The sequence below is a fragment of the Panthera pardus genome, unplaced genomic scaffold (genome assembly GCF_024362965.1).
Source record: "Panthera pardus isolate Hobbes unplaced genomic scaffold, ASM2436296v1 HiC_scaffold_6, whole genome shotgun sequence".
NCBI lineage: Eukaryota > Metazoa > Chordata > Mammalia > Carnivora > Felidae > Panthera > Panthera pardus.
In genome coordinates, this window is record NW_026526991.1 from 45760059 (window position 1) to 46048416 (window position 288358).

At 38.9% G+C, this 288358-nt stretch overlaps 1 protein-coding gene and 1 long non-coding RNA gene across 4 annotated transcripts; one reads left to right on the plus strand and one right to left on the minus strand.

Annotated features, from left to right (window-relative positions):
* Window positions 1-6427: 6427 nt before the first annotated feature.
* On the minus strand, window positions 6428-135349 carry LGR5 (leucine rich repeat containing G protein-coupled receptor 5). 3 transcript variants are annotated; one of them, XM_019455103.2, is made up of 18 exons: window positions 134899-135347; window positions 78809-78880; window positions 62033-62104; window positions 51509-51580; window positions 33958-34173; window positions 31979-32050; window positions 29062-29130; window positions 27374-27445; window positions 23924-23995; window positions 23706-23774; window positions 23493-23564; window positions 20095-20160; window positions 18635-18706; window positions 14168-14239; window positions 13244-13369; window positions 12040-12185; window positions 10196-10279; window positions 6428-9106 (listed from the first exon to the last, which is right to left on the minus strand). In XM_019455103.2, the coding sequence occupies exons 1-18, from the start codon at window positions 135330-135332 to the stop codon at window positions 8019-8021; spliced, it is 2946 nt and encodes a 981-aa protein (XP_019310648.2). In that variant the 5' UTR covers window positions 135333-135347; the 3' UTR covers window positions 6428-8018. The 3 variants fall into 3 exon arrangements, with proteins under 3 accessions (XP_019310648.2, XP_019310651.2, XP_019310649.2); XM_019455106.2 differs by lacking the exon at window positions 27374-27445 and having other exon boundaries at window positions 134899-135349; XM_019455104.2 differs by lacking the exon at window positions 62033-62104 and having other exon boundaries at window positions 134899-135348.
* A 114554-nt stretch (window positions 135350-249903) lies between these two features.
* Window positions 249904-257627, plus strand: LOC109270603 (uncharacterized). Its single transcript, XR_002081601.2, has 3 exons — window positions 249904-250242; window positions 255514-255561; window positions 257338-257627. It is a non-coding gene; the product is annotated as an uncharacterized LOC109270603 (long non-coding RNA).
* The last annotated feature ends 30731 nt before the right edge of the window (window positions 257628-288358 follow it).

Consider the following 288358-nt stretch of genomic DNA (forward strand, 5'->3'; position numbering starts at 1 on the left):
GAAGATCTTACCTAGGAACTTAGGAAAGATAATACAACTTATTAAAAAAGATTTAAAAACTTTGGACAGTGAAGCTAGGCATGTTAGTTGAGGAAGGATTGTGAAGGTCAGTATCAATAAAAAGCCCTTCAGAGTAACTCAAGTAAAAAAGAAGGTTAATTGAGAGGATACAACAACTTCATAGACATCTAAGAATAGGACAGAAAGCATGACCAGGCCACCCAGGGAATGGAACTTTCTAGAAACTCAGTCTTTCATGGGGCTACTGGCCACTTCTATTCCTTTCTGCTTGCTACACCAGTCCTTTGTTTTTCTCTTCAGAGTGCCTTTTTCTGCTTTCCAAAACTTAAATTTACACATAGTTTTGGCTTCTCAGGGTGTCAATGCTAGCCAAAATTTCATTTGATCTTTCTGTTCAAGCACCCATCCCATCATCATCTGACTTAGTTAGATTGTCTTAATGTCCTAATTCCAAATTCTTTGGAAAGAGTATCTGATTGATCTGGCTTGAGTCAAGGAGAATTTGATAGGGGTTGTGGCTGGGAAGCAATTGCAAACATTGTGCATGCGTGGGCTGGACAAGTACCTCCAATCTGTCTCCCCTAGTGAGGAAAATCAAAATTAGTCACATCTGCAGAACAGGCCGATCAAGAGCCCCAAACTCTTCTAAAAGATCCTTGCCCAGAGGGAGGGAACTCTGGCTGGTTCCTTAAGCACTGATGGTCAACACTTAAAGGTTTTGACCATGTGACCCTGACTTCTCCTTATCACTACCAAATGATTAATTGGATCAGAAAGGGCAACCTATCCATCATCTGGACATTGACCTCTCTGATTGCTTAGCCCCCAAAGCTCTGTTCCATAGGGACAACAGTGATCAATCAACTTCTTTCCCTTCTAGAGTAGGAGTGGAAGATACAGAACGAGCCAAGTCAGTGATAGCAAGTGAGAGTCCTAAAGTGAAACCTGGGGGGTGGTGGGGTCCCCTTGGGAAGCACTAGGCTGAAGTCATGAATAATCCCAAGTTATAAATAAACGAAACCATGAATTAAAGAGAAGTTACAGAATAGAGATGATCAATGGGTGGCAACAGTAGTAGTTGAAGCACAAAGACTGGGTCACTTTAACAGTGAGAGATCCATACATTTAAGGAGTAACAAGAATATTCCATTCCTAGACCTGAGGTGAAGGCTTCTGGTTCTCCAACACCATGCTAAAGTTCTGAGGCCCTGTGTTCCCATGAGATTCCTTCTTTTCTTATTGCCACAGGTGTCCTCCCAACCAGTCTCTACTCTCCCTCATTACTTATAATCCAAAGAGCCTAATTAACCGCCACTACTGATTACCTCACTTCAGTATTTTGATATGGATAGCCTAGGGTGGAAAATAAAGGGAAGGAAGAAAAAAGGTAAAAAGGGGAGTATAAGGATTTGAAACAGCTAAAGAGAGATTTGATATGTGATGTATCAACTTGACTACCCATGCTTTTGGGACTGGTATGTTCTGTGACTTTGTGCTGTGATTCTCTAACTTACTTGGCCTTTACCTGCTTCTCTCACTTCCTGGGGAGAGACAGAAGCAGAAAGAACAGCCTTCAAACTTACTGTAATCTTAGAGATTGATATTGATATATCAATTGATATAATTGATATTAGTTCATCAGTAGTTTGAGGAAGAATGAGAGACAGTGAAGAGCTGGAGAAGTTAAGAGACTTGCTCAGGATTCCACAGCAGGTCTCTAAGAAGGGGGTTTAAGTCCCAAGTCTTTATTCTTCATCATCACTAAATGAACAGACTGAATGTCCATCACTCATTACACACAACTATGTGCTCTAGCTTTCAGGATGTTGATTTAAGGTCTCACTGCCTTCACCAGCAAATTCCTAAATCTCTAAAATTTCCTCTACAATTCTGACATCAAGTCCCATGTGTGGGTTTCCTTCCTGCAACCACAATTGAACCCTCCCTGCCCCACTACCCTCTTAGTTCAGATGCCAGTTGCAAGTCCTAGATTATTACCCGTGCTTCTGACAAACCAGCTAGAGATGGGATGTTCCAAAGTCATCCTTGAATTCAATCAATTTGCTAGAGGGGCTCACACAATATAGAGCAACATTTTACCTACCAGATTACCAGTTTATGATGGAAGGATATACCTCAGAAACAGCCAGGTGGAAGAGATGCATGCAGCAAAGGATGGGGAAAGGTGCTTCTTCCATGCCTTCTACACAGGAGCCACTATCTCCAAATCTGTGTGTGTTCACCAACCCAGAAACTCTCTGAACCCCATCCTTTCAGATTTTCATGGAGGCTTCATTACAGAAGCATGATTGATTAAATCATTGGCCGTTGGTGATTCAACTTAATCTCTAGTCCCTTCCACTCCCAAGAGGTCAAGGGCAGGGTGGGGACTTGTGGGGGTGGGGACAGAAAGTTCCAACCCTCCAATCACAGGGTTGGCTCCCCTCACAACCAGTCTCCATCCTTAGGTGATTTAGGGATCTCCCAAAGCCCCTCATTAACATAACAAAACACACCTTCCTGGTTCTCATAATTTAAGAAATTCCAAGGGTTTTAGGAGCTCTGGCCAGGAATGGGGAATAAGACCAAATTCGTATTTCTTATTATAAATCACAATACTACACTTTCCAAGAAGACTAACACAAGAATTCATCTAAAACATTGAGAATTGGGAAGTTAACCATTATTTGATCTAGCTTTTCACTCAATATAATAGACTTTCTTTGGTATCCAAGACATCTGATGAAGTGAGTCTTGCTTAGATTGATTAAGCCCAGCTCTGTCTCCCTGAATTATCCACCGATTGGTTTTTGTTCTCTGAAAAAGTAATTTGGCTCATTCTGTGACTGCCTTTTAAGTGCTATTAAATAAAATCCAACTTTTATTCATGACTCCTCACTTTTGACCTTAGAGAGTCACTTCTCATTCTGACTCTCAGTTTCTTTATTTGCAAAATGGCAAGTCCTGCTTTGCTTATGTCATAGGACTTTTGGGAAAGGAGAAAAAGACAGCAATCACTTATTAAACATCTACTCTGTTCCAGGTGCTTTGATAAGAACTTTATGCACACTGAACTATTAATACTCCCAGGCCTATGAGGCTGTTGTTATTTGCCCATTTGAGTGAGGACAAAGTTGAGGCTAAGAAAAATTAAATATTTTGCCCTACTACTACACAGGTAGTAATAGAACTAGGATTTGAATGGAGGTTTGTCCGATGGCAAATCCCTGGGCTTAACCATTTTATTATTTTGCCTGCTATGAGCGGGTACTTAAGAAAGCACTTAGTGAATTTCAATTATTCAAATATTTCAAGTGTCTTTTTTTAACTTTCTTTTCTCCAGGGGCAATATTCTCAATTTTCTCTCTCTCTCTCTTTTTTTTTCTTTTTAAAGATTTTATTTTTAAGTAATTGCTACACACAATGTGGGGCTTGAACTCACAGCCCTGAGATCAAGAGTTGCATGCTCTACCGACTGAGCCAGCCAGGTGTCCCTCAGTTTCTTCTTTGATGAGCTATCATTTCCCTATCTCATATCATTAAATTCACTGTCCTTATGGACTAGCATGTTTTAAACATTCCATTTAAAAATGTAGTAATCAGAATGGGAAGTCACGTCTTAATGTGGCTAGAGTTGGAAAACCCATGTTGCACAATGCTTCTCCAGCCTATCATTCATTTTCTTCTAGTTTCTTCATCCAGACAAACTAAAGCTTTGTTATCATCCTATCCAATAGGCTTCAAGGGTCAGACATGCTGGAATTTGGGTTTGAGATGAATGAGTAGAATCTGAGTCCAACATCTTTAGAAATGTTTATAAGGAGGTCATTGAAATGATTACTGACTCCGTGACCACTTCATTTGCAAGGAAAAGCCACCATACCCTAACTGTATTTTAGGGCCTCTGTGGCCTAACAAAGAAGATTGTCAGTGTTTAGTGGCTTGGAGGGGGATTGTCTCTTTTATCTACATAGTTGAACTGTAAAATGAAATTTCCAAATGCTGAAGAGCATGAATGGAGCTAGTGTGATCACAGTGAGCCCGTCTATTTATCTAAAACTTATTCTAGTGTTGGCTAATGGGCTCCTGAGCTAAAGGTAGTGATAAGATTAAGAAAAAAAGCAAAACATTGTTATCTTTTCAGATGTTGAAGCTTTTCTGGTTCTAAATGAACATGATGTTGCTAATTTTATTACTTTTTTTTAATTAAAAAATTTTTTAATGTTTATTTATTTTTGAAAGACAGACATGGCACGAGTGGGGGAGGGGCAGAGAGAGAGGGAGACAGAGAATCTGAAGCAGGCTCCAGGCGGGAAGCGGGGCTTGAACTCACGAGCTGTGAAATAATGATCTGAGCTGAAGTCGGACACTCAGCCGACTGAGCCACCCAGGCACCCCATCTAATTTTATTACTTTTTACTACCTTGTTTTTCCACTTTTGGCCACAAAGAAATGAAAAGGTGTTTTCTATTTTGTACAAGAATGATTTTGCCTACTAACAGTTGTGAGAAAAAATTATGTGCAATATCAGCTATCTGATATATATTTATATTAAAATGGCATTTAAAATGATTTGTTGTGGGTGACATATGAATAGAGAGACTAAAAATGATGAGTTTTACTGATGTAAGTGGTTGAATGCTAAAGAAAAAGGTAGCTCCTTTTTGAATAATATCTTAGTTTAAAAGGTGCCTTTCCAGAGAGCCCTTTCTTAAGCTCTGCATCTAAAGTAACATGCCATTCACTCCTGCCATGCTATTCAGCTTAATTTCCTTCATTCATGTTTCTATCACATATTTCCTTGTTTATATTTGCTTATTGTCTATCTCCCCTCTACCGGAGTACAAATTCTAGACCTTGTTTTGCATAGAAATCCTCATGTATAGAACACTGCGTGTAGTAGGCACACAGTATTTGTTGAATGAATGAATCCATTTTGAAAACATAAAGTTTTACTCTAGGCTCACCTACCACTTTATGTTCTTTTGGCTTTTGTTTTTGTTGTTGTTCCATCTGTCAACAGTTTATTGTATCTTTTCCCCTCCTCACTGTAGGTTTATTTACTTGTGGATATCATTCCAGCCATTCTGATTTACTGTATTATAGTGGAAAGCAGTGTTTGGTGTGAAGTGCATTAGAACTAGGTTTTGCTAATAAATAATAAAATTTGTGGATTAAAAAAATTTTTTTTAATGTTTATTTTTGAGAGACAGAGACAGAGACAGAGACAATGTGCGAGTAGGGGAGGGGCAAAGAGAGAGGGAGAGACAGAATCTGAAGCAGGCTCCAGGCTCTGAGCTGTCAGCACAGAGCTCCACGGGGGGCTGATCTCACGAACCTTGGGATCATGACCTGAGCTAAAGACAGACATTCAACTGACTGAGCCACCCAGGCGCCCCACAGAATTTGTGGATTTTTAAAGAAATACGTTAGAGTGGATTTTTTTTTTTCCCTTAAAAAAAATTACATCACTGACTTGCGTTTTCTTGAGTGGGACAGAAAGAGGTGGGCTGCCAAGGACTTGTTCTTAACTTTAGGTGCCCAAAGCAAGTATGTTAAGAAGGACTGAGATCCATTGCTTTAGAAGCAACTTTTGTATCCGCCATCAAGGCTCAGAGGAGTGAAATGGTGTTAGAGCCCTTGTTTCAGCTGAAGACAACTCAAGTGTGGGCTGCACAGTTGGTGCCATGGGATGCCTGTTAACTAAATTAGGTTGAAGCATATGGTTATATCTGATGGGTAGGTAGCAAACTCGGTGCCAGGTACCCTGAGGGCACTCAGTAAATATGGGTTCATTTTAGCAATAATGCTGGACCTCCACCCAGGCCTGACAGTTTTGTCTTGCAACCTGTATGGGGACACCAGGAATTGCTGAGGGAGCTGGGAGGGTCTGGCACAAGAGGTTAGAAAATCATTTTCATTTCTTATGTTTTGAGGGATGGGAACTGAAGGAGAACAGTGCATTTCTTTGTGCCTTGAGAAACACGTGTTCTTAGAAAACGTTTTGGCCTTGATATGGTTTTGAAATATGTTTTTTTTTTAAAGGAAGAATTCATAGAAAATTCATGTTCGTGTTGAGTAATTGTAAGATCGATTTGTTACTTATATATTTCTCTCTAGTTGTGGATTTGGCTATGAAATCCAAACTCTCATTAGAGACAATAAACTTTACCAAGTCATTTACCATGACAAGATGGCTTATTAGTCCTACTTAACACAATCCAGGAGCTGGTAAAGATATTTTGATTTGTGCTCGCGAAGAATTTACTTCTTGAGATAAGTCCAAAATATGTAAAATATTAAGGTGCACATACTTAGATAGCAAATGTATTTATACATCAAAAATAAAAAAAACATTTAGGAGAACATATATTTGCCTGTGGGCTCAGTAAAAGGCCTGAAGATATTTTGTTTTATAGTCACACATTTTATTACAAATTTCTTTTATATTGTACCCAACAGAAAAGCAGGTTTGGAATCTATTTACAAGTACTATACATTTACACATATTATATACAGTTAATGAATTTAAAGAAAATGGGCAGAGAAACACAATATATATGAATAATATGCCACTGTACATGGTTTCTTATCATGGTCCTTAGAGTTACCGAATCTTTATTGTAGTAATAAATACAGTGCTATATTTACACATCTTATAAAACATCTCATAAATGTATTTTTTTTCAATTCCAAGTTAAAACATCTGATCAAAATAAACATGCTTATATAAAAATAAATCTACCTAACAGTCTTTTGGTTTGGATGTATTGAAGCTAATGTAGTATAATGGAAGTTACAAATTAGTCCTTTGACCTTTAGTATTTAATAATTTTGCTTCTTAAAATACTTAACACATCGTATTGTATTACATATGGAATAAGCAGAGAAGTCATGTTCCTGACATCAAGTGGGTTGGTCCAAAGACAACACAGCTAAAACCAAGCTAAAGAAAGAGGATATGTTACCAAGTCCCTGTTAAGTCCAAAGTGGTTTCAGACATCATTGCTAGGGCTACTAGAGATACACGTGTGAGAAGTTATGTTGGTGGATTTCATTCATGTTGGTCTGCATTTGATCATTATGTTAAGATGCACCTCAGTCTGAATCAACTCACAAAGCCCCCTGCAAAAAGTGTGCACCTGAAGAAAAAACAATCCCCAACCTCCCCGAGTTGCACACCATCTTTTCTAGGTGTATCCATTGCCAGCAATGGACTTTTATTTGGAGTTCTGGACAGCAGAGAGTTAAAAATTAATTAGACACGGCAAACCTCACTTCTACATGATTGCCTTCATGGCAATTTAAGAATTTATTTTCCTTTCAAAATATTTGTAGGCAGTTTTACTTCACTGAGGTGGAACCATCTAGTGCCGATACATACAATTTGGCATCTCTAAAAACGATGTGAATATGAGTAAACTAACAATGTCCTACATTATCCATTCATGGGGGATTGGTGCTGTGGAAGGATCCTTTCTGAGGAAAGGGAAAGGAGGATTAACACATCCACATGGTCATTAAAATGAAATTGTACTGGTCACAACTTTTACTTAGTAATGTAGGCCATTTAAAACCCTATTTTCTGAACTCCTCTAACCATCTTTTAAGGAGTTTTCAGGTTTGAAAACCTGAAACTAACCTTTGTAAGCAAGTGGTTCTGCCCCTCGCCCCAAATAATTAGATTGGTGAGTTTAAAAAGGAATCGGTGGAAATCATGGAGAATGTTTTTTGAACATTTCAGTCTGCTTTTTAGAATCTGGGCTTACCTAAATAATGTGATTGATGTATCTCTTATATCTGAAGGAATTATACAAGCAGCATTTAGACTTGTTTTTCACTCTCCAGTATCAACAAGGTCTTCAGCTTTTTCCACACTGAGAGATATTAAAAACAAACAAGTTTCCGCTCAGCTATTTTTTAGTTACTGCTCTGATGTACTCAATCTCATATTTTTTGGTTTTCAGTGTTTGAAAACTTTTCCTCTCACATGTTAATTAGACACATGGAACAAATGCCACCGATGAAAGATGACAGCTTTCGGTCACTGGGTAAGCTGGCGGCGACACAGAATTGGAAGGTAGGTCGTAGGCTATGCTGGCACTGGTGAAGGTTACCAAGGCTTGGGTTGAGTCACAGGACTGCTTCTCGACATCGTCAGAGTTAATAGACATCAGGCTTGGGTTTCTCGATCTTGTCCAGAAGTGGGTTTGCTTTCCCAGGCTCCCCAGATCTTCCTTAAAATGGGGATTGAAGAGGATGTAGAGAAGGGGATTGAGACATGCAGGAAGCGGGACAATCACCAGAAGGATAAACTTAATGACTTCAGGACTGATAAATGTGAGGTTTAGTAAAGAGGAGAAGGACAAGAAAGCCACAGGGCAGTAAAGGATACAGTTGGTGAAGAGCAATAGAGCGATGTGTTTCACCATAGAACAGTCCCAAATATTTTCCAGGTCTCCCTTTTCCAAATTGCAGTAGAGCTTGGTGTAGGCAATGGTCATCACCAGGAAGCAGAGGGAGTTGAGCAAGACGAGAGCGACCATGTAGCCTGTGGTGCTGGGCTCGCCAAAGGGCAGGGGTAGGCAGAGTGGGGAGGCACTGAACTCACTGCCACCCAGCAGTGGAACCGTGGCGATGGTCAGGGCCAGCACCGCACAGAGCAGAATGATCACTTTCAGACTGGAGAAGGGGGTTTTCCTTTCAAATTTTGCAGAGCATTTCACAGAGAACCCGCGCTCCAGGGCTGCCAGAGTAAGCAGGAAAACAGATGATTCCGAAGCAAAAATGGACAAAAAGCCAACGACCTGACAACCGACCCCCTGCTCCCACCACGCACCATGCTGTGCAAAGCTGCCAAAAGTGAACGCGTCCACGCCAGCCAGCACAGCACTGGAGACCCCCATGAGCATGTTCACTGCTGCTATTAACCCAATTAACAGTTTTATGGAGGAAATGTACAGAGAGGCTCTGAACACTGTGGAAGTCACCAAGGCATTGCAAGTAAGCGCCAAAACTGCTATGGTCCATACTCCAATTCTGATTAGCCAGCTGCCAAACAGGTATTCGCAGAGTTTGAAGGGGCCTAGAATCCAAGCAAGAAAAAGACTGGGTATCAAACTAGGGTTTACAACTTCTGCCAATTTACCTTTTTGTTTCTCTTATTAGGACACCAAGAGAGAGGCCAGTAACAGCTAGAGGTAACACACAGTTCCCTTGTGGCATGCTCTACTTTCTTTAACTCCCGTGAAAACATGAACACCAGGTGCTCATATTTTCAAGCTTGACACAGAGAAATGGAGATGGGGAATTTAAATCACTTGATTAAGATCCCTCAAAGAATGCAGAGTTGGGGCCAGGTAAAAAGCCAGATCTCCTGGGCTTTTCATTATATTTTTCTCAGAATGCTTCAAAAAGGTTCTGGAAGTAGAGAAAGAGGATCCCAGGGAAATACTCTATAATATTAGAACAGGAAGCAATGATAGTATGAAAATGCATTTCATGAACATTTCATCTTAGGTTTGGCTTGATGTTTGATGACATTTGATGTTTGAGAGCCAGAGACAATCTAGTTGTTGAAAATAAAATATCAACCCTTCCCAGCTGTCTTTTTTTTTTTTTTTTTTTTTTCAACTGGTCCATTCTGTTCCTGGGAATGGGACAAACAGTTATGTGAAGTCAATATTTACAGAGCTCTTTTTTTTTTTTTTTTTTTTTTTACTTATCTGTACTTATCTATTATTTGCTTTAATCAAATAGCTATTTAGGGAAGACAAAAGAAATCGCTTTCAAAAATGATTACATGAAGCAAGATTCCTGCATACTAGTTCAGGCTAAATTGCCAGTATCTCTTAAAAAATTGCATACACTTCTAACTATATGATTGATTCTTTAGTTTTCATTAATCTGAATCAAAAGTGTTTCACAAAAACCCTCTTTATGAATGGAGACCAACTCCAGGGAATGAACATTTTTATTTTAAAGGTCCCCATGGGGAGGGATATTTAAGAGCCACAAAGGTGGCACAGATTTTGCTTGGAAGTGTAGCCTGTATGTCATTGATGGCCTCGGAGTCAGTGGTGGGTACTGCGCTGAGGCAGTGCCGATGCCCTTCTTCTTCTTCTTTTTTTTTTTTTAATATGAAATTTGTTGTCAAATTGGATTCCCTTCTCACCTGGGGAAGGCGAGCACTGCGCCGAATGAAGGGCTTTCAGGTCTTCCTCAAAGTCCAGCAGGAAATCTTCAAGATCACGCTCATCTGCAGGAATGAGAAGCCCTGGAATGGTGAGTTCTGGCTCTTGTTTTGGGGTCTACCTTCCAGGGAAGAAAGTCTTGGATTGTCCTTGAGGGACTGAAGGGAACTGAAGGCCAGACATCCCACTTTTCCCTGGGCTCTGGCTTTCTTGCAAGTCTATTATAAAGTTGCAAGTCTATTATAAAGTTCTAATCAAGCTACTCTATGACATAGTATTCCAGACGAACTGAGGGTAAGGAAGGGGTAACCCCAGGCTCCCGGTGATAACATTTTAGCTCTACCATTCTGTTCTTAGCTCATGACAGCACAAAATTGCACTGACTTAAATTAGAGAGAGGCTGTGGGCCTCTCTTTATCCAATTACCAAACAGTTAGATAGCTATAGTGCAAATGTCCTGGGCTGTGTTCTCTGAGCACAAGAGGGAGAATCAGGTATAGTAAGTTTCAATCTTTCCTGGGGAATTCTGCTTAACAAAGGGCAAATCAAGTTACTGCGTGGTGCTTAGTTTAGCTACTCATAAAATAGGAGTTTTGTGATCTAACATACAGAATTGCTGCCCTTGAAAATAAACTCCTTTGAAGTACTTTGTTTTTCTTGTTCATTGTGTACCTTCTGGCACATAATAGGCACTCTTAATTTTTTTTAATTAAGTTAATAAATATAGTAGAGTTAATAAATATAGTAGAAATTAGCATGGATGAAGCAGGGAGAGCAAAAACTAAGGAAAAAACAAGAGCAAAAGACACATGCTGTGGCCTAAAACAAAAAAGCCAAGGGCCAAAATATCTGCTCCTTAAACTGGTATGTTTACAGGAAGAAACGTTAAGGTAACGTGCAGACAGACAGAATCAGACAGACACACTTGCTTGGGAATCAACAAATCATTAGGGTCCAAAGGAAGAAAAGCCAGTCTGTTTGGACTGTGTGCAAACTTGCAAGGTTGGCAGGCAAAGGAAAGTGGGGGCTGCCATGGTGCCTCCTCATTATCACAGGTGTGGTTTGAGGTGCATTGCTGTCTGTTTAAGTAAGGTCTTACTTCAAGGAAAGCCAAGCGCTTTACAGACATTATCTCATTTCACCTCCCTGACAGATACCCCTATGGGGGGTGGGAGGGGAGAAGGTTTTAGAATTAGTTGGATAATAAGTTGGATTCTTAGGCCTTTCTACTGACATATGGAGGCATCTAAATGCTTATGTTGTCCATTCCTCCCAGGCCATAAGAATAAAAATGGATTTTTATCTTCTGGAGAAAAGTACTCAGAAACATGTACAAAAAATATATCCATAAGGATGAGGCCCTTTTAAAATCTTACGGAAATACTGACATCAATATTAAGAATTACCCCTGAGGACAGTATATGCCAAGGGAGATCTAATTATAAATACAAGTACTGTATTAAGAAATCACTTCCAGAAAAAAATGAACCTTTAGAATGATCCTAAGGGATATTTCTCTTTCTCTGGGAGTCTTTAAGTAGTGGGATTGAGGGGCACCTGGGTGGCTCAGTCAGTTAAGCGTCTGACTCTTGGTTTTGGCTCAGGTCATGATCTCACAGTTCATGAGTTTGCCCCGTGTCCAGCTCTGCTCCTTCTCTCTCTCAAAATAAATAAATAAACTTAAAAAAAAAAAAAATAGTAGGATTGATTTCCAACTTGCTGGGCTGGTTACATAAGGACTTGTCTGGAGTTCAGATGACCTGTTTGATGACTTTTCAAGACCATTGTAGATAAAATTTCATCACTGTGACATAATAGGACTTACCTTGAATTTGAAACATTCCAGCATCTTTCTTATGAAGGTCATCTGTACTGCTGTTGTCATCTTTATTCCATTGATTAGAAATTTTATAGACATTCTCACATGCTCCAAATGCACAACACTGGTAAGCATAAGGCATTTCTATAACCCTTTAAATGAACAAAACCAAACAAAAAACACACACTTAAAGAAATGGATTATTAAATATAGCGTTCATCTTCTTTCACTCAATAATTCTGTCTTTGGATTTTAGCCTTAATAATCTAAAATATTAATTATGTGTATAAAGATGTTCATTACAGAACTATTTATAATAACAACGGAGTTGTTAAAAATTATTGCCATGAAATGTTGACAATTGCTAAGGTTGAGTGATGCATATATTATATTATTTTCTCTACTTTGGTGCTTGAAAATTTCCATAATAAAAAGGTTAAAAAAACGACGGCTAGGAAAATTGTAGCACCATTAAAAAGTGCTTATAGTATGACATAATGGAAAGTAAGGAAAACATGATGTAAGCGGTATATGTACTGTGATTCTAACAATTAAAAATACATTGGAAACAAAGTCTGGAAGGAAATAAAAAAAAGTTGTTTAGGGGATATTTTTAGATTTTTACTCTCTTCTACTTTACAAACTCTCTTTTGGGGTTATAGTTTTAAAAGTATGTAAAATGTACCGTGGTTTAAAAATATATCTATAAACACACACACACACACACACACACACACACAATATATATGTGTATATACATATATAGTCTTTCAAGGGATTTTTTTTAACAATAATAAGCATAGCAAGTTTTAAAGAGCATTACTTCTTCAAAGAAATATAAATTTAGTACATTTTATTAGAACATATAACAAGCTAGATAAATTTAGAAATGTAAGCAGTACGACAATAATATTATAATGTTATTTAATTATGTGTCCTAGTTTATACCCCATGGATCAATGGTTTTCAAACTCTTTCCATGAACGCTAAGATTCTGGGAGGCATCTTTGAGAAAGAAAGGAAATGTGGTCAGGAAGACGTTCTTCCCCTCAGGGCTTATCCTAACAATGCCCCAGGGGTGGGGGACTTGAGGGCATGAAATGCAATTCAAAAGAGTCCCTTGACCTCATAAATTTCGAAAACTACTATAACACGTCTATTATTTCGCATGGCCACAAATGTATCTTATTAGTTTTAATGACAAACTCACTTGAGTTCTGGAAAGTTTTCAGATGATATCAAGCTCTGTAAGGCATGATTTCCTGTTAATTTTAAGTGAGTTAAACCATGTAACCCAGTTACAGGAAAAGACGACAGGAGGTTGGACGATAGGTCCCTGCAAAACATCAAACAACAATTGGCTTTTAATCTGTGTTAGCAGAAAGCGTCCATGTTGAAAAAAAGCAACTTAAAGATTATTAAACTCCTCCATAAAAACTTCTTAGCAGGGTCTGTACCCTCCATGGTAAAAATAACCATTGTGGGTTTAGCTACTGATAACATGTCTATTTACAATCAGAATTGCAGGGGGAAAATGTCCTAATTGCATCCAAATTGTAATTTCTATAATAAGCTGTATTTTACCAGGTGGGGACATCAAAAATCCATAGAAGGCGCTACACTTAATTTGAAAAGAGATGTTGACTGGAATAAGTTAGGGATGAGGGGGAAGATGCTGTCAGGTTTATTCCCTATCCTCCCCTTAACTTCTGTCTGACTAGCTCCTTCTTTCTCTGCTAGCCACTGGAGAGGGGTGAGGAAAGGGTTCAGAGGCCCAGAGGGGAGGAAACGCGGGACAGGAAAGTTTTCTCTTGGGATGGCAAATATAAAATGAAAGCCCTTTGGGACTGAAATGACATCTTATTCCACCCCACCTGACTGCTCGGCGAAAGTGGAAAATTTCACTTCAATAAGCAGAACAGCTGTCACCCAGCTCTTCAAATACGCAGTCAGGGCCCACATGGCCTTGGAGGGGCAGGGTTCCTCCCTGGTCTGACTTCACTCGAGTGTGGAGAGAACTGAGGGCTGGGCAATCTGTGTGTGGCGGTTTCTTCAGCAACACCGACATTTGTGAGGAAGTTAAGTGGCCCCCAATTTCTTAAAATATGCCATAAACAAGTCATGAGATACTCACAGCTTTCTCAGAGATGGCAAAGTGGAAAAGGCATTGGGATGAATAACGGCAATTTTGTTCCAAGCCAAATTCCTATTTAAAAAAAGAATACATATACAAGGCAAGTGAGAGGATGATATTTTAAAAAGATGGTGTGAAGTTTTACCATATATATTCATTCTCTTACCAAAATTTAGCTTCCATTCAGGGCAAAACAATTAGTTGATCACATCAGATAAAGATATCAGTAGTAAAAATGACTAAAGAACGGACTTGAAATCAATCTTGTTTTAAATCAATCAAGGAGAAATCATTCAGGTGGATATTTTAGATTTTATTCTCTGTGAAAAAGGTGACTTGAACATGCTTGTAAAATTTTATTAGGGTGTCTCTGAGGTGAGTAGGGATAGAGGAGCAGTAAGACAGGAACTTCTGAGGCTCTTCCACTGACAAGCAAGTAAATGTGAAGTAGATAAAATGTCCCTGGAAATGTAATGAAATGCAGCAACACTTTGTGTACATTGTCAGATATGTCAGGCTTTAAGAGAAACACAGAAGTTTTTTTTTTTTTTTAATGTTTATTTATTCTGAGAAACAGAGAGAGAGCGAGCAGGGGAGGGGCAGAGAGAGAGGGAGAGAGAGAATCCCAAGCAGGCTCTGTGCTGTTAGTGCAGAGCCCAACATGGGGCTTGAACTCAAGAACCATGAGATCATGACTTGAGCCATAGGTCATGACCTGAGCTGTAGTAAGATGCTTACCCAACTGAGCCACACAGGCCCCACACAGAGAAGGTTTTTTTTTTTTTTTTTTTTTTTTTTTATAAGGGGCACCTGGGTGGCTCAGTTGGTTAAGCATCCGACTTTGGCTCAGGTCACGATCTCTTGGTTCATGAGTTTGAGCCCTGTGTTGGGCTCCAGGCTGACAGCTCAGAGCCTGGAGCTTGCTTTGGATTCGGTGTGTCCCTCTCTCTATGCCCCTCCCCTTTTCACGCTCTGTCTCTCTCTCTCTCTCTTTCTCAAAAATAAATAAACATTAAAAAATAAATAAATTCCCAGTAAAGGAGATGTACATTTAAATTCTTAGCTGCAAAATAAATATAAAAGGGTGCTAATATGTTGGAAATAAAATCCTTTGATAAAAGAAAACCTACAATTTATGGAGAAATAAAATTCACTAAACAGATACACACATGCACACGCATACACACTGAAATGTAGGTGATTCAGCAGGAATAAGAACTTCCACATTTCAAAAAAGAAACAATGAACTTAAAACTTGTATTTTTAAAATGCCTAACTAATAAGTATAACTAAGGTATAGACATTTGAGGAAACTGAAAGTGATCACTGTCAACTTCTCTAGCACAAATGAGTGATTTATTTATGGTACTGAGCCTCTTGAATTATCTTGGATAAATGGTATTCGAAGAACATTTATATTCCTTTGAAAGTCTCCCTAAACTGGGTGAAACTGGAAGGCTTTTTATTTTGATCCATTCCTGCTGCCAGAACAGAAAAAAATTTTGGCTAACAAGGGGAGGATATGGTAGGGAAGCAGTGGGGGAGCCACATTTGGGGGTTGGGTAATTGAGTGAGGACACAGTCTTCTCCTGAGCTGCTCATAAAACTTATGTCCAGTGAAGGAAGCAAGTCATGCCATCTGTCAAAGTCTCTGGTGGCTGTGAGTAGAACATGGGTGCCCAGGGAGCTTCACAGAGAGGAATTATCAGGAGTATAGGCCAAGTCCTGCCATGGGGCTTTATAGCAATTTGACTGGATTTAAAACAAATATGGGAGAATTTGTATGTTCAAAGGACTGTAATTCCACTTGTGTTGGTATGTCTGTGTGCTGGAATGTTCGCAGCAGCCCCGGGAGGAGCCACTTCCACTCTCCTACCCTGTTCTGTGCCTGGGGCTGACCCTGCAGGCCACGTGCCCAGGGGCTCCCTACTGTCTGCAGTCAGAAGCCCAGGAGAGACAACTTGGGCACCTGTGCTCCTTCTCTGTTTTGGAATCTTGTCTGGTGGCAGCTGCATGTTTCTCAACCACAGCATCCCTTCTCTGTGCCTGTGTTCCGTTAGCCTCAGTCTTGGCCATGTTGTTGGTTCCCGAGAGCCCATCCCTTGCTTACTCCCCACCACCACCTATGCAAATGTCTCTTCATTTGCACCATTTCCTGCCAAGACCCTTACTGATACATCTTAAGAGGATATATACTTGTTGTAATAATGATAACAACAAACACCATCATGATACTATTGCATATTTACCATGTGCCAGGTTGGGTTATGAGTTGTTTTTTCACACGTATTGTCTCATAACCCTTAACACAACTCTAAGAGGTAGGTATTGTCATTAGCCCCATTTTACTGGTGTGAAGAGAGGCACAGAGTATTAAGTGACTTGCTCAAAGTCACAGAATAATCTCAGGAGCTGGGATTCAAACTCAAGCTAACTGACATCAGAGAACCTGATGATGTTTCGCTTGGAATATGTTTGGAATTCTTAAGTAAATAATGAGAGCCACTGCACCTGACCCTGGGGATAAGAAGATAAAAGAGTTCTTGTCATTTGGGGGCCAGGGCATAGTCTACCCGTGGCAGAGCTGAGTGTTGAGTCCCGTAGCAGAGAACGTGCAAAGTGCATCAGAGTGGAGTGGGCTCGCAGATCTTGTTCTTGTGGCATGGGCAGGGGACGAGTCAAGGGTGGAGAGGAATCCGATGGGCAACAGGAATAGGGGAAATGGCCACCATGTGTCAGGGGACTGGAATACCTGGGTAAGAGTCAGGAGGTTGGAGTCAGATTTTGAAGGTGGTGCTGGGAAGTCTGGTGTGGATTTGAAGACAATAGGGGACTAAAAAGATTCTTGAAGCAGGGAAAGTACCATGATTAGACTTCTGTTTGAGAAAGATTCTCTTTAGAGAATGGGATGGATGAGTGGAGACCCATGATGGGCCAGTGGCAGAAGAGCAGCTGAACTGGAGTTGGCAGAGTTGGGTGAGTGATGGATGTGAGGTCTAAGGGGCTGGAAGAATTCAGCGACACTCATACATGTAGCCTTCAGGATCCCATTCTTTTGCTATCGTTAGAGATCAGTCTTCTATTTCATGTGCATATGAAAAAAATTTTTTTTTTTTGATGAGAACATTTAAGTTCTACTCTATTAGCAAATTCAATGACATAATAGAGTGTTACCAACTGTTTCAGCCTTTTAAAATGGAACTGACCTTTGGAAACAGCCAGAACTCCAACTGGATGAAAAAGGCAGGTAATGAAAGGAGGTAATGTATTTTTTGTTTTACATTTATTTAAAAAAAAGTAGAAGAACTTCACAAGCTGATATAAAACAAATGGGAAGGGCAACATACTTAAATTCAGAACGAGATAGTTTTCAAGGTAAATTTTTAGAAGATGATTCTTAAAGGTAAATTTAAAATGTTTTGAGGAATAGTATTATTTTACAAGGATATAGTCTCTTAAGTATTCAGAAAAACTTTAGGGGGCGCCTGGGTGGCTCAGTCGGTTAAGCCTCCGACTTTGGCTCAGGTCATGATCTCATGGCTCCTGAGTTCGAGCCCCACGTCTGTGCTGACAGCTCGGAGACTGGAGCCTGCTTTAGATTCTGTCTCCCAATCTTTCTGCCCCTCCCCCACTCATGCTCTGACTCTCTCTCTCTCTCTCTCTCTCTCAAAAATAAACATTAAAAAAAAAAGAAGAAAGAAAAACCTTAGGGAAAAAGGGGGTTTTATCAAAATATACCGAGTTTAAACATTCTATATTGTCATTATTCATCAAAACTACATTGAAACTCAGTTTGGAGGTGAAAAAGACTTAACTGACACAGAAAACAATCTGTTACCAAGGTTTTCTTTTTTAAGTTTATGGTTAATACATGGTGTTTTCATTCATAAAATGGAATTAGATACTGTATTTACAATTCTTACTCATCTGATCAACAGAAGCCTTTCCAGGGCAGTTGTGCTCAAACCTTAGGGTACTTGTTAAAAAGCAGATCGTCGGGACCCACCTGAACCACCTCAGAGATTCTAACTCATGAGGCAGGTAAGGACCTGGAACCTGCATTCTTGACGGTGGCCCCATGACGGCTCTTAAGCACTTTGAGACACATCTTGAAAACTGTTTCCCCAGGAAAAACGAATGGGCAGGAAGTATTGTGTGGTCATCCCATTTCCGTGTGGAAATCCCTACCAATTCCAGGCTGCTGACAGAAACGCATTTCGTAGGTGATTCAACAGCTTGGCCTCCTTCCTCTTCATTCAAGTTTCATATCAGAGAGCAGACTGCAAATTTACTACTTTTGAATATACTCCTGGAAATTATCACGAGCAGGATACTTGCCCTTTGATGGCAAATACAGGCACGAAAGCCCAACAATTCCAGTGTCCAGTGGAAAGAAAACATTGGGGAAGACCCGAAAGAGAAAGAAAGCGCTCTGTGTTGGGAAAGGCGCTGGCAGGCAGTACTCACAGAGCTCGGAGGCTGAGCAACTGCTGGAAAGTGTCAACTTTAATTTCAAAGATTTCATTATGTCGCAGGTCTCTGAAACGACAGAGTTCCAAAGATTGATTTCAAAGTCACTGGTTTCAAAGATTAGTTTTCGGAGTACTTCTACAGAAAGATTACCTGCCCTCAATCAAAGGAACACATGAAATATGAGTGTCAAGTGACTGATTAAAAATTTTTTGTTTTGTTTAAAGAAGAACATTCCAATTTATACACTTAAGCGTTGCCGCTCTTTCAGAGCAACGAGTTCTTTCGGGTGGATGTAAAACTATATTCCAAATGCCATCATCATTCAATCACTTGGCGCCTGCTGGCTCTGCCTTGTGAGTCATTCTAGTATTCTTTGGGGGTCTTCAAGAGAGTCAAATCCTTACCTTTTAAAGACGGATTTGTCTTTCTTTTTCCCTCTTAATCACCCAAAGGCATTCAGGGAAAAATTAAGTGGGAAAAGACCGATGGTTAATATTGTTTTTTTTTTTTTAAGTTTATTTACTTATTTTGAGGAAGACTGAGAGGGTGGGGGAGGGGCAGAGAGAGAGGGAAAGAAAGAAGAGAGAGAGAATCCCAAGCAGGGCTGTCACTGTCAGCACAGAGCCCGACGGGGGCTCCGTCACGCAAAAACCATGAGATCATGACCTGAGTGGAAACCATGAGCACCCAGGCACCCCAGATGGTTAATATTGTTTTGATCAAAACCGAAGTATGTCTATAAAGCAATAATGCTGGGGCGCCCGGGTGGCTCAGTTGGTTAAGCATCCAACTCTTGGTTTGGACTCAGGTCATGATCTCCCGGTCCTGAGAACAAGCTCCTCATCGGGCTCTGGCTGACAGAGCAGAGCCTGCTCGAGATTTTCTCTCTCCCTCTCTCTGCCCCTCTCTGACTCTGCGTGCACTTTCTCCCTCTCTCGAAAAAATAAATAAATAAACATGAAAAAAAGCAATAAGGCTGATCCTTTGTAGAGGAGGCAAGAAGGTTAGCATGTTTCATGTGTAAGTAGCATCCATGGCACCTCAAATATGACAGACAAATAGGGCACCTCCTCTAAGGATGACTATGTGGAACCAACACCCCAACAAACCCAAGTCCTTCCTGTATTTAAAAGTAACGTCACTCACTGGATATATAAGTTTAGAAAAATTCCAAAGCTCAAATAAACTCAGTTCTTATATCACCAAGTTTGGGGGAAGAAAGAAAAAAAGCATAATAAATGCTTTACTTACAGTACAATGCATAGAAAAATAATATTATCTGTGTTTCCCAACTTAATAGGCATCCTACACAGTCACTCCTTGTGTGTATAAGAAGGGAAAAGCACCAAATGCCTCCCCAGCGACCTGCAGGGCAAGCAAACCAATGACCCCTGGAAAAGTGAGTTTTGGCTCTTGTTCTTTGCTAAGTGGCTTAGAAACTATTATAGACGTACATTTTCTGAAGCTTTTGGCAGACTGAAAAACTGGGTAAATCTTCCAGCAGGTTGTAAGATAGATCTCTGAAAAACAGAAGGTACAAAAGGGAAAATCTGTTATATATTAATCTTAAGGAAACATGCTTTGCTCTCCTTTCCTCTCCAAGATGATATATCTCCCAAAGGCAGACTCTGAACGTTTCCCCAGCCCTGACATGGAGCAGGTAGTCAGAGGCATTATTGGATTAAGCATAGATCCAAACGTTTACTGAAATGTGGCTGTTGTACTTCTTTAATTGATTTAAATAATTTACTTAACAAATTTATTTATATTTTGTTAGTGATGATCTACAATGTTCTAGCTATTATCTTGCTGAAATGAGTCCAAATTAAATTAAATAATTGTGTCTCTCTTTCTAGGAGCTGCTATATCTCTACAGCTAAGAGAATCATTGTTGGTTCTTTTCTAATCAGCTAAAAAAAAATCCAACAACAAGTCAAAACATAGCACTAACTTTGAAATCAATCACTACAAGGGGGAAAAAAATCTAAGAAAGTCTTCAGCCAAAACTCAACAAATTACAGAATAACAAAAACATCTGGACATATTTATAGTATAATATAACTAATCTAAAACAAGCCATGGTAATTTGCAGAAAGCTTAAAAAAAGAAAGCTGGTAGATAAAGTAACATAGATATTTAAAAAAAATCTTGTCTCATGTTTTAAAAGTTATCGGCTAATCAACTAACACACTTTCATGCCTGATTCTAATTCTTAAAACCAGATCGCCACCATGGAACTGAAAAATCCATACTGTTTTCTAAGAGGCTTTTAAATTATCTTGTTCTTGTAATTGATCACTTTTTTCTACATTTAGTGAATAAATGGAATTCATATAGAAATACAGTTCAGTTACCACACACAAATAATGCAAATGAAGCTGTTTGCAAACACAAGTTTGTAGTTTATACTAGAGGCTTGAAAGACCAAACTAAACCAAACAAAATATGAAAAAACCCAAAACCATACCCCACACCTACGCACAAATACACCTGGTTAAAAATTCGGTGTATATTTTTAAAAAGTAGTAAATGTGATAAAATGGACATACATATCATCAAAGCTGATAATAATTTGGTTCACTCATCTCCACACACTGCAAGGAGACAAATCCTTCCTGTGCACCTCTTAGTAGAGGATACATAAAACCTTCTTCCATGTAAAGACCCAGTGTCACCTTCTACCTACCTTCTACCTAATGATTTTCATGGCTAACATTGATGAAGCACTTCTTAAATATAGACACCATGTTTACAGCTTTACCTAAATTATTTCATTTGACCTGTGGTCACCTTATGAGGGAGACACTGATTATCACCATACAATGTGAAATAATTTGCTTAAGATCACCAGCTACTTAGTGGGGAAAGCCACACACAGCCAGGGAATTCCCATGGAGGTGAGGCAACTTGGGGGCAGTTTCTTCATGTATAGGTACTCAGTGGATGATTCAGCCAAAGGGTGGAAGCTCGCAGACCTATGTTTCCAGAACATAAAGTAGACTGTAGTAGAGGTAGGGACCCTGAGTCCTATTCTCAGCCTCAACTTGGATTCTTCAACTTCGTCAATATGTTGGTCAAAGCATTATACCTTTTTTAGTTCTCTCCTTAAATGAGAAGATACCTGCTGATCTTGCAGTGTTGTGAAGAACAAATCAAAATTACAGGTTGAAGTGCTTTGAAAATGACAAGCTTCTGTGGTTAATGGATTTGTATTCTTTCAGACCTTTCAAGTTTCAGCTTGAGGAAAGAATAGCTTGAAGAAAGAATAATGGTTTAAGGGAAATGAGAAAGAAGTTGATAAGAGCTAACACTGCCTGAGAGTTTACGATGTTCCAGTGCTGGTATAAGTGTCTGACATGTAGTAATTCATTTAATCCTCATGATGATCCTCTGAAGGAAATGGCTATGTCTCTATTTTATAGACTGGGAAATGGAACCCCAGAAGGGATAAATAACTTGCTCAAGATCTCTTGCTGGTGTATAGAGAGACGGGATTTGAACCAGAAAAACAGACCAGGGACTTTGCTCTTAGCCAATTTATGCAATTCTAGACCTGGGTGGTTTACCATTTGCTATGTGACATAGTGGAGACAGATGCAGTTTAAATGCTGGCTCCTTAAGTATTAGCTATAGCCTGTGAAATCTTAGTCATGTTATTAAGCCAGTTTCCTTGAGAAATGAGGGTAATTATGCCATTTTGGGTGGGTAGGCAGAATTCTAAAATGGCCCCTAAGATTTCCACTACCTGGTGTTCATGCACTCTCTCCTGGTATTCAATCAAACTGCCTGTATTTGAATTTGGACTCTGCTACTTTCTTGCTGTGTGACTTTGACAAATGTGCTTAACTGTCCTAATTCTCAGCTTCCTCATCTGTATCTACACCTCAGAGGGCGATGTGGGAGAAGAGGAGGAGACTTACTCTATGTTCCCTCCCTTTACACACAAATGACTGACTCCAAGGCTGTCACGTGGTGTTATTACAATCTCCTATCACTGAACAACTGAAGTCTGAAGTGGCTAGGGGGCTGGGGAGAGGGGAAGGCAGAATCATTATGGCAGACATTCCCATTCTTCCCCTTACACTTGTAGTGCTGCTTGTACCTCTGCTACTGGGTGAAGCCTGTGGTGGAATTAGAGGCATTCAACTGACACAGATGTCTCCTCTGTGAGAACACAGCCAGGACTGGAGACTAAGGGTCCATTCATTAAGTTCCCACAATGCATGAGAGGATGGTAATAGGGTTGGGAGTTGAGGGGAAGGGCTGAAAATGGAAGGTCAAAACAAAGCTCTTCAAATTCCTATAAACTACTTTTCAGAAAGGGAAAGGCAGAGGAAAAAAAACCAACAACCCAAGTCAACAGAAATAATAAATGCAAGCTGTTTAACCATTAGAGGAAACACTAGAACATGGCACCCACAACTATACCGGAAGAATGTTTGGTCACCTTTATCAAGGTTTGTATGGGTCTGATAACTTAATTTTTTATTTTGGCATCCATATTGGGTTTTTAATCCATTAGGTAATTTTTTTCTGCTCTGCAAAGAAGGGGAAATTAAGTTATCTAGGCTTGTTCATATCCATTTTCTGACAGGAAACGTGTGCCAGTTGAAACTCTAATGGGAGACTGGATGGAACTTGGGAACAAAGGGTGTGCCGCCACCATTACCGGGGTCACATGAGAGAGTCAATTCCCTAACCCCCCACGGGGGTGAGGGAGGACCGACCTGCTGGAGCCCTGCAAGGAAAGAACTTTCTCCCCTTTTAAAGCATTATTGAAATAACGCCTGCCATTTTGCTCCTAGATGGAAGTTGCCTGTTTACACAATGTTACTGCCTTCCTGATACGCACAGCACTTGCAGATTAGGTAACTGATCGCAGGCGGTTTGAGGAAGAGATGAGATCTGTGCTCCAGTTAAAGTCCTGTTGAAACACAAACCAGACATAATTCTTTTATTCAGGCATTGCACAGTGACATATTTTTATTCACTGACTTTAAGACTGGTCAGGCTTCAAGGGCAGTGTGTGTGCTGGGCCAAGTCAAGAGCCTATTCGAGTACTTACAAACTCTCCAGGCTCGCAGTTCCAGTTAAATCAGGAAATTCAGTTATTTGTGAGGCACCATTCAAAGTCCTAGAAGGAGGGGTACATGAGTACTATCAAAAGAAGTTTCCAGAAAGGGGTAATTTTAGTGCCATTTTCAAAGCACTTTAACTTAAAATATGCATGTGGTTTTTACAACAACCCTACAAGGGAAAGCGATCTGCAAGAGAAAAACTTACAGTGTTCTTAGTTCAGGTAAATGTTGAAAAGCGGATCTTCCAACAAGCTGAATGGGGTTGTCATAGAAATGTCTGAAAAAAATCCAAACACCAATGTCTTAGTATAAAAGTTGAATGACAAATGAATACCTGTTCAAAATTTCAGGGACTATATTAAGTGTGTGTAACCGTGATTATACTATATTGTATAACATCCCAATTACTTGGTATCAGGCAAACCTCAAAAATGTTTTAACTCACATGAGGAGGCTTTGGGTAAGAAATCCATACTATATAAAAATGAAAATTTCTGATAACAAGGTAGGCATGAGTGATAGTTACTAAGGAGAAAAGCAAGTGAGCAGACTATAGGTATACTTAAAAATCTTCCTCTTCCTCCAACATCCGTGGACCATTCATCAAGTGGCAAGAAGGTAATTCAAGGGGTTGCCAGTCATATCATTAAATAAACAAAGATGAGTACATATATTTATATGAAAGTTAGTCAAGTCTTACAACATACAAGAAGGACTCCTCAAATTATTTGAGAGAAAATTTGCTACTCTGCTTTTTTTTGGTGACATTTAGTTTTTTAAAAAAATTCATGACTGCTTTTAAAGGTAAGACATTATTAGAACTTAAATGATATTTTGTTTTACAGATTTAAAAAAAATGTTTACTTATTTATTCTGGGAGAGAGAAAAGAGCATGAGTGGGGAAGGGGCAGAGAGAGAGGGAGAGAGAAAACCCCAAGCAAGCTCCGCGCTGTCAGCACAGAGCCTGACGTGGGGCTTGATCCCATGAACTGTGAGATCATGACCTGAGCCAAAATCAAGAGTCAGACACTGAACCAACCGAGCCACCCAGGCTGTCCTACAGATGTTTTCAATGTAATGGTATTTGAATTGTCTGGTCAATGGAGCCCTACAAAAAGTTCTCAGTTGACACATCCTAGTTCAATGAAATTCAACTAATATTTATTGGTGTCTACTGTGCTCAAAGTATGAGGGTCGGTACTGTAGGAATTTAGAGACTGATTCACTAGGGAAGCCGTAATTAAGTATCTACTATGTGCTTGACATTACGCTAGATTCTGGGAGTTTGCAGATGGGTAAAATGTCCCTGCCCTAAAGAAGCTTGGCATCAGTTGGGACAGAACAAATAAATAGCAGCACCCCACGTCCTGGTTGATAAAGTACTTTCACATGTATAGCTCAGTTGGTCTACTCAACAGCTTTATGAGATCCATAGCACAGATACTTAGATATTATTTATCTAATTTTTGGAGGAGGAAACTAAAGCTCAGATACTTTGGCAAGTACATTACTTCCCAGAGCTTTACTTTCCTAATTTGTTAAGCTGGAATAATAAATCTTAGTTGTAGGGTTTGTGTAAAAATTGAAAGAGCTAATGCTTGTGTGACATCTGGTATAGTACCTGGGATAGAATTGTCACCCAACCAACCTAAGTCCCCTTCTGTCCTCTTACCCTCCAACCTCTTCTCTTGGGTTAGACAATTGGTAAGAGAAAGAGCTAGAGCTAGAAGGTCTTATGATTAAAAATGGAGTTTTCATCATAATATGACACTGTCCCTTATCTAGACAATATGCTTGTATGTATATAATTGTGTTCATACGTGTGTATGTATGTATCCTGGGCAGATATGAATACACATGCTTGTGTACCTAAGTATCACAAATACAAATAAGGAGTTAAAGGGTTCTTAGGAGGGAGTTTTCTTGTGAGATCAGGAAAACCTTAATGGAATATCATTGGAAATGGGCCCAGGAAGACAGAATTTCAATAAGCATTGTGAGGGGATGGAATCATAGGAGCAAAGGAAATAAAAGAGTTTTGTTCTATGAGGATAGCTTAGTCCATCTGGGTTATGGCATATGGTAATTGAGGAGAGCTTTGGGGAGCTGGTCAGGAGACTCACTATAGACAATCCTGAATCTCTGTATGTTTCACAGCAAGAGAGTGACAGATGCTGTGCTTCAGGGTGACAGGTCTGTTAGCGGTAGAGGCAGGGAGGGTGGCAAAAATGTCGAGGTGGTGGCTGGCAGAGGCTGGGGGCAGTGGGCATGAAAAGAAGTCACACGGAGGACGGGGACCATAGAGGTAGACATGGGGACTGGGTAGCCAACAGGACAAGGGAAGCGTTCACACAGAGTGGGAGCTGGGGATCCTTGATGGGGTGGCAGTGGCAAGAGATAGAGGCAGAAGCAAGGAGAGGAGAGTTTCAGGGAGAAAACAGTGAATACCATAAAATACTGGATAGAAGCACTAATAAATTTTGGGGGCTTCAAGTCCTTTCTCAAGTGGTATTAGCATATCAAAAGAGCGATTAAAAAAACAAACCCAGGCTTGTGGCTGCAAGGAAAAAGAAGCAAAGGCAATGCAATTTGCCAACTCTTAATATGTAAATACTCTCTAATGAGGCCTAATGTTTATTGGCAATAGACTTTAAAACCCTTAGTTTGCCAACATACTGTCAACATATTTCAGAAACGATGAATGGTATTTTTTTTTTTTTTTTCAGTTGTCAGGGCTAATTGGGATTCCAGCTCATTGGTGACAGATGCTACCCGGTTCCAAAAAGCCTCTTAAGTTGGCACAGGATGAATATCTACCAAGAAATGCCCCTAGAGTCAGGTTCAACAGTTGTCCTTACTCTCCTCCTGCATATCCAAGACCCCTCCTGCAGACCTCAGGCCAGTACTACGCCCCAAATCTGCCAGGGGTCTTTAACAAAGAACAATCCTAATGCCTATTTTCATCTTCCTGTATGTCTACAGATGATCAGTCTTCTGTCTCTGCTAAAATGTGAACATATAACCAATTAATTATACGCTGTAGTTGTAACTCTATTTTATGCTTTGATGGCATATAAATCCCCAATACACCTTTTAAGAATATACACATCTTTCTAGGATTACAACCTAGCTTGTAATTCTATAAATGTGACTCAATGCTTGGGCTTGGTAACAAATCGATATAGAAACCTAGCATAAGCCAGTATGCCCCAAACCCCCACCATCAATGGAGTCTATTGCTGTAAAGGACTCCCATTTGTACGTAATAATTTATATTTCGAGTATACTTGGATTTAAGTTCTGAATGATTAGGTGACCTTGACATTGATACTCTGAAAATGAGTTTTATTCCTTAGAAAATAGAGATAAGCAAAACTATTTCACAAGATTTTTGTGAAGTGAGACAAGGCATCTGAAGATACGAAGCATAATGCAATGCACACTTGTAGGGTATAAAAAAAAAGAATCTTTGATGTTATTTTAGCATTCAGCTAAAACCTGACAAAACATCTCTCCATACACTTCTCTGTATAGATTCTTACACTGACAAAGACCAAACTTGGAAAAATATAGGACACTCATTGTATTATATTTAAAAGTGCATTATGTGTTATATTTCAGGATGGAAAAATCAAAAAGAACTATGGCCACTTACATTGTAATAAGAGAAGGATTGCCTACAAATGCTTTCTCAGGTATTGACTTGATATTGTTGCTGTGAAATCCTCTAGAAAGAGAGGGAAAATTTTTTTTTAGAAAATAACGTGTAGGGTAAAATTATGTAATGGTACCTCCCCCCCCGCTTCCTGTGGCAATAATCAACATCTTTGGTAACTAGAGGATACAGTTAAATTCCTCTATGCATTTTGAAGCTTATGTGCTCACTAGGAGAAAAAGAAATCACGAGCTCTTATCTTGAAAGAGGAATAAAGAATCTGAAAATAATAGTTGTGCTTTATGGAAACTTACAATCTAATGTTATAAAAAGAAATTCCATCTGTTAATATCCAATAGAGCACCATTGTATAACAACTTGAGAGAGAGGAAACCATCTTTGGAGAGGGGATTATGATCACTCCTTCTGACCCCATTTGAAGCTAGGAGAAGAGAAAATTGACTTAAGCTGCTGTGAAGCAGAGATTTAAGTAATCTCCTTATGAGGGCAAAATTTCCTGAGCTGAGGGAAGGTGCTCAGTGAGTGTGTAATAACAAATTGACTCTCCTCTGTCGGTGCTAATGTTGTCTGAATGGCAGAGGGGCAGAGTCAATGATCTCTGGGTCCCATGTGGGCCGGTGGCTGGATAAGGTGAGTGACAGTCTTTGGGTTGCCTAAGCAGAGACCACGATGACTTCCCGGTTCAGCCACACGTGGGGTTCCTGAGGGAGAACCCCCTCCTAAAGGCTTTTTCTTACAAACAAGCCCTGTTGTCTGCCTCCTTTAGCTGTGTGTCTTATTTCTCTCAGCCAAGAGGATAGGCTCTATGTTTATTTTTCTTTCCAAATATTGGAACATTCCTTTCATACATTATTCATATTTTTAGGTACAAAGAAAAGGCAATTAAATTTTAGTACATAAAAGACAATATATGCAACCTAGGAGCTGAAAGTTAGCTTTACCTTAGTAAAATTGTAAGTTTTTAAAAATTAAATATGACTCACAGAGTATTTAAAGAATATGAAATAATGTATGTGAAAGCATCTAGCATAGTACTAGGCACATGCATTTGATTTCTCTAGTCCTAGACTTATGCAGCCTAGAGAAGTTTGTTTTTCAAAATGCTTGGCAAATAACTGAATTCCATAGCAATTTTCTATAAATCTATGAAGTATATAAATGTTGGGGAAATATAGCTTAGGAAAAGAGTATGATTTAGAGAACTATGTATATTTTTTTTAATATACACATATTAGAGAAATCCATTATAAATTTAAAAAAGACTATCTGATGGTAGAGTAAATTAAAATATATTACAGGTTTACTTAACCATTATTTATACAAACTTATTTATTTGTTTAAATGTTTATTTATTTATTTTGAGAGAGAGAGAGAGAGAGAGAGAGAGAGAGTGGGGGAGGGGCAGAAAGAGAGTGGGAGAGAGAAAATCCCAAGCAGGCTCCACACTCAGCATGGAGCCCAACTTGGGGCTTGATCTCAAGACTGCAAGATCACTACCTGAGCTGATATCAAGAGTCAGATGCTTAACCGACTGAGCCACCTAGGTGCCCCTATACAAGCTTTTAAAAATCTTCTAGTCAGTCACACTATGTACAATAATGAAACATATTTTAAAGTGAATTCACAAAGAATAGAATTCTCCCATTAAATCTGTCCTAAATACTTACAGTTCTTTAAGGTTGGAGAGTGTCCTGATGGCAGTGGGAAATTCATCAAGATTATTATAATTTAAATCTCTGAAAATAAGTAAATAGTATTTTCAGTTTCTCATTTAAAAATTCGAATATACTACTTATACAGAGAAAGTTAACATGCCGTCCAATGGGGCAGGATCACTGATAAAAGTTCTCATTCCTTCTCTTTATGGAAAGAGATTTTCTTGGCTTGCTGACCAGTATGTGCATTAAAATTGGTCATCACACTGATCATGAGACATTTCAGAGTCAAGTCTCAGTGGCACAGAGGCATTTAAAAAAAGGGAGGGACAGATGACAGTGTTAACGTTCAAGTAAAAGGGACGTTTGGCCAGGTGTTGGCTGCTTGCTGATGTAGCCGTTCACCTGAACCCGGCTCACTAAGCTGCCCGCTTGTGTGTGCTCTCGTCCTGGCTCCTGAATCACATCTCCTTTCTTGTTCCCACCTACACCCTCTGACCTACCCCCTGCGTTTCAGAGTCTCGCCTGAGAGGGCATTTTGGAGAGCTGCTTTGTCCCTGACTCCTGATGAGTCCATGTGTCTCTCCCAGGCTGAGGTCCAGGATGATAGCCTGCTTCTGGAGAGGTTTATGTGGTACTGGGTACTCTCAGGAAGGGCATCGGGTCTAGAGTTTCTTCAGGGTCACAAATAATGATTCAGATCAGAAGTATGTTTTCCTTGGTCTGTGAGGCAGAGCTCTATGTTATCCTTCAGGCACAGAGATGGAATGGCCAAACAATTTTGAAACATTAATTTCTCGATCTGTTATGACACAAATGGCTTTTCAATTCCATTACTCACAAGCGCTTTATAGACTTACTCCACCTTATGCCTACAGCTTCGTATGAAAAAGTAATTGCCTCCTAGTCTCTGGGAATGTCAGATTTCCCAGATGACGCAGAAAAACCTTTTGGTCAGGCAATCAGATGTGGTTAGATCTTCCTCTATGGAGAAGAATTGCTTTTTAATTTTAAGAGAGATAATTTGACCGAGTTAAACATGAATCAGGATTCCTACTTGTCTGGCACAAACCATCCTTAAGCTATACTGCAGGCAGGAAACTCGTGTCTTTTGTGGACATAAATTTTCTTCCTGTTTGTAAATCTCTCCAGATGCTCTGTTTTGATTAAACGAGGACTGGGTCCTTATAAATTACTTGGGTTTCTAGTGAGGGAAAGGAAGAGGTTGGGAGTAACCAATTTACTGATCCTCTGTAGCCCTGGGCAAGGGGAGGGGAGGGGAGGGGGAGAATGAGACTCATATGAATTTGCCCAGAAATGCTTTACTCTTTACATGAAATCCAAGGTCTTCATCTCAAATGTGGGCGGGGGGAATAAAGGAGACACTATTTATGGAAACACCCTTCAAAGCCAATACTGTTTTTTGTTCCTCCTCTGTTGGAAAGGACTGGAAGGTGCTTTGCATTGCTAAGATATCATGCCCAGCCCTGTGTGGATAAGGGAGAAATTCTAATTTTACCAAGCAGCTCATGGGAATGGCTTGCTTATGCCATAAAATTGACTTCAAAGTCCTGGGTAAGTTCATCTTTGGCATCTCCTTATGAGGATGGTTCCTCTCTTCTAAGAGGAGGCACAGGGTGATTTAAGTAACCCTGGAAAGAGAGCGTGAGCACTCATTGACCTGGAGAAGACCACTAACAACAGATGGTCCCTCAGGAAATCACCAGACCCAGACCTGGTTCGAAGCTAAACCGACCATGTACGAATGCTAAGCTCTGTATTCAAATAAATAATGGGCTCCAAGGCCACAGAAGAGATGGTCTTTGGTATCTCTTGGGTCAGAGCCAACATTGTAGATTCAGGCCCTGTGTGACTTACTGTATTTGAATATTAAAAATATGGGAGTGAGAGGGGGCACAAATGGAAGCATGCCCTTTCTTCCAGAACACTCAGGACCCTCACTGCCTGTCACCTTACCCTCATTATACCTCTCTCAGCTAGGGCAATGAGTAGCAGCTCTTCCCCTGGGAAACGGCTGGAGCCTGGTGAGGTCAATGAGAATTCTTCTCACCGTGCCTCTGGGAAAGGCTCTTGGCGGTCAGCTGGCTGGACTCTATTTTTATTATAGGTACCAATTCAGAACTGAACTTTTGACCTATTCTTTGGAAGCAGTGTATACTGGTAAGCATGGACTTCAGACTCAAACTAGGGAAGAAGCAAATCCCAGCTATGCTACTGACTAGATATGTCATGTTCGTAAAATAACTTAACCTGACTAGAGCAGAAAGTGGGACAGTGATGGCTGCTCTCCTCAGATGGCTGTTAAATGAAACAATGTGTGCCAACATGCAGTGCAATATTTGGTTATAGATATGCCCAAGAAATGGTAGCTGTTATTATTTTTTAGTTTTTTGAATTGCTTTAGTGTGAACCTTTGTGGTTTGTTAATGAGACACCTGTTCATCTCAGATTAGAGAGTCCTGGCATTTGCCTGGTCGGTGTCCTCTCATTGGGGGCAGTGGTGGCGGGGGCGCGGAGCAGGGAGTGCAGGCTAGACTCATGAATAGTGAGCCTGAGTGACAGTATAGAATTGATCCTTGACACAGAGTACACATTCCTAAGCAAACAGTCACTGCTCAGTAGAGAACATCTCATTTAGTTTATAATGATTCTAACTCATTTACCACTCTTGTTAGATTAAAATAAAATATCAGTTTTATTGCTTAGCTCTGTGTGTGTGTGTGTGTGTGTGAGTGTGTGTGTGTGTGTGTGTGTGTGTGTGTGTAAGATAAAGCTGCCGTAAATATCTGTTTAAAGCTCAGGCAATTAACCAAACCAAACAGCAAGTTTGACTTTAAGGCTATTTTGATTCCTTCAGAATACTCATGAAAACACTGAAAAAAGGGAAACAAATAAAAGGTCAACTCACAAAGTCTCTAGGCTGTGGAGCCCATCAAAGCATTTCTTTCCCAGGGAGTGAATTCTATTATTATGGAGATGCCTGCAGAAGAACATTACAGACACAGTCAGGAAGGCATGCTGCACAGGGAAACTTAGGCACAGCATTCAGATTGATTAAATCCAAAGAAACTTAGAGTAAAGAACGCACTAATTATATATAAGAAATGCTTTGTTTAACTTTGTTGTTTTTTTTAAAAGGTCTATATGACCCATCCGCTCTTACCATAGATGATTATATACCCGAGAATTTAATAGGCAATGACAGTTTTATCTTTTGGGTTTGAGATATCAGGGAGTGTATAATACTATGGGCAACATGCTGATAAAAGGAAGTTCAGGTTGTTAACACGGCTTTGGGATGTAGGATGTTAAGCAGAGATTCTGACCATCTTTGGCAAATGAAGGATGGAAGGAAGCATTTGAAGCATATTTTCTAGCAAAGCTCCTGGCTTATAATGTCTACATTCCCAGGGTGGGGCCACAGGTTAACAGGCAACAACAATTTTAGCCACAGAGAATGGTGATCAGATTTTTTTTGGCTGCCCAGGGAGATTAGTTATCTCGACGCAGTATTAGTGTGTACAATTATCATCTTTGGCTCAATGGTAAGTCAGTTAAGTCAGGGCCAGTGAGAGCAGCTGTGTACATAACTGAAAACTGGACCAAGTCCCAAAGGGATTTTTGGAAAATGGGCTTAAGGAGAACGGGGTGAAAAAGAATGGGTGGATCTCTTGTAAACCCATTCCCTCAGGGGGAGGAAAAAATTAAAGCACATACCCAGCCTCTGGTGGGTCGGTAGCATCATCTTTATATGTGAGAGTCCGTATAGAAATTTGTGAATATCACCCCAAACTTGTTATCCTCTTAGACTAAGATTTTTATTCTAATAAGTACATGTTGGTTTCATGTGACATTTACTGACAATCTTCCACATACAACACATGCGGAAAGGAGTAAGAAGCTGGCCAGCCCTCAAAGGAAGATGTACTACAATACAAGGGAGACGGGTAATCAAGAAAACTGGAATAATGGAAGGCAGTGGCAGGCCGGGGGCGGGTGTGGAGCAAAGGGAAGAAACAGGGCAGAAGAAGCCCTCTTCAGTTCCTACGCACACTGATCTTACAGCCTTTTGAGCAGCTGCTGTCTTCCTCTATCAGCCTTGAGGGACCATTATATTACCGGGGACATATCGCTACACTCTTAAAAAAAATTTTTTTTTAATGGTTTTATTTATTTTTGAGACAGAGAGAGACAGAGCATGAGCAGGGGAGGGGCAGAGAGAGAGGGGGACACAAAATCTGAACCAGGCTCCAGGCTCTGAGGTGTCAGCACAGACACCGAACTCACAGACTGTGAGATCATGCCCTGAGCTGAAGTTGGTTTTTTAAAAAAAAATTTTTTTTAATGATTTTATATATCACTACACTCTTAAAGAAGACTGATTATTTTTCAAATGTACTCGAGAATCATTTTGGTTTACTTAGGGAAATCTAGACTCATCAGGAAGAAAGCCCCACAAACGCACAGCTCTCTGTCAGTGGTTTGTTGTTACTTCTCTCCCCCCTGGTAGGGGTTCAAAAAATATTAAGTAATAAAGGTATATTTCAGTTTGACCTGAATAATAAACTATTACCAGAAATAAGGAGTTTTTATTAACTTCAGTCACTGGACTAACTGTACAGCGTGAGGATTGCCTGAACAATATTCATCGGCTTCCCGAAGACACAGGTCATAGTTTACCTTTGCCTTGCAGTGCTTGGCACTTAGCAGGTGCTTGCTAAAAGCTGTTGAATTCTTTTATACAATTAGAACATTTGTGAGTCATTTTGGGGAGGGGTTCAGGGGGTTTTCCTCCCTGAAAATGTCCCTATTCAAGGTTTGAAAGACTGGCACTTGAAGGCCAAAGTTAAAAAGTATAAAAGGGGGGCGGGGAATCAATAAACTTACAGAACTACCAAGCTGGAGAGGTTTCCAAAGGCATAGTCTGGTATGTGGTGTATTTTGTTCAGGGCCAAAGTCATGGCCTGCAGTGCTGATAAACTTCTGAAAGCCTGGACAGGGATTTCTGTCAGGGCGTTGTCATCCAGCCACAAGTGCCTCAAGGAATGCAGGCCACTGAAACAGCTCGGGGGGACGTAGCTGATGTGGTTAGCATCCAGACGCCTGGGGAAGAAAGCAAGCAAGAAGGTAAAGAGGGCAAAACCGGGCCAGAAGATCTGCCTTGCAGGAAAACTCTCAATATGCTGTTGAACCTGAGTGAAGCAGGGCTCGGGCCCCCAGGATGCCCTGACATCTGGAACGTCTTGCTCTCCTGGTAGGCTGTCCTCACTCATGAGTACAACCATGCCTTCTTAGGTCTGCTGGGCCATAAAATTCCACGGAGCTATGATTCCCTTCCAGGCTTGTGGGTAACATGCCTTCAGGCATGAAAGTGGCCTCCCCTGAGGTATAGACTTTCAGTGTGATGATCTTTTAGTTTTCCTTTCTGACACCAGGAGAAAGACACCCTTTCTCTTCCCCCTCACCCGGAGCCAAATCCGTGCCTTTGCTTTCTCTGGAGTGTTTCAAACATATGAAACATACTATTCTATTAATTTGCTCATTGAGCTCTGGGAAAAGATCATTTCAGTATTGGAAAAGAACGGAGTAATTTTTAATGGCTGTTGGAGATACGCCTTGGGGAGGGAAGAGGCAGCCTTTATTTTTTTCCTAGTACAATGCCGAAAAGCCTAAAAACTGCTGGCTTTCTTGCTCATTTAACCATTTGCATTGGGCAGATATTTGTTTTTCCTGACATTTTAAATGAATAGTAAAATTAGCAGCTGTCCCAGGTTTTGCTTCTTTCTTCTACACAGCATTTTTTTTTTTTTTTTAATGGGGAACTACATCTAAATATAGATCTGGTTAATGAGCTATTGCAGCTTCTGAGCCAGCAGAGGGAGTGCAATGCATTTGTTTCGCCCCTGCCCAACAGAAACAGAGGCCGTGATGACAATGCCTGAGCTTTTCTTATTGGAAATTGAAATTTCCTGTAAGGTGCACGAACAAGAGAACCACCATCACCCAGCAATGCTTCCGATGGCTCTCTCTCATTTTTCTCATCCGTTCTTAAGGCTCACACATTTGTTTCCAAAGCTAGGATTAAAAAAAAGAATAAGAGGAGTTGCATTTTAAGTAGTCCATGTATTAGGGAGGATTAGAAAATCACGCATGGATTTTGAAAAATGTTTTAGGAAGCATTTAAGACTAAACAGATGCAGGAAGCGCACCAGGATCATGAAATAATCCCTTGCAAACCAAATTTAAACAATTTAGAAACAGAATTCTCTGTGGTAGGGAGCTAATCTCTTTGGAAAGCGGCTTCCTCACTTTTGGTCACATAAGTCACTTCACTTGTCCTCTAGCTCCTACCTCTACTGACCGAATGGGAACAAGTGATGGACCAAGAAGGCCCTGGACCAAGTTTTGAGAATAACTGAGATCAGGTCACATGGAATGAATTTGAAGAGTTCGGTGTCACGGCCCACTCATAATTACATTTCCAGGAGGGCAACAATTACTGCAGGCAGCAGAAACACAGGTTCCAAATAAATATCTCCAGGTTCTATCAATGGGGAACCAGAAATGTTTAGGAAAACTCAACACTGCCTCTTCCCCCTTTCTCCGGTGATGACATGTCTGGCCCAGGTTCAAATAAGGTATACTTTTCGTCGGGGGTAAGGAAGTGATTGTTTTTATTTAACCAGAAGCAAAGCACATATGTAAACTCTTTGTAACGATTAAAGAAAGAAGACTTTATTGAAATAACATGAGCTTCCGCGTTTCAGGTGACATATTGTCTGATAATTGCCAGTGGCTTATGCATTAGATATCAACAAGTGGCTTCCAAGAGTCTTGAAGATGAGTCATCTTAAGGTTCAGTGCAAACGTCCACATACCTTTACGGAAAAGGCTCTCTCAGCATTGAGTCACAGGCTTGTCTTCGATATTTAAATTACTGTTAATGCTCCTGCTAGAACTTGAAGTGACCTTGGTCTCAGTTTTCAATGTCAATAAGCCCATTTCTCTGGATAAATGCCTTTAATGAATCACCCCCCACCCCGCCCCCGAAAAAGGAATGTAATCTGCCTCCATGCTGTAATCTTAGAGCAATTTACTATCCGTAATGAACTGAGTAAGGCAGGGGCAATTCTGCCCAGTCCTAACACTTCACATACTAATACTCCCAGACCCCACACTCGGATATCCTGAGCGTAGCACTAAAACGTTTCTCTGCCTCAATAGTCTCTTCATGTAAGAAGCTCCCAATAAACCACACTCCCTCTGAACGCAGTGTTTTGAAGTCCATGTCCACCTGGCCTCAGTGGTCCAAACCTAATCCAGAGAGTGGTATATTGTTCACAGTCAGAGGCCTTATCTGATTTAATCTTAACAGAAGATCCTAAGGCTGGAGTATGGAATTAATTATCCAGCCACTCATACAGGTGTTTCTCACAGAACAAGGTTAAGACTGTGGGCCAAGCAGCTGGCAGGGCACAAGTTGTGCCTATTCACTGAGTAAACAAAGAGCTCATATTATGTCAGTCTGGTCTTTTGGGGCAGCTGGCATGGTCTATGCATAGGCTTGGAAAATGTCATATTTAAGTAGTGCTGTATAAGAAAAACATCACTACAGAGAACACAAAAACACACATAAAAATGTGGTTTTATGATATTGTCAGGAGCAACAAAAACAACTGCATTATATAGCTCCACTTTTTAAGTGTTTCTCTTTTTGAATGTGTATTTGAGAGACAGAGAGAGAGAGAGAGAGAGAGAGAGAGAGAATGTGAGTGGGGGAGGGGCAGAGAGAGACGGGGTCAGAGGATCGGAAGTGGGCTCTGCCCAGACAGCAGCGAGCCCGATGTCGGGCTCAAACTCAAGAACTGTGAGATCATCGCCTGACCTGAGCTGAAGTCGGGCATTCAACTGACTGAGCCACCCAGGCACCCTTTAAATGTTTCTTTTTTTTTTTTTTTAATGTTTATTTATTTTTGAGAAGGGGGGAAGGGCAGAGAGAGAGAGAGAGAGAGAGAGTCTGAAGCGGGCTCTGTGCTGAGAGCAGAGAGCACAATGTGGGGCTCGAACTCACAAACCATGAGATCATGACATGAGCTGAAGTCGGATGCTCAACCAACTGAGCCACCCAGGGGCCCTACCCCTTTAGTGTTTCTTTATTATCATTTCCATTTCATGCAAATCATAAAGGGTGTGTGTGTGTGTGTGTGCGCGTGTAGGCAGCTTAGAATCTGAATTTGGGATGAGAAATCTTAGATCTAAGCCAGTATATACATAGTAGCTGTGTGATCATGGCCAAGTCAACAGATCTCAGCCTTCACACCCATAAAATGGGGGTAACACCCCTCTCTTTTATAAGATTGCTTTATGATGAAGGAAGGGGTATGACACAGCTTTGTAAATTGTAATTCTCCTTAAGGATTTTAAATTATTATTACTTGAGCCTGGTTAACAGTTTGTGTTTTTGTTTTATGACCATGGAAACCATTCAGAGTAAAAGAGGTGAACTCAAATTTTGCCTTAGTCAAAAGTTGGTTAAAAGGAGTACTGCACTGTCAGTGAATTTTGATCCTGAAAAATGCTACTTTTTTTATCTTCCATAACAAATAATTAAGAGGTATCTGCAATTAGACTTAATAGAAGTTATCCTCATTTTTTGGTCTTCAGTATTACAATTACATGCGTGTGCATGCACATGTGTATGTGCGCACGTGTAATCACAAAGGGCCAATCGTTTTGTTCCTGATACATTACTGACTAGAACATCTTCACTCCAAAGGCAAAGGAGAAGTGGTGACATGTGATAGCACATTCTCAGAGACAATTCCTAGCAATGATCTTGACACTTAAGTATCTATCAGCAATGTGACACAGGTAGCACAGAACCTGGATGCAGACAGCTGTAGCCAAACAAACACTTTAACAATGGGAATGGCCTGACTATCTTTCAGACAAGTAAAACTTCTTAATTATGATCTTGAAATGCATTCAGAAAAGTAATCACTATAAGGGAAACGGCACCCATTTTATGCTCCTTATGTTACGTATAACTTACAGCAATCTGATAGATAAAATTTTACACTACTTTCTTTTTTTTTTTAAAGTTTTATTTATTTATTTTTGAGAGATAGCATGAGCAGGGGAGGGGCAGAGAGAGAGGAGGAGAGAGAATACCAAGCAGGCTCTACACTGTCAGCGCAGAGCCTGATGTGGAGCTTGAACTCACAAACTGCAAGATCATGACCTGAGCCAACATCAACAGTCTGAAGCTTAACCAACTGAGCCATCCAGGTGCCCCTACGCTACTTTTTATGTCAAACAACTAGTTACTTAATAGACATATGGTAAACTGGAAAGGGCACTGAATTAGAAAAATTAAGACAAATTGAATCAAGACTCTGTCAGTTATTAATTTTGATATTTGGGGGCACACTGATTAATTTCTCTGAGGGTCAACTTTCATATCTGTAAAGCAGAATCATAACAGGTCACAGAATTGCCATGGGAATTAGAGAAAACATATGTGGAAGTGTTTTGTAAACAGTGAAGCACTCTACAAATGTTAGGTGTTATTATTTGAGAAAAATTTTCACATTTAGGAAGTGCTTCCCCTTCCTCTAAAAGTTTCTTTAACTTATCCTTTGTAATTTCAAATCTCTCTAAAGGAGACTGACATTTTGGGGGGTCATATGGGCTGGCGGGACTGCTGATTTTCCACTCACCATAATCCTTCACATGTAAATTCAGTAGCTACACTGCATGTTTGGATTAAAGTTGTAGGTAGCCTCCCAACACAGAGAAAAGAAGATGCACGCATCTTCTGTGTTAGGCCAGCAAACGTCCAAAAAGGCTCACAAGGCTAACATGGCTGAGGAAAACGAGGACATCATCTGGTGCATGAACATAATTTTCATCAAGTATGAGTCTTGGCAGTGTTACTTAGAGAACTACAACCGATGAGAAATGGTTCTGTCATGACTTTGGGGCATATGTTGCAATAACTCCCTCTCTGGAGGGAGGGCTTGAGGTTGGAGGACTCCATAACTACCAAATGGATTCTGCTGTGCAAACTGCTTGGCCAAGGGGACTGTCCCTCGTGGATCTGGATTTGTCTCTCCTCACCACTGGGACCTTGTCAGGATCATCCAGATCCTGACTGGCTTCAATACTCTTGAGTGTCCAAGGTAAGCACTTAGAGTCTGGATAACTACTTTCAGAAGATTTCTGGGTTATCTACCTATGAGCAATGTCCCATTGTCTTCCAAATAATCTGCAGAATCTACATCAAAATGTTTCTCTGGGGTGGGCAGCTATACTGTCTCCTGACTGGCTACCTCATGTGCTGTGGAAAGATCGTTCTGATAGCACTGTGCAGATGGACTGGTGGGAAAGTAAGTGACCAAGGCAGTTGTAGTCATGAGGGTGAGAAAAGACGAGGGCCTGAAAGAAGTATGGAGATGGACAGGAAGGCCTGGTGGGAGGATTGCTAAATAAGTGGGCTCAACAGAATGTGGTGACTTGTCAGCTGTGGCCACAGGGGGAGGCAAGAAAGCTACTGTGACTCCATGTTCCATTCTGGGCAACTGAGCGGATGGAGACCATGCAAGAGCGGGGATGAATGTCATCCAGTATTATGTAAACTAAAAATAAAACAAAACTGCATGTTACCTGTGAATGCAGTTCTATAATATCAGTGTATCCTATGTGATGAAGACTTAGAAGGTAACAAGCAAAAAAATCACTTATGTCAGGCACTGGCCAAAAAACCCCCAACTCACTTTATTGTCTTCTGTCTAAAGTTTTTTTCCATAATATTTTCATGTATAAAACCTTAGTTTTATAAGTTTTCTCTTTCAAAAGAAACATTTGGCCAATCTGTTCCATACTCCTGGAAAGAATTTTTGATTTATAAATGGCATTATTGTACGGATTATAGAAGCTATGAGATCATTCTTGCTATTGTTTTTCCAGAAAAAGGACCTTTACATAGATCTCAAATATGGTACCTTGCCAGTGTATCACACAGGCTTATATCTCTGTTTGAGAATGTCTTTGATAAGACATTAACTACAAGGAAGAAAGCGTTAGTCAAAAGATAAGCCATAGATCTTGGCTAATTCCATATCTGACATGACTGTAATGATGTCAATTATTAACATAGATGACTTGAGAAAAAAGAAGTCAAAGGTGTGAAGAATATTGCAGCTGCAGGTAGAGTATAGTTCCTGGGGATTCTTCCAGTGAACAGAATTACGAAGCATAGCATTTTCTGGCACAAGAACAGACACTCAGATCAATGGAACAGAATAGAGAACCCAAAAATGGACCCACAAAAGTATGGCCAACTAATCTTTGACAAAGCAGGAAAGAATATTCAATGGAATGAAAACCGTCTCTTCAGCAAGTGGTGCTGGGAAAACTGGGCAGCGACATGCAGAAAAATGAACCTGGACCACATTCTGACACCGTATGCAAAAATAAACTCAAAATAGATGAAAGACCTAAATGTAAGACAGGAAGCCATCAAAATCCTCGAAGAGAAGGCAGGGAAAACCCTCTTTGACCTTGGCCGCAGCAACTTCCTACTCAACACATCTCCGGAGGCAAGGAAAACAAAAGCAAAAATGAACTATTGGGACCTCATCAAAATAAAAAGCTTCTGCACAGTGAAGGAAACAATCAGCAAAACTAAAAGGCAACCGACGGAATGGGAGAAGATATTTGCAAACGACGTATGAGATAAAGGGTTAGTTAGTATCCAAAATCTATAAAGAACTTATCAAACTCAACACCCAAAAAACCAATAATCCAGTGAAGAAATGGGCAAAAGACATGAATAGACACATCTCCAAAGAAGACATCCAGATGGCCAACCGACACATGAAAAAATGCGCAATATCACTCATCATCAGGGAAATACAAATCAAAGCCCCAATGAGATACCACCTCACCAGTCAGAATGGCTAACATTAACAACTCAGGCAACAACAGATGTTGACGAGGATATGGAGAAAGAGGATCTCTTTGGCACTGCTGGTGGGAATGCAAACTGGTGCAGCCACTCTGGAAAACAGTATGGAGGTTCCTCAAGAAACTAAAAATAGAACTAGCCTATGACCCAGCAATTGCACTACTAGGTATTTATCTACAGGATACAGGTGTGCTGTTTCGAACGGGCACATGCACCCCAATATTTATAGCAGCACTATCAACAATAGCCAAAGTATGGAAAGAGCCCAAATGTCCACTGACAGATGAATGGATAAAGAAGATGTGGTATATATATATATAATGGAGTATTACTCGGCAATCAAAAAGAATGAAATCTTGCCATTTGCAACAACATGGATGGAACTAGAGGGTATTGTGCTAAGTGAAATTAGTCAGTCAGAGAAAGACAAATATATGACTTCACTCATATGAGGACTTTAAGAGACAAAACAGATGAACATAAAGGAAGGGAAGCAAAAATAATATAAAAACAGGGAGGGGACAACTTAAGGAGGGGGACAACTTAAGAGACTCTTAAATATGGAGAACAAACAGGGTTACTGGAGGAGGTGTGGGAGAGGGGATGGGCTAAATGGGTAAAGGGCATTAAGGAATCTACTCCTGAAATCATTGCTGCACTATATGCTAACTTGGGTGTAAATTAAAAAAAATAGATTAAATAAAAATTGAAAAATATAAAAATAAATAAAAAATTTAAAAAATATATTAAAAAGAAGCCGAAGCATAGCATTTTCATCACTGACATTTCTATTTTATATTTGGATGAGCATTTTTTTCTTTGTAAGTTAAAAAAAATGACAAACTCACTTATACATACATTTGTACATTTTGTGAGGCCATTTTGAATAATTCATGAATAGTCAAAAGAGCATAATCATTTAGTTCATTTATAACATTTTAAGAAATGAAAGCATTTCCCATTATTATCTTACTTTGCTATGAAATGAGAGTTATAGATTTCCAAGCTTGTATAGAATACAATTTGACAAGGTCTCTAAAATATTTATTACAGTGAAATTTACTGCCTGGAAATTTTATTGCACCAAAACCAGTGGATCACTGGAATTGAATTTGTCAGATCATTATAATAATACTATTGGGATACAATTTTATCTATATGAACTCTTACGGACTGAAGTAATGCTGATTTATATGAATTCTTCATAATAATGAGTCATTTTTATTGTTATTTATTGTTATTTAATATTGACGGAGTAACCACAATGTGGGATTCTACCTTTTAATGAAATTTCCCATTTATATCCTAGGAAGACATTGAGCGTATGAATTTATATAATGGGAATTTCTGCTTCTACCTTTCTGTTCTCCATCTTATTCATTGGTAAACTTAATGCAAACCAGGAAGAAAAATGATCTCTTTAAACTTACTTCTGAAAAGGTAAAAAAGTTTTTTCATCTCTGCAGCTTGGGGAGAGATAAAACCGACAGGCTCACTGAAGAGCAATAATTTAGAGACTAGTCGGTTGGCTTGACTAACAGCTAGATGAAGTGCCTAACAGAACCAAACCTGTCTTTCTGGCATTATTGGAGAGTGCATGACTCCAGTGAGAAATATCTTAGAGTCAATTTACAGTATGTTGCTCCCTTTCTCAGAGGTCATTGCTGCTGTGAATTTTGTAACGAGGAGACGAGTAACACAAGCATTGACTTCTCCAGTTTCATTTTTCTCCATAGAAAACAAAGACTTTTTTGGGGGTGGGGGGATCAAGGGCCCCATTAGTCTCTCGGGTACCATCATGGTTTGAAATCTGGGGGTCCTTTTTGAATCTTCCATTGCCTTCCAGCCAATCATTCACCAAGTCCTCTCCATTTATCTTTATCTCCAAAACTCTCCACTTCCACTGTCTAGTTAAGTCTCTTATCTCTTAACACCTGCATTACTGCAACAGTCTCTGAGCTGGGCCTTTTGCCTTTGATCTCTTATCTCTTCAATTAATCCTGTAGGCTGCTGCCAGATTAATCTCCCTCAAACCATGCTCTATGTCATTCCCCTGTTAGGAATCCATGGTTCTGCCACATTACCGTCCCTTCAAACCCAAACTTCCCATCTGATATTCAAAGTTCACCATCCGCCTTCACTGGCCACGCTATTCTCCTATTTCTCTGTCCTAGTCAACTTGTCCCTATTTAGCTCCCTCCCACAGTACTTCTGAGCCTTGTATTCATAAGCATCCCCTACTTCCTGCCTATTCGAACCTCATCAACCCTCCAAGACTTAGCATTATGGTTCTTCCCCAAACCCTACACTTTAAAAAAAAAATTATTAAAAAAAATTTTTTAACGTTAATTTTTGAGACAGAGAGAGACAGAGCATGAACAGGAGAGAGTCAGAGAGAGGGAGACACAGAATCTGAAATAGGCTCTGGGCTCTGAGCTGTCAGCACAGAGCCCGAAGCGGGGCTCAAACTCCCAGACTGTGAGATCATGACCCGAGGAAGTTGGCTGCCTAACCGACTGAGCCACCCAGGGGCCCTTAAAAAAGACATTATTAAAGTATAGTTGACAGACAGTGTTATTAGGTGTCGCTCAGTGCTCACCACGGTAAGGGTAGTCACCAACTGTCACCATACTAGTGTCATTATGACATTACTGATTGCATTCCCTATACTGTACTTTTCATCTCTGTGACTTATTTATTTTATAACTGCAAGTTTGCCCCTCTTCATCTCCTTCACCTACTTTGCTTATCCCCTCCCACCCCACTCCCACCTGCCCTCTGGCAACCACTGGTTTGCCTTGAGGCCTGGAATTCTTTAAGTGGAGAGTCCTCAGCTAAGACAATAGAAAGCTAAATCTTGTAGACAGATCAACTCCAAAATCCCTGAAGGAACCACTGGGGTCCAACTCTCAGTTTAGGAAGGGCAGATAGAAAAAACCAGGCACAGAGATAAGAGTTTGGAGCCAGAGATATCAGGGAATGTGGGCTACAGTCAAACTGGGAGAGATGAGCTGATCCCAAGCAGATGTTTAGGACATCACTTAGGGTTTGAGGCTTTAGTTCAGTTCAATAAATATTTCTGGAGTGTGCGTTTTTGCAGGTACTGTTCCTGGTGCTTGAGATCTAACAGTAAGTAAACCAGGCAGACATGAGCCTGTTTTCTAAGCGTGTTGATCCAACCTTTATGCAGCATGTTTCCTAAAGTGTAGTCAGACAACCAAATCGTTACAAGGAGGTGTTAGGTGAAGGCAAATGCATGGTAGGAGGGTCTAACCTAAATTTCACTCTTTTTTGAGATCCAGATCTGGATTTTGGGCTGTCTTTGTGACATTTCTACTCTGTTGTTCCTCCACAAACACACACGTTCAAGACCAAACTCATTATCGTTCGCCTCCATTGTCCCCAAACATAGCTTTTTGCCGGTGTTTCCTGTTCTCAGTGATGGGCTTCCTTAAGCACATGGTTATAAACCAGAAATTTAGGAATCATCCTGACATCTCTTACTCCATCGTTCTTCATCGCCGGTTCCTTACCAAACACCGGTAATTTCATCTAAATAGTTCTCAAATCCATTTCCCCTTCACCATCTCCACTGCCCCCATCCTGACAAAGTTCTCCTTTCTCTCCTAGACTATTTCAGTAACACAGATCAAATCATGCCCTTCCCTGCCTTTTATCCGCCAGTGGATTCCCATTGACTTCACAATAAAGGCTAAAATCCTTGGCATGTCCCAAATGGCTTTCAAGGTGTCTGACCCCACCTGTCTCACTAAGCTCTTCTTGCACAAGAAGAGCTTAGTGACACAGGACTCTTCCTGCTTCAGCCACGAGGAGCTTGTTTCTGCTTCTTCATGTACTAGCTTCGCCTCCAGCCACCTCCACTACAAGGCAGTGCACAAGTAGTTCCCTCTGTCTGGAATGTTCTTCCCTCCTGTCATTGTCTGATCAACTTTCACCTTTGCAATAGGGACAAGATACTCTTTTCTCACCTATAGTTTCCTTATCAGGAAAGTGGAGGCAAATTCTACCTCACAGGTACTGAGGGAACAGACAACCAAAAGCATAGGGAAACACTAAAAAAAGCAGACTGGCCCACACATTAATAATATTGTTCTCTTCTCTTCTTCAACTTATTTATTTCTGTCCTGCAGAAATTTCTTCTTTTTGTAAATTTCTTTCTTTTTGTAAACCTTCACAACATAGGTCTAGAAGTAAGATGTGATTCTGTCAAGCTCCTTTCCCTCACATTAGTGCATCCTGCTGTGTGCCCATTCTCTGAAGTAGATTTTGGAGGGAGGGGAGAGAGCGTGGTGGTAAAATGGGCAGATTTTGGTGCTAGGAAGACCAGAGTTCGTATCCCAGACTCACTTCTAGACTGACTCCATTTCAAGCCATATGACTTTGAGAAGGTCATTTAACATCTTTGAGCTTTCTGCTTCATCATCACTAAGAAAGGGGTAATCTCAGCTCCTACCTCATGTGACTCCTCCTTGTCTGAGGATGAGTGGAATGAAGAAGGTGCTTCATAAACAGCTGCTGCTGCTTTGATAACCATGTGGGTTTAAACACCCTGGGTGTTTCTGATTTTGTCCTGGCAGTGTTCCCATGCTTTATTGCTTCTTTCTTTTTTTTTTTTTTAAAGTTTATTTATTTATTTTGAGAGGGAGAAGGGCAAAGAGAGAGGATGAGAGAGAGAATCCCAAGCAGGCTCCACACTGTCAGCACAGAGTCTGACTCAGGCCTCGAACTCACGAACCGTGAGATTATGACCTGAGCCGAAATTAAGAGTCAGATGCTTAACCGACTGAGCCACCCAGGCACCCCTCTTTATGTGCCTTTTTACAAACAGTATACCTTCCATTGGTGCCATCCCTTTAGCTTCTCCGAAGAGTTTAACCCACTTCCAAAGGTAACCTTCATTTCACATCACAAGACTGAGAAAAGTGGTATTCTACTTCTCATTTATAACATCTATGTTCTCTTTTAGTTATTTACCTATCTGATGTGACTGTCACATGTACGATTTTAATCAGAGCACTGGCAGATAGACTGATGTACGAATGGTTTGTACATGGGGTCTTGCATTACGTATTCACATTTTTTTCCCATACATGATTCTGAGGACTGCGCTCCAATTTGAGTTCTCTCTTGCTATAGACACTGTGTAGAAAGGGCTTTACCTTGAAAATAGTTTTCTCCTGCTGTTTAATCGGGGAGGGAGACAAGGAAAACTTCTCATAACAATGCATTGGGTGCTGGTTTGCACGTGGTTCTATGAAATGACCTCCTAATGGTGCACTAGACAAAACCCTTGGCCTCTGGAACACCAAAGTCCACCTCCATCCCAAGACGTACTTGCTATGCTGGCACTTTGGTGAAAAAAACCAAACTAAACCAAAATTTTATTTATTGAACATGCATTTTTATTGTGTAAGCTTGTAATTTCTCTTTGTGGAGACTATTTTAGTGGGAAGAATAATGTCACTAATACTAAAACCATTGTGTGTGTGTGTGTGTGTGTGTGTGTGTGTGTGTGTTTAAACTCTTTGATCTTTTAATCTTATTCTCTTGGTTAGCTCACTCTACTTTTTTTTGTCTGCTTACACCTCCTTGTCTTTTGTTACTTCCTTCCCATTCTTTATCCAAGGTCTGAAACTGAATAGGCTCCTGGATGTTCATGGGAGAAAACTGGGGCTGGTTCTAGGCTTGCCTTATTTTCTGCCCAGCACTATGAACCCTGCCTCTCCTCCTCATCTCTTTCTCTTACTCTCTTTGAGGACTATTATCAGCAAAACCTTACCACGAAGAGTCTGGGTGACATTATTAACATTTCACAGGGCTCAGGGGCAGAGGAGTCGGTAGCCCTGAAGCTGCTATCACAAGATGCACAGGCTGATCACGTTCCAGGCAAGAATTACATGTTCTTTTTAGGTTTTAAAACAATGTCTTACACCCTGAAGATGAACACCAATTGGTGTTCTAATTGGAGACTAGAGACAATACCAAAGATATGTCTGATTCTTTTATTTTCTATGTACCAACCCAATTTGTTTCTCTAGTGGGAACTTGAAATGAAAACCAACATGTATGAAATAATACTCTGGTTAACTTGGCAAAGATGAATATGTCATTCTCTTTGATCACCTTGAACTTCACTAATGACAGTGAGATGACTGAACGTCATTGATGACTATCAACAAATGAAGTAACGATTTTTTTCCCCATAGATCGATTTTTTAGCTACAGATACAAAGGTATGAGGTCAGGGGAGGGTTAAGTTTTGAGTTTCCATCAAATCGTTGTAATCTGAACCTAGTCCTCAAATGTCTATAATGCCAAAAGTTTCTTGGTGAAATACAACTCATTGTGAGTTCTGATTACATTTCCTATTCCCTTCCAAAAAAACAGAAAGGAAATTAAGTTATATTTGATTACATTACAAAAAATCCAACTGGTGTCTGGGCAGTCATTACCATGTCAGAAGCAAACATACATATTGTACAGGGGCAGGCTCTGGGCTATTGGGCTCTGGCACATGGGCTTGACCTCTTATTCTTTAGACAAGCAATTTGTAAACATCAGGAGAGAGTTAAAAGAACACAAACGTACCTATGTGTTTTCATTATGAACAAGGCCAAATATCTTTTGTTTATGTAAAATAAATGGAAATTACATCTCTTGAAACGTGAGTACAATTTGTTGCTTCCTCACAGCAATGTGACCAATTTTAATGTATCAAGTTTCTCAAGCTATATTCAATGAAGCCAAGTCTATATGGTGGGGCAAAGTATACTGGATCTATTTCAGTACTTATCAGCCACTTGGTTGGTAGACCACTTGTCTGTGTCATAGCACAATAAAACACTTAATTTCTCAAATGTGTTGGCCATACAAATCCCCGGAGGATTTTGTTGAAATGAAGTTTTTGATTAAGTAAGTCAGAGATGAGGCCCAACATCCTGTCCTGTATATCTGGGAGGTGTTGGTGCCGTGACAAACACATTCCGATAGGAGGGTGTGCTATCCACACAGCATGTGGCCTCCTGTCTTTATCTGCCCCAGATCGTCAGTAGACTTAATAGGCAGGTATGTATGAGCTGTTTCAATTAAACACAAACAATGCAATCCCAGACTTTTATTTCATATTCCGAGTACCTTTTTAGTTCACACTGGAATGCAAAGTATGGATTATGTGATTATTTCAGGTTTGAAAATAGCTCAGGGGAATATTTGCAGAACATCTGAAGAAGTGCTGCCTGACACGAGTTTTCCCAACGTTCGGTTAAGAAGCACTTAACGGTATAATGGAACCAGTTAGAAAACACTCAGAGAGTGCAGCCTTGGGCTTTGGGCCTGTCCAGATGATTCTTCTTTGCAGCCAGGGTTGAGAAATCCCCTTTGGAGATTACAAGGCCAGGCATGTAGGGGGGTGATGCACTCACAGCTCCTGTGGAGGTTGGAGTGCAGCTTAAAGAGCGAATGTGTAAGACAAGGAAAATAACAAAGTGAAGAGAAACAGTGAATTCCAGGGACAGAAAAAAAGAGGAAACATTAGAAAAAGGGCCGAGTGATAGTCTAAAAGTTGACTATAGTTCAAGAAAAGCCGAGTGACAGAGTGGAGGCCTCCCAGGTGTGGGCAGCATGGACGATGAGGCAGGTCTCATCCTCTTTGTTACTTGTACTGATACAGAAGTGGCCTGAAAGCATGCACAATGAATGGAGACCGGAAGAGGAATGCATGTTTGCATTCATGTAATGCATTCATGTAATGCAATCATGTAATGATCACTAGTCTCAAAACTGATGCTTTCGGGGCGCCTGGGTGGCTCAGTTAAACTTCTGACTTTGGCTCAGGTCATGATCTCAGAGTTTGTGGGTTTGAGCCCCGTGTCAGGCTTTCTGCTGCGAGCACAGAGCCTGCTTCGGATCCTCTGTCCCCCTTTCTTTCTGCCCCTCCCCCACTTGCGTGCACGCACTCTCTCAAAAATGAATAAACATTTAAAAAACAAAACAAAACCTGACGGTTTCATTTTTGGAACCGCATGAAGGAAGCGGGAGAAGTACCATTAAACATCTCCAGTCTGGGACGACGGCAAAACTTTACAAGGGTTCACTGTGGCCCAAACCCACACACCCCATAGGGGCTCCTTCAGCTGGTACAATACAGTGTCTGTGCGGTTGGTGGTTAGAGTCTATGTTTATAACACTTTTTGTCCAATCTTAACTCTTGTATCAAAGCAGCACAAAAAACCATGAGAAAATGTGGCGCGGTAGCACACAGTGCCAACATTCAGCGCCTCACATGGGCTTGTCTGCGCTCCGGGCAAAGGGACCGCTGGACAAACATTACACAGTCAGCCGATAAAATTCAGCATGCACCGGGGGCCGAGTATCTATCTGGATGCGATAAACATCATACTAGAAAGTTAACCCTTGGCTTTTTCACAGGGAACACATACTTATAAGGTTTCAAACACAATTGTGTTTGTGAATCAGAAACCATAAGGCAAGAGACACCTGGTGAACAGTGAATCTCCAGACGGTAAGAAACCAAATCTGAACACCTTTATCAGGGAGGCACCGCCCAGTTCAAGTGAACAAAAGATTCATGGTTTTCTCTTTCTCAAAGAGTTCACTTTGCTGGGTGTTCTGTTTGTGATCTTCTTTCAGCTGATAGGGGCTTTTGGTTACCGACTCTTATCCTTCTATCTTCTGCCTGCCTCACAGCTGTTTAAAGTTCCTATTGGCTACTGCTATTATCTCGTTTTTCAATGCGGCCACTAGACCCCGTGCCCTGATGCAGACAACCCAACTTGAGAGTGTTTTGCCTTCTGACTGCTTCTTTCCTTCAGGAAAATGCTTGTGCAACAAAGGAGGAGTGATACTGTGATGTCATTAAGGAGCCCCTGAAAATGCAACAGACCTATCGCCATGCCACAAAGGGGCCCTTGTGGGCTTGTTTATCTATAGGCTCGTGAAAACCTAGGAAGTCACTTTGTTTGACTGGACTACAAAGCTTAAAATGGTCTCAAGCACAGATTTGCTTTCATTAAAAGAACAACCACAACAAAAAAGATCAAAGGAGGAAAGTATCATCTTCAATCTCATGTTTCTCCTCCTCTTGTATCACCTCAGTAAAAGGCATTAAACAAATGCTATGTAACTATTAACCGATGGCTTCTTTAAGATACTTTTCAACTAGAGTCTGCAATATTTACGTGCTTTTTAAATGCATCTCCCTCATCATTCCAGACCAGAAACCAGTATTTTGTTTGACAGATGAGGACTTTCAGTGTAAGTAAGATAAAAGCACATATTACACATGCATATATTGGAAATCATGCGATATATTGCGAGCACTTACACATTCTCAGGAGATGAAGATTTACTGACCACCTACTCACGGCACAGTCTTGCCAAACAGTCACTGTAAACACTTGCTTACAACCCAAGCTCTAAAACGTCCAGGTGGTATGAAAGTTCTTTTTGTGGGAAATAACTAATTTTTACTTATTCAGAGATTCTAAGTCAATGAAGAGTGGAAACTCCTGATAGAAAACTTGTATACTCAGAATAAGGAAAAATAACCCCAGTGCTGTGTATGTTCATGTGTCTGTATGTGTCTGTGTGTCAGTGGGATTGTTTGTGAGTATGTTTGTATGTTTGGGTGTGGTGATGGGGAAGCTGTGCAGTGAGACTTTAAGATATACCATTAGATCTTAGCTCACTGATTTGAGGACCCCTGATGTATATACAGAACCTTAAAGATTAAGTCATTTTAAAAATTCATTTAAATTCAAGTTAGTTAACATACGGTGTAGTCTTGGTTTCAGGAGTAGAACCCAGTGATTCATTGCTTACATATAACACCCAGTGCTCATCCTGACAACTGCCTTCCTTAATGCTCATCACCCATTTAGCCCCTCCTCCCTTCCAGCAACCCTCAGTTTGTTTTCTGTATTTAAGAGTCTCGTATGGCTTGCTTCTCTCTGTTTTCATCTTATTTTTCCTTCCCTTGACTCAGCAAAAGTTTCATTACAAGTCAGCTCAGATCATCTAGAAATGGAATAAATTGAAGATTCCAATCTTATCTAGATTTTTCTAGACAAGAGGAGAAAGCATTATTTCTGATTTGAACTCAGGAACAAAATACTACAGGAGAATGCAGGACAAGATCTTGGATCCGCAAGATTCTGTCCTGTGATACCAGCATATATAAGAGGCTTTTCACTGCAGGTGCTATGATTGAGTGTCTGACCTGAAAATCCGAACTCCAACACTGGTCCCCCCCACCCCGTATTGTTTAATGAAGATTCAAAGGGTTGTTGCCATAATGAAAAGTCTCATTCACTCACAACTTATTTAGCTAGGGTCCCCAACCAAGGAGTTGATGAAAATGGTCATTTGGACATTTCATTGCTCCTTCCCATATTGGTCCTGAGAACATTTTTCAATTTTAACTGTACTTACAGGGACTGAAGGCTTCGCAAATTCTGCAGTGCTCCCGCCGGTACCTGTCTTAGGTGATTATTCTGCAGCATACTGCACGTGAAAACAAATGAAGAAAAATGTTAAAGAAAGTTAACAGTAATCAATAACTGGCCACAGCACTGCCAGGCTCTGTTGTAAGTGTCAGGGAAACAGCAGAGCATCAGACAAAGCCTTGGCCCTTGAGGAGCTTGAATTCCTATGTGGAATGAAAGATAATTAAAAATTAATGGGTGAGTATATACCATCAGGCAAATGGTAGGTACTATGAATGAAAAACAAAATATGGATTTGGGATAGATGGATACAAGGGTTGAGATTTTTATTTTAAAGGTGGTCAGGGAAGATCTTTCTTAGGAGTTGATACTTGAGCGGAGACCAGAATGGAGTCATGGAGCAAATCCTGTGAACATCTGGGAAGAGTTTCTGAGAAGAGGGAGGAGTAAGTGCAAAGGCCCCGAGGCCAGAGCTCGCTTGATTTGTTCAAGGAGCAGCAAAGGATCACTTGCGAGGAGGAGCGAGTGAGAGCAAGAGGTTGGGAGAGACTGAAGCTGTCTCATGGAGGACTTGCAGGCCACAATGAGGCTTTATTTTAAGTGTGACAAGAAACTCTTGTTGAACGGTTTATAGGGAAATGACATGATCTTATTTATGTTTTTCTTTTTTTAAAAATTTGAGTACAGTTGATGTCCAATGTAACATTAGTTTCAACTGTACAACTTACAGATTTGACAGGTTTATACATTATGCTATGTTTGCCATAAGTGTAGCAACCGTCTATCCCCATACATTGCTATCACAAGATCACTGAATGTATTGTGCCTTATATTCCTGTGACTTATTCATCCCATAACTGGAAGACCTTATCTCCCACTTCCCTTCATTGATTTGGCTCACACCCCCATCCTTCTCCCCTCTGGCAACCATCAGTTTGTCTTCTGTATTTATAGGTCTGAATCTGTATTTTTTTTTGTTTTTTGTTTTGTTGTTTATTCACTTTTTTGAGATTCCACTTATGAGTAGAATCATGGTATTTGTCTTTCCGAGTCTTATTTATTTCACTTAGATAATACTCTCTCAGTCTATCCATATGGTCTCAAATGGCAGATCTCATCCTTTTCATGGCTGCATAATATTCACACACACACACACACACACACACACACACACACACACACACGCGCACCCTTTATCCACTTCTCTATTGATGAATACTTAGGTTGCTCCCATAATTTGGCTATTGTATCTAATGCTGCAATAAACACAGGGGTGCGTGTATCTTTTTGCATTAGTGTTTTTGTTATCTTTGGGTAAATACCCGTAATGAAATTATTGGATCACATGGTAGTTCTATTTTCAATTTTCTGAGGAACCTCCATACTGTTTTCCATGGTGGCTATACTGTTGACATTCCCACCAACAGTGCAAGAGGGTTCCTTTTTCTCCATATCCTCACCAACACTTGTTTTATTTATGTTTTTAAAGGACCACTCCGAGGACTGTATAAATTAGACAAAATGGAAATATGGATACAGCAGGAAGCTATTCAAGATCTTCTTTCTTGTGTAGCCATATTTTAATGTAAATTAAATTCTTTTTGTGAAGTATTGAGCTTTTGCTTGCCTGGGTTCAACTGTTCTTTTCAGAACATGACTACAGAACAGAAGCAGCTGGCAACAAAGAAATAAATATCTACCATTGTTAGTAGGGAAATAGCATGGAAAAAAATTCCCATTAGATTCCTCATATTTTGCTATTTTATTCATAAATGTTTAGGGGTGCCTGGGTGGCTCAGTCGGTTAAGCGGCCGACTTCGGCTCAGGTCACCATCTCGTGGTCCGTGAGTTTGAGCCCCGCGTCGGGCTCTGTGCTGACAGCTCAGAGCCTGGAGCCTGTTTCAGATTCTGTGTCTCCCTCTCTCTCTGCCCCTCCCCTGTTCATGGTCTGTCTCTCTCTGTCTCAAAAATAAATAAACGTTAAAAAAAAAAAATAAAAAAAAAATATTTATAAGGCAATAATTTTGCATCCGTTCTCCCAGTATTTCGTGGTCTACGTAAGCCAAAGGCAGAAGACCATTTTAAGAAAGCAGCCATTTTACAGAAAAGCCTCTACTTATTAGGTCACAAACCTATATCTGGATCTCTGAAACAGTTTGTCTGGTTCCTTCACCTCCGCAATGGAAGTTTCTTTCCATTAGATGACTGGCTGGGGACCCAACCCCAGGTGTGTCTAACTCCAGACTCGATGCACTTTCTACGACACCTTGCAGCATTACCTTGAGGTGTATTTGGTGAATGTGCAAATTCTCAGGTTGTACGGTATATGGCATGATTAAGGTATGGGTAAGAGTATGGGTTCTCCAATCTGTCTACCCCGTCCCTGCCCCTAGCAGTGTGGCCTCAGGGAAATCGTCCAAGTTCTCAACTTCTCGGTGACCAGTGATAATGCCCACCCCCAGGGCTTACTGTTATGATCCGATGGGTGAAGGTACACAGAACAATACCTGCTGTGTGGTAAGCATTCAATGAAGGCTGACCCTTTTTGTATGAATTGATAGACTCCCTTCTCAAAACTAACAATATAATGGGATTGTACTGGATGTGACGTTTTAATTAACCAGAAAGTAAAATGGGGAAAAAAAATCCGTGCCAGTGGTTCTCAGACTTCTGGGTTCATCAGTATCCATTGGAAGGCTTGTTAAAGCACAGCCTGCTGGGCCCCACCCTCAAAGTTTCTGGTTCCGTAGGTCTGGGTAGGAGCCAGAGAACCTGTGTTTCTAGCAAACTTCCAGGTGATACTGGTGCTGCACAGTAAGGCAGCACACACTCACTCACACGCCTGTGCTATCTTAAATTGCTTCCACTGGAGTATTTTCACAACTTGAGGCTGCAATGAGCTTGGAGAGAAGTCTTAAGTTAAAAAAATTTTTTTTTAATGTTTACTTATTTCTGAAAGAGAGACACAGACAGAGTGCTAGCAGGAAAGGGGCAGAGAGAGACGGAGACACAGAATCTGAAGCAGGCTCCAGGCTCTGAGCTGTCAGCACAGAGCCCGACACGAGGCTCGAACCCACCAGCTGTGAGATCATGACCTGAGCTGAAGTCAGACACCCACTGACTGAGCCACCCAGGCACCCTTGATAAGGCCTATGTTTTAAGTCTCTGAGAGCAAACCATTTACTCTCCCTGACCATTTGTCATTTACATGTATAATGAGAATAGAGTAATATCATCTGGTAGATAAGGTGTTTGAGGATTAAAAATATGAAAGTATTTGTAATACTTTCATATATACAAATATGAGTGTGTATACAAATAAGACACGAAAATACTTTAGAGGTCATAAAACTTACACTTTTCTTATCATGGCTGAGATTCTGTTTACTAAGGAATATAATTATGTCACTTGTATCCTAATAGTTTTACTGAAGTAATTTCATTATTAAACTTGAACTCAACTAACATTTCATAAATCAAGAGTGTCAAATGTATTGGTTCCTTTTTTTTTAAGTTTATTTATTTATTTTGAGAGAGAGAGAGAGAGAGAGCGAGAGAGAGGGCTCAACCAGGGAAGGGGCAGAGAGAGAGAGAGAAGGAGAGAATTAATTCCAAGCAGGCTGACAGTGCAGAGAGAGCCCAAAGTGGTGCTTGATCTCATGGTTCATCAGATCATGACCGGAGCGGAAATCAAGAGTCAGACTGAACTCAACGAACTGAGCCACCCAGATGCCCCATTGTTCCTTATGAGAAAAGTCAAGTTTTAGGAAGATCTCACATTTCACTTATCTGTTAAGGAATTGGTAAAATTATAGCTTGAATTCCATATTTTACATAATTTACTTGAGTATTAAAATTTTACATTTCTATATTATTTTATACTTTTCCAAGTAGTTTTAATATATTATAGAATTTTACCTTCACAGAAATGTTTTCTAAGTCACTCACTAATTGAGTGATAAATGTGAATGTTGGTAAGATTCAGATAATAGACTTCATTGGTGTCTAAACTTTGTAGGTGATATATTACTCTATAAAGTATTGAATAGTCCTTCTATGCTTTCTAACCAAAGAGTGAAACTATTAAAATGGGGTCTTCCTAAAACAACTGGAAAATTGGAGTAGAGGATAAGAGATACTCAGATGGTTTTCCTCCATTAAACAGTGGCAAACTTTCTCCAAAGTTTTATATATCTGGTTTCAGAAAACAGAACTTATATGAACTTTGCTAATGATAATTTTTAAAGCTACTCCTGAACTACCTCCCAGCAATTTAATTTTTGAACTACTTCTACAAGTAAAATACCAAAAATATAATTTAGAAATCACTTAAGTCCTGATCTCTCCCTAAACTAAAGAACTTCTGTTTAATTACTTTTTTTTTTTTTAACATTTTTATTTATTTTTGAGACAGAGAGAGACAGAGCATGAACGGGGGGAGGGCCGAAGAGAGAGGGAGACACAGAATCTGAAACAGGCTCCAGGCTCTGAGCTGTCAGCACAGAGCCTGACGCGGGGCTCGAACTCACGGACCGTGAGATCGTGACCCGAGCGAAGTCGGACGCTCAACCGACTGAGCCACCCAGGCGCCCCTGTTTAACTACTTTTAAATGACAAAACAAGCACAAGTTATCTCCACAAGTCTCCAGTAAGTTAATTAGAAAATTCTGTTTTTGTTTAAGATATCCTAGTGGGAGACAAAACAATGAAAGGGTTTACAGCACTTTGGAGTGCAATTAAAACAGAAAGCATTCACAACATAGCTGCTGGTTTCTTTTGCAAATACTCCTTTATTCTGTGCATCCAATAGAAGCAGAAAGCACCATGAACTGAATATGGGTTTAGGCACTTTTGGCTTCATTTTTATCATTCACATATGGGTGAGAAAAGAAAATTTTCCACTTTCTCTAGAGACAAAGAATGGCTGCATATTTCTTTTAATTAATTTTTTTAATGTTTATTTATTCTTGAGAGAGATCGAGAGAGAGAGAGAGAGAGAGCACGCGCGAGCACAAGTGAGGGAGGGGCAAAGAGAAGGAGATGCAGAATCAGGCTCCAGGCTCTGAGCTGTCGGGACAGAACCCTAGGCGGGGCTTGAACTCACCAGCCACGGGATAAAGACCTGAGCTGAAGTCTGACGCTTAACTGAGCCACCCAGGTGCCCCAGTATTTTCTTAATTTCTTTCCCTGATTTTAAAATATTACAAGTTTGAAAATGTGGGGCTCGAACTCATAAACTGTGAGATCATGACCTGAGCCCAAGTCGGAGGCTTTACCAACTGAGCCACCCAGGCGCACCACTATCTTCATTTTCTTAATGGATTGGCTTACTATTATCTTTCTCTTTTTTTTAATCAAATGCCCTCCTTACCCTCTCTATGCTGATCAGGGACCCAGATGAACATAACTTTTACACTACCTTTCTTACCATGCTATACAATAATCAGTTATCTCTTTCTTTCAGTGACTTTTGGGTTTTATAAAACATTTGGAAGAGTTGCCATGAAGAAAGAAGCAGGCTTATTCAGCATTTTACCCCTAGCACTGTGGTCTCAACACGACCAGACTCAATTCTCCCTTTAATACTAAATATTTATAATGCCCCATCTATTATATTTAGATAAAATTCATAAAAATATAGCCTATTTACACACATCACTTCATAGAAAAAAACCAATAGAATGTACTGCCCTAACTATATTATAAAGGAGAAATTAAAAAAATTTATAATAAAGTGATACATGTATCATTATATAAATGATACTCAGATAGCAGACATCTTTATGAACGAGTCAGATGTTAGGCTCTTTTTTTTTAAATACAAACTTAAAAAAATTTTTTTTAAAACTTACATCCAAGTTAGCTAGCATATAGTGCAATAATGATTTCAGTAGAATCCGGTGGTTCACGCCCTACATATAACACCCAGTGCTCATCTCAAGTGTCTTTCTTAGTGTCCCTTGCCCATTTAGCCCATCCCCCTGCCACCTACAACCCCTCCAGTAACCTTCAGTTTGTTCTCTATATTTAAGAGTCTCTTATGTTTTGTCCCCCTCCCTGTTTTTATATTATTTTTGCTTCCCTTCCCTTATGTTCATCTGTTTTGTATCTTAAATTCCACATATGAGTGAAGCCATATGATATTTGTCTTTCTCTGACTAATTTCGCTTAGCACAATACTCTCCAGTTCTATCCATGTTGTTGCAAATGGCAAGATTTCATTCTTTTTGATTGTCGAGTAATACTCCATTGTATATACATACCACATTTTTTTTTATCCATTCATCCATCAATGGACATTTGGGCTCTTTCCATACTTTGGCTATTGTCGATAGCGCTGCTATAAACATTGGGGTGTATGTGCCCCTTCGAAACAGCACACCTGTATCCTGTGGATAAATATCTAGTAGTGCAATTGCTGGGTCGTAGGCTAGTTCTATTTTTAATTTTTTGAGGAATCTCCATACTGTTTTCCAGAGTGGCTGCACCAGTTTGCATTCCCACCAGCAGTGCAAGAGGGTTCTCCGCATTCTTGCCAACATCTGTTGTTGCCTCAGTTGTTAATTTTAGCCATTCTGACTAGTATGAGGTGGTATCTCATTGTGGTTTTGATTTGTATTTCCCTGATGATGACTGATGTTGAGCATTTTTTCATGTGTCAGTTGGCCATCTGGATGTCTTCTTTGGAGACGTGTCTATTCATGTCTTTTGCCCATTTCTTCACTGGATTATTATTATTATTATTATTATTATTATTTTGGGTATTGAGTTTGGTAAGTTCTTTATAGATTTTGGATACTAACCCTTTATCTGCTATGTCAGTTGCAAATATCTTCTCCCATTCTGTTGGTTGCCTTTTAGTTTTACTGATTTTTTCCTTCATGTTTGCTCTACTTTTAATGAATAAGGTTGGGTGTGAGAGAAACAACATGACCAGAAGCTGTTTTGTACAAGAACCATGAAGTGAGATTAGAGTTCTACATGGATACTAGAATAAGAACTAGAATTCTTAAGATACATAACAGACTATGCTTATATGGGAAAGAAGGAAACAACCTTTATTAAAATAAGGATAACATGCTAAGATAAATGATAGATGTTGTAGGGGAGAAAATTAGGAAGTGTTACACTCTCACAAATGAGCATGACATTTTCAGAAATGCCTGTTCCTTGTAGAGGAGAATAGTGTAAAAATAATTCTCTTTTAGGACAAGATAAGGTTGAAATAGCACAAAGCACATTTACCCTATCTCAAAGCTCCATCACATGCTGAGGCAAGCCTTCATTCTCCAGTACTGGAGAGCCTAATGGCAACAGAGAATTGAGGCCAAATTGGAAAAAAAAAAAAAATCACAGTATTGCCTTCATAGAAGTCGGGTACCAGACCCTGCTGGATAATGGAAGAGCAAGATTAGAAAAGCAACAGGCCACCCAAATAAATATATATATTACACAATTGTCATAACAGATTTTTATGACTGTTCTCCAAAAAATTTTAAGGCTATAATACAAAATCTTTACAAAGCAAACTTTGTTAATGAAATTCAACGGAACCTTATGTTTCATATTTCTCTGCTAATTTAATGGCAATTATTATTAAAAAAATTTTTTTATGTTTTTTATTCTATTTTTGAGAGAGAGAGACAGAGAGAGAGAGAGAGAGAGAGCGAGCAAGCAGGGGAGGGGCAGAGAGAGAGGGAGACACAGAATCCGAAGCAGGCTCCAAGCTCTGAGCTGTCGGCACAGAGCCTGACGTGGGGCCCAAACCCATGGACTGTGAGATCATGATCTGAGCCGAAGTCGGACACTTAACCGACTGAGCCACCCAGGCGCCTCAAATGGCAATTATTTTTAAGAAGAAGTTTTATACCTCCACGGTTATATATTTTTAATTTATTTTGTGGCTGTTGAGGTAATTCTTCTACTGCACTAATACTGTTTTCAACTAAATCATACAATACCTGGAATAGACAGGATGCATACACTGAATTATTCAGTGATTTTACGAGAATACATTTATTCCATTTAATTTTTCCTGTACAAATTATTAGGCCTATGCAGAACTTCTTATAAAACCTTTTAGTGTTATTATGCATGAATATATTATTGACTCAAATTTGGTCAATATGCACTGGGCTGAGTAGCACATCACAGGACAGTTTGCTACATGCCAATCATCCAGAAAACCAAAGATGTTGGTTTTCCAACACTCTGGGGCAAGCAGAGTGGCCACAGTTGAGAACCATTGTTCTACTACTGAATGAAATACTTTCAAAACATTTGATGATTGAATTTGCTCATTGAATATTAGTCTTTAAGTCAGCAAAGCAAAAGGAAGAGCAAATATAATTCTGGGCAGAAGTCTTGCTCCTCTAAATTTCTCTTCACGGGGGCAGTGATCTAGCTACACTGCCAAGTCTGAAAATGCCATTCCCATGCTTATAACTTTTCCTTGGCTTCTCATCATGCCTAGATCATAACAATGCTCATGCATTTTTGACATGACATACAGGATCCCTGGGACCGGGACCCTTTCTATCTCTCCACACTCTTCTGCAGATACTTTTCATCTTTCCCCAAATGCCTGAGTACCAATCTTCTTAGAGATGCCTGTTCATCCCAGGTACTTCCTGCCTCCGTGTCTCTGCATTTATCCCCTCAGTTGATCACGTTATGGTTGTTTCGCAGGTGTGCTAAGATTCAGCTCCTGGATCATCTGTTTGGAAAAACATTTCTTGCAGGAAGCCAAATCTGAACCATCAGACTGGACTAAATGGTTTCCAATTTCTGGATGCAGTGTCCTGCACAGGTCGCTAGACACATTTTTCAGATGAATCAGAGGAGACCTGTTTGTTTGGCTTTGTCCCACTATCTTGATCCCACAACCTATCACTACATTATAAACTCTTCAAAGGCAAGGGCCATACTTATTGATCTTTGTATTTTTAGCAATAATTTGTTCAATGACACACACACACATATACACATGCATACACATGCTCTCTCTCTCTCGCTCAGTACTTCCAAAATACATTTTGTTAAGTGAGTTAAAATAATGGATTCTAGTATAATTTATTTAACATGTATCCAAAATACTTTGTGGTACATAACTCAAAACATCGAAAACACATCATCTAAGTTGTCTTATCTAAACTTGATTTATTTATGATGCATTTTGAATGGTTCCAAATATTCTGATGAGTTCATAGAGACATAGGTACATTAAAGAGTTGGTGCTACAGCTCAGAATTTTAGCACACACAATGAATGAACACATTAGGGTTTGGCTGTATGGCAACTTAAAAATATTTCTGCCTAGGGGCACTTGGGTGGCTCAGTCGGTTAAGCGTCCAACTTTGGGTCAGGTCAGGTTCTCATGGTTCGTGGGTTGAGCCCCGTGTCAGGCTCTGTTCTGACAGCTCGGAGCCTGGAGTCTGCTTCAGATTCTGTCTCCCTCTGTCTCTCTGCCCCTCCCCCACTCAAGCTCTGTCTTTCTCTTTCAAAAAAATAAATAAACATTAAAAAAATTTCTACCTAACAGCAAAAACAAGTTAAGCGTAGGGGGACTGAACTCAACCACCTAAGCAGACCAAACGATGGTTCTGCTGTTACGTTTAATTTTTAACAAAATAGTAAATTTAAATAAAGCTGATTTTCTAAAAGCCTGTGGATCCCTCAGGTCAATGAAATGCAATTTCCATTAAGGAGAAATGTATCAAATGCCTTCTTCGAGTTTAAAACTTTCATCTCAAAGAAAGGAAATAAAATCAGGATAGTCTCTGAGATAAAATTTTCCTGGTATGACTTTCAACTTACATTACCTATTTTCTCTACCTAGGTGACCTTTTTTTTTCCTACACAGAAGAAATGAAAGAAAATTAAGCAATGGGTACTAGAAGAAGGAGGCACTCAATAATAATGAGTTTTCTGATGAACAAACTGGGAAATTGCACATTACATACTAAGAAAACCACTTTTACAAGTCTTAGTGAATTAGCATTTCTCAATTAAATAACTACTCAGTATATCTATTAGGCACTAGGCTTTTCCACGTCTATTCACAAGTGGAACATAAACTTGGTAGTTTTTTAGCTGATCCTTATTCGGTGCATTGTAAGGAGACAAGCTTCACAAATGGTTTGAGGCTGTGATCTCATTATGTAAGCATCGTAAGGGTTTATTCACCTGGTGATCAAGACGATTCAAGAGACTGTCCCCAACTTCATTACACAAAAGGAAAGGGAAATACTCTTTTAAAAGTTTGAGTTGATAAGTTGCTTCCTTAGAGGCAATTTTAGAGTTTAAAGTAGAACAGGAGAGATGAACTTTTTTTTCACACACAAATCCAGCCTGGTATCATACTGTCCTATGGTACCAACGAAGGTAGACTTTAATTGAATTATCCTGTGGTTCTAAACAGCTTGTTAGAGGGATTCAGTCTTTACAAGTTAATTAGCATCCACTTGACACTAAAATCAGAAATATAGCAAATAACAGCCTGTTTACTTACAGAACTTTAAGACTATAAAGGCCAGCGAATGCTCCCTTGGGAATGTGCGTCAAAGCGTTTCCAGAAAGACGTCTGTGGGTTTCAAGGGAGAAGAGAGACAGTAAGCATAGTGCTCTTCATGAATTCATTTAGTTGTTAAGAAATGCAATAGAATTTTGTTCAAACCACAAGTACCGAAAAACAACTGTAAAGAACCTTGGCTTGTTATATTTTGCGAAAAGTTTCTGTAAATTTCTAATCAAAAAAGCTGACAAAAGAAGTGTCTACGAAGAAATATGATAAATTACCTATTTTACAATAAATCATTTAACAGCTTGGACTATATATGTAACTCTCCCCTTTAAAAATTTTTACACAAAAACTAGCACCATATGGTAATCTTCAAAAATTGTACTATCAAAATGTGATTGTCCCATGCTTTTTGTAATTCTTTATAAGCCTAAGTAAATCAGATAATATAACATAACAGTATTTCTGTTGCAATTATCCCACAAAATACCCAATTTTCTTACTACATTTGGCAAATAAGAATGCAGACTATCACGATCAGTTTTTTCCAAACTCTCTAAAAAGGGTAGAGTAGGGGCACTTGGGTCGCTCTGTTGGTTAAGCATCCGACTCTTGACTTCAGCTCAGGTCATGAACTCATGGTTTGGTTTGTGAATGCAAGCCCCACATCGGGCTCTGTGCTGGCAGTATACAGCTTGCTTGGGATTCTTTGTCTCTCCTCCTCACTCTCTGCCCCTCCCCCACTAGCGGTGCACCCACCCCCCACACTCTCTCTCTCAAAATAAGTAAATAAAAACTTAAAAAAAAAGAAAAGGGTAGAGTAGCTTAATTAATGATTTAATTGAGCAATACCTTAAAAATTAAAAACAATAAAGAGTGTTTAGTATGAAAGACATGAATATGGTTTATTTAATGGAAAGTTTTGACATCATTAACTGGTAAAATTTAAAAAGTTTAGCTTATAATATTTTTCTAAGTGGGAAACAGTCAAGGTGAGAGCATATGTAAAAAGATCAACAAGGTATGGTACCGAAAGCATTTGGTTAGTACTTTTTTGGCAGTCACATCAAAGCCATAGCCTCAGGAGTTAGATGGTTCCAGAAAATGGAAAATCCAAGAAGAACACAGTGACTCAGAAGAGCACAGAACCTTTTAAGGAGCTGATCACATTGTTGAATGGTGGGTAAAATTGGGAATCATGACACCCCCATGTTTTCTCGATGGAGATGGAAGTTGGGGGATAAGGGTAGAGCGACCCATTTGATTAGTGCTTATTCCTGAAGGGCTTAACAGCTTCAAATTTATATTTTGGTATTATCTCCACATGAGAGAGGATTCATTTCCACTGAGTTCCACTGACCAGACTGAAATAAGCCAGCACGCAACTTCACATCAGTGTCCCATTGCTGGTCCATATCATCGAGAATAAACTGTGAGTATTGAAATAAATATTAGCTCATAAACAGAACCTCTGAATGGCATTTTTGGTATGTTTATTAAACAGCATCATTTGTGCAATTCAAATTGAATTGGCTTAAAATGAAAATATATCACACTTTTTATAATCTTACTTTTATTTATTAAAAAAAAAATTAGGGGCGCCTGGGTGGCTCAGTTGGTTAAGTGTCTGGCTTCAGCTCAGGTCATGATCTCACGGTCCGTGAGTTCAAGTCCCGCTGTCAGCTGTGCTGACAGCTCAGAGCCTGGAGCCTGCCTTGGATTCTGTGTCTCTCTCTCTCTCTCTCTGTCCCTCCCTTGCTCATGCTCTGTCTCTCTCTGTCTCAAAAATAAATAAAAACATTAAAAAAAATTAAATACATAAGAGAGACTTGGACCTTCCAAGAAGCTCTGCCTGTTTTGGGTCTGCAGCACTAACTTGCTGTGAGCTGTTAAAGAAGGTTTTTAGTTTCATTTTCTCACTAATTACATGAAATATTAAGATAAGGTAGCTACTCAGGTCCCGTCTAGCTCCCACACTCTACGGTTTCTCTGTCTCGTTTTGTGTTTATTTGTATGTGTGTGCCTATTTTCCTTCCTTAAATATAACTTTGTTAAGATTCAGATAGCTCCTCCTGTCTTCCTCATGGTGCCTAAAGAAACTTTCTCAAACTGTAAATAAAATTACTGGTTCGGAATAGAAGTAAGAAAAAAGAGTAGAAAAACAACAGACTGCATTTTCCACTCTAGTAAAAAGGTATCATTTTATGAAAGCTTTGTTTCGAAATATGTTTGTGAAACTGGATTGAGGGGGAAGAAATTGATTGCTTCCTGTATATGGTCAGAAAAGTTTGAAGGCCACTAGTCTAGAGCATAGTAAGGCATTCAATAAATGTATGTCAATAACATGTAATTCAGCTAATATTTAACCAGGGTGGTTTCAGAGGTGTTTTGTTTATTTCCTATGAAGTCTTACTACAAAACCCTCTTCAGACTTTCACACTGGCCTTCTGTCTAGTCTCCCACATTGAATCCCTCCCTACTCTCACTCATTCTGTATCCACTGATGGTCTTTGGAAAGCCAGCTCTGATTATATCCCTGCCCTATTCAAAACCCTTCACCAGTTCCTGTGCCAAATGAAAAGAAATGCAAAGTCCCCAGCTTCCTCTCCATACTTCCTTGATCTGTGCTCTATGCTGTAGCTAAACCAAACTATCAGGCTTGCTTTTCTTAGACATGCCCTCCACTGTCTCCCTCCTGGCCCTTTGCCCTATCTAAAATGTCCTCCCTATTCTCCCTTCCTGTCTCTCAAAGTAATTTTATTTCTGAGCTTTCCAAATTGATGGGAAATCTCTCTATTTTGAACCACTTTGGTAGCACTTTGTGCCTCTCTTATGGGTTTGCTGGTTCTCTTGTGTTACAGTGTGCACCTGTCTTGTCACACACATAATACTGGGAACCCCCTGAAAGTAGGAATTCTCTCTGTATCCACTGTAGTGCCTTGCATAGTGTCTGAAACAGAATAGGATGTCCCAGTAGTGTCCAACTAACCATTCAAGTAGAGACTATTAACTGTCTCCAGTATCCATTGTTCCCTCCATCTAGAATGATTCCCTCTACCCAGAGTTTTAGCAGAGTGTATGGTCACTCAGCGAGAGACTACACTTCCCAACCTTCCTTGCATCTAAACATGGTAATTAATGCAACCAAGTTTGGCTATGATCAAAAGTGTTGTGTGAAAACTACTGTGTCACCTCCTTGAAAGGAGTTTGCTTGTCCCCAATTTTGTTGATTACAGGATATTCCTGCAGAAGTGGTACTGGCGAGACAGCATTAATGATTCTGGTGTGGAAAGCACTCCAAAGAAGGCAAAACAAGAACAGCAAAAGAGACAGAAGGAATCTGAGCCCCTGGATGACTTTACGGAGTGGAGCCGTCCCCTAGCCCTGAAGTCTACTTTGGATGATTAACGGAATCGGTATGGTCCCTTGTTGTCCTCTGCAAACAAGTCCATGACTGAAGGATCATTTAGCTGGCAAGGCTTGTAAACCTCTGCTGTCTAGAGACCTCGTCTAGATGCTGGTCTTGAGGAACCACATTTGCAAAGCTGCTCCAAACTTTAGCATTCACTCTTCTTGCTTCATTTCCCTTTTGTCCTTGTATCATTAGCTTGCAGCTGGCACACCTGAACTATCACAGCCACTGTGTGTTGCAGTGCTTCTAACAGTCGCGCTAAAGTGGGAAGGCATTTACTTTATCATTCCTTCAAGCAATCTTTTCAGATCCAGTAAGTAGAGAGGGCCTGCTCTGTGTTGGCGCTGCTGTAGGCACAGAGATGCAGCACTGACCACTAGATGGGGAAAGCCCCTCACCTCATGCAACTTGCTTTCTTCTTCTTCTTCTTCTTCTTCTTCTTCTTCTTCTTCTTCTTTTAAATTTAAATCCAAGTTAGTTAACATAAAGTGTAATAATAATTTCATGAATAAATTTAGTGATTCATCACTTACATATAACACCCAGGGCTCATCCCAACAAGTGCCCTCCTTAATAACTCTCACCCCTTTAGCCCATTGCCCCACCCAAGACCCCGCCAGCAATGCTCCGTTTGTTCTCTGTATTTAAGAGTCTCTTATGGGGCACCTGGGTGGCTCAGTTGGTTAAGCATCCGACTTTGGCTCAGATCATGATCTCACAGTCCATGGGTTTGAGCCCCAGATCAGGCTCTGTACTGACAGTTCAGAGCCTGGAGCCTGTTTTGGATTCCGTGTCTCCCTCTGTCTCTGCCCCTCCCCCACTAGCACTCTGTCTCTCTCTCTCTCTCTCTCTCTCTCAAAAATAAAGATTAAAAAAATTAAAAGAAAAAAAAGAGTCTTGTATGGTTTGCCTCCCTCTCTGCTTTTATATATGCAGCTTACTTTCTAATGTGGAGAGAGCCATTATTATTATTTTTTTTTAACATTTATTTATTTTTGAGACAGAGAGAGACAGAGCATGAACGGGGGAGGGTCAGAGAGAGGGAGACACAGAATCCAAAACAGGCTCCAGGCTCTGAGCTGTCAGCACAGAGCCCGACGTGGGGCTTGACCTCACGGACTGTGAGATCATGACCTGAGCCGAAGTCGGCGCTCAACCGACTGAGCCACCCAGGCGCCCTGGAGAGAGCCATTATTAACAAAAAGAAAAAGGAATACTACCACACAAAACATACCCTGAGAAGAAAATCAAGGTCAACAGGATAGAGAGCAATGTGGAGGGTGAAGGGCTATTATCTCAGATAAGATGGTCAAGGAAACCTCTCTGCTGAGAGGGCATTTCAGCAGAGGTCTGAGACCTGTAGGTATCTCTGTGAAGGGAGCAGTAGTGCAAAAGCCCTGAGGGGGGAGTGGGCCTGGTGTGGTCCAGAAACTGCAAGGAGGCCAGCATGGCTGGAGAGGAATGAGAGAGGGAGAGAATGGCAGGGATGAGGTTGGAGAGGTGTCTCGGGCCACTTCACACAGGCCTATGGAGGTGAGGTAAGGACTGACCAGGAGAGGGGATATGATTAGATCTATGTTTTAAAATGGTCCTTCCGGTGGGAGTTATTAAAGGGGAGAATGGAGTAGAAGCGCAGGAGGCCACTGGAGCAGGTCAGGTGGGAGGTGCTGGTGCAGTGCTCCAGGGGCAGAGGTGGCCGGACGTGGTGGGATTTGGTGCCAACCTGGTAACTAGTAGGGTCAGGACTAAATGTAGGCAGCGAAAAGGAGCAACATTTTATATTTATGGTTATATTTTACATCTAACTCATGTGCATTTGATTAGTTATCCAAAGTCCTACATGTAATACTGAAGTAAATGAATTGTGTACGACTAAGAGTTGCTTGTTGAATTAAGACAGACTCAGCTCGGTTGATGATCACATTTGACTTAGCTAATCACACTGAGCTGACTAATACCGGTTATTTCAGCCCAAAAGTCCCTAACTATCCCTGCTTACAGTCATAATGTCAACAGTACGTTTCTGAGTTCTAGAGCAGAGCTTTCAAATGAATGCTTAACTCTTACTGCTGCTAATGTGTCCAGTGTCATCGAGTAGCTTTGATGGTTCCTGACACCTTGACTTTGGACATGAAAAGGAGAAAGTAAAAACTTTTTATTCATTTATCTTACTAGTTTAAATTATTATTAGGGTAAATAACTTTGTGTTATGTTTCCTGAAGTTTAGCTTACTTCTCATGAACTGTTTTTCTTTTCTGGGCAAGGACTTTCAGAACTAACCCATGGAACCACGAACCTGTGTTATTAGGGGAGTTGTGTTAAAGCAAAGGAATTTATTTTATTTATTAAGAAATCTTTCTAATGTTTATTTATCTTTGAGAGACAGAGAGACAGAGAGACAGAATGTGAGCAGGGGAGGGGCAGAGAGAGAGGGAGGGAGACAGAATCCGAAGCAGGCTCCAGGCTCTGAGCTGTCAGCACAGAGCCTGACGCAGGGCTTGAACCCACGAACTGTGGGATCATGACCTGAACTGAAGCCAGACACCCAACTGACTGAGCCACGCAGGCGCCCCAAAGCAAAGGAATTTATGATGCGCCATCAACTATTTGCTGGGCTGCTGGAAGATCTATCTCATTGACAAAAACAACAGTTTAAGGAAATCATTGGATCCATCTCTTATTTCTTTACTATGTGGGTTGTTTTTAGTAATTCTAAAATTAAATAAATATTAACTATAGGGGAAAAAAGGCTTTCCAATGAATACTTGAATAACGAGAACTGCACACAAATCTTTCTTGTGACTATTTGAACTAACAAATCTCTGGCAACTATGTTCCAACCCCAGAGACCCACATACCGTTTGTCTGAGAGTTGGATTCTTTTTTCTTGTTTCTAAAATTATTTCATGGGAATATCTCTCCCATCATCTTCATTTCTATAATAAGATACAGCTTAATAAGGAAAACTTCTATATCTTTTTATATGATATAGAGAACATGTTTATTCCTAAAGATACTGCTCCATATATAAGACTCATATTGTCCCATTATCGTTAGTTTCACTGACTCAGTTGCCATAAAAAGAAAAAAATCAAGTTTTTTAATAATAGACGCATTCCTCTTCACGTAAGTCAAATAAGTAGATGTTTTGGTGTTCAAGCACCAATTAAAATATCTCTGAGGGGCACCTGGGTGGCTCAGTCAGTTAAGTGGTCAACTCTTGATTTCGGCTCAGGTCATGATCTAGTGTTTGGTGAGTTTGAGCTCTGCGTAGAGCTCTGTACTGACAAGTGCAGAGCCTGCTTGGAATTCTCTCTCTTCCTCTCTCTCTGTTCTTCCGCTTGTGCTCCCTCTCTCTCTCTCAAAGTAAATAAAAAAAAAAAAACTTAAAAAAAATCTTTGAGAGTGTATGTTTCTTTTAATCTCTATAGTAATTTGAATCCCTAAGTTAAGAAATCTAAAGGATTTTTGTTGTTGTTTTGGGTAGCTTCATTTTGTGAAAAACAGAAGGACGAAAGCAAAGCAATCAGAGGTCACATCTGGTCCTTCTCCTGATTTCTCATCTCTGGATGTTGGCCTGGAGAGGGACAGGCATGTGGATAGAATGGGGTGTGCATGGGGAGTGGGAGGGCTTAACCTTGCTATCTGATTGACAGCCTCAGGGAAATTACCGAGCGAGGAACCATGGTCTAATATGGGCTTCCCGGGCTGAGTTCCAAAGGCAGAGGAGCATTTCCAGAGCTAGTGAGAGGACCTGGCAAGTTCTACCAGGCCTCCTGGGTCAGTTCTTGTGAGAATATTTTGCCTTGTAATTCTTGTGTTGTTTTTTTTTTCTTTCCCTTTTCAGTTTTCTTCCATCTCACCATTAGTGTGCTGTGAGGTTTAAAAAAAGCCTCTTAACCTTCCTAGGCCTCATTTCACTTGTTGTTTTAAAATGATAAAGTTTTTTCACAATGGTTTTTATCTGCCCTCAAATTGTTTTTCTGACACACGTGCGTTTCCTGCTTACCCTCAGTCTTTCCCCCTCATCCTCTCTCTACCTTGCTGTTTTCTTCTTGTTTATTGTAAGCTTCCTTTATGACATGTCACTAACAATTTATTTTATTTTTATGTCACTAACATTTTAGAAGCACTTTTCCATATTTTATATCAGGAGGTAGATCAGAGATTATTATTGTCCACATTTTTGTAGGTAAAAGTACCAAAGCTCAGACAGGTTTCACGTAAAATGAAAAACATCCTTTTCCCCATATCATTTAAATGTGATCCAGTCTTTTCTGAGGGTGCATGGAAGCTCTGTAACAGCAGGGCTACTTAAACAATCAGGGCAGGATGAACTTAAATATGATAACCCTTATGATTTAAAAGAAGATTTTTCTGACTACTTAGCAAATTCGTACTGGCTCTGAGAAATTACTGCTTTATTTTTCAACTTTTTTACAAAGTACATGAGACCTGGATGGTACACATTCTCTACTTGCAAAATTAATTTGTTCTAGAAAATTGGTGAGGGCTAACATCAGGCTTAATGGTAGTAGTTTCCCCTTCTTCCCATGCTGAAGATCTGGATGACACTTGCTGATTTCCAGTTTTCTGGTACTATTTTCTTTCTCTGTGATTTTATGATATTAATTTCCAGGGACTCTGTTACTATTTCTGGATTTCTTTTCACTCTTCTGAGTTGTGATTCACCTGAATAATTGTAGTTACACTATCACTTAAACATAAAATCTCTGAAGTCTCTTATTCCTGTACGATGTATCAAAATATTCTCATATGAAGAAATTCTTCTAAAATAAAGTTAGGAAGAATCATAATAATATTGTAATCAATGACTTTTAAAAGATAAAGTGATGAATACAAACATTATATTCAATTCAGATTGGTTATTCATGATTCAACTGTAGTGAGTAAGTGCTCTTGCTGTTTTGGGAGCCACTCCATTGATAAGTGTCGCTTTGGGTTATTCTTAAAGGAGCCAAGTGTCTCGGTGATATGAAGAGTTTGACAAAAATAGGATGAAACTCATAGTCAGATGTAATCTACTGATCTTCTCTCTGCTGGCAGTAATGCATCATCATTGTAATTGACCAAGCTCACCATGGTGGGTTTTCTTTTATGAGATGCCCACGCCAGTGAAAAGGCCCAGATGCTTAGAGTTTAACCCTCTGGCATTCATCTTTGGTAAGGTTTGCTGAAGCCTATTTGGCAGCCTTGGATGTAAGGAGTATGAAATTCCATCGACTGTTTTTCTTCCCATTGGAGGAAATAAGTGTCTTCCCTAATATGCCTCAAGAAGTTGTGATTTTCAAAAAAATGTGGTCTCCTTCCCACCCCCCAGTAAATTAAGCATATCCAATTGGTCAAATCCAGTAAAAAAACTTTCCTTTTTTAAACTATGTGTTTTTGAGCTGTCCATTTTGCTTTCATTATTAGATAGGGTAAAAATATTCAGATTTCAAGGTTCAAAGGCTAAGACCACTGGAATGAATAAATGAACTCTTCAGGGCAACAGAGAATACTTCAGTGGGCATAAAGCCCTATGGTTTCTTTAACCACAGACTAGTGGAGTACAATACTAACTCCTTTGTGAAACCTCCCTTAATTCCCTCAGTCTACAGTCATCTTTCCTATAGGACATATTCTATACAAGGCTATCTGTAAGGTTCATTTTCTACCTTTTATTTTGTAGTCTACCTGATTTGATTATAGATTCCTAAGACCAATAATCTCATTGCCTGCACACAGCGGGATGCTGAATCAATATTTATTGATTGATCATTTGATCTGATCTCTAAAGACAGTTGGCCATTGTGCTACAGTGGCTTTAGGTCTGGCATAATTATTCCAAGATGGCTGGCCAGTCACACAGCCAGATCGGAAATAGCTGAGGAATATGCCTTCTTCATTACGCATCACATTTAAATTCAGCCATTTCTTTGAGTACTTTCAATATGCCACGTATAGTGCTTTGGGGCATGCTAGCAGTACCTACCTCTTACTAAACAATTTGCAAGTTCCAGGAGCAGTGTTGAAGTACTTTATATACATTGTGCTATTTCATTATTATAAAAACCATATTAAACAACATGATTAGTCACCTTTTACAGAGGGGAAAATGAGTCACAGACAGGTTATTTGCTCATGCTTATATAGAAAAGTTTACAAAAGAGAATTTGGTTCAACATAGCATTTTGGCTTAAAAATTTGAGATTTTAACCATTACTTGGTTTTTAACCATTACTTGATCTGGAGCTTAGGGTGGCCAGGAAAAATCAATCTAAAACAGGAAAAACACAAGGACACAATGGCTGCATCACTGGGGTTAAGGCCATAAGGAAACTGTGCTCACTGCTTCTTATTCAGATTCCTCCATTGCCCTCCAGATCCTGTGCAACCTTATCGTTCCTCACCACTATGACTAGTGGTCTCACTTTCTTATTGTTAGCCCCTCGTTTAATTCTCATCAAGTTTCTGTCCTCACACATTTTCTTTTTTCTCTATCTGGTGGTGCTCAAACTTTGGTATACATTGCCATCTCCAGAGAAGCTACAAAAAATTCAGATCCCCTGGCTCCCACTCAGATTTAGTGAATTAGAATTTCTAAGGGGAAGGATTCAAGAAACTGCATTTTAAAAGAGGCAGCCCAGATGATTTTAATATGGGTAGAGAGCCACACCGGGAAACACAGAGCCTACACATTCTCTCAAGATCCTCGTCTGCTTCAAAAATTACCTTTTTGTAAACAACTCTTTAGTCATTCTTTCTAGAGCAGACTCATCATGCTCCAGACTCATATTCCAACTGTGTTAATGACATTTGGATGTCCCACTGGCACCTAACACCTTGTTTCTCCAGAACTAGGCATCCCCTGCCTCCAAAATATCAGTGGTTCCCCTTGAATTTCCCGTTTCACTGACTGTGTCTCCCCCGTCTTCTGGCACCTAATCTCATAGCCTTACTCAGAGTCATCTCTCACCTTTGGACATTGCTTTAGGTCCCCACAATCAACTGATGAGTCCCTGACTATCTTCCTGCACTGTGATGCTTCATATATCCCAGTGGGTCTCAGCTCACCTCTAGAGCTTTAAAAAATAATGCCTGAGGGGGCACCTGGGTGGCTCAGTCGGTTGAGCGGCTGACTTCGGCTCAGGTCATGATCTCGCGGTCCGTGAGTTCAAGCCCCACGTCGGGCTCTGTGCTGACAGCTCAGAGCCTGGAGCCTATTTCAGATTCTGTGTCTCCCTCTCTCTGATCCAACCCCGTTCATGCTCTGTCTCTCTCTGTCTCAAAAATAAACATTAAAAAAAAATTAAAAAAAAAATAATGCCTGAGTCCCCCCTGAATCCCATTAAGTCAGAATCTCTGGCAATAAGCCCCAGTAATTAATAGTTTTAAAAACATTCCAGGTGAGGGACATTTGGGGGGCTCAGTTGGTTAAGCATCTGACTCTTGATTTTGGCTCAGGTCCGATCTCACTGTTGTGAGATGGAGTCTTATGTCGGGCTCCTCCTCGATGAGCATGGAGCCTGCTTGGGATTCTTTCTCTCTCCCTCTCTCCCTGCCCCTTCCTTGCACACTCTCTCTCAAAATAAATAAATAAACTTAAAAAACTTTCAAAATGCTTCTGGTGATTCTAATGCATATGCAAAGGCGGAAAAGTCTGAAATAATTCTCAGTTTAATATTGATAAGATCAACTAGAGGCCTTTATATCTCCGTCCCCAGAGATGATGATTCATCCATTACTTGTTGGGAGAATTAGGAGAGGTTAGTTAATGGGTTTTAATAATTATCCAGAAGAGACAATAAGAACCTGAACTTTGTGGTGATGAAATAGAGTAAACAAATGGGAAAAGAGTGTGGAATTATAAACTCTGGACAGATATCTAAATGTCTAGCTTATATAGACATATATAAGACATATATAGACATATATAAGAATATATATATAGACGTATATATACGTACATATACATATATACATATATATAGACATATATAGCTACACAACCTCTAGCTATATGCATAGACGTTTGGAACAGAACCAAAATAATTGCCATGAAGTAACATTAGAGAAAGCGAGTTTCAAAGAGGCAGCATTTTTAATCATTTGCCAGATCCATGAAGAGACAGAACACTGTGACAAAGCCAAGGGGCACGAAGATTATTCATGGGCATGAAGGTGTTTTCATTTTACTAACACATCTAATATGTGAATTGGAGTTTACCAAAGTTCTCTCATCATTATTTCATTTGATCTTCAGGAAAAAAATCTCAAAAGACAGGCAGAACAGCTCTCACTATTTTCAGCCCCATGATGAGGAAGTAGAAGTATCAAGCGTAGATTGTGCTTTCAGGAAGTCTGGTGGTATTTCTCATTACAAATTTCATCTACAATAATCGGTATCTACTATTTATATAGAGATTCTTCAAGGCCAACCATAATATGAGCAAGCAGTTCCAGGGAACAATAGTAACTTGAAAACAGACCTCCCTAGAGCTTCTCATGTTTCCTTGACGGCTAAATCGAATATTTGATTCCAATAGCATTAGAATCTGGAAAGATTTTAAAATACTACTCGGAAACAAAGGCGTTCAGCTCACACTGTTTAAAATGGTAACAGTTCATTTTCCCCTCTGGTTTCATCAAACTACTAATCTAAGTTTAATGGGACTTGTGGATGTCAGCATTAGGAACGCTCTGCCATTATCTCCTAACATCTGAACCACACTCTGGGTACCAAATCTTTAATTTGTCCAAATAGCAAACGTTAACATAAGTCCCTAATAGAACTGAATTAACAGAACTGAGAGAGACACTGTTGGAGAGAAGTGCAATTAGCTTTCAGGATGTTCAAATTTGGGAAAGAACTATTCTGCACTGATCGTGTTTGAGAGTTTGAAAGTTTTCTTTTTTTTAATTTTTTTTTTGATGTTTATTCATTTCTGAGACAGAGAGAGAGAGAGAGAGAGAGAGAGAGACAGAGATAGAGCGTGAGCAGGGGAGGGGCAGAGAGAGAGGGAGACACGGAATCCGAAGCAGGCTTCAGGCTCTGAGCTGTCGGTACAGGGCCTGACGTGGGGCTCAAACCCACGAACTGTGAGATCATGACCTGGGCTGAAGTTGGAGGCTTAACCGACAGAGCCACTCAAGCGCCCCTGAAAGAGCTTTTCCTTCCCAAGTCCTGGATCCCTGGGTTACTGCAAAGTCAGGCTTTTGAAAGAGGAAAGAAAGAGGTTGGACTCTTCTTGAAGGTGTTTTCATTTTACTAACACAGCTCAGCAGGTGAATGAGAGCTTACCAAAGTTCTCTCATTATCATTTCATTCAATTCTCAGAAACATCTCAAAGCACAGGAGACCCAGTGAAATCAAGTGGATTATCAGGTAGTGCAGAGACAAGACCTGGGTTTTGCCTCTAAATCCTGCCCTTTTCTCCCTAGCACAGCCTTGCCACACTCAGATACCATGTTTTTGTTTTTTTCCAAAAGAAGAAGGCTCTCCTTCTCTTTGTAACAATAGGACGTTTGGCCTCTGCATGTCCAGTCACTGCGTAGAGTTAAAAAAATAAATAACATTCATAAATAAGACTTGAATATGTGGCACAAGTAGCAAACATTCTAGAACATCAGGAGGGAGAGGAATTCATCAATGGTGAGGACCTTTATTCTTCTTAAATCATTGTCTCAGGTAGTCACTTTTTCTGGGGTTATAATATACATATATTTCTAAACAGTGAGTCAGGGAGTACCGTTAAGGCTTTATTGATTCTTAGAGGGTTTTAAACTGCGACACCTTTGCTAAGCTCCAGATGAGGAATGAATCATGGCTGTCTACATAGTTCACAACATAATTAAATGAATTAAACTAGGGAAATGGTAAGTTGGGTAATTAGTGAACAGGAAGAGTGGTTATTTGCCTTTATCAATAGTGATTTTTAAAAATTGAGTTTTGTGGTGAGAGTTTTATTAAAATCATTAATAGTATCTGTAACACCTTCTTATTTAATAGATAAAGAGAAAAAGCCAGAGATAAGCTGAATAAACTGAATGAAGGAATACTTTTAGAACAGTGCTATACTGTCATAACAAAAGATACACACACACACACACACACACACACACCCCAGATATCTAAATGTCTGTATCCAGCTGCATGGTTGTCATTTGTTGATTCAGGTAGAATACCATATAAACATGCTGTTTAAGCATATGCAGGCACATATAAAAATAGTCACTAAGGTTTTGTACCTATGAAGCAGTGCTAAATTGGTGATACTCTGACAATTCTACATCTGAAAATTCTGATGACATTTCTCCATAGCCAATAATCGGTGATGGTAGTGAATTGATAACATGAATATCCAATCTCTCCCAGCTGGGCAGGCAGATCTCTCTCCTACTCTCTCTATTTCATTCCTCCACATATACACAGACAGACACAGCCATATGACAGACCTATGATTACAAAACTCAATTTAAATAACAGTTTTGTGCAAACCACTGTGCTAGGTACTACTGGGGAAAAGAAATGCACAAATCACGTACAATTCTTACTGCTTCCTCTACCTTCTGAGTGTGGCTTTAAAGGTGGGTTTGAATTTTAGCCCTGACACCACTTCATGATCTTGGACAAGTTTCTTATTTTCTCTGCACTTCATTTTTTCTTTCTTTTTTTTTTAATCTACGAAGTGGGGATAACAATAATATCTACTTTTATGGGGTTGTTAGGAGGATTCAGTGGAAAAATTTTGAACAGAGTAAGCTACTATTGTTGTCATTATAATTACATTATTATTCTGAAGATATTCTACTCTAGAAGAGAATACAGACTTAAACATAGCTAAATCTAATGAAATTATGAGCAACATACCAGAGGCATAATCACAATACTCTGCAAAACGGGTGCTTTTTTTTTGTTTGTTTTTTTGCTATGTTTTGTTTTGTTTTAAACACAACACCCTAAAATAAGCCTTGGGAACAAAAGAATAAACCAAACAGAGCTGATCATTTCTCCAGGTTCTATAAATACTATCCCCTTTTGCCACGAAATGAATAATGATGTCTTCAAAACATCAGTCAGATACAACATAGAATTATATATGAGAAAGTGGTCTAGCTTTTACATTCTGCAAGTTGGCCAACTCAACAGAGGGCATTCCAGGACAGAATGAAAAACTAGAATGAATAGTCCTTTAAGGGTCCCTCTATTTCTGAAATCCCATGATTCCACAGTCAAGACCCTTAATGGAGTTTCCAGATATCAAAATAAGACAATATAGAAAAATATCTTTTTCAAATGGTAGTTCCTTCCCTATTTTTTTCCCCCTGACTTTCCTCAATTACCTTTTGAGAAACCGGCCTTGGAACAGAATTAACATTCACCTCATGAAGAATGAGGAGTTATTTTGAATGAGTTGGTCACTGAGGGAGGAATTCTACTGAACAAAGTCCTTAGGGAAGTGAATTATTTATTGATTCAGTTTGTGGTCTAAAGTTGAGGTGCATGTTGACACAGAATGGAAGCCTTGTGCCATCTCATAGTGTAAGGAAATTAAAGAGAAAAGCATAGGAAATACACACCTTCGAAATACAGGGGAAAATAGGACTAAGCATCGTATGTTAATTATGGTGAGAAAGGGAAGATGAGAAGGATGGAAATGAGGAAAAAACACTAATCAAAATTTGCTAAAGGTTATCTTTAGAAATATTAGCTAATGTCTACCACATCTGTTACCTTTTTCCTAAGGCAGCTAACTTGTATGAGAAGCTCCTTTTACATGTTTTGCTTTCTCATTGTTCATTAATTCATTTACTCATCCATCAAAAATGTATTGATTATTTTTTTAAATATTTATTTTGAGAGAGAGAGAGTGTGTGTGAACATGAGTGGGGGAGGGGCAGAGAGCAAGGGAGAGAGAATCTCAAGCAGGGTCTGAGCTCAGCACAAAGCCCAACTCGGGGCTCAATCCCACTGTGAGATCATAAGCTGAGCCCAAATCAAGAGTCGGACGCTCAACCAACTGAACACCCCAAAAACGTGTTGATTATTTATTACATACAAGCCATGACTAAGCTAGACAAGGTCTCAGCCCTGATCAAGGTTAATTTTTAGCAATGGAAATGGTCAGAGAGAAAAAAGAAGACGGGAAAAGAGGAGCTGGAAAACCCCGATTGAAAACCCATTCTTTGAATGATAAAAACTTGCTGTACAATCCCATCTTCTGAGCTTCCCCACTGTAACTCTGGAAAACAATCTGGACATATATTCAACTTTCGGTAGTAAAACAATAGCATTTGCAAAAATATAAGGCCATCAAAAATAAAGAGAAAAGCCTTAGGGAAGTGTGAGAATATTATCCTCCTGAAAAAGGAAAAAATCGACATAGTGTAATTTGGTTACGATGGAATATTCTTTCCACTTCCTGCGGCGGATCATGCAGTGCATCAACCATTTAAATTACTCTCCAGATTGGACCCTGACTTTAGGATTTATAAAGGAAGTTTTTCAAAAGAGGTCATTGCCTAAACAATTCCTTTAATCAACAGTCAGAGGACTTACTCTAATGATGGTGCCAAACTTTCTTCATGAAGACTGAGATGGCACCTCACTCCCTCAGTCTCCATCACTCAATAGGGTAAGAAGATCAAATGAATTTTTAAATGCAGATTTTTGGATTATATGGTTCTTTTTCGTCTTCTGGAAAATGATTACTAGACCTAATCAAGATTCCTCTGTGTATCATTAGCTAATTTTAGCTTCCTCCTTTTTTATTTTTTATTTTTTTTACAGTGACTTTCGGAGAGCCCAGTTTGATGTCCTCTGTGGATTTCATGTTTTTCTGTTCAAGCCTTGAGGGAAGCTAAATGAAGAAGTAGGAAAATAGTAATTAAAAGTGATTAGGACAAGAAGTTTTGGTGCTATGGAATGTGGACCCAATTCTCCCGGTCACAACCCAAACCAAGCGGCAGTTTTTGGTTTTGATTATAGCTTTACTTGCTATTTTAATAAACATGAACGAGTATTCAAACTTTTAATATCCTGCTGCTTAACTATTTCCAAAGAGACATCCAGCTCTTTTAAACAGCCTTTGTTTTAAAATTTTAATTTGTTTGGCTCAGTCTCACCTTAGAAAGTTGTAGCGTCATGGTAAACTCTTTTATAAGTTGATTTCCAGAATCGCAGGCAATTTTTTTTTCTCCCCTCCCAAGTAAGTGTTTCCTCATGTGCCAAAATTGTTGGTGCTGACAGCTTTTTTGCCTTGTTTTATCTGGTTCCCACAGTAAGTATGAGAGGCAAACACAAGAATGTGCGCAGTGTTGACTGGACGCATCACTACTACGGCGATACTTACAACTCCTCTAGGAAGCGGAGACTGTGCAGGGGACTCGGGGGCAGTTGACTGATGTTGTTCATACTGAGGTCTCTGGAGAGGAAAACAGACAGCATGTGAGGAGCGGTGTCCACACAAGGAATGCCACTACAAGGAAATCTGGCTGCTCAGTTCATACGTTTTCAAGCAATATGGCCAAACTCATTCTTTTGATCAACAAAAAATCGCTATTTTGCATCTGAAATATATTCCTGCCCCACCACCGCCCCCGCCCCAGACCACCTTGGTCTCTCTATCAAATTAGAGATCCTAGGAAGAGCTTATGTGAATTCAAAACCCATTTGTGGGCCTGGTTGTAAAACTTCATGTTTAAAATTATGTGAGTAGGACAGCAAAGGAAACAGACATAACTCAACCCTAGACATAACCCAACCTCATGACTTGCTTTGAATTTGGTGACAAAGAGAAATGTCTTCACCATGCAACTCTGGAAGTCCTGCTTCTGTGGGGCTATAAGCACCTTGTAAAAACAAATGTTTTGATTCAAAGAAACTTAAAAAAACAAAACAAGACAAAAAGCCTATTCCCTCCTTCTAACATGTTCCCTTTGCAGGTTCTCGGATTGCATTAAATAAGTGAAATGAACCATAAAACAAGGGTGTAATGTGATCCTTCTCTGGAGCACACTTCCTGCTGGGCTTGCACGGTAGTTCCTGGCACAGGAAACAACAAGCCACTTTGGGCAGAACTCAATCGATTTTTGTTTTAAGGGAAACTCCGTGTAATTAGATTTCATTCTGTTTTTACGTTTCTATTTCTTTACTGTCTCCCACATAACCCTACAGCACCACTGATATACGCCGTCTGTATCTGAGAGGACAAAAGACCGAGTGCTGGACAGATTGTCATCGAGACCAACTAAGACTTTATATACCAGTCAGCTACAGGTTGACTTTAAAAATGACCCATTGGTCAAACCTGAAGATTCAGATTATATTCAGAATTCATCATAATCTCAGATCAGGTGTATGTACTTAAAATTTACCTCTAGATGAGACAATGAGCTTCTTTTTATTTGTTATTTTAAAAATTGATTTAATTGGCATATGACATTGTATTAATTTTAGGTGTGCAACATAACGATTTGATATACGTATATGTTGCAAAATGAGAACCACAATAAATTTAGTTAACATCCATCACCGCACATAGCGAGAACATTTTTTTTTCTTATGATGAGAACTTTTAAGATTTACTCTCTTAGCAACTTTCAAATAAAAAATATGGTGTTGTTAACTATATTTGCCCTGCTGTACATTATTACATCCCCAGCACTTACTTATTTTAGAATTGGGAGTTTGTATCTTTTCTTTTTTTTACGTTTATTTATTTTTGGGAGAGAGACAGAGCGTGAGCAAGGCAGGGGCAGAGAGAGACACACACACATAGAATAGAAAACAGGCTCCACGCTCTGAGCTGTCAGCACAGAGCCCCACGCGGGGCTCGAACTCACTGACCGTGAGATCCTGACCTGAGCCGAAGTCGGGCGCTTAACCGACTGAGCCACCCAGGCACCCCTGGAATTTGTATCTTTTGACCACCTTTATCCATTTCACCCAGGAGCTTTTAAAAATATCCTTCTTATTTAAGTGGCCGCACCCATAGCGCCTAACCAGTTGATGTCAGTATGGATTGCTTGGTTCCTTTATCAAATATTAACTTTTAATCATTGATGGTAAGAATTGAGGGACTGATCATTTACTCTTTACAAAGTCACTAGTATGTACAGGTAGATAAAATATTCAGTTACATGTTTTAGAGTATGGTAAAAAAACAATGATAACTTTTAGTGTCTGATACTGAACAATTATATAGCTGAGTAAAATGCTATTTTCTCGAGCTAAAAGTAAACAATTCCGGGGCGCCTGAATGGCTCAATTGGTTAAGTGTCCAACTTTGGCTCAGGTCATTATCTCACGGTTCCTGAGTTGGAGCCCCCTGTTGGGCTCTGTGCTGACAGCTCAGAGCCTGGAGCCTGCTTTGGATTCTGTGCTTCCCTCTCTCTGCCCCTCCCCCACTCATGCTCTGTCTCAAAAATAAATAAACATTAAAAAAAATGTAAGGGGTGGCAGGGTGGCTCAGTCTGTTGAGCGTCTGGCTTTGGCACAGGTCACGGTCTCACGGTTTGTGAGTTCGAGCTCTGCTGTGGGTTCTGTGCTGACAGCTCAGAGCCTGGAGACTATTTCGGATTCTGTGTCTCCCTCTCTGCTCCTCCCCTGCTCGTGCTCTGTCTGTCTCTCTCTCAAAAATAAATAAACATTAAAAAAAAAAGTTGTTTAAAAAAAATTTAAAAAACCTAAACAATGCCAAAAATATTCACTAAAAAATTTGTATTTCCATATATTAAGCATCTGGATTTTTTTCTGGCATCATCTAGATAATAGTGCCAAATGATTGATTAGCAGTTTAAATTTGTGGTGCAGATACTTCTCTGAAGCAGCAAAGTTGTTTAGTTCACTGAACAGACATGTGTTAAACTAATCAATGAGGTTTCTGAATTCCTCACAGGGACCATATAATTTCTGCGATGACTTGATATTTCTCAGGTATTCACTCATTTCTAATTGATATCTCACTTATTTCCTAAAAGAATCAAGGTGGTTTGTTTTAGGAGCATGTTTATTAGCAGCCCGGATTAAACCAGTTTCAACATCAAGACAACTGGTATGGGTAACTTCCCTCTGCACTTATGTTTTTCTGTGTGATGAGCAAATCAGTTTGGGATAAACATCTATCATGTCCATATGCAGAAAGCTCTAAATAGAACAAGGAAATTTACATATTTAGGAGATTCAAAAACACTCCACATTATTTTAATATTTATTATCCAATTTCAGGCTCCTGGAAGTGAAGCTTGTATAAGCTTTCACTCTCAGGGTCCCCCACCAGAACTCTTTTTATGGCAGAACAGCAGAAAGAGTGCAAGCACTGTCAGGGTATAGGGTCTTGGGTTTGAATCTGGACCTCCCCATTCACTAGCTGCATGATCTTGGGAGAATTGATCTCCCTGTGGCAGACTTCCTTGTATTTAAACTAGGAAACTAAACTACATTAATAGTGTGAGGCCCTATGCTAGCTGCTTCCAATCAAAAGAGGGTGACTTAATTTACTTCTTAAAAAGAAGAGTATCTCCTTTTGCCAAAAGGAATGAAGAATAACTTCTTGGTGTTACCCAGTGTGGGAGTTCCACTTAGAAAATGAGCAAATACTGCTAAACCAGTCCTTTACCACCTGTTTTCTAATAAGGTTATTTTCTTTTAAAGAGTTTCTAAGCAATGCATATAAGCCTATAGCAGAAAACAGCCTTTAATATCAACAGTCTAAGGTAAAATCAAATAGGCCTTTAAAATATAAATTCAAAGTGAGTAAGGTAAAAAGGAACTTGTCTGCATTTACTTTTTTCATTCTGTAATCATCTTTGCAGTGATGGTCAAATGGAATAGTGGTCCTCTAGCTCAGTGCTTCCCAAACTATCCATGGTGAAAGACCAATTTTTTTTTTTAGATTTAAATTTTAGTTAACATACAGTGCAATATTGGTTTCTGGAGTAGAATTCAGTGATTCATCATGTACATAGAATACCCCAGTGCTCATCACAAGTGCCCTCTTTAATACCCATCACCCATCTAGAAAATTTTGAATTTGCTGTGGGTCTATAATTTTTAAAAAGACATAATAAAATTAATTACTAGAAAGGGGAAACAAAAAAACCCTAAAATGCACAAAATAGGAGCGTCAATATTTTGTTATGGGATTCAACATAGATTATTCAATTACTATAAAAGTTTGTAAACCTTTACTCTCAAATCTGCTGTGGATCACTAAAAAGACAGTCATGTCCTGGGAAGGTTAGGACCACTCTTTAATCAACAATGCCCTTCTTGCCTTCATGTCAATTTTTAGTTAAAAATGACAGAATGAGAACAACATTAAACCTCTGTACAAAAATACTCCCTTTCTTACTTAAATTATTTCTCAACTTTTTTTTTTTTTTCGTATTTGGTCTTTCTGACACCTGGAACACATATAACATTAGCAGCAAATGAGGAGGTCTTAAAACAATTTCTAAACCTGTATGTTATTTACTTTTTAAACGATTATTTTAAAAAGAGGCTGCATTTTGCACCACGTTTTGTCTATGATTCAGTTTCCTAACATTTGTGAAACAATGTAATGGATTTCTTTAATTTTTTCATCTTTTGCCAAGATGTTGGAATTAATTTTGAAAAAGTGGTCACTATGGACAAAGATTTCATAAGACGTGGAGGAGTCATTGTGACAAGATGGTCAAATATGTTCAACCATTTTGCCCTGTCTCTGACCCTGCTCTTGTCGATGCTGTGTTAATGCCCGTGTCTGGAAATCTAGAGCAGGGTTACAGGAAAGAGCCTCTTCTTGGCACTGAAGCAACAGAACAAGGTGAATGGCTTGCAAGCAGAGCTTGGCCTTAAGTTCAGCCCCACGGGAGGAGTCCCTGTGCGGGGCACAACCTGCATAGCTGTGGTCATCGGGGGCTCTTCAATCTGAGAACTTCTGCTGGCTCCAGGTTTCTTAAAGGAATGAATGCCTAAACTATTTTGGCTCTTCACAATCTGGCTTAATGTATGTTTCCATCTTGATTCTATGTCACTTTCCTCTATGCATGTGTGGCCCACCTACACTGAAAGTCTTGCTGTTCCCCTTTGCATCTGTCTTTACACATGTGATTCTCTTTCCCTAGAACACATTAGCCTCTCGATTTCCAAATTCCTGCTCCTGTGCTTCCCCACCCCCCTTGCCCCCATTTAAGATCTAGCTTAACATACTCTTGTGTTTCTGACACAGTGTTTTATCTTTCCAGCTTAGATCACACATTGGTCACACATTGGATCACCACCTCACCAACACCCTCAACTCCCTGGTCGGTTGTCTTTTGTTTCTTTCTCCTGGAAAAATCCCAGCTCAGGGAAAACACCACAATTCATTTTTTTCTGTTACTATCTCAGGGTACTGAGTGCTACTAGAAAAGAGTAACTCACAAATGTGCAGATTAGTGACTATAAATTCATGGTCTTTGTGGGTTCTCAACACTGCTGCACAATCCTGTTATTTGTGATTGCTCAATTTACTCCCACGGGGACTGTGGCCAATCCTTACCACTTGCCTCAAACTTCTTCATCAACAGTGACTCCTATCATGGGGCACCTTTCCTCTTACTTCATGGAAACAACTGCGATTCTTTAGACCACCAAACATGAAATGAACCAAATTCTTGTTCTTTTTTGTCCCCTGCTTACTATGCCCATACTTTTCTCCTCGCTTCGCCTTGCTTATGGGTCTCGTCCCCTCTAGGATGCTATAGCACTTTACTCCATGAATAATTCCTTCTTCTTCCTTTATTTTTCACTGATTCCTCTTACTTTCAATATATAAACATAGTCAAGTCGTTTCCACTACGAAAGCAGATGGGAAACAGGGTCTTTCAATATCATGTCTTCCTTTACCTGCTGCCCAATCTTTCTCATTCCCTTTAGGGTTGTTTACAGCCTAGAATTACAGTCTCCACTCCCCATTCCCTTTCCAACCCACAACACAGAGACTTCCATCCCTACACTCTGATGAAATTGCTCTTGCCAAAGAAATAGTGACCTCCATATTGTCAACTTTAATGAACACAGGACTTACTGGGTCTCTCTCCTGCATTAGATTTGCTCTTTCTGGAAACTCTATACTCCATTGGTTTCCAAGGCATCATTCTCTCAGGATTCTTTCCATACTTTCTACTTTATAAGCTCCTTTGTGGGATTTTATTCTATTTATCCCTTAAATGTCAGTGTTCTCTGGAGTTCTTCCCTGGCCTAGTGCTCTTCAGTCTCTGCCCTTTCTTCTTGGAGACTGTTACTTTCATGGATTTAAGTATCTCTTAGATGCCCATAACTCCCCACATACATATTCCTAGTCTTAATCTCTGTCTCCTAGATTTCCAAATCGTCTATCTAATTTCCTTCTGCATATGTCCATTTAGCCATCTTGCAGGAATGCATCATGTCCCCAATAGAAATAATTATTTTTACTCCAAACTCGTTTCTTTTTCTGTAGTGCCGGTTTCTAGCTAGTGTCATCACCATCTTCCTGTCAAAAGAGCCCAACTCTTAGATACTATTCAAGCCTTCTTCTGTTTTATCATCTTTTCTACCTATCTCTTCTCCTCGGTCTTTACTCTTTCCTGCTGTAGGTGCTCACCATCTCTGGCCCAGTCATCTGAAATCACCTCCGAACTCCGTGGCTGCCTGCTCTCAGTCTTATCCCTTCAGGCCCACCCTCTCATGGTTAGAGAGATCCATCCAAAAATGCAGAACTGGCCAAATCACCACCCTACCTAAAACCTTTCAATTACTATCATTTTCCAAATGAAAACCACATGTGTTAGCATTGCATACAAGCTCCGTTGGGCAGCACACCAACTCTTTACCACTCTGGCATATTGTATTGCATTGTATTGAAGTGATATGTTCACATGTTTTATATGTTTACATGTCTATTTCCCACAGGAGGCTGTGACTTTTCATGGTCAGTAGCTGTTTTCTTTTTTTTTCTTCTTTTCATTATGGTACTTCCAGCGTCTAGCAGAGCCTTGCCATATAGAAGATACACAGTGAATGCTGAATTGAAATCTCTTCTACTGCAGCCTTCCTGTAAGTGAGCAGATGATCTTACCCGATCCGTTTTGTTTTTTTTTTAAATCGTGTTTCTCATCAAATGGCTACGTTGCTTTTAAGTGTGAGGTGCACAACAGTTTGAAACCCTTTCGGGAACAAAACCCACTTTGTGTGTGCCCACCTTCCACAATAAGTTTTGCTCAGAACCTTCCACAATAAGTTTTGCTCAGAACTAGTGTTAGGTTTTCTCTCTTCAGTCAGCCTTACTTGCCTTCTGTCCTAGAGATTCTTCAAAAACTCTCGTCCATTGAAAGTTCCCTTTCTACCACCGCACTCAAGTACCTTTCCACTGCTGCTGTTGCCTCCCCTTCCCCTCCCACTCCTTTTTCTTCCTCCTCTCCTTTCTACTTTTCCTTTCCTTCTCTTTCTCCTGCTAAAATATCTTTCCTGTCATTTCCATGGCTTTGTTATGGGAGGAATGGTTACATTGGGTACTTAGTCCGCCATCTCAAAATCCAGCTATGCTGTTTGTATTTGAGCCTTGGTACATGAATCGGTGAACAAAGAGGCCATTCCTTATAGTGTGACTATTAAACAAATTAAGAAAACAACTCCCCAGAATGGTTCTTTAATCTCTGCCGCTGTTGAAGACAAATATTTTCTTCTTTAGCAGCACAGTGCAATTCCTATTTCTTCTAAGTACAAGCATTTTCAATTTGTCTTGGGAGATCCAGTAGCATTTAGCCCTCTGCCAGATACCTTTGTTAACAATGGATCCAGGCTGGAGCCATTCCAGCACTTTTTAATTGATCACTTTTCAAATATGCTTCTAGAGATAAGACCTCCTGTGAACTTCAAAAGGAAAGGTGCAGGCTTGAGTAGCATTTTATGATAGTATGAATAATGTTATTTCCAGGTACTTTCTCATGTTATTAACTCCAAAACAACATATCTTTGAAAAACATTTTTGATTGAAGTGTAACATATATGGGAGAATGAACAAATCTTAACTGTCCAGCCCAGTGAATTTCCGGTGTGAACATACCTTCACAAATCAGCACTAGTCCCAAAATAGAATGCTGCCATTGCCTCAGAAGCTCCCTCATGTTCCCTTCCCCCCACTTCTCCACAAAGGGAAACAGTCTGCTGATTTCCAACACTTTATATTAGTTTTGCTCGGTTTTGATCTTTCTATAAATGGAATCCTAGAGTGCATAGTTTCTTTTTTTTTTTTAGAGCAATTTTAGGTTCACAGCACAAGTAAAAGGAAGCCGTAGAGATTTCCCATACACCTCTTGCCCCCACACATGCATGTTCTCTCCCATTATCAACGTCCTCCACCAGAGTGGTACGGTTTGGTACAACTGATGAACCTACTGATGCTTCATGATCACCCAAACCCCGCAGTTTACATTAGAGTTTACTCTTGGTGTTGTTCATTCCATGAGTTTGGACTAATGTATAATGACACGCGTCCACTGTTAGTTGTAGCATCATCCAGAGTATTTTGCATCTTCCAGAATGTTATGCAGTTGAAACCATACAGTATGTAACCTTTTCAGACTGGCTTCTTTCACTTAGTAATACAGAGCAGAGTTTTGTGTGTGTGTGTTTTTCTAGCTTCTTTCACTCGTTATGTTTATGAGATTTATTCATGTGTTGCATGTAGCAATAGTTTATTCCCCTCAATCCAATATAGTATCTCGTTTTATTATTACACCACAATGTATTTATCCAGTGACCTGCTGATGGACATTTGGGTCAGTTTGTGTCTATGATGAGTAACGTTGCTATAAACATTCTTAAATATGTCTTTTGTTGAGCATATATATGTGGGCATTTCTGCCGAGTATATGTCTAGGAGTGGAATTGCCGGGTCTTGGTGTATGCATATATTCGTTCAGCTTTAACAGATCCTGCCAAGCAGTTTTCAAAAGTGATTATGTTGAGTCACACTTCCACCAGCAAGGTGTGAGAATTCTAATTGTTTCACACCTGTTTTTCCTCTGTTTGTCTTCACCAAAACTGGTATTATTTCTCTATTAAATTTTAGTTCCACTAAATGTACAATGGTATTTCATTGTGGCCTTAATTTGCATTTCCCTCAAGTCTAGAAGAACTGAATATCTTTTCATGGAATTTTTGCCATCAGGATACACTGTTTTGCAACGTGCTGGAAAAATATTTTATTTTACTTGATGACCTTTGAGTTAAAAGTAAAGCTTACAGGTTGTAAGTGAAGCAATTCATTTATATGTAAAGAAAGAGCTAATAATCTCTTCATTTCTCTTCTAATATTATTATTTTTCCTGAGGTTTCAGAGATATTCTTTGAAATAGTTGGTAATGTAATAATGAGGAGCCTGTATTCTGGAGCTATCGTGCCTTAGTTCAAATCCTGGCTTTGTTATTTCTAAGCTCAATAACCTTGAACAAGTTATTTAACATCTCTGTGTGTCAGTTACCTAATCTGTGAAATGGAGATAATAGTAGTATCTGCTTTATAGAATTGTTGTGAGAAATAACTGAACTAATATATATAAAGTACTTAAGTAGTGGGGCGCCTGGGTGGCTCAGTCGGTTAAGCGGCCGACTTCGGCTCAGGTCATGATCTCGTGGTCCGTGGGTTCCAGCCCCGCGTCGGGCTCTGTGCTGACAGCTCAGAGCCTGGAGCCTGTTTCAGATTCTGTGTCTCCCTATTTCTCTGACCCTCCCCTGTTCATGCTCTCTCTCTGTCTCAAAAATAAATAAATGTTAAAAAAAAATAAAAAAATAAAAAATAAAGTACTTAAGTAGTACCTGGCAAGTACAACTTGCCCTGCAGAGTTTGCTATCATTATTACAACATAGAATCTCTTAGTGTATTTACAAATTAAAACTCTTACCTGTACAGATGTATCAGGAGTAGAGAAATGTTAGCTTGATGATATTTGGTTACCGTGAAAAATCTTTTAAAAATCACAGTATAATTTTAAAAATGTTTAGAGATACCTGGTTTATGTACGATGAGTCCTTTTGCTTTATTAATTTTTTACTGGATGCTTTGAAAAGACAGAGGCTCAAAATAAAGCTCATTTGAAAAATTTTACATTGTCGTCCTAATCTAATAGAAATAGCTAATGTGACTGGGTAGTCAAGCACATTATTTATATTATGTGCATAACAAGAGATCGATGTAGTTATCTGTGGGCGGGTCACTTATCTAAAAACCACATGTACTCTGAACACACACCAAACAGAGAAATAAGCACGCAGACAACAAAACAAAACCAAAACAAATAGACGAAGAAAAAAAAATTATGACAGCAAGCCAAAAACCCTTTTACAACTGTCAGAATTAGAAGCCCACAACATCAGTCATGAATGTTTATGTACTTGTCTCAGAGGCAAAGGTCTCAGTCAGAAGGGAAGTGTTCCTTATTTGGGCACGCTTGGTGGGTTTTGTTTTGTTTTGAAATCTACTGCAGCAAATTACCAGTGGGAAGCAAATGCAACGAGGTGGGCAATGATGTGGGAAACCAGTTTTAAGAAGTCAAATGTCGTCGTCATCATCATCATCATTGTTATCACACAGGTCTTTGATCATTGAATGCAGTAGCTCTAGATACAGCATTTCAAAAGCTTTCAACCAACTTGGAACCAATTTTTTTTCCCTCCAAAATAGTGTAGCGTCTCATATATTCTAAAGGACTGTACAATCACCAAAAATCACCAGAAAAGTTACTTTCACATCTAGGAATACCCTAAGATTCTATCTCTTCTGCTTTTTTCTATTCTCTGGGAACAATTTCTAGCCTTGAGCTTGCAGCTGTATTACAGATCTTTGTTTCTAAAAGCTTTATTTCTGAACTTCTCCATGTGGTTAATCAACCAGTCACCTAAAACGCAACACATTTCAAACTGAATTCATAGTTTTCTCTCTTTTCCCCAAACCAGCTTTCCCTTTTGGGTTTCCTCATATTGAATAGTGCATCGTGGTTCTTTCAAGCAACCATTCTAGAAACCTCAGGTTTGTTTGTTTATTGATTGATTGATTTTACATCACCCTATCTATCATTCATCCCCCACTTTCTAAATGGTCATTAGCCCTATTTGTTATAAAACTTATCTGTGCCAAAAAGTGATAAGTAACATCTCTCTCTCTCTGTCTCTCTCTCTCTGTCTCTCTCTCTCTCTCTCACACATACACACACACACACACACACACACACACACACTTTAGTGAATCTTCAGATAACAACTCATTTTATATATGAAGAAACAGTCACACAGAATAGCTTGTAAGTGGCAGAGCCAGGGTCTGAACCTGGCCCATGTGACTCTAAAGCTTGTGGGATCAGCCTTTTGCTGCTACACTGTATACTGGAATCTGTGATCTAATTCCTGCAATAGCTTAGGTTCAGGTCCTAATACTTGCTTGACCTTTTTGACTCTTCAGAAGTACCGCATATGTAAGAAAGTGCCTCAGGGAAAGTTTCCTCTCCACTGTTCACACCTTTATGTGGCATCTCTGGTTGCTTTTACCTCTTGGCCAGCTCCTTGGAGTGACTATTCAGAACACCTCTCTGGACCATAGACTCTGCTTCAACTTAGCCTTTGGATATCATCTTTCAGGTCCTTCTTGGCTCCATGGTATGCAACCCCTGGTCCATTTCTCTCCCAGCCCCAGATTTCCGAATACCAGTCAAAATCCCAGGCCTTTCACTTATCTGGGAAGAGAGGTCAAGCAATTGCAATGGGGTATTAATGGTCCTCTCTGCCTTCATTCTTTCTCCCTTCCCAGTCCATCAGGAGTTATCTTAATTTTTTTTCCCCTGAAGGATAAAGGAGCTAATATTTTATATTGTGCTTCCTTTTTTCTTATTTAAATGTATTTTTAAAATGTTTATTTATTTTTGAGAGAGAGAAAGAGAGAGAGTTGAGCGGGGCAGGAGCAGAGAGAAAGGGAGACACAGAATCCATGCAGATTCTGTCAGCACAGAGCCCGATGTGGGGTTGGAACTCACAAGCCATGAGACCATGACCTGAGCCGAAGTCGGATGTCTAACCAACTGGGCCACCCAGGTGCCCCTGTGCTTCCTTTTTTTTTCTTTTAACGATGACTCCATTTATTTGTCTAAACAGTTTACAAAGCTTATTCATGCCACAAATTGGTTTCTGTGTAAGATATTTGAACATGGATAAATCCTAGTTAAGATTGTGCTGTAATTCACAATAGTCATGTTCACATGAGTAATATATTCTATTTTTCTTTACACTTAGAAAAAAATCAAACAACTGACTTTGGAACTAGAACAGGGTGTCTCTATCTTGACACTATTGACATTTGGGGCTTGATGATTCTTTTTGCTGTGGGGGGGCTTTCCCATGCATTGTAAGGTGTTGAGCAGCATCTCTGCCGTACCCCCGAGATGCCAGGAACACCTCCACTCCCATCAAACCCGAGTTGTAACAACCAAGAACTTGTATAGACTGTTATGACTTGATTATACTCTGCCCTTCCACATCTCCATTTGTATACTGCTCTAATGTTAGGTAACTCAGAATGTGATTGACTTGAAGATACAGTTAAAAATTTTTTTTAAAATATTTATGAATTTTTGAGAGACAGAGAGAGCTCAAGCAGGGGAGGAGAAGAGAGAGAGGGAGACACAGAATCTGAAGCAGGCTCAGACTCTGAGCTGTCAGCATAGAACCTGATGTGGGACTTGAACCCACAAACCATGAGATCATGACCTGAGCTGAAGTCAGAGGCTTAACCAACTGAGCCACCCAGGTGCCCCAAAGATACAGTCTTTACAGAAGCATTAAAATGAGGTCATTAGGGTGGATCTTATTCTGATATGACTAGTGTCCTTATGAGAAGAGGAAATTTGGACATAGGGACAGAGGGAAGAAGACCATGTGAAGACAGAGGGAGAAGACAGCCAACTACGAGCCCAGGAGAGAGGCCTTAGAAGAAAACAACGCTTCCAACACCCTGATCTTGGATTTCCCAGCCTCCAGAACTGTGAGAAAAATGCATTTCTGTTGTTTAAGCCACCCAGTCAGTGGTACTTTGTTATGGCAGACCTAAAAAACTAATGTACAGCAGACATAGCCAGATAAATGTTTCCTAGGGTCAAATCGCCCATGGTTGAGAATCATTGAACTAGCACACATGAATTACACATAGGAAACTATTATATTTACCTTTTGCGGTGACAGAAAAAGTAAGTTTCTAATGACTTTTTTCTTCAAAAGAGGAAATTTAGAAAAACCTTCCCACCCTACACCTCTTTCACACCATAAATCCCTTTTAGCAGATAATTTCATTACTTAATTATTGGACAACAAAAATATACAAGAAAAAGTAGAGTAAAAGGCTATAATAGATAGATAGATAGATAGTTCCAAGGCAATGTTTCAAAGACAATCTTTCAAAAGCTTTCATTAAAAGCACTAGATCTATTTTATTTCACCCAAGCAGAAAGTCACATCGTTTTTCCTGCCCTGTGCAGTAAGATGCTGAAATATCTTGCAGTCAGCATGGCATGGCTATGGGATCCTTCCATGCCAACAGGATGAAATCTTTCTCTCCTACCCACATTCTGTCTGATATCCTGGGGCACACGCAAAGAATCTGGCTCATTATTTCAAAAGGTGCATCTGATCCATCATCCTCCCCTATCATACGGGTTCAAAAAGCCTTTGTAGATTGTCCATCATCTGCAAAATGGAGCCTAAGTGCTGTTATCTGCCTGTGGTATGTGGAAAGGAAAATGGGCCAGGGTCTGAAATGATGGTTTGGCCACCACCTTGCTGTTAGACCCCGTCCCTTTTTTTTTTTTTTTTTTTTTTTTTGCTTTTGTGGCCTTAACTTCTTAATGTTGTATTGTAACACCTCGGTCGTGCTGCCATGGTGAGGGTTAAATGAGACAATGTAGGTGTGAGCCCTTGGCTCGGTGTCTGGTGCTGAAAGGGCTTTACCGGTTGTGGGTTGAAGTCTCCACCTCTCTAAACCTTTCCAAATACAGACCTTTCTTGAGCTATGATAGAGTTACATCCTGATAAACTCATCATAAGTTGAAAATACTATAAGTCAAAATGCATTTAATACCTCTAACCTACCGAACGTTATCGCTTAGCCTAGCCTGACTTAAATGCGCCAGGACACTTCCATCAGCCTATGGTTGAGTGAAATCATCTCACACAAACCTTGTTTTATAACAAAATGTTGACTGTCTCAGGTAAGTTACTGAATACTGTACTGAAAATGAGAAAAAGAATGGCTGTAAGAGTATGGGGTTGTTGACCCTTGTGATCATGGGGCGGACTGGGTTGCCACCACCGCCCAGCATCACAAAGGAGGATCATAGCGCATATTGCCAGCACAGAAAGGAGCACGATTTAACATTCCAAGTGTGGTTTCTACCAAATGTGTATTGCTTTCCCACCGTAGTAAAGTTGAAAAATCGCTAAGTCCAATCATCGTAAATTGGGGGCCATCTGTCAACTCTATTCCCATCACACCAGACTGCTTCTCATTCTCCCATTGTGTCCTGAGGTTTTGCTTTTTAGATTGACACAGTCTATTTCTTTTTTTTTTTTAATTTTTTTTAATGTTTATTTATTTTTGAGAGACAGAGTGTGAGCAGGGAGGGGCAGAGAGAGAGAGAAAGCCACAGAATCTGAAGAGGCTCCAGGCTCTGAGCTGTCAGCACAGTGCCCAACGCTGGGCTTGAACTCACAAGCTGTGAGATCATGACCCGAGCCAAAGTCAGATGCTTAACCGACTGAGCCACCCAGGCGCCCCAACAAACAGTCTATTTCCAGAAAACTATTCAAGGTACAGGATCTGGAGGAATCTCATCCCATGGTTTCCTGTACCCAGGCTTTGCTGGAGTCGTACAGACTAGAGAGTGTGCATGTCAAGGGCCTGGCACAAAGTTGGTCCAGGGCAAGCAGCCATTAACTCCTAGTCACCTAGTGCCTAGGTCCCACTAAGTCTTCATTACCTTTTTTTTCCTTTAAGTTTATTTATTTATTTTGAGAGAGAGAGCGAGCAAGAGAGCACATGATTGGGGGAGGGGCAGAGAGAGAATCCCAAGCCGATTCCTCACCAACAGCGCTGAGCCCGATGTGGGGTTTGAACCCACAAACTGTGAGATCACGACCTAAGCCAAAACCAAGAGTCGGACGCTCAACGACTGAGCCAGCCAGGCGCCCCTCAGTCCTCATTCCTAAGTGCTCTTCCACTTCCTGCTTCGACTCCTGGCACCCTCCACAGATGCTCCACATGGAGGCCAAACTTAGCTTTTCCAAACAGAACTAGATAATTCCCTGGCACTGCCTGAAATCCTCCAGTGGACTCCTGTTTGCTCTTAGATTAAACCCAAATGCCTCAGCATGGCCGACAGGCCCTGAACGCCTACCCTTCCATGCTCATCCTGCCTCACTGTCCCCTTGCTCACTGCACTTAGGGCACAGCTGCCACTGTGCAGTTCCCTCTACCTCCCAAGAGCTTTCTCCCTCAGGCCTGTCCTGTCCATTCACCTGCACCCACAATGCTCATCTACGCCTCACCCTATCACTATCACTTTTTCAGATGTTCCTCTTGGTCTCTCAATCCGGAATAGGTCTTTTTCCACCTTTCCCTGCTCTTCTTCCTGCTTACCCCTGCCCTCCTCCCCCTGTCCCTACCTCCCACCACTATTCTTTTCATTGAGAAGAGTTTGTGGTCACATCTTTATTTACTTTCCTGTCTTCCTTTCTTGAATGCCATGAAGGCAGGGTGTGTTAAATCACCAGCTTTTAGCACAGCGTCTGGCACATGCTTGACAATCAATAAATACTCTTGTTGAGTGACTGACCAGCTGAATGAATGCTGCATTCTCTGGCATTAGTCCCTTCCTTTCTTATTTCTGGGAGGATTATTTTTACTAAGTATGTTTTGTGGGTCTCCGAGGAGAGTACAGCAAGCAGATTAAAGAATACTGTGTCTACTTTGTGTTTCCTTTAAACAGTTGGCACAATGTTTTAAAAATAACTTTTAAAAATAACAGTACTATAAATGCTAATCTATTTATCAAAAAGATATTAATGAACAATGGATAGGAAACAATAAAAAAGAACTCAATAAATCTCACTAATTTTTGAATCAGTTCCTAGCCAAGTATGGACAATATAGAAACACGAATGCAGTTTAAACAAATACATAGATTGTATTTTCATTTTGCTATTGAATAATTTCTGAACCTGCATAGAAAAATTTGTCCCTAAATTGAATTTTTTTCTCCCACTAAATGGAAGAATCTTTACTATTCTTACCACAGTGATATGGGGAATGTGAATGAAATATTTATAAAGCATATTCTGAGATTCTTTGAAGTGCCTAAGAAATACTTGATGAGCTCTTGTTATTTTTGCAATGCTTTTAAGCATTTTAAACTCAAAACAGAGTAGTAAAAACAGAAATACAATTCTCCAAAAGAACAAATGCTACGATAGACTCTGAATTGAATCCAACTACCCAAGAGTTTGATTTAAGCATTCCTTTTCTTTAAACTAAAACAACTCTACAGACACTGCATTAGACTACTGCTTGCATGAGAGAGATGAAAGACAAAAATTGTCTTCATGTCAAAGTGGCACTTTCCAATTATGCACTGGCGATAAATTTCTAGCTTCATGTTTGTCTTCATTTCTCTCTGGGACTGAGAGACCAACTCTACAGAGACACTATTCCATTTCAGATAAACTGTTTTCCCACTCAGTTTAACCGAGATCCCGGACTGGATGCAGTGTCAATGGTTAGAAGAGAGAGATTTTAAAAACTCAGACACTCAACAGTGCAATGATCAAATGCTAAATCAACTTGAGAAGTAGGGAAGACTTCATTTTTGCTACCAATAACATGGTTTATCTGTCATAAAGTCAATTGCCTACTTTCCCTAAACATTTGCTACGGAACATTCATTTATATGCTTCCAGTGCCTCAAGAGCCAGTAAGTCACCAATGAACTTTTAAAAACAACCAAAGGCATAACCATTTGTTGTTATTGGTGAATGAGTTACAAAGCTTAAGAAAATGTAAAGGTAAGTATAACATTTGCAGTCTTTTAGACCAAGTATGACTACATATATAATTAGAGATTCAAAATGTCCGTATAAGCTACCTCAAAGATATAATTATTAACTGAGAGAAGAAAGAAGAGAAGAAAATGGGGAAACCTCAAAAGGGAAAAGCCATGGTTGTATTTTTACAATAAATCTTGTTAAAGGAACTGAGCCACATGTGGGAATTCAACAAGTGCAATTGATGACTAAGCTAAACAAGCAACAAAGACAAGGGAGATGTACCAACTATATGGAAGGGAGTTTACAAATCTTCCCACAAATTCAACAGTAAGAAAGAGAGCTCTATCATGGAGACTTACCATTAGTTGTCACATTGTCAATTCCAGCTGTCTTGGAGTTGGGGCGTGCACAAGCTGTGTGGCTTTACACGATGGTCTTACATACTATGACCCTGGTAGTTCAGTGTCAAGGAGGGGTCATCATTAAAGAGAAAAATTCCCAGGGCAGCCAGTGGAATAATGTATTGGTGACAAGATAACAATTTTATTCATTGATACAATACTGTGTGGTTTTAATTGTGTTTTACGACTATGAAACTTCTAATTTTCTTATTTTACGTTGAATTAAAATTAAATTTGTTGTAATTTATAATTCAAAAAAAATAAAAAAATTTAAAATTAAATGTAAGTTTCATATTAGGTCAAAGTGATAGTATATTTGCACTATATACATATGCATTATAATATATTATATTATATATGATATATATATATATATATATATATATATATATATATATATAATTTAAGCAACTACAAGCCTTATAATTAAAAAAATACAAAAAAACCCCAAAGTCTCCAGGCCCCTTCCATCCCTGATTCCCACTTTCTAGAGGCAACCATTTGTACCTCTTAGTCCAGAGTCTCTCAGTGCTCACTCTCTTCAGACTGTAACTTTTCAGTCTTCCACCAGAGTCATTGTTTGTACTGGAAGTTTGGGTGGTAAGGAAACAGTTGTCTGACTTTGTGAGCTAAGGGACATGTTTAGCTTATTAAGACTTTCAGTGAATCTCCCTATTTTTAACAATAGTTGGACCTTCAAAAGTGCTCTTTTTTAGGGCTTTATGTAGGAACTGAGTTGCTTCTTGACTAACCCTATGCCATTTCTCTGCTAAGTCATGTCATGAATTTGTTAACGCATCCCATCTATTACCATTTTCTCTTCAGTTCTCTTTGTCTAATTGTAGGTTTATGCTTTTTAAATTACTTTTCTGCCACTTGAGATAAACATATGTTTAATCTAGTATGTGTTTCTGATTTTTTTTCTCAATTATTCAATTATTTCAATTATTCATGACAATTATTCAAGTATCTACCTGTTTTGGGTACAATATTTCATTTTTCCACTGTATGCCAGCCTGATTAAAAATAGCCACAATATATCATTTACAGGGTGTTGCTCCCAGTCACACTTAGGAACTTTAATCTCCAACAGATTTCCTTCCCAAATCATTCTGGAAGTTCCAGCCTGGGATGGAACTCATCCAGTTCCATGGGATGAGTCCTGGGATGACTCATCTCCATTGTAAGAACTAGTGTTTTTGACCACAATATGGCATCTGCTGTTTACCCCTTCTTCTGCCCTGAGTTGCCACAGTGATGTGTCAAGATGCTCCAATGACAATGATCAGTCAGTTGTGCCCTAGACACTAATCCCAGGCATTTTTTACCTGAGACTGAAAAATATCCAGCCCTATTGGTACCACCATCACCAGTGCCACCACCACAGTCAATGTCCTGCTCTTGACCCAAACTTCTCCGGTTAAGCACAATTTCTTTTCTTTCTTTCTTTTTTTTTTAAGTTTATTTATTTATTTTCAGAGAGAAAGGCAGAGAGAGAAAGAGAGAGAGAGAGAATCCCAAGTAGGCTCCATGCTGTCAGCAAGGAACCCAACAAGAGGCTCAGACTCACGACTGTGAGATCATGACCTGAGCTGAAATCGAGAGTTGGATGCTTAACCAAGCGAGCTGCTCAGGGGCCCCTCGGCACAATGTCTTTTACATACTTCCTAGAAGGTTCCCCTATGTAAATAACCTTGAATCCCAAAGTAGAGATAGCTCGGGTGAAAGTTAAGTAATTTACCCAAAGTCTATAGGCCTCCAAGAACATGACTTTAATTACTACAGGTCCAGAAAGCTGTCAGTACATTTTTCATTAGTTAAGGAGGGCTTGAGATTTCAGCAGTGTTCTTAGTGTCAAAAGAAGAAGAGTAAAGTAAAGTGGATGTTCAAAGGGAGTGGTTGGAGTTCCAACTGGTGGGTTTGGGTAACTGCTGTCTACCTACTGATCTGACTGGTGGACAGTATCCTATTCTTCCCTCATTAATATGTGAGTCCTATCTGACCTGCTCAAAGAGAACAACCCCTTTAAACAGAGGAAACCTGTGTTTCAATCATTGACATATTGGTGATTTTTCTATCCTATTAGTATCTCCAAGCTAAGTCTCAAGGTCCCAAGGTGGGAGTAAAATGACCAAAGAGGAAATGAAATGGACAGAATAAACATCTTCTTTTTCTAAGTAAGATTAAAAATGGTAAAAGTTTCTCAGTCTTATGCGATCTAATATAAGACCAATTTCCCCATAGAATCTCTCCCAGATCTTAGCTGGTTAGGAATTAATCTCTTCTGCCACCAAACTCTCAAAGAACTTTCCTTTTACTCATGTCAAACAGTGAATCACAGTGTTTCTAATGTCACAGTTCTTGACATCAACATGTAAACTAAGGCTTTGAGAGACGTCCTGGCTAAGATAGAGGGAGTGGTAAAAGGGGGAAAAGCATTTCTGGAGGAGAAGGGCATGTGTAGAAGCATCAGGGCATAAGAGAGTAGGCTGTTCTCCAGAAGCTACAAATGGGTCGGCACCGTTGAATGGAAGTGCTTATGTTGTAATACGACTGAACACAAGGCTCGAAGAGTGAGGAGCATTAAGGCAAGAACCAAACCCAGCTGGCCTCATATGCCTTGCACAGGAGCTCAGACCATCCTGGGGGCTCTGAGAATCACAGCAGGAGTTTAGGCAGAGAAATCATCTTTGGATTTAGTGAATCTGTTGGGTGGTAGCTTTTTTCCTTTTATTTAAAGACTTAAAAAGGGAGTGATGTTTTGTTTTTGGAGTATATTTTATTTTATGCTCTCTCTTGAGAACAAGCATTGAATTTTTTCTCACTTTTGTGCTTATTACATATTAATTTTAAATTAGACACACTAAGAGGTTTAAATTAGAATAGCTCTTCACATGTTCTTTCTTTTGTGGTCGAGCAATCTTTTCTCAATGCATTTTTAGGAGACTTTACATGTCTGCTAGCCTCAGACTGGCTGTAAGAATATTCCAAACCCCACTTGCAATTCCAATTAGTCATAGATCAAAACATTAATGTGGACAGATTAAATCAGAAGTCCTCATGCTTTATTTCCTAATATCATCTGTCTTTGCTTTGAAAAGCACACCAATGGATTCTTCTGCATCTGTACACCCCAAAGGCAATTTAATCTCCCTTGGCCAACATTAGAGCTTTAAAGTAACTCTATGCTATGATGTATTTTTCCTCCTTTCCCAAGTTTAAGCATTATATAATTCCCTGTTTATCACCCTCATTCTTGTAGATGGTCAGTTGCCACATTGTTTATAGTTTTTAACATCACCTAAAAGAAACCTTGCAAGCTTAAAGCTAAGCAAATCTAATTTTCTACATATTGTCATGTGAAACTGAACATAGGCAAGGACGTGGTCTAGAATTTATTAACACATGTCGCTTTGCAATATTTTTACTAATTCAGTATTTTCAAAGATTTTGGAAGTAAAGAACACTCATTTATAAACCTTAAATGTTTAAGAGGACTTAAATGTTTACTGTATCTATCTATCTTTGAGTAGATATTCCATACATGTGGGTTTCCCACTTAAATTGAACCTTATACATTAAAGTGTCTAATTTTATTCCAGTGTTAAACTTACATATAGAGAACTTTAAAAATTTTGATTCTATATTTTAATGCCATATTAAACAAATTAAAATTTTTCGTGATTATTCATGGTTGCCATTATAAAAGCACCAGTACCTAGGCTGAAACATCTTTTGAAACTATTGAATGAGGGCCATAGGATCTTGTCTGCATGAAATGATGGCAGGTATTGTTTTACTTTGGGTATCTAATTCAAGAATTCCTTCTCCTTTGCTATTGATTGGATTATCAGTCGATAAATCCTGCAGTCATCAATGAAAAGTGAAAGACTTCTTAGTGTTCAGCTTTTATGTAACTGCTATTTATACTCAACATGCACTCAAAAGCTAAATAATCAGCCTTATCAAGCTTATACATAAAAAAAAAAAAAACAAATAGAATGTGAAACAGAGTCAAAGCCTCCTTTTCAAACAGGCTTAAGTGTATGGGATTTGTACAGTAATATTCGATGCTCGGAGTCCTATTACATTTCCTGGCTGTTTTTAGAGATGAAATTTGCTACAAGACTGACCTCTGGGAAAATAAGGTGTTACTCATCTGCTCTGTAGGACGCCAACTCTTTTTTTTTTTTTTTAATGTTTATTTATTTTTGAGATAGAGAAAGAGTGCGAGCAGAGGAGGGGCAGAGAAGAAAGAAACAGAATCCAAAGAGGCTCCAGGCTCTGAGCTGTCAGCACAGAGCCTGACATGGGGCTCGAACTCACGGATGGCAAGATCATGACCAGAGCTGAGGTCGGACACTCAACCGACTGAGCCACCCAGGTGCCCCCATGCCAACTATTTAATGGTTGCTGACAAACACAAAGTGTATCACTTTGGGGTCTGAAGATATATGTAATTGTTTCCTAATTTCACTGAATGTCATACTCTGAAACCGTATTTCAATTTCACTGAATAATAATATTCTGAAAATTAAGGATGACTTAGGTTAACACCCCAAATTTACCCTTCTTTTTTAAATCCAATCTTAAAAAAACATTTTTAAATGAATTGAACAGACAGGACAGTGGAAATTAATGAAAACCTTATTCACCTTTCAGTCTCTCTTTCCAAAAACTCAGCTTTTCATATTAATTAATTTAAAATCCATTCATTCATTATTCAACAAATTAGTTACTTAATTTTTAAATACTGAAGTATAAACATTAAAAAAATTAAAAAAATTTAAAAACTGAAGTATAGTTACATACAATTTATATTAGTTTCAGGTGTAGAACATAGTAAGTCAACATTTATATACATTACAAAATGCATTTAAAGTCCATTCACTCATCATTCAACACATTAATAATGAACATTTAAAAAAGTGCCTAGTAGGTGTTAGTTTATGAATACGCTATGCAGTTTTCCCACAAGTTATAATTCACTCACTCATTCACTCATTTATTGACCCAACCAATATTTATTGAGAAGTTTCTATGTGTCAGACCCTTGGAAAGTGCTGGGAATGCAAAAACCAGTAAGACATGGACACTGTTAGAATCTTTCAGACTAGACTGCAATCTCTTTGACAGCAGAGATTTAGTGAGAATTAAATACTAAAATATGGTTATGCTCATAAATGAATTGTTTATAACTTCGTGTACGTTGGCTAAAGCTTTGACCTATGGATTCATTGAATACTCATGGAAAGAGAGAGAATTTAATCTGAAGCCCCACAAATTTTGTTCCCAGATGTTCCAAGTGAATTCTGCTATCCACTTAGGATTAGTTTTGCATTGTCCTTTTTGATCATAGGATGTGCTTCATGCAATCAGCTTGTGCTGCGGTATGCATATGCCATGTGTAACACATTTTTTGCTACTGACTACAATGATTGAAGTCAGATGTTATAAGCACTATTCCTAATAGTGTCATAATGCTGGTGTTGAGAGAAAAGGCTCACTCATACTCTTCTGGTATAGACCCCCCAGGCCTATCCTTTCTGAGGTTATATTTGTTTAACAGCATTCTCGAGACAAAGCCTCTGCCTACTTTCCATTTCAAAAGAATATTTCTTATTGTAAAATCTCAGACAAGACAGGAGGGGCTGTTGTGGCAGTTTAACTTGGGAGATGTGTTTAAATGAGGAAAGCATTAAAATAAAAAAAAAAATAAATAAATGAGGAAAGCATTGCGGAGCCCATCACATCCTTTGAGACAGTTCTTTCGATGGGCAATTGCCTTATTTGCCGGGTATGTGTATGTGGGTACACTTGCACGTGGGAGGCCCTGTGCACCAGAAAAGGTCAGTGACCTGAGGGGTCGAATGCCCTCCATTCTCCACTTACAAGGCACAGGAAGTTGAGGAAGTTACCCTCTCTGTGTACTCATTCACTTGTATATAAATTGGGGATAGTAATAGTTATCTCATAGGTATCGCAGATTATGTGTGTATATGTATGAATTTTATTATGAGTTGTCCATGGTATATACAGGATGGCTTATTAACCACGAATATTATATGTGCTATGGGCATATCCCATTTCTGAAAGAACAAAAGTCCATATTACAAGTATGTTAAAATATGTCATATTTCCCCTCATGATTCAGAATACACTATATAATCTTTTGGCAATAATGATAGCTAATATTTCTTGAGTGCTGTTATTTCACAGGCACTGTGCTAAGCATATTCAGTGTTCATAATGATCCGTTGTGATGGGTACTGTTATTCTGTTTTATGGAAGAGAAACTGAGTCACAGAAAAGCCAAGTACCTTACCTGTGATCACTACCTAGTAAATTGTGGGGGATCTGACAACCTGACTCTGTTTTTAAAAAACAGCTTTATTGAGCTATAACTCACACACCATATAACTCACCCATTTAAAGTGCAAATATTTATTGAATAGATACTATATTCCAGACAGTTATGTCAGAGATTTAAAGAAAACTCCTGTCCTCATGGGGTTTATTGAAGAGGAGAGATAAACAATGTAAGAGTTACAAAAGTGATAAATGCTCTAACCAAGATGTAAACGTAAATGTAAATATAAATGGAACCAAGATGTGGGACCTCAATGGAGGAGCACCCTAATTTAGCCAAGGGGGGCATGGAAAGGGTACATAAAAGGGCAGAAAGGCTTTCCTGAGGGGTGCCTTAGTGCCAGAACTGGAAGGATGAGCAGAGATTATCTAAGTGAAGAATGAGGAAGACAATCTGGGCACAGGGACAGCGCATGCACCACAAGGGAGCCCAGCACAGACTATGCATGGCTCATGCCTAGTTCCATCATGCGTGATGTGTTATGATGGATGTGAGGTAGTGGAGGCAGGTTAGCCTGCCTGGAGATAGGAGCGAGCGAAAGACTGTAGTGGGATTTCTAGGCCATGTAAGGAGTTTGGACTTTATTTCATAGCTCTGTGTTTCCCAAACTACTCAGTCATTATTTTGCCATATAAAGAGAGTGGCTGAACTGTCTTTTTTTAAGTTTATTTATTTATTTTGAGAGAGAGAAACCACATGTGTGAGCAGGGGAGGGGCAGAGAGGAAGACAGAGAGAATCCCAAGCAGACACTGCACTGTCAGCAGAGAGCCCAATGCAGGGCTCGAACCCATGAACCATGAGATCATGACTTGAGCTGAAGTTGCATAACTGACTGAGCCACCCAGGTGCCCCTGAGCTACTATTTCTATATTGTTTTGTATATCTACGTAAACATATGTGTATGTACATGTATATATATACACAGATGTAGATGTACCTATAGATATATAGATATATTGACTCAAATTGCCTAAGTTTAATAAAAATGGAAAATTTCTATTACCACCTATAAGCAGAAAACCAGTATCACCTGTCATAAATAGAAGGAAACTGTTCCAGTATATACAGTGAGAACCAAATGATGTTATTAAATTCTAGTTGAATTCCTAGTTGTATTTGCAAGTCAAACTCAGCCTGAAACCTGTCTTCCCTTTGATAAGAATAGAGTGAGTGCAGTGGGTTTAAGGGAGATGTTGAAGACAAATTAGCCCTTGATAAGACTTTCTCATTGATAAAGCCAGAAGGTTGAAAGAGATTCAAAAAGGAAGGGAGTGGCAACAACAGATGTTGGTGAGGATGTGGAGAAAGAGGATATCTTTTGCATTGTTGGTGGGAATGCAAGCTGGTGCAGCCACTCTGGAAAACAGTATGGAGGTTCCTAAAAATAGAACTACCCTATGACCCAGCAATTGCACTACTAGGTATTTATCCAAGGGATACAGTTGTGCTTTTTCGAAGGTACACATGCACCCCAATGTTTATAGCAGCACTATCAACAATAGCCAATGTATGGAAAGAGCCCAAATGTCCACTGATGGATGAATGGATAAAGAAGATGTGGTGTATACACACACACACACACACACACACACACACACACACACACAGGAGTATTACTTGGCAATCAAAAAGAATGAAATCTTGCCATTTGCAACTACGTGGATGGAACTGGAGGGTATTATGCTTAGTGAAATTAGAGCAAGACAAAAATCATATGACTTCGCTCACATGAGGACTTTAAGAGACAAAGCAGATGAACATAAGGGAAGGGAAACAAAATAATATAAAAACAGGGAGGGGGAAAAACAGAAGAGACTCATAAATATGGAGAACAAACAGAGGGTTTCTGGAGGGGGTGTGGAAGGGGGGCATGGGCTAAATGGGTAAGGGGCACTAAGGAATCTACTCCTGAAATCATTGTTTCACTATATGCTAACTAATTTGGATGTAAATTAAAAAAAAATAATAAAATTAAAAAAAAAAAAAGGAAGGGAGTAACTTTCCCACTATGTGATGCACTGTTTTAGATTCTGCGACCAAGTACTGATACTCAGATACTGATGGGTATGAGTACCCAAGGAGTCACTAAAGGATTTTTTGCAGAAACACGTATGATATCAGGATGGCACTCCTAGAAAGATCATCCTGGGCTGGCCTCAGCCCAGAGGGGGTCATTCTAATAATCCAGGTGAGAAAAGAGGAACAGAAAGAAGTGGGTTATCTTTACTGTACGTGTGTATGTGATACTACTCTGGTAATGGGTGAGCCTTTACTGGGTGCTAGCTTTTAAAAGAGCAGGAGCTTGGGTGGCTCAGTTGGTTGAGCGTCCGACTTCGGCTCGGGTCATGATCTCACGGCTCGTGAGTTCAAGCCCCACGTCGGGTTCTGTGCTGACAGCTTGCAGCCTGGAGCCTGCTTCAGATTCTGTGTCTCCCTCTCTCTCTGCCCCTCATGGTCTCTCTCTTTCTCTCTCTCTCTCAAAAATAAACATTCAAGAAAAAAAAATTAAAAGAGCAGGAAACTGACTACTAGGCTTTCTAGCTGTTGTGGGGAGGGGTTCGAGGCTCGTGTATACAAATCCTTCCTTCATTGGACTAGGCCTTTAATTGTTACCAAGGCAGTTAAGTGGTAGTATTTCTTCCTTGATTTGGGGGTGGGTGTGGCCAACTGAAGTGAGCCCAGAAACTGGCTCTAAGCCTTCATGTGCTTATCCCTTCTGCTTCACTGGATTTTCTCAGTTTCTCTGCTTTGACCTCACCCTCATCTCCTGCCCTCATCAGCTTCTTTGTGTCAGTGTCGCTTTCTGTCAGATCACTGTCAGCGACCCGGGGAAATGGGCAAACAAGGCCAGGGCATGCTGCTCCTGAACCCGCAGGATCGCCAGGGCAGCTACAGGGTGGCTGGAGTCTAACAGGCCGCACGCAGCACAAAGTGATTCATCCAACTTTCTGGGGATCAGTCAAGAAGATAGGCGGTGTCATCCTGTTTACGAAATCTCTTTGCGATTTCATTGTAGTGAGTAGAAGAAGGTGATGACAAAGTATAAAATGAGGCCAATTCTAGCCCACACTGTGACTGGGTATTTTATAATTGCAAGATATTCAAAAATCGCATTCAGACTTTTATCTTATGAAGAAACATTTTAAATATGATCTCTCTGGAAATGTATTACTCTTCAAGTGGAATAAGTTTTCCCTGTGCCAAAAACCAATGGCAAAATGCACAAAAGACTGACTGGCAAAGAAGACAATGCCAATAGTCATTAAAATCTGATTTATAATGTATGTGTGACTGTGACATTCTGGAAATCTAAAGTAATATACATATTGACAAAATAAAAACTAAAAAAAATTCACCATTAAAAAGCTTTGATTGAATATCTTGAACAATGTGTTCTACACTTTCAAAATTGGGGGGCTATGTACAGCACCTATATTAGTAGAAAGGTAATTGAGAAAGACACTGTATGCACAATTGTCTGGTAAGAGTTTATCTAATTCTCCCTGACAAAAGCATATGGGTCCCTTTTGAACATGGAAAGATATTACAGGAAAGCTCACCATCTTCTTTTTCTGAGCCACATATTTTAGGAATTCAGCAGAGATGTGGGGGGAAAAAAGGCAGGAAAGAGAAAACTCAACCACATATCTACACACCTAAGAACCAGAGGCTACCACAGAGATTCTTCAAAGTCGTCTTCTATAGTGGGAGGATTTCCTTTAAATCCTTTTCAAAAGCATATGGCTGGCTTTGAAAGCTTAAATGGCATTTGTCAACCATCAGTAAATCTTTAAAATTGTTTCTGCAAATAGGCTAACTCGGTTTCGGCTTTTCCCATTAATCTTTAGGTAGGACCACTGAAGACTTTTTCAGAGCCTCCAGAATGCCTTGATTAAAAGGCTCATTCAAGAGGGAAGGCTTTAGCATTCACCTTGGGTACATTGTCATTTCTCTAGGGTATTCATGGGCTGTTATTTCAACTCTGCAATTGTGCCCCAAACAAGACATTTTTTTCTGCAAAGCTTTGAGTAGAGACATTCTTCAGTGAATTACTGAAATCTTGCCCTTTCTATTTGTCACAGCTTGTTATTTTTTTATCAAGTGTAATCAGTTCAAATAAGTGCCTTGGTTTGACAACTTTACAATTGTTATTATCTAAAAGAGACAACACTTTATTTTATTTCTCCAAGGGTACCAGTAGTCCTGCTCAAACTACATATACTTGTCTTGGGAGCTGTCTTGCTTACCAGTTCATTATTTATAGCATAGTTTCTGGTGATCAAACAGAGAAACAAAATAGATGAAGTCTAAAACATGAACAATATTCAGTTATAACCTTTAAGCTCCACAATGCCTAGTGAAAATTAATCTGCTTATCACACATTAATATTATATAATGTTCCTTGCTCTCTATAATATTTTAAAAAGCCTTTATGTCAACTTTATAGAAATATTGTGAGAATTAATAAGAATTCACATAAGACTCTGGGACATTTTTGGATGTAGTGTTGCTATACAAGTTTAAACAATACAATAGTTCTCAGAATTTCCATGACGTTAAAGCATACCTATGTAGGGACTTCAACTGAGGTTTATCTCCAGAATTTAGAGCATTTTCATGGAAATGACATGAACAGAACAAGTAGTTTCTAGGCATGGTATTCAGAATTATGGCAACTAAAATTACTGTCCATGTCATTTTCATGCAATCTGCCAATTGGCCTCAATTATTCTAGTCTTGCATGTCCAATGGAAAATATCAACTTTGATCTCTACCATCATTCCAAGATGTTTTTTGAGGGTACTAATTATCACTGAAGTTACATGCAGATAACACCATCCTTGGGAAAAACACTAAAAACTAGCAAACAAAACCACTTTGATTACCCCAAGAAAGATCAAGATAATTAGAGACTCCCTTGGAATGACAGCCAGCCATCCCTCATGCAGATGTTAAAAACGACAATGGAGAATCTATAGTATCTTTAGTACTAAGACCCCTGGCATTTATTGTGTTCCTATTTCTTCAAGGCCAAATTCACTCCAAAGGTACTTCCACACCAGTGAAATGTTGAACAATTCTCTTACAACTGTACGATTATCTTTATCACCTTTTAAAATAACTTTTTATTAATGAAAACTTATCAACATTCCAAAAGCAAGTAAAAATAGTCATCACAGTTAATGTTAAGGCAAAGGTCATATTTGGAAATTCTTTGTGTAGTCCTGGGGAAGCGTAGGAATCAGACAGACCTCTTTTCAAATCCCCTCTCTCCATTATTTATTAGGTTTGTGACCTTGGAAAATTCTTTGACTACTCTGATTTCTTTATTTATAGAACAGAAATAACAAATCTCACTGGTTTGGTATCAGCAGTAAATAAGATAACATATGGAAAGTCTGGCACATCGTAAACGGTGGCTATTTTTGCCAAAAAAAAAAAAAAAAAAAATCTGGTCTACATTATTTTCTTTATTGCCTTCCTCATTCTCCAAGTATTCAGACCCTGCCTCACATAACTATTTTGGTAACTCTCATTATCACTCAAGATTCACTGCAATGTTAAAATCAGTGGCATTCTCCTCATTTCCAATGAGGACATTTTGCCAATTTCACTTAGGAATAGCTCCCGAAAGAACCATAATATGTTCTCTCTCCTCAGTTTCCTTAAATTTGGAAAATCTGAAAATGACATCCAGCTCTTAGATACCCAAAAAACCCTTTTAATTCCTTATAATTTGCCAGATTTCCTTAGCCACTACTCATAAAAGACCATGGCAGCTAGAGGAAGTCATTAATCACATGTAGATTCTGTTTTGGTTCTTTGGTCAGGTAGCCAAAAGCAAAATAGTGTCATCATTAAGAACTGTAGCTGTAACACATCTTTTTGTATTACTTTCTTTTTATCTCCCAAACAAATGGATGATTTTTATTTAATCAGCTACCTTTACTTTCCATTTCTTCATCATCTTCCCAGTTTAAAGGTATTGATGCAAATGATTTTTCTCTGTATGATACTCTCAATTCCACATTACCTAATATTTTACCAAGCAAGAAGTCCTGAGTACTGCAAGCTTAGTAAGAACACCTCAAATTTTTTGAACTCTATTTAATGAAAGGAAATCCTTGCTAAAATGAAATGAAGGAATGTTAAGCCCTTTCAGGATTGATATTACAGAAGTAACATAATTTCATAATCTTCCTTGCTCCTTTAATTCTCTTCTTCATTCATATAGAAAGATTATACCAGTATATTTTGTCCTCATTAAAAAATACAAACAGAAAACTGTTCTATTCAATAGATAATCCTCATAGCAGTCTGTCTTTAATTCATGACTTTCTACTTCTACATAAAGGCCCAGGAATCACTCAAGTACACCAGCCATCTAGTTGGTGGCAGCCTGCCAGTCTTCCCAGGTGCAGTGTTGGATAAAAAATTATCTCATTCTATTGAGTTCTAACAGTGTGCTAGACATTGTGCAATGGAAAGAAGCACAGAACAGGTGCAACAATTACTGCCTTTCAGGAGTTCATGGTTGAAGACCACAAAACATCTTTGCTGTTGCTGTTTCACTAAATTATTTTTACTTAGATTTTTCTGGGTGGTTAGGAAGTGGCATTTGATAACCTCTGTGCTGCGTGAATTACCAGGGACTGCTTGTTTTCTAATTTCCAGTTAATCAGTTTATGTTACCTAAAAAGGGAGTTTTGAGGTAAGTTTCTACTGGAGGAATTGAGAAACCTACTTTTGCCAGGTGTTAAAAGGCAGGAGGCTTACCCGATGGGCCAGGAGAATATAAATATAGGAAGGGAGGAAGTTTACGCAGCTGTTTGGGAGATGGAGTTGCACTAGTATGGTAGTATTTTGAGGCTCTTCTATAACTCCCTGAGGAATCCTGGGAGACAGAGTTTTGTTTAAAAGACAGGTGGAGGAAAGCCAAAGGGCATAAACATTCTTTGGGACAGTAGAAATACCAAACATATATACATATGATTAAGATGGGACAGAAACTGGCTACAATGTTAAAGGAGCCTATGGAACAGAAAGAGGAAGAAAATGGAGGAGGAGGAGAATTAAAGTCTGAAATAATTTTCAGGATCCCACAGAGGGCTGGCCATTCTCAGAGAGCAGCATGGCCTCAATGTGGTAAGTCTGATTACTCTCCCAAGAAACATGGTATACTGCCTTGTCTATTCCCTCCCTCTTCTAGACTAAATCTTTCTTAACCAGTTGTAGGGAATGCTATGGTATGCTGATCCAGTGACCCCCCTTCAGGACTGAATCACTCATCTCCGCAGCTAGAGCTCCAGCGGAGTCACCCTGCTGAGCAATTAAAGGGAGCCTCCTTGCTCAAGGTCACACTCTGGAAGGGGGTTGGGAGGGGAAGACTTACCTCCAGCAACTGGTCAGTTTGAGGTCTGAAGGGATGCTTCTGGAGAACCACGCCAATGTTAAAGCTCCCATAGGATTGGCTGAAGGCTTTGTTGCGGCCTCATCTAGGTTCCACTTCTGCTGGGCAATCCTGCCTCCTTCACTCCCCTCCCTGGCTACAGGTCTTGAGGGCATGCCCCAGGAAACTTTCTGAACTCAAATCTCCAACTCTGAGCCTGCTTTCCAGGAAAACTTTTCTTTTCTAACCTCCAATCCCGTCTTCTGAACATAGAAATCTCATGCCAATTTTTAATGTTTAAAGAATTTCAAATTAAATATCACTACTAGAATAAATCAAAGCAATGATGATATTGAATGTACCTTATTCAAACAACATACATATCCTCATAGAGTCTAGCTTGTTGGAACTCACTTTAGTATGGAGTTAGCACTATTTCCCTTGTATCTACTTAAGGGCTATCATTGTAGCTTCCATGATATAATTATGATTTTTCTTAACTTGGTTGTTCTTGTTTCTGTCTCTTTCACCCCATCTTCAAGATCCGTCTGGAGCCTTACCTCTCCTCTATTTATGTTAACTCCTCTGGGCCGTCATCATCTTCCTAAAAACATTTAGTAAGTGTACTGGATGGTTTAGATTTCTGAATAGGTCAGATAGTACTAGCTAGATTGGAAATTTTGGTGAGTTGAGGTTGTCATAGTCTTCTTTGTATTTCACATGTAGTTCCATATAGTTTATTCTTTTTTTTTTTTTTTTTCCAACGTTTTTTATTTATTTTTGGGACAGAGAGAGACAGAGCATGAACGGGGGAGGGGCAGAGAGAGAGGGAGACACAGAATCAGAAACAGGCTCCAGGCTCCGAGCCATCAGCCCAGAGCCTGACGCAGGGCTCGAACTCACAGACCGCGAGATCGTGACCTGGCTGAAGTCGGACGCTTAACCGACTGCGCCACCCAGGCGCCCCCCATATAGTTTATTCTTTACACTGTTCCTGGTTCTGGGGAAAATACGTGGGAGTACATATGTCTGCCCCTCCCACCCCCACAACCCCTATCTCTCATCTCTTTTTTTCTTCTCACTCAACAAGTATTTTCTTGGTACTTACTATGTGGCCGGCACTGTGCTAGGTTCAGGGGGTTCTACAGTAAACAACATAGACATAGTGCCTGTCTTTCTAGAGTCTGACATTGAGATACTTGTAATGGAAAGACATTAAACTAATTGTAAGGCAAATGATTATTTAATTATGATTTTAAGTGTTATGAAGAAATATAACATATTTTGATACAAAAATGACTTAAATAATCTTTATTAAACTAACATGTAAGTCTCCTATATCATAATATATTCTGGCAGAGGCTATATCACTTTGACCAAAGATGGATGCATGAAAGAGCTATCAAGTAACTTCTGAGACAATGCTTTGTTTTTACCTATGCCAAAAAAGGCCTCCAAACACTTTTGGCTTAAAAGCCAGATAAGGTCAAGGACTTTTATATGGCTACTTGAAATTTTAGAGATTTCATACACATTCACAGACAAATACACACACACACACACACACATGGATATATATTACATACAGAAAATACAATTCATATATACTAGCACTTACTCTAATAACCTTCAGAAAAATAAATAAGAAGTGTAAGAGAGATATAATCTTCACAAGTAGAGCGATCAATTAACTTGTGTTAATATTTCCTTCAGTACTCTATATAAATTGGTCTTGAAGCTACCTGGCCAATTAGACACTTGAAGAGAGGGACTTCAATAATCGTAACTGTCATCATCATAGTTGACATTTATCGATTACTTGCTACATGTTAGGTGCTGTCTTGATTGAGTAGTGTGCAGATTCGATTACCTTTATCTTTCTGTACAGTAAGTACTATCATTGCCCCATTTTATAGGTGGGGAAACCGAGGTTTAGAAACATAAAGTCATTTCCTCAAAGTCACATAATGAATAAGTCACGGAGCTAAGATTCTAACCCAAATGTTTCTGGTGCTAAAGTCTGGGGAAAGTTCTTAACTGAGGCTAAGAGACTGTGCAGTCCGACTCTATACCGAGCTGCCGTACAGAACTGTGCACTGAACAATTCCTAGAGTTGTGTGGTCCAGTGAGCTTGATCACCTTGGCACTGTTCAAACACAGATGCCCAGGTTCATTTCCAGATTTACCGAATCAGAATTAGGAATGTGAACTTTAAAAAAATCTCCATAAGTGATTCTGACTTTTGCCCCAGTTATGAACTCTTGAACTAGAGTATAAACACATTCAAATATTTATGGAATTTTACCTAAAATCTATTGTTAAGTGGCTAAATGTGCTATAACCATAATACTGCAACCAGATTTTTAATAAAATATAATCACAGTTGAAGTTTTTTTAAGCACATTTTTCTTCTTTGTTGATTTTATACTAACTTGTAAATGCATTACACTAGTCATGACACAATTAAATATTAAAAATTCTGACTCCTTACAGCCCATTGGTCTCCTTGTATGACTTCAGCTACATTGGCTTAAGTTTGCTCTGAAGAGTGGTTGACAGATGAGAAACAAAGGTTATTCGGGACATTTCAGTCATGTTTTCTGAAACCTTGGGCAAAGGCGTTGGATTTGAGGCACTGGGTGATGTTAAGCATGGTGGATCTTTAAGTAAGGGGTGGCACAATCAAAGCCAGCAAGAAGAAGACAGAATTGACCAAAGCACAAAGGTAAGCCAGTGGGGCAGGGGTGGGGGGAAAGTAAGGAGAAGATTGCAGTGGTCTAGATGAGACTTCTCCAGTGTGAATCCATCACAGAAGAGGATTATTGACATCCATCAGGTGGGACAATTACTCCTGGGGACAGAAGAGGAAATGACACTTGAGAAGAGCCTGAAGTAAGAATTTTTACACATGGAGATGGGAAAGCAACCAGTCCAGCCGGAAAGACTGCTAAGAGCGGAAGTCCAGAGGTAGGAAAGCAAGGGGTGTGTTAAGGAAGGTGTGTTCAGGCATCCAATTTGCCTGAAGAATAGAAATTTGAAGGGACAGTATGGAAAAATAAGGCCACAATGCAGAATCACAGAATTTTACAGCCGAGTGGAGCTTTAGCTCTAAATGAATCTAGTATTTCAATGTGCTAATGGAGACACTAGAGATAACGAGATATTAAATGGCAAGTAGAGACCAGGTGGAACAGTCTCCAGGATTCCTGTTGTTGGAGCACAGCTGGGCACGATTTGAGGGACTGTGGGGACCTTGTGTGTGATGTGGAGCTTTCCAGTGTTGCTGAAGCTTTCTGAACAGGGAAGTGACATGATCATTATGAAGTTTAGGAAGGTCAATTTGGCAGCTCTGCACGTGTGAGATGAGAGCGAGGTAAGGAGAGCAATTAGGAGGCTGAGGGTGTGTGTGCCAGACATAGATAATGGGCTTTATTAGCCCCATTTCACAGATAAGGAAACTGATCGTTGGACTGTGGCCAAACCCAGGCCTGGCAGATTCCAGAATGTGTGCATTCTGAGGCTGCAGTAGGAGGTCAGTGGTGGTGTGTTTGAGAGTGATTTCGAGGCACCTGCATGGCTCAGTCGGTTAAGTGTCCAACTCCTGATTTCAGCTCAAGTCATGATCTCACCGTTCGGTCAGTGGGTTTGAGCCCCGCATCTGGCTCAGTGCTGACAGCATGGAGCCTGCTTGGGATTCTCTCTCCATCTCGCTCTCTCTCTGCCCCTCTGCTGCTTGCACACTTGCTCTCTCTCACTCTCTCTCAAAATAAATAAACTTAGAGAAATTAAAAAAAAAAGTGATTTCAATGGAATGATGGGAGTGGCAGGCTGATTTCAAAAGGAATGAAAGAAAGAGTGGATAGTAATGAAATGGCAGCAGTGACTATAGCCTCTTCTTTGAAGAATTTTGGCAATGAGAGGAAGGAGAAAGAGGGACAACAGTTTGGAGAAATAGCAGAACAGAGGGAAGAATGCCTCATTCCACCCACAGGAAACATTTCTAGAACATGCATATGTGTCTGATACTATGCTAGGTAGTGGGGGACACCATGATAAATCAGTTAAGGAGGGAGAAATAGAGGAGGCCCTGGTGATAACTATCTTTAAATGGAAATCCTTTTATCAGATAACATGCCAGGTTACCAACTTTAATATATAAAGTGATATGAACCTTTTAGACTTCAAACTTCTAGAAGACAATGAATGGATATTGTCTTCATCTTGTGTCCTCCCATAGCACCTTGCATAGCACACTCTGAATAAAAGTTTGCTGAAGGAGTAAACCATGGGTCCGGAGATGAAGGGGAAATCCAAGATGGTTGGGGGGTGGCTTTGGCAAAGAGGTGGGACACGTGCCTTTTGAGACATAAGGGATGGAGAGGTGGGGTAGGGAGGACTCATAGGTCATCAGAAGCCTGCAATTCCAGATGCAATGCTTATGACCAGAAAAGGTGCAAGAGTTGAGATTACTGACCCTCAGATGGGAGATACTCTGGCAATGAGAATGGGTAGGGGGCAATTTCTGGGCGAAGATCTGTTATAATTTTGTTTTCAGCAAAGGCTGTGATGACCAAGGGCCCTCAGAAGTGAGTAGGATTGACTCTCAAGATACAGTAGAGTTGAGAGTGTCATTCAGAAACCGTTCATTCATGTATTTTTGTTTTGGGGTTTTGGAAAAGGACATGGAGAAGGAAGAAACCTAACCCTGTCTTAGAGTTGGAAACAGATGTGGGGTCTAAGGCAGGTTGGAATGGAAGCCACTATGGTAAAGGAGGAGGAAGAGCCAGAGCTGGAGGACTCCTGAGAGCAGAAGCTGCTTGTAGAGGAAGCCCCGAGTCTGCTTCCATATCCACTTTTTCCACATGCAATGCCTGTGCATTAAACATGGCTGGGACATTCATTTGCAAGTCAAGCATTCCTTGCCATATGTAAAGAAAATCGAGGGTGACCTTTGCACTAAAAATGGACCCTGGATGACTTCTCTTATTTAGCAGAGGCCAAAACAGATGAGAAAGGGTAAATGGTATCCTTCGGTCATAAATTACTCAACGGCAGGGCAAGATTAAAACCCTGGCCCTCAGAGGTTTGGTCTGTCATGGGGGGCTCAATCATTTGAAGGAAAACCTGAATAAAGACCTATGACTTCATTTGGCAGGTGTCAGTCATACCTGACCTGTGCTTTAGCAAGTTTCTCCATACTGAACACTCCATCTCTTCTCAGGAGGTCTTGCAGTCATTCAGATGTTTTCTGTGTTATCTTTCCTCAAAGCTCTCTCATTTCCAGTCACTGTGGCCTCGTGTTTAGCAAATCTGAACATTTCCATGTGCTTTCCTACTCTGGTGCCTCTGTTGATGTGCTTCTGAAGGACACTCCCCACCCACGTGGTGAAATCCTCCCCATCCTTTAAAAGAAGGGTAAACACAACCCTCTCTGGGAAGTATTTTCAACTCCAGGTAGAATGAATGGTTTCCTTCTCTATGTCTCCACAGGACTTCATACTGACCTCTAGTAATAATCAGACCTAACCCTGCCTTGTATTTGCTCCCTGTCAGGCACTGTTATAAGTGCTCTGCCAAGAATAACACTCATGAACAACCCTATGAGAAATGTTCTGTTTTACAGATGGGGAAACTGGAGCCACAGAGGAGTTTAATCTGCCCAAGGTAATAAGTGCATTGCCAGGATTCCAACAAAGAGCCAGAATGGGGCTCTTAACCACCATACTGCTTTGGTTTACTTGTCTGCCTTCCTCCACTAAACTGTGAACTCCAGAAAGCAGAGGCTGTTAATTGATTCATCTTTATTTCTTGGGCTTAGTCTAGAACCTGCCTAATAGCAAGTGCCAAGCCAAAGGTAGGTGAATAATGAAAAAAATTAATAAATGTGCACACTTAGGTCTGATCAGCTCCCCCTTGTGAACAGAATTTGGAAGAGTTTACTGTGAATGAGAGAAGGGCAGAGGGAAGATCTTGCTTCTGCTTCTGGGCTCCCCATCTAATGCAGGAGAAACATACAGGTCTACACAGCACAATTACCACTTCTTCTTTTCAGCTGATTATTAGGGGTGCAAATAAATAAGATCATAATTATGTTTCAGAGACCTGAAAACGAATTCAGTATGCCCAGTAACACTATAAGCTACTAAAGCAGAAGGTACACTTGGGACACCAGAACACAGCTGCAGAGCCCCTTGCCACACAGATCTTTTTAGTATATTCCTATGAGGCTTCCAAGCAATGATAGGTCAAATCTCAGAGGAGGATCCTGCCCCCTAGGGGTAACCGTGTTAAGACCTCCTACAACAGGAGGTATTTACAGGTCCTTGGCATCATGTTGTATATTACAGGAGCAGAACGCATAGGAGACAATCCAGCCATTGCTTAGACTGAAATGGGAAAGTGGGTCTAGAATGGACTTTCCCTTTCCTTCTGGCCAATGCCAACTGGTCCTCTAAGATTCAGATTAAATGTCACTTCCTAATGGAAGTGTTCCCTGACCACCAAGACCAGGCAGGTTCTCTTGTAGGGCACTTTCGTTCTCCACCAGAGTCTTTTCATAATCTTAGTAACATAAATTTAAATAAGCATTTACTTCATGTCTGTCTCCCCTGCAAAGGCTATATACTGCTACGCTCTCAGGATCTAGAACAGAGTTGGCAATAGATAGACATTAATTTTGTGAATGAATTAATGAATATGCAGGAACATGACGTTAACACAACTAAGGATTTCCTCCACAGCCATAAATTGAATTTATTCCTAATAGTTGCCATCTTTTCTAGACCTATGACAGTCAGCAACAAAATGAAAAGACTTACTTGTATTTTTTAATTAAAAAATTTTTTAATGTTTATTTATTTTTGAGAGAGAGACAGACTACAAGCAAGGGAAGGGCAGAAACAGAGGGAGACACAGATCTGAAGCAGGTTCCAGGCTCTGAGCTGTCAGACCCCGATGCGGGGCTTGAACCCACGACCTGTGAGATCATGACCTGAGCCAAAGTCAGATGCTTAACAGAATGAGACACCCAGGTGCCCCAACTTATTTTATTTGTTAAGGTTAAAATGTTTGGGGGCACCTGGGTGGCTCAGTTGGTTGAGTGTCCAACTCTGGATTCCGGCTCAGGTCATGACCTCATGGTCGTGAGTTCAAGCCCCACTATGAGCCCTGCGTGGGGCTCTGTGCTGACAACACAGAGCCTGCTTGGGATTCTCTCTCTCTCTCTCTCTCTTTGCTCCTCCCTTCACCTGTGCTCTCTCTTTCTCTCTCAAAATAAACAAATAAGCTTAAAAATATGTTTGTTGACTGCAGCTTTCCAAAAAGAGGAGAAAAACATGAGAAAAAGTAAGTCAAATAATTTTGAATAATTTTAAAAACAGGGTAGAATGGTGGTTTTATCGCCTTGTTTTCTTTGGAATCATTCTGTAACAACAGTTTGTATATAAACTCGATGCTTGGTGAGCTTCAACCTCACAGAGAGATTCTTTTAAAAGATCCACTTATTTTATAAGACACATCGAGTCTGACACGAAATGTACACTTTGGTATCTAAGAACCCTAGCAAAGGAGATTAGTAGCCAAAAAAGCAATTAAGTTTACAGTAGGGTTACAGATACCATATCTAGTACAAGAGCCTGGAAAAGGAAGTAAAGCAAAGGTCATATCAACAACAAAAAAAAGTAACATTAAATAGTAGATTTTTTTTTTTTTTTTAAGAAACAAAATCCCATATTCCAGAATCTTTCCTTCTCATCTAATAACTACATGTGTTTGGGTGTTTAGAAAAAGCAAGAGGAGAGGACGCGGCATTACTGAAGCTGGTGACTGGCACAAAAGCCGGTGAACCAGGCTGTGAAATTTAAGCATCTGGAGAGTCAGGTTCCTGATTAGCTTTTTCAGTTTGATCTCAGATCCCCACTCTAGTGTATCCAGGATCATAGACTCCCAAGCTGGCCGTGTCTCTGTGCTTTAGAGGAGCAGTGGCTTAGGGCTCAAATAAACACATCCAACTACCCCCAACTGAAATACAACAACTCAAATGCAGAGATGCTGGAAAAACCAACAATGTTTTAGGACTAGGTAGTAAAGGTAAAGGTGTCCCCCCAAAAGAACGGGGCCACATGACACAGACACCAAATATAAATCACCCCTTGGCAATTCTGTTTAGTTACATAGCATTGTAGATCCCAGGATTTACAATAGTCGTGCAGCCCATGAAACTATCTTTAGCCAGAGTTCCTCTTCTGTGTCCGTATCCTATTTTGAACTAACAATGCTCTCAGATGAGCCGAAAAGATGTATTTAGCTCCCACCATTACAATTTCTGATCCTCTTTACTTTAGCTCTTTTGAAATAACATGAAAGCTTTGGCTTGCTAATTACTTTTATCCAGCCCATAGAAAAATTAGTTTATCTTCCTGATCAAAGCAAATTAGGCAGATCATGGCTGATTAGAATGCAACAGTAAAATCGCCATACTTTCCTTTCCATCCCCTTTCTCTCAGAAATAGGGCCTGTGTCAAATATGTAGGTATTTCCCACGGCCGGGCCGGACTCTGTTTCCAACAGGGACTGCAGCTTGGACAATGGTTCTTACACAGACACTAAAGTTCTTTAGTTCAGTCATTGTGTTCGAAAAGAACTAGTAACCCCTTAGCTAGCATTTGATGAAACATCTAGATTTACATATTTCCTTAATTGCATTTTTGAATGTGAGTGAGATTTATCTGACCAGAGTTAAATGCCTCCTTTATTCCCCTACCCAAGGCAAAATTCAACTCCATGCTCTTTAAAAAAAAGTGAGGTTGGGGGGGGGGGTGTAGGGAATCTTACTTAATTCCAATCTGAATAAATTTTAGGGTTTCAATAAAGTGGGTTGAGGGAGTTACATTACCAAAGACAGGGAAGATATACCTTTACCTTTCAAAGAGGAAGTGACAATTTCCAAAGATTTGGCTTACTCAGCTCTTTCAAAAAGGCTATTTTGATTTTTAATAATGAATGCTCTTCCTTGCCGCCAAATTCCCCAAATCGGTTGCTAAAAAGCACCAAAATTGTTGTCCTTAATAATTTCTCGCTAAAATTTCTATGTGACTGTAAAAACTGGAACATTAGGCTTTCTTCTCCTTATTTATTTACTATAAATTAACAGTAAATCTTGCATTTAGCTCCATTTAAACCTCCCTCTGCAGCTGCCCATTTGAAAAATAAAATGGTTGCCTTCTTTCACTTCAGTGGGCACAATACAAAACATCCATTGAGCTTTCCCTTTATTGCAGCCGCCAATGCCCAGCCGACTTTTAACAAACCAACCAAGCGGAATCACAATGCAGCTGCAACATTTTATGGTATTTCTGTTGGTTCTCTTTTGAGACCGAAGGTGTTAATTAGGAATCAAAGAACACAACCCTGCCAGCTTTCTTTCACAAACCATACCCTGGTCACTGCAGTTTTCAGAAGAAAATAAATCTAATAAAGGGATAAAAATGTTGTTTGTCACACCAGTAAAGTGTACTTAAGACCCTTTGATCAAAAGCTTTTTATGTAGTCTTGTCAGATGGGCTGGAAATATTGTATTTTCCCTCTTTTCTCTCCCTTCTTCATGCAGACTTCTCTGAATTTTGAATTTAAAGACTGCCTGGAAGAAAAAAATATATAAGCATAGTCATATGTGGGATTATTTATAGGTGAACACTGGTCTCATAGAGCCGAACCATTTTGTTTCTTAGAAAATTGTTCATATTCAACAGTCCATCGTGTTACAGCTTCACGCAAAACTGGGTCTTCTCTTAGCATATTTACCGTATCCTAACCATAGGTTTTTATGCTTCCACTTTACATATGCAACTGTCAGTGCTCTATTTAGCGTAGATTACTTATTGCATAAATCTTTTTTGGTGTTTAAGAGAATCCTTTTTAACATACACAGAATTGAGTATTTTCATAAGCATAAAAACCGTATCTATATACACACACACATGCAAACATATATATAATGTTAATTTATCAAATAGTTTGTCATTTTTGTATAGTTTTTATACATCTCGAGTGTCATGCATTCAAATGTAACAGTGTGAAGTCATTACCTTTAATCTTCAGTCAAAGTTAAAAGCTTATAGTAAGTTTATGAAGTTAGCACTGCTGGGAATTAGTCAAGCCTGCCAGCTTTCTCAGCAAGAGGTTTTGCTGCTAGATGCACAAATCATGCCAAAATCCATTAATCCTGCTTGAGAGAGGCAGAAAGAAGGTCTGCTTGTTGATTTAATGTTAATGAAATGAATGGGCTCCTGAGGCTACCTACAGAGGCCCTCTAAACTGCAAAACAAATAAAGTCATTTTAAGTAATGCTCACTGCAGGAGAGTAAACAATGCTCCCAGATTTGCTGCACAAAACGGGTGTGGGTGTGGATGTGTAGAAACCTTCCATTTTCTGCGATCTTGCTACACCTGTCCCAGCATAACACCCGCAAATGTCAAGCTGATAGATTCATAGAGAATTGGAGAGACCTCAGAGCATATGCCTGCCTCTCTTATTTTATAGATGTGAAAACCGAGGCAAGGAGTTTATGCATCTTGCCAGAGGTTCTATTGCTGATAAGTGGGGTAGCTAGACCTAGTTCAGTGGTTCTCAAAACTTGACGGCATATTGCATTTGCCTTGGGGAGTAAAAAATCATTCTGATGCCTAGCTTCTTCCCCCAGAGATTTTGGTTGAGTTGGTATGGTGTGGGATTTAGGCCTCAAGGTGGTTAATAATCCAGATGGAGCTAATGTGCAGACAACCTGAGAACCATGGACTAGATGCTTATCTAGCACACTGCTCCTCTGCACGTCTGCTTTGTTTTGTTTTGCCGCACTATGGTGTTAATTATTTCTCATCTCTTAGGAGTATGCCAGTTGCTTTATCATCCTGTGGATAGAGTAGATAGGTGTTTAGAGATTTTGAGGTTGTTTCCAAAATGAGCTTCCGTTTCTTCCACATGTAAATGCAGAGGTGGGCCTCCATCATGTGCACGCAGGCGCAGGATGTGTGAATGTGCCTGTAGATCCCTTGAAAGACTGATGTCTACCGGTTGGGTGAGCCAACCCTACCCCAGAGACAGAAGCCAGGGTCTATGCCACGTTGGCAGGCTGTCCTCATGCCTCACTCTCCTCTCTGTCCTGCAGTCCACCTCACCTTTGAGTCTTTCTTAGCGCTTTTTAAAATCCTTTTTCCTATTTGCCACAGTCTCTTCTGGGTTGTCACTTTTCTCTTATCCCCTCTCCACCTGGGGAATTTTGCTTTGCCTGAGGCAGATACTTTTCTGACTCTTCATTGGAAGCTGCTTGACTTTTGCTGCCTTCTGATTCAGCCTTCTTTGGTGATTGTTTAAACTGCTTAATAAAGCTCAGCTGAGAGATCCCACTTGTCCAATCTGTGCTGCTGGGTAACACGTAATAGGTGTCTGCCTGAACGTTCCTTCAGTTTTGGCTTTGGGGCTGTAAAAGAAATCAGCTTCCTACTTAAGTAATTCAGTAGGCACTTGAGAATTCCAGAATCATCTTTTCACATGTAGTAAGATATAAAAGTGTTCCTACAGGGGAGATTTTCCCTGTTCTTTTCAGACCTGCTCTCTTGATTTCATTGGTCATGGGTGAAGCAGCTTGCCTCTTCTGTAGGGGGAGTGTAGAGAATCTGAAGAGATGGGACACAGGGCTCATCCAGCAGAATTAAAAGGCTGTCTGGTCCAATAACCGCCCACCCATCTCTCCTCTCTGCTGGGGATCACTGGGCCTAATTCCAAGGCCCCCTGCTCAAAGACAAGCCCGAGTGGTACTTTGACCCTCTATGTAACTTTGAATCCCCTCCTCCTCACAGATTCAAGTCGTCAGCATCTATTATCCTCCAGGAAATTATTGTAGCCTCATGTCATCACTGCCTGCAAAGACCCTTCCTGCAATTGCATTGAACTAACTGCTTCTTTATCAAAGACAGCTACCCAAATCCCTCATGAAAATTCAACTCCTTGGAAGGTACTTTCAGATGGACATAAACCTATTCCTTATATACGTTTTCCCCCCTTAGAGTAGAATTATTTTTTCAGCTGTTTAATATATTTCAAAAATCAAACACATTTTTAGTGTTCCTGGGTGCATCTCTGGTTCTGAGAAAGGGTGGGTTCCCTATGTCCTTTCTGTCCTCCTGAATCCGTTATCTCTTGCCTGCTGCTAACAGCAGGTCAACTGCTGGGACTGATAGCCCAGGGAGTTACCAAACTGAATTTTTCCTACATTCTCAAGAAAAATCATGGGAATGGGTGAGATGAAAATGATAGCAGGAAAACAATTTAAGCCCAGGACCACAAACTGCGGGCCATTCATCGAATCGTGTCTGAAGAGTGGACTTCAATCTGTAACAAAGTACTTACTTAGTCATCAGCCCTCGCGGAGCTCTATGCAGTGTCTACGAAATGCTGTATGCACCCATGTGAAAATATGAAACTTCAATCAACACACAGAATCTTCTATCTATTTGATACCAAGGATCAGAGATGAAAGAATCTTTTTACTTAACATTACTGGGTGATACACTACTCATTTGAAGCTGCCTCTTTTGCTTCTCCTGTTTTTCTGCCCAGTAGGTACCTCTCTGCTATTCTCCCCTTGTTTTTAACACTGAAAATTCTTGTTTAATGAAAATTACAAAGTTTTAGGGCAATGAACTTAGCTATTTTGGGGAATAACAATAAGAGTCAATACTGTATTTGAAAAGCATGGGTGTAGTGTTTTAACAACTATAATTTCATCACCAACAAAGACAATAGCATTTAACACTTAATGCATGCTCCACACAGGAGATACTGTGCACAGCACTTTACATGAATTATCTTAGCAATCTCCACAACAATCCAGTGAGGTGGATATCATTAATTACTGCCATTTTACAGATGAGAAAACAGAGACAGAGTAGCCTGCCAAGGTTACTTAAGATAGGTCTGTGATCTTTGTCAAAGCTGTTCTCAGTTACTATTTTCCCTACTTTAGAAATATTTTACTCTTACTGTTACTGTTATGAGATTCAAATGAGAAATTGGGGGTAAAAGTGTTAAGAGCACTCTCTGAATGGTTTTTTTTTTTTCCTCTCTCTCTTTCTTGGGAATTTACAAACATGCAGTCTGCCAAGTTTAGAGGGAAGGACCTCTCCACTGTCACGTTACAAGATTATACCAGAGATTATAGAAGTTTGTTTCAGTTTCTGTTACACATTTGATAGACAGAAAAATGGTGCCCTACATCTTAGATGTGGAAAAGTGCAGGTTTTCTGTAGAGTTTAGGGGAACAGGAGGGACAGTGCCCCCAGAGAGAGGAAATGGTACTGACTCTCCCTTGAGTGAGCCCTGGCACAGGCGTGCATGGAGAGAAGGTGTTTTAAAATCTAGGTTTTAGGGGCACCTGGGTGGCTTGATCGGTTAAGTGTCTGACTCTTGACTTCTGCTCAGGTCATGATCTCACAGTTCCTGAGTTTTGAGCCCTGCACTGGGCTCTGCGCTGATCATGCCCAGCCTGCTTGGGATTCTGTCTCTCCCTCTCTCTCTGCTCCTCCCCTGCTTGCTCTCTATTTTTCCCTCAAAATAAATAAAAAATAAATAACTAAATAACTAAATAAATAAATAAATAATAAAAAACTTAAAAAAATAAAATATAGGTTTTAATGTTATTTAGGTATGGTATGGCCAATAGATTAGGAGACAATTGTTAGTGAAAAGATAGTTTGTTACTCACAGTCCCCAAGAATAGGGCCACATCCGGCCATGCAGGACCACATGGGTGAGCACCAGGGTCATTTAGGAGGAAGAAGAAGGAAGAAAGCACAGGCAAGAACTTTTATTGTGGTTTCCATGTGAAGGAATGGATGGTGTAAGCGGGCTAGGAATTGACTAGTTTAAATAATTTCAGCAGGTTCTGGAGTGCTGGGGCCATCCGCAGCTGTCTGGTACCTGGCCCTGTGTGATTAGGATTGGCAATATTGACCTAGAGCGGAAGAGCCCTGTAGGAGCCCAATAATGAAGGTGGTGGGGGTGTGGCTTTGGATTGGTTGGCTTGCATGTGAAAGGCACACTTGCATGGGAGTCATGGATATCTCTGGGAATTTAGATAGCCCTGAGAGAGGCAGTATCTCCTGGGTCAGCAAGTCCCCAAGAGAGCAAAGCATCACAAAATGCAGAAATTGAAAAACACAATGAATACACAGGGATTCTGTGTTCTGATCTAAGTCCCAGGAAGACTCTTTCTTCTTTGGTCCAAGAAAATCTACAATTCAAGGGATATACATAGTCCAGTAACAAAAACAGACAAGCAGATCAAGTATGGTAATCAAGTGTGGTGAGTTCTATGACTGAGGTGAGCTCATCAAAATGTGGAAGCATCAGGTATAGGTTTCTGGAGTGGTGGGTCACTGGAGGCTTTCCAGAGGAGCTGATGGTTGAACTGAGTGTGAAAAGATTCATAGAAGTCAGCAAAATGAAAAAAAAGAAAAGCATTCCAAACAGATGCCCACACACGTGACTGGTCCCCTAGAGGAATGAAACATGGAAGTTGTAGGTGTAGCTTGATGTGGCTGGAGAGAAGAGAACAGAAGGGGCTAGGGAGTGGAACTGGCAGCAGGGTTTGTGGGTGAGGAATGAGACAAGAGAAGCTTACTCTGTGGGTTAACGGAGATATTTAAACTTCCTCATGAAATCATGGGAACCACTGAAAGACTGAATACAAGAGAGACATGACCAGAATTGCATCTTGGACAAACTAGTGTGGTGGTAGAGAATGTGTGTGTCTTGAGGGTCTATGTAAACCAAGGCGGGAGACTGCTGCAGTGATCCAGGCAAACAGCGAGAAGAGCTTGAACTAAAGCAATTTCAGTGCTAGACGAGAAAGGGAGCGCATACAAGAGACATGAAGACAACCTAAACTTGGTCAAATTAAAGTCACAGATGAAATTCAAATGATAATAAACACATGTTTAACTACTATGATCAGAAATGTGGGAAATTATTTATTTCTCAAACTAAATCTGATTATTTCCTTCGGTTTTGCAGATTTTTAGCTGATAAACACTTAATCTGTATCTGCAATGGGCCCCCAAAAGATGAAAAGGTTAAAATTCAGACAGAAAAATTTATGTATACAGCATACATAAGCAACGGGGTATGTGGCCACATCTAGAAAAGTAACCGGGAATTTTAGAATTCACTTGAGTATCTGGCGTTGGAACAAAAAAGTGACAAGAAGAAACACTCAACTGGGGTTTTCAGGAGCCCTGCGTTCCAATTCCATGTTTGCCAGCCACGTGGCTTTTGGGAATGTCATTTACTTCTTATGAGCATGAATTTCATCATCTGTGAAATGAAGGTGTTGGGTTAGGTGACCTCCAAGGTCCTTTACATCCTAAATCCCATGAGTAGAGACACAGTTTTTGCCTCATCAGAAACCTCTGACAACGATTTTAATTCTGTTTATTTGGGCAATTAGGGTAATGCTCTAGCAGTCATGATTAAATTTCAGTTTTGTACTGTGTAATGTGAACTTAGGTATACAGCTTAGTCCTTCTGGTAATTTGTGCATAAAAGATTATCCTTAGTTCTTTATAGTAGAACTTACTCTACATGTAGTTGGCTATTAGCTCAAGCTCTGAATTGGTTTTATTGTAATTAACATAAATCTATCAAAATTAGCCTTTCTTTCCCAATATACAATCAACTATGTTCTGAGGAGTTTCTATGGCTAAGGCAAAGAGGGCTTCAAATTACTATCTAATAGTCATTCGGAACCAGTCCATATCCACCTAACACTTCTCACAATTATAAGACCCTGGGGAAGTGGACTTTACACTGGATGGGCAGCAGCTGTAAGGTGGAAGGTGGAAACTTGCTGTTGGTTAATCATGTTGCTAAAACTTTTGAGATCTTCAAATGAGATATACTTACACCCTGGGAGAATCTGGTTTAACTAGGATTTCCTTTTGCTACCCGAGCTTGAAGACTTAATGAAAAAAGATCTTGAACTTCCTCCGTTGCACTGAGCCCCCGAGAACAACAGCTGCCGAGGAGAGGGAGCTGCTGTGAGTGAAGGCCTCCCACCCGGGGATGGTGATGCCGCTTCCCCCAAGTTAAAATCAAACACCCCAATTTCGGTGCACTTAGAGTTGATACTTTAATCCCGAAGACTCTTCTTTCTAAACTTCCCTTCATCTTGTTGTTTGGAGCCCTGGGTGGGGGAAGTGGTGAGGGTGGGGGGAGGGTTTGAGATAAGGAAAATGCAGGCTTCCAGTCCTCTGATACTATCTGCAAGCAGGGGATGGAGAAGGATAAAGAGAGACACAGGAGAAGTGGACCACCTGTGTCCTGTGCCTCCTGGTGGCCTCACAGTCTCTCCTTTCTGCCTGCACTGTTTCTTGGGTAGCAGGTTTCCTCATGTAGTCTTTCCACCTCTCTTGGCATTTTTTCCTAGGCTTTACTGTTGGGCAGTTGACACTGTAACAATTATAGGGTAGGTCTATGGCCAAATGCAGACATGTCTGCTAAGGGGCCCTTCGGGACAGGAAATTTGAAGAGGAAATAAGGAAGAAGATTTCTAATTTCAGTCTTAATTAGAAGACTCCAAACTCATTCTGTAGATTCATTCATCAAACATTGTGAAATAAATGTTTATTACAGAAGTCTCAATATATATATACACAAAATAGATGACCAAGGAATGTAACTCCTTCCATGGAAATTTTTATTTGGTTTTTATAACCAAATCATCTTCACTGTATATGTATACAAAAAGTGAGAGGTTATTTTGTGCTGATAGATTTAAAGACCAATTGATTATGTAACAGAGTTCCTTCAAGTAAGTGCCTCACAAGAAAATTTATAACCTGAAAACTTCAAGCTCCATGTGGTGTTTTGTGTGTTGAACCAATAAACTCATTAAAATAACATTGGGTAAACCCAAACACAACACAATGAAATTTCTAACACAGCCCACATTAACCGACCAACTTTAAAATAATATCTTTGTTATGTACTAAGGTTAAAAATTCAGCAAATTCTTTATATTTTTTCCACTTGAGATCATGTGTGGTTTTCTACTTTCCTGAGAAGTACACTTTTGCGGGTTTTTTGATCAAAGTCAGGTTATTTTTGCAAATAGACATCTTTTGTAGAGGTCCCTGTTCTACTTAATCAAGGTTTCAAGAAAAAAAGAAGCACAAAAATATTTACCAGTTTTTTAGTGAAACATAAAAATTCTTATGTTCTTTTCTGAGTGTAGACTTTGGAAAGGAAGTCACGAACGTAAGGTTAGCCATCACAGTGTGTGTGTGTGTGTGCGTGTGTGTGTGTGTGTGTGTGTGTGTGAGTGTGTGAGGGAGAAGAGGAGGAGGAAGGAGGAAATAAAGGAATTTGGCTGCAAAATTGAGTAACAGTTTGAAACACTTGGCTTCCAGTTGTGAAAGATGAGCAACGCTGGGGAAAAGGCTGGGCTAACAAGGGACCACTTGAGGAAAGCTTAATCTCAGCTGGCAGGCTGACGAGGAAGGTCAGCTCAGTGCACGCGTTCTCAGCTGGAGTTGGGCTCCCTTTGCCAGGACCATTGTCTTCTGCATTTCAGCTTCTGAACTAAACTGAAGGTGCCTCCACACAGCCAGCTCCTCATCTCTCCCCTTGAACGAGTCGGCTCTCCACTGTCATGCCATGTCCAGGTTACGTATCCCTTCCACCCGGCAAGTGGCACAAAGGGAACCGCTTCTTATTGGCATGTTGGTGTTGTGTGTGTGTGTGTGTGTGTGTGTGTGTGTGTGTGTGTGTGTGACAGAGATTGCTTTCTTCCCCCTTGACAACCACAGTCCTCTTCAGAAGATGAAACCAAACTCCTTCTGAAGGCAAGGAGGGTAAAATGAACACAGAAAAAAAAATGTGTATACATTAAAAATGAGATACTTGAAAATTACTGCTGCATAATTTTCAATTATTAATGTTAACAGGAAACTAGAGTTGAGGGGGCATTTTAGGAGATTTTAGAGATTATACCCCAATGTATCGTACACTTTCTAAACATCAATTCTTACTTGATGAGGTTCTCTCTATACTGAATATAATCTGTAATTCAGTTAATTGGCCAACTATTGGTTTTTCATGTTGACTTTGTAATACAATAAATGATTAACACACATCAGGTTTACAGCAGCAAATGAAATGGAAGACTGAAGAAACAGAATGGATAGTTTAGGAAGAGTTTCTCTTTGTTGGAAGGAGGGAAGTTTTCTCTGATTTACCCAGATTTCTAATTTACACAGAAAGACTTCTGTATCACTGGCCAAACTGTTAAGCCATGCATAGTTGACAGATAGTAGATGAAGTAGGTAAAACTTTGACATAATTTCCATTCTGAATCAAATGATGTATGGAAACCTTTTATGATAGCAATTCATCTCATCAGTTTTAAAGGTGAAAATGAACTCACATAAAATTTGCCTATTAAGAAAGTTCATGTCTCTCAGAATTGAGAAATAGTTCCAAAGAATTCAGCTATTTTATTTGACACGTAGATCTGGTCATAGAAAAAAAAAAAGAAGTTTTATTTTTGACTTGGAAGTTTATTAGTCAATGGATCACTCTTTATGATACTTGGGCAGCTACCACAATTTATCTTTGACTTGGAGATAAGAAAAATGGTTTCCATGGTAGTAATAAAATGGACATATGAAAAGATACCTACTAAACTTAAAATATTGGCCCAAAGCTATATAATGTTATTCTCATTTTATTGAAAATTAAAAGCTGCATAGCCCCATTCCTTGAAGGAATGTTTCTGTTATTAGAGCTTCATAAATTGTGTTCCTGAAAAAAAAAAAAAAACATGCTGAAATATTTCAGCACCAATTACAATTACTGTGAGGCATAACTATAAATTAGAAGGCTGGTTTTCTTGTGTTTCTGGCAAAACTGGTCCTGAAGATAAGTTCAGAGAGGGCCCAAAACATGTTGAACCATGTAAACATTTTTGCAATAAGCAGATAGGCCCACAAGTTAGGGATGATGAGAGTACCTGCGTCACCGTGTGTTTGTGGGGCATTTGAATGAGTGAAGTACTTAGCATAATGCCTAGTACTCAGGAGGCACAATAGAAATGTCAGCTGTTATTATAATAAAGTAATTTTGATATGTAAATTATGGTGTGTTTGTTAAACAGCTCATTGCATCATTGAAGCTGAATACAATTTGTCTTTCAAGTGGGGCCGGGCCATAATTGCCGAGAGCCTTCTGTAGTGTTACTTGCAGACAAGTAGTTGTTCTCTGACTGATTTTAGCCGCTGGGATTTCAGCAGCTGGTTCAGCCAATTCTGTTCAGTTCACCACTGTAAATATTTCCAGAACATCCCTTAAATGTCAGGCACTGGTGTGAGCACTCGGGTTATAAGGTGGGAACTTTCCTACCCTGTAGGGGCTCACAGTCTAGTGAGGACAGTAAATCCTGAAGGAAATAGAACTCATCATCACATCCTAGAGTGTTCTTCCACCTGACCATAAGGAAGATGGTTTCAAGGACATGGCTGGTTCCTCTGCATCCTTTCACAGTAAACTTCTGCTTCTCCAATCCCAGACTTCAACATTAAGAACGGAGGTACTAACGATAGGAAGGTATGAGGAAGGAGTCCAGCTTATGAAGCATCTTTTATACAGCTCTCCTACCAATGCCAATACCCTGTTAACAGTCTTTTAGCATTGCCACTAGATACTATAATACTATCAAATGACTACTGTTCTTCTACCTACCAGTTTCAAATAAGGCATTTCCATTGGCCTCAAGGTAATACAAAAAAATTACCTGGGGAAGGTAGGGGAAAATGCCAGGGATTTCAAGAATGGGCCTTGCTTCCTGTCCCTGGAGAACAAAATTAATTTTGAATTACGAAAAATTCTGCCTGTAGCCTATGAAATCTCTCCCTTTCCCATAGAAAATGAGTTCCTTGGGTGAAACCGAGAGTGTAGTTGGTGTCTTATATGTAACGAGGGAATAAAAATGTGGGTTGAAGCTGACAGATAATGGGAATAAAAGAGTTGCAGTAGGTTAGAACTCACGGGTACAGTTAACAACTGAAATTCTGCTAAGATGCATCGAAAAGAGCAACAGGACTAGATAATCAGCTTGTTTTCTTTGGTACGTGGTGTGTCAGTTGTGCCTCTGATGCCAGTCTGATTCATCTTTCTACTATAAAATGAGATTCTCTAAAGGAAAACATTGCAACAGGAGTGAAGACGCTGAATCTCAAAGGAAGGAATTTGCCTCCTCATGAAGAATTCAATTTACCAGAAATGTCCGCTTATGGGGTGTTTACAAGGAAATGTGCCATTTGACAGTATTCTGAATTTATACAAATAACTGAACAAAAACAAAAAATGACTTCACAACATTGCTCAACGCAGAGTTCACTACTGTTTTTCATTTCTATCTTATGGCATATGATTTGGGTTAATTAGAAACATACTTCAATTTATAGCTAAAATGACTTAAATCTATGAGTTTAATAGAAAAAATATAAAAAATGCTTTACTAAGGTAGGTAGATATGAGGTATCAGTTATAGAATTACAAATATACTGCAATGTCTTTAATTATGTGACAGCTTTATTGGGTTAATTGCTTACATGGATACTATTTCTATGCCTTTGACACTTACATGTCTTGAAAATGAAAAAAAATCAGATAGTTCAGATAAGAAGTTAACTATGAGAAACCATAGACCAGCTTAGACTTTCTTAACTTCTTTAAACACATCCAAGTGGGAATGGTTCCATTATCAAAACACAATTTTATTGAACCACAAAGGTTTTCCTTTTTAATTCCATCTTCTAATTCGTTTGTGATTGCTATCAGAACTCCTTTACTTTGAAGAAAACGCATAAAGAGAAAAAAGATTAAGGATCTGATTGAAGATCGTATTTCTTATATGTAAAAATTCATTTTTGTCACATAAACTCTGCCATGCACATGTAGATCATATTCAATAAAATATTTATTTTAAGTCTACACCACAAAATTGTTTGAATCAGAACCAGTATTTTAAAAAAATCACTCAGAATAATTTAGTCAATTAGCTTCAGTAATTGCCCCCGTAACAAAAACACTACTAAAACAATGCTAGGAATCCTGGGGAAAAATAAAGAATTTCTCTAAAATGAAAAAAGTTATTGACATCATTATATTTTCAACGAATTCTGAAAGCAGTCTGTAAAGCAAACTGTATAAATTTTGCAATCGATCTAAATATTAAGACTGTTAAAAGAGTTAAAGACTTTTGTAACCATTTCTAAACTACAAACATTTTCCTTGATTTAAAATACTTTTCTTTGCTTGAAGAGAAGCAGAAATATATTAAGCCATTTCAAAGAAGATTCTAAAAATATTCTTCAATTTTGAAACTGCATCTTAAATGCTTAAAACATATGTATGACACCAGGGCCATACTTAATTAGTTATAATTGAGGTTTTTGATCAGCTTTTATTAATTCCAGTTTTGCTAACTATGTGTAAAATTAAATTTTGTTATAAAGTTACATATGGAAAAGTAAGCAAACTATATGAAAATTAAAAAAAAAACAACACAATTCATTCTCCCCGTTCCTTTAGTTCATGTGACATGAATTTGCTTGTGGATGAAATGTTCATGTCTTTAAGCAACAGCAGGGAAAAACTCAGTTTTCATTTAAAAATAAAATGGCTGTTCTAGATCAATAAAGAAAAGTATATTTTCTATACTAAACTATATTAGGATGTTCATACGGATTTAGTTATCTATCTGGATGCCACACTAACTGGATGAAAGACACATCTAAGTAGCATAGGCGAACTTGCTTTTAAGACCCAATTAGCAAAAAATGTCCACATTTCACGCATTAAAATAGTTGCCCTATAATAAGATTATATGCTAGAGCTACTTTATTTCTGACAGATCACTACTGGTAGATTGAGTTGTATTAAACATTGTAAACAATTATTGCCTGCTTTTATGTCTCAACCCTAGTGTTTTCCTTATTTTATTTAGAGTGAGCTTTATTACCCTATTTATTATTTTGTGTCATCAGAGCCCAACACAATTGGAAGAGAGAGAGAGAAAGAGATAATGAGAGAGTGAGAGAGAGAGAGAGACAAGGAAAGAGAGAGAGAGAGATTAAGATTGAGATTTTCCAGTGTTTCCACCATGTTCGGTGGTCCAATTAAAGATCTACTGGGGAATGCAGTGCAGTAAGAAAATAGAATTAATATTAATGTTTAGAGTGGCTTAAGACTGAGATTTTCTGGGGGAAAAAGATTATAAAACTGGACATAAATAGCTCTTGCCTTATGTGAAGAGATTTAGGAAACTCTCTTTACCTATGAGTCTAACTGGCCGGTTATCAGATTATGGCAAGTCCATTTGCCAAATGTTTACAGCTGCAACTTGCCATCATCAATCTGTTTGAAGAAAATTAAATGCTTGTTCTTTTGTGGGGAGGGGAGGAAGATTAAGAGATAATATTTCGACTCAAATAAATGGTGATAACCTGCTACAAACAACAGAAGACAGTAGTCTGGCTTTTTACCCACATCAGTCCTGGCATACTTCCATGTTCTCGCCAAAGCTTAATTACCACAGGGCCCCAGTGGTTAAGGGACTATAACTCAGTGGTCCCTTTCAAGAGCAGAGGAAAATTATTTCTTAAAATAAGCAAACCACTACAATACACGCTTATTTATTTGAATATGAGTAAATAGAAATTTCTCTTTTAGGCTATGAGTGTGTAAGTGAAGGCAGAAATGGGTCAGATAATTCTAGGTGTAACCAAAAGAGGGCACCATCTGCCCTTAACGTCTGCACAGAGTTCCTGTAGTTGTAAAAACAAAATCCAAAAAACCCCTAAACCCCTAAACTCACAAAGAAAAGGCATCCTGTGGCTCCTGACATTTTGTCCGCTAAAGGAGACCAAACTCTGAAATCACACGTTATGAAGAACATCACTTTGGATACTTATGTCAGGACTTATTTCTACATTTAGCACTCCTTTTGCCTGAGATGTTAGCCACGAGAAGCAAGTATTTAACATTCTCTGTGACACTTTTCAGACACTTTGAGATGAATATTTCATAGGGCACTGAGAAAATTTCCCCTTAGGCCAGAGTGCAGGCTATCATCAAACGGCAGGACAAAAAGATGACAATTAACTTCCTAATGGTATCTTAACTCCAAGGGGCTATCTATAATGATAGATAGATAAGGAACAGTGGCGGGACGATCTGACACATGGAGGACACAGTTAAATGCATTTGAGGTATGTGGGAAATAATTTGAAACAGCATTTGGTACCAACTTTTAGTAACAGAACAAATGTTCATTCTTTCAAGTGGGAGAAAAAAGCATCCTGACGCTACTCACAAATTTATTTTCTGTATTCTTAAACATGCTTTATAACAAGTGCATGATTTAAATAGTTAAGTGTTTGGGGGGTGGGGGGATTGCACACCTCTCTTGCATATAATCAATTTCCTCAGGGTGATGGGGAAGAAGAGTTCCAGGCTCTTAACGGTAGTTGCCAAACTGCTCTCAAAAATTCACTATACAGAAGACCACGGGATTCTTGAAACAATGAGTTTAGCATTTACACCAGAGACTGGGGATGAGCATTTCACTTTGTAGTACAGGCAGTTGTAAATGTGAATTCTTAGAGAATGGTCAGAACAAATAATTTTATAATCCTCTGAAGTAAAGAAAAGCACCCCAAATAGTTTCATGGTCAGATAAGAAGAAGACTGCCATTTGCTAATACTAAAATCCAGTATTTCTTTTCCATGAAATATTAAAGCAAACCAAAAAAATTTTTTTTCTTTCTTTCTCATTCTGTCTCTAGAAAAAGAATCACTATCTAGTGAATGGCGTTGTGCAAGCCTCTTCATGTTTCTTTTCTCCAGAAAACAACTAAACACAGGAAAGAACGAGTTCACAAACATCCCAACTCGCCCCTGCCAAGGTACATCAGAGAAGCCGAAACCAGGATTGCGTGGGCTTGGGGTGGGCTCACCGCAGTGATTCGAATTAAAACCTAAACGTGTCACCTTGAGACCACGAGTACCCTTTTTTCCAGGGTGGCCCCGACCCTAGTCTCTCTGCCCGAAGGAAGAGCCTCATATGCTCCACGGATTTGAGGGGAGTTGTCGCCTTGGTTTCCGAGAATCGGGTTCCTCCTGGGTCACTTCATCTAACCCAATCACCTGTTACCCTTCGGGCCTAGGTTTTCCAGAGACAAAGTTACGGACTGAGCCTCTGCCTGGTCTTCGCGGTTGGGGCTTCGGAGGCTGTGGTGGGGGGCGGAGGGGTGGGAGGAGCCCCGAAGGATGACCGAGAGCTTCGGGTCTCCTCCGGGGTGTCGGCGTCGCTGTTTACCCTCCCCGCCGCCTTCAGCCCACTTCCCTTTTCCTCCCGGGGAGGAGGAGATGGTTAAAGATTATACCGTGGCCGCGGGCACTTCAAAGGGCGGCTCGGGCAGCCAAAGGTGAAGATAACGTTCTGGCAGCTCTAATCAGGGTTTGTGGTTGCCACATTTTAATCACTTCATTAAAAAAAAAAAAAAAAAAAAAAAAAAAGAGAGAGAGAGAGAGAGAGAGAGAGAGAGAAAGAAAAAAGAGAAAGAAAGGAAGAAGAAAGGAAGAAAAAAAGTTTCCATCACACGCCCATGCAAGGGATGCACAGCAAGTTCTTTTGGGGGTGGGCAAGCTGGAGTTCTCCTTTGGGGAAACTTTTTACAGGTCTTGGTGGAACGCGGCTGGGCGCGGAGGGGAGGTTGGGGCAGCGATCAACTGGGCAGCCCGTCCTTAGGTTCCAGGCTCAGGGGCGCAAATGCCCACGGAGCAGGCAAATGCCTGCACCGGGAAGACTTCGACCTGCGACCTGCCTGGAGCTGGACCGGGAAGCTGCGAGCACTGGCGCTTTTCGGGGCTTGCACCCGAAGCAGTTTCTCCGCGGGCCCTTAGAAAGTGCGCGCGTGCTCCCCCGAGACACGTGCATTTCCCAGGGGCCCAAACACGTCTGTCCAAGATGCCCTCTGCAAACCAGTCCACCCCCTCCAGACCCCCGGGCCGGTCTGGGGCTAGCTTCCCTTCCCCTAATTGCCCCCTTCCCGGAGCCGAAGGGGGCGCACTTACAGGTAGGAGGTGAAGACGCTGAGGTTGGAAGGCAGCTCCGAGAGCCCCAGGTCGGAGCAGTCCACCCTGAGCAGCATCCTGCCGTCGGGCTCGCACTGACAGTGCGCGGGGCACCCCCGCAGCAGCGCGCCCGGCCTCGGCGAGCCGCCCCCGGCCGCCAGCTGCAGCAGGACCGGCAAGGACAGGAGCACGCCGACCCGGGAGATGTCCATGGTGCCCGGGCGGGGGGCCGCGAGCGGGGCGCGGGGGGAGGACAGCGTCCGGGTTGCCGCCGGCCTCTGCGGCTCGGAGGGCGCCCGCAGCGCGGGGCGCCGCGCTCCTGCCCCACGGCGGGGGCGCCGAGGAGAAGCGCGGCGGGGCCGGGCCGTGCCCGCTGCCGCCACGCGGGCCTCCGGAGCGGCCCTGGCTGCAGCCGCTGCAGGGGCAGAGAGCATTGCTGCTGCAGGCGGCCTGCTCTGTGTGGAGCAGCATCTCCGCTCGCACGCTTGTTTTTTAAAGCGCTCCGGGCCGAATTGCGCGCCCAGTGACGTCAGCGCAGCCCGGCTTCCCAGGCACCCCCCGCCCGGCCTCCCTTTCCCTCCTCCGGCCCCCTCCCTCCTTTCCCGATCCCGGGCCGGGAGGCGGCTGGCGGCGCGAGGTGCGGGCGAGTTCTCGGCGCTGGGGCTTGGCCGCCGCGGGGCGCATTCTGGCTCTCTGCACCGTGTGAGGGCCAGGGGACCCCCACCTTCATTCCCTTATGCGTCTCGGTGACCCGGATCCCAGAACAGAAAGGGACCTGCCTGAGGGACACAGATGCTCAGGGACCGAAGGATGCTGCACACTTTCTCAAAGACCACTTCTAATAATGGATGGAATATATGGAGTGATTAAAAAAACAACAACAACAAAAAAAGACTAAAATTCAATCCAGAAAAATAGTTAAAGTTATCAGGGTAAGGAGGCAGGCATTCCCCTGGCGAACGATGGGTGGCCTTTTTGATCTTTACCTCAGGGCACACAGTGTAGCTCGCTTTTGCCCTAAAATCAAAGTGCCAGGTTAATGGCTAAATAAATACGGCTTATGAACAAGTGCTGCAATGCTGCCTTCCTAACTCTTGGGGCGAGAAGTCGAAGTGGCTATTTTTTCAAACTGACTTAAGATCCCCCGGAAGTCACCTTTGGTAAGGCAATGCCTCGACCAGACACACAGATGGCTGTTTGCTTTTGCTCAGGGGGCCTTTCTTCCCAAGTGCCCCAGGGTTCTCAAAATGCAGGCCCCGCAGGTGAGAGGCACTGACTGGGCTCCGAGAACCCCTGCCCATTACCCAGTGCAAAATGCGTGTTCTCACACACTTCAGCACGTGTCCTACAGTGAACCTGCAGAAGAAAGAAAAGGGACTTAGGGCTTTCTTGAAGACAGGGCCTCAGTAGGAACCAGTCAACCGTCTCCAGACCTGAGAGAGTGGCTCAAAGAGGTGACAGCCCAAGCCTGTCACATCAACTCACAAAATTGCACAATTTTCACTCTGGGGCACAATGCCTCCTTGCTTCAGGAAGGTGGAAAACCCTTTTGGCTCTCAAGCCCTCTCAATATTCTTCTACTTAGCCTTTCCCACCAAATTTCTCATAGAAACTTCTGAATTTTCCAATTGGGAAGCTATTTTTCCTTTTTGTTAGGTATATCCACCCTCTTTCACTGAAGGAACGACCCTCAAAACGGGCTGATCACCTGTGGAACTTTTATGATAATATAGGTACCTAGACCTACATTCAGTATTCTGAACATGTCCTTTTCTTGGGTGAATCCCATCATTAGCAAGTTTGTAATTCTCTGGATTAGATGGAGGGACAGAGAGGCTAAGAATTATAAACTCCATCCTCCTCATTTTGCAAATAAAGAAACTGCAGCCCCCTGAGATTTGGGAAAGTTTGACAGTGGCTGCTGAAAACTGTGAGTTAACCCTGGTTTTGGGCTATCAGTCCTGGACTGTTTCTTCACTTGTCCCTGTTCACACCACATCCCCTACCATCACTTTGCTTATTCTCACATTATTTTTGTTTCTCCAGCCATTCCTTCCATGTGCATAGAATGCCTACTAATTACCTATTTTCCTTCCCTTTTTTTTCTTTCCCCAGCTTACCTATTTTGTAAGCACAACTCAAGACATATTCTTTCTGTGGACCCTCCCATGTATGACCTTAGTCTGCATTAATCATCAAGCAATCAGTATTTGTCGAATGACTATGATCACGATGAAGTGGCAACGTCATGGAGCTTGCAGTCTGAAGGGGACCACAGACTCTGAGCACGAATCCTGCGGAAGATGAATCTCACTGAACAGTATGTTATAAATACCATAAAACTTAGTTCTGAAGTTTTCTTGAAAGCATATTTGTTTTGTTTTGCCAACTTTATTGTAACAACTTTGGAGGCAGGGACTGGGCCATTTGTCTTATCTTTATCTGTAAGACTGAAGCTCACAGTAGTGACCGCAAACCTCACAAATATTTACTGGCTGATCGATTTATCAACACAAGCATCCAAATATGGTTGTGTCCACCGTCTGCCTAAAAACTTTTGGCAATACCTTCTTGACTTCAGGGTTGCTGAAAAGGGCACAGCACTTTAGTTGTAGAATGAATCAGGCAGAACCGACCTGAATGTAAGTTATGCCAGTTTCAGGCTATTTGATCAGAGGCACAGAAAGAGCCCACCTGAGTCGGTTACTTTCTCTGTAAAAGGGGGATAATTATTCACCAGTGTTGTTCTAAAGGTGAAAATGTCTGGAACTTGGTCTAGAGCAGAGTAGACGTTCAATCTGTGTTAGTGCCTTTCCTCTTCTTTCAGGAATTGAACCTCGTTAATAAATTCATGTAGAGCAGAATTTCTGATTCAATTACGTGGGGGCAGACAACTGTGCTGAATGCCAGGGATAATGAGTATGTATGTATGTATGTGTCTGTCTATCTATCTATCTATCTATCTATCTATCATCTATGTACTTGCCCAATATTTCTTCTCTCTCCTTTTGGTAGGAACACTCCACGCTTCTCCTTGGAAAACTACCTCCCGAACCTGAAGTAGTTCTGGTAGTATCTGAAGTATCTTGAACTCTCTATTATGTGGTTCTGCCTCCCCCCACCTCCCCCCCTCCCGGGCAAGTATACAACCCAAGCAAAGCAATCTGAATCTGTCTGGGGGATTGTTATAGACCCTGGGGTGAGAAGATCTTCTCTGGCTTCTTGAGCTGGAAAGACAAGGAAATTTGGAGTCAGGGGGGTTGCCATTCTGCTATAGAGAAAACTCACTGGATATTATCAACATTAGCAAAGAGAGAAGCGAAATCCTAGGGTCATCTTTTAAACACCTGAATCTAAGGCTGTTTCTACCCATCATCTCCAAATTGGTGAATCAATCAATTTTGTTTTGTTTTGCTTGAGACAGTGAATGAGGATTTAGTTGTAATCACTTGCGAGCAAGAATGCTCAGTAAAAACCTGGAAGCACAGGAAGTGTGAACATTGAAGAGTGACCTGATGAAGTCCCAAGGCCTTATAAAGCTTAAGAGATAGAAAATCACATAGATTGAAAATAAGAATGATATGGCTAATAGTAATTTTATTGCCCGAATGCATGTATGTTAGTCACTTTATCTTAACTATTAAAGATGAAAATACAGCAAATCAGATTCCTTGAACACTGGGGGGAAAAAGTTCTAGCAAGGACACTGAGCAGTAGTTTCCCTATTTTGTGGCAAATACCATTTAATTTGTAAGATCAGGTTCTCAAATTGCATTCTAATGACCATCAGCATTGATTCAGCCCTTTACACATTCATATGGTTTCACTGGGTCCTCATAAAACCTTATTAAAAAGATATTGTTCTTACTCCAAGTTTAAGGAAAGGCAGTGCAAGTGGTTTTCCTAATGGTGACCAGTAAGTCAGTGATAGAACTAAAATTCTAACCCAAGTCTTATGACTTTAAGTTGTTTCCCAAATCCCTTGGGAATTCTAACCACCACCCCCTCCCCACTCCCGCCACCTATGTAGAGAGCAAGACTTAAACTGGATAAGATCTTGGGTTTACTGTCATTTCACTGAGAAAGAAATTTATGTACTTTTTAATTTTTGTTTTTTAAAGATTTTATTTTTAATCAATCTCTAGTCAATGTGGGGCTCGAACTTACAATTCTGAGACCAAGAGTTGCATGCTGTACCAACTGAACCAGTCAGGCACCCCATCACATATATATATATATATATTTTTTTTTTTTTTTTTTTAAAGAAAAGTATAATCTTTAGTACTGCAATGGAGCAAATTGGAGTAGGGATTAGTGGCTTTTTATGTGAAGAGTAGGGGCAAGTATATATTCAGGCTTTTTCCTCTTAAATATCTGCATTTCTATTTTCTCTTGACAATTCAGGAATACATGCTGGTGAGATGGCAGAGCAAAGCAACAATACCCTTACTTGTGATAGTAGAATTAGTAGGCTAAGGTAGACTCATTTAGCATTTTGTCTGGGTGAAATCGTCCTTATTTATGATTTTGGAAAGTATCTCAGTGTTAATGAGTTGGTATGTAATAGAATAGCTCACGCCAGAATTCAAATCACTTATTACTTCTCAGACTCTTTGATTGCAAGTTCCTAAAATCAATTCTGGTAAAGTGCAATCTGGTACGTGTCTACTTTCTGGGCTTGCTAAATGGATGATTTCCTAATTCTTTAATCTTTGATAAAAGTCCACAACTAAAAACATTCATGTGCACCACAAGAATTACTAATAAGCTTAGTTGAAGCATGCCAGGATAATTTTAGTTAACAGGTAAGTCAATATTTCTTTTACAAGTATAGTGAAATAGTGTTTACACAACTGGTGGGCTATTATGGACTTATTTAACTTGTTTGAAAGAGTGTAGAGCCCATTATTTGCCCTGCTCATTTTACATTCATGATATAATCAGGCTTATGCTGAATTTCTTAACTTCCTTTCACCAACACAGTCTAATTAATTGAGAAGGGAGGAGGACTTAAGAATAAACATCTATTTTCTTTCTGAATTATTTATTTTGCAAGAAAGCATTAGTTCAGCTAGTTCATTACTTTGAAATAGCCTATTATATAAAATCAATTGGATCTGTCTTTGATTTTATCCAACGTAGAGGAAACCTTTAAATATATCCACATGTTCACAACATGCTAAAAGAAAGGACAGTGGTATATGATATTATCAATTCTTTAGCTCATTTTGATCTCCTTGTCTTAGTTCATGTATGATAATGAACACGGTTCTTCTGGTATGCGGCCCGCTTCCTGAGAACATATGTCCAATCAAACTCACATGTAAACCAGGGGTGGATTTTCTTTTCAAACTAAGAATTAAAGAAACGAGAAAGAGATAATAAAATACTTCAAAATTAAATGACCTTACTGCTTATTCACGCACTTTATTAAATTCTGCTATATACTGCCTGAGTGTCCAGACAAACTCTTCCATATGCCCAATATGATGGATCTTTTCCTGGTCTTTTTAGAGGTACACTTTTTGGATTTTTAACCATCTGCCATGTCCACATGCTCATATTTAAATGGCAGAGCTCAGACAGAGCATAGGTCTTACTCCAAAATGATGAGGTGCTAACAGGCTCCTATTCACAGAACTGCTTCCCCCATGGCCTGTTGCTACAGTATATTCAAATCCACAACCCCTCCTCTGCAGTTCTGAAATCCTAAGAGCTCTGAAAAGAGAAAGATTTTCTGAAACAAATTTGGTGGCACAATCTGAACTGAACGGATATGAGTCTGTCTTTCTTACATTTCATGTGAATATTCCCCCAGGTTGCTGCAGAAATATCGATGTGCTTAATTGCAGGGTGCTACCCTGGGTTCCATATAATATATGGGATATCATTCTCAATGTAGTTCATTTTTTAAATCTTCTAAAATTCTGCGTGTGGCAACATCTGTGACCCTGATGTTTTTGGTAAAGGGATTATGGACCTATAGATAGTTATATTTGGAATATTTATTTCATAAACAATTTTCAGAGGAAAAAGAAAGACAAAAAAGGAGGATTAGAGCTCGTACCTTTAAGAGCAAGACTCAGAGGAGAAAGGAAGTAGTCATCTCAGGTGAGAGAGTGGCCATCACTGAACATGGTGCCCTTTGCAAAGTACAGGGCAGAAACTTTCTGTCTCTTGCTCTGGACACATATTTGTGAAACGGCTAGTAGAAAACATTTTAGATGTCAGAAGTTAGCTCTCTCAAAGACTAGAGAATAAATAATGATTGGTACGCATATTTGAGAAAAGAAAAGCGAGATGTTAGAGTAAAAGGAGAAGAAATTGTAGAGCATACCTGGAAGAACAAATTTCTGGATTTTCAGGATTTGTAAAGTAAAATAAACAAATACAGAGCACGCTGTTTCCCAAAACGCTTTATTTTGATAAGTCTGGTGTGTTTTAATTGAGTATGCATAGTAGCATTTCACTGCAATTACAATCTCATAAAGCAGGGCAAAATATATTGCACAAACATTGTGGTTCAAGTAAATGAGTCATAATAAAACATTGTCCAGATTGCTGCAATTAAGATTTACAGAAACCTTTTGTTGAATGTTGTTAGGTTTGTGGATTAATAAAATGAGCCTGTTTGGTTTAATTTTTCTTTCACTACGACTAACATTTTGATTTTAAGTTTCATAGATTTTTCTTCTTTTGCAGAGATTTTAGATTGGTCCTTGGCAGAAGGAAATCTCATTGCAGTTTCAAGAGATACATATTTTCTAAGAGACTATCCCTTTCTTTCCTTATCAACCTTCACTGTCCTTTGTGTACATTCTCTCTGTTTTTCCCATTCCCGTTTTCTACCTAACTTCCCATCAGGATTGCTGGGAATGGACAGAAGAGCAAGAGGGTCATTGGCTGGGTCACCTAGGGGAAGGGCAGCGCAGCACCTTCCGGGGTTTGGGTTGTCACAGACCAGGATTCAAATCTCTGCTCTGTCATCTCCAAGCTGTGGAGCTTGGACCAACTTTATCCCTGAGGCCCAGTTTCTTCATCTGCAAGATGAGGACAAATAAATAGGATCTACCAAGTTTGTAGGACTGTTAGCAGAACAGGGGCTAATGCATTACAGGGTTTTGCATGCAGTAAGCACTTAATATATGGTAACAATAAGGGCCTTTCCATGATTGGAAAGTAAGAGTTTCTAAAGTCTTAAGAGCTTTTTCCTTAAGAAAGGCTGTTCAACTTTGTAGACAGTGTAGGATCAAAACTGGCAAGTAGAACTTTCACTTTTATTTTTCTTTTGCTAATGACATGGGTACTTGGAACATTTACTGTGGATTCTCATCAGAGTAGAATATATCATGAAATTTTGAGTTCACCTTGATTGGCAACATTTGCTAGTGAAAGAGTCTGAGTTACATTTAGCATGCCTCAGTTTTCAGTTTTGGTAAAGCCTCAGTTCCTAGTTTTAATTGGAGTGTAGTTAATCAAAGGTAACTCTTGCATATGGGATAGATGCCCGGCACTGGGAATGGGGAATAAATACATATGGTGCCTGCCTTCAAGTAATTTATCATTAGGTTGAGAAGACAGATGTGGAAAACAGATTGTTAAGATGCAGTATGTAGAATACAAGGATGAAAAAAATGCTCTTCGCGTAATCTACCTTAGAGAAGGTCTTCATGGAAAAGGGCACCGGGAATTCATTAAATGAAGGGGCTTGGAAGGATATCGTTGGGAGTTCAATGGTGACAAAATGTAATCTTTAGATGATGAGTAGGGTGATGCTAGCTTAGGGTGAACTTGTGGGAGGCTTGGGAGACAAGCATAAGGTAAATCTCGAGAGATACACCAGGGAGGGTGATTATGAGAGGGGGTGCTAAGTGCCGTTTTAGTAAGCTTGGGCTTGATCCTGGTACAACTAAGGGCCCAGGCATCTTATTGCAGGGAAATGACAACGTCATGTTTTATCTTTGGGAAGAGAACATCAGGGTCTGCACAGGGAACTGTTGGAGAGGTCAGAGATGAGTTGTAGGCAGGGGCAGGACTCAGGACTTGTTGCTGATTTGAGTATGCAGAGTTGAGCAGGAAGCAGCCGTCAGCATATAGGAGTAGACATGGGGAGGAGACAGGTGTTAGATTTCTGGGCTATTTCTGGGGCAAAATTGGCAGAACTTGGTGACTGTGGTGACTCCAAGGAACAGAACAGCTGTAACATCTCTTTTGTCACTAGCCTGGGAGATTGGGTAGACGGTGATTATTCACTGCAAAATATTGTTACCATTCTTGAGTCCTTATTTGTGCCAGGTGCTGTGCTAAGTGACTTAAACACATTCTTTTTCTCATTTATACCTCTCAACCTGTAGGGTAAATATAATTACCCTCTTAAACAAATAAGGAAAATGAGGCTCAGAGAAACCAAATAACTTTCCAAAGTCAATCTGCCAATAAGTGGCAGAGTTGACATTGAATCTGTGGTCTACTGGACTCTGAAGCCATGCTTTTAAGCCCTGGAAAAGGAGCAGGCTTTGAAAAGAAGATCATAAATTTAACTTTGGATATGTTGAGTTTGCAGTTGAGAAAATTTCTAAAATCATGAAAAGTGCCGACTATAGCATGCACCTTTGCAGCTTCAAATCTTTCTTGATGTGGACTCTTTGATTTGAGCCAGACATAAATTCTTGATTATGGGCCTGATGCAACAGCCTCTCTGTTTGCATTGCTTTCTCCCAATGGTAGAGTAGATGCAGGGCTCTAAAAACCCAAAAGATTTTTTTTTTTTAATTTTTATTTTTTTTAAATTTTTTTTTTTTACGTTTATTATTTATTTTTGAGACAGAGAGAGACAGAGCATGAATGGGGGAGGGTCAGAGAGAGAGGGAGACACAGAATCTGAAACAGGCTCCAGGCTCTGAGCTGTCAGCACAGAGCCCGATGCGGGGCTCGAACTCACAGACTGCGAGATCATGACCTGAGCCGAAGTCGGCCGCCCAACCGACTGAGCCACCCAGGCGCCCCAAAACCCAAAAGATTTTTAGACACAGGAACCGTGTCAGTGTCCTAACCAATGATGGTGGCAAATATTTTTGGCAAAATTTTTTCCTGAAGTTCTTTATCATATTTGAGCTTTTCCAATCACATAGTGACTGAAATTTGATGCATGTTGAAGGTATAAATGCCACCCCCCGTTTTTGGATGGGACTGAGCTTTATATATCATGCTAGTAATTTATTTTAACATTTTTTTCTTATAAAATGTCTTTTTTTCTTAATTCTTTTTTATATCATTGGGCCGTAATACAGTTTCTGAAGGCATTCTATAAATGTTTGTTTGATGAGTCAGTTACAAGAGCAATACCAGATGTGTAGTGAAGGGACTATTCCTTAGGAGGCTTACTTGGGCAGCCAGGTAAGGGCCTGATTGAAGGGGGAAGGTGACAGAAAGACCACTGACTCAGTGTAAACTCACTGAGCACTATTATGTACCAGTATATCAGCTAGAATGCAACAGATAGAGAAGTTTCCAAGCGGACTATTTGGGAGAAAGATGGTGCTTTTTAAAAATGAGCAGATTTGGGGAAGAAGAGTCCAAGTTTGAGTTTGAGTGGCCTCAGACCCCTTTGGCTATTTAGGCTGGTGCCTCAGAGAGAGGGCAGGGATAGATGTCCTTACGTTTGGGACTTCTGTTAATGAGGTGGTCATGGTTGATTCTGATATTGAAAGATGATGGATATAAGTGTGGGGACTGATGAAATTGTAGAGGAAGAGATTATAGATAAATATTTAACATTTGTTCGGCACTGACTACTCGTCAGGAACTGTCCTAAGCATTTTATAGATACTATCTCACTGAATCCTTACAACAACCCAATGAAAGAGGTACTATTAGCATCCCCACTTTATAGAAATGCCCATTTTATAGACGAGGAAACTGCAGCCCAACATCACACAGCTACAAAGTGTTAGATGTGGGATGTGACGCCAAGCAGGCCGACTCTATACCTGTGTTGTTAGGTCCTACTTTATGCTGCTGGCCAGACTGAATTGAAAGAGAAAACACATCTGAGGATGGTCAACGCTTAGAGCAGATGTCAGGAAGGGGAGTGAGCAGACACCAAAAAGGAGCAGTTAAAAGAAGGCATTGGAAAGAAGTTCAGAGAGGCTGTGGCCAGGATGATGGGTAGGCACAACGTCAGATACTACAGGCATTTTGTGTCTGTTGAAAGGTACGTTGTTATCGGTATGAAGCAGGCTCAATGGAACACTAAGGCTGAATCTACCTGGTTTGAAACAAGGTTTGGTTCAGTTACTTAACCAAGAAGAATATTCAGAGAAGTGTGGTTATTAAGCATTTAGTGCCTGGTTGGTTGATAATAGTCTGTACTTACATTTAAATACTCTTAGTTTTTCAATGCCAAGACTAATTACTGATCAATGGAAATTTGATATAAGCACACCCTCTAATAAATTTGAATACCTGGAGGAATAATTTATTTGAGGGAGAGGAAAATCTGACCCCTGTGCTTTCGGCTGAAAAGAAATGCATTTAATAATTTAGGGCCTGAACAGAAAAGAAAACTACAACTGGAATTGGGTTTAACAAAATTATGGCAAATTAAGCACATGCCTGAAGGAAAGTTACAAATGACTCGCAAGTATTACTTCAGTGTTTTAATGAATAAATGTGTAATTCCAAAACCACCTCCCTCAAGACTACTCTCTTAATGCGATTCAGTAAGAATTTATTAACCACTATTACAGCCTCGAGTGTGCTAGGCACAGAGTGCTATAAAAGGGACAATTATTTATTTGTTGAATAAATATTTATTGAGAACTTACTCTGGGCTTGGCGCTGTGTTTGGCACTAGAAATACAATGGAGAAGTAGAACAGAAATGTGGCCTCCTGAAGCTAGTGGTCTAGTGGGAGTGACAGACAATGATTAAAAACAGATACACACAAATAAATATTTGTTAACAAACTGACCCGAGTGCCATGAATGATCTTTTTGGGAAACAAGATTTGCCAGTGAAAGAATAAAATAAAATCCCATGGAAAAATGAACTACATTTCTTAGAATGGTTTTTATACCATTAATTTGTTTAGCAATCCATCTTCTCATAGACAGAAGGGAAGAGTAATCTAAACACTAATAAAACTATTATTCTTCTCAGTTAGTGGGGGTACAGTTTTACTTTGTACCTGCCTTTTTTATTTAGGCATTTTTTCTCTTTCTTTTTATTTTTCCATGGCTTCTGAAGCTGTATAACTGTGGGGGGTGGCTTGTTGATTGCAAGTTCATTCTAGTGGCAAGCGGAAAAAGAAAATGGAGCAAGGAATCATATTGATAAATGAGGTTTTAACACCTCAATTTTAAGGCTGCTTTAAGTGTTGTAAAAGGTGTGTGTGTGTGTGTGTGTGTGTGGTGTGTGTGTGTGTGTGTGTTGTCTTCAGCATGGAGATATGTAACTATATTAAGTAGCTGAACTCCCCTAGATACTTACTAAGTTAAATCTTTTGAAGGCAAGATCAGTGTTTTCTACAGACCGTCAAAAAAATCTCGAGTGACCACTCTACTGCCCAGTCACCACAGACAATCAGTTGTTAATTGACACAAATGTTGATGTCTAATGTTGTTTTATACTGTGGATTTGTCTATATATAAAATGTCAGAAAAGGTTGTATTTTTCCATGAAATTCAAAACATTTGACAACATGTTTTTATTCCATTTCCAAATGCTTTCCAACCTTCACACTGAGAGCCTGTGCTCATAGCCCAAAACAGAACATGTTGCAAAAATCTGGCAAGTCTTATTTCAGAGGAATAGGTATATTAGTTATAAAGAAAAAAAGTGAATATCACAGACCTTGAAATGGAGACAAATCCAAAAGAAGAGACCACTTTGAAAAGGAAAAAAAATAAACAACTTAGTTTATTATGAAGTATAAATGGAAAATTTATATAATATGATTTCTCAAATTAACTTGTTATTCCTTAGAAACCATCGAGATAGGCACAAATTTTCACTAAGAGCCATTTACAATGTAAAATTTTTGTTTATTTTACATAATGTGGGTAAGATAGTAGAAATCATTTAAAAGTATTAAAAAGGGCACTTCCTTATAGTAACTTTAGAATAGTAAAGGACAACATTTATTCTAATAGTAATATGTAGTTAATATCGCTGACTAACGTAAGATCTTAGACCAATGTACTGGCCAGAGCTCTTGGATGGCTTTTTGGAAGGGTCTGAATTTTGTGAAGTACTAGGGGATAGTAAAAACCAAAAGCAAACATGAAAATCCAAAAAATGTAGTTAATAAAAACTTGTGAGGGAATGTTCCATGTCCTGTGACTTGTCCTCCTGTCTATTTCACCTCAGTTCTGGGTTCTAGGAAGAAGAAATAGATGGCTTTCATTCCATTGAAAACTCTGCCGACAGGAGGGAAACTGCTCCCTGACTTCCAGTTAAATTCTTATCTTTATTAATTATCATTCCCAAAAGGGGCTGCTTTGTGAAGAATCACTGTTACCCCCAAAGAGAAGCAAGAATGGTAATCCTTGGAAGAAATAAAGCAGCGCCATATTGCTAAGGCTGAAATTCTACTTTGATGTATAAACGAAACTTAGCGAGGTGCTATAAAAAGAATGTGTTTGCCTAGTGGGTTATATATATTTTGTATGTATATGTTTACACAGACACACACACAGACACACACACAGACACAGACACAGACACACACGTATACACACATAGACAATTGGATGCTAAGGGACCAACTGTTGAGTGTGCTATCATAGATTTTGTTTCAGAAGCAAGTTTTCAAAATTTAAAATCGATCTATGTAAGTGCTAAAAGCCTTAAGGCTTTAATTATATTTATGGTTAATTAACATCCTTTTTTTTTTTTTGGCATAGGAAAACTACTCCTTCATCATTTTCACCTTTCAACAAACAGTTATTGAGTGTCTGCTAAGGCAAGATATTGTTCTTGGTTCTGGAGACACAGCAAGCAAATAAAACAGATGACAATTCTTACCCTTTACATTCCAGAGAGTTTACATTCTAGAGAGACAGACAATTAACGAATAGATAACTAAATATATAGGATAGCAGGAGGTAATCAGCTAAAATAAAGCAGGGATGGGGAGGCAGGAAGTGTGTGAGCCAAGAGGGTGAATGCAGTTTTTAGTAGAATGGCCAGGGCAAGGCCCATGGAGAGGTGACACCTGAGCAAAGACCTGAAGAAAGTAGAGGAGTAGCCTTGCAGACATCTGCACAGAGGGCCTCTTCAGGCTAAAGAAATAGTGAAGGCAAAGGCAAGGCCCCTGGGTTGGCAGGATTAGGCCTGCCATGTTTGAGGGGCAGCAAGGAGGCCAGGGCCTCACTGGGGAGGGAAGGGTCATTGCAAGGACTCTGGCTTTTGCTCAGTGAAGTGGGAGCAACTGGAGGGTTTGAGCAGAGAAGCAATTTGGCATAATTTACATTTGAAAGAACGATTCTGTGTGCTAGGTGAGGAATAGATGATTTATGAAGAGGGCTAAGTGAAAAGGCAAGGCTGTTGTAATCCAAGTGATGGCTTGGGCCAGGGTGGTAGCAGGGAGGTGATGACAAGTGGCTGGATTAGGGGTTGGATTCTGGATATGTTCTGAGAATAGGGCTGACACAATTTCCTGATGGATTGGATGTGGGGTTTGTGAGAAGGAGGGAAAAATCAAGGAAGAATTTAAGGTTTTTGACCTGAGCAACTGGACGGATTGAAGTTGCCATTGATTGAGATGGGGAGGCTGTGGGAAGAAAAGGTTTGGGGGGATGGAGAAGGTTGGAATTGAGCATGTTAATTTTGAGAGCATATTATATGTCTAAATGGAAACACTGACTATGTAGTTGAACATATATGTCTGGCATTCAGAGACTCTAGGCTGGAAACCTAAAATTGATAATAGTCAGAATATAGGAGGAATTAACAGCCACAAGACTTTTTGAGATCATTAATGAAATGAGTGTAGAGAGAAAAGAGAAGAGATCCAAGGCCTGAGCCTCAGATACTCTGGAGTCTACTCTATAAAGGTCAACTAGGGAGGTTGGGGCACGAAAGCATTATCAGTCCAGTGAGGGAAGAAGGAAATCAGTAGAATGATGCATGCTGGGAGCCAAGGGAAGAAAACATTTCAGATGGGAGTGAGTGACTAACAGTAAAATATGCTTCTAATAGATTTAAGAAGAGGGAGAATCGTCTGTTGGGTTTAGCACGGTGAAGGTCATTCATAATTTTCACAAGAGCAATTTTGATGGAGTGATGGGAACAGAATCTACTTGGAGTAAATTCATCTAACCTTTTTGAAATAGAAGTAATTTAATCTATGTGAAAATATCTGAGATAAATAGAAGCACTCAAAAGTATTCTCTTTGCAAAAGACCAAAAACATACTTTTAGATACGGAGACAAAAAACAACTGACATTTACTTAGTACCTACTTGTGCCAGGCATTGTACAGAAGTGCTTTAGAGGCCTGATTTTATCAGACTTTCACAATAGATCTATGAATGAGGTCCCATTTCTCCATTTGACATGAGGAAATTGAAGTTTGCGAAGGTTAAGGGTTATGTGTTTCTCAAGTCATGTAATGAGTAAGTGATAGAGCTGGGGTGTTGAAGTATTTTCATATTTCTGTTAAGGTACACAAGTATTTGTTTCCAAGATATAATTATTGTTTTTAGAAACTAATAGTCTCATTCTTTAGACACTAAGTATCATTCCTTCATTTCATTCATTCCGTTTATTTCATGTCATTATTTTTCAAATATGTAGCACTTCTACAATATTGAAAATTTATAGCAAGTTGTTTTGTTGTCTGCTTTTTTTTTTTTGATGCAGAAAATGACCCAAAATGTTTCAATGTATTGAATTACATTTACAAGGTCATTCATGTTAAAATATTAAAGAGAAAGCAGTGTTCTAGAATGAGTTCTATTTTTTTATATAGAAGTTTATTTTGAGGAACTTGATTACATTTTTGGAAGTACATACTTAAGACAATGGTATGGAAAGCCATTGAGGATTTAACATGCTCATTTCCTGTTTACAACCACTCTGTGAGGTGGCTATTGTTATCATCTACATTTTACAGATGGGGAACCAGAGATTTGGAGAAGCTGAGTAAATTACTCAGTCACAGAGCTTGTAAGTGGTAGAATAAGGCCTGACCCCACGTCCTCTGAAATTACATTCCATGCTCTTTCCACTACAACATGCATACAAATTTAGTTAATTCCAAAGAACGGCTTGAAATATTATCTTTCCTTATCTGTGTAAAATTGATTACCCTCATTTGATGCACCATTGGAACTCTAACAGCTGGTGCAACAGGGGCCTGAAATTTTAGGAAGCACGTATACATTTTTTAATTAGACAAGTTTTCTCTGGGAAATATGTCAGTGGGTTGACTTTTTTTCTTCTTTTCTCTATTAGGATTGGTTCTACCTAACCCTATTGAGGACAAAACTGTCCTCAATGTAACCCTATTGAGGACAAAACTGTCCTCAATGTAGCTGGGATTGGTGGTGGTAGAGAACTGGAGTGAACACAGAATTGTGCCGTGGCTTCTGGAGACTTCCATGAAATGGGCCAGAGATTATGTATTGTTTTTCTAGAACGACTCCTACAACTTCCCATTGACCCCTACCCCCACCTCACATTCCATTCACAACAAAATCATTGGTCTCTTTAAATGAGCATGCTCTTCCCACTTCTACTTTTGAGCCTCTTTAATCAGGCTTCCACTTTATGGCCAGAATGGTCTATTAAAAATGCAACTCTGAGGTGCCTGGGTGCCTCAGCCAGTTAAACGTCCAGCTCTTCATTGTGGCTCAGGTCATGATCTCAGGGTTCGTTAGATCGAGTCCTGTGTTGGGCTCTGTGCTGACAGCCTGCTTGAGATTCTCTCTCCCTCTCTCCCTGCCCCTCCCCCACTTGGGCACATGCATGTGCACATGCTCTCTCTCTCTCAAAAATAAATAAACATTACAAAAGGCAACTCTGATAAACCACTTATGTGCGTATAATTCTTCAATGGCTCCCCATTATATTCAAGATAAAATACAAACCCCTTACTGCAGCCTACAGGGCCTTACATGACCTGGCCCTTGTCCTATTCTCCAGCCTCAGACAGCACAATTTCCCCTCAGCCCATTGTGTTCCAGCCCAATGGACTCCTTCAAGTTTTTTCTAGGCTCAGGACTCACATAATACTATTTCATCTGCCCAGAGTATTCTCTCCTTTATTGTCCGTGTAGGTGCTACCTTCTTAGAGATCCTCCTTGACCACCCAATCTAAATTAGACCCCCTGTTATCATTTCTCTAACTACCTTGTGCTTTTCCTTTGAAGTACTTAAAACAATTTAGGACTACATTTTATTTGCATGTTTGTTTAATATCACTTTCCCCCCACATGCACATAAGCCACATGAGGACAGTTTCTATACCTGCTTTTTTTTTCACTATTGCCTGGCTTATAGTAGATATTCAATAGAGTGTCTTGAACAAATGAATGCCCTTTCACAAACTGTTTTCTCAGCCTGGAATGCAGCAAAAAGGATAATTTTGCACCAATATCGTAAGCATTATGATATTACACCTCGAGCAAAGATAGAAGGTGCATGTAAGTAGCTGGTAACGATAAAGGCATTTTATGGGTAGTTATGCTAACTTGATTTTTCTACTGGATTTCATTGACTGCCTTACAAGCAAATGATAGGGAAAGAGCACAGAAGGATTGGGTCAAGCATCATATTCTATTCTGTTGTATCTACATACCCTTATGTTATAGAGAACATACAATTGAGAATCTGGGATATGTTAAGTGTATCAGCGTGGGTTTCTTTTAAATAAATGAATATTCATATCAACTTTTGTGTCATTTTGTTGGGGGTAAGTAAAGATAAAACTCAGCTACCCTTTATTTTCTCCAAATTTGGAAATACTTTTTCTGTCCTCCCAGGAAACAAGATTGGGAGCAGAAACTGGATAAAGCTATTGTTTTAGCTCCCTCTGCTGGCGGTGAGTGATGCTTTTAGCAGGAGGCGAGTTGACCTTGCAAATATTGCTAAGGAGACCGGGATGGAACTCTACCATTGCGGCTGCACTCCCTCTGGGAAAGGGAGGAAGCACACGTGCTCTGTCTGAAACAATTTTTAACAGCCATGTTGAGATATAGTTTACATGCCACAAAGTTCACCCGGTTGAAGTGTGTAATTCAAGAGTTTTTTAAGCATGTTTGTAGAGTTGCCTAGCTATCATTATAATCTAATTTTAGCACATTCTCACCACCCCCTAAAATAAACCTTCGCTCCGTTTATCCATCACTCCTCATTTCTCCCTCCACTCCCTCTTGCCCCTAGCATCCTGGCAAACACGAACCTTTCTGTCTCTTTAAATTTCCCTATTTTGTACATTTTGTATAGATAGGGTCATATTATTATGAGGTCTTCTTTGACTCCCTTATTTCATTTAGCATACTGTCTTTGAGGCTAACCCATATTACAGCATGTACCAATACTTCATGGATTTTTATCGATAAACAATATTCCATGTCATAGACATACCACATTTCATTGATCTTTTCTTCAATTGATGGACAGTTGGGTTGTTATCTCCACTTTTTTTTGTTGTTATATGTGATGCTACTATGAACATTAGTGTATAAGTTTTTATGTGGGCATGTTTTCACTTCTATTGTGTGTATACTTCAGAGTAGAATTGGCAGGGTCATATCTATATTTAACATTTGAGGAACTGCCGGATTACTTTCCAAAGTGGGTGCACCATTTTACATTCTCACACACGTTCTCTTTTCAATAGATTTACAAAATAATACTTAAGGGGCACCTGGGTGGCTCAGTTGGTTAAGCATCCAACTCGTGATTTCAGCTCAGGTCATGATCTCACGGTTTCTGAGTTGGAGCCCTGCACCAGGCTCTGGGCTGACAGCATGGAGCCTGCTTGAGATTCTCTCTCTTTTCCTTGGCCCTCCCCTGCTTGCATGTGTGCATACTCTCTCTCTCTAAAAATAAATAAATAAAGTTAAAAAAACAATTTAAAAGGTAGTATTTAAGAGAAAGAGAACTTAAATTTAATAAATATTACTTATCACTTATTCTTCTATTTTACTTAAGTACTTTTATATTTATTGTCTTCATTTGCTTTTTTATTGTGGCCCATTCTCCTTTTCTCCGTTACTACTGTATAATCTCTTTAGTTTTCTGTCCTGTAAATTTGGGTGAAGAAATGATATCTAAGTTTCCACTCAACTCAAATATATTAGGTGAGAATGAAAAACCCAAATATTGTCTTGATCACTAGCTTCCTCAATGACACTGCTGTAATATCCTTCTGGGTGAGTAAGTGGCTTAGAGTGTTGACTCTAGAGTCAGATTACCTGAGTTTAGATCCTTGGTTCACCACTTTCTTATTGTATGACCTTGGACAAAGACTTAATTTCCTGTCTTATGTATAAAATGAGAATAACGATAGTCATAATCGAACGGGATTGTTATGCAGACATGAGAAATGAGACAAAGTGCTTCACACAGTGCCAGGTTCAAATGCAGGGAGCTCTCAATAATACTGGCTATTATTATGAGTCTATGTTATTCCCTCTGAGCTCTTTGGACCTGAATTTGGAACTGTAAGTAGGTAGGTAGATGTAGAGATTGCTCCTGGAAAATGATGGCTACTACGTTAAACAGGGGCTCCTTTTTTTAATGTTTATTTATTTTTGAGAGAGAGAGAGAGAGAGAGAGAGAGAGAAGGAGCAGAGAGAGCAGAGAGAGAGAGACAGAGTGTGAGTGGGGAAGGAGCAGAGAGAGAGAGGGAGACACAGAATCCAAAGCAGGCTGCAGCCTCTGAACTATCAGCACAAAGCCTGATGTGGGGCTCCAATCCACGAACTGTGAAATCACCACCTGAGCTGAAGTCAGATGTGTAACCAACTGAGCCCCCCAGGTGCCCCAATAAGGGCTCCTTTAGAAAGCAGGGAGAAGAAAAGAATAAACAATCAGGATGGATGCTGTTGTATGAACATGTACATATGTGGAATCTTCAATCTGTATCTGCATCTTCAGAAGCAAAATACTCAACGTTGGCAAAAATTCTGTGGCATTAAAGGGCTGAAAGATTGGATGAGATCGAGATTTTGAACTTCTTATTAACTTAGCTTCTCTAAAACATTTTTGGGGCCATTTACCCTATTTAAAATCTTATAAAAGCAGTGAGCCCTGTCTATAAAAAATGTTCATATGTGTATGTACCCAAAATTTTCATAAACTTTCAGGGTAGTCATGTACTGAGGCACCGAAGACCACAGAAGTCCATGCTAATAAGTGCTGCATTAAATGTGAAAGATTATTTATGTAGCTCCCCTTTAGGCATTATGAAATTATTTGTTTTTACCTTAAAAAAATTCTACTTTCATTTTCCTCAGAAAACTTGGAAAAAACATGTAAAATCATTGTACTTGAACCTTTGAAATGTCCATTTTTTCCCTTACAGTTTAAAAAAAGTTTATATTTATGGAATTTAGGGAAAGATAGTATGAACTTAAGCTCTTAGCACAACAGAGACAAAAAAAAAAGATACTCAGAGAACAATGTCATGGCTCCCAAGTATGTAAAGATTCTTGAGCTCAACTGTGAAGAGACAAGACCTGTGTTTATGAGAACCTTGAATGTTTTGTACACAAAGGTAGGAGAGTAAAATGAAGAATGGGATGGCCTTTTCTTCACGCTGGACTGGACCGGGGAGGTGGCACTGAGGGAGGACTGTGGCCCCTTCTGATGTTTCCAGGAGGTTAAGATCTGTGAATCGTCCAAATCTCCTAGGTCTTGCAGCTCTGTCAGGTTCTCTGAGACTGTGAAGACAGAGAGGTGGAAGATGGCCTGTGCTTTGCAGTTCATTCCCTATTGGTGGAGGAGTTCCCGCTTGATCTCCAGAGCTTGCAATAGATGTGAGATCAGATGTGAAATGAAGGCACTTTTTTTCATCTATAGGTAGATGCTCTTAAATGAGGATCATGCCTCAAGATTTCCCCTCTGTTCTGCCTTCTTCATGGGCTACATTTTATTACCTGTTCAGTTCCTCTCTGCTTGCTTCCCACCTCTCCAAATACCTAGCCCTGTGTGTATGATGTGAGATATACTCTTCCTACACTTATGAGCTCTAGTTGGATTCATTATCTGGTGTTGTACTACAGAGATGTGGTCAAATTTTAGCTCTTCACTCTTACCCATAAATTTAAAAAGAAACTCTAGGGGCGCCTGGGTGACTCATTCGGTTAAGCATCTGACTTCGGCTCAGGTCATGATCTCACGGTTCATGGGTTTGATCCCTGCATTGAGCTCTGTGCTGACAGCTCAGAGCCTGGAGCCTTGTTCGGATTCTGTGTCTCCCTCTCCCTCTGCCCCTCCCTGGCTTACGCTCTGTCTCTCTCTCAGAAATAAATAAACATAAAAAAAAGAAGCTTATTTCTAAATCAAGAAGCTGAAGCTTCAGTATGGAAGCTGACTGAAAAAACTGTATGGTCATTTATAAATTGGACTTTTTGAAATGCTAAACATGTTAAATTTACTCTTAGAAACCTTCAAGTAATAAACTGCAACTCCAATCTGCTACTGTGAATAAGATGATAATCAAAGATTTTATTGTAATTTTTCATGAGGGCTCTTTGGACCTGTAATGCAAGAGGCATTTCAAATTTTGGATTGCCCTTTAAAAGAAAATGCCAAGTATGTTAAATTGTGCACTTAGTTTTTAATGTGGAGGAACGAATCCCAGGTTCAATGAATTAACAAAATTCTTCAGAGCTCTAAGTATATTTGCAATTAAGACACTGTACTTGCTGTGCACTGGCTGATTCTTTCTCCGGGAAAGCTTTGTTTCTCTGTGAAACCAAAACTCCTGCCATTGATCTGTACTCACAAAACCCTGTTGATTTAAACAAGACTCCCAGAGGTGGAACAACAGCAAAACCAAGAGACTCAATTTACTAAGCTTGGGTTACAGGAAACATATTTAATAGCAGACAGTTCCTGTTTTCATTGTTTTCCATCTAAGTTCCTACAAAATCAGATTGTCTTTAAATAGATGCTGCTGCCATTGGGACAAGGTTCAGTTTCACATCCCTAAAGAAATAAAGAGTTTTGTAAAAATCCACTCTACCTTGGCCTCACATATAATGAGCCTAAGTCAAGCCAGACGGATCAAGATGGATATCATGCTAAAACAGTGATAGAATAACAACACTAAAGATGTGAAACACATACTTTTTTAGACTTTTTAATGTACCCCTCAATAGCCCAGGAGCGATTGCCGGTCAGTGGAAGTGAAAAGGATTTTCATTTGAAAGCAATCCCTTTTTGTCTGTTTTAGAAGCATAACACAGGTCAGTCTTAAAGATTTCTGAGGAGAGAAAGGAGGGGAAATAGTTGGAGAAAATCATCACCTATGATTGTTCTCACTGTTTGGAAGGATCCTGGGTTTGGTAGGAGTCTTGGAATTTTGCCTTGACAGAGATGAACTCTGACCGAATAGCAATAATACTAAAGCTGATAATAATGATGATGATGATGATGGCCAATGTTAAGCACATAGTATGTGTCACAAGTCCCATGCTAAGCATTATATACACACACACACATATAAATATATATATGATCTTATTTAATATAACAGTTCATAATGCTTGGATTAATACCTCAACCCTGAATGGCTGCATAGTATGATGATTAAGGGAAGGTATAGGGTTTTGTTCCTCCTCCACCAGAAATTTAGTGACCTAAAGTAATTTACTGAGTCTTAGTTACTTAATCTGTAAAATAGCACAGGAAGGCTTACCTCATTGATTTTTGTGAGGATTAAATAATCCTCTGCCGGTAGCAGAGACAGACAACCAACCACCCTGCAGTTTGAATGCAGTGAGATCCGTGGGATATAGGTGTGGAACAGTGGGAAGATTTTGCAGGAGGATTTCCTGATCTCCCAGGTCTTTGGGGATGCCGGACTTCCTCAAGGAGCGGCCCTCTAAGTGGAGGCTTGGGTTATGGATGGGAGCAATTCAGGAGAAAATAAGGGAAGGGTGTGCTGGTTGTAGGGTTAGTGTGTTCTTGGGGAATTGCCTGTTGCTGCGCAGCTGCAAGGCCAGGAAGCCGGGAGGTGGAGAAAAAAACAAGCAGGAAAAGTAAGCAAGCCCTGTTCCTAAAGGAGTTTGGAGGCATTCTAGGGAGCTTGAACTTTCTCCTGAGGTCAGAGGCGGGGAGCCAGTGAAGAGTTTGAAGTGGGAGAGTGACATAATTAGATTTGCTTTCACTCTCTTTGAGATTAAAGCTACTGTGTGAACAGAGACCCTTTCCTGACCCCACATTAGAGCAAATCTATGACCTTGACCTCTTTGGTTTTAGGACTGTCAGCAAGTGACATCAAGTATCATCAAACAGGTATTTGACTCTCACTGCTGTGATTTCTGTTATAACCTCTTATGGGCCTGAATTATTTCCTTATCTAAGTGGGGTGGTTCTTTTTTTTTTTTTTAACGTTTATTTACTTTTGAGAGAGAGAGAGAGAAACAGAGTGCGGGGGGGGGGGGGGAGCGGGGGGGCAGAGAGAGAGAGGAAGACACAGAATCCGAAGCAGGCTCCAGGCTCCGAGCTGTCAGCACAGAGCCTTACGTGGGGCTCGAACTCACGAGATCATGACCTAAGCTGAAGTAGGATGCTCAACGGACCGAGCCACTGTGTCGGCCACGTGAATACATTTTTTTCTTGAGTTGCCGTATTGCCTATACTTAATATATTAAATGCAGCTAAGATTTAGTATTCAGGTTGACTTTTAACTGCTTTCTTCTCAATTGCAACCATTTACCGAGAGATGGTTAGGCAAAGCAAACCATTGTCTAACGTTAATCTAAGTAAAACAATAGTAAGTAGACACTCTGTCTCTTCTTACCTCCAACCCGGCTGCTTGTTATTTGAATGAAACACACAATGAAATCCAATTACATAAGGGATTCTTTTGGGGGGATGGGAGGCCTATCTGTGCTTCTGCTCACTCTGAATAGAAAATTGATTCCATTTTATTATCACAATCTTACATTCCCCGAAAAGTCTGAGAAAATCATCTTTAAAATAAAATTAGATAACAGTGGCTTTCTAGGGCATATCTTATTAAATGATTAGCAATTACTATTCTATAAAATATTTATTAAAATACCAATACCTGCATAGTTAAAGGTTGAACTTAGATAGGACAAAAATACGAAGTCACATTGGATTGTTTGGATTTCTGTGGAAGCAAGCACTTAACACATTGAAATCAAGTGAATGCTTATTTAGAACTCCATATGTTCTAGACTTGTGGTAAAATTAGAAAGTTTTAATATATCCACAAATAACAATCTATGCATAGTACCTAAAGGTAAATAGTTTTAATTTAATTTCAAGAGAAATTAAATGTTAGAGGACTGTGATAAAACATTTATTGGAAAATTTTAGAATTTCTTAAGAAAGAAAAATATGTATAATGGAAATCAAATATATTTGCTTTGAGTTGTTCGTGAAGTGACTTAGCACTCTTGGAGCATTTTATGTTTTACTAACGTTGTTAAATCCCATCTGGTGTTTGTAAAGTCTTTTACTATCCCCTGCTGGGACAGGCAGACATTGGTTTGCATGACTGTGTGTTCCGAAAATATTTTTAAAAAGTATCTAGTGGATTTTTACCAACTGTAGCAGGATGATAGAAGACCACATTTCCATTATGATGCCTTCAGGAATGGAGACAAATGTCATCAGGTCACAAAATATCCATCAGTTTTACACTGTGTGACATTTGGGGAAGAATGTAAATGATTAGTGGTTTTCAAAAGTTGTTTGGAATTCAACATTCTGTGTAGATATTACTTGAAAAATATTTATAGGTTCTGAGTCAGTGAGATGCAATTTATTCCTCCATGGAATTCATTCGAGAATGTGTGGAATATTGCCTTGAACCTTAGTCATTCCAACCAATTCCCTGGAAGTATCATTATTGTCAATAAACAGGTTGTTCTGCCTCCTTGAGTGATTTTTATTGTAGTATGATCCCCTATATTTCTGGAAATCAACAAAACTTTTGTATGAAGAGAAAATAATTCAGCAAGGATTTATTGAATAATTTCTGTGTTCGAGGCAGTCTTATAGGCATTGAGAGAAATGAAAAACAATCAGACATGATTCCTATTTCAAACAACTTATAGTTAGGTGGAGAGACAGATAAAAAAACAAAGTAAGCTATTTCAAAAATGAAGTATAATAAAGATGTTTTACTGACACTGAGAAAGGAGCAATGAAATTTGATTGGGGGATGAAAAAAGGCATCAGAGTGAAAATAAAACAGGCCTTGAAGAATAAGCATAATTTTAATTTAAAGGAGGTGGTAAAGGTTGTATATGTAAAATAAGTAGTAAAATTTACAATATATTATATTCCAAGGTAAACTTATATAGAAGTCAGAATGTAGTAAAAAGAATTTATAGATGGACACCTCAATTTTAATCTTGGCTCTGGGACTAACAGTGTAAGCTTAGGCAATGCTCAGCTAACACTTATTGAGTCCTTATGATATCTTGGGCACTGTTTTAGGTGTTGGAGTTACAATGGTAAATGTGACAGGTAGGGTATCTAATAGCGTGCATTTTAGTGGGAGGAGATGGGAAGAAATAAATGCAAAAATTAATAAAAAAAGAAAAAAGCAAGGAATAATTAGTACTGTGATAAAATAAAGCAGGTAGTGTGATAAGAAGATGAGAATGGGCTGCTTTAGGTTGTCATGAGAAAAGACCTATCTGAAGAGGTGATATTCTAGCTGCAGTCTGAATGACAATGAACTTTTCACATGAAGCCTTGTGTAAGATCATTACAGAGTAGGATCTATAAAGTAGGAACACGCTTGAGTGTTGTAGGAATAGAAATGGGTCTACTGGCTGGAGAGAGGGGAGAGAAGCCATGAAGTTAGAGTTCTTGGCAGATTCTCCAGGGTTTTGTGTACAGGATAAAATAACTTGGCCCCTATTTTAAGTATGGTGGGGAATTACTCAAGTGTCTAAGCCAGTTTGTTTTATGGGTTATGTTTTACAAATATCACTCTGGCTGGTGGGTTAGAGTATGGAGTGGACAAGTGTGGAAATAGGGACATGAGTTAGGAGGCTCTTGCTGTAGTTCAAGTCATGATGGTTATGTTGACTGGTGGGAGCAGTGGACATGAAAACATGCATAAACTTCAAGGATGATACATAGGTTCTTTCTTTGGGTAACTGGAAGGGTGGTGGCGACATTCACTGGGATAGGGAACACTGGGGGATATGGAGGTTTGGAGGGCATGACTCTTGATATCCCTAAGCTCACCTTCCCAGTTCCAAAATGTCAGCGATAATACCAATCTTCCCAGATTGTTGTTGTCATCGTAGGAATTAAATCAAATGAAGGAGTTTATGTAAAGTATCAGGCACAAGTAACAGCTTAGCAATTGTCAGTTACCGTTTCTATATCCCAATAATAGGTTTAAATAAACAATTCCAAAAAAGGAGAGGTGAGGATCCATTGCACATTTTTCATGACTCTAGACTGTTTTAAAAAAATTCTCATTTCATGTGTTTTATACTAAACTGATTATTTGATTATCTTGCGTTGGATGTGCTTGCAGCCAGGAAATTCTTTTCAACGTTTTTTTTTTTTTTTGGGACAGAGAGAAACAGAGCATGAACGGGGGAGGGGCAGAGAGAGAGGGAGACACAGAATCGGAAACAGGCTCCAGGCTCCGAGCCATCAGTCCAGAGCCTGACGCGGGGCTCGAACTCACGGACCGTGAGATCGTGACCTGGCTGAAGTCGGACGCTCAACCGACTGCGCCACCCAGGCGCCCCACAGCCAGGAAATTCTATTGAATTCTATTGAAGCAATGACTCCTGGAAGGAGATAGAAGTGGGAGATTCTACATTATGGAGACTGGCAGTGTGGAATATGAGTTGTTTTCTGTGCACCTGTAAGGATATTCCCATCTGAAGATATGCTAGTGATGGTTGAATTGGATTGTAGTATGATGCCCACAGACCTTAATTTAACCTTAAATGACAGTGGGACACTCATGTCACTCTATTGGATGGCTCAGAGGCTTGGACTTACATTAGAATCACTTATCTATTGCCTCCTTTTGGCTGCTAAATCAGTATGCTTCCGATTACATTGTTTGCTTTGTCTACTGATAACAGGACTAAGTGGAAGGGGTGCCTGGGTGGCTCAGTTGGTTAAGCGTCCGATTCTTGGTTTTGGCTCAGGTCAGGATCTCATTATTAGTGGGTTTGAGCCCTGTGCAGGGCTCTGCACTGGCAGCATGGGGTATACTTGGCCTGCTTGGGATTCTTTCTTTCCTTCTCTCTCAGCCCCTGATCCCTCCCCAACCTCTCTCTCTCTCTCTCAAATAAATAATAAAGAAACTTAAAAAAAAAAGATCAAGTGGAAACCTGAAAAATCACCAGATGATTACCAAGTATTAGGCTATGGTAAGAGAGAGCTGACCCTTGATCTTAGAACTGAGAAAGGTTTTGATTCTTGACATGCAATGAAAGCTTTTGGACACTAGAGGACACTTTGCAGGCTGCATTCTCAGGGCACAGCTACAGCTTTCTCTAGGCTTAAGTCTTCGGGCAGTACCTTTTTATGGCCTCAGAAAAGAGGGCTTGTCTGGCTATTGCTAAAACTCTGTTACATCACAGACTCCTATTGACCATGTTGGGGTTCTACCTTTGTCTTAGGGTGCCTCCCATGTTGGAGTTGTCTTCCAAAACTCAGTATGGGCTTCCTCAGCCCTTTAGGGCCTTCCGTCTTTCACCCAAGATACCTGTCCTGTGGGTAATGCCCCAAGGAGTATACTCTCTTTAGGCTAAATGCACCCCAACTCTCCACTGGCCCATTAGTGTCAGATAACTGCCTTTGTTTAGATAGTTAAATTATTCGCATTCATTCCTCAAATCCTGCTCTTGAGTAATCATAATCATTTAACTATTGAAAACAATTTTAGGACTGGTTAAGTGTTTGTTTTTTGTGTTTTTTTTTTTCTGTATTTTTTTTTTTTTTTTACAGTCTCCAACACATGAAAGTGCTTAAAATGCCCTTTTTTTTTAACCTTTTATTTTTGAGACAGAGAGAGACAGAGCATGAATGGGGGAGGGTCAGAGAGAGAGGGAGACACAGAATCCGAAGCAGGCTCCAGGCTCTGAGCTGTCAGCACAGAGCCCGACACGGGGCTTGAACTCACGGACTGTAAGATCATGACCTGAGCCGAAGTCGGACGCTTAACCGACTGAGCCACCCAGGCACCCCTTAAAATGCCTTTTAACGGTGAAGCTGATTATCTTCATAACTGAAATTCAACAAGACAGGTTATAAACAAGAAATACAAAATTTGGGGGGAATAACAGACTTAATTCCTGTTATAGGTTCACAAATACACTTGCCATATTCATAGGGTAGAGAAAGGCAGAGTGACAATAGACTTTCTGGTGGGCTTACTTCAGTGGGTGGAGATGTGAGGTGCCTTGAAGGCAGAGCGCAGAGCAATGTTGCATTTCTCAGCCTGGCACCTGGGTCAGCCTTGAAGACGGAAATTCACAGGTATTTATGTCAATACTAATCTAAGTTCTTAAATTACCTTTCTTTTGTTAATTTTTTACCATAGTTTTATATTTAGATTGAAAATATGATGTCTAAGAAATTAATAAAACAGGGATACTTTGTGAAGATAAAAGTATAGATTTAAAAATTATTTATTATTTATGAAATCTTATTACAACATATGTTACATATTTTTCTTCTTAAATTTAGGTCTTAAATAGGACATTACTATTCCTTAATTCATAATTCCATTTGTTTTTAAAGAGGCCTGAACCTTCTATTACACCTCTTTACCACCTCTTATCAGTGACTTTGCAAATTGACTTGTCTCTTCCCTCCACCAGACTCTTCCCTCAACTGTTGTTGTTTATAGTAGACAAGAGGACCTCAGAAACCTCACTTATGTAAATGTTTGGTAGGAGAGTTGACTTGTTATTGGTGTAAATAACACAGCCAGGCACAATAAAGAGTAATGTATTATTTCCCCAAGGTGAGGGGCAGTTACCATGAAGGAATAGTAAATGATTCCTCAGTCTGTTTAACATGATCATAGGCTTTAAAGTGCATTCAATTAGATAGTGGGTAAATCATTGTTCTTGAATTTTCTTTCAATTCTTCTAATTACTTTAAAAGATAGTCTTAGTTTTGTGTACATTTATGATATCTTTCGAACACTTTGAATCTTTTATTTTATTTTATTTTGGGGAAAACACTTTTGTTATTTATTTTTATTTTAATTCAAGTTAGTTAACACATACTGTAGTATTGGTTTTAGGAAGTAGAATTTAGTGATTCATCACTTACATATATCATCCAGTGCTCATCCCAATAAGTGCCCTCCTTAATGCCCATCACCCATTTATCCCATCTCCCCACCTATCTCCCCTTCAGCAACTCTCAGTTTGTTCTCTACATTTAAGAGCCTTTTATGGTTTCCCTCCCTCTCTGTTTTTATCTTATTTTATTTTTTCTTCCTTTCCTCTATGATCATCTGTTTGTTTCTTAAATTCCATATGTGAATGAAATAATATGATATTTGTCTTTCTCTGACTTATTTTGCTTAGCATAATACACTCTAGTTCCATCCACGTTGTTGCAAATGGCAAGATTTCATTCATTTTGATGGCTGAGTAATATACATTTACATATGTGTGTATATATATATATATATATATATATACACATATATATGTGTGTGTATGTATATATATATATATATATATATATATATACACACACACACACCACATCTTCTTTATTTATTCATCAGTTGATGAATATTTGGGCTTTTTCTATAATTTGGCTAATGTTGATAGTGCTGCTATAAACATTGGGGTATATGTGCCCCTTTGAATCAGCATTTATCCTTTGGAAAAATACCTAGTAGTGCGGTTGATGGGTCCTAGGGTAGTTCTATTTTTAATTTGTTGAGGAACCTCCATACTGTTCTCCAGAGTGGCTGCACCAGCTTGCATTCCCACCAGCAGTGCAAAAGGATTCCCATTGCTCTGTATCCTTGCCAACATCTGTTGTTGCCTGAGTTGTTAATTTGGCCATTCTGACAGGTGTGAGGTGCTATCTCATGGTTTTGATTTGTATTTCCTGATGTTGAGTGATGAGTGATGTTGAGTATTTTTTAATGTGTCTGTTAATCATCTGGATGTCTTCTTTGGAAAAGTGTCTATTCATGTCCTTTGCCCATTTCTTCACTGAATTATTTGGTTTTTGGGTGTTGAATTTGGTAAGTTCTTTATAGATTTTGGATACTAACCCTTTATTTGATATATCATTTGCAAATATCTTCTCCATTTCCGTTGGTTGCCTTTTAGTTTTGTTGATTGTTTCCTTTGATGTGCAGAAGCTTTTTATCTTGATGAGGTCCCAATAATTCACAGAATAGAGAACCCAGATATGGACCCACAATATATGGCCAGCTAATCTTCGACAAAGCAGGAAAGAATATCCAATGGAAAAAAGACAGTCTCTTCAAAAAGTGGTGTTGGGAAAACTGGAGAGCGACATGTAGAAGAATGAACCTGGGCCACTTTCTTACACCATACACAAAAATAAATTCAAAATGGATGAAAGTCCTAAATGTAAGAAAGGAAACCATCAAAATCCTAGAGGAGAAAACAAGCAGCAGCCTCTTTGATTGATCTCGGCCACAAAAACTTCTTAGTAGACGTGTTTCCAGAGGCAAGGGAAACAAAAACAAAAATGCACCTTTCATTTTGAAGAAGAGGAGCAGGATTCATACTCAGAGTCTTGGTAGGTATTTATGTGTAATTAGAGTTTTTCTTTCTTATTTTTTTGTGTCTTTAAAAAGATGCTTTTTAAAAAAGAAGTTGATTTTAAAGAAAAATATAAGTAAATAATTACAGAAATACATTTTGTATACAAATATTTCAAACAAGTGAATATAGTACTTGACTGATTAAAGCATGTGAGGTATTGGTAAGGGCACAGGCTTTGGACATCAAGACTGTCTCTTCCAGTTAGTCCATGACTTGGGTGAGTATAAAATCCTTTCTAAGCTTCAGTCTCTTCAACTGTAAAATGTGATAATAACAGTGCCTATCTCATATGGTTATTTTGAGGATTATATGAAATTTAATATTAAGTCCTTAGCACATTATAGGTATTCAATGAATGTTAGCTTCCTCTGCTTCCACTATTTCTATCACGATGATTACTTTTGTCTGTAATTTTGGTTAATGGCATATAAATGTTGAGTAGAAACTAAAAATTATGAATAATACATATCTACTTTCATTACCATAGTTTTATTTTGATGAGCTTTATATGACCCTTTACTTCCTTTTAGATAACCTAGTGACTAAAATGTATTGAGTTATAATTGATAAGGTTAATGATATCTCTGGGGATAATAAGAGGAAAGTACGGGGGTGAATGGTGGAGCATAGGAAATTTAAGAAGGAAAACACAAAATCAATATAACTCTTGCCTTGACCTTGAAGAACTAAGAGTATAATTAATCTAGGAATTCAGAACCACTGACTTAATACTATTCATTCTCTCCATTTTAGGTAGATTTTATTTCTTCTGTATTCGACTTTATTATATTCTTCAAAGGTTTTCTATATCTATTGGGTACAGGTAAAATATAATGAAATGTACTACACCTTTCAGAGTGAAATTATTTTAGAAGTAGGTGTATGAAGCAGCAAGTGTAGTGATTTTCTGCTTTCTTCACAGAGGTGTACTGCTTATATTCATTCAAAAGAAGAAATGAATTTATTATTTATGTAATAAACTGTAATTTCTCTAGATAATGCTTATAGCAGAATTAATTATAAAGTGACTTAACAAAAATGCCCTAAGCAGAGTGCCAAGACCATTCAATGGGTAAAGAGCAGTATATTCAACAAATGGTGCTGGGAAAACTGGATATCCACATGCAAAATAATGAAGTTTGGACCTTTACCTTACACCATATATTAAAATTAATTTGAAATGGATCAAAGACCAAACATGAGAGCTGAAACTATAAAACTCTTGGAAGAAAACATAGGAACAAGTTTTCATGACATTGGATTTGGCAGAGATTTCTTTAATATGACACCAAAGCCACAGGAGACATACACACAAAATAAGTCAAATTTCATCAAAATTAAAAACTTTTGCGCATCAAAGGATACTATCAACAGAATGAAAAGGCAATCCATGGAATGGGAGGTAATTTTTGTAAACCATATATCTGACAAGAGATTAGTATCCAGAATATGTGAAGAACTCCTACAACTCAACAAGAAAGCAATCTAATTAAAAAGTGGTCCAAGGACTTGGGTAGACATTTGTCTAAAAATAAGTATATAAATAACCAGTAAGTACATGGAAAAGATGTTCATCATCACTAATCATTAGGGAAATGCAAATTAAAACCACAATGAGATAGACCTTCACACACATTAAGTTGGCCACTATTAAAAAATCCAGAGAAACAGAAATAGTAAGTGTTGACAAAGGTGCAGAGATATTGGAACCCTTGTGCATTGTAGGTAGGAGCGAAAAATGGTACAGTCACTGTAGAAAACAGTATGGTACTTCCTCAAATAATTGAATATAGAATTATCATGTGATCCAGCAATTCCACTTCTGTGTATATATGCAAAATAAATGGAAGCAGGGACTGGTCTAGATATTTGTACACCCATGTTAGTAGTAACGTTATTCATAATAGCCAAAAGGTAGGAGAAAACCAAGCGTTCGTCAATGGATGAGTGAAGAAACAAAATATGGTGTATACATACGATGGAATATTATTCAGGCTTAAAAAGGAAGGAAATTCTTGGGGCATCTAGGTGGCTCAGTCGGTTGAGCATCCAACTCGATTTTGGCTTAGGTCATGATCCCAGATTTGTGGGATCGAGCCCCATGTCAGGCTCTGCACTGAGTATGGAGCCTGCTTAAGATTCTCTCTCTCTCTCACTCTTTCTCTCCCTCTGCCCCTTTCCCCTGCTCGTGTGCACTCTCTCTCTCTCTAAAATAAAAACATAAAAATATTTTTTTCCAAAAAGGAAGGAAATTCTCACACATGCTACAACATGGATGAACCTTGAGAACATTATGCTAAGTGAAATAAGCCAGTCACAGAGGACACACGTTATATGATTCCACTTATATGAGGTACCTAGAACAGTCAAATTCAGAGTGACAGAAAATAAAATGACTGCCACCAGAGGCTGGGGGAAGAGGGGATTAGGAGTTATTGTTTAATGGGTATATAGTTTCAGTTTGGGAAGATGAGAAATTTCTGGATATGGATAGTGGTGATAGTTGTACAATAATGTGAATGTACTAATTCCATAGAACTATGCACTTAAAAATAGTTAAGGTGGTAAATGTTATGTTATGTGTATTTTATCACAAAAAATAATAAATGCTATAAGTATGTATTTTATGTCTGCTCCATGTTTAGTCCTGAGCTTGGAGAAGAGACATTTCCATAAGCAATATAAGACCTGGCTTTTGCTCACAAAGAGCTTAGAAAGTTCCTGCGGAAGTTCTGTCATAGTTGCTGAAGATAATATATTGACTTCTTTTAGGTCACAATCATTTATTGAGAGCTTGCTAGGTGCAAGGTGGTGTTTGGTTCTGAGGAAGCTTTAATTCCTGTGGGAGAAGAGAACAAAATAAGTAAACTATAGTATGCAGGTGGGAGTGGGTGATTAGTACTATAAAAAAAAAAAGAAGTAAAGTAAAGCTGAAAAGGAGAGTAGATAGTGTTAGGAGTTCGGGGGTAGGGAATGTCCATTTCTAGATAAGATGGCAAGGAAAAGCCTACTTAGAGGTGACATTTGAGCAAAGACCTGAAGACGTTGAGAAAGAGAGCCATGGTAATACCTGGGGGGAAAGTATTTTAAACACATGGGCTCTGACGGGCCTAGAAGTGAAAAGGAGCATATAGGACATGATGGGGGGCAGTGAGAAGGGAGAAAGTGGAGCATAGGAGATGAGAAATCAGGAGGGTATGGCAGGTAGGGTGAGGAGTAGATTGAATAGTCTTGAAGATGGATCTAGGGTCTTTCCTCTGTGTCAGAAGAAAGGCAGCTACTGGACTGGAAGGTTTAAATAGAGAAGTGATCTGACTTATGTTTTAATAGGATTACTCTGTCAGACTGTAGGTGGGTATATTAGTTTCCTATTTGTGCTATAATGAATTTCTACAAATTTACTAGTTTAAACCAATACAAATTTATTATCTTATGGCTCTATAGGTCAGAAGTTCTACTGGGCTACAATCAAGGGGTCAGTGAGATTGCATTCCTTTTGGAGGCTCCAAGGGGCTAATCTATTTCCTTATTTTTTCCAGCTTACAGAGGCCACTTTATTGCTTGGTTCTTTTCTCTATCTTCAAATCCTTCTCTTTCTCACTCTCTCTTATCTCCTTCTTCCACTTATAAGGACCCTCATAGTTACATTGGGCCCACATGGATAAGCCAAGATAATCTTTCTATCTGAAGATCCTTAACTTAATCACACCTACAATGTCCCTTTTGCCATGTAATGTAACATATTCACAGATTTGGGGTATTACGACATGGACGTTTTGGGAGAGCCATTATTTTGCCTACCACAGTCCATCCTCTGGCCTCTGTCTTACATACAAAATGTATTCTTCCAATCCCCACATCCCCCAACATCTCAACTCATCACAGCAGCGACTCTCAAAGTCCAGACAACCTCATCTAAATCTCACTAACTGAAAAGTCCAAGATCTCATAATCTAACCAGATATAGTATAGGCTCTGGGTATAATCTATCCTAAGGCACAATTCCTCTCCATCTGTGAACCTACGAAGTTCCAGAAACAAGTTAGCTGCTCTAAAAACACAGTGGTGAGAGGGGTATAGGATAATAGTTACAGACATTCCTTTTCAAAAAGAGAAAAAATGGAAGGAAAAAGGAGTCACCAGTCCCAAACAATTTTGAATTTAGGTGGGCAAACAGCATTATGTTTCAAGATCTTTGGGTTTATGGAAGCCATCCTTACTTTTTCATGAAGAGTAAGTAGTATGGGCTTGCAGCTGAGTATTTTTATCAGTCTGTTTTCTGCTTATAGAATTTTGGGAGTCTGACAGCCTTTTTTATTTGTTCTCTGTCTTTTCCAGTCCAAACTGGTTCTGCTTTTATAAAATTTTTGAGTCTTATGCGTCCCTTGTGTATGTCTTGGGATTTATTCCATTAGACAAGAGGCTCTTCCATAGGTCTTTCCTAGGTAATCCCATCCCAATGTTTAGCTTCTTTTGAAGTGGCTCAGGGGGAATCTATGAATCACATGCTTAATCTTTTCAAAGAGTTCTGTTTGTGATCGAATACTCCAGTCTTTTGGACCCTTCCAAAGCACTAACAATATATATTATACATATATGAATATTTATTTGAGGTATTATCTGTTTACAGTAAAATTCATAAATTTCAAGTAAACAGTTACATGGATTTTAACATGTTTACACATCCTTGTAACCACCACCCAGATCAAACTATAGAACATTTCAATTCTCCTAACATTTTTTTTGGTGACTTTTCAGTCAATACCCTCAGCAGCTTCCCAGAAGTAATGACTATCTGATCTTTATCACTGTAGATCAGGCCGGTCAGTTTGTGGAGCTAACATTTTCTGATGAGCTGGATGTGGGATGTGAGGAATAGAGGAGAATCAAAGGTTACCCCAAGGTTTGTGGCCTGAAGTACTAGATGTTGCTATTAATGGAGGTGGGGGAGGCTTTGGGGGGAATAGGTTGTGAGGTAGGGAGGATAAAATATCAGGCACTCAATTTTGGATACGTAAATCTTGAGATATATACTAGATGTCCAAGTGGAGGTACCAAGTAGGCAATTTTTTATGTGAATTTGAAGTTTGGAACTAGTGACATAAATTTGGGCATCCTCAGCATTTTGGTAGTCTTTAAAGCCCTGAAAGTTGGAGTGATCAATATATAGAGAAGTCTGAGGATGGAGCGCTGCAATACTCCAATTAAGTGTTAAAAGATCAGGAAGTTGAGGAGGAACCAACAAAGGAGACTGAATAGGAGCAATCTGAGAAGAGGAAAACCAGTAGCATTGCTACCCTGAAAGCCATCTCAAAGTTCGATGTGGCATGATGACAATGTTAAATTTTTAACATAAAAATCACTTTTGTGGTCCTTAAAAAGCATATGAACAACTGTGTTAGTAATATTTTCCAGAAATACAAGTAATGAACCATTACAAAAGTGGACAAAAAATTGTATCACTAGTAATTTTGAAATGACTAACGATCAATTAATTGATATTCTTTTATGATGACTGCTTACTTTGGACTTCAATTTGATACTTGGGCTTTGTTGGTCCCTGAAACTCTCGTAAGAAAATTGGCCTTGGTAAACTTCACAGGAAATAGATTATAGAAATAGAGAACAAGAAAAATATCTCAAACCCATGCAACATCAAATAGAGGTTGTTAAAAAGCTTTGTAATTCTACATGAATTCCAACTTTTAGAGAGAGTGGGGAGTTTCTCTTTAAATATCATCCTAGAAATTGGGCTTTAGCTGGAATAGACTCAAAAGAGGCACTTGGATCAGCCAGGTGTAGGCTAATTTCCACCCGGCTATCCACTAACAGTCAGTCAACTGATATCCCGGTTATTCAGTTTCTTCCAAGCAGTGATTGTCAACTGCTTATATCATTGCTGACTTTGGTTTTCTTTTTCTTTTTTTTTTTTTTTGACTTTGGGTTTCTAATGAGAATTAGTAACTCTTGGAACTAGGCAGCTACCATGAAATTCTTTTTGTTGTGACTGTAAGCATATTGCAACCTTAGACCCTTATATTATTTATGATAATGTTCATTGAACTTGTGATGCTGATGATGAGAACACCATGTGGGCTAGTCTGATAGTATGAAACTGCAAGTGGAAAATTATACACCGTGTCACAGTCTCCATCTTGAACATTTTTCAGATTTCTCAGCGCTGTGTAATATAATGGTGCTGTGTGACTCTCATGTCTTCAGAGAGGAAATTATATGGAAAATTACTCTCAGCAGATTGACTGATGACTTGTTAATGATGGCAATGTAACCTGTGTTAATGGAAGATTTGTTAGCTGCATTTTGGATGGCTGATCACATGCTGTTGTGGTCCCACTTACAGTTCTTACTTGGGTGGGTTGGCAAATGCTTGCTATTTTAAGCTGGTTTTGGAGGTAGGTGAAAGAGGACATTAAAGTCTCTGAAAGAGCTTTCCCTTCTGTTTTTAAACATGATTGGAAGCTATCTTTTATTTATTGAGGATAATTTATATTTATTTATTGAAGTATGGCCAAACTTACAAAGATCTGAGCAGTAAACTAATCAGCATCAAATTTAGGTATGCTTAACCAATAGGTGCCTTTTTGTTTTGTACCTTTTTCCCTTAGTTTTCAGTGTGTGTGTGTGTGTGTGTGTGTGTGTGTGTGTGTATGTGTGGTGTACGTATGTGTGTTTTCTGAAGAGTAGCTCTGGAAATGTGGAAAGTTGCTTTCTCCTATGGAAATATTGAATATCAAATAAGGAACTAACAAAGCTATGTTTTTCCACTTCAAAGATGTGGGAACTCAAAATGCATTTTAAAAATACCAACTCATAGTGAATGCCGATTAGATGATCTGATACTACATTGGTAATATATTTGGTATTATAGTTCTTGTACTTTTATAACAAAGTGTGTGACTCAGAGTACATGATCAATAGATATTTTTTTAATTTAACTGGGAAATGAAGTTGGGCTGGCGTAGAAATCACATCATTAATCAGTTTCTTTTGCTAGTTTGTTTATCAGTGCATCTATTAATTTGTTTTATAGTTAATACCTGCCATTTATTATAAGTTGTGATAGGTCTTGTAAAAAAATATGAGAAATATGATGTGGACCTTGATTTCAAAGGATTTACAGTTTCAAGTGGGAGATGATATATATGCAAGGGATTAGAAGATAAAGTAGAAAATTATTACAGTGGGAAAAGATATTCTGAGTTCCAAGTTTATAAGCTCATGGAATTTTGGAACCTAAAACTGTGGTAAGCTCAGGGACATCTGTGCATATTTATTTATTTATTTACCTTTGTTTATTTACTTGTTATTTACCTTTGTTTATTTGCCTGTTATAAACTCTTTAAAATGATGTAATAAGAATTTCTCTTTAATGAGACAACTTAGTTTTAAATTTCACTTCCACAATAAAAAGGCTAGAGTGCCCATTGAAATTGGCATGACATTCACAAGAGGTTGTCCTATGCTGCTTATTGTCTTGTAATAACTGAGGGTCTCTGAATTAGCTCTGCCTACTCTCTCTTACAGGTAATTTATATTTTAAAACTTTAAAAAAATTTAGAAAGACAGATCACGAAATGGAGAGAGGGGGAGAGGGGCAGAGGGAGAGAAAGTCTTAAGTAGGCTCCATGCTCAGCATGGGGTCCCGGGACCCGGGGTTCCATCCCACCCCCCTGGGATCATAAACTAAACTGAAATCAAGAGTAGGATGCTCAACCGACTAAGTCACCCAGGTGCCCCCCCAAAACTTTTTAATATTGGAAATTTTAAACATAGCAATATGTTGTTTTTTCTTTTCCTTTTATTAAAAAAATTGTTTAATGTTTATTCATTTTTGAGAGACAGAGAGAGACAGAGTGCAAGCAGGGGAGGGGCAGAGAGAGAGGGAGACAATCTGAAGCAGGCTCCAGGCTCTGACTGTCAGCACAGAGCCCGTCGTGGGGCTCAAACCCATGAACCACAAGATCATGACCTGAGCTGAAGTCGGATGCTTGCCTGACTGAGCCATCCAGGTGCCCCTATTTTTTTTTATTCCAGAATTTCTCTTAAATTCCGTGCTGAAAATACAGCACTTTTTAAAATTAAGATGTACAACTAAACTGGCACCATGATCCTGACTCCTTTTGTAGGATGTTGCCAAGGCTTTGATGTAACAGCAACTAAAAAAGTAATAATAGCTTCATATTTTGTTTGTAAAGCATTTAATTCTGTTAAAAACATAAACAATATTATAAATATGGCATATATGTATTTCTATTAATGTGAAGCCTTTGCTATATTTATACTTTAAAACATTATTTGGTGATTTAATTCTGTCAATAGGAAGGCAATACCGACATCCTTTTATTTTTCAGGATTCTCTTACATTTTGTACTTATAAGAAGCTTATGCATTGAAACTATGGTGGAGAGTAGGGGAGAATAGCTGGAGAATAGGGGAGGAGGGTGGTTACCAGTGAATTTGTGGAAGTATTTCAATATTTTAACTCCTGACAGGAACATACTATTGTGTGTTCGCTGAATATTAGCTCTGTCTATAAATTTAATTTTACTTTCCTCATTTGTAAAATAAGTAAAAAAATGAATATACTCATAGAAGCTTTGCCTGCCTCATAGAGTTTTTGCGAGATTCAAATAAAATATTTGTAAAATAGTAACAATAGTTTTCTGTCAAGCATCATTGAAAGAGCTGCAATCACTAGAGCATAGAGTTCTCACAAGAATCTTATGAGGTAAGTAAGCACGATTATTCCCATTAGAACAACCCTAGGGGCGCCTGGGTGGCTCAGTCGGTTGAGCGCTGACTTCGGCTCAGGTCACGATCTCGCAGTCCGTGAGTTCGAGCCCCGTGTTGGGCTCTGTGCTGACAGCTCAGAGCCCGGAGCCTGTTTCAGATTCTGTGTCTCCCTCTCTCTGACCCTCCCCCATTCATGCTCTGTCTCTCTCTGTCTCAAAAATAAATAAACGTTAAAAAAAAAAAATTAAAAAAAAAAAAAAAGAACAACCCTATAAGCCAATATGTTTATAATCCACATTTTACAGAAGGAGAAAGTGAGTTCAGAGATTAGGTAATTTGTCTAAAATCACATAGCTAGTTAGTTCCTGGGTAGAGATAGGATTCAAACACTGATCTTCATTAAAAATATAAAAGCAAAACCTTAATATATAATAGTAAGAACCAGTTCCATTGATTACACACTTCATATACAGTAGTACATAACTTGTATATCCATATTATAATATTATAATTATAAATTATTTTAGTCCTTTTTCAGATGGCTAACTAATACTTACACTCTATAACCCTGGTCAAAATTCGGCCAAGGGAAATGAGAAAACCTGGGAGGTAAAAGCACAATTAAAACCATGTTAAGTTGGGGTAATGTGTTCAAACATTGAGTTTAGTTTGGAGCTCAGTGTTATACTGGCAAGCAATTCTGTCTCTCAAAATGGGGTTTTCAATTTCTTTATTAATAAACACACCATTAGACATTGTATTGCCTAAGTGTCAGATATGGTAAAAAATGTTCAAACATCATACTTAATGGAGAAACCCTAGAAGCCTCCCCTTTAAGGTCAGTAACAAACAGGGATGTATGCTATGACCCTTTCTGTTCAACAAAGAACTGGATGTCCTGGCCAATGAAATATGAGAAATAAAAGAAATAAGGGATAAGACCATAAGGGAAGAGACAAAACTGTCAGTATGTGTAGATGATTTAATTATTCACACACATACAAAACTAAGAGAATCAACAGACAGGCTTTTAAGGCTTAAAAAAAAAGTTCAGTGTGGTTGCTTGAGCACAAGTCAATAAGTAACAATCAACAGAATTCTTTTACACCAATACACATTAGAAAATGGAATAGACCACAATATGATATTTATGATAGCCAGAAGGAAATCTGTAAGTATCTAGGATGCAAAATTTATTATGGAGAACATTTTGAAACATTGTAAAAGGACATAAAAGTAGACCTAACTTGGAGAAAGAAATACAATACTTGTGGAGAGAAGATTTAATATTGTAAAGATGTAAATTCTTCTCCAATTAAAACATAAACTTAATGAAGCTAAAATAAAGAATACAACAGAAGTGAAACCAGCATTTATAAATCCATACATAGCTAAAACAGTTCTTCAAAAGAGATATGGGGAAATATCTTACCAAATACTAAGATATGTTAGCAAGCTATAGTAATATGATATTGATACTAAAGATTCCAAGTATATATAGAATATAATAGAGTCTAAATATATGTGTATAGGGGGATTTGGTGAATTGCTGGTAGATATTTGAGGAAATGGTAAATTATTCAGTAAACAGTATTGTGAAAATTGGCAAAATATTTGGAGAAAAACAGGCCCAAAGCTTACACCACAAAATAATACAAAAATAATCTCCCATTGAAATAGAGATCTAGAAGTAAAAAGACAAATCTGTAAAATATAAAAATGACTATTATTAAGAATGTTGGAGAATATCATTGTAACAATAGAATGGGAAAGTATTTCTTAAATTAGGTGAAAAAAGCACAGACCATAAAGAAAAAAAAATTGCTGTAATTATGACATCAAAATAAAAGATTTCTGCTTTGTGTAGGATAAAATAGAATGGGAGAAAATATTTGGGATTTGAACAACCAACAAAGAATCAAACTGTAAGAAAATCCTATGAACCATCAATAAAAAGCCAGATAATCCAGTAGAAGAAAGAGCAAAAACTATATATATACAGAGACAATTCACAGAAGGGGTTAACTAAAATAACTAAAAAGCACTTGAAAAGAGCTCAACTTGTATAATTGAAAATTGAAACTTTACACATGAGAATGGCAACAATTAAAAAGTTAGGTAATCTGTAGAACTACCAAGATGCCTGAGGTGCTTCAGGCTCCTGCCCTTGGCTTCTCTCCAGCAGAACCGCTGGTCTTTCCACCCTGCAGCTCAGAGCTGGGACAGGAAGGGTGCAGAAGCCCCAGGGTCAGATAAGGGCTATGTCCTAATTAGCAGAGTGTTGTGTTTGCAATATTCTACCGGTTGAAGCAGTCACAGGTCTAACCCAGATGCAAGAGGGTGGAGAAATTGATTCTACTTCTTCATTGCAAAGCATCATGTCCACATTACTGAAGAGTTTGGGAGAAGGGAGATAATGTTGCATATCTGAAAACCTGTCATGGTTGCCCATTCATTTTTTTTTATCATGGCTTTTCCATTAAAAAATGCTTTTATTCAGGTCTCAGTTGGCTAGAGCACTTCTTAAAGTAATTATTTCACAGGAATGATGTACTTCCTGAATCTGTATCAGATCTTTTCGCCCTTAGAGGTGAATGATAGTTTGAATGCATACAGAAACCCTGGATCACAATCTTTGTCTTTAAAGCATTTGGAGCATTTAGTGTTGTACAGATGTCTGTTTCTAAATGCTTTTGTCTTTTTGCATTTTCTCTAGTTTCCCACCTTCCATCTCCTCTTCTGGTTTGGATATATGTAGTTTTCCTTTCCTAAAGCCTTCAAATTCAGGAATTTCATCAGTGAACATCCAGGTTTGTTTCTTCCCACATAAATTTGAGCTGGTGCTCATTAATCCATTGGGGCTAAAGAAACAAGCCTTCTCAGCTAAAGGAAAACTTATTCTACAATTCTTAGTGATTTTTGTTTACCTTTATATGTTCTATTTATATACAGTCTCTATTGTAAGTAAATTATATCTCTTGGATTTGTTCTCCATATCTCTTGGTTTTTACATTTTTTAAACAAATTCACTGATTCAACTTTTTCTAGTAATCTCTTATAAAATGTGGTGCCTTTATGATAATAATAATTTTGAATAAATCAATATTTGCGCCCTTTAGATTTCTTTCATAGGTATAGTATATTTTCTTTTTTTTTTTTTCTTTTTTTTTTTTTTTTAAATTTTTCTTAACGTTTATTTATTTTTGAGACAGAGAGAGACAGAGCATGAACAGGGGAGGGGCAGAGAGAGGGAGACACAGAATCAGAAGCAGGCTCCAGGCTCTGAGCCATCAGCCCAGAGCCCGACGCGGGGCTCGAACTCACAGACTGTGAGATCGTGACCTGAGCTGAAGTCGGACGCTTAACCGACTGAGCCACCCAGGCGCCCCAGGTATAGTATATTTTCAATTCTTGCTTAGGATACAGATAAAAGATGTTGTTAATGTTTTCCTCCCATTTCTTTCAGTAAGTCTGTTTAAAGGGAAATTTTTATCTAGTGTTTCAGATCCCTGGATCTCTTTAAAACTACTAAATAATGTAGTAGTAATAGAAATAATCTTTCTCTTTCTGCAAATTCCTACACTGGGGATACATGAGTTGATGCTTCCCCAGCATTTGGAATTACACATTTCGTAGATTCTATAGATTGTAATTCAAAGCTTTCAGATCCTAACACGTAAGAATGAAACATTTGTTTGTTGTCATGGGCTGAGGAAAGTAGGTGTGGCTCCTTCTGTCTTTCAGGTGCATGTGCTGTCTCCTCAGAAATGCTTCTCTGGGTTGACCCTTAAGTCTAAAGTGACCTACCCAGCTTTCCCTCTTTCAAAGGTTGGCAACAGAACTATGGCCCACAGGCTAACTCTGGCCCGCTGCCTACTTTCATAAATGAAATTTTACTGAAACACAGCCACACCCACTCACTTATGTATTGTCTATATTTGTTTTTGTGCAGTAGTATCAGAGTGGAGGAGGAGTTCTAACAGAGGCCATATGGCCTGTGAAACCATTTACTAATATGGCCCTTCAGAGAAAAAATTTGCTGACCCCGTTCTATCTCATCATCCTATTTGTTTCCTTTATGCCATGTATCATTGTTTTATGTATTTCTTTGGTTATTTGTTATATCCCTTCAAAGACGAAAGCTCCATGAGGTCAGGTACTTAGTCTGCCTTGCTCGTCTCTGTGTCTCCAGGAAACTGGTACCCTGTTTGGAATGTAATTGACACATAATGGTTGCTTAATACATAAATAAATTAGACATATTTTTTTAAATGTTTATTTATTTTTGAGAGAAAGAGTGTAAGTGGGGGAGGGGCAGAGAGAGAGGGAGACACAGAATCCAAAGCAGATGCCAGGCTCTGAACTGTCAGCACAGGGCCCGACACGGGGCTTGAACTCATGGGCTAAAAGATCATGACCTGAGCTGAAGTCGGTCACTTACCCCACTGAGCCACCCAAGTGCCCCAAATAAATTAGATATTAAAATGCTATATTATTCTGCTTATTTCACTGGGAATTTGGGAACAGGATGGGAGAATTAGGTGCATTTTGGCTCAGTTAGCATATTAAATTGGAAGTAGGTAACAAGAATATAAAGGGTCCGAGACACAGATTTAGAAAGGAAGGTTGAGATGGAGTAGACTGAAAGATGTGAGGAAACCAGTAGAGACCAGTACCCAAAAGTCAAAGGCAGAAGGATTTCAAGGACAGGGAGGAAACAATCTCATCAAGTGCAACAGAGAGACATCATATAAACAAGATTTGAAAATTGTCTTCTGGGTTTAACAACAGAAACCTTTATGACATTGACAAGGGCTGTTTCGGTGGAGTGGTTGGGGGCTGTATTAGTCTGTGAGGGTTGCTGTAACAAAGAACCACAAACTTGGTGGCTTAAAATGATAGAAATTTATCCTCTCAGTGGAAAGAATAAATTAGAAGTCTAGAGGTTAAGGGTGCCTGGGTGGCTCAGTCAGTTAAGCCTCCAACTCTTGGTTTCTGTTGAGATCATGATCTCACAGTTTGTGAGTTTGAGCCCCACGACGGACTCTGTGCTGACAGCATGGAACCTGCTAGGATTCTGTTTCTCCTTTCTTTCTGCCCCTCCCCAGCTCTCGTGCCCTCCCTCTCTCTCCCTCTCTCTCTAACTCCCTTTCTCGCTCTCTCTCAAAATAAACATTAAAAAAAAATACAAATCTAAAAAAAAACAGAAAAGAAAAAGTCTAGAGGCTAGAAGTCTGAAATCAAGGTGTCGACAGGGCCCTGCAGACTCTAGGGGAGGGTCCTGCCTTGTCTCTTTCTAGCTTTTGGGGCCTGCCGACAATCCTTGGTGTTCCTTGGTTTGCTGTTGCATGACTCCAGTCCTTGCTTCCCTCCTCACAAGGTGGTGTTCCTTAGGTGTGTCCCAGTGTCATTGTGTCTTTACATGGCCTTCTCATAAGATCACCAGTTATTGGATTTAGGGATGACCTTGTATCCAGTATGACCTTATGTTAACTCAATTTCATCCTTAAAGACCTTATTGGGAAATGAGGTACTGGGGTTAGGATTTCAGCATGTTTAGGGGGCACAATTCAACCAACAACAGGAGCAGAAGTCAGACTGCCATGTGTTGAGAAGTGAATACTGCAAGGAAGTAAAGACAGTGAGTAAGATCTTCAAAAGTCTTGGTGGTGAAGAGAAGGAGAGAAGTAGAGCAGTAGTTAAAGACATGAGGTTTAGGAAGATGTTCAAATGGCCAAGGGAAAAATTCACTAGAGAGGGGAAACTAAAAGATATAGGGGAGAGAAAATGTGAACATTATGAGGATGAGAAGGCAGGAGACGATCGTGGTAGAGACTGTTACTTCTCCCTCGATAGCCATTCTTCCTTAAATTTTAGCTGGGTTCATAATTGTCCATATGAAGAATATATTTCCTAACTTCCTTTGCAGCTGGGTGGGCCTTGTAAGTTAGATTCTGGTCAGTGGGAGGAAGGTTGGTGTCTTGTGTAGGTATTGACTGGAATGCGTACACATTGGCTGGAGCTTCGGTCATTATCTTGAACCATGAGGTGGAAGCCGTATGTTGAGAATAATGAAGACACGTGTCAAAAAAGGAGCCATATCTCTGATGTTTGTGGAAGTATTATAATAACCCTGATTTGCTTATGTAGGGTCTTAATTTTTGTAAAAGAGAAATAAATCTCGGTTTTGCTTAGGCCACTATTGTTTTGTGTTCTTCACTTTCTGCTGAACTTAATTGTGACTGAACATAGATAGACCTAGGATGCAGTAGATTAGGCTCTGTTCAGGCAGAAGGTAACCTAATTCATTGGGGCAGGAGGGGAGGATGGTATAATGGTTATGGATATAGATGCACTGGTAAGTAGATGGTGGGAAGTTTAGAGAGATGGTGTCTTAAGGCATTGGTTTTCTCTGTAAAATGAAAGTAGACTTAGTTTGTTGAGAATACCAAAAGAGATTTGTAGAGCAGGTTTGAGTTGGATGTTGAAGATTTAACAAGAAGTTATTGCAAGGCATGAGAAAGCTGACAAGTGAGGGTTTAGGGGTGACATTGAGGTTAGAGACTACATCATTATAAGACTCAAGTGAATTCCTCTTGTCATGGTCAGTGGGATGGGAGAAGGTTTATAATAGAGGCATCCATGATTAGACTTTTGCTTTTTGGAAGTAAAGAAGGGACAGGGGGCTTTGCAGAACAGCTTCTATTCGACACTTCCCACATAGTAGATGGACTGCACAAACATGCCAAAATGAACAATACAGACTTCACTCCAACTGTAAAAGGAGCCAGTTTGGAAAGCTCGGCCCTTGGGGAAAGCTCCTGAATACAGGGGTACAGTATGTGGGGAGGTGAGTGGATGCCATTTCTGACCATGTGAAGTGAAGAAATACCTTAATATTTCATGGGTCCTACTGTAACCACGATCTTCTTCTTCTTTTTTTTTTTTTTGACAGGATTCATTTTATTTATTTATTTTTTAAACTACAATTTATTGTCAAATTGGCTAACACACAGTGTGTACAGGGTGCTCTTTGTTTTGGGTGTAGATTCCCGTGGTTCATCACTTACATACAACACCCAGTGCTCATCCCAACAAGCACCCTCCTCAATGCCCATCACCCATTTTCCCCTCCCCCACCATCAACCTTCAGTTTGTTCTCTGTATTTAAGAGTCTTTTATGGTTTGCCGTCCTCCCTCTCTGTTTGTAACTATTTTTCCCCCTCCTCTTCCCCCATGGTCTTCTGTTAAGTTCTCAAGTTCCACATATGAGTGAAAACATATGATATCTGTCCTTCTCTGACTGACTTATTTCACTTAGCATAATACCCTCCAGCTCCATCCACATTGCTGCAACTGACAGGATTTCATTCTTTCTCATTGCCAAGTAGTATTCCATTGTATATATAAACCACATCTTCTTTATCCATTCATCAGTTGATGGACATTTAGGCTCTTTCTATAATTTGGCTATTGTTGATAGTGCTACTATAAACATTGGAGTACATTCACCCCTATGAATCAGCAGTAGTGTGATTGCTGGGTCATAAGGTAGGTCTATTTTTAATTTTTTGAGGAACTTCCACACTGTTTCCCAGAGCGGCTGCACCAGTTTGCATTCCCACCAACAGTGCAAGAGGGCGTCCCTTTCTCCACATCCTCACCAGCGTCTGTTGTTTCCTGAGTTGTTAATTTTAGCCACTCCGACCTGTAATCACCATCTTTAATGTTTATTTTTGAGAGACAGAGACAGAGCGCGAGTTGGGGAGGGGCAGAGAGAGAGGGAGACACAGAATCTGAAGCAGGCTCCAGGCTCTGAGCTGTCAGCGCAGAGCCTGACATGGGGCTTGAACCCACGAGCAGTGAGATCATGACCTGAGCCCAAGTCAGATGCTTAACCAGCTGAGCCACCCAGGCACCCCCTGTAATCACCATTAAAAAAATTTTTTTTTAACATTCATTTTTGAGAGACAGAGAGAGACAGGGCGTGAATGGGGGGAGGGGCAGAGAGAGGGAGACACAGAATCCGAAGCATGCTCCAGTCTCTAGGCTCTGGGCTGTCAGCACAGAGCCTGATGTGGGGCTGGAACCCGTGACCTGTGAGATCATGACCTGATCTGAAGTTGGACACTTAACCAACTGAGCCACCCAAGTGCCCCTGTAACCACCATCTTTAAGACAAAGAGAAATCAGTCTAACTGGGCAGCTGATTCACTACTGCTCCAAGCTCTACTGATCCTGCTGATTCTACTCAGAGTGATGAGCATCCTTGTACAATAGCACAACACAGGGAAAGAGGGCAGCAAGCCCTGCTTCTTAACTTAAGGAAGGCTTCATTAGACCAATATTTGGTCTTGAGTTTATCACTGCAGTGAAAAAATATATCATTTAGAGATAAAAGGCAGTGTCTCAACAAATCGTGATATAATCATGATGAAATTTGTTATTGGTTTTAGAACTTGACAGTTTTCAAGATACATTTTGATTATATGTGATCTCATTTACTCTATAAACAACACTGTAAGGTAGGATTTATTGTGATTATTTAACTTACAAATGAGGACGTTGAGGCTCAGAGAGGTTAATGATTTTTCCAGGACATGTAACTAGCAAACATTAGAATCAAATTTTGACTCCAGGGTCCCAAGGGGTGCATTTCACTGTGTTCATCTTCAATATGATGATTACTCACAATAAGTAATTAGTCTGGACAGCTCCACTGTGAAACAGCAAGGTTTTCATTTTCCATAGAAGCTCTCCAAGAGTCTGAGGCTTTTTCAAATTATTATTTAAAACTTCAGTTTGTGGTTTGTGGTTGTTAGTTCAAGGCAACATATCCACCTAAAATGGAATCTCTCTTCTGTTGAATTTGCTTTATTTTCTAAAGCCTATAAATCTTAAACTCTTGAAGATTGTACTTGGAGGCGCTGTTGAATGAATAAAATATATCACATTCATGCTGGCCTCTAGAGGTCACAAATGCAACAGAATCTTGCTCCCTCCTCTTCTCTCCAAGAGTGTTTTTGACAGCCCACAAACCACTATGGTTTTGATGCATGTGTGTGGTCACCGTAATTCTTACGATTTTAATGATTGCATTACAAGAACAAGTTTGCTTACAAATATGTCCAGAACTTTACTTTTTATACCAGCATTTTCTGAGTATTCATAGCTTTGGAGAACAGGAAAAAAAATAATAGAAAGATTTTTTTTTATTTTTGGAATCTCTGCAAACTACTTTTTTTTTTTTTTAATGCAGAAAGTGAGATCATATTATTCTAAGAAGACCCATTGGAGTTATTTGATACCACTTTTGGAATCTGGGTAAATCAATGTACCAATGACAAATAAGAACACTTATTTTATAGATAGAGGCAATGAAAATATTTGAAAAAGAATTCATTTGCATATAAAAATAAATGGGAAAGTACTGTTAGTTTGCTATTTACGTGAAATAGTTAAAACTTAAAACTTAAATTGGCTTAGATAGTATGACAACATTTTAAGAAGCAATAAAGTTGGTGGTCAGTAGAGCCTTGAATTTTTTAATATTTGAATTTTATGGTGTTTTCCTAATAAAAATCTCTGCCACTTAATAGTCATTTATAACCTGCTGGACATTATGCTAAATATTCTTTAAAAAATTTTTTTCTTAACGTTTATTCATTTTTGAGAGACAGAGACAGAGCACGAGAGACAGAGAGAAAGGGAGACAAGGATCTGAAGCAGGCTCCAGGCTCTGAGTGGTCAGCCCAGAGCCTGACACGGGGCTCAAACTCACGGACCAGAAGATCGTGACCTGAGCCGAAGTCGGATGCTTAACCGACCAGGGGCCCGCCCCCCACCCCCCCCATGCTAAGTATTCTTTAAACATATTATCCCATTTCTTTTCACAACAACCTTATGCAAACCTTTTGTTAAATTTAGAAATTGATGCCTTTTATTTGCCTGCTTTTTCCTAGGAAATGCTTCAAACTCTTTCCCACTATATATTAATTTGGAGAAAATAAGCACAGCTATTTAAAATTTCCGGTGGCTATATAAAATAAAAATATTTGCCAATTCAGTACACATGTTCACACTGAGAGACAAAAACCCAAAATAATTCCAGGTGAATATAGGCAGTCAATAAAATATATGGCTATTATTGCTGTATCACTACCTAAGTTTTGTTTCTGTTCCTTCGAGATGACCTCATCTCCATCTATTGCCTGCTATGAATTGCAATACTGCACAGTTAGTACTTAGTAGTAGCACCAGCCAGGGAACAATATTGAAAATTACTCATTATGTCATTTTTACAGAGGAAAAGTTAAGACTTAATGAGATGTACAGATAGCATCAGGGTAAGTGCCCTCTCCCTTCTGAGCTGGGTTCTGCCGTGTGGAAAGAGCATGCCTGGGCTTTGAAGTTAAAGAAGGCTGGGTTTAAATTCTGACTCCATTATTTTGGGCAAGTTATTTATCCTCTCTGAGCCAGATTTCTCTCTGTGAAATGGGATAATTATATATTCTGAGAATGAAACTACCAGCATGGTGACTGCATGGCCATCCTTCGTCCTCTTTACCTTTCTCTGACAGGCAGTCATTAACTCCTTAGCGCTATAGGAAAGAAGGAAGGAAACAGCTGTGAGGTAGAGTATTCCCTACTCTCCATTATCTTTACCACTTCCTCTCCAGCAGATGGCTTCTATTAATGCTCAGCAGTCACTATTTTTTAATTAGATGATTGGAAAAGGAAGGGGATTATGGTGACTGCTGGCTGGCATCTGGGATAGTTGGCAAGAGCAGTTTGGAATAACATACCCTGTGAATCAAGGGTTTTGTATGTTATGCCGTAGGGGTCTCAGAGCAATTCTTCAAATACAAAGGACAGCAAAAGAGAAATACTATTTGTAAAGCGGACAGGCAATATAGCAAAAGGGTTGTGGGAACAGGTTCCAAGCCAGGCCACCTGGCTTTAAATTCCACCTCTGTCACTTGCTAGATCTGGAACCCTTTGCACATTACTTAAACTTTCTGTGCCTCAGTTTCTTCATCTTTCCAACATGATGATTATTAGAGTCCTTACCTCATGGACTGTTGTGAAAGTTTCCCTGGGTTAATATGTATGAAGCATTAGAGCACAGCCTAAAATGTTTTAAGCACTGTAAGGTGTTTACTGTTGTTATTAATGATTACAAAATAAAAATAACACCAACTAGGTTGCCTAAGTTAAGAAAGTGTAAATTAGCCTCATTAAAAAATATTATTAATGTAGGTTGTTTCCCTCTGCACCTTAAATTTTGATCCTGGCTTGTGGATGTGAGTAACTGAAAACAATGCACAGTTGAAACCAGAGTGTAAATTCCAGGAGATAAAATAGAGCCGAACCACCATATTTATGGTGTTCACACCAAACCTAAAATGAATCCAAGTTTGCTTTATGCCAGCACCTGCTTTGTGTGATTTTGTTTTAAAGAGTAGGTGGTCCCTAAAAGACAGTATGGTCTTTGCTAAGTGTTTCAAAATGTCTGATGACACTTCAACATTCGAACTAAGACCAGCCCAAGTGATTTTGTTCTAAAAAGTGGGGCTTGATTTGTATATTTGTATATCTTATTTGCGGTAGGAACGTCTGAAACAAAGAGCGCGAAATCTTGCCAAATCTAATGTCATAGAGACACAATCATATGATGTATCTTTGTCTTTTCTTTTCTCCTTTTTGGTCTTTCCTTTTTTCCCACTGCACACTAATTTAAGAAAACAAGCTTGAAAAGTAGAGTAAGACTTGCATTTAGACTGCCTTTGATTGTTTGTGGGTAGGTAGTTTCCCTTACATCTAGATGAATTTTCTTATACATATCTATAGTTAACTCAAACTCAGCACATTAATGAAACATTCTCTCTCAAAGCTCCCAGTTGTGGGCCTCCTCTTGTTCCACCAAGAGCACCTTCACTTACCCAGTTTTCCATCTTAGATATAGTGAGTCACTGTTTTGATCATAGATGCTTATTAAATCTACATCTGGAAAAACTGTGAAGTCTCTTTCATTCCCAGGGCCAGCCTCACCCTCTGCCACTCTTTGCCCTACAGCTTATGTTTGGCTATGTTGGATACTGTAGGCATTTTTATGGTTTTGGCTCTAACTCTAAAATTCTGCAAAAAGATTGCTTTTAATGTGTTCTTTTAGGTACCTCTAGAATCTCAGTTTAGAGATTCTAGATTAATTACAGAATTCAGCATTTCTTTCTAGCAACCCAGGAGATCTTCTCTTTGTTTCCTGAGTTGTATGTGTCCTGGAATGTGGGAGATGCTCATGAATGTTTGCTGAATGAATGAATGAGTCCCCCCAAAGGATGCCAATTTACTCGTGTGCCGAAATGGGTTCACACAAGATGGTTTCAATTATGAAGTAGTTCTGAGAAACAAAATGTAAACATAATTTATTTGAATTAATGGCTAGGAGGGATTCTAGTTTCGAGAGCACACATAGCTTAGTAAATCTAAGATTTGAAGAGAAGTATTAGTGAAGATTAAGTTTTTCTAGCACTCAGAGAGAGTAATCAATCAGGTCTGCAATCAGGGTTTTTTTTTTTTTTTAATGTGATAAGAAAAAGAGCCAATTCCCCTCCAAGCTACCCCCCACCCCCACCCCATGAATCTAAGGCAGGAATGGCCAGCTGTCCATCAGAGATTTTTGCTCACCCTCCATAGCGTCGAGCTGTTTCTAGGAGCTAACTGTGCAGACAGCCCTTCCAGGTGTTGGTGGTGCTACATCATTAATTCCCACAAGCAGATAATAGAGGCCGTGAATTACTTTACTCTGGACTAAGGAGGTTAAGGAGTGGTATGCCTTCTCTATTCTGTCTTTCTCCATCCACCAGCTGACCTCAGAGGACTACAAGACTTCCAGTAAGTGACAGAGAAACAAGGTGGAAAGAGCCTTTGTTAAGTTAACATTTGTTCAGTAGAGGCTAGGGTATTCAATAGTGAGCCCAGAAGACCACAAAAGAAGTGAAATGGAGAAGTCTTTATTCACAGGTCCTGAGGAGGCACACAGAATGCTTCAAGGACCTTGAGGGAAGGTCAAGGCAGGGTGCTGGCAGGCAGAGCAGCAGCACTTGGGGCCCATGTCTTTTAGGGTGGAGTGCTTTGGGACTCCCAGGGTGAGGCCAGATTGATCATTTCAAATGAAAAGAATCAGGGAGAGTGCTTATCCTAAGGTGGACAGGGGAATCACATCAGGAAGTTACATTTACTTGTAACTCTGTGGGCTGTTGTCTAGGGCATGTGCTAGAGGGAGAGGTTGCTTAGCCACACAAAATGGAGACTGAGGCAGCTATGTTACAGAGTAGTTTAGCTAAACTTTCAGTGATCATCAAATGGAGGAAAGCCACCTTTACACCAGGAATGTACACAATGGACATTTACTTGAACATGAAATAGACTTTCATTGTGTTCGATTATTAGAATTTTGGGGTGTATTTGTTACAGCTGCTGGTATTTCTCTAATTCACCATCCTATTCCTATGTGTACATATACTGACTCTATAATAATATTGCGTATCCTACACAGGATGGTAATTTGTCCCATAAATTTTTGTACCTACCATAATACTTAATATAGGGCTGAACATATTCTTTTCAATTCATAAGCATCCATGTTTATAGAATTGTGGATATCAGATAAGATGATTAAAACTATCTTCTGTGAAATATCTTTTGCTGTCTTCTTAAAACATAGAACAGTAGTTTGGATGGTAAATCATCTGATTTGATTGCTAATTTTTTTTTTTTTAAGTAACGATCTTTATTGAGGAATTTTCAGCTCAAGTTTTGACTTTACAAATTTTCCTGACAGACTTACTTTATATTCCCTATGGCAGAAGCCACTAGCCCCTCTTTTAAGATTATTAAGATGTTTTCTATAGTAACTATAGTGCTGTATTACTCTTAGTTTCTTGTATGTCTGTCTCTACCACAAACTCTTTGAAACAGGTGCCATGTCAAATGTGTCTTTTTATCTCAACAGCCTAGAAATTCAGTAGTGATAAGACTTACCTTCTGCTCTCAGGGTGTTACCACTAAGTGAGGAATAGGTATTTCAATTTTCAGCCATATGTGTTACTTTCTCTTCCTCAGCTAAGATTGCTGACGATTTCTGATTTGTTATCAAGAGGGAAAATGTCTGAAAGGAGATCAGGATAATAAAATAATAAAAAAGTTAAAATATATAAAAATCTTGCCCATATGCAAATCTGAAAAAATAATGTTTTGAAACAGAACTGCTACTACCATTTCTAGAGATGGACTCATAAGTGAGAGAAGGTGAGCAGGACAATCACATATTTGAAAAACCTGGTGTTACACTGTATGTTAACTCTCAGTTCTTTATTTTCTTTTTATTATTTTTAGAGAGGCAGAATGATAAAATAGAGCATGGCTAGATGGTGAGTATTGATTTTAAAGTGGACTAACTATATATTATTGGGTAAATTACTGGTCATCTAAGTTTTCTAGCATGAAACTGTTTTATCAGTGAAATGGGATTATTGGACAATCCATTCTAATTTCATGGTTTAATGGCCCTTTTTGAATGCAGGATGATTAAAGAATATGCTGTTTATTTAAAATGTTTTGTTTGGTAATTATTTTACTCAAATATACTATTTTAAAAAGATTTTTGGTATTTTAAGTATTTGCAATCACATTAGTCTTGTGGGTTACTTTCCTGTCTTGTTTTTCAATTACCTTTTAAATAATGTAATTTTTTACTTATTTTGATTTGATTTAAATATATGTAAAAGTATAAAGAAGAAAGTATAAATCACTAGAGTCCTTCAAAAGAAACCACTGTTCACATTTTGTTATGGATTCTTTTAGTATGTTAATTATATATATTTAAAAAATTATAATTGTGTTGTATATAAACACATTCTCTTCTTTTCTGTCCTTCTTTCTTTCTTTTTGATTTTAGCATTATTTTTAGAGCATATTTCCTTGTCATTGACTTGATATTCCTTTGCCTGGAAGATCCGGGGTTTATTTAACTATTACCCTGAGATTACAGTTTAGTTAGTTATTTTTCACATTTTTAGTTAGAAAAAAGCTACTCTAAATAGATATCATTCTCCTCAGGCTTTGTTTATAAATCTGATCATGAAATTTTGTAAAATGCACTTAGAGTAGAAAATGTTCTCTTTTTTTTTTAATTTGCTTTTTATTTTTAGTGAGAGAGAGAGAGAGGATGAGCACAAGGGGGGAGAGGGGCAGAGGGAGGGAGCGAGACAGAATCTTGCCCTATGCAAGCTCCATCCTGGGATCATGACCTGGGTAGAAATCAAGAACTGGATGCTTAACCAACTGAGCCACCCAGGCACCCCCTAAAATTACTATTCTTAAGTTAGTTTTCTACACGTGAAAAGTCAGGTTGACTTTTACCATCATTTATAACTTACATTTTACTTGTAATTAAAAGTGCCTTAATTGCTAGTAAAGCAAAATAAGGAAAAATCAAATAGCACGAGAACACCTTTTATGCATCAGAAAGTGTTTCTAGAAACCTTCTTAAATAAGTGATTAGAAGCATTTATGTTTTATTCTTTTAAGAAGTTATTAATTGAATTGGCATTGAGTAAAATAAAGTAACAAACATTTATATAGTTTTCTTTCAAAAGCATATCATTGTAGTTAGTCACTATTATCTTTTTATTGCTCACTAAATAATGATGTATAATGATGGATAGAAAGAGCTATTTGTAAAACATTGCTTTGTGTTCACAGTATTTCCTGCAAATTCAGATTTAATTATTTGGATTAAAAAACTACACATTTCCAAATATTGTTCTGAAAACAATTCATCCTGAGTGCAAAGTTCTTACTATACATTATTTAAAGAGGCTGAACATTCTGGGGTGCCAGTGGCATAGTATGCTGGAAGGGCACAGTTCCAGAACTTGGAAAATCTTTTTTTTTTTTTTTTAATTTTTAAAAATGTTTATTTATTTTTTTTGGTAGGGGGGAGAGGCAGAGAGAGAGAGAAACACAGAATCTGAAGCAGGCGCCAGTCTCTGAGCTGTTAGCATAGAACCCGATGCAGGGCTCAAACCCAAGAGCTGTGAGATCATGACCTGAGCCAAAGTTGGACACTCAACCAACTAGGCCACCTAGGTGCCTTGGAAAATCTTTTTATCTTAGCTTTGTAACTGTTGAGCTATTTGATTATGAGTCTGCAAACCCCCTTGTGTTTCAGGTTCCATATTGGTAAATGAAAGGATTTGAAAGTATAGCCACTCGATTCACTTCCAGCTCTAAAATTTTATGGATCTCTGATTCTCTTTTTCTAAGATGAGGAGACAGAAACAGTATCAGAGGAAAACAGATTATAATTCATGATACATTGATTGCAGAAATGCTCCTAATTCTCTAGTATCCATACCCATTACAATGCAACTTTGAATTTCTTCTCTTCAAAGGGTAGAGTCTATTTCCCTACTCTTAGAACCAGTGTTGGCCTTATAACTTGCTTTGGCTGGTAGAATTTGCAGAAGTGAAACTACATAGTTCTGAGCTAGGCCTCACGAGGCCTTCTGAGCTTTCACTCTCCTTCATTAAACCTTGCTACTGCCTTGAGAATGAGCCTGTTGAAGGCTGAGAGATCATGTAGAGCTGTGCTTGAGTCAGCCCCGTTATCAGAGCCAAAGCTTTAAATCCAGCCTAGATAGCCAGCACCTGACTACAAAAACTTGAATGAGTCTAGCTGACACCGGAAGAACCACCCAATCACCAGCAGTATCTTGAACTAAATAATTGCTTATCATTTAAATCCATTGAGTGATGTAGTTGTTTGTTATGTGGCATCATTGTGTCAAAGAGATAGCGGGTGCATAATCCTCTAGAGCTTTTCTTACATATCTTGCATTTGCCCTTACTCTTGAGATTTCAGGCAGGGATATCATTTTCTCCTACCACTCCAACACCTCACTCAAAGGCACTCTGTCCTACTGGCATTATGCATGCAATATGTTTATGATTGAAGTCGTAGTTTCTCCCCTTTCTGTTACATCAGAGTGGCTCCTTATGTATTTTGTATCTTGGTAAACATAGTATCAGAACTCTCTCAGGTTTCTCCCAACCAGAAACAATCTTGGAGACATACTTAATACTTCTGCTTCTCCACTGCCTCCCTGTCCCTTCTTCATTGCTGCTTAGTTTTAGCCTTAGTCTCTTGATTCAGAAAAGTTGCATCAACTTTCTAACTGATCTCAGTTTATAAACTCTCCCCTGAGCTAAGCTTAGGAGCCTTGGGAAAACAAGGGTGCAGGCTAAACTTTCCATAGAGTATTCTATCATTGTTGGATACCCAACTGAACTCTCAAAAGTATACAAAATCAGCTACATACAAAATTGAATCCAGGTCAACAGTTTTGCTGAATCTGCTGAAATAAAATAAAAAAAAAAATTAAAATCCCAGCAATACAGCAGAGAAACCAACCATAACCATATATAAATAATTTGCTTTGCTGGACTGTTATTTCTTTGGGGGAACTTAAATACTTGCTGGGAAGTTTAATGAACAAATTCATTAATCATGGCACTGAAATTACTAAAATGTTATTTATTTTTTTAAATAAAGGTTTTTGTTTGTCTTTGTACTGCCTGGCATATACAGACAAACCCAACAAATATTTGTTGTTGTTCTGCTTCATTTTAATGATTAGTGCTTATCTGTCTGAATTTCACAAGGGTGGTGGATTTCACATTGTTGCATTGAATGCCATACTTAGGTTCCGTAAATATTTTCACATACCAATGAGTGTAATCAAGGCAGGAGATATTTAAACTGACACATGGTTTTTCTTCAGTCAGAACGAGAAACAGTCACTTTATTCTGTGGCTTTTTGAAAAGTACACTTCTGTGTGTGAACATCAGCCTCTGTTTTCAAAGACTGGAACAACTACAAAATGAAAAGAGGGTCTGTGGTTGTTAAGACAGATGCTGGGCTTACAGTAAAAGTAAATAGGATTTTGTGGCTGGCACCTGATTTTTGGTGAAGATCAAAAGGATGAAAAGAAAATCTACTTGCTGCTGAGAAAAGGAATCTGGGGCCTTTTGAATCATCATTAAAATGTTGACCAGATGCAGCAGCCTTACTGGGAAAGACTCTTCTAAAGCAGGGGCTCCCAAATTTGAAATGCCATTAGGACCCCCTGGAGAGCTCAATAAAACCAACAGATTCCTCAGCTTGACCCTGTAGTGTGACCCAGTCATCTGCATGCTCTAAAAGCTGACCAGGTGATTTCAATAGCCAGGCATATTTGGGCTTGAGGGTAGGATATTGACTTTTTTTTGGGGGGGGGTGGTTAAGAAATTATATAGGCCCCTGCTTGTGAAGGATATGTTAATTAATTGACAGTGTATATGTATATGAAATTATCGTGTTGTATACCTGAAATATATACAATTTTTGCATGTCAATCATACCTCAGTAAGTGTGGAAAAAACATTTTAAAAAACAAAGCTAAAAAAAAAAGAAATTACGTAGGTCTCTACTTATGACACATTTTGTCATAAACCTTTAAAATTGAGTTTGTCTACTTAACCAGAGGAAAAAATCATTTATTTTATGATTATAATTCTTACTTCCTTTATTTTGCCATCTGGGCATCTTATGATAGGGGATATTGTGCAACTGCGTTTAAAAAACATTATGCTTATCATTTCATAAGGCTTATTTGCAATGCCATGTTGCTTATTTTGTATTGAAAGTTAAAAGCTCCCTTTATAGCCAGTAAGCTATTAGCTGTGACAGTTGACTGCAAAAAGGGAGAATTCCTGAAAAAGAGAGGAAGATAGGAATCCTTTCTGGGAAAAGTTGGTCTGAAAACAAGTTCTAAAAACTCACTAATTTCTCTAGGGATGATGGGTTGAATTTTGTGAAAACATTGGCTGCCTTCATTAGAAAAAAATCAACTGCCAAAATTTTAGCTAAAACCACTGGTAACTGCCAAGAATCAACCAGATGGCAGCCTACCTGTCCTGATAAAGCTGAAATATTAAAACTACATGTGAGTAAAAGTATACAAAAAAGTGACAGTTCTTCAATATGCCTGTTTCTACTTGGAGCACTTAAAATTATTTTTAATGTTTATTTATTTTTAAGAGAGAGAGAGAGAGAGAGAGAAAGAGAGAGACAGAGACAGAGACAGAGCATGAGCAGGGGAGGGGCAGAGAGAGAGGGAGACACAGAATTTGAAGCAGGCTCCAGGCTCCGAGCTATTAGCCCAGAGCCCTATGCGGGTCTCAAACTCACGAACCGTGAGATCATGACCTGAGCCAAAGTCAGATGCTCAGCTGACTGAGCCACCTAGGCACCCCTCTACTTGGAGCACTTTTTAAAGGAACAAATATATACTGAGACATAGCCTAGTTTTAATGCTTCTTTTAATGATGTTTTGAACCAAGAATAAATTCTCAAAAGGTAATCCAGTGGGTAAGTCCAAAATAAAAGATAGAGATTGATGCTGAGTATGAAGTAAAGTTGAGTTTCAGTTAGTCAGTAAATGCTTCTCTATTGGCAAGTTACTTTGCATCACACCAATAGGTGTGAAACACTATATATTTGCTATTATGACTGTTCCAGAATAGTTTCTTGGTCCTTTGACATTTATTCTTTTCATTTAGTTAGCAGACTTGAATACCCAGTGTGTGTTAGGTGCTACGAAGAGAGTTTCTTGGCTTCATCAACCTTTTGGTTTAGATAAGGATCATCAAATTAATGGCTAAATCTGGCCTGTCACCTGTTTTGTAAATAAAGTTTTATTGGGAGACAGCCATGCTCATTTGTTTGTGTATTGATTAGGGCTTTCACAGTTACAATGATAGAGTGAGCAGTGGTGACAGACTGTATGGCTTTTGCCCAAAATACTTCCTGACCCTTTCCAGAAAAAGATTTTTCACCCTGGTCTAGGTTCTTTCTGAAGTAGTAAATCTAGGATAAAGAAAGTAAAGACACAAAAATACCAATACCATAGATACAGTAGATACTGAAAAGTCTTTTAATTGGATAGAAAATATCTTTTGTTGGGTAGCTCAAGTGGCTACAACACCATGTTAACAAACCCAAGACCATGTACTTGATCCTGACATGAGAGATTATCTTCTCTCTAGTTATTACAGTCTAGTATGTGAACAGACTTGAATATGAATGCCAGTAGCCTATGTTGCAAATTCATGGTGTTGGTTAGAAGGATGACAGGTTGTAAGCCTGTGATTTAATCAATGCAGCTTTTTTTTTTTCACATGGTGGAACAAATAACTTAAAACGTATCCCTTTTTGATGCTGGACTCATAGTGTCTTTGTGGGTTAAATTCAGAAAGAAGTGTTGAGGAAGAGTGATGGCAGATAGGAAAGAGACTACAATCAAAGTGGCAGCACCTCTGGTCTTTCTGCTAAGTGGGAGTGACTGATGTCACAGCCAAATCAGTATCCACTTGGAAGATGTTTTAGTTGAGAAAACTGAAGTCTCATCTTGTCAGACAAAATTAGGGGACGGGGTATAGGGTCATCTCTGTGTCATTAAACTGCTTATTTTAGTATCTCCAGGATTGGCCTTGTAACTTTGAATCACATGGAGAAGACTCCTTCTAACTTTGGGCTATGAAGTAGGGGAGTTTCCAGGGAGGAAAACTGTGATGGAAACATGTGATGGTGAATCCATCACTCCTTCCATGTTGCCATGAGTGAGCATCGGTGGAAGCCTACTGAGGTTCTCCCTGCTCTGGGAAATTGGGGCTAAATATATTCCTGTTCTCCTTATGTCATAGGTAGAGATCAAGCTTACTGTATATGAAAAAGGTCTAACATTTTATTTTCATGTGGCTTGGATAAATGGCTTCATTGCAATGCTTTGGGTTGGGAGAGAAAGTGAGAAAATGAACAACTCTTAATTTCATTGAATCATCACAGAATACAAGGTCTCATTTTTAAAAATTAAATTGGCTTTACTTGTTCATAATTTGATTTATGATATCAACCTTGTTGAAACATAGAAATTGTCCGGTTTTCAGTAAATAGGGTGATCAATTCAAGCAAATGACTTCACTTGATCCAGGAAAAATCAAGTCAAATCTCAGTAAAAGGTCTAGAGAGAGAGAAATAAAATAACATTCTAACGGAGTAAATTTACTTAAAATGATGAAGCTTAGTGAATTATGCAAACTATCTGGTTTCAGGACTTTGGCCTTCAATCTGGGCATCATGAGTTCATTGCTGTTACACTGTTAGCTTCCTGCCTTTGCTTTGTCTTGAGAGTTGTTTTTTTTTTTTTTTAACATAGACAAACATCCCAATTGACTAGATCCATAGCTCTCTTCATTTTCTTCTTCTACTTAAAAAAGGAACTGTGATTTTAGGAAACTCAACTTTTTTTCCTAGAAGAAAATCTTTATTTTCTTTATAGTAAATCTTTATAGTAAAATGGTAACTTAATGGAAAAATTAATAGATAGTTGAGAAGTGCAAATATAGGCTGATATATATAAATACAAAAAGGGTTTCCCCCCCCTCTTCTTCTCATAAGCTTATAAGCTTCTCATTGGTGGTTTTTTTCTAATTATATCCTTCAATTCTCTGTCCAATACAGTTGGGTGACAGCTGTTGTTGTCCCAACTTTCCATCCCTCCTGGGATCAGGGGAAGGACATTTTCTCTGATGCTGTTTTCTTTCTTTCCTAAAGTCTGAGTTATTGTAACACCTAAGTTTCTCATGAGGATTAATAACACAGTGCATGTAAAACACTTACCACAGTATCTAGCATATAGTAAGTGTTAAATAAATATTAATCATTATTATTCAAAGTCCAAAATAAAGCATGGCAAACATTTCCATACCCCAAGCAGTGACTGTGAATTGAGGGCATGTGCCCTTTGCCAGAAATCAGAATTTGTGGATTTATTTTTTTTTACATTTATTTATTTTTTTTAACGTTCATTTATTTTTGAGACAGAGAGAGACAGAGCATGAATGGGGGAGGGTCAGAGAGAGGGAGACACAGAATCTGAAACAGGCTCCAGGCTCTGAGCTGTCAGCACAGAGCCCGACGCGGGGCTTGAACTCACGGACCGTGAGATCATGACCTGAGCTGAAGTCGGCCGCTTAACCGACTGAGCCACCCAGGCGCCCCAGAATTTGTGGATTTAAATCTCAATCTGGGATTCTAAATGTTTAATTCAGGGGAATCCAGCCTATTTTTCTAAACAGGAATAATTCCTGTTTTCTTGAAGTCCCAGATCCTCTGGGTGTGGTCAGATATGTTTTGTCTTGTCAGGGCTGAGCAGAGAGGAAACAGAGAGGCCTTGTCTTCTCAGGAAAGGAGATAGTGTTTTAGAGGGTCTAGCCATTCACGGACAGTTTTTACACTATGTCTAGGGCCCAGGTAACAGACATGATAAAGACCCAGAAAGGCTAGGGATGGCTATTGTAATGAGCGTATATTGTGAATCAGAATGGTATTCTGTAAAGGGGATATGACACAGTCTGGGAAGGCAGACTATTCACTTACTATAATTTGATTGGATGACAATGGAGTGGTTGGGTGAGTGGCACCACCAGGAAGCTCTGTAGAAAAGAATGAGATGGATGGTTGAAGGTATCTGGCAGTCCCGGTATGCTGTGTGCTTTACGGAGGCTTTCTCAGTGAGCTTGACAACAGCCACACCACGTAGCTATTATTCCTCCAGTTCACAGATGATTAAATAGAAGCCATGAGGGGTTAAGTAGTTCCCTTGAGACCTCATAGCAAGTAAATGGCAGGACTGGTATTAAAATTTAGTCCTCAGATTGTGCATTTCATGTACTTGTATTTTGTTTTTTAATTATAAAACACTGTCTACCTTTAAAATAGGATGTGCAGACAAAAGGAAGCAAACACGCAGAGAGGAAATTCATAGGCTAAACACCTGGGATTATGGGATTGAGAAGAGCTTCAAGGAAAAATCCTAACGCTCAGGGCACAAGAAACTGAAAGCAGGTGACTGAGCCATATTAACCAAAATTGGGATTTGTGATTGGGAAGTCAGCCAGAGCCACTGTGCTTTTCACCCTTCTTCCTACTGCATCTGACACACCTCTCACTTACAGTGATGTGGTTGGGAGACAACATGATGTGGAAAAAGCCCAGACTTCAGTGCTGGATAAACTTGGGCTGAATCTCAGCTTTACAGTTGCTGGCTCTGTGACATTAGGCAAGTCACTTCACCTCTCTTAATCTGTCGAATGGGATGATCTCACATGTAACTGAAAAGAAAAACTGCAAACAACGTAGTATAATTATAACACTAATCATTTGTAATCTCTAAAAACCCCTGCTTCTTCACGGTTAAACTAATCCCTCCCCATCTCTGAATTATCTTTTGTCCTGGGGAAATAGACTCTGAAATAGAAATTTGCATGTGGGAGATTAATTTGGAAGTGACCTCAGGAATATCACCTGTAAAGAGGAAAGCCAGATTGATCTGTGATATATTTGCAGCATGTCTCAACTGATCCCTCTCCTCACTCAAAAGTTGAGATGACACCTCAGAAGTGCCCTGAATTGAGCCTTTGCACCCTTGTCCTTCAGTCATTGAGTGCAACTGCCTCCAGGGACAGGGCATGACTTTGGGAGAGACGCCTCTCTTTAGCCAGGAGCTATGCTCTTAAAGGGACTCAGCTGTGAGCTGTCAACTGGCAACATCCTTGGCATTTATGGAAGTGGGGCTCCGGCAGCTCAGCACCGAATCCATCATGTGTTTACTGTCCCAGGATTAGCTAATCATCCACTTGCAGCCTTAACCATCCCTGTCCTTCATTGCTTCCTTTTGCTACCTCAGTCCTTCAGTGTAGGGGATAGAGCACTCACAGTTCCTTAGTATCTTCTGTGTGCCTAGCACCGTGGTAGGTATGTCACATATATCATCCTATTTAGCCCTCAACACAGTTCTAAGAAGGAGGAGGAAACTAAGGTTTATAGAGTAACTTGGCCAAATTGGCCAGAGCCAGGACTAGGTTTCCAATGCAAAGCAGTTTATGGCCAAAGCATGCTCCTCCTGTAACTTTGCTACATTCTTCCTTGCCCTATCCCCTCCACTTCACTTAGGGTTTCCAATGTTACTACTTCTAGTATTTCTTCAGCAGATATCTTGAAAATAGGCCTTCCCACATAGCTTTTTGGAAATGCATTTGTTTTATTTAAAAATACCTTCATCATCCTTTTTAATACACTGTATTTAATTTAATTTAATTTAAACTATATTTAATTTACAGTTTTAAAGTTGGAGAGGCACCTGGGTGACTCAGTTGGATAACCATCCGACTCTTAATTTCCGCTCAGGTCGTGATCTCATGGTTTCATGAATTTGAGTCCCATGTCGCGCTTTGTGCACTGACTGCACGGAACTTGCTTGGGATTCTCTCTCTTCCTCTCTCCGCCCTCCCTCCCTCTCTCTTTCCATCTCTATCTCTCTGTCTCAAAATAAATGGATAAACATTAAAAAAAATAAAAGCTGGTAATCATCAAGGATCTATAAATATCAAGGTGAAGATAATTTCATTATATTCCTCAGGAGCTCATTAATTTAATTTTGAATCTCTTCATCAAAAATCCCTACTACGTGATAAGAATATATCTTTAGATTGGAATTAGTTTCTTAGACTCAACATGAGCCACAAAGTTCCGTCCTCCTTCACTTTCAGCAAGGACTTGGAAAAGCACTTCTTGAGAACAGTAATGTAACCAAAGAAGTTCATCTGACTATAGTCAATCGGGAAGTTTATTATATTTTTTAATTTTTTACTTTTTAAAGTTTATTATTTTTTTAAATGAAGATAGTAAAGTGATGTCAACTTAGTAACAGATAAAAGGTAATTTTCTCTTGTTGATAATTTTTCTCTGTGAATTTTCACAGTAGTTCCTAACCCCAAACAGATCATAGTTGGTTTCTTTTTTCCTTTTAAAAAGAAGTACCAAAAGGGGAAAATGTTCCTGGGTCAAACTTTTTACCTTCAGAACTGTTGACGTTTCAATGAATTTTAAACCAATTTCTGGTTCTTTCCTTACTTCCACTGAAATATTTAAGGTATCTTTGAAAAGCTCTTGTATGTTACCCTATAAATTATCTCAAAATATATTGCTATGAATCCAATTTTCGTATCAGCAGCTTTTCCCCCCCTACCATAAAAGGTAATATAATTCTTTAGTATTTTTTGACCACTAAATTTCCAAGTTCCAGAAGCTACTGGTTTTCTACACCCATGTATTAAATCAACAAATCCTGCCTATTACAGAGATGCCTCCATAGAATTTGAAAAAGTCATATTGCTTCTTTGCCTTTATGGAAGGAGCTATTGTTTTGTGCATTTCCTTACAAAGAGTGGATTTAAGAAAGAAAGGCTACCTTTTCAAAGTCAAAGTCCTGCTCAACAGAGAAATGTGACAAAATATTTAAGCAAAGTCCACAGCCAATATGCCACTTTTCCTAACTTCTAGGACACTGGCAGAAGTGAAGATTGGTTTCTGACCCAATATGTGATTTTCTTTCTCAGGTAGTTCACTTTTGTTCCTCACACTGGGAACTAGTCTCAGGTCAGTCTGTTCCAAAGATTCTTCTCTGCTAGAGTTCCCTAAAGGTTTACTTTACACAGACTGGCCCCCCAGCATTATAGCAATATAACTTCTGTAAGACTTTCTTTGTTTCTTTAATGCCATCTACTTTCCATTCTTTTATTTAACTTAAAGCCAATACTAGTTTTTCAGCACCTTACTGGTTAAGCATTTTCCATCAGTACCTCAAAAAAAAAGAGTGTTTTTGAGTTTCGACCACCCTGATTAGTAAAAACGTTGAAGCACAAAATGATTTAAAGTTGTATGCCTTAAAGATTAAGTAATTAAAAAAATACCCTTTGTTCTTAGTTTTATGTGTAGGAAAATGTTGAGGTTAATTCGCTGACCATGTGGGATAATTTGACTCTCAATCAGTAAATTTAAAAGATCTTTCATAACATAAAAAAGATCCAGCCTTGCCAAGGACAAATGACTGGCACTGAAATTCCTTTGTTAGCTTAAGTCATTGACATGTAAAACAAAAGAAAATTCTTTGGCAGAAAACACAGGAATGTCCAGATGGTTTCTATCTATTTTCTCATTGATTGTATAATTAAAATCCCCTTTAATCATCAGAAAAATTGAGATAGAATGTTTGTAATAGAACAGTACTGTGTTTTGAAGAAATCCTTCTTCTGTGGTAGGTTCACTAGTAATGAAGTATTGGCAGCAGCTATTTTGTGAATTTGCCCAATGGAGAAAAAATATCCAGATAGTTCATGAGGGGATATGACTGCTTATTTGGAGCATTGTGTTGGTTGTGCCAGATAAGAGCAAACACTAATCCACCAAAATGAATATGAATTAGCGATGATCACCTGCCTTTCAGGTGGTATTTCCCTGAACCTGAAGCAGAATTCACATCTTTGATGGATTAGGAGGTGGACTAATTCATTGTGAGGTTGTTACTAATGAAAACACCAGTAAACTCCACTTATAATTCATGTCATCAGCAATTATGGGATGTAATTTATTTGCCCTGGAAGCCCTGCCCTAATCTTGCTAAACTCTATTCTGTGAAATTATGTGCCTGTTGACCAACCTAAATGATTCTGGTTGGCAGAACCACATTCCCAAGTGTTTCTTCTACGCTCCATCTAGTGATCACGCGATTATGTATTATTACCCTCTACATATAGCATGTACGTGTATATGCATGGTTTTACACTGGGTCTTCACTAAAAGCCCGAGAAGTGATTATATGCATGGTTTTAGTTGGTGGATGACTTTTTATTTATTTATTTATTTATTTATTTATTTATTTATTTATTTATTTATATCCAAGTTAGTTAGCACACAGTGTACTCTTGGCTGCAGGAGTAGGACCCAGTGACTCATCTTTTACATATGACCCCCAGTACTCATCCCAAGTGCCCTCCTTAATGCCCATCACCCATTTAACCCATCCCCCCTCCCACCTCCCCTCCAGCAGCCCTCAGTTTGTTCTCTACATTTAAGAGCGTCTTATGACTTTATCTTTTTAGGTTGAATGACTACTTAAAATCTTATGGTGACCTTACGTGACATTCTATCTATATGTTTATGTCTATATCTATAGCATCTATATCTAAATCTATCTTCTTGGTTCATAAATGGTGTCAGTAATGGTTTTAAAATGGAAAGCAAACCAAATCCCAAAATTCTAGCGATTGTCCAGTAATTTCTGGGTTGTTGTTTTTTGTTGTTGTTGTTGTTGTTGGTTTTTTTACTTGATGGTTATTTTCAAGGACTTTACTTTTGTCTAAGTAATGAGACAATATTGTCATGATTTTTAGGGTGCTTATGAGACCAAATACAGGAACCTAAGATCTCTTTCCCAGCAGTTCTAGGAAAAGGCTATGGGGTAAGGTAGTGGTGGACTCAGTACTACAGAGAAAGCAATACTGTTGCTCTAGTTGCTAGATTCAGGTAGAAGGTGTGGAGAAGAATATGGTGAGGGTTTAGTTTTTCTTTTTTTAAAATTTTTTTTTAACGTTTATTTATTTTTGGGACAGAGAGAGACAGAGCATGAACGGGGGAGGGGCAAAGAGAGAGGGAGACACAGAATCGGAAGCAGGCTCCAGGCTCTGAGCCATCAGCCCAGAGCCTGACGCGGGGCTCGAACTCACAAACGGCAAGATCGTGACCTGAGCCGAAGTCAGACGCTCAACCGACTGAGCCACCCAGGCGCCCCGAGGGTTTAGTTTTTCTATGGCTCCTTGCAGGCCTGTGTGATGCCTGATGGGTAATGACTCACAACTGACAAGACTGAAGGCACAGGAGGGTAGGTCAGGAAGCATAGGTCCTGATCACTGCTGGGCTTATTAGGTATTTACTATATAAACCATGGACTTGTAAGTGCCAAGGACTTCGCACAGATTATCTCATTGAACATCACCATCCCCGTTCCATGCCCGAGGACAGCAGAGGCTTAGGGAAGTTAGGTAATGTGAAGGATCATCGATTCAAATCTGGGTATTTTGATTTGAGAAACAGCCTTTCCCAGCAATTACAGTATACATTATAAGTGGAAAGGCTATCTCACTGCATAATCAAGCAAAGGTGTTCATCACCATTCTAATTCGGACTTTGAAAGATCCATATCGATGTCAGAGAACATTCCTGCAGCAACCATTACAAGAAGGGAAACTGCTGTCTGCTTCAGTTTGCTAGTTTCCTTTCCTCTCCCTGAACATTGGTTGTTCAAAGGAGCATGATGGGTATAGGAAAGATTGGAAAGGGGGTGGGTGGTACTCAGGGTTTGACCTTTCCTGATTCAGTTGTAAGAATGTTTCAGTACCTGCTCCAGATTTCGAAACCAAAGTTTGTTTTTGTGTATCTTTTGCATGACTTTGGTGATATGTGACTTTTTTTGTTTTTTAGTTGACTGATAACTTAGAATCCTGTGGTGACCCTGCAACATGACCTATTATTTAGGGCTTTGTTTTATTTAATTTTCCAATGATCCAAGGAGGCAAGTATTATTACTCTATGTTATGAAATTTGGAATCACACATTCTGGCCCCCTCCTTCTTATATTTTAACATCGCTAAGTCAGAATGTCTCTTACAATTGATGGTATGTGTGTATCTAGTTTAACTGGTGGTATTATTTCTTTTCTTACTGGCACATAAAATAATAGCATAACTTTAAAAAATGAGGGTGTTTTGGATGCAATGAAATACAGTATCTCTGGTTTATAGAGGCAACTGTGGATGTTAAATAATTTCTTCTGGGTTACCCAACTGGGAGTTGTTAATGACATGTGATGGTTAATTATTGAGAGAATCAGTTTCTCTTTCATCCTGTACACAGTTGGTCTACATTTTCCAACCTCCCTTGCAGTTAAGTTTGGCATAAGATACAGTTCTGGACAATGGAATATAGATGGATCACTGGAACCATAAAAACCACTTGTTTTTCTCCACTTTTTCCTTTCCCAGTTGGCTAGCTGGATGGATATCCATCTCCAAAACAGCCCTGGGAGCCAGCTGTTGAAGATAGTTGAATTTCTACCAATTTGAGTCATGAATGACTATGTGGAGAAGAACTGCCTTCCCTTCCCCACTTTCTCTAGTCTGCTGAGTGACTTATCATGACTGAGAGATAATTTTTTATTGTGTTAAGCCACTGACATCTTGGGATTGCTATGTTGCACATAGATTGTGTTATCTTAACTAATGCATCAGTAGAGCTGGGATTCAAACCTTGTCATTCTAATTCCAATTCTAATTCATGTCTTCTTAACTAGTAGATTTTTTTTGAAATTTATTTGTTGAGAGAGTGAGCATGAGAAGGAGAGGGGTAGAGAGAGCACGCGCGAGAGAATGCCAAGCAGGCTCTGCACTGACAGTGCAGAGCCAGATGTGGGGCTCGAAGTCACGAACTGTGAGATCATGACCTGAGCTGAAGTCAGGAGTCGGCCGCTTAACTAACTGAGCCACCCAGGCACCCCTTACCTAGCAATTCTTAAAGTTAACTAGTATTATATTGAATAAAGGTTTCCATGGTGAAGTTTGGGAAACACTTAGTTGAGTAAGTTTTGTGATAGAAGACTTCTTGGAGCCATGCCGGTATGCCTTGTGAGTCTCTAAAAAGTGTCATATGCAGTTTTGATAGCTCTCTATGATGCTGACAGTGACTGTCTGACAGACTTCTCTTAACATTGAATCATGTCTCTGTAAAAGCATGTGTTACCTTGCATAGGGCCGTATTCTTACTGGAGGCTGGTAAATACATTTCAAATTTTTCTTACAAAGAAACTACTTTTCAAGATTTTCTGGTGTTCTATTTTCCAGTCTAGTCAGTAATTTTTGTATCCATCCAAGGGACTTACTTACCATACAGCTTATTTTATATGTTTTTAAATGATAATTTTTACTAAAATTGTTTTGAGGATAGGGTAGGGTCTGAGGTTTCCTCGTGCACCACGGTATTCACTAGGCCCAGTGCCCTGTGTGCGGTAGGCACTCAGAAAATAGAGGCTAATGCAGTTAAAAGGGTAGTTTGGTGGAGTGGAATGAATGTTGAATTGGGTTTTGAAAAGTGTCCTTAGTATGGGATCTGTGAGCCTCAATTTCCTCATTTATAAAATAAGGATAATGATATTACTCCATTAAGTTAAAAGCATTCTGTAATGATCAAATGAAATAATGTTAAGTATGAGCACTAGGTAGAACTGTAATGTAACATATTAGTACTACTATTAGAATTAAATCCTTAGTGTGTGGTAGACTTTATTTAAAACATATTTTCCCACAATTATTAGGCCTTGGCACAGACTTTATATTACATATAGATGATAAAACAGAATCATATGTCTTCCTCATGGAACATGAGGAAAGTTGAAACAGTAAATCTTATGTGCTCATCCTTGCTCAGCCAACTAGAGCCATTCTGTTTTTTGGGTACACCAGACAGTCACATGGAAATGCATTCAGCAAGGATTTGAAAGAAGGATATAAAGAACTCCAGAAGAACCAGTTAAAAAGTTAGTTAAAAACCGCATAATGGATAATCTCTTAGATAATTTATCTAGGAAAAATAATTGAAGTTTGGAAATCTTTTTTCTTCCTTTGAATTTTGCCATGTCTGTTTGTCTTAGAATGAGCAACACATTAATAATCAAAACCAGGTTAGTGTTTGAACAAGTGTCCTTCACATCAACCCCTGACTTCCCTTTGCTTCTATATAAGAAAGGGTTCATTACTTTCACTGGCATAAGCTTCTCATTTTGAAACGTACTTGGATGAAATGTGTCCTGTGGTACTGAGTATTCTCCCTGTTAATGTGCTTCGTATATTGGATGTGTTGTCGAGTTTATTTGGACCCTCTTTAAGTGTTAGCAGTGAAATTATCTTAGATTGCTTTCTTTCAAACATTGATCTTTCGTCACTGTTGGATCAGATGTTTTTATTGCCAAAAGACAGGGCCACATGTGTGGAATATTTTCAGGCAGAGATATACGGTGCCGCAGCAAGGGAAGGAAATAAAGCCCTTAGGTTTTGGTAATGTACTGAATGACTTATTCCCTTTTCCAAGAAACAATTCCAGAAACAAAATGTTTTCTCCTGAGCTTAAATGAAAAGCAGATACAACAAAGGCTTTAAACTGAGAAATAATAGATTCACTGGCATCAGGTACTAAAGGAATTGCACATTATTTAGACTTCTCAAAAAATTGGCTATGCTTGTTAGCTGGGGGTCCAAAAATTCTCTGGAAATTATTGTCTATGTTAACCATAAAACTACTAAACAGTTTATTATTGTCAAATTCACTTAAAATGGATAACCTTGATCTCTAAGTAATTCCCTATAGGGAATCGCCTGTGGTAAGAATATATTTTAGAAGTCCATTGTGAAGCATTTCAATAAATCAATATGATTGAAGAAAATTTGATATTCCTATGGAAATTTCCATGCTTTCATTGCTTTTTCTCCCTTATTATTAAGTCTAGTGATTCCTATGCTAAAGAATCTGAGACTAACATTTTCTCAGTTTAAAGTATAGTTTATGAATACTGATGGAAAGAATGTTGCTGTGGAAATATGTTTGTTTCCCTTAGTCTGCATTATCTATCTTCTTACTCTTCAAGTTTACCTTAAACTTCTGTCAACCCAAATTAGTTCTGTTAGCCAATCACAGATATAGTCTCTATATTTACCATGAGGGAGATGTAAGCCCTAAATATTTGGTTAACCTAGTTTTCTGTTGGAGTCTTATAAAAGTTGTTGAAATCATACTGAGATTCTATGATATAGATTTTAGCTGTAGGTAAAACAACCATCTCTGTTTGCCCAGGACTGAGGGGTTGCCTGGGACACAGCACAGCTCTCTGCAAACTGGAACAGTTAGTCATCCCCATGCATTAATAATGTATACATTAAACATTATCTGAAAAATACCTAAGCCAACAGCACAATATTAATTATGAAATATATATCCCTGACTGGTCTTCGGTTTTTTAGGAATTGAATTAGCATTGAACTCATTCTTTGAAATATTGCTTACTTAATTACTGATCACTTTAACAAAGAGATCACTGGATGGTTCTGACTTTGACATAATACAATTTAGTTATTTATGTATTTAGATAGATTTTATTATGCTCAAAATATAGAATTTGTTGTAACTTTCCTATATTCTTTCTTAGTTTTATTTCAATAAGAAGAAATTACAGGCCAAGAACTTCATTAAGAAATATTTTTTAATGGTTTATTTTCCAATTGGTTATTTTTTATGCTGAGATATTTACTTTTGGAGGTCATTAAACACATTTCTATTTCTCTGTGAATTTGAGCAGAGTAATTACAAAGTTCCCCATCTTTGGTTTTGCTAAAAATCAGACAGTTAAATTTTACATATCTGAAAAATGTCAACAATCCTTACTCCTTTTTATTTTCCCAGAGCTCTGGTTTGTAAAACAGGTCTGATGTGTGTTGGCTTTCTCTTATAGGATGACTTCACTCTTTCTCATGAAATGTAACCCAAAGCTCCAAAGAGCTTGAATTATCCCAAATATTAGGTATTTTAAGATTTGTACTAGTGAGGCATAGCATACAGGATAAAGAATACCTACTAAATTTCTGGAGAATTTGAGCTTGGAGGAAAAATCTTGGAAAAAGACTCTCCTTCCATAAACTTCAGTAAGAAGGGCTTTCTTTCAGAGTTGCAAAGAATCAATTTTATCCTAGAGGAGTAAAGTGGGTCATAATATTGAACAAGATTACAAAAGCACATAATTCTCTCTGGTGGTAGCTAATAGTTGCACTGTAGACACACCTACCTGGTCTGTTCACTCTTGCTGATAGAATGTAGAATGACAAATGTGTTGAATGCCTGCTTCATTTTTGAAGGAAGTGAGAGGGAATAGAAGGTCTATTTCATTTCATTGCCTGGGAACTTTTGGAAATGGATATTCTAATATTACATGGCAGGAGATGCCAATAGGTGGCCATATTAAGTGATGGAATTTGTTGTACCTATTTTTCCTTTCTTGGTGTAGTTCATGGACTGTCTTACCATATTGCATATCATCAGGGCCTCAGTTGCTGTCTGTGGTCTTCTATTCCTCTTCATTCTTTAACAGTGAATATAAAAAAAGGGCCCTTATATAAAAAGGGCCACCAAATAAATAAAATCAAGAATGAAAGAGGAGACATCACAACCGACACAGCAGATATAAAAACAATAGTAAGAGAATATTATGAGCAATTATATGCCAACAAAATGGCCAATCTGGAAGAAATGGACAAACTTCTAGAAACATATACACTACCAAAACTGAAACAGGAAGAAATAGAAAATTTGAACAGACCCATAACCAGTAAGGAAATCAAATTAATAATAAAAAATCTTCCAAAAAATGAGAGTCCAGGGCCAGATGGTTCTCTAGGGAATTCTACCAAACATTTAAGGAAGAGTTAACACCTATTCTCTTGAAGCTGTTCCAAAAAATAGAAATGGGAGGAAAACTTCCAAACTCTTTCTATGAAGCCAGCATTATTTTGATTCCAAAACCAGACAGAGACCCCACTAAAAAGGAGAACTACAGACCAATTTCTCTGATGAACATGGATGCAAAAATCCTTAACAAGATATTAGCCAACTGGATCCAACAATACATTAAAAAAAATTATTCACCACTTCCACGTGGGATTTATACCTGGGATGCAGGGCTGGTTTAATATCCACAAAACAATTAACGTGATTCATCACATCAATAAAAGAAAGGACAAGAACCATATGATCCTCTCGACAGATGCAGAGAAAGCATTTGACAAAATACAGCATCCTTTCTTGATAAAAACCCTTAAGAAAGTAGGGATAGAAGGACCATACCTCAAGATCATAAAAGCATATATGAACGACCCAAAGCTAATGTCATCCACAATGGGGAAAAACTGAGAGCTTTCCCCCTATGGTCAGGAACAAGACAGGGATGTCCACTTTCACCACTGTTATTCCAAATAGTATTGGAAGTCTTAGCCTCTGCAATCAGACGACACAAAGAAATAAAAGGCATCCAAATCAGCCAGGAGGAGGTCAAACTTTCACTCTTTGCAGATGACATGATACTCTATATGGAAAACCCAAAAGATTCCACCAAAAAACTGCTAGAAGTGATCCATGAATTCAGCAAAGTTGCAGGATATAAAATCAATGCACAGAAATCGGTTGCATACCTATACACCAACAATGAAGCAACAGAAAGAGAAATCAAGGAATCGATCCCATTTACAGTTGCACCAAAAACCATAAAATACCTAGGAATAAATCTAACCAAAGAGGTGAAAAATCTATACAGTGAAAACTATAGAAAGCTTATGAAAGAAATTGAAGAAGACACAAAAAAAAAAAATGGAAAAAGATTCCATGCTCCTGGATAGGAAGAACAAATATTGTTAAAATGTCAATACTCCCCAAAGCAATCTACATATTCAATGCAATACCTATCAAAGTAACACCAGCATTCTTCACAGAGCTAGAACAAGTAATCCTAAAATTTGTATGGTACCAGAAAAGACCCTGAATAGCCAAAGCAATCTTGAAAAAGAAAACCAAATCAGGAGGCATCACAATCCTGGACTTCAAGCTATACTACAAAGCTGTAATCATCAAGACAGTATGGTTCTGGCACAAGAACAGACACTCAGATCAATGGAACAGAATAGAGAACCCAGAAATGGACCCACAAACATATGGCCAACTAATCTTTGACAAAGCAGGAAAGAATATCCAGTGGAATAAAGACAGTCTCTTCAGCAAGTGGTGCTGGGAAAACTGGACAGCGACATGCAGAAGAATGAACCTGGACCACTTTCTTACACCATACACAAAGATAAACTCAAAATGGATGAAAGACCTCAATGTACGACAGGAAGCCATCAAAATCCTCGAGGAGAAAGCAGGAAAAAACCTCTTTGATCTTGGCCGTAGCAACTTCTTACTCAACACATCTCTGGAGGCAAGGGAAACAAAAACAAAAATGAACTACTGGGACCTCATCAAAATAGAAAGCTTCTGCACAGCGAAGGAAAAAATCAGCAAAACTAAAAGGCAACAGAATGGGAGAAGATATTTGCCAACGACATATCAGATAAAGGGTTAGTATCCAAAATCTATAAAGAACTTATCAAACTCAACACCCAAAAAACAAAGAATCCAGTGAAGAAATGGGCCAAAGACGTGAATAGACACTTCTCCAAAAAAGACATCCAGATGGCCAACTGACATAGGCAAAAATGCTCAACTTCACTCATCATCAGGGAAATACAAATCAAAGCCACAATGAGATATCACCTTACACCAGTCAGAATGGCTAACATGAACAACTCAGGCAACAATAGATGTTGGCGAGGATGCAGAGAAAGAGGTTCTCTTTTGCATTGTTGGTGGCAATGCAAGCTGGGGCAGCCACTCTGGAAAACATTATGGAGGTTCCTCAAAAAACTAAATATAGAACTACCCTATGACCCAGCAATTGCACTACTAGGCATTTATCCACAGGATACAGGTGTGCTGTTTTGAAAGGACATATGCACCCCCATGTTTATAGCAGCACTATCAACAATAGCTAATGTATGGAAAGAGCCCAAATGTCCATCGATGGATGAATGGATAAAGAAGATGTGGAATATATACACAATGGAGTATTACTCGGCAATCAAAAAGAATGAAATCTTGCCATTCTCAACTACGTGGATGGAAGTGGAGGGTATTATGCTAAGTGAAATTAGTCAGTCAGAGAAAGACAAAAATCATATGACTTCACTCATACGAGGACTTTAAGAGACAAAACAGATGAACATAAGGGAAGGGAAACAAAAATAATATATAAACAGGGAGGGGGACAAAACAGAAGAGACTCATAAATATGGAAAACAAACAGAGTTACTAGAGGGAGTGTGGCAGGGGGGATGGGCTAAATGGGTAAGGGGCACTAAGGAATCTACTTCTGAAATCATTGTTGCACCATATGCTAACTAATTTGGATGTAAATTTGAAAAACTAAAAAATAAAATGAAAATAAAAGCAAAATAAATAAATAAAATTAAAAAATAAAAAAGGGCCAAAAGTTGAACTGCATGTCATGTCTAGTATCAGGTGTAATTCTGCTTCAGGGAAGAACTATTGCCATTTATTTTTTTTAATGTTTATTTCTTTTTGAGAGAGAGTGTGAGAGACAGAGCGCAAACAGGGAAGAGGCAGGGAGAGAGGAAGACACAGAATCTGAAGCAGGCTCCAGGTTCTGAGCTGTCAGCGCAGAGCCTGATGCAGGACTCTAGCTCATGAACTGTGAAATCTTCACCTGAGCTGACATCAGATGCTTAACTGAGCCACCCAGATGCCCCAGACTATTACCATTTCTTTAGTAGGTCCTTTGTAGAATCGATCTATCTATGAATATTTAATTATATTTTTAGCATTTTAGTGTTATTTAAATATTATTAGATTATACTTAAATATTTTAATATTTTAGTATTTAGCATATTTAGCATTTTTAATATTCATATTACATTTATATATTTTTCCAATGGGAAAAGACATATTTTAATTATATCACAAATAGCTTTTCATGCCATTAATTTATATTTGTAGTTTTGGCTATAGAGCTATTCCTTGAGTATGAAATATAGATATAGATATAGATATAGGTATAGATATATATAGAGAGACAGATAGATAATCTTCTATGAGGGAGTAAAGCTGGATACTAACTCTTAGCAGTATTGCATACTGTCTTTCCTAATTTAAATAATTCAGCTGTCTGTCCAAGATCCATACCTGATATCAGCACAAGAAATGCTATTTGTTTTTGACTTTTAAAGATTGAATTTATATTTTTCTCTTTGAATAGTAATGGGAAAACCAGGGAATGTGAATTTTAATCCCTAAGGACCATCCTCAAGATTTCACTTATAGGGCTTTTTTTTTTTTTTAATGGTTGATGGTTTTTCCCTACCATCCTAAGCAATATACAGCAAATCATATACATCCTAAGAAATGTAAATCACACATTATCTTTATTCTGAAATTAGAACATCTTCTGGGTCTTTCTCTCTATAGCAAATTGCGCCTTAACCATATGTGCTAAATTGTTCATTCCCACCTGTCCCCAGTTTTGCAAATGGATCCATGGAGGAACACTGATGTGGTCAATGGTTAGCTCTTTTCTGGACAGTCGTGAATATAGTGTGTGGACCTAAGTACTCATGACCAAGTGCATAGTGCCAGAAGAAATTAGGTGTCAGGGCTGTGCAAAAGTAGGCTGGGGTCTAAAAAGGCAATAAGTAAATATTGCCTGTCCTTCCAAAGTCATTTTGTTTTTTCAAGCATACCATTTCAAAGGAAGGGTTAGCATTAAGGTTAGGGTTACAGACTTTAATACTAAGGCAATTACCATCTTTTATTTGTATAGCCCAAAGAAGAGTATTCTGAATCTTTCCCCCTTATTTTATTCAGATAAATGAATTAGACATGAGAGTCCTATAAGAATTCCAGTTGTTCATAATATCTATTGGGAAGAAAATGTGAGGAATTTGATGTTTGTGAAAGGCAAGTTAGCAAAGTACATGGAAGCAAAGCTGTAGAAAGTGGTAGAGATAGTGTGCTTTGTGAGCGAGTATGTCCTCAATCCTTCATGTCTTCTCAGCTCCCCATTGAGGCTTTGGAAGAATTTGCTGTTCTTCAACCCCTACCTCCCCCAACTTTATTGGAATATGATTGACAAATAAAAACTGTATGTATTTGGGTTGTACAATATGAGTTTTTAGAAGGTGTACAATGTAATGATTTCATCTGTGTCCATTGTGAAATGGTTGCCACAATCAAGTTAATACATCCATTACCTCACATAGTTACCTTTTCATTCTTTTTTCTTTTTTTTTTGTACATATGTGTGGCAAGAATACTTAAGATCTACTCTTTTAGCAAATTTCAAGTATATTGGATGGTATTATTAACTCTAGACACTTATGGAATGAGAGAGAATATTTGCAAAACATATATCTGACAAGGGGTTAATGCCAACAATATATAAGGAACTCATACAACTCTATAGCAGCAAACTGCAAAACCTCTAAATAACCCAATTAAAAAATAGTCAACATGAACAGATATTTTTCCAAAGAAGACATACAAATGGACAACGGATACATTAAAAGGTGCTCAGCATCACTAATCATCAGGGAAATGCAAATCAAAACCACAATGAGATATCACCTCACACCTGTTAGGATGGCTATTATAAAAAAGAGAAGAGGGGCGCCTGGGTGGCGCAGTCGGTTAAGCGTCCGACTTCAGCCAGGTCATGATCTCGCGGTCCGTGAGTTCGAGCCCCGCGTCAGGCTCTGGGCTGATGGCTCGGAGCCTGGGGCCTGTTTCCGATTCTGTGTCTCCCTCTTTCTCTGCCCCTCCCCCGTTCATGCTCTGTCTCTCTCTGTCCCAAAAATAAATAAAAAAAAAAAGTTGAAAAAAAAAATAAAAAATAAAATAAAATAAAAAAGAGAAGAAATAACAAGTGTTGACAAGGATGTGGAGAAGAGGGAACACTTGTACACTGTTGGTGCAGCCATTGTGGAAAACAGTATGGTGGTTCCTCAAAATATTAAAAATAGAAGTACCCTATGTTCCAGCGATTCCATTTCTGGGTATATATCCAAAGGAAATGAACTTGCTGTTCTTTGAACGTGCCAAGATCCTGTGCTGAGCTTCCGGGACTTTGCATTTGCTGTTCTTTCTGCCAGGAATGCTCCTTCCCCAAGTCCCAGACTGGGTCAGTCACTCTCTTCATTCTGGTCTCAGCTCAAATGTCTTCTCAGAGAGGCCTGGCCTAACAGGTCACACTGTCTGCTTTTACTGTTGTCACTAGAGCACTAGAGACTTTAGAGACTAAAGCCTGAGGTTGTTACATCTGTATTAATCAATTCATTCATTATTTATCTCTGTCACTAGAATGTGAGTTCCATGTGGGTTGGGGCTTTGTCCGGCTTCCTGCAGCACACCCAGCCTTATACACATCAGCTGTTTGATAAATGCTTGTTGGTGAATGAATGATTGAATTTACAGTAAGGCCAGAAATGTTGTATAGCTCCTTTACTGGAAGAAGGAGATATTTATTTTTCAAGTTAGAAGCACAAAAAATCTATTTCTGGCTTTAACATATGCTAAGACCAGGTGAGAAATGCAAGTCCCTTATAATAGACATCCGGTGGTAAGTTGTTATTGGAACAAAGGACCAACGGGGGAGAAAAATGAATTGCTTCCCGAAACTCTAAAATCTAAATCAGAAGCATACCCTGGACCTGATGCTTCCTAGGCAGGCAGTCAACGTTGTCATCATCGCCACATGAACACGTGTTTATTGAACAGTGAAACTGTACCTCTTTTCAGAGGATACTTACAGGCAACAAGGAAGAAGCAGGTGGCGTCAGCACGTGGAAATGAGCCTGAGAAACTGCACAAAGATTATGGGGACATCTTTGCTCTAAGTCTCTCCTCAGTCTCATTTTTTAAAAAAAAGCTTATTTATTTGGGTGGGGGAGGGACAGAGAGAGAGAGGGGGAGAGAGAGAATCCCAAGCCGGCTCCACAATCAATGCAGAGCCCCATGCAGGGCTCAGTCTCGTGACTGTGAGATCACAACCTGAGTGGCTATCAAGAATCAGGACGCCCAACCCACTGAGCCACCCAAGCGCCCTATTTCTCAGTCTCATTTGAGGTAACCTCCTGAGAGCTTACGGCACTGATTGCTCATTACTTCTTGAAAATACTCCTCCCCCTCTTGACTTCTATTAAAATACTGAAGTTTCCTGTTGTTTGTTAACTGACCTCTTTTTTAAACTAGCTCCTCCTCCTCTGTTTTTCCTGTAAAAATTGATGCTCACTAGAATTCTACCTTTTTCCCTGTTCTCATTCAACATCTGCTTGAGGCTACTCAGGACGCTGCTGATTATTCCTGAACATAATAATGGCAACATTGACCTTTCTTTCAATTCCCAGGCCCAAGTTTCCAAGAGTCATGAGATATCTTTGTGTGGATTTTCCTTCAGGCATCTCAAAATTAGTATATCTCAAACCAAATCTGTTGTATTGTTTTTTTTCTCTTGATCTTCTCCTTTTACTTTCTAGTCCTCTAAGGAGCTGTCTTCTTATCCCACATCTCGCTGTCTTCTTGTTACTCTCCTCCTACCTTTCTTTCAGCGGTTCATCATTTCACACATTGGCTATCACAGTAAATAGCATGGCTTCTCTCCTCATGTCTCTGATGCCATTGAGTCCTTTCCTTTTTCTGTAAAACTTCCCCTTTATTATCCCAGAAGTAAGGTCTGATTTCTTTATACAAGCATAGAAACATTCCCCAAACATGGCCCCCAAATATCCTTCTAGCCTCATTTGCCTCTACACCAGTCCCATCAGATGGCTTGTGTCCCTTGGACACTCCCCGTGCCTATTTCCTCTGTGTATTTAATCGTGCCCTGCTCTCAGTCTATGTGCCTTTCCTTGATTCTTTTTTTTTTTAATGTTTATTTTTGAAAGAGAGAGAGAGAGAGAGAGAGAGAGAGAGAGAGAGAGAGAGAGAATGAACAAGTAGGGGAGGGGTAGAAAGAAAGGGAAAGACAGAGAATCTGAAGCAGGCTCCAGGCTCTGAGCTATCAGCACAGAGCTTGATGTGGGGTTCAAACCCACAAGCTGTGAGATTATGACCTGAGCTGTAGTCAGATGCTTAACTGATTGAACTATCCAGGCACCCCTCCTTGATTCTTCACATGAAGAAATCCCATTCACTCTTTGAGACCCCACTTAAACATTTACTATGAAGCCTCTCTCTGCTCTTTGAGAGCCTATGCCTCTTTCTCCATTTTGTTTCATTTCATATTTATTTCATTCTTTCTCTCTCTTTAGACCATAAACCCATTGATACCAGCTGCCTTACTTGTCCCTCTTTATAGCCCCCCTTAGCATCTTCTAGTGTAGTGTCTTAACATTGGAAGCATTCAATAAATATTTCTTAAACGATATGCATTGTATGTCTTAGGTTTAGAGTAAAGTGCCCATTCTTAGTATGGATGATAAACAATGGAAGATTCACTGTTCTCGTGTTTGTAGGATGCCATTTATAAGCTCTTCACATTTAGCAAAATGGTTAAGATATAGGCTATGGAATTTAGCAGATACAGGCTTGAGTTCTGGCTTTGCTGTGTACTAGTTATGAAGCGTTAGACAAGTTACTAACCTTATCTAATCCTCAACTTATTGGGCATAATATTCTTTCTTTAATGTAGAGTGATTATTAAGATTGATGAAATATGAATGTAAAGTGTTTAACAGAGTGACTCGCACAGAGTAGGTTTTAAATAAAAGCTATTTATTATTGTTCTAAGCCTTTAAGTAGTTATGTCCAGTCCTAAGATATCTTCATATTAAATATTAACTGGAGAGCAAGCTTTTCGTATAACTCCTTTATGTCTTTGGAAGCAGATTAGACACGTCTTGTGACACAAAGTCTTTGACTATATAATTCCTCAATATGCCTATTGTCACTCTTGCCTTTTGTTTTCAGTCTTTTGAAAAACAAGACAATTAAGTATAAACATTAATCGTGGCACAAATAATGCTCGCTAATGATATGAAAACAAAACAATTGTAACCCGATGTGGATTATAAAGATAACACACTAAAGTCACCAATACTGTCCTCTTCATTTTCATTTTGAACAAGCATTTAAAGCTAAATTAATTTAGATCGCTGAGATATAATCTTGGCTACAGTTTCTGGCATCTTAAAGCCAAAAGTAAAATCACAGTTTAATTGGCTTCCCTGACTTTGGCAGTAAATAATATAATAGATTTTACTTAGGTAATTTTGACATTTTCGAAAGAATCATGATTTGTGTTTTAGCAGTCTCTTAACGACCAAATTTAAACCCAGGAAGGGGCAAGAGGGGGAGAGAGAGACAGACAGACAGGCAGGGAGGGAATGATGAGAGAAGTATATACTTTGGCTTAGGACGAGTATAATTTTTGGATAAGAATTTGGATTGAGGTGATGTTTGTGAGGCAATTTAAGCTTCATGAAAGAAAACTGGCATTACAAGCACAGTGTTATTATCTGCATATGTGTTTACGTGGCATCCATCAATATACTGTAAAAAAATTAGAAAGCGATATTAAATAGATGTTTTGACCATGAGGGGTATCACGCTGAACACACAGCCTCCTGCAGTTTCTAAGGAATCCACAGGGTTGTCTAGCCAAGTCCTCTCCTCTGCCCAGAAGTATACCTGAGGTCTATGAGGGGATTACTTATTTGGGTTCATTTAAAGGCTTTCCATAGGTAAAACCCATTGGTTGATTTCAACATGCAATAGTGTTTGCTGGGAAATTTGCTTCCATTTCCTGAAAATCTAGCTCCCTTTTAGTCATTGTTGGTATGTAGCTGCTATTTTTGTACCTCTCTTGTCTGAACACCACTGTCTTATTTGTGTATGCATTTAACAACTGCTATCAAAAAGTTACTAGACTTATTGTGGTGATCATTTCACAATATATGCAAATACTGAATCATTATGTTGTACCCCAAACGAATATAACACGCCAATCATATCTCAATAAAAAATAATGTATGTGCATGTGAATATTTAAAACAGCATAGAGATGCACCCAAGGGCAAGGGAGGTGTTTCCTTGTCATCTTACCTCTCAGAGAAAACTTTTTGGTTTTAGGATTCTTTCAGACTCCTAGAACTTTTTGAAGAGCCCCAAGAGTATTTGCTAATCTGTCAATTTTTATCATATTAGAAACTTAAACCAAGAAACTTTTAAAACTTCCACTTGTCGATTCATTTAAAAACCGATAATAAAACCATCACATGTTCACATTTAAAAATGCCATTTACCAACAGATGTGTCCACAGAGCCTACTATTGTGTGAGCAGAAGAGTAATTATTCACTAATTCTTGACAATAAATGTATGACCGAAAAAAGCTTTTTTTCCAAAGCCTAAAAAGATCGTCAAACACAGATCTGCCAGATCTTCCTGGCAGACATTTGACAGACATATGACTGACATTTGAAATATGACTGACATATTTCAAATGACTGACAGGCCGGAATATATTTTCTCACATCTTGATTTTTTCCTTCAACGCGTAGCTATAACTCTTCTGGCCTCTATCCAGACTCTCATGTTAACTCGCACCCAGTTAAGCCAATGGCAGCCTTCAAACAAAAAATGGGAATGCTAATTGTGAAAAGCTAATATTCTTTCATTCCACAAATCTCACCATGTGCTTCATACACAAGGCATGGTGCTAAACTCTGGAGATAGGCTAACGGACAAAACTGACACTACTATTCCACTACTCTTATCCGAGTGGAATTAAACCAATGAATAACTATCTAAAATATTAAAAATAAACATGTAAATATTCCATTTAATGAAAAAAGTGTTGAAAGAAATTTTCTATGTAGTGAGAAGAGCGGCATGGTTCTGTGGTTTTTTGTAGTTTGTTTTTTTTGTAAATCTCTTTAAATGTCTGGATTAACACAAGACAAGAAGATTCTCATCTCTGATTCTGTGTGCAATCTGTTGCAATATTAAACATCATGTAGCCCTCTAGGAAACTTCACAGTGCAGTGATGGCAAAGTGAGACTGATAAGGGCCAATAACATTTTGGTATGGTTTTGAAAATAGTTTTGACCCTGTGGATTCCCTAAAAGTGTTTGTGGACTCACATGGGTCCTGGGACATACTTGGAGCATTGCTGCCTCAGACAAAATAATTTTGAACCATTTCTGGGTTTGTCTCTTCTGATTATTACAACCATTATGTTAAATATTATGCTTATGTCCCTTGCTTACTTTCTGCTTGAATTTCTATCTAATCACTCCCTACTCCTTAAACTGTCTCCTAATACATGTTGGACACTTCTCTTTCCTCCCAGCTACACGAATGAGCCCTTTGGTGTGTTTCTGTGTCCCTCACCCCCATCTCTCTTTTTCCCCTTCTCCTTTCAAAACCTGCCAACTCTACCAGCATTTTATATAGTTAACTTTTGCAGCATTTGAATTCTTTGCCATTGCTATAAATAGGGCTTCCATACTGTAAATTAAGGTTTTCCATGGATGTAAATTGGATTTAAAGTGGAAAATAAATGTCATGATTGTATAAATATTTCTATGTGTAAAAATCCATAGAAAAATAAATAGAATCTTGCATCTCTGAATTTGTAATGTTTAGGAGAAGATGTTCCAGCATAAAAGTCAAATAAGTTCTTTTCTCAGATGCCTATTGCCCAAAACAATGACATTTCAATGTGCTTCTTATTTGGACCATATATTTCCTCTAGTTTTTTTTATTCTTCTTAAAGTTTCTAATTACCTCTTGTGGTTTTTATTTCCCAGAAAGAACTTGTGTGCCTTAAAAAACAACAACAAAACTTGTGTCCCTAAATACTTCAGTTTCTTAGTTATACTACTTGTCAGATGCACCAGTATGTGTCCTAGGCCTGCTGAAGAAGCATAATTCTGGGTTCTCTTGGATCTTATGTCCTTCTTTTTGTTGTTTCCTTTTTAATTTAACTGTAGTGCATCTTCAAGTAATTCTTTTCATTTACAGAAAGGAAGATAAACACACTGATTACCTGTATGCACAAAGATGTCTTATAAAGTCTTCATGTTTTGATTACAAATTTGCCTAGGTACAGAATTCTGAGTTGAAATAATTTCTTGTGTTATGTGCGAAGGCATTGTTTTCATTAGTTTCCAGCATTCAGTGTCCCTGATGAGAAATGTGATACTAATCTCATTTTTCTTATCTGTGCATAGCTTTTTTGTTTCTGTGGATACTTTCTGGTCATTTTCCTTATCTCCCGTTCTGACGTTTTGTGAGTATGTACTCAGGTGTGTGTGTGTATGTGTGTATGTGTGTGTGTGTGTGTGTGTGTGTGTGTGTGAGAGAGAGAGAGAGAGAGAGAGAGAGAGAGAGAGAGAGAGAGAGAGATTTCATTTATCCTGCTTTGATGTTTTAATTTGAAGACTTCTGTTTTCAGTTATGATAAATATTATTTTTAAAAATTCATTATTATTTCCCTTCTCTCAATTTTACTTTTCCTCTGTTTCTGGAACTTTTAAAAGAAAATTGTCTGATTCTGTATCTTTTGTCATTATTCTCTCATATTTTAAAAATTATATCTTTTTCCTTTACTTGTATGTGATGTTAACTTTTTCCACCAACTTTCTATTGAAAATTTATTTTGGCTTTTAGACTGTTATTTTCCAAGAATGCTTTCTTTCTCATCATTCCTTTTTAATATTTTCTTTATTTATTACTAACATTTCCTTAATATCTTTGATGGCATTAGTTAAAATTTCTCTTGATTGGATCTGAATTATTTTTGTTTCCTCTGGGGTCAGTTCTGTTTGTTCAGCTTGATCCTCCTCTTTGGTGTTACTGGTCTTCCTCAAATGTCTGATATCTTGGTTTACTATACATATTTGTGCATGAAGAATGAGGTTGATTCATATAGGTACATGCTTTCTTATTCACCTGACAACCAGGCTGTGTCCTGAATGACAGTTGGCTGTGTTATGTGTAATGTGGACAACTTATTGGCTGCTAGATCTCACTCTAGGTTATACAGGCTTGGGACAGGAAGGCAGAATTTTTCCTCCTCCAACCTCGCACAAGACTTGCCAAAACAATGAGGGCCCTACTATATGGCTCCAGTCCCTTACTTGGAAGCCTTAATTCCTTCAATGCAGATAGCTCATTTTATTCGCAGCATCATTTTCTGCTTTCACTTGGGTGCATATGACCCTGCTGCATATGAAGGAGGGGGAATGTCAGCCAATGCAGGTATTCAGTCAACAGATCTTCAGCCAATCGCCCTGTTTTCTCTCCTTCTTTCTTCTTACTCTCACTGTTTATTCTTACTTCTGCTTTCTGTTTATCTGCTGCCTAGATTGGGAGAGGGCTGGCAGAGCTCAACAATTTTTTCCACTCCACTGTTGTCTTCTCTTGTGGATCCCAGGGTTGTAATGACCAATATTCTTTAGCATACTTTTAGTGTCAGTTAAATGAGGTGGTCATTAGGTTACCTTTTATCTTGGTTCAAATGACAGGCCTAGTCAATTCTCATTCTCTACTTATACCTGGAGAAGATAGCTTTAATGTCTCATGACAACCAGATGGGAATGTAGACAGGCACATCTACTGACAAACTAATTGATGAAGCATCCGGCTGAAGAATTCTTAAGTGGCCTGCTTTTTATGTTTCAAACATTACCTGAGGAAACTTGACACATAGACCTTCAACCTGCGTCAGTTAGAGAGAGATCTGGAGTCACCTAGAGGCACAGGGAAGGAACAATTTGATTCAGTGAATGCATGTGTTACATTTTTATGACAGCCTTCTAAAATGACCCTCTCCATGATGTACATAAGCCTTTATGAATAAAATACAAATGTTTGCCAAATGATATTTTTAGGAAGCATTTAGTGAATGCCAGAATGCCTACAGGACACTGAGGGGAGAATAACAAATGCTGCATTTTATTGATGTCAGCAATAACTTGTAAACCTCAGACGTGACTTCACACCCAGAGATTGCTTCACTGCCCAGAATGAAAAGCCATTTTCAAGGGAACTCCTGGCATCACTTTTAAGAGCACTTTGTGCCTGGCCATACCACTAGGCTTCGTGCAAAGGGCAGAGGAACAGCAGCTGGTGAGTACATAAACCTCTCACTTCTGCAGGTCTGAGTCCATAACTTAGCCTTGCTTTGGCCACAAGAAAACATTTCCTTGGTTCATTCTCTCTCTGCTCAGCCTCATTAGAAAACCACCACACCATTTGGCTCAGTTTGCTCCAACTGGCAGTGTCTGTTGAAGAAGGGGCCAAGGATTGGGTAAACATGGTCCAGTGAGGTGTGCTGGCTCTTCTGAGTGGAATTCTGCCCGCCACCTGCCTGGGCTTGAGTTTTCTTCAGGCCAAACTCTATTAATCCTTCTCTGTCGTGAACACTACATCCATGTCAAACTTCTGTTTTATCTTAAAACTAATTCATTAGGCATTTGCTCTTCTTAAGTTGGAATTGGTAAAAGTTTAAAACATGAGGCTGATTGGTAAGAACTGACTGGTAAAACTATTGACTGGGATGGGATTCTTTTTTTTTTTAAGTTTACTTATTTATTCAGAGAGAAAGAGAGAGAGCAGGGGAGGAGCAGAGAGGGAGGGAGAGAGAGAGAGAGAGAGAGAGAGAGAGAGAGAGAGAGAATCCCAAGCAGGCTCCATGCTGTCAGTGTAGAACCTCATGAGGGGCTCAATCCCACAAAATGTGAGATCATGACCTGAACCAAGATCAAGAGTTGGACGCTCAACTGACTGAGCCACCCAGGTGTCCCGGGGTTTTATTTTTGAAAACATTATATCTTCATCTCACCAGGGTATTCATGGACTCCCTAGTGTGTTACTGTAATTTGTGTGTGTGTGTGTGTGTGGACTGGAAGTAAGATGTGGGTGTTTAAGGTTTTCCATCTGAGACTTTAAAAATATTAGGAAAAGTACAAGTCTTTTGAAATAGCTTTAAGGGAAAAAAGGGTTATTAGTTCAATAGGATGGAGAGATAGTGACAAATTCTGCCCTTTTTGCACCATGAATCTTAAGGAACTTCTGGATCCAATAACAGTATGAATCTAGCAACATTTTAGATTCGAGTAGAAAGTTCCCAAATGGGCTTTTCTGTTGCTCCATGTCAGAGCCCCTCTTAAGTCCAAAATGGTCCTCACTTTCTGTCCTTTTGTGGCCACCGTCAGCCACACCATCCTCTTCCTCTTGCCTCTGCCCACCGTGGCTACTGCTCTCGGGCTCTTTTAGTTTTAAAAGGATCTTCAAATTAGCCTCAAACCTCCAAATGCTTTAGAGGAATTTAAAATCTTTTTCTGAGAATAGTGTAGTATGCTGTGCATCATGAAGTGGTCATGAAGTCAGACCAAGGAACCATTGATGAGGAAACCTTTTTACATTTTGAAAAAAAATTAATTTCAGCATTTAAAAGTAATACAACCTGATTGTTCCTTGACAGACAGGTTTTTAAGGTGAGGCGTAAAAGACCTGTCATTCACTGTACGGCTCCAATTCTGTCTTTTGAAAAGGAGAGTGGAAATATTTAAGAAGCCAAGATCGAAGAGGAAAAAACCCCCACACACTGTATCTTAAAGGATACAGAATCTCTGAGGTTATATTCTGTGATCTACTGGAAGCAAAGAAGTGAAGATATAAGGTGTGTTTCTACTAGAAATCTAAAAAATTAAAGGGCTTTTGGAGAGGCTTGGTCTCTGAGTGATATTTTCAAATTCTCATAGCAGAGTAGAGGGGAGACTGGATGCAGGGGAGCAGTCAGAGTTGACCTGAAATCTCACTTCTTTCCTTGAAACTTTTGTCATCAGGGAGCCCCCAGGAATTGCCACGCCTCCTTTTTTTGAATTTAGATCTCTACTTCACACTTACGAAAAAAAATATTTACTGAACACCATCTATTTACCAGCAATGGTCTAAGTGTTGGAGATACAGTGATAAACAATGCGGATATGGTGTCAACTTGCGAGGAGCTTACATGCTGGTGGAAGAGACAGCCCGTGTGTTCTGAGTTTCACCCTACAGGCCACCTTTTAGTGAATGCTGTTAGAAGCGATGAGATGCCTGGATCTGAGATGAAAGACAGTTTATTACTCATAGTAACAACAGTCATAGTAGTTGCCAGAGAGCCAGCATTTATGTGCAAGTTCTCCAAGCCCCCATTCCCACAGCGGGAATGTGAAGAGAGTCAGATGATACCTGCCTATGCAGGAGAGGAATGCTCCTGTTTAGTTTAGGAGCCTGAATCCATAATAACGAGCAGCAAGCTGGACTGCCCTTTGTTTTGGAGAGAGATATTATCATTTTTATGCTGGATAGTAAACATACCTGCCCTTTCCTCCAGAGAGAGACCTTACCTCTGGCTCTCAAGACTCTTCATTATACAAACATCCTCGAGAAGGTGGTCTGAAACAAAGAGCAGTCAGTGCCTCATTTGCAAGACATGCAGAAACAGGAGAGACCCGTGGAAAATTCTGTTCCATCAGTTCAAAGCAATGGCTTGATTTGTCAGATTAGAGACAGCTCTGCCTACAGGAGTGAGAAGTAATTTTTTTCACATGCTGCCTTCTGGGGCTTATGGATGTGACCACAATACTGAAAAGGGCATGTCTTTGGGTGGGATAGAGGAGGAACAAGGCTAAGCCAAGGAAATCTCTGATGTGACAATTCAGTTGGCAGCTCCTAGAAACCTTCGCAGTCCTATGACAACATGAAACATTAGCTACGCATCTCAGGGTCAGAAGTGTTGGGCTGCAGGTGGCAGCCAGGCCAGCTACCAGGGTGACCAGGCATCCACCTGGGGCGGGGGAGGGAGGGCTGAGCCACTTGGAGGAGACATGGGATCCAGTCATGGAATAATTGCATTAAAAAAAACCTCTGTTTTTGAAGTGAATTAGCCTAAATAAGTGTCTCATGTTGGCCAGGATTTATTTTATTTAAGCCTGATATACAGGAATTTAGAAACAGCCATATGGATTTTCTTGAAGGTTGGTAAAAACAAAATGTGCTTCTTTGCAGTCTGCCAAGTTTCAGCCTTAGTTAATTTTTATGGATGAGTTTCAAACTCCTAAAAAACAAATGTATAATAGAAGTGCTGACGTAGAAACAGATTTAACTATAAAAACATGCAGTGGAAGCTGAAATATATATCATAGAATTTTTGTAGGACAAATTCGATAAAGGTGTATTTGGCATAATAATAAGTTTAAAGCAGTAATAAGAAGTAGTAAAAATAAGAAATACCGATACTATTGGTGGGAAGAATGTATAAAGTGAATTGAAATGTCTCTTAATCAGAAACTCAAGGATATTTCCTGAAATGACTGTCTTTGAATTGGACCCCCTGACTGAATTCTTCCTTACTAATAGTGTTAACAAAATAATAGCTGTATAGCTAATTTCCTAGGCTGCCTAGGAATAAAGCTATTGTGCATTTAATTAGTCTTACTTAAATTTAAATTTTAATTTTAATTCCTCTTTTCTACACTCCCTGTGCCAAAGTTTGCCATAGATATGCTGGAGAAAAGTATTTGTGTTAAAAAAAAATCCTTTCTTTAAATTTACAAAGTGCTTTTGAGTTTTTTTAATGTTTATTTATTTTTGAGACAGAGAGACAGAGCATGAACGGGGGAGGGTCAGAGAGAGAGGGAGACACAGAATCCGAAGCAGGCTCCAGGCTCTGAGCTGTCAGCACAGAGCCCGACGCGGGGCTTGAACTCATGGACTGTGAGATCATGACCTGAGCCGAAGTCGGACGCTTAACAGACTGAGCCACCCAGGCACCCCAAGAAAGTGCTTTTGTATAAATTATTGTTTGACCCCATTTAGTCCTAACAATTACACTTTGTATGGAGGAATTATACTTTTTGCAGCTGGAGAAACTAAGATAGTGAAACTTCAGTGACTGCCTAGAGCTAGATAGCCAGTGAGAGCAGAGAACAATGGATTGTCAAAAAATACACTGATTTGGTTCCTCCTGAAACAACCTAATTATTATGTAAACAACTTATTCACTTGGTGGGATGACAGTTTCTAGTTTAGAGTAACATGAGAATGGAAATATCTCCATTAAGAAAAGTAATAAAAATATGTAGACAAACCACCACCACCACCACAACACACACAGACACACACAGACACACACACACACAGTATTGTCTGTGATTCAATTTTGAATTAGACCAGTTTTGCCAATGCTTCAGAATGAAGGAAGAATGAAAGTTGAAGGAGAAAAGGATGCCAGACAATGCCTGAGATTCTTTTTGGACGTAACCTTCTGGCTTGTGATAACCTCAGAAGTAGGGTCAGAACTGCTGGAAGGTTTAGGATTCAAATATTGACTTAATTTTAATTTGCACATTCTGTTTTGTTGAAAAATTCGGGAGGGAACCTTAAGAATTCATTTACTTAATAAATAGACTTTAAGAAAGCAAATGTTTTTAATAAGGAGATCAATTTTAACACGCAGGAGACATAAAATACATTAAAACCAATTTAATTCTAGCCCCTACAATTTTGAATTACTTCCCTTTCCAGTTTAAAATATAAGCAAACTTTAGGGCTGGTGTAGTACTAAATATAATGGCAACTGACATTTTCATGGCGAAGAAAGCTTCACTATCAAATGGGTATTAAATTCAGCAATAGCTTAACAAACAAAATTAGAAAACCATGTTTATTAACATAATCACAAAACATTTATTTATTTATTTATTTATTTGGTATTTATTTATTTATTAAATGTTTATTTTCAGAGAGAGAACACGCCCATGCACGTGGGGGAGGAGCAGAAAGAAAGAGAGAGAGAATCCCAATCAGGCTCCACATTGTCAGCGCAGAGCCCATCTCGGGGCTCGATCTCATGAACTGTGAGATCATGATCTGAGATGAAATCAAGAGTTAGCTGCTTAAGCGACTGAGCCACTCAGGCACCTCAGAAGTTTTTAATCTTAGTCAAAGAAAGTTGCAGCCAAAAGGGATATAATGTAACTGTTATAACTCTTCTTATACACAGAGAATAATGACAGTCATAAAACACAAAATAGTATGAGACCACAGAGATTCATTCAGCGTATGTTTCTATTTCTGAAAGTGACAAAATCCATCGTTTTATGTAATGGCTCTGGTAAGCTTTTAAATGAAAGCTCCCACTCCCTACCACTTCCTTAACCCCTCCTCCATATACAGTTATAGATAAGTGTAAAAGGGATACTTTGCCTTCTCCTGAAAACTTGTTCTGGAAGAAAGTAGAAGGAAGTTGAAATTTAATAAGGCTTATGGGATTTTCCAAAGTTCAAAATACTATTGTGACTATTTGTGTGGTTCCCTGCCCCAAATACATGCCCTACCAGATATTTGAGTGCTTAAAAATTCACAATGGACTTATTACTTTGGGTTTTAAGATGTCTTTGGGTCATTGAGAATCTCTCTGGGAGTGATAACACCCAGTATGACACATACTGAGTGTCCAATAGATGTTTTTAAATGGAAGCTTTATTACATTCTTATGGGGATTAGTTCACAGCCAAGTGAGGTTAAATTAGGTCCTCAGTTAAGACAAGGAGAGCAAATGGAGAGTACTTCAGAGGCCCGGAGTGAGGGAAAGGAAAATGAAAAGAGAGCACACAAAAAACTTTGTTCAGTTTATAGATGCATTGAGGCTTTGTCTTTCCCATAAATAATTTGCCAGAACTTACTTTCTCTTCCTTTTATTCTTCCTCCTTTACTGATTTTTTTCCTTTCAGATCCTTTTTCTCCTTTCCTTTTTTCCCTCATCTGTCTACTCCCAAAACAGATTTTTTAAAAAATATATGAAATTTACTGTCAAATTGGTTTCCATACAACACCCAGTGCTCATCCCAACAGGTGCCCTCCTGGAGAGTGTTATGCTAAGTGAAATAAGCCATACAGAGAAAGACAGATACCAAACAGATTTAGAAGTGTACTAAAAACTTTTTTAGAATCACAGGTAGCATGAAGAATAAGTAATTGGTACAGATGGTAAATTAGAATTATTTATTGGGTTATGCATCAAGTCAGAGATTTTTCTTAGGCCTTACTGCACTACTCTTCTTCAGGATATTTGGGGACATTAAACATACTTGAAAATAGTGTGCATTTTACTCTGTGAATTCACAAATGAGCAGCGAACTTGCCTTACCTATTTTTTAAAAATCCCAATAGTTAGCATTAAATAAATCTTTAGTGAATGGCAAAGGGTGTTGAGATCAGTACTTAATATCTGATATAAAAACACAATGCTGAATTTATTTCTTATAATGAGGGAAGACTATGCCAATCACACACAGTGTCTCTGAAAAGAGTAGACTTCTGATCTTATGCAGGGTTCTTGAACACCATGAGGTTCAGGGATTGGCATACTTTGAGAGGCATAAGTGGGTTGACTTTATCCATTTCAGCGTGATTACTCAGGTGAGATGGTTGTTGATTGCTTGGCATTCAGAGGCATGTTTCTTGAAACAAATCTGTTTCTCACTGGCTGACTTTCAGAAGTGAGGGACTGTTATTGACTGGTTAGCTTGTAAAAAAAGCATGTTAATTGAGGCAGAGTGTCAGTGATCAATCGAATAGATTTAAAAATGATCCTGATGGTTACTTGCTACTATGGCTAAGGAACAATCATTCTTTTCCCTAAGATAGTGTGAACATTTTTATTCACACTCCCACATTTTGGTCCTTATCCAGATAAAGCTGCAGGAAGATTGCCAAAATATTCACTACTGTTGTTTATTCTCATGAAGATGAGATTTCATTTGATCAGCACGTTTTCATCCTGTTTTCATTTCTGAATCATTTGTTAAATCATCTGTTTGGATAGTGGCTATGCAGAATCATTCAAGAAAATGGACAACAAATATTGAATAACTGTGACACAAATGAGTGTAACCAGAAGTGTTATAAAAAGGGCCTAGATAACATTTTGGAACCATGACATAGATTTCTCAGGGCTGGTCAGGAAAACTAATTTCCTGTGTCTAATTAAGAGAATCAGGATGTACCTTTTCTTTTAGCTTACATATAGATTGTTCCATCTCATCCGTAGCATTAATCCAGGTATAACAGGAAGTAGAAACAATAGTGTAGAATCCCAGGTGACATAAACAAACACACACACACACACACACACACACACACACACACACACGTAAATAAAATCCAGGGCTATTGTATTGAGTTAAGGAATTAAATTGGTTTATCGTGCCCTTCTTGTCTGGGCTTATTTGTTACTACGGGAGTGAGGAAACAAATATTTTTGGTGACTATATCAAATTGGCTAGCTATGGATGGAGTCCTTATCAGGTGATTTATTATTTATTCCCTCAATTATTATTTGCTATATATTTATTAAAAATATAATAGAGGTTAAATAGAGTGGTCTGATTTAAGAACAAAAGGAAAAATTATATAATATCAGGTATGATAAATATAATTATAGATGGTATTGAATTTAATAAAGGTTTTAAAATGTTATGTACAACTGTCTGGTTATAAATTAGAAAATTTTTTAAAAATCTGAGTGTAGTTGATGCACAACATTACATTAGTTTCAAGTATACAGCTTAATGATTCAACGACACTATACATTATGCTATGCTTAAATTAGAAATTTTATTATATAATTTGTTAGATAATTTATCAAGCAAAATATAAATGCCAGACTTTGCCCCAGAAAAGATAGAAAATCTAAATAGACCAATTGTTCTAGAAGAAATTACAAATGTTATAAAAAGTTGTTACAGAACACTCAGTATTTTTAAATACATGAGATCCAGATGGTTTTACACTTGTGTTCTGGGTAACATTCAAAAAGAGGTAATTCACACATAATGCAATTATTCAAGATTATGGAGAAAGTACACACACCATTTGCAAAGCTAGCATAACATTAATTTCAAACTCAATACTGAAAGTATAAAAATTGTAGACCTAGACATATATAGGCAAATCAGATTTATCAGTGTATTCAAAGAATAATATATGAAGTAAGTTTTGTTCCAGGAATGCCAGGATAGTTCACCTAAAAAAGGCCAGCAACATAATTCATTTCATTATCAAATGAAAGAAGAAAAAAGCATTGCCATTCTGTCAATACAGCCTAAAAAAAGAAAATTAAATAAAATTTAAAGTTAACTGTGTTCCTAATAAAAATGCTAAGAAAAATAGTGACAGAGAAAACTATCACAACATTATAAAGACAATTTATCTAAAAGTTCAGTAGCGTGCCTCTTAGTAAAATATTAGAGTTATTCTCATTAAAAGTAAGACTAACACTAGGATAATCACAGTTTTTTCTCATTATTAAATGCTATTTTGAATTTTCTAGATAAAGCCATGAGACAAGAAAACAAAATAAATAGCATAAATATAAAAAAAAGACAAATATCTTTATTTGCATGTAATCCAAATGACTCTACTAAAGGTGTTAGAATTATATACAGTAGCTGGATATAAGATTAGCATGAAAACAGATCAGTTGCTCTTCTTTAGTAATCAGAGTAGGGGGAATGCATTTAAAAGAAAGTTTCAGATTATGTGTGGACATAATGTTATTGAAGATTCCAAATAAATGAAGGGACATGCTCTGTTCCTGAACTGAAAGAGTATTATGAAAATATTAGTCTTTCAAAAATGAATATGTGAAATCAATTTATATTTGTTCAATCAGAATTTCCACATGTGTTTTTTAAGATTAGACAACACAATTTTAAAGTTTAATGGAACGTAAGATCATGGCCTGAGCCAAAGTCGGCCGCTCAACCAACTGAGCCACCCAGGCGCCCCAATATTTTCAATACTAATGACAAAAGGTTATTATTACAAACATTTAAAGTATTGCTAGACATTGGGGCACCTGTGTAGCTCAGCGGGTTAAGCATCAAATTCTTGATTTCGGCTCAGGTCATGATCTCATGGTTCATGAGTTAAAGCCCCGTGTTGATGCCAGTCAGAGTGGCCAAAATGAACAAATCAGGAGACTATAGATGCTGGCGAGGATGTGGAGAAATGGGAACCCTCTTGCACTGTTGCTGGGAATGCAAATTGGTGCAGCCACTCTGGAAAACAGTGTGGAGGTTCCTCAAAAAATTAAAAATAGACCTACCCTATGACCCAGCAATAGCACTGCTAGGAATTTACCCAAGGGATACAGGAGTACTGATGCATAGGGGCACTTGCACCCCAATGTTTATAGCAGCACTCTCAACAATAGCCAAATTATGGAAAGAGCCTAAATGTCCATCAACTGATGAATGGATAAAGAAATTGTGGTTTACATACACAATGGAGTACTATGTGGCAATGAGAAAGAATGAAATATGGCCTTTTGTAGCAATGTGGATGGAACTGGAAAGTGTTATGCTAAGTGAAATAAGCCATACAGAGAAAGACAAATACCATATGTTTTCACTCTTATGTGGATCCTGAGAAACTTAACAGAAACCCATGGGGGAGGGGAAGGAAAAAAAAAAAAAAGAGGTTAGAGTCCTCTAAGAAAAGAGGGGCTAAGAAAAGCCCCGTGTTCTTAAAAACTGAGAACAAACTGAGGGTTGATGGGGGGTGGGAGGGAGGGCAGGGTGGGTGATGGGTATTGAGGAGGGCACCTTTTGGGATGAGCACTGGGTGTTGTATGGAAACCAATTTACAATAAATTTCATATATTGAAAAAAAAATAAAAACGCACATTAGAAATGTTCAAACTAGATCTACAGACAGAAAGTTGCTTTAACTGGTAAGGGGGAAGTTAGGAGGAAATGAGGAGTAAGTGCCAAAGGGAAAGAGATTCTTTTTGGGATATGAAAATGTCCTAAAATTGATTCTCGTGATGAACACACACGTCTGTGAATATACTAAAAGCCATTGAGCTGTATACTTTAAATAGATCAAGTACATGATATGTGAGTTATATCTTAATAAAGCTGTAATTAAAAATGTAAAAAAAAAATAAAAAAAAATAAAAATGAAAAAAAAAAAAGCCCCGTGTTGAGCTCTGCACTGACAGCATGAAGCCTGTTTGGGACTCTCTCTCCCTCTCTCTCTTTCAAAAAGAAATAATTAAACATAGAAAAAAATAAAGTATTGTTAAATATTGATTAACAAAAAGACAAAACCTATTAGAAAAAGAATAATAAATTTAAATGTCCAATGAATATTTGAAAATATGATCAACTTCACTAGTACTCAAGAAAATATGTAATAAAGCAATAATGAAACATAATTTTTCACCCACCATTTTGGAAAACATTGAAAAGTTTCATAACATCAACACTCACATATACCTGGAATGAGCTCATTTAACCCTTCAGGAAAGTTATTGGCAGCAAGTATCTCTTTTGGAACTAGGTCTTAGAAGAATACTTGCACAAGTGCGTAAGAAAATATGTCTACAGATGTTTGTAGGGAAAACATCTGGAAGAAAAATCTGAATGCCCACCAGTTTAGAGAAATATTAAAAAAAAATATATATATATATATTCAGCATTTCCAAGATACATTTTTTAAGTGAAATAAAACAAGTACTATCTAATGAATAATCTGAATTTTTAAAAAAATGGAGTAAGCAAAAATCAGTATATGGATATGCATGTTGGTATATGCCTTGATGATTATAGAAATAGGTGTGGGAGATTAAATACCACACAGGTTACACTGGCAATTTCTTTTTTTTTTTTTTTTAACATTTTACTCATTTTTTGAGAGACAGAGAGAGACAGAGTGCGAGCAGGGGCGGGGTAGAGAGAGAGAGGGAGACAGAATCCAAAGCAGGCTCCAGGCTCTGAGCTGTCAGTACAGAGCCTGACACGGAGCTTGAACTCACAAACTGCAAGATCATGACCTGAGCCGAAGTCAGATGCTTAACCAACTGAACCATCCAGGGGCCCCTCACTGGCAATTTCTTGAGACAAGATTGGTTGGGGGTTAGAGGAGATTATTAACTTTTATTTTTCTACTTACTGTTTAATTTTTACAATAAGCATATACTACTTCAAACAATTATGATAGTAAAAAACAAAATAGATGTTTATCCATAGATCATGTAAAGCATTTTAAGATATTAAACCTCTAAGAAAATTAGGAGTTCTATGTAAAAGAATAAATGCTATAGGGGTGCCTGGGTGGCTCAGTTGGTTAAGCGTCCAACTTCGGCTCAGGTCATGATCTCATGGTTCGTGGGTTCCAGCCCCACATCGGGCTCTGTGCTGACAGCTCAGAGCCTGGAGCCTGCTTCGGATTCTGTGTCTCCCTTCTCTCTACCTCTCCCCTGCTCACACTCTGTCTGTCTGTTTCTCTCTCAAAAATAAACATTAAAAATTAAAAAAAAAAAGAATAAATACCATAAACCAAACACGTATACTAAACCAAGGGAACCAAGGGAAGGAAGAGAGATAATAAAAATCCTATGAATTTTTGGAGTTCCTGTAAACCATAGCAATACAATTATTACAACACTAGATAACTAATGCTACCAGATGTTAGTTATTATATCTTACATCTATATATTCATGGCCAACTTGAATTAATATATAAAAAAAAAACAAGCGAGCAACAGGCAAACAAGTACCTTGAAGACAGACTTTTTGAGATGTATCTAATGGTAGGGATCTGGAATTATCAGTCCTGACTGTTCTTTCGGTTCTCATCCAGCTTTGCTGTCTGTATACAGATGTGGGATTAAAGTATTCTCTGAATCCCCAGAACTTGACCAAAATAATTATTACAAGAAATTAACAATGAGGAAATTTGTGACCCAGAAGGTTCCAACTTGCCAAAGTTGAGGTGAGTCAGTGGTGAGGTTGAGATGTGCCCTGGACAATCATTTTAAATCGAATCCTCCTCCTCTGTCTTCTAAATTTTAGGTACTAAGATTGATCCTTATAAGATAATGCCTTTCCCCCCCAGCCAACCATAAATAATGCTGTTTAAAATAAAAATGAACACATGTGATAAGACTGTACTTGTTTGATTTTTTTTAAATACCTAAAGATTGTCTCATTATTCATAGTTTTGGTTTTCAGTTTGCTGTCTACAGCCAATGTATAAACTGACTAGATTAGCAGAGATTTAAATCTCAACAGATATCCTGTTCCTGTTTTTTCCTGCATTGACATTTTACAGGAGACAGACCCAGAGATAACAGAAATGCAATATAAATAATAATGTGGATGCTTATCTAAACTCTGTAAACATACATAGTTAATTCATTTAGATTCTGTACATAAGTTTAAAATGCACACACAAAACGTACATCATGAAAGTTAGGCTCCCTCAGGAAGACCCTGAGGGGTACCTGATTACTCTTATATTTCTGGAATAACCATTGATTTTCCTAATAAGTGATCATTAAGAAGAAGAAAATTGTATATCGAGGGAATATATCTCTTAACATAATATATTTTTTCGACTTATGTTCACAGTAAAGGCTCTCGTGTCTATCCCATGATGTAAGTATATCAGGTCAACCACTGAAGGTTGAAAACTAGAATAAACTTACCATTTGTATGTATTTTGAGTTTGGTCCCATGTTAAAAAAAATACTTAGGAGCTTTGAAGAAATCACTTTAGATTCATTCCTACTGGAAATAATTGGAAACAGCTTTGCATGGAAACATTCATTGATACTTGTTGCATGGACTAGAGTCTTGCTTGTTTTTCTATGGCCCATGAGTTAAGAGCGATCTTTGCATTTTTAAATGGTTGAAAAAAACCACAATATTTTATGGCACATGAAAATGATAAGAATTTCAGATTTAAATGTCCATAAATCACACAAACATCCCTTCATTTTTGCATTGTCTATGGCTATGTTCTTGCTACGTGCAATGGCAAAGTTGAGCATGATCACAGACACTATGTGTCCCCCAAAGTTTAAAGTATTTACTGTATGGCCCTTTACAGAATAAGTTTGCTGACTTTTGGATTAAAAAATCCCTGAAGGTATTTGCCGTGAGGAGTTTTTATGTAATGTTTCTTTTGTGGTAAGCTGTATGACATTAAGTAATTCATTCATTCATCCTTTTATTCTTTCACTCAATAAAAGCTTTTTTTGAATATTGACACTGAACCAGCCTTAGAAATAGAGAGAAGTGTGGGACAAGTTCTTTGTCCTAGCGATTATATGAAATGATTGCATGTCAATAAGACAGTTGTACAAATTTCTACAAATGAATGTCTTATTGGGCAGAGAACCATAGTAATTTTAGGTCTTCCAAATTCTTTCCTAAGAAGAGCTCAATCCCAAAATGTGGTGCAATACATGCAGATTCTGAGCTTTTCTTAGTATCTTCTACATCAGCATCCTGAACTTCCTTTTCCCTGCCCACAGGGTTACATGAATTCCTTGCTCTCTGGAGATGAGCACTGTGCTTCCCTATCAGGACAGTTTTAGATGTCCAGATTAGCAGTCACTATTACCGAATATTTTCTATCTGACAGGTGCTGTGTGAGGAGCTTGACTTGAAATAACGTCACTGAAACCTCACACTCTGCAAGGTAAACGTGATCATCCTCATTTTTGTTTTTTTAAAAAAATTGTTAATGTTTATTTACTTTTGGAAGGGAGAGAGGGAAGAAAGAGAGATAGAGAGAGATAGAGCGAGAGAGAACGAGCAAGGAAAGGAAGGGTAGAGAGAGATGGAGACACAAAAATCAAAGCAGGCTCCAGGCTCTGAGCTGTCAGCACAGAGCCCAACAAGGGGCTTGATTGAACGCATGGGGTGTGAGATCATGACCTGAGCCAAAATTGGACGCTTAACCGACTGAGCCACCCAGGTTTATCCTCATTTTTGTAAATGAGAAAACAGAATTTCAGAAATGTCAAGTAAACTGCTAGTAAGTGGTTGAGGCAAGGCTTCAAACATAAGTTTGCCTGTTTCCAAAGCTAACCCTTTTAATGACAATTTACTGAACTTGCTTTGTTTTCAAGACTCAAATTCTCTCCACACGACGTTATCTTTTGGTTACTCTTGAGATGTCAATAGTTATCTAAGTCTTTTAGGCTGTGGCTATGTGATGGAAAACAAATATTTTTCAGTAAATATGCTGTTTTCATGTTTTTGGTGACAGTGTCACCCTGTAGGGGGCAGAATTCACCCTGAATTCCACTTTTGTTTCCTACCTTCGTTTTAGAAACATTTGTGTTGACTTGAATGAGAAGAATTTTCCAGGCTGTCATGACTCATTCTAGGTCAGAGCCACAGGGTAGGTGACAGAAGGAACACGCATTCAAATTTATACTTTTCTCTTGATGTGAGCTTTTGTCAGTATCACTTCTTCTCTTAGTTTCTTCATTAATAAAATTATTCGTGGTGGAATTTGAGGTATGTCTGTGTGTTCCACATGTGCGTATGGCCATCTTTGGAATTAGTTTCCATTCAATGCTATTAATAGTAATCTATTTGGCTGGTAGGATCATAGAATCTCAGAGTTGGGGTGAGCAGTACAATGTATAATTTCTGAAGGCAGATAGACTGAAATCATTACACGTTGAAGGATCTGAGGCAAACTGACTTTTTTTGTTTAAGTTTCAATTTCTGGATGTGTAAATGGAGAAATGATAGTACAACTTCATAGTAATCCTAATCTTGAGTCCTTATTGTGTGCCAGGCACTGTTCTCAGCACTTTGGTTGAACTGAAAATTTAATCCTCATAACAACCCTGTGAGGTTGTTGCTAATATGAGCTCCATTTTTTTGGAAAGGAAATTGAGACATGGAAAAGTCTAGGAAGTGGAGAAGCCAGGATTTGAAATTTAGAGCCTGGTTTTTGAGTCCAAGTTCTTAAAGATTATGTCACAGCATCTACAGACTGTGTTGAGGTTTAATTAAGAAAAAAACATATAAAGCCCTTAACTCAGGGTGGGTTTTCAGTAAATATGGGTTATTTTCCTTCAAAGACTTTTTTAAAAAGTGTGACTCACATGCACATGTACTGGAATCACCTGTTATGAGAGGTGTATTTGTCAGAAATGCTGATTCTTGGACTCCAGCCTGGACCTACTGGATTCTGGGAATTTTACATTTTTAAAACATGCTTCCTGACTGATTTTTGATGCAACAAAGCTTGGGAGACTACCTTAGAATAACCCAGCCCAGTTCACTAACAATGAGGAAATCCTTTCATGGCACTGCTCCAATTACTCCCAGGCTTCTGGGGAGTTCCCAGTGATGGTGTGCCTCCAAAAAACTTGGATTTTTAGAAAAATTTTTCCTTGTAATTGAATGAAAAAAACCTTCTCCACCTTATTTTATCTCCATTTCACCTATTCAGGCTTCTAAATCACACAGATTATCATTATAGGGAGGCAATGGGAAAGCCATTTTGGGATGATTGGACTGCAGATATGTTTATGTACCTGGCAGGTAGAACAGTTTTCAGGGTCGACAGTTACCTAAGGTCCTCAAGGTGATGACTGTCCCAGTTGAGTGGCAGGGAGACTGTGAATGGATCAAGCACAGAAATCCTAAGGAGGGAGGCAGACAGATGATGACATCATCAGGAAGATGATCAGAGCATGAAGAACAAACAAAGATTCACATGCTGAAATGGGGAATGGAGTTATAGTTTGGTCATGGGGATAGAAGTCCATAAAGTTATTGTAGAGTCACCAACAATTTCACTTGACATTGAGACAACACAGTTACTAAATCAGGTTTCTTTAAGTTTCCCTTAGTTGGCATGAGATTCGTATTTCCACCTATTGCACATTAGAGACATTTATTGAGTGAATAAAAATGGTGGCCAGGTGGCCCTAGCCATGGAGATTGCAAGGCAGGGATCAGAGCACATTTTTCCCATCCAGTCATCAAAATATTCAAGGAAAACCTTTCCTTCTCCAGCTTAAAATTTTTTGAGTTTTTTCCCCCCGCTATCCATCATAGGAGCATATGATCTGGTTTCTGGACCATTTTCCAATTGGCAGTCATCTTCAGGCACTTGGTTTGTCAATATCTCTCTTAAAATGTGGTACTCAGAGCTGAATATATATGGTCCCGATGTGGCATGACCGTACTGAGTGCCACAGGTCCTTCATCTCTCTTGTTCTATGTACTATATCGCCACTAATGGCCACACCAAACTATTTTTTAATCAAGTGGGCTGTATGTACATTGTGAATAACTCACTTCTGCTGAGGTGGCCTAAGATCACATTAGCTTTTCTAGCAGCCAAATCACGCGCTTGGCTCATATTAAAACTTCTGTCAGTGAAATCCCTGAAGTTCTTTGTCATATAAAACACAACTAAACTAAGACAAATTTGGTTTGTATTTGTGCAACTGAGTGTTTGAACGGGTTTTTGCATCTATTTCTGTTAAATTGCATCTTGTTAGTTTTGGCCTGATTGTCATGCCTGTGGAGATATTTAAAAATTCTATTTCTATCACTCAATATATTTAGCTTCCATCCTTGTGCCATTTAAAATATTACCAAGCCTTCTATACCTTCGTCTAAGTCACTAATAAAAAGCATTTAACAGTAATAGGCTTGTTGTATTTTTCCGGGATCTCCCTTCAAGATGACATGATTTCATTTGTCAATATTCTCTTAGATACCTATTATTTGCCAAATGCCATGTTATATCCTGGGGATAAATATATGAATATGGCCTAGACCCTGCCCTCAAGAGATTTACAATCTAATGACGAAGAGTAACAAATTAGTGGACAAATGCAATACTGTGTGATGAGAGATGTACCAGAGGGGTACATAAGGGATAATGGTAAAATCAGGACTTTGGTAGAATAAGCATAGAATGATGAAAATCCATTTGGATCGAGTAGACCATAATTTAGAAACACTTATCTCATGTAGTTCCAATCATACAAACTCTATCACTCTTATGAAACACTTTAAAAACTACCACCACTTTTTCTTTGGGTAAATACCCAGTAGTGGAATTATTGGATCATATGGAAGCCCTACTTTTAACTTTTTGAGGAACCTCCATACTGTCTTCCATAGCGACTGCACCGATTTACATTCTCACCAATTGTGCTTGAGAGTTCCTTTTTCTCCACATCCTTGCCAACACTCGTTATTTATTGTCTTTTTGATTCTGGCCATTTTGACAGGTGATCAGGTGATATCTCATTATGGTTTTTATTTGCATTTCTTTGAATGACATGGAGCATTTTTCAAAAGTCTGTTGGCCACTTGTATGCCTTCTTTGGAAAAATGTCTATTTAGGTCCTCTGGCCTTTTCAAATTTGGATTATTTGGATTTGTTTTGAGTTGTAGAAGCTCTTTATATATTTTGAATATTAACCTTTTATTGAATATATCATTTGCAAGTATCCTCTTTTCTTCAGTAGGTTCCACTACTGAGTATTTACCCAAAGAAAACAAAAACACTAACTTGAAAAGATATATGCACTTCCATGTTTATTGCAGAATTATTTATAATAGCCAAGATATGGAAGCAACCCAGGTGTCCATAAATAGATGAATGGATAAAGAAGGTATGGTATATATAGACAATGGGATATTATGTAGTCATAAAAATGGATGATATCTTTCCATTTGCAACAACATGGATGGGCCTAGAGGGTATTATGCTAAATAAAGTAAGTCATACAGAGAAAGACAAATACCATGTGATTTCACTTACATGTGGAATCTAAAAAGCAAAACAAATGAATAAACAAACAACAAAAAGCAAAATCAGACTTATAAATACAGAGACCAAACCAAGGATGGTTGCCAGAGGGGAGGCGATGTAGGGCAAAATGCGTGAAGGGAGTTGGGAGATACAGGCTTCCAATTATGGAATGAATAAGTCATGGGAATAAAAGGTATGGCATAGAGAAAATAGTCAATGGTATTATAACAGCATTGTGAGGTGACAGATGGTAGCTACATTTGTGATGATCATAGCATAACCTATAGAGTTGTTGAATCACTGTGTGGTACACCTGAAACTAAAGTAACACGTGTGTCAACTATACTAAAAACAAACAAACAAAAACTACCACAACTGTGTTTTTGTTAAACATTAAGTTGAAGGCCCAACTATGGTATGGTACTGTCAACTGTATTCTTTATCTTCTCTGGATACTCTTACCAGCTAGATGCGAACAACTACTTATTGCCCTCCTGTAAAGAACGGTTTTTATCCTTTGCCTTTTATGTAACTTACCTATGCTCCCCCCACTTCCCCAATTCTGCCCTATACCCGTGACTAAGGAGACTTCACTTAGTCACAGATGGCAACAATTAGCTCTGTTTCCATTTCGAATTACAGTGTGTGTGTGTGTGTGTGTGTGTGTGTGTGTGTGTGTGTGTGTATTCTTTAAATGCAAGTGGCTGTAAGGTCCCACCTTACAGTCTTGTTCAGCCTAAGTTTGGTGCAATGCCAAAACTAGTTCAGAGGAGTTCTCATCAGCTCTCCCGCACAAGGCAAAGTAGTTGGAGGAACAGTCAGCCTGTTGTTCTTCACCCACTTAACATCATTTAGGCTAAGAATTTGGCTTCAAGTTCCCATGGAAAATATTAGTTATTTTTATATATACAAATCAGTTCTGAATTAGTTTAGAAGCATATTTTTCTTTTTTTTCATCATAAAATTAGGCTAGAGAAATTTGGAGACCCACTAGATTAAAATTGGGCTAATTCAGTATGTGCAACTTGTACCATTTTTAGTCATTCTCATGTGTTAAAAAAAGAGACTGGGCCCCTCAGGATTGAGCATTGGTGCTGGGGGGCGGGGAGGGTAAGAGCTGATTAAGTACAATTGGGTCTCATACAGTAACTTATTAAATCTTAATCTTTCTTTTTTTGGGGAATTGCCTTTAAGTTTTCTCCTCTCGTTTCTATTTTCTTGCTATTGCGGAGAACACTGGGGATTTGCTTCTGGAGTCAGAAACAACCTGGGTTTGTACCCCATTTCTCTGTAGCTTTGTGACCTGGATGGGTCACAACTCCTTATGCCTCAATTTTCTTTACTATAGAATGGTGACAACAGTTTATTCCTCACTGGGCTGCTAGGAGGATTAAACAGCATATGAAAATGCTTAGGATAGCAGACTGTAGAGGGAAACTGCTCAATAAATGTGAGTAATTTTGTTGATGTTGATAATGCTTTGAGGATATGGATAATGGAGCTGACAAAAATAGAAGTGACAGCAGTGGATTCCCACAATTGCAATACAATAGCTCTAGAATATTTCTAACAGTGTCTCAAGGACATTGTTCTCTGAACTATTGATAAATATATCAATATATCAATATATTATTTGCAACAAATAATTTTTGTTTTGCTTTGTTTTTTCCCTTTGGTGAGTGGTGGTATTGTGTTGTGCATGGTAGAATGATTAGTAGCATTCCTGGTCTCAACCCACTATATGCCAGTTGTACCCCTTCTCCCCCCAGTTGTTAACAATCAAAGCCAATGTTCTCAGACATTGCCAAATGTCCCCTGAGGAACAATAACCCCTAGCAGGCAAAGCATAATTGTAAGTCACTTTCTTCAGCCCTAGGGTCACACAGTTCCCCTTATCTTTAACTGAGAGCTATAAAATTGAGTTTAAAAGGACCCCCTTGGCTTTGATGGACTGGATCCCTATAACATTTAAGTAGGTGTGGTCTTTGGAAATGAGATGAATGCTTTCTTATTGCTGAAGTATACCCATCTGGGATACATGCAACACTCCAGTGGGTTCTCTTGTATAATTCTGGAGTGGAGAACAATTGTGCATTGTGTTTGCATGTTATTTCACTTGCTACTTTTGATCCAGCACTCAATTCTGAAGGAGGAAAGAAGGAATTTTCATTAACAATAAATGCCATTTTCAATAAATATTCTTAGGGCTCATTAAAGACAAAACATTGAACTAGGGAAAATAAATGGCATAAAAATGTTATTCATGTAAAATAAATGTGCTAATTGGCAAGAGTGGTTCAAAAGGACTTCTCCGCTCTCCAGACACTTTGAACTTTGCCCATTTTTTTTCCTTGGCAGTGCGGTGTAAAAATTGAAATAGATTCTTAGAGCCTCTTGATGACATCTTGTTGGAATATAAGACATATTGCGTTGAGATTTGTGATCTGCAAGAATTCCATCTGCACGATTCACCGGAGACAGTGCCACTGATGATGATTCCAAATGGTCTATTCTGCTTATTTATTTACCTGCTTAATAATAGCAAATTCAACTGAAAGGACAATTTGATTTGGAGGCTTCAGTCAATTATTCTATTTCTTGGAATGGCTTGTGTGGAACAGAGTGGTCCACATTTTGTTTGAGGCAGTTAATTTTATTCTTCCTGAATATACTTCAGGGATTTGTAAAGAAACCACTATCCAAGGACCATCTTACCAGGTGAGTGCTAGAGGAAAACAGCCTGATAAAAATCCACAATTATTTAAAAACAATTTCTTTTTGCCCTCATCCCAACCCAAATGAATAGTGTCAATGAATTTAATGAGTCGACATTGTAACATTTCCTAGATTCTTTCAGGGACAGCCCTCATGAGAATGAAACATGAGTTGCTGGTTCAACATTGGGGGACCAATTATGCAGCTTCGGTTAGCAGCTATTGTCATGGCCACTTAAGTGTCAAGGCTTTTGATATCCATTTGTAACCATAACCTTTCATTTAAAAATACTACTACTTTCTTTGGCAGTCATCCTAACCTAATTAGGAACTAACGCAGACTTGTACATTTCTTATAAACACATCAGCCGACCAGAGGATCCGGCCAGGTCTAGAGCACGATTTGAGCTTGATTGAGGGGTTTATCTTTTCCTCCTTCCTATAACACACGTATAGGTCTGGATTATATTCAGCAGAACTGCTTTTCCTCTTATTTTCCGGTTTTGACATTCTGCATTGATTACTCTCTTGCTCTCATTCTCCTGCTTTTACTCTTCCCTGGCATTGTTTTCCTTTCTCCTACAACTTTGTTTTGTACGCTTTCCTTTTTTTTTTTTGATTGTTACAACTTTACCATTTGAACATTTACAGAAGAACTAGTCTGACAGCCTCTGGACAGTAGAGAACAAGATTTAATGATGACATCAGAGGTGATCATTTTTTTTTTTTTAATGAATTGTGTATTTCAAATTTGATTTTTTTAAAAAACTTCTTTGAGAAGGGGGCTGCTCTGTTTCCTGCATGGCCTTAGTGGTAGAAAGCCATTAATGAGCACACACAATAAGATACCAGGCTTGAAGGAAGCCTTGGTGAAATGGGTAATTACAAGTGGCCAGGGGCATACAGTGCTACCCTAGAGATGAGTTGTGTGGGACCATGTATTTTAGGTTTTGCAGATCACCAGTAGTAAGGACATAATCATCAATTTGGACTATAAATGTAGTGATAATATTCCAGCCAATTTTGTCTATTATATGCTAGGTTCTATGCCAAGTCCTTGACCTACTCTTCATATAATCTTCACAACACTGTAGAGACAAAAATCATTTCCTCACCATTTTGAGATGAACTTACTCTCAAGGAAGTTAAGTAGTTTCTGTGCAATCTTGCAGTGACCAAGTTTGATTCTAAAATCTGTATTATCAGCTAATACATTTGACTGTCTTCCTACTAATTTGAATAGAATTCTTTTTATAATCCTCTAGAATGAGAGTATGAAAAATTGTATTGAATAAGATAAAGATGAGCAAATGCTTCTTTTAGTAACTGTCTGCTGGGCCAAGAAAAATCTTGTTGAGTATTGTTATTTTCTGTGCTTCATATTATTCTGTGGGTGTATTAATAGGTTTTAGCAAATATGGGGCTGATATGCTTTTCTTTTAGTCTTTGGTTCATTTCATCTGAAAAACTTGTTCTTTCAAACTAGCTCTTGAGAAAGAAAATACTGTTCAGCACAGAAATAAGCATAACATGAAAATAAGATCTTTTCTGTGGCCCTTGTCTTAGGAGTGAGTTTTCAGCTAATGAGAAGTGATAAATAATGGAGCTGGAATAAGGACACAGTTATTGGACTTCACATGGTGAACTAGGTAGTGTTGCTGTTGGCCAACACATCCTCTAGGCTTTGGCTTTTAAGATAAAAATGTTTCATGGCTGAATAGTTGTTTCAAGAATAATGTGAAAGTAGTAAAGTAGAAAGTTAAAGCCAGGGCTTTGTTGTTGTGATATTTACAGGATGATATGCTCTAGTACAGGAATCTAGTCCTCAGTGGCCCCTGTGTGGCTTCGGAATGCCTATGGGTACCAGGGACAAATGGGGACAAAAGAAAAAGCAAGAGAATGAGAAAAGGATGAGAGAATAGAGCAGAAAAGAGGAGGATGGAAAGAGGAAGGGAGACCACCAAGGGAGTCAGATTGATGGAATAAAAGGAGATCGATAGAAGAAAGCTGTCTCCCTGGTGGGAATAACTAACTGGTTATTCCAAAGCTATACTGGTGTGTAGAATTTATTTTATCATTGAATGATATGCATGATGGGGTAACAAACCATTTGAGAAACCATTTAAAAATTTCCTCTCTCTTCCATTAAACAAAACTTTAGCAACATAATATACAGTTATCTTCCTCTTGCTTGTTATACATCATGATATATCTTGGAGGTCTTCTATGTCAGAACACTGAAGTCCTTTTCATATAAGTGGCACAGTGTTCCTTTGGTGACATAGACTGGTGTATAAAATTGGTCTCCTGTGTTGTTTCTACTCATATTTTCAAACCACCCTGCCATTATCAATATTGTGCACGCCATGTTGTGTTGTGTATGAATAGGTTTCTCTATGGAACAAATGCCCAAATACAGGATTACTGAGTTAAAAAGTGAATGCCAAAGTGAGCTCCATTGATCGCTACCATTTTTGGACTTCCCAATGTAGGATATGATTATTTTTTAACCCATTGTATTAATACTGAATGACAATAAACATTTAATGATTGCTTACTATTTGCCATATATTGTTCTAAGAGCTTTAAAGAACATCACTGCATTTACTCTGCCATATGAGGCAGGTAGAATTATCTCTTTTGTACACTTAAGGAAAATGAGACCTAGAGGAATAAATAACTTGCACCGTGTCAAAGATATTGTAAGTGGTAGAGTTAGGCTTCAAATCCTGGTGGCCTGACCTCAGAACCTGCATTCTTCCTGTCAGCCGCTGCTCCGCCCAAACTGGGAAGGTCACCAATGACCTTTTTGTCTCCATTTCTAACAATTCCCAGCCCTCATTCTTATTTATTTTTTTTTTTCAACCTCATGCCTCCTGCAGCCAATGCAAGGGACTACAGGCTTTGAAGAGCCACACCTAAATTGCCTCCCATTATGTGTATTTTAGGCTTTTAAATAAAAGCAGAAGAGAGAAAAGAAAATGTGTCATTTCCAAAATTATTGAGGAAAAGAAATGGTATGTAATACATCAGTTCAGACCTGACAAAAAAGCCCTTGAATAAAAGATGAAAGTGTCAGGAAGAATTCTTGAAAATGTTCTACCATTTAATAATAATGCTAAAAGTTTGAAGAGTCTCTAGTCAAGCTAAGGATTTTAAAATTTGGAAATATATTACTTCAACATTTATTTAACTGGAGGAAACTTTTTATGACATTCTTAAATATTTATACTTTATTAGTCACGTAATTGCTTAAGCAATATTTATTTGTAAGACTAAAATTTTTGACACTTATACATCAACTTTTTGGCCTGGCCCTCAGGTTTCAAGGTAATAAGTAGGAAAATAAATTACAGTACTTCTGACTCTGATTTAATTTGAACAGATAAAGGATCAATATAACATATATTGATATTTTTTATTTCCATTATTAGGTGGAAGGTAGAGGAAAGTATAAAATATAGTTATCAACAAAATGATATGTTAACTAGTAGTTAAAATTACACATTACATCACACATCATCAGGGAAATGCAAATCAAAATAATGAGATATATAATTTCACACCAGTTAGAATAGCTATCATCAAAAAGACAAAAGTGGTAACATGTATTGGTGAGGATGTGGATAAAAGGATTTGTGCATTGTTGGTGGGAATGTAAATTGGTGCAGCCACTATGGAAAACAGTATGGAGGTTCCTCAAAAAATTAAAAATAGAACTGCTGTCCCACTTTTGGGTATATATCTAAAGAAACTGAGACCAGGAAGTCATAGCGATATCTGCACTCCCACGTTCCTTGCAGCATTTCTCACAAATAGCCAAGATATAGAAACAGTCTAAGTGTTCATCAGCAGATGAATGGATAAAGAAGATATCGTATGTATAGGCAATGGAATATTATTCAGCCATGAAAATAAGGAAATCTTGCCATTTGCAACAACATGGATGGAACTTGTGGCCATTATGCTAAGTGAGATAAATCAGAGAAAGACAAATATCATATGAAATCACTTCTACGTAGAATCTAAGAAAAAAAAGCAAACTCAGAAACAGAAGAGTGATAATTACTAGGGGTTGGGGGTGGAAGAAATAGGGAGATATGGTCAAAGGGTACAAACTTCCAGCTATATGATTAACCAGTCTGGGGATCTAATGTGCAGCATGGTGATCATGGCTAATAACACTGTATCATATGCTTGAATGTTGATTGTAGCCAATAATAGTATATGCTTAAATGTTCTTACCACAGAAAGTAAATGGTAACTAACTGTGTGATGTGACGGAAGTGTTAGCTAATACTAAGCTGCTAATCATTGTACGGTTTATAAATGTATCAAATCAATACTTTGTATGCCCTAAATGTATACAATGTGATGCACCAATTATATCTCATAAAGTTGGAAATCTATATATGTATTTCCATGAGAAACGGCCTAAAAAATTGACTAGAGTTAAAAAAAAATTTTTTTCATGTTTATTTATTTTTGAGAGAGAGAAAGAGACAGACTGTGAGCTGGGGAGGGGCAGAGAGGGAGACACAGAATCTGAAGCAGGCTCCAGGTTCTGAGCTGTCAGCACAGAGCCTGACACAGGGCTCGAACCCACGAACTGTGGATCATGACCTGAGCCGAAGCTGGATGCTTAACAGACTGAGCCACCCAGGTGCCCCCAAAATTGACTAGAGTTTTGAAGTAATTTTTCTTTTTCTTTGTTTCTGAGAAGGTGAATGGACAAAAGTATAAAATAGACTTTAGTGAATTGCTGAGAGCATCTGATCTCTCCGTTCTACCCCCTCTCCTTCTCTATATTCCTCTCCACATTTGGGGCTGAAAGCCTGCAAGCTATTTTCCTGGGATTCCATCACCAGTTGCCTCCCTGTTAGGTTCTACCAGCGGGAGACATTGGCAGGTAATTGGGAACTGGGAAGAGGGAAGAAACGTTTTTTTTCCCCTTGGCTTCTGGCAGGAGCTTCCGGTAGTGGAGGCCACTGGCCAGTGTGAGCTCTGGGTTCTCATTCAGTGTGTCCACTGGCAGTGGTGGGGAGTGTTTGAGCAGGCACTGGCACCACAGGCCGCGATAGCCGCATCGGCAGTAGGGAGCTCTCAGCAGCCTCAGAGGCTCACACTGTGGGTTCTGGGTCACACCATTTCCCCCTTCACTTCTTGTCTCCTCAGCATAATAGTGATTCTCTGCAGTTACTGCTCTTTGGGTGAACTTCTCTTTTCTGGCTCATGTAGCTCTTCCAGTATCTTTGTAACCAGTTTCCGGTGTTAAATTGTCGCTGTTTGAGATGACCAGACTGGTTTCTGCTATCCTGGCGGCATACTGACTGATATAGTTCATGGAAGTTTTTCCCTTGTTCATAAACGAGAGCTTATTATCTTTAAGACAGTGGTACCCAAACAAGGTGGTGTCACATTTCTATGCCAATGGAGATATTTATGGTATAACTTGACAAGCCAAAGCAAGTGACCGTGAAACCAAAGTGAAAAGAATCAGTCTTCTTGTGCTTTGTATGGTTGCCCGTTCTCCACTCCTGTCAGCATGTTCTTGGATTGAACCTCCAGCAACTGGTAAATATATATTTTTTATTTTTATTTTTTTATTTAAAAAATTTTTTAATGTTTATTTATTTTTGAGAGACAGAGTGTGAGAGGGGGAGAGACAGAGACAGAGAAAGACAGAATCTGAAGAGGCTCCAGGCTCTGAGCCGTCAGCACATAGCCCGACGCGGGGCTCGAACTCACAAGCCGTGAGATCATGACTTGGGGTGAAGTCGGACACTCAACCCACTGAGCCACCCAGGCGCCCCTAAAATATATATTTTTTAATGTTTATGTGTGAGAAAGAGAGAGAGAGTGAACTCAAGGGGCAGAGAGAGGAGACAGAATCTCAAGCAGGCTCCGTGCTGTCAGATCGATGAGGGGCTTGGTGCCAGGAACTGTGAGATCATGACCTGAGCCGAAATCAAGATTCAGACGCCCAACTGACTGACCCACTCAGGTGCCCCAGTAAAATCTTTGATACTGCACACATATGGACGTCTTTTTCTCCTTATCTGGAGGGCAATAAAGTTGAGGGGTGGGGGAAAGACCACCGAGAGCAATACTAATTGCTACCTTTTGTGGCCGCCTGTCTTATTACAGGAGCTCGTCAATATTGTTGTGTAAAACGATTGTGTACATAGGAAATTATTGTTAAACTTCTAAGACAGACATTTGTCTCACACTTTTCATTTGTATTGTGTTTTATGAAATAAGTGGTTCATTCCTGGTCTAAAAAGTGTTACGAATGTCAGAATGTGAATCAACTACATCATTAAGCACACAGACTTAGTTCATCAGTTTTATAGCTATTTTTTGGTAACAAGATTTTCCTGATGAAGGAAGCAGTATATTGACTTATTTTATTTTATTTATTTTTATTTTTATTTTTTTTTATATTGACTTATTTTAAAGAACACTGCTTTGGAAGACTTTAATAGCAAGTTTAAATTTAGTGCTTTTTAAAAAAAATTTCATATCATTTTACATATACCATGATATAGAATTTAAGAATAATATAGCATAGAATATTATAAATAAGAATTATAAATATAAATACAAATATTTATATTATATTATACATATTATAATTATAAAGAATATATTATAAATTATATATGATAACATAAATAAGATTTAATTGATTGGGATTCTGTCTTCCTTCTTGATTGTGACATCTTTGTTTTTTGTTTGTTTTTTTTTTTTTTATTTATTTTTTTGGGGACAGAGAGAGACAGAGCATGAACGGGGGAGGGGCAGAGAGAGGGAGACACAGAATCGGAAACAGGCTCCAGGCTCTGAGCCATCAGCCCAGAGCCTGACGCGGGGCTCGAACTCACGGACCGCGAGATCGTGACCTGGCTGAAGTCGGACGCTTAACCGACTGCGCCACCCAGGTGCCCCTTGATTGTGACATCTTTGAAAATAGCCTGTGGCCTAATGATAACCATAACAATTTTTTCCCCTATCATTTATTTACCATTAGGCACCTGGTTAGCATATTGTAAATATTTGTTATATAAATGAACACACGGATATATAAAGATACATTTAATTCTTATCGAGAGAATAAGAATTATTAATTCTTTTTCTTTCTTTTTTTTTTAAATGTTGATTTATTTTTGAGACAGATAGACACAGCATGAACAGGGGAGGGTCAGAGAGAGGGAGACACAGAATCTGAAACAGGCTCCAGGCTCTGAGCTGTCAGCACAAAGCCCCATGTGGGGCTTGAACTCACGGACCGCGAGATCATGACCTGAGCGAAGTCGGCCGCTTAACCGACTGAGCCACTCAGGCGCCCCTATTAATTCTTTTTCTTGAGAGAAAGACTTTATCTTAAAGGTAAAAAAATAAAACTATTTACGTATATAAGGGACAACTCAAGTACAGTTTATTTAAATAATGGACTATGAAGTAGGAACAGTGTTGGAACCAAGGGTTCATAGCTCAATTTTTATCACTCATTGGTACAAAGGGATGAAGCAGAGAGCAGTAGAAAGAACTACAAAGAACCACGAGGGAGAGAGGATTACCTTGAGTTGTATAGAGCAGAGCAATGAACTTTGGTGGAAAAGCAGGCCAATTCAAGGTGATCTCGAAGAAGACAAGGGAATACTCACTTTGACTTTGGTTTCCCCTCTCTGTCTGATTTCCTAAGGGCTCATCATTGGCTGAACCCAGCCAGAACCCAGAGGGTGTGGAAATCCTGTTGATGCAGATGATAAGTCAGACTTCCAAGATAGAGAGCAGAGTGCAGAAGTTTGGCAAGTAGAGTGGAAGATGCATTATATACAACTACAGCTTTCTTTTCAAGAGATTTTTCTTTAGCTCCATTGAAAGAAAAGATTTCTAAAAGACATAAATATACATTGTATATTTATTTAAATGGAAGTCTCTCTCTACACAGTATCGCCATTTATTCCGAAGTCATTTAATGATTTATTCATTTTGGAAAATATTTCGGACATATATAAGAGGGTTTCTATAGAAAGAAGAGTTATATAGCTAAAATACAGCTTAATATATAAAACATTATGAAAAATGAATCAAAGTCCTTAGATGTTCTCCCTATTCACATTCTTTTCCTCCTCTGCAGAGGTAGCCAGCCTCTGGAATCTGGTGAATATTCTCATTCATTTCTTTGATTGTTAATATTTATCTTTACCCACCCAAACAATATATAGAATTGTTGTTGTTCAGTTAGTATAATTCAGTTAATACAAGATGCATACATTCTAGAGATCTGATGTATAACATAGAGCCTATAGGTAACAATAATGTTTTGTGTAACCAAACATTTGTTAAGAGGGTAAATATCATGTTGTGGTCTTACAAAGAAAGAAAGAAAGAAAGAAAGAAAGAAAGAAAGAAAGAAAGAAAGAAAGAAAGAAAGAAAGAAAGAAAGGGCAAGGAAGGAAAGAAGGAAGGAAGAGGAAAGAAAGAAAAAAAGAATAAAGAAAAGAAGAAAGGAAGAAAGAAAGAAAATAGGAAAAGAAAGAGACAAAGGAAAGGAAAGGCAAGGGAAGGGAAAGGGAGGGAAAGGAAGGGAAGGGGAGGGGAGGGAAGGGAAAGGGAGGGGAGGAGAGGGAAGGGAAGGAGACACCAGAAAACTTTGGATTGAGGGGATAGTTTCATAGGTGTAGGCATATGTCCTAACTTATTAAAATGTATACATTAAGTTTTAACTCAATAAAGCTGTTAGAAAACCTTATATAAATGATATCACATTTCATGAATTAGTCTGCAACTTGATATTTTTCACTCAACATTTTAATTTTGGGGCATATATGCCCCAGGTTGGTATGTTTAACACTCTTTCTTTCTACTTCACTTTCATTGTCCCATAATTTTCTGTGACTTAATGATGCAAGTCTACTTATTGTTCTCATTAGAATCCTATGATTTTAAAAATCAGGGTCTTCATTGTAGCCATGGTTTTCTTTATACTAGTTTCCTTATCAGAATGCATGCTGCAGTAGTGGAGATTAATGAATTGTAACTATTTTCTTTTTAAGAAATTTACCCCAAAAGAGAGGAAGCCCTAAGTAAGTTTTATTTTCCTCTATCCCTATCTGCACTTTCAACCTTGAATGTGTTAACCTATGCAAAATACTTGGAAGGGAACCTGGCAGAGGGTAAGTGCTAAAGAAGCATCATCTGAAGGACGCTGGAACATTAGGATAAGGATCCAGACTGTCTGGTTTTGAATCTCCACCGTTCTGCTTAATACCTGTGTGGCTTTGGGCAAGTTACTCAGCCTTTCTGTGCCTCAGGTCCCTCATTTGTAAAACGGGGGTATAACAACAGTCCCTACCTCACAGGGTATTTTGGAGGATTAAATGTGTAAATGAAAACATGCAGAGAACATAGAACGCACCCAGCCAATAGTAAGTGGTTGTGTTTGTTATTTCAGGTTCCTTGGGCCCTTGCTCTGGACCTCGTGCTCTTTGGACCCTGCATTCTCTGCTGTCTTGGAACTTGGATGCACCAATTCTTGCCAAGGTTGTAGTGAGTTGATGAGTCACTCCGTTCCGTGTTATTTCCCTTTAACACACTTGTGCTGAATGAGCCTGAAATATCATGTCCTGAGGGTGAGCATGTCTTCCCGGCACTGATCGAGTGGCACCACACATCTATTTCCAGTCTAGGGGACACCATCTCCATCCCTCCCCCTTCCTTCACAAGCGTTATGACATAGAGACTTTGTTGTTTCTTTTTATAGGAATATACATTTTTGTTGAAAAAGCTACTAGCAGCGAGTTGGTGACATGACCTGAACTTTTAAAGATTTGTTTCTTTCCTCCCAGCTTAATGCTTCTTCCTCATATAACTTGTATTTCCTCTAGCTGGAGGTGGTGGGTGGGAACCGATGTTGTGAGCATTGTTCAGTTGGAGTGCCAGCCTTTCTCACCTCATGGAGCTTTCACCAAGTCCAGGGAGGTCTCACACATATGTTCTTGGATCCGCTTTTCCATGACTCCTTTGTTCCAGTGAGCAGCACTAATCTGCTGCCACTCTTGCTGCCCATTTGCTGGTAGCCCACAGGTCCCCTGCTCCCCTCCACCCAGGCTCACACTAGGCACCGACCCAGCAACGGAACATAGTTCCTGGAATCTGGCTTTCTTGAAGCTCACTCTGTTCACTCAGCCCGGCTTTGTCTCCACTTGGGCAGTTTTTCTTTCAATGCTCTGCCTTTCTTCCTCCAGTCTGCTCTCTTTTGGGGAAACTCAGTCCCATGTAATGGAAGCACACTGGAGCCACAATTGCTGGCAAACTTTAAGTTCTTTCCTACAAAGCTCCTGAGCCCCACCTGGATTAGGGTCTTTGGACATGCCATGTCAGGAAAGAATCTGGGCTGCTCAGGGCACCCTGGAGACCTCTGGAGTGCAGTGGTTTGACTCTTTAAGTTATCCCGATGGGCTACTCTTTATACCTAAGTTAAAAGCAGTTGCTTGAGTTTCCATGAGGGTATGGCCATCATTTTGGAAGCAGAAAAACCTAGAACCTGTAAAGCTTAAAAATGACAATTATTTGAATATTCAAATAAGAGTGTTCTTGTGAAACCACATGAATGAAAAATATCAGTGATGAAAAATTTAGAAATCACTATTATATAAAAATCTTAGACTGTGTTTTGTCTCTAAGGTATGAAAGGAATATTGGAGCCTTTATAGTTTACAAATATCTAAAAAGACTGATATAGCACTGTTCCCTTCATCTTGTTGCATACTAACACAGTATTCTTTTGCGTCACAAACTTTATTGAGACTAGTACTGACTCTTGCCAGACACTGTTCTATAAACTGAGATACAATGATGAACACAAGGAAACTCCTTTCTGTCATGGAGCTTATGTTCTAGTAGTTTTAGGATTTGATTAGACTACATTCTAGGGTATTTGGGAATCTAGTCATTTCACATCTAGAAAAGATGGCTATTCCTAGTGTGAAAGTGTATAGTATGAGAGAAAACTGTCCAGTTGGGGACAAAGAGCAAAAATATGTTCACAGTCTAGTTGGGAAGTCAGATGTGGGTATAGCGAATACATAATATGGAAGGTGCTATGATAGCGTATGAACAAAGTATAGCTAAGAACAGTGGACATTAATCAGATTTCACAAGAGGATAAATTTAGGCTTTGATAAACTAATAAATGAGTTTTAGAAAACAGCACAAGACTGGACCAGACTACAGTCTTCCAGGGCTGGAAATCAAGGAGACATCCAGGGAGTAGTTATAGGATAGCTTGGGGCATCTGAAGCTTAGAAGAACATTTTCAGACACCAGATTCTCACCAGAGGGAGAACCTTCCTCCTGCAGGGTCAGGGATAAAGGCAGGTCATCTAAGGGCCCTAATATCAAGGAGGAGGGTGGAGCTACCAATAATGGTGGAGCCATTATTATTTACCTAAAATAGTAAAAATATTCAGAAGCTCAGTTTCATAGGTTGAGAAGCTCTGCTTTCTGGTTAGGCTTTGTGTCATTGCGAAACAGAAAGAAAAAGTTGATAAAATAATTCAAGTTCTTACTAATTGTAAGCATTATCAATAACAGAAAGCTCTTGCAATTCAACGTTTATTAAATGAAAGTTACCCACTAATTGTGAGGATTTAGAAGGATGATATATGAGTTCCTTTTCCAATTCCCACTTAAGAAAAGGAAAAGACTTTAGTCAAGTTGGATGGGGTCACAATAGGGCAGGAAAACTTTATTCAGCTCCAGAATACTCTTAATTTAGTTGTAATGGTAACATTGTCTTTCATACATGAAGGTGAAACTACTGAACCACAATAAGGGAGGGAATCATCTTTTGAGGGTTCCCCTAACCATGCCCTCAAAGGTGAGGCAGCTGGGTCGATACTCTGTCCTCATCTGACGGCTAACATGCGGGCTACCAAATACAAGTGTGCAAGGTACTAGGAACGTAAAGAGTCATAAGATGTGGTGTAATGGTCCCACCTTTCATAGAACTTCAAATCTTTTTTTTTTTCTATTTAATTTTTTTTAATGTTTTATTTATTTTTGAGACAGAGAGAGACAGAGCATGAACGGGGGAGGGGCAGAGAGAGAGGGAGACACAGAATCTGAAACAGGCTCCAGGCTCTGAGCCATCAGCCCAGAGCCCAACGCGGGGCTCGAACTCACGGACCGCAAGATCGTGACCTGAGCTGAAGTCGGACGCTTAACCGACTGAGCCACCCAGGCGCCCCTCATAGAACTTCAAATCTTGAGGGGTGTGTGGGTGGTTCCGTCAGTTAAGCATCTGACATCAGCTCAGGTCATGATCTCATGGTTCATGAGTTCGAGCCCCGCATCAGGCTCTCTACTGTCAGCATGGAGCCCGCTTTTGATCCTCTCTACCCATCTCTTTCTGACCCCTCTTCTTTCCCTCTCTCAAAAACAAATACACATTAAAAAAAAAAAAACCCTTAAAATCTTGAAAGAAGAACATAAGATAAAAAAAAAATCAGTACTATGGAGGATAGGGTTAAGGTACAAACTAAAGTTTTGGGTCACAGACCAGCTATCATGCCCATACACAAACCTGCATTCTTCTTTGATGGAATAATGTGTAAGCAACTAAGGCTAGATATTTATTCAAACTAGAATCAGGACAATTCACTGAAAATCAGTTTCCAAAAAGTCAATTTGTCAAAATTGATGAATTCTGGAAGATTTTTTCAAAGTTTTAGTTTTGCCCTAGGCTTTCCATCTCAGCTATTTTACTAAGGATTCATCTGTTCAACTTAGCTGGATGCTAATTTCATGCGTATTTTATAATTTGGATGCCTGGTATTGCTCAATGCTTAATGCTTTATCCGTGAATGGGTGGTCTTTTCTTAAACCCAGTTTATGGCCTTCTCTATTTTGGTAGGCTCACATCCCACCCCTGAAATTGCCCTCAAATGGTTGCAACCAAGTTTCCTATTACCTCAGGATATGAAGCTGACAGTTTCCTCCAGATGGTCTTTTGGTGGGTTTTCCGTGTGCTGAAATAGCTTTGAATCAATTGGCTTTCAACAAATTAACCCAAAGCAGGTTCAAATGAACCCAGAGCACTCCAAACCACCTCTTAACTATCTATCTCTTAATGTTTATTTATTTTTGTGTGAGAGAGGGACAGAGCGCGAGCAGGGGAGGGGAAGAGAGAGAGGGAGACACAGAATCTGAAGCAGGCTCCAGGCTCTGAGCTGTCAGCACAGAGCCCACAGCAGGGCTTGAAGTCACTAACCCTGAGATCATGGCCTGAGCCAAAGTTGGACACTTAACTGACTGAGCCAACCAGGTGCCCCATTAACTATCTTATCTCTTAAAGTGAAGTCTTCATTTCCCTGAATTATAAAGTTAGAAACCACTTAACTTATTTTTTAGTGATGTAACAACTTTCCCATTATCTTTCCTCCCAGTACTGATGACAAATAGTAGTAAAAATAGCTCTTAATATATTTTTTAAAGCTTCCCTTTTAATTCCTTCCAGGAAAAGAATCCTGGATCTAATATAATCTAAACAAGCACTAAACAGGTATCAGAAGCTTAGATTCCAGTCCCCAAACACTTAAGTAAACTTTTAAAATCCTTGACACTCAAATATTTCTCTATAAAATAGAAATAAAACATCAGCCTCTACCTTCCTTGTAAATAACATAGTAAAAAGGGAGTGGAGGTGATAAAGTAACTACTTTGGAGAAGAGTAGATTGATAGAGCTTCACTAATGGTCACCAATTTGATGTATTCCAATGTAATATTTACCTAGCACCTCTGCTCAAGAAATGGTGTTATGGGCTATTAAAAAATTTTAAAAAGTGACCAAGAGACAGATCTGACCCAGGAGTAATTGTTTTAGTCAAATGAACAAAATAAATACATAAAACTACAGGGCCCAGTACAATAAGGGCTGAAAGATAATAGAAATGAAACACATTGTTGATTCCAAGAAGACAAATTACACGGGACATGTGGCTGGAAGACCAGAAAGTCTTGAGTAGATGAAAAACAGAAAGGGCATTTCAAGGAAGGGCACAGAGTTGGAAACGATAGCACCCACATGTAAAAGGTGGGTTCATGGGGGGAACAGGAAATGGTGGTGGAGATTCATTGAGGGGCATAATGTGTAGGGATTTCTGCTGCATTTGGCAGCAATGAAACACTGAAGGTTTTCAAATGTAAGAGATGAAATTCAACAATATAGTTAATCTGGCAGTAGCGTTTAGGGTAATTTGGAGAGGTGGATAATGAGATTGAGAGTACAGCTAGGAATCAAGGGAGTTTCAAGTACTGAGCGGCAAAAATGAGACAGCAGACAGAACGTGGAACCTCTTTCCCGGTGCTAGTCAGAAGCCTAGTGACTATAGCCACACACAAGGAATGGGGTGCGACAAAGGGCAAACTCTTCAATATGCCATACAAAGTCCCTTCTAAACTGGCTCTTAACTGCTTTCTTAGCTTCATCTCCCACCATCTTCCTGAACTTGTCTCTATAGCCATATGGCACCATGCACATCACCCCAACCATACCGTAAGGACCTCAGTACCCCACTCTGCTTTGCTTTGCCTTCTGCCAGGGGCACTCTAGCCACCACCACCCCCCCCCCCCCCCCCCCCCCGCTTCCTCTGTCGACCTAACTTCCCTTGGTCCTCCTCTTTCCTCTCTCTCCTTCTTCCACCCTTTTCTTACACTGATTTAGAGGGTTTCTTTGTTAATTCCGTATCCTCCTACAGATTTTGCACTCTGGTGTAACTATCTGTTTTCTTGTTTTTCTTTTCTTCTCTAGACTATGATCTGTGGGAAGCTGGGACCAGTTGATTGAGCAGCTAGCACAGTGAGTGACACTGAATAGATGATCACTAAATGCTCGATGAATGGAATAATGACCAATTTAATACAGTACCTCAAATGTCTATTCAGAGTTACATTTCCAGTATTTTCATAGACAGAAATCATGATACAAAAGAAGACAGAGATGTTTGGCTGGTAAGCCAAGGCAATTATCAGCACACACACATGTACACACATGCATACACACACATCTAGCAATATGTTTACAACAAATACACAGTGGTTGATTGCATATTTAATGTTTATTTTGTTTAATGTTTATTATTATTTCTTCACTTTTGAGAGAGAGAGAGAGAGAGAGAGAGAGAGAGAGAGAGAGAGAGAGAGAGCAGGCAGGGGAGGGGCAGAGAGAGAGGGAGACACAGAATCTGAAGGAGGCTCCAGGCTCTGAGCTGTCAGCTCGGAGCCCGACGTGGGGCTCAAACTCACAAACGCGAGATCAGGACCTGAGCCTAAGTTGGTTGCTCAAATGACTGAGCCACCCAGATGTCCTGGTTGATTCCATATTTTAGATGTAAATGCTAGGGGATGGCAAAACAGAGGGATGTCTCATGGGGCCATTAGTCACGGAAGGCTTCATATCCGCTGTAACAATTTGAGGGAGGAGGAATTAATGATTGAAAAACGAGAACAAAGGAGAAAATAGGGTCAGTGATGTGCAAAGAGGACCATTTAAGGTTTATGTGTTATTGAGACAGGAGAGGCGAGTGTGTATTCTTTCAGATCTCTCCTGTTCTTCCTAAGGTCCAAGTAAACAAAAGGAAGACCAAAATGGGAGCGGGAAAATTTATTCAAAGCCATGAAACACAGACATTACAAAATTGTTTCAGCAACATTTTATTGTCAGAAAGATTGAAAAGATAAATCAGCCAGGGGCTGCCTGGGGATTATGTTATGGGAGTTTGGACAATCAACTAACTAAGAATTACTCCAAGAGACATATTTGTAGTCATTCCTTGCTAGGGATGAAAGAGGATGATGTAAGCTTCAAGAGTAAAGTAACGTGTGATGAATTTTGGAAGAAATAAGTGGAAAAAAATAACAAGAACTTCTGGCTTGATGTTCCAGGAATACAGCTAAGCAGGCCAAGATTTTATTAAAAGAAAAAAAAGTGCATATTACAGAAATGAGAAGACAATGTTGTGTGGGTAAAGAAGCACTGTGATATTTTAAGCTGGCTGAATAAAATAGAACATGGCAATGGAAATATGAATCAAAGGCACAGAAATGGGGACTAGAAAAATCCAGATGTAGAATGTTTTTTTTTCTGGGAACAGATAGAAGTTGATGTTGATAAAGGAATTTACTGTGAACCTGCTTTATAAGGGAATTCATAAATTTTGAGGAATTGGTTGACTTGGGCTCACGTGGTTAGCATACTGGGAACGTTGCATCTAATGCAGGCTTAAAAATCTTAATCTTGAGGAGGAACATATTTATTCTAAGCCTTTCACATATTTGAATGGAAAACATGAGATAAAGATAAAATGAGATAAAGAGAAAATGGAAAAATCAGAGGTAACAAAATTTGAGCCTGCCTGTATTTTGTAGAAGCAGAGGAAGGAACTCTTAAAGGGAAAAGTAAAAATAATTTTATTACTTTAAAGAGAGAGCACTCATTCAGAGGGACTGGAAGACATAAGGTATGGGGAAAAAAAATCCCAGAATGATATAGTATAGCAACTGGATTCTCATGTTGTAGCCACTAGCCTGTAGGTACTATCTGTTTTAATGTGTTTTTTATTTTTTATTTTACAAGAACCAAAAGGACATTGCTATAACTCAATTTAGATGGCAGCATTATATTGGGACAAAGTGTCCAAGAAGTTCCAATCTTGCAAGGGCAAGATTCCATAAGAAAAAGATAAGATATGGAAAGAAGAGAGAAATAATGAAAATTGATACCATAACTATGTTCTGAAGGGGACAATAAAATTTTAAATGGAGCACTGGGGAAAGCAGTCTGGCTGAGGCCCAAATTGTCAGGAAAAGCCTTTAGAAAACCAAAGGATTCAGATGGGATGATGGGTCAAGTCTTATTTAATATCCCAATGTGTATTAGTCCAGTGGGCAGTAGAAAGTTAAAGAATCTGTATATTTAGACAGAAAATCCCATGATCAAGCACCCACAAGCTAACTACCTTCGCTTTTAAGTGGGTACCTTTGTACCCTGCAATGTGATGTGGGATGCCAAGTCAGTAGGTCACACATTCTGTAAGCACGTGGGCAATGGTGCTGGCTGAGGTCATGCAGGCAAGGAAGGCAAACCCATATTGGGAATACGTGTTGCTTTCAGTCAAGATAAATGGCTGCATTTCTGAGAATGAAAGGAGTCGAATGTAATCAACTTGGCACCAAGCTGGTCTGGAGAGTTGGTGCCATACTGGAGGCCCAGCATTGGTTTCCATTGCTGGAAGGTTTGGACTTTTGGCAGAAGCGGTATTTAATCAGCTGTGGCGGGTGGGATCCCACGCAATCAGGCTCATGCTTCCAACTCTGCTGCCGTGATGATACTGTTCATGTGCCCACTGTGCCAAGAATAGGTGGTCTAGGACAAGGTTGCTGATGTTCATTGGAAGTCATTCTATCTACTTCTTTATTAATTAATTTCATAAAAAGATGTGTGTGAAAGACTTTTTCACATACATTATGTCCTCCAATCCCTCTGAGTAAGTGTTCTCTGTTTAAACTAATACAAATATTTTAATTTTTCCCTTTAAGAGATCCTTCATCTGCCTCTAAAAAACATAGGCAGGATCAAATTTTGTTACCTGCATGTTGGATAACATGCAGTGCTTGTCCCCACTCCCCTTCCCGGACCTCGTTGTCTTCAATTTTGTTATTTATTCTTTATGCCCTATTTATTCTTGCCTTAAGCTTCTTCTCTTTCCACAAAAAGTGGATGACCAGGTAGACAATCTGAAGCCCTATTTATTGGGAGGATTTCCTTCCCCACTTACATTCAGGGCCACCTGTTTTTGGTGTACAATCACTTATTGAACCCTTCAGTCTGTGGAAACAAGCTTGGCCATTTTTTCCTCCTCCATTAGTTGATCATAATGGACTTCCCATGAAATGGCAGGTGCAAGCTGGGGGAAAAGGTGCTGGAGGGAAGGTGAGGGCACCTGCTCTACAGCCTACTTGCAGTTCCACCAGCAGCTGATCCCAGGTGTACCATTTCCATTGTATGGGATGCTGTGGGCCCACCCAGCCTTGTGATTTGGCAGATCTGGTAGGACTCAGCTTGTGATGGACCAATAAGTCAACTCTCTCACATCTTTTCTGTGGGAGAAGAGTCCCCTAATTCACTTGTTATTAGGGGTCTCTGTTATTAGCAGCTGAACATAGTTTCTAACTGACAAAAACCTGATGTTTTACCACATGCTCCTCAAACTGTGTTGTAGAAGCCACTGTCAGTCCACAAACTTTGCTATCCATTGCAGTAAAATCAGAAACCAGCGCCAGAATGTAGACCAATTTCTTTACTAAACACACTCTAATTCAATTGACATTTCCCTCTCCTCCTCCTCCTCCTCCTCCTCCTCCTCCTCCTCCTCCTCCTCCTCCTCCTTTTTCTTCCAGCGGCGGTGGGGGGTGGGGGGTGGTTGGGAGATGTTTTCAATGAAGGGAGCAGTATGTTGATTACATTGCAGCATAAGCTCTTTATCTCGTAGTGGACCAGCAGCAAGCAGTTTGGACACAGACACCTTCAGTAGCACCGATCTAAGACTTACATCCCCCAAAGTGTAACTGTGAGACAGATGCACTTGGTTATAAACAAAAATCTCTTCATTTAGTTGTTGATTCTGTTTCGAAATTTAAACCTGTGATTATTGACTGGGGCTACTGCTAAGTTTTCTTTTAAGTAATCTCTTTACTTCACTATCCTGGTCATGGATAGTGAAAAATTATTACACAAGATGTGGTTTCACAGACTTCTGTAATCACAGCAGTGCCTGACATTTTGTTTACTTCAAAGCAGAATAAAAGCCTTTCATTACGTGCTTCTTTTTATGCTATTTGTCTATCAAACTTTGCTGTACCACAAAGCAACTGTTTTACACATAGATTCTGCTTCAGTTTCAGAGTGGAGATTGAATTATATGGTTTAACAATACATGTAGGAAGGGTTCTTTCATTATTGTTCAACTCCCCTACTGCCTCCATACCCTACTCTAGATCCCATTGTGTTTATCAGAAGATGTTTTGTATGGGTATCAGTAAATAGGCAAAGATGAGTAAACCTTTAACGGTAGTCTTTATTAATGCTAAAATTTCTTAGTTAAGCCCCAACTGAACCACTACAGCTCTATCTTTATCTGTAGGAGATTGTGGAATAACAACCAATAGCTATTCACTGCTCTAGATACCATGGTTCTAAACTTTCTTGTGAAGTCAAAAAATAATCTAAGTTCACATTATTCTTGGGAGCATTTTATTCTGACTGTATGCACAGCTTTTCTCACCGTGTAAATTCAATTGGCATTAATTCCATTAGAAATTTGGGGGTGGAAATCTTTCCTTCTCGAAAATGATTGAATGGTACAATTCTCATAATCCTTGTAGTCTAAGGAGGACAGCCTTCAAGATATGGCAAGGATAATGCTTTTTAACTACAGACCTTGATTTCCTTAGCCCAACTTTCAAGGAAATGTACTGTTTGAAGGAATTCTATGACTGGTAAAGTAGAAGATATTTCTGCTAGATCATCTGCAAATTAGTGGAGAATGCTGATATTAAAAGGGACAATAACTGGAGTTTTTTCACCTTTGAACAAAAACTGTCTGTGACACCTGGGCATGACTAGGTTAGCATCTTAAGGTCCTGCGGAATTAGAAAGGGAAAGAAAGTAAGGAACAAATACTCTCAACAGTGAATAAACCTGAAAGAAACCAGGAAAGAGAGAAGGCCAGGTGGGAGAGAGGGATTGGAGAGGGTAGAACTGAGGAAAACCTCACAAGTGGGACTCAGAAATAACCAGGTTTCTGTACTTTTTCAGGTCAGTCCTTTGGGGGTGAATCAGGCTCTTTCCTGTCTCGTTCTCACTTTTCTTATTCTAAGTTAGTGTATATGCATTTAACTCAGTTTGTAGAAGGAGAAATCATGTCACCTTTCTGTGCTTTTATTACCTTATAGGTATATCTGATATTAAAAATATTTAAAAACCGGTATGGCATGGGCACTGGCTAATCAGAAACAACACTACGGTCCATCAGAATGATCATAGGCCACAAATAAAGTGGCCATATAATTAATTGTCCAAAAGAACCCAAATGAGGACACTTTTGAGAATGAAATGAGGCACTATTGATAATTGTGCCAGGATGGGAGGCATAGACTGAGACCATCCCAAGAAAAATGAAATGTACAGCCACTCTAGTCATAAATAAACAGTAAGACTCCACTGGTATGTCCTGGCTGAATAAAATTAGAATATTGGCTTGGGTCTCTTTCAAATATGTAACATTTTATATACCTACTGAACATATTTACTTTTTAAAAAATTTTTTTTAACGTTTATTTATTTTTGAGACAGAGAGAGACAGAGCACGAACGGGGGAGGGTCAGAGAGAGGGAGACACAGAATCTGAAACAGGCTCCAGGCTCTGAGCTGTCAGCACAGAGCCTGACGCATGGCTCAAACTCACAGACCGCGAAATCATGACCTGAGCGGAAGTCGGGTGCTTAACCGACTGAGCCACCCAGGCGCCCCTGAACATATTTACTTTTAAGAGTATTTGATAAATTTATCCACAACAGGCATGTAGATCATGTTGCTGAAAGAATACAGCCCTATCCAAGGAAAGAGCCTATAGACACAACTACATGAAGAATGACAATGGGATTTAGATTCTGCTCTACCCTAAGCAGATACGTAGATATAGATGTAGGTATAGCTATAGATATAAAAATAGACTGATATAGATACTCAAAAGTACCATAATATTTCTTATGTACTTTCTATGAGCCAGGCTTTTTCAACTTTACAAATGACGAAATTGAAGTATCAGAAAGGTCAATGATGTGACGACTGGGCACATTGCATACAGTTGGTATGTGATGAGACTGGAGTTTCTACTCCTTAATGATATGTGACAGAGCCTCCCCATCCTGGGCGCCTACCTTATTGCTTATGCTGCTGTCTTGCTTAGAGTCGTATAGAGTAGAGGACAGACAAATAAATCTACTACTTATAATTCCATATAAAATTTGCTGTGACACATGGAATGGATAGAGATAACTAAATTGCATGGGTGAGGGAAAACTTCCTTCCTGGAAGAGGGTGGTTCAAGGTGAAATTTTAGGGATGGTTAGGAAATGACCAGATACAGAGGGATCTGTGTGTGCAAAGACACCCAGTATGAAACCCTGCATGACATGTTGGGGGAATTACGAGTATTTTGGGATAGCTAGAAGTGAGGTGATGGATTGTGGGTTGAGCTAATTAAGGTGACAGCATCCTGTACACCTTCAGGAGTTATTTCAAAGGATTTCTAGTATAGTAATGGAGTGATATATTCATATTTTAGAAAGATCTTTGTGGCAGAGGTGTGGGGGCCAAGTTGGTGGCAGAGGAATCACTTACGAATTATAGGAATTTTGATGAGAAACTAATGTCTTGAAAAATGACCCACCACCATTTTCCTTACTTCCAAAGCACTAAGAATCATAAGTGAAGAGAAAAAAAAAAAAAAAAAAAAAAGCAGAAGAATAAGAATGGCACCTTAAGGAGGTAGGTTATTAAGTGGGAGAGACAGCTTGGAAGTTTCATAGGAGACAAGGAAATCAAGAATTTGGAAGATGAGAGAAGGGGAGAGAGGGAAGTAGGGAAAAAGAGAGGGAGGGCTGGGGAGGAAGAAAGAGGGAAGAAGGGACGGAGAGAAAGAGTTGCTCACTTCCCATTTTTGACTTATCCTTTGTTTTCTTTGCCCAATTGTCTGTCCCTGCAACTACTCTCACTATTTCTCCCTTTGCTTCCTTCTGTTGATTCACACGGTAAATACAATTACCTCAGTTTATCTGTACTTTTAAAGAGGGGATTGTGCTGCAGTGAGACAGGAGCAAACTGGAAAAGTCACCGCTGAGTTGTGGACTTGTTGACAGCTTCTTTTTATCTCCTCTACTCTAGAGGTTTGGTGTCCTACTTGTCTTTGAGAAAGGTGGTAAGTGAAATTGAGGGAAGGAAAGGAAAGACATTTGGTGAATGTAGTGATTAACTATTAACCAGGCTGAAACCACTTTTGCCCTTCACTATGCTTCTTGAATCATCTTCTGTCTTGCTTTCTTGCCATTGCTAGTTCAGTTTTCTTCTCTGACCTTCATTGTTTAAGGTTTTGTCTTTCTGTATGTTCTTATCTTTGCTCTCTGTTTAATGTGACAAAAGCTGCCATCTGTATACTAGCCAGACTATTTTCTTTAGCAGAGGAAGGAAAATAATCCTTTTTGTTAATAAAGAAAATAAATGTTTACCATAGATGTTGAAAACACAATGCTTATATTTAGGTTGAAGTTAAAGGTGCCTGGAAAAACATCAGCAACTGAAAACGTTTACTATATTTAATGCATCTTTGTGTGTGTGTGTGTGTGTGTGTGTGTGTGTGCGCGCGCGCGCGCGCGCGCGTGTGTGGTGGGGGGTGGGTGGTGGAGTGTGTGCTCAAAAACAATGCTTAACTCTGTCATCAGGGAGACAAAGATACAGAATCAGCTTTTTAGAGCTATAGAAACAGGACATTTTTTTTTTTTTTACTCTGATCTCTTTATAAGGATAAAAAGCTGAAGGAAAGAAAATGTAAGTGAATTACTTATGGATATGAGAAAATTACCCTTTCAGATGTACTAGAAAGTGTGAAACTTTTATATTATCGTATTATATTTCATATAGGGGGTATTTTGAATGGTGTATTAAAAGGTAACTTTCAGTTGAAAAGTATGTAACTTGCAAAGGATTGTTATCTTAAACAAGATTTTTGAATGAGACTTAAATTCATTTATTAGGGCTGTCAAACTTTAGTAATTTATTTTCTCAAAGTCCTAGAGACTAGAAGTCCAAGATTAAGATATTGGCAGGGGTGGTTTCTTCTGGGGCCTCTCTCCTTGGCTTGTAGAGGGCCATCCCCTTTCTGTCTTCACATGGTCTTCCTTCTGTGTCCTGATCTCTTATAAAGATAGGTCATATTGGATTAGGATCCACCCTAATGACCTCTTTTAACCTTAATTACCTCTTTAAAGACTTTGTATCCAAGTACTGTCACATTCTGAGGTCCTAGGGGTTAGGACCTCAGTATGTGAATTTGGCTGTGGGGGGAACTGAATTCAGCCCATAACAATACTTATGCCATTTTTTTTTTTTTGTTTGGGGACACATTTATAAAAATAGTAGGTAAATCTATACAAAGATAGAATTTATACATAATAGGTAACAAGATTTATAAATAATTTACACCAATCTTTTTAGAAATGCACTGACAAAATGAAGCAGGCCTGGACAGAATGTCAAGGGAAGTTAGAAGAAATAAGTGAACTATGATGGAAATAAGCAGGAGAGAGAAAGAGAATGACTAGTAAAGAAAAACAGAAGATAAATAGAGGTAAGACTATAGAAAGTGACCAGGAAATAGAGCAGCTTTGTTTGTACATTTGTGGCTGTGTTTTTCTAATAGTGATATTGGAAGTGTTCCATGTGGTTCAATTTATTCTATTAATAAAACCTGATGATTTAAGACATTAGAAAGAAGGAATGGAAAAATATTATATTTTCCCAGCCAAACCAAATCCACCCCTTGATTCTTATTTTCTGAGGTTGGCCCCCTATAGACATTACTTTTGCCAACTGCTAGTATCACAGAAACCACCAAAACCTCAGATTTAAAAAAAAGGGGGGGGGGTCTAATGATTTTAAATAAAAAAAAACTCAAATTTGAAAACGAAATATCTTTTTGGATTACTACGTGGGTATAGACTACTTATATTTCCAGCCTTTTCTTACTATACATTTAGGATAACACTGGACCAAAAACATTTTAATTTAAGTGTTAGAAAGACTGATCAAAGCAAAAGTTCTAAGGAAAAAAGCAGAAAATAAGCACATCCCTTAGTCGAAGTTTTGGACTGAAAATACCCCACCATAAGGTAGAAATAAAGTATGAGGTACTTTTTCATGCTTGACACACACTTTTAGTATAAGATTCTTCTCGAAGAAGCTTCTAAAGAATAGAAATATTCATAAAGCAGCTTATGCAAGTACCATATAACTAATCCATGAACAATTTAGTTCCACTCAGGCATTTAGAAGATAAATGTTATCCATTTCCATATATTTAAAATTTTCAGCCAAAAATATTTTAACCATATAACTTTACAGCACACAGGAAAAAAATACACATAAAAGTGAAAAATATGTTTTGCAATAAATCTGCCACTGATATGATATGAGTGTGCAATTAAATGGGCCATGCTGGAGAGAGGCAAGATTGGCTACTGGGTGAGTGCCAATGATATCCTTTGACGCTTCCCGGCCTCATGTGTTCCTGATCAGGCAGCCAGGGCTCTGGCAAATCCAAGCCAGGAAGGCAGAAAACAGAACACATCTTCCTTTCAATTGGGGGTTCAGAGGGAATGGGGCATAGGACACACACTTGATCTGTTGTTAACTATTTCATTTCTAAGCTGAACACTAAATTATGCCATAGAATTGGATTACTTTTAAGGAATCATTTTCCACTTTTTTCTTACTTGCTTATTCCAGAATTCACAGTGGCACTTTATGGTGGTATAGCATAAGGAGTACTGAATTGAAAGACAAAAAACCTGACCAGGTGTGCTAGCTGTGTGACCAAAGGCTAGTCACTTAATCACTTGAGGCCTGTTTCCTTGTCTAGAAAATTAAATGATTGGTCTAAATGAGTATAGATTATATAGAGTGACCCTTAAGTAAATCTGGCTTACAGATGTGTTTTTGGCCTTCACAATAACACAAGATGTGTTAACTAGTAACCAATATCAAAAACGCAAGAGATTTCATGAAAATGTAGATTTCTGGCTTCTCTTGAAAAATAAGAATGTCTGCTAACTTAGGTCCCACAGCTTTGCAAAACAATATGTTCATATCAAGTGCAGAAGACTCTTTTTGATATACAGTAAAACCTTGGTTTGTGAGCATAATTCGTTCTGGAAACATACTTGTAATCCAAAGCACTCGTATATCAAAGCGAATTTCAAGAACCATTGGCTCAGTTGTGATCATGTGACGTTCGGCCTCACGTACTACTTGTCTTGCAAGACATCACTTGTTTATCAAGTTAAAATTTATTAGAAATGTTTGCTCATCTTGCGGAACACTCGCAGAACAAGTTACTGGCAATCCAAGGTTTTACTATAATTGGAAATGTTCTTTTGAGGTTGTTCCACTGCCAGCCTCAGGACCCAGTCAACTTGCTACATTTATTTACTTTAGGTGCCTGACCTTTTTAGACATTTTAGTTCTTCATCCTTTGTCTAAAGCAATGGTTTCTAAATGTGTCTTACAAAGCCATAGTTCTTAGAGGAACCTTATGAGGACTCAAGAGGACATGGGTGGAGGGTCCAATCTCTCTTCAATCACAGTTCAGCTTTTATTTGTGTTATATATTAGGACTTAAAATGACCACTGGGACACAGACTTTTAGTTAATCCTCTAAAATCTGTTCTTCTTTTAAAATAATTGAATTTCAGCTGCGCACATGAATGTTTAGAATAAACACTACTCCCAGCCTCCCTTGCATCTAGGTATGGCTGATTCCCAGCCTCTTTTGTGTCTAGGTATGGCCCTGTGCCTGATTTCTGGCCATTGGTGTAGGAGCAGAAATGATGTGTGCAATATTCAGTCCCTAAAGTAGGAATTTGGTGATGATTAATCTTGATCATGTGGTCAAAGTATTACACTAGCAATGGCAGGGCAACATGATAGACAAATCCTGAATCCCTAGATGACTTCATAGACCAGAGTAATCCTACTAGCAAAGTGCACCTAAGTTTGCGGTGTTACATGAAAGAAAAATTAACTTTCATCCTGTGTAAGCCAATATTAATTTGGGTTTCTATTACATACTTCTAAAACTGTATCTGAATTAAAACAGCCTCTTAGATTCTTTCAAGGTCCAAAATGCTTTGATTATTTTACCCCTGGTTGATTTTGAATTTAAATGTGTTTGAGTACTTTTGACTGAAAAAAGACAAAACATTGTTTTTAAACTTTTTTGAATTACTTCCTTGAATGCTTTTTTTTTTTGAGCAGAACTTAAATAAATTTATTTTCAGTCATGCACATGGTTATATTTTTATGAAATCATTATGCAAAAATGCCAGTGACCTAATACATATTGAAGAGGGAGTATATGTTCCGTTTCCTTCTAAATGATCCAGTGTTATGGACACCCTTTGCAGTTCCATTTCATTCAGAGAATGATTTTGTCCCAAAGGAGTGGAGTCCAATGTGCAAAATAAATGATGTGAGTTTGTTCTGTTTAACTATGTAGATGGCTTGAGTAGAAAAAGATAAAGTTACCGAACTACCCAGGAGAGGTCTTTGAGGTAGGCTGTTTCAGGCTCAATTTCAAATCTGGCAGTGATGGTCCCTAAAACTTGTACTGTTATAGCTGTTGTTATAAACAGAGGACTTCATTCTTTGAAGTGTGAGGAACTAAATTTTCTATGGCAATGAATTTTATTTTATTTTAAGAATAATGTACCTTAATGGGGATTACAATGCAGCTCATCATTCTGAATTCATGTACTGCCTAAGAAAATTCATGCATTTTTCTCAAGATCAGAAAAGAAATCCAAGACAAACCAACCTTGGAGGGTGATTGGAAATGATGTTTTTAGTAAGGTTAGCGTCCATCCCCCTCCCTGCCCAAAAACCTGTTATATATATTCATAAGGTCCTAGAAATTTTTGAAGTCCTAAAATTTAGAACTAAGAGAATTCACCAATAGAGATGATAAAGTTAGAGGTGGTTTTGATGTTGGGACAGACATGTGCTTGGTCTTTGGAAAATAAAATCCTTTCTTCGTGGTATTTACAGGATTGGAAGTGATATAAGTATTTCACAACAATAAACTATTTCTTGAGCATAAACAAATTCTTTTAAATGGATAGATCATCATAAAACAAGTTATAGCTATTTTTCTTTAGTGACTTAATTAAGCTTTCAAATGTCCCCAATTTGCTCACTTCAAAATTTGGCTTAATGAGGTACAGGAGGCCATTCTTGTAACAGTTGGGCAGAGCAAAACAGTCATTTTTTAGGGTGGGAATTATCTAAAAACACATCATTACATGTATAGAATTAAAAGAGAAACCTATTTTCTATGTGGGTCAGATCAGAATATTCAGAACTAAGAATTATTTTAAAGGCATTAAATAACTTCTTTGCCCAATGGCGAGAAGGACATTAGGTTTCTTCAGTTAGATTTCAAAATTGAGTATGCACTCTCAAGACTTCTTGAAGAAAACCTTAAGATTTTGCCTTAATTTGCTGAGTCAGAGAATGAAATAATTGATGAAAAATCAATGTCTCTCAAGAAAGTTTATGAATAGACAGCTGGGTCCTTTGATTTTATTCTGAAATAAGTGTATTTAACTGTAAACTCTCCCTTATAATATGCAACAGTGATCGAGAGAGCCAATTGGCCTTGGATGTTTATGTGTTATCTATGTTAACATCCTGAAATTGCTATCGTATTTCTACATATATGAATGTAAAAGGGAAGGAAACTTCTTTTTTTTTTTTGAGTTTATGTATTTATTTTGTTTTGAGATGGGGGGAAGGGGCAAAGAGAGAAGGAGAAGAGAGAGAATCTCAAGCAGGCTCTGCACTGACAGTGCAGAGCCTGATGCGAGCTTGAACTCACAAACCTGGAGATCATGACCTGAGCTGAGATCAAGAGTCTGACACTTAACCAACTGAGCTACCCAGGCACCCTGGGAAGGAATCTTCCTATACTAAAACCACAGTGATTTGGATTCTAGTTTGATACTTATTTTTAACTTTGTTAAGTGCTTTAGCTTCTCCATACCTCAGTTTCCCTACCCAAACAATGGAGGTATATGCTTACCTAATTATTGCCTGGAGCTTTTGCCATGGGAGACACCTGGTCATCTTACATCAAAATCTGCCATCAAATAACTGGGTGGCTATTTTGAGGAAACATTGGATAGATGCTCTTTTATAAAATAAGATGCTCTATTTTGAATGTAATTAAATACTGATGCCTGTAGCAGCCGGGAGAAAGAGCCTCTCCAAGTTCCTCCTGTAGAGGGCATAATAACTGATGGTCCCAGCTGCTGTACTCTACATCTACCACTACCTTCATGCGGAAGCCACACTACCATGGGCTGCTTCAAATCTGTGATAGAACATGGTAGAAGTACTAAGGCAGGATGATTCCTAGGAGAGAAAGGATTCCTTTGGTGTGACACTTTTCTCAAGGACTTTCTGGTAATCTCTCTGGACTTCCTTAGAATTGCACTGCAGTTTAAGATGCTTCTTACCCAAACTTTCTTCCTTCTTTCCTTTATGGGGGTCAGACTTGCATCATGGTCTGACAGGTTGCCCGAGCCTCCTCTGGCTCCCTTCCTAATCTTCCCTCACAGGTATTTCTTCCAGTAAACCTCTTATGTCTAATCCTATCTGGATGCCTGATTTTACACCAGACTTTTTTGAAGAAGGATCCCTTTGAGATTGCACTTGGACACTTTTCTATGATTTTGTAATTTGGTGGCTAAGTTTCCTATCAATCTGTGGTATCCATTTACATGGGGATAAGCAATAAACTGTTTTATACCATATTGCAACACAGACATTCCCAACTATTAGATTTTTTCTTTATGAATATAGGAATGGTTTGTAAGAAACACATTTGATACTTTTTATGATACTGTTTCTAAAGAGCTTGAGTAACTATCCTCTTAAGAATAATGATAACATGCAAACAAAGGAAACATGCGTAAATGACACGGTTTTGAGTCATTGTGATTCATTCTCTCATTTTTCCCCAAACACCTATCAAAATAGAAAAATCAGAGCCAATGAAAAGTATTTTTATTTCTTCATAACAAAGATACAATTATTACATGATCTCACAAAAACAAAGTAAAGTGGAAATTTAAGGACAATTCAGGCACAAGTTCTGTTTTCACTGAATTAACAGAAAAATTGTAACTGGCAAACAAAAATACTTTAAGTCACTAATTATTCATAGTTTTTATATATTTAATCATGCTACACTTAACATTTTATATTATTTTTAGGTATGTCATAAGCATATTTTTTGATTGCTTATTTACCATTCTCATAAAAATTATATAATAATCTAAGAAGAGAATGCATCATGTCTATTCCATTGAAGTTTTAGCTTGCTTCCCATTTTTTTTTTTACTGCTAAAAATAAGGTTGTTTTGTGTAGTTTTATAAATCTCTCACATTTAGAATTGTTTGTGTAGGATGAGTTCCTAAGGGTTATGCCCATTAAAATTACATCTCGATTTGTTTCAAAAACATTTGGGCCAATTTAAACTTAAATCATCATCCCCTTGCTAAAGTGCTAGCAGTGCCTTCTATTAGAAAACAAAATTTCCCAGTCATTTTACATGGATAAGAGGTTATTTCACTGAAGTGTAGCTAAATTGCCTAAATGTTTACTGTAGAGTCTTATTTACACTTTTGTGAAATATCTTTCCTTGTCTGGTACATTCATATATTGTATTCATTTTTTTTGGTATCAGTCATTAGCTAAAAAAGAAATTACTCTTGGTCTATTGTATTGGAATCAAGTATTTTCCCCCAGTTGGTTGTACCCTCCTTTTTGTTTCTTTGTGTTTTGCCTTATCCATCTGTTCAACTAGCATCTATTGAGCACTTAAGTTTTGTCAGGCTCAGTGCTGGGAGCTGAGGATACTGTTTTGAACAAAGACAGACCAACCCCAGCTCTCTTGTAGCCTCCAGAGTATATTAGAAAAAACATAAAATTAAACAAGCAGCTATCAAAAAACATATGATATGTGCTAGGTTAGGGAAGTAGGTACAGGAAGCTATTGGTGTTCTTCGTAGGCCATCTTATTCAGTTTAGAGGGATCAAGTTGATGCAGGTGGATGAAGAAGTAAGAACGAGCAGGACATGGAGTCAACAGATAAGACTGGAGGAGGCAGAAGGAGGCAAGGTGGGAGGGACTTAGGCCCCTTTAGGAAGTTTGGCTTTTATCTCAAGGGTTGAGGAAGATAATTTAATGGTTGTTTAGCAGGAGAAAAAAAAAGATGATATTATTTTAGAAAGATTATTTGGCTGCTATTTGGACAATGTTCAAAAGGAGAGCAAGCCTGGAGATAGGCCTTGTGGAGTTACCCAGGTGGGAGTCAATGCTGGATAGGCATTGTGTCAGTGGTTAAGTTCTGGAAATATTTAGGAGATGGAGTCCAAAAGACGTGGGGATGGGATGTGGGCAGCAAAGGGAGATGGCAGATTCCCAGGCTTCTAGAAGGCTTGAGTAACAGGACTGGGGGTGCCGTTTTCGGCAGGAACAAACTGGCAGGAAGGTGTTGGCTATAGATTTTTAAAGCCATGTTTGCATATAACATTCTTGGCAATTTGTTATATAAAGATTAATTAATGCCTTGTCATCTTTATTTTAAGTAAATAACATTGAATATCTTTTGGCCTTAGTTAAATAGAGATTTATAATTTGCTTTAGAAGAGAATTTCCAGTCAATCTCAATGACATTATTATAGCCTAATAATCCATTATTCATTGGGATTCCCCAGACTGATAAGAAACTGTTGGGTCTATTTACACAATTCTATAACCCTGAAGGGAAGTTCAAGATTTAGCTGATGATAAAGAAAAATACTTTTTTTCGTTATATATTTTTTTTACATTTCAGTGTATTTAACATAGAGTGTTATATTGTTTCAGGTGTGCAATGTAGTGATTCAACAATTTACACATTACTCACCGCTTATTATGATAAGTGTCTCTTAATCCCCATCACCTATTTAACCCATCCCCTCATCTCCCTCCCCCCTGTAACTATCAGTTTATTCTCTACACTTAAGAGTCTGTTTTTTGGGTTGTCTCTTTTTTCCTTTGTTCATTTGTTTTGTTTCTTAAATTTCACATATGAGTGAAATCATGTTATTTGTCTTTCCCTGACTGACTTATTTCACTTAGCGTAATACATTCTAATTCCATCTATGTTGTTGCAAGTGGCAAGATTTCATTCTTTTTTATGGCTGAGTAATATTCCACTATATATATATATATGCCAAATCTTATTTTTCCATTCATCTATTGATGGATGCTTGGGCTGTTTCCATAATTTGAAATAACATTATAAATAATGCTATTATAAATAATGCTCCAGTAAACATGATGTACATATGTCTTTTTGAATTAGTGTAAGACAAAGATGTTTTAAAGGAATAAATGATTATTTATCATCTTCAAAGAATGCACATAAATGAAGATCCAGAGATAATTTAAAATTTTGCAAGTTGGAACATCTTCACTATCTTTTATACATAGTAACTCATAGCAGATAAATGAGTTTATACCTATTCTTATACATCTTTAGAATTAGGTGGGAAGTGATATATGGATGTATGAGAAATTAGCCTTTTACTTGGAGGGGTGAAAGCTGTTTTCCAGAGGGGATGTTTCCTCCATTTCCTTCAGGAGGTAAAGTAAATGCATAAGGCAGAGAACCTGGGTAATCCTCCAAAGTATGGCTAACAAAGTAAAACATAAATGATTTTGGCGAAAGGTCCTGGGACACATAACTTTTATTATAGTTATACACTAGTGTCTTTTGGGCTCGCCTACAAGTACTAAAAAATTTGTTTTCTAAACAGTAGTTGAGGACATTTCTTGTACTTTACAGCATTCTTAATGGCTCATTTGGAAGCTAAATAAATTCCTATTGAGAGTATCGTGTTCTCAGGTATACTAGACTCTTGAGCATAATGTATGCTTCTGAAACTGGCTGTGATAATTTTAAATCCCAACAGTGGTAAAATAGCACACTCTCTTTTTCTCTCTTTGTAGTCATGTAGTCTTGAAGAATACTGCCACAGTTTAATTTTGTGTCCTGAAAACTTCCACACCAATTAATACTCTAATACTACTGGGATTTGATACTCAGTCTCTGCTTTTGTAAGAGCAAACAAATGGTGTTGGAAAGGACTTGATGCATGCCAGTGAATGTGAATGAGCTGCAGGGTCCTTATTACCTAACCAAAGCCTGCAGTAAAACATGTCTCAAAAATATTATTGGGTCTATCCTGTCCAAACTAGAGGAAACTCACATACACCACATTTATTTTCTATCACATACACAGCCCAAATGGCTAGCTGTCTAAAGTCGTTTTGTGACTTGCACATTCGGTTTGAAAGCTGCTTAATCAAACCAGAAATCATGTCTCTTAGATAGGGAATTTAAAGTTGTATTTATGAATCTGATTTCATACTATACATATATATATACACACACATATATATAAAATATCAAATACATAATGAATAAATAAACATAAGAATAAATATATAAATAAATATGTATCTCAACTCATTTCTGAACTCTAAGACCCTTTGAACTAAAGCTCTTGTTCGCTTTCTGTTTAAGGCTAAAACACAGCAACAGTGGATTTTCCCTTTTATTTTATTTTTTTCAACTTCACTCAATTCAATAGACAATAGGCAATAAGCCATAGGCAAGACATTCTGCAGGGTATAGTGAAGACTTCCAACATGGTTCAAAATTGGCTTCCAATTTTTAGAACAAAGTTTGTCCCTAGCTGTTCCTTGATGATAAGGTAATTGTGAATAGTATTACCACTTTTTTAGCCAAATAATTTGTTCAATATGTTTCGGGGATTAGGGTGTGGTGGGGAAGAATTTTGTCTCATGTGCAATTGGCTTTTGTTGAATTAGTTTTCAATTTAGCAATGCAACCGATTTTAATCTTCTTGGAATTTTGCAATTTTATATTACTTCAAGGCTTAAACTGAAAAAGCACAGTATTTGGTGACCTTCTGGGAAGCGAATTGCACCAACTTTGCATTTAGAATCCTGATAGTATCATCAAAGTTTTGAAGTTTCTGAATTTAAGTATGTGCATCTAAACAATTATCTTCACAGCCTCCATGGATATGATTTCATAATAGTGTAAACTGTAAATCCTGTGGAAAGGGAGCTTTTGCCCGTAAGGTAGTTTACATAGGGAATGGGCATATTGTTGAGAAATACAAGCTTGAGGTCATTGTGTATGTAAGAGCTTACCAACCAAAGACAAACAAGACAAAATTTTTGTTTTTTGTTTTTTTTTTAGTGAATACTAAAATTCTGGAATCTAAGAGAAAGGATTCATCTAGGAAGGGGTATGTGAAAAAGAACAAAAAGAGTTTCTTTTTCTCTTTTTGGATTAGCAGAACAAAATTTTGTAATGCAGGAGATTTAATTCTGGCACTGCCTCACCTTGTTTTCCACACTTGTCTCCTTCCATTTAGCCTCAATCCTTAGAACTGCCATATTGCTCTAAGTGCTCCATTGCAAGTTGTTAATATCTGACACCCTCCTCCTCCATGGATCCATATGCCATGGCTACCTTCCTCCCACAATCCAGTCAAAACTCCCAAACCAGAGTGCTATTCACTTCAACACATCACTACAAGGAAAATAATTGGGTCAAGCAAATCATACTAAAATTTGATTGGAAAATAGTCACATAACTTTCAAAATGGTATTTACACTTTAAAGAGAAGATGCTTTTCTAACCTAAATGAATTTAGGTTTAATGTCATTCTGATGAGGAAACCAGTTAGTCAGCTCCCCTAAACTGGTTTTATCTTCTAGGGTTTTTTTTTTTTCTTCACCTTTGCCCTAGAAGGAATTAAAAAAATGATAGGTTTGGGAGCACCTGGGTGGCTCTGTGAGTTAAGAGTCCGACTTCAGCTCAGGTCATGATCTCGCAGTTTGTGGGTTTGAGACCTTTGTGGGGTTCTGTGTTGACAGCTCAGAGCCTGGAGCCTGCTTTGCATTCTGTGTCTCCCCCTCTCTCTTCCCCTCCCATGCTCATGCTCTGTCTCTCTCTCTCAATAATAAATAAACATTTAAAAAAGTTCTTTTAAAAATAAAAAAAAAATGGTAGGCTTTTCTTATAATGGGTGATTCTGGTTCAGAAGATAGAATGGGTGATTCTGAAGCAGTAGGAGTGGGTGATTCTGGTTCAGAAGATAGAGTATCAGTAGGATAATCATTTCTGTGTATGTGTGAAGTGTATGGTATGTGTTTGCAAGTATGAAACTGTCTGATTATAACAGAATAAAGAAGAAAGCTGTTTACCAAATTATAAACCTCTACAGAGGTTTAAGTTTAATTGATATTTTACACATGTTGTTTGTATACTTACAGCCTGCTTGTAAATTAATAAAGCATGATACATTTGATTGGAACTCAGACATAAAAGCTGACTGGAGCTGTATATGTGATTCATCCATCATGTTTCAGGGGAGAACAGAAGGTGCTATGATTCTCTCTTTTACCCCTTTTCTACTCTGTTGAAAGCTAGACCATATATTTAATAATTTTTTAGTTATTTTCAGTGACCCAGAAATAATGTCAATCATATCACAGGATCCCCCAACTCAGTAAATATTACCTTAGATCAAAGAATGAGTTCAGCAATGGAACATACTGACCCTGACACTGACTTTAGTTTATTGTAGAAGAATTCTCTTTGTGCATGGTAGCAGTAAAGCAAACTCAACATGGTGTATATTAACTAGGCTCAAAGGAGAAAGACTGGAAATCAAGAGATATGATGGATGGTTATAGAAGAATTGGCTAGCAACCACATTTCTCTCTTCCCACAATATGTGGGTTTTTCTTGGCTTGGAGAAGGAGACTTTGCATGTAGTAGCACCCAGTTTTTTTCAATAATGATAATGGGAAAATCAGAAAGTTCAACTTCACTTTAAAAGCTTTCTGGGGGTGTTTAAGATTGCTAACATTTTTTTCTTCTAACAAAACACATGACAAACACACACACAAAATAGAATGAATGTGTGTAGATTCCCCTGTATACTAGCTTTATCCATAGGTAAACTAGTAAATTAAATGTCACCTATCAAAATATTTCTCTTCTGGCTTCCTCAGGACCTGACAATCCACTATCAAAGATATGCAGTTTGAGTTAAGCTTTTTGGTTATTCCTATTGTCTTCTTTCACAGACTAAATGCATCTAAGTGGGGGAAGTGTGTAAAGGGTCATGGCTTTTAGGAGCCCTAAATTCATTTATTCATTAAGTCAACAAAAAGCTATTCAATGTCTCCTATGTGTCAGGTGTACCACTAGCACTGAGGATAGAAGAGTGAGTAAGGTAGGGTTCCTGTCCTCAAGGTGCATATAGTCTTTTTCTAACTTTTATCTTTAGCAGCACTAGGATTATGCATTTCTAGTGTCAATGGCTTAAACTTTCCTTGATGGTCTATCAGCCTCTCTAGGTCAATATATCTGTGATGTAACATATCATCTTTTCTTACAAATTTGCCATACTTTTCACCTTTTTTTAAAAAAAATTAAGTTTTATTTACTTATTTTTGAGAGAGAGACAGAGAGGTGAGCAGAGGGGCAGAGAAAGAGAGGGAGAGAGAGAATCCCAAGGAGACTTGCACTGTCAGCAAGAGCCTGATGTAGGGCTCAAACTCACAAACCGTGAGATCATGACCTGAGCCGAAACTAAGAGTAGGACGCTTAATGGACTGAGCCACCCAGGTGCCCCTCCACCTTTCTTAACTTAATCAGTGGTACCACCATTTTCCCAGCCAACAGAACTTTTCCTGACAACTCAACTCCACACTAATCCTTCTCTTCTCAAAACTACTGCATTAAAGTAAAACTCATCCAGATTGGCATAATTAAGTGCTCAATGTGTGATCAATTTGATCCCCAGCTATGTTATAAAACACTTAAGGGCAAAGCTCAATCTTGGCTTCTTTTATATCCTCTAGACCTGAGGTTTCTCCAAATGTAGACCCTATAACAAAGCACCTCAATGATTCTGATTAAGCTAAACCACCGCTCTAGACCATAGTATCTCAAATTTTAATGTATTTACAAATCACTTGAGGATTATGTTAAAATGCAGATTCCAATTTAGTTGGTCTGAGAGTCTGAATTTCTAACAAGCTTGCAGATAATACTGATGCTTTGGAGGATGGGTTGAAGATCAAAGAAAGATAGTTTTTAACCTGCAAGTACAGAGTTTGGTCCATGGGCAGATGTTCAACAAATATTTAGTGATTTTATTCAAGACAACCTTAGTGTGAATTAGTTTATACAACTAACTGAATAATTGTGTTCACAGCTGAGAAAAAACGTCATGAAGAAGGATGAGGAGAGTAAAAGAAGATAAAATTTACCTATTTTACTTACCTATGTAACAATTTTAATTAAAGGCTTACCTGAACCCCCGATTTGACACATTTGTAAAGTCTTATATTGTTTTCTAATGTTTCTTATAACTTTCTCCTAAATATCCCTGTAAGTATAAGCAAATATGCTAATCTTATCTTTGAAAAAATAGTATATCTATAAGATATATCACAATACTAGTCACTTAACTTGACATAAGCTTGTTAAATTGAGCTTCTCTAAGTAGACCTAATAGGTACAGAAAAAAAACGTTATCTATCTCTGTATAATTTTTAGAGCATAGTACTAAAAATTACAGAACTTCTACAGTTTATGTTCTCAAAGCAATTGAAAAATGTTCTAAATACTGACTTGGTGGAATGTAGTAGCTGAATGGCAAATGGACAAGAAGAAAATATATATTCTGAAAGAACCAACTGGTGTAGAGAAGTGCATAGTTAATCATTAAGCCTTTTCAGGGATACACGCATGAAATAATGAACATCATTGTCCTAGATCGGATGAATTTTGTATTAAACTATGACAATATTATCCTTTGTTTTCTGCTATTTCAGAACTACACTCTCTTAACATAAAACACTGTCATGCCTGGTACATGGTGCACTCACCAGCAGTCAAAAGCAATTAAATGAATGGTTTGGACAAAGCCAATTTTTATATATTGCATGCACATTGAGAAAACAAGTTCAAATAAACCTCAAACAAGACTAAAATTTAATAATGAATGGGTTTTATATTTCATGAGACTCTTAACTACAGACAAGTAACACCTACAGCCTGTTACTCTACATCTGTCTCAAAGTTGGAATAAGGTGTTACTGAAATGACACTTTTGCCAAGACCTTTTGAAAAAATTATGGCAAAAATAACGCTTTTATTAAAATTTTGTTTAATCATGAAGAGGAGAAAAGACAAAAGTAACACGATTTCCCTTCAGTGACTCAGATCTATGGAAGCCTTTCCAATAATTTCACCTCTAACTGCTGTGGAACTTGTTCACAAGGGCACAAATGAACATTCAGTTCAGGAACCAGTTGTATGACTCAGAGAAAAAAATGAGTGGACTAACTTATACCCCAGATCAAACCAGAACTGAATGCTTTCCAGGGTTTTAAAGCATCTGGAAAATCTTTCAACATTGTCTCTTCTTTTGGTCCTATCTTTTCACTCATTTCCATCCAAGATTGGGGTGGGGGAGCTGAAATGTCGTGAGAAAGTTATACTGAACTAAAGTTTATGTAAGAAGAACCAATGCTTTTTCCTACTTGACTTCCATTCCAATGTCGCATACTTAAGGGCTGGTCTTTTAAGGGTGCCAGCATTCCCCTGAACCAAAATAAGCAAACATTCAAGTACTTTGAATTCTCTTCCTCAAAATTGTGCTTCATTATCCTGGGATCTTGACAGAATAAAAGACCACTGCTCAATTCTAAAAGGTTTTCAAATTTATCTGGATATAGAGTAATATGGAGGAATTTATCCATTGGATTTACCTTTTCCCATTTGAATTTTACCCTGCAGAATTCCTGACACATTTGAATTATCATCTGTATAAAGAAGAGGCAATCCAGAGAAAAGCTCCTCCTCTTCTCCCAGAATCCCCCAATCCACAGCCTAGTCCAGCAGTTTAACGAGACTTAAGGGAGTTCTGCTATAAGACATTGCTCCCACTGACATGGTCACTGTTAGAAATTACTTTGAATGAAGGCATTGAAGACCCCTGTGAAAACAAGTTTTACTGCTTTTGTGTATAAGAGACCCCAAGTGAATTAAGACTGGAGAATTTTCCACTGTGGCTTTCACAAATCCTTGTACCCCCACCCTCAAATCTCTTGAACCCCATAGCTTTTCCTTCCCATCCCCTCTTGCAAATGACTTTAACCCCTAATTCTTCCTCTTCACCTCTCTCAATAAAATCCAGACTGCCCCAAAAGTGACTCTTATTCCACAAGAACAATCCTTGTATTCCCATTTCCGAAACTAGCTGGACTGCAGCCAAACCCTGTCCTGCTAAGTCTAGCTGAATTTTGGCCAACCCCCTCCTGCTAAAGCCATGCAAAATTTTCCGCTGTCCTTCTCCAAGTTAAAATGGTTCTTTGGAGCCTTCCTTCAGAGCCTTATGCTAATGGCTCTCTAGTTGATTTTATTCCATAGTTTTGCTGCTACGATTCAGGCCGGATTGGCCCCTTTGCTGTTCAGCCCAGGCCACTTAGTTAGAGGACCAACTCCTTCTATGGACTAGACCAGTGCCTGGCTCTCTTGGTCTTGAAGCACTGTCTAAGCCTTTATTCTTCCTCTTTGTCTTGTATACAAATTGTATACATCTCTTGGTTTGATTTTTTCTACTAATGAGGTTTTCAGTCATAGTGGGGCCATGACACTAAGGAGATTCTCTTAGCTTGTTCAGGGTACTTGAATATAGGCGTAACATTATAAAGCCAATAACACTAAACTTTGGAAGCTCTGTGAGTGTTCTAGGATTTTGGTGGCCACCGGGGAACTTGGAATACAAATAAGGCAATCCATTTTTTAAAAAATTTTTTTTTAACCTTTATTTGTTTTTGAGACAGAGAGAGACAGAGCATGAATGGGGGAGGGGCAGAGAGAGAGGGAGACACAGAATCGGAAGCAGGCTCCAGGCTCTGAGCCATCAGCCCAGAGCCCGACGCGGGGCTCGAACTCACGGACCGCGAGATCGTGACCTGAGCTGAAGTCGGACGCTTAACCAACTGAGCCACCCAGGAGCCCCAAGGCAATCCATTTTTATGGTAACTTAGCATCAAAAGATTCAAAGATTCCAAACATTTAATGGTCAACAAGTTTTTAACTGGTATGAAGAGGCCTCTTAAAGACAAAAATGCTCTAAGAGAAAAATTAAATTACTTCTCTTAAGGACTCCTTAGGAAAAACTAATACAAATGTGGAGGATCTAAAAATGCAAACTTAAAAAAAAATGCAAACTTAAGTTCTCTTTTTTCTCTTTTGCCTTATCTTTGGATTGGCTTTCCTCCTGGCCTCCGGTCTCTCAACTTCCTCTTTCCCATGCTTTACTCCTCTTGCTTATCCTCCTGCACATTCTCTCACCCCCTCTTTCCTATTCTCCACTGTCCCTTCCTAAATATAGTCCTTTCACTGGAGAATGTCCCTTCATGATATCTTTTAATGTAGATAGAATGGTCCCACAGCTTTAAACCTCAGTCAAGGTCAGATTTCCATAATGTAGCAAAGGACTTTCTAATCCCTTCTAAGGAAAGTCAAAAATTAGTTTAAGAATTTAAACCTTTTCACCTATAGTCAGGGACTCCCTGATCTCTTTCAATTAGCTCATCTTTTTGTGGGAGCCAGAGATGCTAGCTCTTGGTTTGAAAAGCATGATGGATTGATTAATAAAATGGTAGAAAAAAATGTGGTAAAATTTAATTGCAGGTGGATATAAAAAGTGTGCAAATAAGACAAGCTGTCTTAGTAGCTATTCCTGAGGCCTTTCCTGTCAAAACCAATTGGTCAAAAATCCAGTTATGGAAGGAGGGAAAAAAAGCAGATCCATCCCTAATTTCAGAGATGGCATAGCTACTACCTTCTAGAATACTCTTTTCTCAATAGGATCAAAGATATCACAACTGCCCCTTCTTTGTTGATGGTTTTAAACCTGAAGTGACAGATTTAGTTAGGAAACAGAAGGCAGAATGGTAGACTGTCTTCTTTCTGAACTACAAGAGCTTGATGAGTACTTTGAAGATACTTTGGCTCAGAAAAAAAATTACAGATTAAATTAATAACTCTCCAGATTAAGCAATTAGATAAACACAGGAACAAAAACTGTCTATAGCCAGTTGGAACAAAGATATATGTGGATGTTATAAGGAAAAGAGACACTGGAAAAAACCTTGCTCTGCCTTCAGTCGAAAGAATCTAAAATAACTTTTTGTGACAAAACGCCTCCCTTTTGAGTAAGTAGATCCTTTGGTTTGTCCAAAATTGCCCTTAAAACAAAAGGGAGAAATTTCCATGCAGTTGCAAAAACTCCAAGCATGTTTCTTTTTTGTTGGCACCGGACCTACACATTCTACCATAAACTTACCTTTCCATCATTCCTTCCTTGGAGTAACCAAATGGCAAGAATTTCAGATACTCCTCTCACTAATCAACATGCTTTTCTGCATAATGATTCCACTCTGGTGGATCTGTTGGAGTGAGGTCTACTTTGCAAATGGGGTGCCACTCAAATGTGGACTGGGCAACCTATTTCTGCAACTCCATGGAAGAAAAGATTATTTTATTTTGGTACAGGTTAATTTCCCAGTACCAGAGACTTTGCCTGAGACAGACTCACCTAGAGCCTTCCGTAACTTAAAAATTGCTCTTCAAAACTCCTGTGCTTGCACTCCTTAATTACCCTGGATAGGCCTTTCCTTCTATTTGTATATGAAGCACCCAAAGATAAACTTTAAGGTTTCTAATTCAATAGCACAATGGGCTTCAGACATTCATCACGCATAGTAGCCTCTCATTTTACCCTATAGCAAAAGCCTACCTTCTTTGTCTTCCCTCAGTGACAACAGTAGCACAGTTAATTGAGGCTTCTATTGATTTAGTTTTAGGATCTCCTCTTAACATTATGGTTCCTCATGTCATTCAGACCTCACTCTTGAATGAAAACACTCAATGTTTTTCTGCTTTGAGATTGACCTTCTATGAAATCCTTCGCTTTTCACTCACACATATTTCTATCCATTGCTGTAGCCCCTAGCCTGCCCTCCCCCACAACTTTCTTTCTCTTCCAGAGGAGAAAAAACCCTAATGACTGTAATGCACTTATTCAGGAATTTTCCTTACTTCACTCTAATCTCTTTGAAACTCTTTGACAAGCCAGATTTAGAAATGTTTATAGATGGAGCCTATTAGAGAACTGAACAAGGAAGCTGTCAAGCTCAGTATGTGATTGCAACTTACTTAGACTTACTCAAATATTATCCTTTCCCAGTGGCCAAATCTGTACAAGTTGCTGAAATTGTAGCACTTACTACAGCCTTCTAATTAGGCAAAGATAAGAGAGGAACTAACTATGCAGATAGCAAATATGGTTTTGGGATAGTTCGTGATTTTGGTATGCTTTGGAGGCAATGTGGCTTAACTGCATCTGGTATTTCAATTAAACATGGTACTCACATAAAATTCCCATTAGTGCTTTGTTTTTCCAAAGGAACTGGCTGTATTAAGGTTGGGTCCCATAGTAAAAAGCAGACTCAAGAAGCAAAGGGTAATGCTTTAGCAGATTACTATACTAAATGAGTTGCTTTAACACCTCCAGGCTTTCCAACAAGGCTAAGAGTCAAAGCCAAAACTAACTCCTAGCTGTTGGCACTAGGTCTTGAGTTAATTTTAGTATCAAGCATTTGATTATGAAGAAATGTATTGGAAAAGATTAAATTTTTTCTCCTCCCAGGTAGCTATGATTTTGATTATGAAGAAATGTATTGGAAAAGATTAAATTTTTTCTCCTCCCAGGTAGCTATGATGGCACCAAGATAGTCTCTTGGTCTTCCCCAAAATACTGAAATGGATTTTCTCAAAAAGTGTTACATGCTATCACTCATTATGGAAAGGAAATTTAAAAAACCATCATAGGGGCACCTTGGGGTTCAGTCGGTTGAGCGCCTGACTCTTGATTTCAGCTCAGGTCATGATCCCAGGGTTGTGGGATCAAGCCCCATGTTGGGCTCTTCAGTGAGCATGGAGTCTGCTTAAGATTCTCTCTCTCTCTCTCTCTCTCTCTCTCTCTCTCTCTCTCTCTCCCTCCCTGTCTCTCTTTCTCTCTGCCTCGTTCCACTGCTTGTGCTCTCTCTCTCTCTCTCTGTCAAATTAAAAAAAAAAAACAACATCATAAATAAGCATTGGTGGGGACACTTCAATAAGATTTTAGAGGATACCTCTGGTATCCTCAACCTACTATCTTGAGAAAATTGTAAAACTGGGTCATAAACACAAGCCAAAATCTTTAGGATATTTTGAGCATCTATTTACAGATGAATTTCATTCAGTTACTAATCTCATGTGGTTATAAGTATGTCCTTACTATTGTTCTTATTTCTCGGTCTTCTAGAAGACTTGCATTGTCATAAAACAAATGCTTTGATAGTAGCAAAGAAACTTTAAGACCTTGTGTTTTCCACTTGGCAATACCCACCTATTTGTTTGGTGATAGAGGTACCAACTGAGACTTGTAAAACTATCTGAGGAACTTTCGTTACTGAGGCCAAAGGTTTTGTTCATAATTCTCATGGATGTTAGGGCCAGTCTCACAGAAACCTATAGACTATCCCTATATTAAATAGTCACTGGATGTACATTGAATCTAGAGATCTTACCCTCTATCTTAACTATTCTTTTTCAGTCCAACATGGCACAATATTGTAAGGGATTAATGCAGCATACTCAAGTTTATAATCAACAGGTCCAAACAGCTTTTCCCAATGATACTCCACAGGAACTCTTGCATGTCCTTCAGACTTGAGTCTTGGATTATAGGAAATGGCAACAACATAAGACTATTCTCAAACTTCATTGTAAAAGACCATATCAGGTGTTGTTACCTACATAGACTGCAGTAAAACTTTAGGGAATCCCAATCTTTGGATCCTTGTCTCCCAGTTAAAAAGTTATAATACATCTATTCCCTGGACTTCTGTGTCAACAGGAGATCTAAAACTGAGAATCCTTTTGAATCTTCCAGAAGGTGACATCATGAAGGTGATAATTTTCCAAGATTTTTCAACCAAGCAGCAGGCTGCTGGATGTTGATAGCTTCTATCCAAAGTCACTAGCTCAAAACCCTTGCACCCCAAGAGTAATTGACTATGATATACTCCTTCATCTCTTTCTCCTATTTTTCATAGTCATCTTTGATATTCTTAAAGTTTCTTTCCATGGTCTTTTTTTTAAATTTAATGTTTATTTATTTTTGAGAGAGAGAGAGAGAGAGAGAGAGAGAGCAAGCAAGGGAGGGGCAGAGAGAGAGGAGGCACAGAATCTGAAGGAGGCTCCAGGCTGTTAGCACAGAGCCTCATGTGGGGCTCAAACTCAAGAACCGTCAGATCATGACCTGAGCCATAGCTGGACACTTAACCCATTGAGCCACCCAGATGCCCCACTGTGGTCTTTTTTTTTTTTTTTAATCCAAGTATAATTTTTTTCTGGGTAAATCAGGGGAATGCAAAGTATTACACAATCCTACTGATGTCAAACCTCTCTTCTCTGTAAATTCAGGGTGGAGATGAAATTTTTCTTCTGGGATAATCCCAGATGGGGTAGGATATTGGCTAAGAGGCATTGTCCAAGGCCTTCTTATAATTCTTATGTCCATATGTATCTCCACAGTCATTTGCTATATTCTCTTTAGAATTTTAAATGACTCAGGCACTCACTGACAAATGATTAAAATTGGATTACAAAGGCAGAATTCACTAGAAGGACAGGTATAATTAAAAAAAAAAAGCCCTAATGGCAGTCATACTAAAGAGTCTGAGACTATAGCTGTCTCAAGTGGTACAGATCTAGAAAACTGAACAAACCAAGACTAGGCTAAATGATGAGACTCAGTATGCCCATTAACCTAAAGGAGGGACTATGAGAATTCCCAGTGTGGCCTGGTCTCCTTCAGATGTTGCTCCATACCCGTCTTGCATATGGCTTTAGTTCCTAACTGTTTATCTTCATCCTTGACAAAATCCACACTGCCCAAGCAATGGCTGCTGATCTACAAATTTAATTTCTTCTATTTCCAATTGAACTCCAGACAGGGGAGTGAGAAGGATGGAACAATGCTTAGAAAAGGGAGAAAGTCCTGGGAAAATGAATAATGACAAATAAACAAAGGAGGCAAGAATTCAAACACTGATTCTGGGAAGCCTAGAAAAATATCACATAAACCCAGGCACAGCTTTGCATGAAATTGTAACCATCCTAGAGAATCATATTTGAGATAGAAACTGTATTAGGTAGGATAAAAGCTGTAACTTCGAGACCCCAAGATGCAGTAGCTTATAGAACAAAGAAGTTCTTCTCTCTTTCCATAATAGTCCTTGATTTAACAGTCCAGATTCAGACATGTTTCTGATCCATGTGGACATTTAGAGGTATGCAATCTTGTTGGTGCATTGTCCTTTAAAGCACAGCAGAAGCTGGTGACAGGCACTAGCTTTTGGTCTATAGAAAGGGGAAGAAGATGTACAGTAACAATTGTCTTGTGTCTTAAGGCCTAAATTCAAGGCGCACACACCTCTTCTGCTCATATTCAGTTGTTGAGAAGATGGTCAAATGTTTACACCTATCTGCAAGAAGGTCTGAGAAACCTATACTAACTGAGCAGTCACGTACTTTATGTCTATATTATCTATCTGTCATCTATCTATCTATCTATCTATCTATTCATCTCTAGCCTATAAATCACTTTCTGGATTTAATTTCCAAAGGCCTAAGAAGTTATGAGAGCAGAGCAGATTTGTGATATAGATAAAATGATGAGTATTTTGACAGCTTGCCACTCAGGGTCTATCTCCTTTCCATCTTTTTCAAGGGAACTCCCATTCTTTCAACTAAAGCCCCTTGCAGGGCATACTGTCTTGTAGTCTAAGTTGGTCATATGACACAATTTAGCCAATGGGATGTAAGTGATGTATTTCTGAGAGCCTTTTCCTTCTTCTTTTTCTTTTATGCTTTTATACTTTAGTATTTCTTTCTGTCTGTGCATAGATGCACAAATATGATGCTTGGAGGAAGGGCAACCATCTTAGGTGAGCCATAAGACAACCAGAGTGAGCATGAAAGCAAAAATGTCAAGGACTCTAGAGCAGAAAGATGGAGAGGCTCTGGGTCCTTGGTAGCCCAATGGATCATAAAACTAGCTATGTGAGCCAGATAAACCTTTTTGTGTTTAAGCCAATATATGGCAGACACGGTAGTATTTGCAGTTGAATAGGTTCCTAGGAAATGGGGAGGCAGAGTGGAGAATGAGAGAGCATTTCCTTTCTGCCTCTGCCAGTTTCCACCTCTCTCTCTCTCTCCCTCCCTCTCTATCTGTCTCTCTGTCTCTCTGTCTCTCTCTCTCTCTCTCTCTATATATATATATGTATGTATGTATATTACTTTTTTCCTAGCCTTGGGAGAAAAGAGAAGGGAAGGGAAGAGGAATGATAAAGTATAGTGAGGAAGAATGATGAAAGCAATGATAAAAGCTTATGACGGTCATTGTATACTTTACCCCACAGATCCACTTCACACCCTTCATCCTGCCTGGTGCCCTGGGTGACTATCCATATGGGCAATATGAGCAATTTCCTTGCCCTCCATTCTTTCATTGGGTTTGGCCAGTAGAAGACATTGGCAAGAGATCTGGAGAACGGGAGGAAAATAAGAACAGGATATTTATTCCCTTGCCTTCCCAGCTGTGCTCCTTAAATAAAAGCCACAGCTTCTGTCAGATGGCTCTTTCTGCACTGCTCACTTTTTGGTTCCCATAGCCACTTCCTCCCCTCATTTATTCTGGCTGGGTATAGGGTGGTGATGGCTCCCTGTCCCCTCCTGCCCACATTTTTGTTAACATTTCCTTTATGAAATCATAAATTACCCAGTTTGGAAGTGCATTTGATTTCTGCCAGGATCCTGGCTGATCCATTTCTACAGAGTGGGGCCCAGAGCCCTGATTCCAGGATTAGAGTCACATGGAAGCAGCAAGCTCTAGACTGTCTAGGGACAGTGTCATAGAAGTCCCCATGCACCAAAGCAGCTTGGTTATACCATACCATGGCAGAATGAGAAGAATCAGGAAGATAGGAAACAGAGGTATAGAACCAGACAGTGTGAGTTGGAATCCTGACTCTGACTCCTTTTAGAGGGTCAGATGCCATTAACTCTGTGCCTCACTTTCTTCACCTGTAAAGTGAGATAATAATATTACCTGCATGCTAAGATTGCAATCAGGGTTAAATGAAATGTGCATGTAAAACATGGCAGTTCTTGGGACTTTGATATTAATCAGTAATAATAACCCTAATAATGATTATTATTGAAGACCAAGTATCAGGCAAGATGCTGGTTGCTTCAGAAGATTTTTGTGTGGACAAATGAAATCAAAGACTAATGACTTTGTAATGAAGGCTCAGACTCTGTATTTGGGTATTTGATTGTTGACAGCTGTTATATCTCACTTCTCCCTCTTCCCCTTATGTCTACATTTGGACAAGCTGATAAGAAGCCTGGGCGCTCACAATTTTGGCACCAGTAAAACCACAAGCTCCTGCTTTATGGAGACTCTCATCCTCAGCCCCAAACCCTCACTACAATTAAAAACCTACACCAGTCTCCTTCCCTTGCTTTCTCATTTCAGGTTTGCTTGAGAGGCCTGCCTTCCTCTCCCAGACACTCAGTTACATTAGTAATGAGCCTTTTTATACCTTTTTGGGGTGTGTATGTGTGTGTGTGTATGTGATAGCATCAGTATCAGTATCCAAAACCAAACTTTGGGTGGGGAGCCACCTGTCTCTGCAAGTGACATAACAGGCTTTCCTTTGAAGCACGTTGTCATTAAAACCACTGTTCCACCATCCTATTTCAGACCCACTTTGGGGCAAAGATGAAAAACTTTGAACTCACTGAACTTAGTTTTCTTTCTACAGTGAACGGGCATCTCAAAAATAGAAAATAAGTTGAATCACAGAATGTAAAGTTCTATTTTTTTCCAATCTTGAGTTGTAGACTGAGATTTATACCTGCTATATCAGGTTACCTGAACATTTAGTCACCAAGCAAGGCAACATCTTGGCCAGCCTTAAAAGTCTGCCCCCAACCAGTCAAAGCAGAACAAGGGCTGCAAAAAGGGAAAGACTTGATGGTGCCTATGGTTTGAGAACATACATTTAAAAATTTTTTTAATGTGTATTCATTTTCGAGAGACAGATAGAGACAGAGTGTGAGCGGGGGAGGGGCAGAGAGAGAGACACACACACACACACACACACACACACACACACACACAGAATCCGAAGCAGGCTCCAGGCCCTGAGTTGTCAGCACAGAGCCCGACACGGGGCTGGAACCCACGGAACGCGAGATCATGACCTGAGCTGAAGTCGGACGCTTAACCATCTGAGTCACCCAGGCGCCCCGAGAACACACATTTTAAACTGTACTGCTTTATTTCCACTTCCTTCTCTTGACCTCCAGATTGACCACCACTGCCTGCTGACCTCTTACATCTTTACCAGGCCCTTCCAGTTAGCATGCTTTCTTGGCCACCGGCAGTCTCCTTTTCCTCCTTAAT

Coding starts and splice junctions, on each gene's coding strand:
- LGR5 (XM_019455103.2), bottom strand. CDS start 135,332: ATGCTCTCTGCCCCTGCAGCGGCTGCAGCCAGGGCCGCTCCGGAGGCC. Junction 27,446..29,061: donor CTCTCCAACCTTAAAGAACT/GTAAGTATTTAG, acceptor CTCTCTTTCTAG/AGGATTTCACAGCAACAATA. Junction 20,161..23,492: donor TTACCTAATCTGCAAGTGCT/GTGCGTATCAGG, acceptor TCTGTTTTTCAG/AGATCTATCTTACAACCTGC.